At 52.1% G+C, this 288,358-nt stretch overlaps 4 protein-coding genes across 7 annotated transcripts in view; all 4 read right to left on the reverse strand.

Moving 5' to 3' along the window:
- Window positions 1-6,536: 6,536 nt before the first annotated feature.
- Window positions 6,537-183,319, reverse strand: TRIM3 (tripartite motif containing 3). Of its 4 annotated transcripts, none has more exons than XM_068266463.1 (13): window positions 183,119-183,319; window positions 178,506-178,648; window positions 174,135-174,369; window positions 158,121-158,272; window positions 143,323-143,503; window positions 139,656-140,379; window positions 115,836-115,939; window positions 115,585-115,752; window positions 115,273-115,453; window positions 112,343-112,413; window positions 107,984-108,124; window positions 63,151-63,265; window positions 6,537-6,687 (listed from the first exon to the last, which is right to left on the reverse strand). In XM_068266463.1, the coding sequence occupies exons 2-13, from the start codon at window positions 178,616-178,618 to the stop codon at window positions 6,584-6,586; spliced, it is 2,289 nt and encodes a 762-aa protein (XP_068122564.1). In that variant the 5' UTR covers window positions 178,619-178,648; window positions 183,119-183,319; the 3' UTR covers window positions 6,537-6,583. The 4 variants fall into 4 exon arrangements, 3 of the variants coding, with proteins under 3 accessions (XP_068122564.1, XP_068122565.1, XP_068122566.1); XM_068266464.1 differs by lacking the exon at window positions 6,537-6,687 and adding an exon at window positions 37,210-42,948; XR_011026022.1 differs by lacking the exon at window positions 6,537-6,687 and adding an exon at window positions 59,581-59,961 and having other exon boundaries at window positions 60,010-63,265.
- Window positions 37,210-47,654, reverse strand: LOC137545341 (uncharacterized). Its single transcript, XM_068266466.1, has 2 exons — window positions 44,632-47,654; window positions 37,210-44,276 (listed from the first exon to the last, which is right to left on the reverse strand). Exon 1 carries the CDS (start codon window positions 47,652-47,654, stop codon window positions 46,488-46,490), a length of 1,167 nt encoding a protein of 388 aa, XP_068122567.1. The 3' UTR covers window positions 37,210-44,276; window positions 44,632-46,487.
- A 29,351-nt stretch (window positions 183,320-212,670) lies between the features above and the next one.
- Window positions 212,671-219,029, reverse strand: LOC137542064 (adhesive plaque matrix protein-like). The gene is made up of 3 exons (XM_068263698.1): window positions 218,988-219,029; window positions 214,524-216,593; window positions 212,671-214,480 (listed from the first exon to the last, which is right to left on the reverse strand). Exons 1-2 carry the CDS (start codon window positions 219,027-219,029, stop codon window positions 214,569-214,571), a joined length of 2,067 nt encoding a protein of 688 aa, XP_068119799.1. The 3' UTR covers window positions 212,671-214,480; window positions 214,524-214,568.
- Window positions 216,588-288,358, reverse strand: part of DCHS1 (dachsous cadherin-related 1) — a 215,306-nt gene continuing 143,535 nt past the window's right edge. The window contains exons 12-21 of the mRNA XM_068266467.1: window positions 285,053-285,178; window positions 284,770-284,979; window positions 247,863-248,732; window positions 247,166-247,279; window positions 244,772-244,983; window positions 236,871-237,025; window positions 235,613-235,743; window positions 235,002-235,288; window positions 232,140-232,281; window positions 216,588-225,272 (exon numbers count right to left, since the gene is read on the reverse strand). Coding sequence (XP_068122568.1) covers window positions 222,679-225,272; window positions 232,140-232,281; window positions 235,002-235,288; window positions 235,613-235,743; window positions 236,871-237,025; window positions 244,772-244,983; window positions 247,166-247,279; window positions 247,863-248,732; window positions 284,770-284,979; window positions 285,053-285,178 — 4,841 coding nt within the window. The 3' untranslated portion in view covers window positions 216,588-222,678. The remainder of the gene's footprint in view (window positions 225,273-232,139; window positions 232,282-235,001; window positions 235,289-235,612; window positions 235,744-236,870; window positions 237,026-244,771; window positions 244,984-247,165; window positions 247,280-247,862; window positions 248,733-284,769; window positions 284,980-285,052; window positions 285,179-288,358) is intronic.

Below are 288,358 nucleotides of genomic sequence, written 5' to 3' on the forward strand. Positions count from 1 at the left end.
GGTACTTCATCATCCTCCTCCTCACACGTTACTTCCATAGTGTCGCCTAACTCAGATTAGAGTTGGGCCGAACGGTTCGCCTGCGAACGGTTCCATGCGAACTTCCGTGGTTCGCGTTCGCGTCCCGCAGGCGAACTTTTGCGGAAGTTCGGTTTGCCCCATAATGCACCATGAGGGTCAACTTTGACCCTCTACATCACAGTCAGCAGGCACAGTGTAGCCAATTAGGCTACACTAGCACTGGAGCGCCACCCCCCTTATATAAGGCAGGCAGCGGCGGCCATTACGGTCACTCGTGTGCTGCCTGCGTTAGTGAGAGTAGGGCGAGCTGCTGCAGACTGTCTCTCAGGGAAAGATTAGTTAGGCTTAGCTTGTTCCTGTCTGGCTGCATACCTGTTCTGTGAACCCACCACTGCATACCTGTTCTGTGAACCCACCACTGCATACCTGTTCTGTGAACCTACCACTGCATACCTGTTCTGTTCAGTGAACCCGCCACTGCATACCTGTTCTGTTCAGTGAACCCGCCACTGCATACCTGTTCTGTTCAGTGAACCCGCCACTGCATACCTGTTCTGTTCAGTGAACCTTAATTACACTACCTGATTGATGTATACACATGCAAGATGTTTTAAAGCACTTTAGGCCTGTCATTTAGCATTCAATGTGATTTCTGCCCTTAAAACGCTGCTTTGCGTCAAATCCAGATTTTTCCCCGGGACTTTTGGCATGTATCCCACTCCGCCATGCCCCCCTCCAGGTGTTAGACCCCTTGAAACATCTTTTCCATCACTTTTGTGGCCAGCATAAATGTTTCTAGTTTTCAAAGTTCGCATCCCCATTAAAGTCTATTGCGGTTCGCGAACTTTAACGCGAACCGAACCTTCCGCGGAAGTTCGCGAACCTAAAATCGGATGTTCGGCCCAACTCTATCAGACATATGAGATGGTGTAACTTGCTTAGCGCCTTCATCTTGTTGTAACAATAATGCCTGTGAATCAGTTAATTCCCCACCAAATAACTCCTGCAAAGTGTCAAATGCAGCAGATGTGGTGCTTGGAGTAGCGCTGGTGGATGCGGAAGATAAGGTGTTCTGTGTTAAATAGTCAACCACATCCTGACAATCTTGGGAGTTGATGGGACGTGCCTTCTTATGAGCACTATACTTTGGGCCAGGGCCGCACAAAATCACGTCGGCACGACCTCAAACAGACCTGCCGGGTGGAGTGCCTCTGGGTCTACCTCTGCCTGTTGTCTTGTCCATATCTGGGGGGGGGGTGAAATGAAAGGTATGCACTGACTTGACTAATACAATGTGCAGTCACACAGGTGCAGTGACTGGTATTGCAATACAATGTGCAGCTGTCACACAGGTGCAGTTTAAGTGAACCTCCAGACTAAAAATCTACTCGGCAGCACTGAAAAGGCTTGGTGTTTCTTTAACAGTTTCACAGCATCAGAAATTAGTTTTTCTTATCCAAAACTAATTTTTAGCTGCACAGAAGAAACCTGCCCGGGCATTTTTCCCCTGATGCTGTGCAAAGCATGATGGGATTTCTGATATTGATGATCTTGTTCTGCTGTTTTGGTGCAATTTTTTTTTTATTTGAAGCCTACTGTGTGCAGCTGGGAGGGGTGATCAGGACACAGGACAGTTGGAACTGTTTCTCAGCTCCCTGTCACCTCCTTTCAACCAAAACCATGGCTGCTCCATGAACAAGATGGCTGCCCCCATGAAATCACAAACATTTGCCTGTTCTTTTAAAACAGCGTGGGTAAGAGATTATATTACCTATCTATTTTAATGAATATAGCTAATGTAACTTAATGACAGTATGTTTGTTTAGGCTGAAGTTTCCCTTTAACAAGTATGCACGGACTGGTATATTACACAGCGTGCGGTCACACAGGTACTGTGATCAATTATGCAATGACTATTATTACAAATGTGCAGCTGTCATACACACACACACAGGTACTGTGAACAGGTGCAGTGACTGGTATATAACACTGCTTGCGGTCACGTAGGTAAGTGCACTGAACAGGTAGGTATGCAGTGATTGGTATTACAAATGTGCCACTGTCACACACACAGGTACTGTCAACAGATGCAGTGACACTGCGTGCGCTCACGTAGGTAGATGCACTGAACAGGTAGGTATGCAGTGATTGGTATTACAAATGTACAGCTGTCACACACACAGGTAGTCACTGAATGTAACTGTGTTTATTTGACTGTGTGTCAAAGTGGCAATACAAACTCTGTGATCCAGTAGCAGTAAGAAGGCGTTGGGGGGGGGGGGGGGGAGGGGGGGCGGTGTCAGAGGACTGGCCTGGGGTGTGCACAATTCATCCGCCCATGTTCCTGAGGTCTAAAGTTCATCTGTCCTGGTAGATCACTTCACAAGTGCTGGAAAACACCCACCAACCCCCATCTTCCTATGTCTGTTTCTATTCAGCTCTCCTCCACTGGAGGCATCTGAAGGTGATTGTACTGAGCAAGTAAATGTATAAAGAGACACTGAAGCAAAAAAAAAAAAACAAAATCAAATTGTATAATGCATTGGTTGTGTAGTACGGATAATTACTAGGACATTAGTAGCAAAGATAAGGTTTATTTTTATTTTCAGTTCTATAGTTTCTTTTTGTAACATTGCATCATTCTCTAATATTTGCAGTTTACACACTACTCAGAATTCTAAATGACTTTACAGAGCAGGACAGCAAACTTTTGACCTGTCCTCTGGCAGAGAAAAAGAAAACAGTGACTAACAGTTGAAATAACAAGCTTCAGAAGACAGAGCTCTCTGCGACTTTGAAACTTATGGAGCTTAATGGCTCTTTTGCATATAGATACCTGGAGGTTTTTTTTTTAACTCTTCCTGTACTGGAAACAATGTTAGACTTATGTCTCTGCTCCTAATGTTTTATTTCTTAGCTGTACAACACATACAAATCATTATATCATCATTTTCTTTTCGCTTCAGTGGCTCTTTAAGGTTGGATGGTGTGCCCATACATGATACAATCTGTACAAATGATCGATTTCATGCTTGAAATCTGGTATTTTGCTGCCACCACTCTCCAGACTGAAACGAGGTAGAGAGACTTCGGAACTAGCTGTTCCTATAAGGAAGCAAGTGGTTATTTGCAACCTAACTAGCCACACCCACAATTTATAAAGATAAGCAATGGGGTAGTGTCTCTTCTGGATCAGAATAATCAGGTAATAAGGACAAAACTGGAATGGTTAAATTGTTTTATTATAAAGCTATACACAAAAAAACATGCATTAAAGAGGAACTCCAGCCTAAACAAACATACTGTCATTAATTTACATTAGTTATGTTAATTAAAATAGATAGGTAATATAATCTCTTACCCACCCTGTTTTAAAAGAACAGGCAAATGTTTGTGATTTCATGATGGCAGCCATTTTTTTGGTTGAAAGGAGGTGACAGGGAGCATGAGAAACAGTTCCAACTGTCCTGTGTCCTGAGCACCTCTCCCAGTTGCTAGGCAACGTGTATAACATAGAAAATCCCATCATGCTTTGCACAGCATCAGGAAAAAGTCTGGGCTTTTTTTCTTTGATGGGTGGGGCTTAGATAAAAATGCAGCTAAAAATGATGCTTTGGTAAGAAAAACAAAGTTCTGATGCTGTGAAACTGTTAAAGAAACACCAAGCCTTTTCAGTTCTTCTGAGTAGATTTTTAGTCCGGAGGTTGACTTTAAGGTCAGGTCACACTTAGCAGAATCACATGAGGTTTCCAATATATTCTAAGTGTGACCTGGCCATAAACTGCCAAAATAAGAACCCGAGAGAATGATGAACAGAAAAGTTCAAAATACCGTGCTGTAAAGTCTTTGTGCTGGATAAAGTATTGTGTTTTGGGCAGTGTTCTGCTGGCCTGTCTGTAGATGAAATATGACAACAGATGATAAAGGACCCCCTGGGCAGAGTGGGTCGCTGGACTTTACTCTCTCTGGAACTGGCAGTGGCTTTGACAAGCAAAGTCCAGCCTTGCTGCTATTGGAGCTGGGGGACAGCCACCATCCAGGGAAAGAGAGCTGGCAGAATAACTGGTATGCTGATCTATCGAGGCTCATGAGTCATATAAAAACCGTTTGCATATTTGCATTCTGTGGTGTGTTACAAATTCACACATATGAAACATGAGTATTAAACTGTAAAGTACAACTGAGAACCTTTCTTACTCAGCAGCTAGATGTGCAATTTACGTGACAATCTGTGTGCGTCAGACCGACTTTACTCATTCCTGATAACATAGTGCTGCAAGCATGTTCACAGTGCCTATCAAACCGCAAAATATACAAAAATATAAATGTTAGGGTTACTGTAGCAGCTGCGTGGAGAGAAGCAGAGATCAGGTTCAGCTCCTCTCCTTTGAAGCTTCTGGCAAGGGTTTTACCACATGAGGTGTGAATACCATGGAAGTTAGGAGACTGTCAGGCTGGTAAGGGTCGACTTTAGGAGGTTCAGTTAAAGTTGATGGATCCTTTTTGTCAGCAGGGGTGCAGATAAGAGCTAACTAACTCTTTTTGTTTGGCCTCTGCAGTTTAACCCTTTGCTGCCGTGGCTCTGCTGTGACACTTTATATGAGTTGTGATGCATTCGATATGAAAAATAGTGAAGGTGTCAAATAGGGCTTTTGAGGGGATTGTTTGTGTTTTTCATCTTGTAGGGTGATACATTTGGGGGAGGGGGTGATAGATGCATGTGGAGGTACAATGTTGACCCACAGAGGGTGCTATGGGTGGAGAGAGGAAATTCTCAGGTATGGCGGTGTGCCATTGGCTCTGGTACATAGTATAGATGAGGCTAGCAGCTTGTACATGGGTTTTCTGCCTTTTGGTCTATGAATTGCACCTCTTGTCTCTTTTTGATTTGCCCAATTTTGAGTTCTGTACAAACCAAACCTTTTTGCACCTCACTGACCATGGGCCTGATTCACAAAGCGGTGCTAACAGTTAGCACGCTGGTGAAAAGCCCTTTATCATGCCTAAACTCAGTTTAGGCATGATAAGTTTTTAGGTGTGATAAGTTTAGGCATGATAAGTTTTTAAAGTGACTCTGTAACAAAAATTACAACGTTTTTTCTACCATCCTACAAGTTCCTAAACCTATTCTATTGTGATCTGGCTTACTGCAGCTCTTTCTACTATAACCATCTCTGTAATAAATCAATGTATCTTTCCCCTGTCAGACTTGTCGGCCTGTGTCTGGAAGGCTGCCAAGTTCTTCAGTGTTGAACTGTTCCTCTCTGCACACTCCAGTGTGTGTTTTATTTACATAAGCCAGCAGCTTCTCTGCTATCTTATCAGTGATAGAAGAGAGCTGGATAAAAATCCTCCTCTGGAGGCTGTGAAAGGAGCTGGTCTGTCACATACTAAGGAATTAACGACATAGGCTGAGCTGTCTGCAGGAAGCCTGTAATGTTCAGTGCATGAGAGAAGCTGGGGACAGAAGGTAAACACACACAAGTGATCTCTTGAGATTCAGAAGTAAGGCTGTATACAGCCTGCTTGTGTATGGATGTATTTTCTATGTGTGGACATACTGTACATCAACCTACTTCCTGTTTTGGTGGCCATTTTGTTTGTTTATAAACAAACTTTTTAAAACAGTTTTTGACTACTTTTAATGCGGCGGGGAGCGGTGAAATTGTGACAGAGGGTAATAGGAGATGTCCCCTAACGCACTGGTATGTTTACTTTTGTGCGATTTTAACAATACAGATTCTCTTTAAGCACCAACTGCGTTAGCACCGCAGTGCACAGCTGATCAAAAGTTTTGCGCTAGCAAAGTCTGGTGCACTTCGCATAGAGTTTAATGGCGCTGCTTTGTGTGCGGGACTTTGCACGCGATCTAAACTTATCATGCTTAAACTGGCTTTTCACCAGCGTGGTGCAATGGTTATCACGCCTAAAGTCTCTAACTGGGTTAGCACCCAAATCTTTATTGCATCACACACAGGCAGCAGACAGTGGTGCTGACCCATCTCTGTGCCCCTTGAGATGCAGGGATTGTGGCATACTATTACTTCATAGCTGAACTGTCATGAAAATGATGTATGTGGCTCTGTAAGTCCCGCTAGGCTGGGAGTGTGACGTCGCCAATGCTGAGGTGTCAGCAGACAGACTGTGTATTGCTGTCCTGGCTGAAGGAGGGGCTAGCAGTTCAGTGGCTCCTCCCCCTGGCCACACACGCTGTATAAGGAATAAAGGTCTCCCTCCAGTGTAATAGGTGTGGCAGGCAGCACGGAACATTTTCAAACACTAAATGATGCAATCGACAGTGATCAGGGAGACTTGTATTAATCTCTATTCACCTCACTGGTGGCAGTCATGTGCTGCAGATGATAACACGTCACATACATGATCCTGTAAGAAACTATACCTTGGTTGCTATTGGCAACAGCACTACACCTTTGTTACGGCACCAGCAACTCATGAATAAAAGCTGCAAACACGACTCTCATCACAGCATAGGAGATAGAACTTCTTAGGCATCCTCAAAGTTTAGGAGTTTATTCAGTAAACAGATATACAGTACATGTGGTTACATCTTAGCGAAGCAGTTTGTTCTGTAGTAAGTCTTTTGTGTTACAGCTCTTGGCTCCCTTCCTGGTGAATGGTGGTAACCAGTCTTCGTTGCTCTTAGTCCTATATACAGCATACAGGTAGATAAGATGACAAGACATATTATAAATAAAAGTAAAGGGTGGAAGCCAGCAGTCACAGGAAGCAGAAGTCTCTCTGCAGCCCGTCACCGGCTTTAATACTGATCACCAAAAAAAGTTAAATGTGACATCATCTGAGCCCTACCCCCAAGCCTACAATTGGCGGGCATGGGCATGTGATCCACCTCATAAATTAATATTCCATTGCTTTATAACCTAGTTGCAAAGAATGCAATGTTTTGTAAAGATCGGCTTTGTTTACCGTTTCTGTCGTCTAACGGTCGGAGCAGTTAGACCCCAGACCTGATAACCCATTATGTGGCCTTCCACAAGGAACATGTTCCTTGTAACTGACTGCATCATTTCTTCTCAGAGAAACTCTGCTTAAAGGGAGACTCTGCAAATCAAGTCCTTTCACTAAACTCAGTTAAAGCAACTGAGGCCTTACATTCTAACAGATCCCACCTGGTGACCACTAGGGAGGGTCATTCACTCAGGAGTCAAAGCATGTGGATTATAAAGCAAACTGATGAGGAACACAGCAGGGGGTAGTTATAACTAAACTCACCAGCTCTGTGTGTTGCCCTCCACGCTGTCTTCCATCTCTCCAATACCTCCTCCTCCTGGCTGTGTAGGAGGCAATATCGGAGAGATGGCATGCAACATGGAGTTCAGCATAGTGTGTTTCCCAGGATTGTCTTTGCTTTACCAACCTCTGCTTGGCATTGTGTACATGGTTGTGTGTTATGCAGCAGTATTCCTGAGTCTGCTGTTCCCCGCTGTAGGCCATTTATCTTACATCAGTCGCAGCTGTGGGCCATTTATCTTACATCAGTCGCAGCTGTGGGCCATTTATCTTACATCAGTCCCAGCTGTGGGCCATTTATCTTACATCAGCCGCAGCTGTGGGCCATTTATCTTACATCAGTGGCAGCTGTAGGCCATTTATCTTACATCAATCCCAGCTGTGGGCCATTTATCTTACATCAGTGGCAGCTGTGTGCCATTTATCTTACATCAGTCCCAGCTGTGTGCCATTTATCTTACATCAGTCGCAGCTGTGGGCCATTTATCTTACATCAGTGGCAGCTGTGGGCCATTTATCTTACATCAGTGGCAGCTGTGGGCCATTTATCTTACATCAGTCCCAGCTGTGGGCCATTTATCTAACATCAGTCGCAGCTGTAGGTCATTTATCTTACATCAGTCGCAGCTGTGGGCCATTTATCTTACATCAGTGGCAGCTGTGGGCCATTTATCTTACATCAGTGGCAGCTGTGGGCCATTTATCTTACATCAGTCCCAGCTGTGGGCCATTTATCTTACATCAGTGGCAGCTGTAGGCCATTTATCTTACATCAGTCGCAGCTGTGGGCCATTTATCTTAAATCAGTGGCAGCTGTGTGCCATTTATCTTACATCAGTCGCAGCTGTGGGCCATTTATCTTACATCAGTGGCAGCTGTGGGCCATTTATCTTACATCAGTCCCAGCTGTGGGCCATTTATCTTACATCAGTGGCAGCTGTGGGCCATTTATCTTACATCAGTGGCAGCTGTGGGCCATTTATCTTACATCAGTCGCAGCTGTGGGCCATTTATCTTACATCAGTCGCAGCTGTGGGCCATTTATCTTACATCAGTCCCAGCTGTGGGCCATTTATCTTACATCAGTCCCAGCTCTGGGCCATTTATCTTACATCAGTGGCAGCTGTGGGCCATTTATCTTACATCAGTCGCAGCTGTGGGCCATTTATCTTACATCAGTCCCAGCTGTGGGCCATTTATCTTACATCAGTGGCAGCTGTGGGCCATTTATCTTACATCAGTCCCAGCTGTGGGCCATTTATCTTACATCAGTGGCAGCTGTGGGCCATTTATCTTACATCAGTCCCAGCTGTGGGCCATTTATCTTACATCAGTCGCAGCTGTGGGCCATTTATCTTACATCAGTCGCAGCTGTGGGCCATTTATCTTACATCAGTCCCAGCTGTAGGCCATTTATCTTACATCAGTCCCAGCTGTGGGCCATTTATCTTACATCAGTCCCAGCTGTGGGCCATTTATCTTACATCAGTGGCAGCTGTGGGCCATTTATCTTACATCAGTGGCAGCTGTAGGCCATTTATCTTACATCAGTGGCAGCTGTGGGCCATTTATCTTACATCAGTGGCAGCTGTGGGCCATTTATCTTACATCAGTCGCAGCTGTAGGCCATTTATCTTACATCAGTGGCAGCTGTGGGCCATTTATCTTACATCGGTCCCAGCTGTAGGCCATTTATCTTACATCAGTGGCAGCTGTAGGCCATTTATCTTACATCAGTGGCAGCTGTGGGCCATTTATCTTACATCAGTCCCAGCTGTGGGCCATTTATCTTACATCAGTGGCAGCTGTAGGCCATTTATCTTACATCAGTCGCAGCTGTGGGCCATTTATCTTACATCAGTCCCAGCTGTGGGCCATTTATCTTACATCAATCCCAGCTGTGGGCCATTTATCTTACATCAGTGGCAGCTGTGGGCCATTTATCTTACATCAGTGGCAGCTGTGGGCCATTTATCTTACTTCAGTCCCAGCTGTGGGCCATTTATCTTACATCAGTGGCAGCTGTGGGCCATTTATCTTACATCAGTCGCAGCTGTGGGCCATTTATCTTACATCAGTCGCAGCTGTGGGCCATTTATCTTACATCAGTGGCAGCTGTGGGCCATTTATCTTACATCAGTGGCAGCTGTGGGCCATTTATCTTACATCAGTGGCAGCTGTGGGCCATTTATCTTACATCAGTGGCAGCTGTGGGCCATTTATCTTACATCAGTGGCAGCTGTGGGCCATTTATCTTACATCAGTCCCAGCTGTGTGCCATTTATCTTACATCAGTCGCAGCTGTGGGCCATTTATCTTACATCAGTGGCAGCTGTGGGCCATTTATCTTACATCAGTGGCAGCTGTGGGCCATTTATCTTACATCAGTCCCAGCTGTGGGCCATTTATCTAACATCAGTCGCAGCTGTAGGTCATTTATCTTACATCAGTCGCAGCTGTGGGCCATTTATCTTACATCAGTGGCAGCTGTGGGCCATTTATCTTACATCAGTGGCAGCTGTGTGCCATTTATCTTACATCAGTCGCAGCTGTGTGCCATTTATCTTACATCAGTCGCAGCTGTGGGCCATTTATCTTACATCAGTGGCAGCTGTGGGCCATTTATCTTACATCAGTCCCAGCTGTGGGCCATTTATCTTACATCAGTCGCAGCTGTGGGCCATTTATCTTACATCAGTCGCAGCTGTGGGCCATTTATCTTACATCAGTCGCAGCTGTGGCCCATTTATCTTACATCAGTCCCAGCTGTGGCCCATTTATCTTACATCAGTGGCAGCTGTGGGCCATTTATCTTACATCAGTCGCAGCTGTGGGCCATTTATCTTACATCAGTCGCAGCTGTGGGCCATTTATCTTACATCAGTCGCAGCTGTGGGCCATTTATCTTGCATCAGTGGCAGCTGTGGGCCATTTATCTTACATCAGTGGCAGCTGTGGGCCATTTATCTTACATCAGTGGCAGCTGTGGGCCATTTATCTTACATCAGTGGCAGCTGTGGGCCATTTATCTTACATCAGTGGCAGCTGTGGGCCATTTATCTTACATCAGTCGCAGCTGTGGGCCATTTATCTTACATCAGTCGCAGCTGTGGGCCATTTATCTTACATCAGGCCCAGCTGTGGGCCATTTATCTTACATCAGTCCCAGCTGTGGGCCATTTATCTTACATCAGTGGCAGCTGTGGGCCATTTATCTTACATCAGTGGCAGCTGTGGGCCATTTATCTTACATCAGTCCCAGCTGTGGGCCATTTATCTTACATCAGTGGCAGCTGTGGGCCATTTATCTTACATCAGTCCCAGCTGTGGGCCATTTATCTTACATCAGTGGCAGCTGTGGGCCATTTATCTAACATCAGTCGCAGCTGTAGGTCATTTATCTTACATCAGTCGCAGCTGTGGGCCATTTATCTTACATCAGTGGCAGCTGTGGGCCATTTATCTTACATCAGTGGCAGCTGTGGGCCATTTATCTTACATCAGTCCCAGCTGTGGGCCATTTATCTAACATCAGTCGCAGCTGTAGGTGATTTATCTTACATCAGTCGCAGCTGTGGGACATTTATCTTACATCAGTGGCAGCTGTGGGCCATTTATCTTACATCAGTGGCAGCTGTGGGCCATTTATCTTACATCAGTCCCAGCTGTGGGCCATTTATCTTACATCAGTGGCAGCAGTGGGCCATTTATCTTACATCAGTCGCAGCTGTGGGCCATTTATCTTACATCAGTGGCAGCTGTGGGCCATTTATCTTACATCAGTGGCAGCTGTGGGCCATTTATCTTACATCAGTGGCAGCTGTGGGCCATTTATCTTACATCAGTGGCAGCTGTGGGCCATTTATCTTACATCAGTCCCAGCTGTGTGCCATTTATCTTACATCAGTCGCAGCTGTGGGCCATTTATCTTACATCAGTCGCAGCTGTGGGCCATTTATCTTACATCAGTCGCAGCTGTGGGCCATTTATCTTACATCAGTCCCAGCTGTGGGCCATTTATCTTACATCAGTGGCAGCTGTGGGCCATTTATCTTACATCAGTGGCAGCTGTGGGCCATTTATCTTACATCAGTCGCAGCTGTGGGCCATTTATCTTACATCAGTGGCAGCTGTGGGCCATTTATCTTACATCAGTGGCAGCTGTGGGCCATTTATCTTACATCAGTGGCAGCTGTGGGCCATTTATCTTACATCAGTGGCAGCTGTGGGCCATTTATCTTACATCAGTGGCAGCTGTGGGCCATTTATCTTACATCAGTCGCAGCTGTGGGCCATTTATCTTACATCAGTGGCAGCTGTGGGCCATTTATCTTACATCAGTGGCAGCTGTGGGCCATTTATCTTACATCAGTGGCAGCTGTGGGCCATTTATCTTACATCAGTGGCAGCTGTGGGCCATTTATCTTACATCAGTCCCAGCTGTGGGCCATTTATCTTACATCAGTGGCAGCTGTGGGCCATTTATCTTACATCAGTCCCAGCTGTGGGCCATTTATCTTACATCAGTGGCAGCTGTGGGCCATTTATCTTACATCAGTCCCAGCTGTGGGCCATTTATCTTACATCAGTGGCAGCTGTGGGCCATTTATCTTACATCAGTGGCAGCTGTGGGCCATTTATCTTACATCAGTGGCAGCTGTGGGCCATTTATCTTACATCAGTGGCAGCTGTGGGCCATTTATCTTACATCAGTGGCAGCTGTGGGCCATTTATCTTACATCAGTCGCAGCTGTAGGCCATTTATCTTACATCAGTGGCAGCTGTGGGCCATTTATCTTACATCGGTCCCAGCTGTAGGCCATTTATCTTACATCAGTCCCAGCTGTGGGCCATTTATCTTACATCAGTGGCAGCTGTGGGCCATTTATCTTACATCAGTGGCAGCTGTAGGCCATTTATCTTACATCAGTCGCAGCTGTGGGCCATTTATCTTACATCAGTCCCAGCTGTGGGCCATTTATCTTACATCAATCCCAGCTGTGGGCCATTTATCTTACATCAGTCCCAGCTGTGGGCCATTTATCTTACATCAGTCCCAGCTGTGGGCCATTTATCTTACATCAGTCCCAGCTGTAGGCCATTTATCTTACATCAGTCGCAGCTGTAGGCCATTTATCTTACATCAGTCCCAGCTGTGGGCCATTTATCTTACATCAGTGGCAGCTGTGGGCCATTTATCTTACATCAGTCGCAGCTGTGGGCCATTTATCTTACATCAGTCGCAGCTGTGGGCCATTTATCTTACATCAGTGGCAGCTGTGGGCCATTTATCTTACATCAGTGGCAGCTGTGGGCCATTTATCTTATATCAGTCGCAGCTGTGGGCCACAGGGGCGTAGCAATAGGGGTTGCAGAGGTAGCGGCCGCATCGGGGCCCTTGGGCCAGAGGGGCCCCATGGGGCCCTTCCTAAACCAAAGTATTAGCTGTTCATTGGTCCTGTGGTGGTAATAATCACTTCTATAGATGCTTTGAATGGTAGTAATAATTAAAACACTGTCCCCTATCCCCTTCTTGCACCTCTAATACTGTAGATGATCTTGGCAGGTTTTGTTGTGCTGTATCAAGTGTTACGTATAGAGTGCTTGGGGGGGCCCAATGTAAAACTCGCACCGGGGCCCCGAGCTCCATAGCTACGCCACTGGTAGGCCATTTATCTTACATCAGTGGCAGCTGTGGGCCATTTATCTTACATCAGTGGCAGCTGTGGGCCATTTATCTTACATCAGTGGCAGCTGTGGGCCATTTATCTTACATCAGTCCCAGCTGTGGGCCATTTATCTTACATCAGTGGCAGCTGTGGGCCATATATATTACATCAGTGGCAGCTGTGGGCCATATATATTACATCAGTGGCAGCTGTGCGCCATTTATCTTACATCAGTGGCAGCTGTGGGCCATTTATCTTACATCAGTGGCAGCTGTGGGCCAATTATCTTACATCAGTCGCAGCTGTGGGCCATTTATCTTACATCAGTCGCAGCTGTGGGCCATTTATCTTACATCAGTGGCAGCTGTGGGCCATTTATCTTACATCAGTCCCAGCTGTAGGCCATTTATCTTAAATCAGTGGCAGCTGTGGGCCATTTATCTTACATCAGTGGCAGCTGTGGGCCATTTATCTAACATCAGTCCCAGCTGTAGGCCATTTATCTTACATCAGTGGCAGCTGTAGGCCATTTATCTTACATCAGTCCCAGCTGTAGGCCATTTATCTTACATCAGTGGCAGCTGTGGGCCATTTATCTTACATCAGTCCCAGCTGTGGGCCATTTATCTTACATCAGTCCCAGCTGTGGGCCATTTATCTTACATCAGTGGCAGCTGTGGGCCATTTATCTTACATCAGTCCCAGCTGTAGGCCATTTATCTTACATCAGTGGCAGCTGTGGGCCATTTATCTTACATCAGTCGCAGCTGTAGGCCATTTATCTTACATCAGTCCCAGCTGTGGGCCATTTATCTTACATCAGTGGCAGCTGTGGGCCATTTATCTTACATCAGTGGCAGCTGTAGGCCATTTATCTTACATCAGTCGCAGCTGTGGGCCATTTATCTTACATCAGTCCCAGCTGTGGGCCATTTATCTTACATCAATCCCAGCTGTGGGCCATTTATCTTACATCAGTGGCAGCTGTGGGCCATTTATCTTACATCAGTCCCAGCTGTGGGCCATTTATCTTACATCAGTCCCAGCTGTAGGCCATTTATCTTACATCAGTCGCAGCTGTAGGCCATTTATCTTACATCAGTCCCAGCTGTAGGCCATTTATCTTACATCAGTGGCAGCTGTGGGCCATTTATCTTACATCAGTGGCAGCTGTGGGCCATTTATCTTACATCAGTGGCAGCTGTGGGCCATTTATCTTACATCAGTCGCAGCTGTGGGCCATTTATCTTACATCAGTCGCAGCTGTGGGCCATTTATCTTACATCAGTGGCAGCTGTGGGCCATTTATCTTACATCAGTGGCAGCTGTGGGCCATTTATCTTACATCAGTGGCAGCTGTGGGCCATTTATCTTATATCAGTCGCAGCTGTGGGCCACAGGGGCGTAGCAATAGGGGTTGCAGAGGTAGCGGCCGCATCGGGGCCCTTGGGCCAGAGGGGCCCCATGGGGCCCTTCCTAAACCAAAGTATTAGCTGTTCATTGGTCCTGTGGTGGTAATAATCACTTCTATAGATGCTTTGAATGGTAGTAATAATTAAAACACTGTCCCCTATCCCCTTCTTGCACCTCTAATACTGTAGATGATCTTGGCAGGTTTTGTTGTGCTGTATCAAGTGTTACGTATAGAGTGCTTGGGGGGGCCCAATGTAAAACTCGCACCGGGGCCCCGAGCTCCATAGCTACGCCACTGGTAGGCCATTTATCTTACATCAGTGGCAGCTGTGGGCCATTTATCTTACATCAGTGGCAGCTGTGGGCCATTTATCTTACATCAGTGGCAGCTGTGGGCCATTTATCTTACATCAGTCCCAGCTGTGGGCCATTTATCTTACATCAGTGGCAGCTGTGGGCCATATATATTACATCAGTGGCAGCTGTGCGCCATTTATCTTACATCAGTGGCAGCTGTGGGCCATTTATCTTACATCAGTGGCAGCTGTGGGCCATTTATCTTACATCAGTCGCAGCTTTGGGCCATTTATCTTACATCAGTCGCAGCTGTGGGCCATTTATCTTACATCAGTGGCAGCTGTGGGCCATTTATCTTACATCAGTCCCAGCTGTAGGCCATTTATCTTACATCAGTGGCAGCTGTGGGCCATTTATCTTACATCAGTGGCAGCTGTGGGCCATTTATCTTACATCAGTGGCAGCTGTAGGCCATTTATCTTACATCAGTCCCAGCTGTAGGCCATTTATCTTACATCAGTGGCAGCTGTGGGCCATTTATCTTACATCAGTCGCAGCTGTAGGCCATTTATCTTACATCAGTCCCAGCTGTGGGCTATTTATCTTACATCAGTGGCAGCTGTGGGCCATTTATCTTACATCAGTCCCAGCTGTAGGCCATTTATCTTACATCAGTGGCAGCTGTGGGCCATTTATCTTACATCAGTCCCAGATGTGGGCCATTTATCTTACATCAGTGGCAGCTGTGGGCCATTTATCTTACATCATTGGCAGCTGTGGGCCATTTATCTTACATCAGTGGCAGCTGTGGGCCATTTATCTTACATCAGTCCCAGCTGTGGGCCATTTATCTTACATCAGTCCCAGCTGTAGGCCATTTATCTTACATCAGTCCCAGCTGTGGGCCATTTATCTTACATCAGTGGCAGCTGTGGGCCATATATATTACATCAGTGGCAGCTGTGGGCCATTTATCTTACATCAGTGGCAGCTGTGGGCCATTTATCTTACATCAGTGGCAGCTGTGGGCCATTTATCTTACATCAGTGGCAGCTGTGGGCCATTTATCTTACATCAGTCGCAGCTGTGGGCCATTTATCTTACATCAGTCGCAGCTGTGGGCCATTTATCTTACATCAGTCGCAGCTGTGGGCCATTTATCTTACATCAGTGGCAGCTGTGGGCCATTTATCTTACATCAGTGGCAGCTGTGGGCCATTTATCTTACATCAGTCCCAGCTGTAGGCCATTTATCTTACATCAGTCCCAGCTGTGGGCCATTTATCTTACATCAGTCCCAGCTGTGGGCCATTTATCTTACATCAGTGGCAGCTGTGGGCCATATATCTTACATCAGTGGCAGCTGTGGGCCATTTATCTTACATCAGTGGCAGCTGTGGGCCATTTATCTTACATCAGTGGCAGCTGTGGGCCATTTATCTTACATCAGTGGCAGCTGTGGGCCATTTATCTTACATCAGTCGCAGCTGTGGGCCATTTATCTTACATCAGTCGCAGCTGTGGGCCATTTATCTTACATCAGTCGCAGCTGTGGGCCATTTATCTTACATCAGTCGCAGCTGTGGGCCATTTATCTTACATCAGTCCCAGCTGTGGGCTATTTATCTTACATCAGTCCCAGCTGTGGGCCATTTATCTTACATCAGTCCCAGCTGTGGGCCATTTATCTTACATCAGTCCCAGCTGTGGGCCATTTATCTTACATCAGTCCCAGCTGTGGGCCATTTATCTTACATCAGTCCCAGCTGTGGGCCATTTATCTTACATCAGTCCCAGCTGTGGGCCATTTATCTTACATCAGTCCCAGCTGTGGGCCATTTATCTTACATCAGTCCCAGCTGTGGACCATTTATCTTACATCAGTGGCAGCTGTGGGCCATTTATCTTACATCAGTCCCAGCTGTGGACCATTTATCTTACATCAGTGGCAGCTGTGGGCCATTTATCTTACATCAGTGGCAGCTGTAGGCCATTTATCTTACATCAGTCCCAGCTGTGGGCCATTTATCTTACATCAGTCCCAGCTGTGGGCCATTTATCTTACATCAGTCGCAGCTGTGGGCCATTTATCTTACATCAGTCGCAGCTGTGGGCCATTTATCTTACATCAGTCCCAGCTGTGGGCCATTTATCTTATATCAGTCGCAGCTGTGGGCCATTTATCTTACATCAGTCCCAGATGTGGGCCATTTATCTTACATCAGTCCCAGCTGTAGGCCATTTATCTTACATCAGTCCCAGCTGTAGGCCATTTATCTTACATCAGTCCCAGCTGTGGGCCATTTATCTTACATCAGTCGCAGCTGTGGGCCATTTATCTTACATCAGTCCCAGCTGTGGGCCATTTATTTTACATCAGTGGCAGCTGTGGGCCATTTATCTAACATCAGTGGCAGCTGTGGGCCATTTATCTTACATCAGTGGCAGCTGTGGGCCATTTATCTTACATCAGTGGCAGCTGTGGGCCATTTATCTTACATCAGTGGCAGCTGTGGGCCATTTATCTTACATCAGTCCCAGCTGTGGGCCATTTATCTTACATCAGTCCCAGCTGTGGGCCATTTATCTTACATCAGTGGCAGCTGTAGGCCATTTATCTTACATCAGTCGCAGCTGTGGGCCATTTATCTTACATCAGCCGCAGCTGTAGGCCATTTATCTTACATCAGTCCCAGCTGTGGGCCATTTATCTTACATCAGTGGCAGCTGTGGGCCATTTATCTTACATCAGTCCCAGCTGTAGGCCATTTATCTTACATCAGTCCCAGCTGTGGGCCATTTATCTTACATCAGTGGCAGCTGTGGGCCATTTATCTTACATCAGTGGCAGCTGTGGGCCATTTATCTTACATCAGTCCCAGCTGTAGGCCATTTATCTTACATCAGTGGCAGCTGTGGGCCATTTATCTTACATCAGTCCCAGCTGTGGGCCATTTATCTTACATCAGTGGCAGCTGTGGGCCATTTATCTTACATCAGTCGCAGCTGTGGGCCATTTATCTTACATCAGTCCCAGCTGTAGGCCATTTATCTTACATCAGTCCCAGCTGTGGGCCATTTATCTTACATCAGTCCCAGCTGTGGGCCATTTATCTTACATCAGTGGCAGCTGTGGGCCATTTATCTTACATCAGTCCCAGCTGTGGGCCATTTATCTTACATCAGTGGCAGCTGTGGGCCATTTATCTTACATCAGTGGCAGCTGTGGGCCATTTATCTTACATCAGTCCCAGCTGTGGGCCATTTATCTTACATCAGTGGCAGCTGTAGGCCATTTATCTTACATCAGTCCCAGCTGTGGGCCATTTATCTTATATCAGTCCCAGCTGTAGGCCATTTATGTTATATCAGTCCCAGCTGTAGGCCATTTATCTTACATCAGTCCCAGCTGTGGGCCATTTATCTTACATCAGTCCCAGCTGTGGGCCATTTATCTTACATCAGTCGCAGCTGTAGGCCATTTATCTTACATCAGTCCCAGCTGTAGGCCATTTATCTTACATCAGTCCCAGCTGTAGGCCATTTATCTTACATCAGTCGCAGCTGTAGGCCATTTATCTTACATCAGTGGCAGCTGTGGGCCATTTATCTTACATCAGTGGCAGCTGTGGGCCATTTATCTTACATCAGTGGCAGCTGTGGGCCATTTATCTTACATCAGTGGCAGCTGTGGGCCATTTATCTTACATCAGTGGCAGCTGTGGGCCATTTATCTTACATCAGTCCCAGCTGTGGGCCATTTATCTTACATCAGTCCCAGCTGTGGGCCATTTATCTTACATCAGTCCCAGCTGTGGGCCATTTATCTTACATCAGTCGCAGCTGTGGGCCATTTATCTTACATCAGTCGCAGCTGTGGGCCATTTATCTTACATCAGTCGCAGCTGTGGGCCATTTATCTTACATCAGTCGCAGCTGTGGGCCATTTATCTTACATCAGTCCCAGCTGTGGGCCATTTATCTTACATCAGTCCCAGCTGTGGGCCATTTATCTTACATCAGTGGCAGCTGTAGGTCATTTATCTTACATCAGTGGCAGCTGTAGGCCATTTATCTTACATCAGTGGCAGCTGTGGGCCATTTATCTTACATCAGTCCCAGCTGTGGGCCATTTATCTTACATCAGTCCCAGCTGTGGGCCATTTATCTTACATCAGTCGCAGCTGTGGGCCATTTATCTTACATCAGTCGCAGCTGTGGGCCATTTATCTTACATCAGTCGCAGCTGTGGGCCATTTATCTTACATCAGTCGCAGCTGTGGGCCATTTATCTTACATCAGTCGCAGCTGTGGGCCATTTATCTTACATCAGTCGCAGCTGTGGGCCATTTATCTTACATCAGTCGCAGCTGTGGGCCATTTATCTTACATCAGTCGCAGCTGTGGGCCATTTATCTTACATCAGTCGCAGCTGTGGGCCATTTATCTTACATCAGTCCCAGCTGTGGGCCATTTATCTTACATCAGTCCCAGCTGTGGGCCATTTATCTTACATCAGTGGCAGCTGTAGGCCATTTATCTTACATCAGTCCCAGCTGTGGGCCATTTATCTTACATCAGTCCCAGCTGTGGGCCATTTATCTTACATCAGTGGCAGCTGTGGGCCATTTATCTTACATCAGTGGCAGCTGTGGGCCATTTATCTTACATCAGTGGCAGCTGTGGGCCATTTATCTTGCATCAGTCCCAGCTGTGGGCCATTTATCTTACATCAGTCCCAGCTGTGGGCCATTTATCTTACATCAGTCCCAGCTGTGGGCCATTTATCTTACATCAGTCCCAGCTGTGGGCCATTTATCTTACATCAGTGGCAGCTGTGGGCCATTTATCTTACGTCAGTGGCAGCTGTGGGCCATTTATCTTACGTCAGTGGCTGCTGTGGGCCATTTATCTTACGTCAGTCCCAGCTGTGGGCCATTTATCTTACGTCAGTCGCAGCTGTGGGCCATTTATCTTACGTCAGTCGCAGCTGTGGGCCATTTATCTTACGTCAGTCGCAGCTGTGGGCCATTTATCTAACGTCAGTCCCAGCTGTGGGCCATTTATCTTACATCAGTCCCCGCTGTAGGTCATTTATCTTACATCAGTGGCAGCTGTGGGCCATTTATCTAACATCAGTCCCAGCTGTGGGCCATTTATCTTACATCAGTGGCAGCTGTGGGCCATTTATCTAACGTCAGTCCCAGCTGTGGGCCATTTATCTTACATCAGTGGCAGCTGTGGGCCATTTATCTTACATCAGTCCCAGCTGTAGGCCATTTATCTTACATCAGTGGCAGCTGTGGGCCATTTATCTTACATCAGTGGCAGCTGTGGGCCATTTATCTTACATCAGCCGCAGCTGTAGGCCATTTATCTTACATCAGTGGCAGCTGTAGGCCATTTATCTTACATCAGTCCCAGCTGTGGGCCATTTATCTTACATCAGCCCCTGCTGTGGGCCATTTATCTTACATCAGCGGCAGCTGTGGGTCATTTATCTTACATCAGTCCCAGCTGTGGGTCATTTATCTTACATCAGTCCCAGCTGTGGGTCATTTATCTTACATCAGTCCCAGCTGTGGGCCATTTATCTTACATCAGTCCCAGCTGTGGGCCATTTATCTTACATCAGTCCCAGCTGTGGGCCATTTATCTTACATCAGTCCCAGCTGTGGGCCATTTATCTTACATCAGTCCCAGCTGTGGGCCATTTATCTTACATCATTTGCAGCTGTGGACCATTTATCTTACATCAGTGGCAGCTGTGGGCCATTTATCTTACATCAGTGGCAGCTGTGGGCCATTTATCTTCCATCAGTCCCAGCTGTGGGCCATTTATCTTACATCAGTGGCAGCTGTGGGCCATTTATCTTACATCAGTGGCAGCTGTGGGCCATTTATCTTACATCAGTGGCAGCTGTGGGCCATTTATCTTACATCAGTCCCAGCTGTGGGCCATTTATCTTACATCAGTCCCAGCTGTGGGCCATTTATCTTACATCAGTCCCAGCTGTGGGCCATTTATCTTACATCAGTCCCAGCTGTGGGCCATTTATCTTACATCAGTGGCAGCTGTGGGCCATTTATCTTACATCAGCCGCAGCTGTAGGCCATTTATCTTACATCAGCCCCAGCTGTGGGCCATTTATCTTACATCACCGGCAGCTGTGGGCCATTTATCTTACATCAGTCCCAGCTGTGGGCCATTTATCTTACATCAGTCCCAGCTGTGGGCCATTTATCTTACATCAGTCCCAGCTGTGGGCCATTTATCTTACATCAGTCCCAGCTGTGGGCCATTTATCTTACATCAGTCCCAGCTGTGGGCCATTTATCTTACATCATTGGCAGCTGTGGGCCATTTATCTTACATCATTTGCAGCTGTGGGCCATTTATCTTACATCAGTGGCAGCTGTGGGCCATTTATCTTACATCAGTGGCAGCTGTGGGCCATTTATCTTACATCAGTCCCAGCTGTGGGCCATTTATCTTACATCAGTGGCAGCTGTGGGCCATTTATCTTACATCAGTGGCAGCTGTGGGCCATTTATCTTACATCAGTGGCAGCTGTGGGCCATTTATCTTACATCAGTGGCAGCTGTGGGCCATTTATCTTACATCAGTCCCAGCTGTGGGCCATTTATCTTACATCAGTGGCAGCTGTGGGCCATTTATCTTACATCAGTGGCAGCTGTGGGCCATTTATCTTACATCAGTCCCAGCTGTGGGCCATTTATCTTACATCAGTCCCAGCTGTGGGCCATTTATCTTACATCAGTGGCAGCTGTGGGCCATTTATCTTACATCAGTCCCAGCTGTGGGCCATTTATCGTACATCAGTGGCAGCTGTAGGCCGTTTATCTTACATCAGTCCCAGCTGTGGGCCGTTTATCTTACATCAGTCCCAGCTGTGGGCCATTTATCTTACATCAGTGGCAGCTGTAGGCGATTTATCTTACATCAGTGGCAGCTGTGGGCCATTTATCTTACATCAGTGGCAGCTGTGGGCCATTTATCTTACATCAGTGGCAGCTGTGGGCCATTTATCTTACATCAGTGGCAGCTGTGGGCCATTTATCTTACATCAGTGGCAGCTGTGGGCCGTTTATCTTACATCAGTGGCAGCTGTGGGCCGTTTATCTTACATCAGTCCCAGCTGTGGGCCGTTTATCTTACATCAGTCCCAGCTGTGGGCCGTTTATCTTCCATCAGTCCCAGCTGTGGGCCGTTTATCTTCCATCAGTCCCAGCTGTGGGCCATTTATCTTACATCAGTCGCAGCTGTGGGCCATTTATCTTACATCAGTCGCAGCTGTAGGCCATTTATCTTACATCAGTGGCAGCTGTAGGCCATTTATCTTACATCAGTGGCAGCTGTGGGCCATTTATCTTACATCAGTCGCAGCTGTGGGCCATTTATCTTACATCAGTCGCAGCTGTGGGCCATTTATCTTACATCAGTCGCAGCTGTGGGCCATTTATCTTACATCAGTGGCAGCTGTGGGCCATTTATCTTACATCAGTCCCAGCTGTGGGCCATTTATCTTACATCAGTGGCAGCTGTGGGCCATTTATCTTACATCAGTGGCAGCTGTGGGCCATTTATCTTACATCAGTGGCAGCTGTGGGCCATTTATCTTACATCAGTGGCAGCTGTGGGCCATTTATCTTACATCAGTGGCAGCTGTGGGCCATTTATCTTACATCAGTCCCAGCTGTGGGCCATTTATCTTACATCAGTCCCAGCTGTGGGCCATTTATCTTACATCAGTCGCAGCTGTAGGCCATTTATCTTACATCAGTCCCAGCTGTAGGCCATTTATCTTACATCAGTGGCAGCTGTGGGCCATTTATCTTACATCAGTCCCAGCTGTGGGCCATTTATCTTACATCAGTCCCAGCTGTGGGCCATTTATCTTACATCAGTCCCAGCTGTGGGCCATTTATCTTACATCAGTCCCAGCTGTGGGCCATTTATCTTACATCACTGGCAGCTGTGGGCCATTTATCTTACATCAGTCGCAGCTGTGGGCCATTTATCTTACATCAGTCCCAGCTGTGGGCCATTTATCTTACATCAGTCCCAGCTGTGGGCCATTTATCTTATAACTCTCCCTTGTTGCTGCCTCTGTGTGTTGCCCTCCACGCTGTCTTCCATCTCTCCAATACCTCCTCCTCCTGGCTGTGTAGGAGGCAGTATCGGAGAGATGGCATGCAACATGGAGTTCAGCATAGTGTGTTTCCCAGGATTGTCTTTGCTTTACCCACTTCTGCTTGGCATTGTGTACATGGTTGTGTGTTATGCAGCAGTATTCCTGAGTCTGTTGTTCCCAGCTGTATGTTGCTCCACCATTAGCACATGCAAGGTGCATGGCTGTACATTTATGTCCAGTTCACCTGCCATGTGTCTGCCTGTATAGCCATGCTGTCAGAGCTCTCTGTAGTACACTGCCAGCCTGTGTCCATAACAACCAGCAGGGCCAGTTACATTCCCCAAACGCTGTGATATAATCAGTCTATACAGGACATCATTCCACTAGTGGCTCCGCTGGTGACGTCACATTACAGCTGTGCTGTCCATCTAATAGCCGCATGGTTTCCTTATCACGGCTGTAGACTAGCGATGGTTAATGAGATGGAAATAATTACAGGTTGATGCAGGATTATGCAAATTCTGTATGTAAATCTATCCAGCTAGGCAATGGGCCAATCAAATAATACTGAGGTCAAATTCGATTGGTCCATTTTCAAGCTGCATAAACTGCATACAAAATCGCATAAACCTTCATCAACTCAAAATGGATGCAGCAAATCTGTGGCTGCCGCCCATGATCTGATATAACCCAGGTGAGGGCAACAAACTCTTCCTCTGGGTGTATACACATGTTCCATGTATATTGGCCACTTTTTCCACCTCCAATTAGCCGGTTCAGCACCGCAGTGCCGAAAACCTCATGCATCCAAGCAACGTTCACCTCCCATTCATTCGCCTATAACTTTATTGCTACTTATCACAATGAATTGATCTAGATCTTGTTTTTTCCGCCACTAATTAGGCTTTCTTTGGGTAGTACATTTTGCTAAGACTTATTTTTTTCTGCATGCATTTTAACAGGAAGATTAAGAAAGAAATGAAAAAAAATCATTATTTCTCAGTTTTTGGCCATTATAGTTTGAAATTAATATACGCTACCGTAATTAAAACTCATGTATTTTATTTGCCCATCTGTCCCGGTTATTACACCGTTTAACCTGCTGAGCGGTCTGGACGAGCTCAGCTCGTCCATCACCGCCGGAGGCTGCCGCTCAGGCCCTGCTGGGCCGATTTTGATGAAATAAAGTGCAGCACACGCAGCCGGCACTTTGCCAGCCGCGTGTGCTGCCTGATCGCCGCCGCTCTGCGGCGATCCGCCGCGAGCAGCGGCGAAAGAGGGTCCCCCCAGCCGCCTGAGCCCAGCGTAGCCGGAACAAAAAGTTCCGGCCAGCGCTAAGGGCTGGATCGGAGGCGGCTGACGTCAGGACGTCGGCTGACGTCGATGACGTCACTCCGCTCGTCGCTATGGCGACGATGTAAGCAAAACAAGGAAGGCCGCTCATTGCGGCCTTCCTTGTTTATTCTGGGCGCCGGAGGCGATCGGAAGATCGCCTCCGGAGCGCCCTCTAGTGGGCTTTCATGCAGCCAACTTTCAGTTGGCTGCATGAAATAGTTTTTTTTTTATTCAAAAAAAACCCTCCCGCAGCCACCCTGGCGATTTAATCAGAACGCCAGGGTGGTTTAACAATGTCCCTATCACAATTTATGGCGCCGATATTTTATTTAGAAATAAAGGTGCAATTTTACAATTTGCGTCCATCACTATTTATAAGCTTATAATTTTAAATAATATAATAACATATTCTCTTGACGTGCATATTTAAAAAGTTCAGACCCTTGGGTAACTATTTATGTTGTTTTTGTTTGTTATTTTATTGTATTTTTTATTTATTTATTTATTTTTAATAAAAAATGTATGTGGGTAATTTTTGTTGTGGGAGGGAAACTGTTTATTTTACATGTAAAATAATATTGTTTAATTAAAAATGTATGTGGGTGCAGTTTACAGTGAAGAAAGTCCTGGATGCGAATGATCTCGCATCCAGGAACTAAAAGGCAGAGGAGAAGTTTCCTGGGGGCAGAAATACCGTGCTCTCTGGATAGAAAGTGTCGGTATTTTTGAGGGGAAGTTACTGTAGATCGGTTAATGGGAATTATATTCCCATTCACTGAGCGGGGGCTAGGTAGGCCGAACTGGTTAATGGGAGATCTTTCCTGCACAATCTCTTCAGGTAGCAGAAGGATCAACCAATTTTAAAACCGTGGAGGTGGTAAAATTGGCCAACCATAATTGGATGTGTGTATGCACACTAAGGCCCTGTTCACAGTGGTCAATTGCATTGCAGTGTAATTCTGCATGTCAACTCACTGCCCATACAATCCTATGGGCCTGTTCACAGTAATGGATCACGTTATTCTAACTGCAGGCATTGCATTAATGTCTATGGCCAGTCATTATAACGCGTGAGTTATGCCACTGAGCACTGTGACTCCGGCCTCAGGGTCCTTTGTACACCGCATATGCTGCATTGCAGAATCATTCTGTATGTCATCCCACTGCCCACACATACAGTGCTATGGTCCTGTTCACAGTACTGCGCTGTAACTGATCGCTGCCCATACAATGCTATGGTCCTGTTCACAGTACTGCGCTGTAACTGATCGCTGCCCATACAATGCTATGGGCCTGGTCACAGTACTGCGCTGTAACTGATCGCTGCCCATACAGTGCTATGGGCCTGGTCACAGTACTGCGCTGTAACTGATCACTGCCCGTACAATGCTATGGGCCTGGTCACAGTACTGCGCTGTAACTGATCGCCGCCCATACAGTGCTATGAGCCTGGTCACAGTACTGCGCTGTAACTGATCACTGCCCATACAAGGCTATGGGCCTGGTCACAGTACTGCGCTGTAACTGATCACTGCCTATACAATGCTATGGGCCTGGTCACAGTACTGCGCTGTAACTGATCACTGCCCATACAATTCTATGGGCCTGGTCACAGTACTGCGCTGTAACTGATTACCGCCCATACAATGCTATGGGCCTGGTCACAGTACTGCCCTGTAACTGATTGCCGCCCATACAATGCTATGGGCCTGGTCACAGTACTACCCTGTAACTGATCGCCGCCCATACAATGCTATGAGCCTGGTCACAGTACTGTGCTGTAACTGATCACTGCCCGTACCATGCTATGGGCCTGGTCACAGTACTGCGCTGTAACTGATCGCTGCCCATACAGTGCTATGAGCCTGGTCACAGTACTGTGCTGTAACTGATCGCTGCCCATACAGTGCTATGAGCCTGGTCACAGTACTGCGCTGTAACTGATCGCTGCCCATACAGTGCTATGAGCCTGGTCACAGTACTGGGCTGTAACTGATCGCTGCCCATACAGTGCTATGAGCCTGGTCACAGTACTGCGCTGTAACTGATCGCTGCCCATACAGTGCTATGAGCCTGGTCACAGTACTGCGCTTTAACTGATCGCTGCCCATACAGTGCTATGAGCCTGGTCACAGTACTATGTTGTAACTGATCACTGTCCATACAATGCTATGAGCCTGGTCACAGTACTATGTTGTAACTGATCACTGCCCATACAATGCTATGGGACTGGTCACAGTACTGCACTGTAATTAATCACTCACCATACAATTCTATGGGCCTGGTCACAGTACTGCGCTGGAACTGATCACTGCCCATACAATGCTAAGGGCCTGGTCACAGTACTGCACTGTAACTGATCACTGCCCATACAGGGCCTGGTCACAGTACTGCACTGTAACTGATCACTGCTCATACAATGCTATGGGCTTGGTCACAGTACTGAGCTGTAACTGATCGCTGCCCATACAATGCTATGGGCCTGGTCACAGTACTGCTCTGTAACTGATCACTGCCCATACAATGCTATGGGCCTGGTCACAGTACTGAGCTGTAACTGATCACTGCCCATACAATGCTATTGGCCTGGTCACGGTACTGTGCTGTAAATGATCACTGCCCATACAATGCTATGGGCCTGGTCACAGTACTGCGCTGTAACTGATCACTGCCCATACAATGCTATAAGCCTGGTCACAGCACTGCGCTGTAACTGATCACTGCCCATACAAAGCTATAAGCCTGGTCACAGTACTGCGTTGTAACTGATCACCGTCCATACAATGCTATGGGCCTGGTCACAGTACTGCACTGTAACTGATCACTGCCCATACAGGGCCTGGTCACAGTACTGCGCTGTAACTGATCACTGCCCATACAATGCTATGGGCCTGGTCACAGTACTGCGCTGTAACTGATCACTGCCCATACAATGCTATGGGCCTGGTCACAGTGCTGCACTGTAACTGATCACTGCCCATACAGTGCTATGGGCCTGGTCACAGTACTGCGCTGTAACTGATCACTGCCTATACAATGCTATGGGCCTGGTCACAGTACTGTGCTGTAACTGATCACTGCCCATACAATCCTATGGGCCTGGTCACAGTGCTGCACTGTAACTGATCACTGCCCATACAGTGCTATGGGCCTGGTCACAGTACTGCGCTGTAACTGATCACTGCCCGTACAATGCTATGGGCCTGGTCACAGTACTGCGCTGTAACTGATCACTGCCTATACAATGCTATGGGCCTGGTCACAGTACTGTGCTGTAACTGATCACTGCCCATACAATCCTATGGGCCTGGTCACAGTGCTGCACTGTAACTGATCACTGCCCATACAGTGCTATGGGCCTGGTCACAGTACTGCGCTGTAACTGATCACTGCCCGTACAATGCTATGGGCCTGGTCACAGTACTGCGCTGTAACTGATCACTGCCTATACAATGCTATGGGCCTGGTCACAGTACTGTGCTGTAACTGATCACTGCCCATACAATTCTATGGGCCTGGTCACAATACTGCGCTATAACTGATCACTGCCCATACAATGCTATAAGCCTGTTCACAATACTGCGCTGTAACTGATCGCTGCCCGTACAATGCTATGGGCCTGGTCACAGTACTGCGCTGTAACTGATCACTGCCCGTACAATGCTATGGGCCTGGTCACAGCACTGCGCTGTAACTGATCACTGCCCATACAATGCTATGGGCCTGGTCACAGTACTGCGCTGTAACTGATCGCTGCCCATACAATGCTATGAGCCTGGTCACAGTACTGCGCTGTAACTGATCGCTGCCCATACAATGCTATGGGCCTGGTCACAGTACTGCCCTGTAACTGATCACTGCCCATACAATTCTATGGGCCTGGTCACAGTACTGCGCTGTAACTGATCACTGCCCATACAATGCTATGGGCCTGGTCACAGTACTGCCCTGTAACTGATCACTGGCCATACAATTCTATGGGCCTGGTCACAGTACTGCGCTGTAACTGATCACTGCCCATACAATGCTATGGGCCTGGTCACAGTACTGCGCTGTCACTGATCACTGCCCGTACCATGCTATGGGCCTGGTCACAGTACTGTACTGTAACTGATCACTGCCCGTACAATGCTATGGGCCTGGTCACAGTACTGCGCTGTAACTGATCACTGCCCATACAGTGCTATGAGCCTGGTCACAGTACTGCGCTGTGACTGATCACTGCCTATACAATGCTATTGGCCTGGTCACAGTACTGTGCGGTAACTGATCACTGCCCATACAATGCTATGGGCCTGGTCACAGTACTGCGCTGTAACTGATCACTGCCCATACAATGCTATTGGCCTGGTCACAGTACTGCGCTGTAACTGATCACTGCCCATACAATGCTATTGGCCTGGTCACGGTACTGTGCTGTAAATGATCACTGCCCATACAATGCTATGGGCCTGGTCACAGTACAGCGCTGTAACTGATCACTGCCCGTACAATGCTATGGGCCTGGTCACAGTACTGCAATGTAACTGATCACTGCCCATACAATGCTATGGGCCTGGTCACAGTACTGCGCTGTAACTGATCATTGCCCATACAATGCTATGGGACTGGTCACAGTACTGCGCTGTAACTGATCACTGCCCATACAATTCTATGGGCCTGGTCACATTACTGTGCTGTAACTGATCACTGGCCATACAATTCTATGGGCCTGGTCACAGTACTGCGCTGTAACTGATCACTCCCCATACAATGCTATGGGCCTGGTCACAGTACTGCAATGTAACTGATCACTGCCCATACAATGCTATGGGCCTGGTCACAGTACTGCGCTGTAACTGATCACTGCCCATACAATGCTATGGGACTGGTCACAGTACTGCGCTGTAACTGATCACTGCCCATACAATTCTATGGGCCTGGTCACATTACTGCGCTGTAACTGATCACTGGCCATACAATTCTATGGGCCTGGTCACAGTACTGCGCTGTAACTGATCACTGTCCATACAATGCTATGGGCCTGGTCACAGTACTGCGCTGTAACTGATCACTCCCCATACAATGCTATGGGCCTGGTCACAGTACTGCAATGTAACTGATCACTGCCCATACAATGCTATGGGCCTGGTCACAGTACTGCGCTGTAACTGATCACTGGCCATACAATGCTATGGGCCTGGTCACAGTACTGCGCTGTAACTGATCACTGCCCATACAATGCTATGGGCCTGGTCACAGTACTGCCCTGTAACTGATCACTGCCTATACAATGCTATGGGCCTGGTCACAGTACTGCGCTGTAACTGATCACTGCCTATACAATGCTATGGGGCTGGTCACAGTACTGTGCTGTAACTGATCACTGCCTATACAATGCTATGGGCCTGGTCACAGTACTGCCCTGTAACTGATCACTGCCTATACAATGCTATGGGCCTGGTCACAGTACTGCGCTGTAACTGATCACTGCCTATACAATGCTATGGGCCTGGTCACAGTACTGCGCTGTAACTGATCACTGCCTATACAATGCTATGGGGCTGATCACAGTACTGCGCTGTAAATGATCACTGCCTATACAATGCTATGGGCCTGGTCACAGTACTGCCCTGTAACTGATCACTGCCCATACAATTCTATGGGCCTGGTCACAGTACTGCGCTGTAACTGATCACTGCCTATACAATTCTATGGGCCTGGCCACAGTACTGCGCTGTAACTGATCACTGCCCATACAATGCTATGGGGCTGGTCACAGTACTGCACTGTAACTGATCACTGCCTATACAATGCTATGGGCCTGGTCACAGTACTGCACTAACTGATCACTGCCTATACAATGCTATGGGGCTGGTCACAGTACTGCGCTGTAACTGATCACTGCCTATACAATGCTATGGGCCTGGTCACAGTACTGCCCTGTAACTGATCACTGCCTATACAATGCTATGGGCCTGGTCACAGTACTGCGCTGTAACTGATCACTGCCTATACAATGCTATGGGCCTGGTCACAGTACTGCGCTGTAACTGATCACTGCCTATACAATGCTATGGGCCTGGTCACAGTACTGCTCTGTAACTGATCACTGCCCATACAATGCTATGGGCCTGGTCACAGTACTGCCCTGTAACTGTTCACTGCCTATACAATGCTATGGGCCTGGTCACAGTACTGCGCTGTAACTGATCACTGCCTATACAATGCTATGGGCCTGGTCACAGTACTGCGCTGTAACTGATCACTGCCTATACAATGCTATGGGCCTGGTCACAGTACTGCTCTGTAACTGATCACTGCCCATACAATGCTATGGGCCTGGTCACAGTACTGCTCTGTAACTGATCACTGCCCATACAATGCTATGGGCCTGGTCACAGTACTGCCCTGTAACTGATCACTGCCCATACAATGCTATGGGCCTGGTCACAGTACTGTGCTGTCACTGATCACTGCCTATACAATGCTATGGGCCTGGTCACAGTACTGCTCTGTAACTGATCACTGCCCATACAATGCTATGGGCCTGGTCACAGTACTGCTCTGTAACTGATCACTGCCCATACAATGCTATGGGCCTGGTCACAGTACTGCCCTGTAACTGATCACTGCCCATACAATGCTATGGGCCTGGTCACAGTACTGTGCTGTCACTGATCACTGCCTATACAATGCTATGGGCCTGGTCACAGTACTGCGCTGGAACTGATCACTGCCTATACAATGCTATGGGCCTGGTCACAGTACTGTGCTGTCACTGATCACTGCCTATACAATGCTATGGGCCTGGTCACAGTACTGCGCTGGAACTGATCACTGCCCATACAGGGCCTGGTCACAGTACTGCGCTGGCACTGATCATATTATTCTAGCTGGCTGCATGCAGGGCAGGCTTTGTGTTATCAGGTATGTTAGGAGTACTGTCTCCATTGCCGGTCACACTCATTATAATGTGTGCGTTATGTCCGGAGCTACTTAGACCAGCATTCCATAAAATAATGGGCTGTTCCTTATAAGAAGGGTGGTTTTCCTCATGTCTGAAAGAAGCGATTGTCAGGCCGCTACTCAAGGAGGTATCCTTAGATCCAGATGCCCGAAACAGCTACAGACCTGTCTCCAACCTCCCCTCGGTGGGGAACGTTACGGAAAAGGCTGTCTACCTCCAACTTGTAGCCAGGCTCTCCAGAAACAGCATCCTTGTCCTCTTCAATCTGGCTTCAGAAAACATCACAGCTGTGACACATTCCTCACCCAGATCTGCAGCGATCTGCTCAGGGCAAGAGACAGAGGCCAATGTGCCATGGAGATTTCACTCGACCGCTCAGCGGCTTTTGACACAGCTGATCATGACATCTTGCTTAAAGGATACCACAACTGACATGTGGCATAATGAGATAGACATGGGTATGTACAGTGCCTAGCACACAAATAACTATGCTGTGTTCCTTTTGTTCTTTCTCTGCCTGAAAGAGTTAAATATCAGGTATGTAAGTGGCTGACTCAGTCCTGACTCAGACAGGAAGTGACTACAGTGGGACCCTCACTGATAAGAAATGCCAACTATAAAACACTTTCCTAGCAGAAAATGGCTTCTGAGAGCAAGAAAGAGATAAAAAAGGGGGAATTTCTTATCAGTGAGGGTCACACTGTAGTCACTTCCTGTCTGAGTCAGGACTGAGTCAGCCACTTACATACCTGATATTTACCTCTTTCAGGCAGAGAAAGAAAAAAAGGAACACAGCCTAGTTATTTGTGTACTTGGCACTGTACATACCCATGTCTATCTCATTATGCCACATGTCAGTTGTGGTATCCTTTAAAGAAAACCTGTAACTAAAACAAAGTTCCCCTGAGGGGTCCTCACCTCGGGTGGGGGAAGCCTCTGGATCCTATAGAGGCTTCCCCCGCCGTCCTCGGTCCCACGACGGTCTCGCTGTGCCCCTCCGAACAGCGGGGGATGTAAATATTTACCTTCACAGCTCCAGCGCAGTATCGGCTCTACGCTCAGAGATAGGCTATCTCCGCCGGGCCGCTCTACTGTGCAGGCGCAAGTCTCCTGTACCTGCACAGTAGAGCGGACCCTACAGAGGTCGGCTATTTCCGCCTATCTCCGTGCTGAGAGCTGCAACAGCACCACCTGCTGGAGCCAGGAAAGGTGAATATATCACACCTTGTCAGGCTTGCCGAGCCAGGATTGACGGTCACTTCGGGGGAGCCAGTGCTGGACTGCCTGCAGCTACAGGGGAGGGGGAAGCCTCATTGGGACCCTGAGGCTTCCATCTACTGAGGTGAGTACCCTCCAGGGGACGTTTTTTTCAGTACAGGGTCTCTTTAAACGGCTACAAGAGTATTTTTTGCAGTCAGTAGATGTGTGAGGGAATATATTAAATATAAATTACAATACTGAATAACCGTCCTCAATATGGCGGAAGTCAACGATTAATGTGTATGTGTGCATTTGCGGAAAGTTACTGTATATGGGTGGACTGGCAGCGTACTAGCTGTGCTCTCCACGCAGGGCCCCCTTTTTCTGCTTTTTGTTTTTGGCTCTTTTGAGCAAGCTGGTAATGTGTAATGCCAGCTTAGGGACCTATATATATACATTGGGACCCTTTTTAGTATATATAGATATATTTTTTGTTTTGTTTGACCTTGCGTGGATATATATATTTCTATATACCTGAATCTTGGCACAGTAACTGCTTATGCAGTGTTATGTTCGCCGCTGTTCCATCCTCTGCATTGGCTTCTCTTTTCCGCGATCGCACACATTATACAATGACGTCACGAGTGGGTGGAGAAAAGGTGTGATTGGTTAGTGTTTTAGACAAGTACTTTCGGGATTAGCGTGTTGGCAACCACGCCCCCTTGAGAAAGCCGGCGAAACGTCGGGGGAGCCGCACGTTCCTCTGCATGGGACGCCACGCCGTCCCGATCTCCATCCAGCCACCCACTACAGGTCTGTCCAATGGCCTCCCGGCCATGCATGCTGTCCGGGTGAACTGACCACCATTTTTGCTGCTTGGACTTTTAGTGCTGCCGAGCTTCATTCATCATAGGAAGCATTTTAGGATCATACACACTATCCAGCATTGACATCTGGAGCTCGCAAACCTCGAGGGTGAGATGAACTGGCAGTCTGTGCATAGCGGACCCTTATGGATATGGTGAGATGAGCCTGGTTTGACACGTATCACACTGTTAATCTGTTGTGCTATGCTGCGCTTCTACAGTGTGAGCTGCCGCTGATCTGTGCTTGCTATATGTGCTTACATTGCTGCTGACCAAAGCAATACCACTTGCTGGTGTCATCTGCACTGGTTTGCATCAGCCTATCTATCCATGCCAGACTCCACTTGGGTTTGATGACAGCCTATTTATAAGTATGGAGTTTACAAGCAATTGATCTCACAAGAACTTATGCATTTTTCCTACTTTGTTGCTTATTGGAATATTTTTTCAGCCTTAGATGGCGGCGTACGGCATGTGACTGTGTGTGGGCTGCTTGGATGGATGAGTTGTGACGGGGTGGCCATCCCATGTGTTTTTTAACGTACCTAACAATTTCTTCAATAAATTTTGATATGATCAATTGATATATTACTGCATTAATTAGTGTTTATTGATAGTTTTCAGTTGTCTGGGTAATCCTTTTATTATCACTGCCACTTTTTTGATTATTATCTGGACTGCCTGCAGCTACAGGGATGGGGGAAGCCCCATTGGGACCCCGAGGCTTCCCCCTACCGAGGTCAGTACCCTCCAGGGGATGTTTTTTCAGTACAGGGTCTCTTTAACCGGTTACAAGAGTATTGTGGCATAGATGGCATTGTTCTCCGGTGGTTCAACTCCTTCCTGGCTGGCAGAACACAAAGGGTATCCTTAGGGCACTTCCTCTCCACCCGGTACCACTAATATATGGTGTATCCCAGGGCATGGTATAATCACCTCTGCTGTTCACCATATACATGCTGCCACTTGGAGACATCACACAAACACATGGCCTGACATATCATTGCTATGCTGAGGACACCCAGCTCTATCACTCACACCTGGGCCCACACGCAATTCAGTATTTTCACACCTTGCCAATAAATGACTTTTAACCATCAGCAAAAAAGAAATACAATATAATTTTGACAGTGCTTTTTCACCAATTTTTTAATTGCAAAGTCATACAAATTATTTTAACCACTTCAGATTCCAGACCGCTAGTTCGACTGTCCCCTGCAAGTTTGCCGTTTTAACATATAGAGGAAGAGAAGCTGGAAACATCGGTCTGTGGTTGTGCAACTGCATTTTATACTATGCGACAGATAACGAAGCTATAATTACTACAGTGGTGCCTGATCGACTTGGATCTCACCTTAATTATATATATATATATATATGTTTTTAGCTATTTGGGAGCTTAAAAATGTAACATAGATAAGGTGAAACTACATGAAACCAGGTGGAAAAGCTCTGTGAATCAGGCCTTTCTGTGCAGCCTGGGAGGCCTGACTGATGGGAAATGAAGCTTCAGGAATCAAATCTCAGCTGTTGTGAAACATTCCTTCTGTCTCCTAAGGAATATTGCGAGGATCAGAGAGACTCGGAGGAGTTACACATACCTGGGGCTTCTTCCAGCTCAGCATAGGCAGCGACGTCCCTCTGGCTCTTCTCCTGCAGCCTACATTCGGGCACTCCTCGGAGTCCCTCGCCTCATACCTCCAACGGATCTCCCTAATTCATGCCTTCATCACATCACAGCTGGACTACTGCAATGTTCTCTATACAGGCCTTCCAAACAAAGACCTGCACTGCCTGCAATCAGTACAGAATGCTGCCGCAAGGCCATTACCAAGCCAACCCTGGCATTGCCACATAACACCAACCCTGTGCTTACTCCACTGGCTACTGATAAAATGGAGTATTATGTTTAAGATTGGCTTATTGACATTCAAATCCTTGCACAATCTGGGCCCTGGCTACCTGAAGGACTCATTGCAACTGCATCACACCCCCCACAATCTTAGATCAAATCTAATAACATGGTCACCCCCAGAGTCCTCCTCAAAACCTTTGGAGACAAAGCCTTCTGTCATGCTGCCCCTATACTTTGTAACTCCTTGCAACACCCAATCAGGCCATCTCCAACCCTAAAAGCATTTGAAGAGAATCTGTACTGTCCGATACCAATCGAGTCACTGTGATCTCCTGGATCCCTCTTTGCCATTTCCACCGCGATTCTGGCTTTTCACCACTTTACCCCCAGCCGTACGGATTTCTCCGTCCCCTTTTCCATCCTTTTACCACCAGGGACGGAGAAATCCATACTTCCCACGCTCCCGCCGCTGCCCGCGCTCCCGCTAGCTCATGCGCGCCGCCTCCCGCTCGCAGATCAATGAACGGGAAAATCCAATCCCGTTCGTTGATCTAAGCACCGCAATGATCCGCTGCTTCTACGAGAAGCAGCGCGATCATTGTGAAGATAAAAAAAAGTTCCCAGCCTCATAGCACTTCCTGCAAGCGTCCTTCCGGACGCTTGCAGGTCGCATAAACAAAATGTTACTGTGGCCATCTTGTGGCCAAATAGTAAAACTACAACCTAAAGCATTTCTCACATACAAATACATTACATTTACACAAAAAAATTAACTCATTACCTCCCACACTCCCCATTTTTTTTTTTGTAATTAAAAAAAAAATAAAAAAAATTACAATTAAAAATAACACAAATAGTTACCTTAGGGACTGAACTTTTAAAATATTTATCGTATGTCAAGAGGGTATAACACTGTTACTTTATAAACTATGGGCTTGTAATTAGGGATGGATGCAAAACTGAAAAAATGCACCTTTATTTCCAAATAAAATATTGGCGCTAAACATTGTGATAGGGACATAATTTAAACGGTTTTATAAAGGGGACAAATGGGCAAATACATTTCATGGGTTTTAATTACAGTAGCATGCATTATTTAAAAACTATAATGGCCGAAAACTGAAAAATAATGAATTTTTTCCCCACATTTTTCCTATTTTCCCATTAAAACATATTTAGAATAAAATAATTCTTGGCATAATGTCCCACCTAAAGAAAGCCTAATTGGTGGCGGAAAAAACAAGATATAGTTCATTTCATTGTGATAAGTAATGATAAAGTTATATATACGAATGAATGGAAGGAGCGCTGAAAGGTGAAAATTGCACTGGTGCTCAAGGGGTAAAACCCCTCAGTGGTGAAGTGGTTAATTGCCAGTTTTAGGCAGTGTTTACAAACAAAAAACATGGCCGCTAACCAGGAAGTGGTGTGTGTGTGTGTGTGTGTACAGTGTGTGTGTGTGTGTACAGTGTGTGTGTACAGTGTGTGTGTGTGTGTGTGCGTGTACAGTGTGTGTGCAGTGAGTGTGTGTGTATTTATCATGTTACAGTATACTACAAGTTTTTATTACAAGGTGAATTATCTGCACTCCAGTCTGGGATTCTCAGTTTCCCAGCATGTGACAGGCAGCTCCCTCCCCCTCACAGACTGCATCACTGTCTGTGAGGAGTAAACAAAGCACACAGAGCCTGCAGGGGGCGTGCATAACTTGTATTCATTACAACAGAGACAGCCCATTCCTCTCTGGGTTGACAAAGCTTGACAAAGAAAAGAAGATTAGATATATTACAGAGACAGTGCAACTAGAAAAGGCTGCAAATGTTGTTACAGTGTCTTACGCCCAAACTGAAAAACCACCTCTTCAGTCTGGCATCGATGAACACCTGACTATTTCCTATGTAACACAGTCCAGCCTGCAATCCTGTATTTATCTAAGACATACTGATGCGCTTTGAGTCCTATGGGAGAAAAGGGCTTTACACATTATTGTATTTTATGCAACTGACCCCTGTGAATCCAGCCCAATGGTATTGTGTAAAGATTTGCTGAATGGCTTGTAACCTTCAGCCCAGGTGCAGATTAGTGAATCCAGCTTGCACTGGTGCCGAGGTACCGGGACATACACAGCGACGTGCAGACATCTGCTTTTTGGACTCGTTTCCAGGAATAACGACACAAAGCAGTGTGATATGGATTTTATTTGCAGCGAGCTGTTCAGTCTTGTCTATTCATACAATGTATATAATACAGAGGTGCAATATTAATCCACTCCCAGCAGCCTTTTCTGTTTATCCCCTCCCCCACCATCTTCAGTCATCTCACTTCTCTGTCACCGTTCTTCATCTCAACCATCTTACTAGAAACACCTCATCATCTTCCATAACCAGCCCACAACAACCACTATCACCCTTACTCCAGGCCACCAGCATTCCACCACCTTCCATAACCGGCTAACACCAACCAGGAAACCCACTATTACCTTCACTCCAGGCCACCAGCATTCCACCACCTTCCATAACCAGCTAACACCAACCAACCAACAAACCCAATATAACCTTCACTCCAGGTCACAAGCATTTCACCAGCTGCCATAACCGGCCCCACCAACCAACAATCCCACTATTACCCTCACCTCGGGTCACCCTAGGTAGATGTTGGCTGGTCATGATAGTCGGTGGTGTTGTTGCTCAGAGGTGAATGTTCGCTGGTCATGTTAGTCGGTGGTGTTGTTGGTCAGAGGTGAATGCTGGCTGGTCATGTTAGTCGGTGGTGTTGTTGGTCAGAGGTGGATGTTGGCTGGTCATGTTAGTCGGTGTTGTTGTTGGTCAGAGGTGGATGTTGGCTGGTCATGTTAGTCGGTGTTGCTGTTGATCAGAGGTGAATGTTGGTTGGTCATGTTAGTCTGTGTTGCTGTTGATCAGAGGTGTCCACTTCAGCAGCTGGATAAATTTGATTTTATAGTTGACCTGCACCTTTTCTGTAGAAAACTTTTTCTTCAGTCAGTTGTAAAGAGGAAGGATTGTACTATCATTCCAATAGGGCCCCCAGAAGTGAGTTTAACTCAAGGGGACAATGAGGCCCTGGAAGACCTCAACTTTTTGTACGAGATCGGCCAGACAGGGGCTGACGGTTCTTTGATGATGGATGGGGCTGCTGCTGTGGACAATATACATGCACCCCGATACACGACAATCAACCAACAGTTTAGGAGTAGATCTACACGTTTTCCACCGCTGTCTGCTAACGTGGGCATTAGGTGTTTTATACGTGCGGTTGAGGGGGATATTGCAAGACTCGGCACACCGAATGAAGGGGGTTCCGAGTTAACAGGTAGTGACTGCGAGGCATATGACCTTTTGACTACAAGGACAGATTGGATTATTAAACCCTCCGACAAGGGGGGGAACGTAGTAGTAATGACAGCGGGTGATTATAAGACCATGTGCATGGACCTCCTCGGTCAGCGGGGCTGTTACACGAGGGTCTCGGCGTCGAGAGGTGCCAGGGTGAACTCTTTTCTCTAATTGAGGGTGCACGATTGAAGGGCATCATTGATGAGGAGGTGTCCTCCTTCTTGAGGGTTGCTGATCCCATCCTCCCAACATTCTATGCGTTGCCGAAAGTGCATAAACGTCTTCAGAGACCGCCTGGACGCCCGATAGTTTCGGGCAGAGGTGCTCTGACAGAGAAAATTAGCATCTATGTGGATAAGCATCTGCAATCCCATGTTCAAGGATTACCCTCCTTTATTAAGGTTACAACACACCTTCTGAGGGTTCTGGAGGATGTGGTGGTTCCGCCTGGCACTCTCCTTCTATCCCTTGACGTCGAGTCCCTCTATTCGTGCATCCCCCATGACCTGGGGGTACGTGCGGTGGCGAATTTCCTGCGGGAGTTGGGGGTGCAGGATGCTGCGCATAACGGTTTCGTTCTGGACTTGTTGCATTTCTTGTTGACGGACAACATTTTCACCTTTGATGGGGACCGGTACCTCCAGGTGCAGGGGGCGGCGATGGGGACAACATGTGCCCCGTCGTACGCAAACCTGTACCTGGGGGACTGGGAGCGAGCGGTTTTTTTCTGACGAGGGACTCTCTATGTACCTGTGCCGCGTTTTGTCCTGGCACAGGTACATAGATGATATTTTGATACTGTGGACGGGCACCGCGAAGCAGGTGACGTATTTTGTGTCACTATTGAATCGGAACAATCTAAATTTGAAATTAACGGTGGAAGTACAATCTGTCTCTATCTCGTTTTTGGATATTCGTATCTCTATCATGCCTGAGGGCAATCTTGCCACGACATTGCATCGAAAAGAGACAGCAACTAATGCGCTATTATGCGCAGATAGTTTTCACCCCCGGCATACGATCAGAGGCATACCGACGGGCCAGTATTTGAGGGCCCGTCGGAATTGCTCCGACGACGTCTCATTTTTACGCGAGGCCAACGATTTACGTGGCAGATTTAGAAAGAGAGGGTATAGCGATAGATGTCTACGCAAAGCCTTCAATAGAGCATGGCGAAGTAGGAGAATGGATTTGTTGCAACCGCGGAAACGGGAAGCTGTGAGGAATGCGGGTCCGTTGCGTTTTTTGACCAGATATTGTGCGCAGCATCCTGCACTCAGGGGCATCTTAAATAGACACTGGTATTTGCTACAGAACGATCCGGTCGTGGGCCCTATGGTGTCATCTAAACCTGACCTCACTTTCCGCAGAGCAAGATCTCTGCGTGATGGACTTGTACGGAGCCACTTCACTGGTGTTAGCCCTAAGAGACATTGTTTAACAGCGGGCACGTATACATGTGGGGGATGCGATTTCTGTCAATTTATTCAGGTAGGGAGGGCTTTTTCCTTGCCCTGCGGCAGGAGAGTTACACTGTCCCATTTCGGAAATTGTAAGACAATCCTAGTGGTGTACATATTGTTATGCCACTGTGGAGCATATTATGTGGGCAAAACAAAACGCCCACTAAGGGAACGTATATCTGAGCATATAAAAAATATTGAGAAGGGGGAGTTGGGCTCTCCTGTCGCGAGGCACTGTGCCCTTGAACACAATAGCCGCACCAATAGTGTTAGATTCATGGTGCTGGATCGCATCCACCCCACAATAAGAGGTGGCAATCTGGATAGACTTCTCCTACGCTGCGAATCACGCTGGATATATAACTTACAGGCTTGTGAGGCACCTGGCCTCAATGAGCAGACAAGCTTTGCCCATTTCCTGCCCATGTAGCGGTTCCTGTTTGGGCACTCTGGGGCCCTAGGATCTGGGGGTATTGCTCTGGCATGCGCCGTTGGGTGCGTTCGTGGCAGTCCTCGATCATAGTTGCCCTATATAACTTATTGAGGGTTGATTGGGTTATGTACCCTTATGGTGTCTTCACGGATATCCTTTCTCCGCGTCGACACTTTGAGTAAGCTTTCATTTTGGACGTGTTTATTGTCACAAATTTTGATAATACCAGTTAGCTGTACTGTTATATATGTGCTTTATGTGTCCGTGCGTATGGGTAACTGGGTAATTCTTAATGCGGTGCGGTGGGCTATGGGTGGTGGGTGCGATTGGGGCGGTTTTGGGGATGGAGCCCGGTGTACAGTAAGTATTGCTGTATTGGCTACATGTGGAGGCACTTGCGTAGTGACGCGCTGTGCACCTCTTTGTGGCCCTTATTATCTAGTTTTTGGTTTATCTCCGTGTTGAGCGGAGTCCGCCGGGCTCTCCTCCCCCCTTTCCGTCCCCTTCTGCTTCCTTTCCTCCCCTTACCTTGCAATGGTCCACTCTGCCGTATATTCGCCTCCCAGTGCCCATGCGCACGTACGTACGCATTGATGACATGAATGGGCGGAAGCGTGCGTGCGTGTGATTGGCCGCAAGGGCAGATATCAGAGGAAGTTGTAGGCGAAGGTAGCCACGCCCCCTGAGAAAGCCGGAAGCCGGCGAAACGTCGGGGAAACTACCCGCCTGCATGGGACGCCACGCCGCCCCGCTCTCCACCCAGGCATCACTCTGAGACTTTTGCCATCAGTCTCCTCCAGCGGCACTGCCTGCCACTTTACACAGGGAGCAGGGGAAGGAGATCTTTGGGGAAGCCCCAGCACTCACAGGAGACTCACGCAGGACATACACTGTGGAATTTGTGGGACAGCCTGACGCCAGGACCAGCACTTCACCCTTTACCCAGAAGCATGGTGAGATGAACTGTTCTATGTTGAATACACCCTCTGAGGGATAATGTGATGGAATCCATGCAGTCATTGTTGGTAGCATTTGGGTGAGATTTTCAAGCTGATTCGAAGGCAGTAGTGTGCGTGTGATATCCAGGCTGTCTAACACAACAGTTAACAGTATTTACCAGTGGAATCAATGTTGAGACGTGGATTGCTGGACTGTTTTCCCTGCCTGTGTGCTATGCTCTGTGCCATATTGCTCTCTTAATGGTGACCTGCTTGCTGCATGGCAATTGCAACATTTATATTCAAGCTTCTGCTAACACTGCTGGAGTGCATCAATGCTTATTCTATCTAGCTTTAGATGCCGGCGTGTGCATGCTGAGATGAGTGGTGAGTGAGGTGGATGTAGCGTGACGGGGTGGCCATCCCATGTGTTTTTTATTATTTCACTATACATAGGAACATGTTTAGGATTAATAAATTTTGATACGATTATCACAATTAATAGTTGTTTCTGGTGATTGTATGGGAGTGTACGCCCTGCCTGAAAGAAAAATATTTTCTGCCACTGCCACATTTTTTGAATATCATGTTAGTCGGTGTTGTTGTTGGTCAGAGGTGGATGTTGGCTGCTCATGTTAGTCGGTGTTGCTGTTGATCAGAGGTGAATGTTGGTTGGTCATGTTAGTCTGTGTTGCTGTTGATCAGAGGTGAATGTTGGCTGGTCATGTTAGTCGGTGTTGCTGTACGTCGGAGGTGGATGTTGGCTGGTCATGTTAGTCGGTGTTGTTGTTGGTCAGATGTGGGTGTTGGCTAGTCATGTTAGTCGGTGTTGCTGTTGGTCGGAGGTGGATGTTGGCTGGTCATGTTAGCTGGTGTTGCTTTTGGTCGGAGGTGGATGTTGGCTGGTCATATTAGTCGGTGTTGCTGTTGGTCAGAGGTGAATGCTGGCTGGTCATGTTAGTCGGTGTTGCTGTTGGACAGAGGTAGATGTTGGCTGGTCATGTTAGTTGGTGTTGCTGTTGGTCGGAGGTGGATGTTGGCTGGTCATAATAGTCGGTGTTGCTGTTGGTCAGATGTGGATGTAGGCTAGTCACATTAGTCGGTGTTGCTATTGGTCAGAGGTGGATGTTGGCTGGTCATGTTAGTCGGTGTTGCTGTTGGACAGAGGTAGATGTTGGCTGGTCATGTTAGTTGGTGTTGAATGTTTTTAGAGATTGTTGAGATCTGGAATTGGAATACACACTCCTCAACCCCTTCCATACCAAGCCAACCTATGCCTCTCACCAACCACACAAACAGTCATCCTGTGTTGTCAGGGTTATTCTCAATTACTTCGCCAATTACTCAACCCCTTCCCTACCGAGCCAACCTATGCCTCTCCCCAACCACACAAACAGTTATCCTCCATTCTCAGGGTTATTCTCAACCACTTCGCCATATGCTCAACACCTTTCATAACCAGTCAAAGCCAATCTCTTACCAAGTGGCAGATCTTGTATTCTCTGATACAACACCCTTCAAGAATAAATGGTTGGATATCATACTGGGCCATGTACACCTCCAGGTGATTTCATGATTTATATATGTAGAAAGAAAGGTGATGGTTGCAGCATAAATCCCTTTTTTATGAGAGACTCCCCACACTTCAGTCATTTTGTATAATTCATGTTCCCCATCGATGGCCACTACTGCCTGTCTGTAGAATCTCAGACAACTGGAGTAATTCCATTCCTGGAGTGTGAAAATACATATATATATATTTCTCCCTTGTAACTTCTCCCAAACCAGATACTTCAAAGTTTGGCGAGTAGCAGAACTCTGAGGAGGGAAATGTATGCTGAGATGTCACCCAACCATTAGATCCCTCACTCTGAGTAACAGAACTCTGAGGAGGAAATGTATGCCGAGATGTCACCCAACCATTAGATCCCTTAAACTAACTGCCTCCACATTCGTGACCAACAGATAGTTCAAGCAAAATGCAAATTCAGTATGAACGAGAACTCTGCGTGGGCTAATCGGGATCTGCTGATCGATTCACCAGCAGTTGTCAACCTGACTGACCCCTCCAAAGTTCCAGATCGAGAAAATCCCAATTCCTGTTGTACCTGAATTTGACTCTAATTTTCCTCATGTCTGGTGACCTACTAGCTAGGAATGAGGTCATCTCACTCTACAAAGACCTCTACATCCCTCACCAGACAAATCCCTCCTCTGAGTTCTCCTATGGAATTAGTAACAAATACATTTGTACAAAGGTTTGAAGGCAAAGACTTGCTGAATTCTGTGTTCTTATACACACAGTCATCAGAGATGCAGCCGGGGGTGCTACATCCGGAGATTTTCTGACAAAGTGCAGCATGCAAATTCTGCCCTCCACAGTGGGAGCTGCCCACTTCCTGTCACATGGGGCTGTTAGGGAAACAATTGCCTAAGAAACATGACATGGCACCACAACCCAGATACAGAGTTTGGCCAGGGAACCGGTGATTGGTATGGGCACCACAACCCAGATACAGAGTTTGGTCAGGGAACCGGTGATTGGTATGGGCACCACAACCCAGATACAGAGTTTGGCCAGGAACCGGTGATTGGTATGGGCACCACAACCCAGATACAGAGTTTGGCCAGGCCACCGGTGATTGGTATGGGCACCACAACCCAGATACAGAGTTTGGCCAGGAAACCGGTGATTGGTATGGGCACCACAACCCAGATACAGAGTTTGGCCAGGAACCGGTGATTGGTATGGGCACCACAACCCAGAAAAAGAGTTTGGCCAGGCCCCCGGTGATTGGTATGGGCACCACAACCCAGATACAGAGTTTGGCCAGGAAACCGGTGATTGGTATGGGCACCACAACCCAGATACAGAGTTTGGCCAGGAACCGGTGATTGGTATGGGCACCACAACCCAGATACAGAGTTTGGCCAGGGAACCGATGATTGGTATGGGCACCAGAACCCAGATACAGAGTTTGGCCGGGAACCGGTCATTGGTATGGGCACCACAACCCAAATACAGAGTTTGGCCAGGAACAGGTGATTGGTATGGGCACCTAACCCAGATACAGAGTTTGGCCAGGGAACCGGTGATTGGTATGGGCACCACAACCCAGATACAGTTTGGCCAGGGAACGGTGATTGGCACCAGCACCACAACCCAGATACAGAGTTTGGCCAGGGAACCGGTGATTGGTATGGGCACCACAACCCAGATACAGAGTTTGGTCAGGGAACCGGTGATTGGTATATGGGCACCACAACCCAGATACAGAGGTTGGCCAGGGAACCGGTGATTGGTATGGGCACCACAACTAAGATACAGAGTTTGGCCAGGCCACCGGTGATTGGTATGGGCACCACAACCCAGATACAGGGTTTGGCCAGGGAACCGGTGATTGGTATGGGCACCACAACCCAGATACAGAGTTTGGCCAGGGAACCAGTGATTAGTATGGGCACCACAACCCAGATACAGAGTTTGGCGGGGAACAGGTGATTGGTATGGGCACCACAACCCAGATACAGAGTTTGGCCAGGAACAGGTGATTGGTCTGGGCACCACAACCCAGATACAGAGTTTGGCCAGGAACAGGTGATTGGTATGGGCACCACAACCCAGATACAGAGTTTGGCTGGGAACCAGTCATTGGTATGGGCACCACAACCCAGATACAGAGTTTGGCCAGGAACAGGTGATTGGTATGGGCACCACAACCCAGATAAAGAGTTTGGTCAGGGAACCGGTGATTGGTATGGGCACCACAACCCAGATACAGAGTTTGGCCAGGAACAGGTGATTGGTATGGGCACCACAACCCAGATACAGAGTTTGGCCAGGGAACCGGTGATTGGTATGGGCACCACAACCCAGATACAGAGTTTGGCCAGGGAACCGGTGATTGGTATGGGCACCACAACCCAGATACAGAGCTTGGTCAGGGAACCGGTGATTGGTATGGGCACCACAACCCAGATACAGAGTTTGGCCAGGGAACCGGTGATTGGTATGGGCACCACAACCCAGATACAGAGTTTGGCCAGGGAACCGGTGATTGGTATGGGCACCACAACCCAGATACAGAGTTTGGTCAGGGAACTGGTGATTGGTATGGGCACCACAACCCAGATACAGAGTTTGGCCAGGGAACAGGTGATTGGTATGGGCACCACAACCCAGATACAGAGTTTGGCCAGGCCACCGGTGATTAGTATGGGCACCACAACCCAGATACAGAGTTTGGCCAGGGAACTGGTGATTGGTATGGGCACCACAACCCAGATACAGAGTTTGGCCAGGGAACTGGTGATTGGTATGGGCACCACAACCTAGATACAGAGTTTGGCCAGGAACCGGTGATTGGTATGGGCACCACAACCCAGATACAGAGTTTGGCCAGGGAACCAGTGATTGGTATGGGCACCACAACCCAAATACAGAGTTTAGCTGGGAACCGGTGATTGGTATGGGCACCACAACCCAGATACAGAGTTTGGCCAGGAACAGGTGATTGGTATTGGCACCACAACCCAGATACAGAGTTTGGCCAGGGAACCAGTGATTGGTATGGGCACCACAACCCAGATACAGAGTTTGGCCAGGAACCGGTGATTGGTATGGGCACCACAACCCAGATACAGAGTTTGGCCAGGGAACCGGTGATTGGTATGGGCACCACAACCCAGATACAGAGTTTGGCCAGGGAACCAGTGATTGGTATGGGCACCACAACCCAAATACAGAGTTCAGCTGGGAACCGGTGATTGGTATGGGCACCACAACCCAGATACAGAGTTTGGCCGGGAACCGGTGATTGGTATGGGCACCACAACCCAGATACAGAGTTTGGCCAGGGAACAGGTGATTGGTATGGGCACCACAACCCAGATACAGAGTTTGGCCAGGGAACCAGTGATTGGTATGGGCACCACAACCCAGATACAGAGTTTGGCCAGGGAACCGGTGATTGGTATGGGCACCACAAACCAGATACAGAGTTTGGCCAGGGAACAGGTGATTGGTATGGTCACCACAACCCAGATACAGAGTTTGGCCAGGGAACAGATGATTGGTATGGTCACCACAACCCAGATACAGAGTTTGGCCACGGAACCGGTGATTGGTATGGGCACCACAACCCAAATACAGAGTTTAGCTGGGAACCGGTGATTGGTATGGGCACCACAACCCAGATACAGAGTTTGGCCAGGAACAGGTGATTGGTATGGGCACCACAACCCAGATACAGAGTTTGGCCGGGAACCGGTCATTGGTATGGGCACCACAACCCAGATACAGAGTTTGGCCAGGAATAGGTGATTGGTATGGGCACCACAACCCAGATAAAGAGTTTGGTCAGGGAACTGGTGATTGGTATGGGCACCACAACCCAGATACAGAGTTTGGCCAGGCAACCGGTGATTGGTATGGGCACCACAACCCAGATACAGAGTTTGGCCGGAAACCGGTCATTGGTATGGGCACCACAACCCAGATACAGAGTTTGGCCAGCAACAGGTGATTGGTATGGGCAACACAACCCAGATACAGAGTTTGGTCTTGGAACTGGTGATTGGTATGGGCACCACAACCCAGATACAGAGTTTGGCCAGGGAACCGGTGATTGGTATGGGCACCACAACCCAGATACAGAGTTTGGCCAGGAACAGGTGATTAGTATGGGCACCAAAACCCAGATACAGAGTTTGGCCAGGGAACAGGTGATTGGTATGGGCACCACAACCCAGATACAGAGTTTGGTCAGGGAACTGGGGATTGGTATGGGCACCACAACCCAGATACAGAGTTTGGCCAGGGAACCGGTGATTGGTATGGGCACCACAACCCAGATACAGAGTTTGGCCAGGGAACCGGTGATTGGTATGGGCACCACAACCCAGATACAGAGTTTGGCCAGGAACAGGCGATTGGTATGGGCACCACAACCCAGATACAGAGTTTGGCCAGGGAACAGGTGATTGGTATGGGCACCACAACCCAGATACAGAGTTTGGCCAGGGAACCGGTGATTAGTATGGGCACCACAACCCAGATACAGAGTTTGGCCAGGGAACGGTGATTGGCACCAGCACCACAACCCAGATACAGAGTTTGGCCAGGGAACCGGTGATTGGTATGGGCACCACAACCCAGATACAGAGTTTGGCCAGGAACAGGCGATTGGTATGGGCACCACAACCCAGATACAGAGTTTGGCCAGGGAACAGGTGATTGGTATGGGCACCACAACCCAGATACAGAGTTTGGCCACGGAACCGGTGATTGGTATGGGCACCACAACCCAAATACAGAGTTTAGCTGGGAACCGGTGATTGGTATGGGCACCACAACCCAGATACAGAGTTTGGCCAGGAACAGGTGATTGGTATGGGCACCACAACCCAGATACAGAGTTTGGCCGGGAACCGGTCATTGGTATGGGCACCACAACCCAGATACAGAGTTTGGCCAGCAACAGGTGATTGGTATGGGCAACACAACCCAGATACAGAGTTTGGTCTTGGAACTGGTGATTGGTATGGGCACCACAACCCAGATACAGAGTTTGGCCAGGGAACCGGTGATTGGTATGGGCACCACAACCCAGATACAGAGTTTGGCCAGGAACAGGTGATTAGTATGGGCACCAAAACCCAGATACAGAGTTTGGCCAGGGAACAGGTGATTGGTATGGGCACCACAACCCAGATACAGAGTTTGGTCAGGGAACTGGGGATTGGTATGGGCACCACAACCCAGATACAGAGTTTGGCCAGGGAACCGGTGATTGGTATGGGCACCACAACCCAGATACAGAGTTTGGCCAGGGAACCGGTGATTAGTATGGGCACCACAAGCCAGATACAGAGTTTGGCCAGGGAACCGGTGATTGGCACCAGCACCACAACCCAGATACAGAGTTTGGCCAGGAACCGGTGATTGGTATGGGCACCACAACCCAGATACAGAGTTTGGCCAGGAACAGGTGATTAGTATGGGCACCACAACCCAGATACAGAGTTTGGCCAGGGAACAGGTGATTGGTATGGGCACCACAACCCAGATACAGAGTTTGGTCAGGGAACTGGTGATTGGTATGGGCACCACAACCCAGATACAGAGTTTGGCCAGGGAACCGGTGATTGGTATGGGCACCACAACCCAGATACAGAGTTTGGCCAGGGAACCGGTGATTGGTATGGGCACCACAACCCAGATACAGAGTTTGGCCAGGAACAGGTGATTAGTATGGGCACCACAACCCAGATAAAGAGTTTGGCCAGGGAACAGGTGATTGGTATGGGCACCACAACCCAGATACAGAGTTTGGTCAGGGAACTGGTGATTGGTATGGGCACCACAACCCAGATACAGAGTTTGGCCAGGGAACCGGTGATTGGTATGGGCACCACAACCCAGATACAGAGTTTGGCCAGGGAACCGGTGATTGGTATGGGCACCACAACCCAGATACAGAGTTTGGCCAGGAACAGGCGATTGGTATGGGCACCACAACCCAGATACAGAGTTTGGCCAGGGAACAGGTGATTGGTATGGGCACCACAACCCAGATACAGAGTTTGGCCAGGGAACCGGTGATTAGTATGGGCACCACAACCCAGATACAGAGTTTGGCCAGGGAACGGTGATTGGCCTCAGCACCACAACCCAGATACAGAGTTTGGCCAGGGAACCGGTGATTGGTATGGGCACCACAACCCAGATACAGAGTTTGGCCAGGAACAGGTGATTAGTATGGGCACCACAACCCAGATACAGAGTTTGGCCAGGGAACAGGTGATTGGTATGGGCACCACAACCCAGATACAGAGTTTGGTCAGGGAACTGGTGATTGGTATGGGCACCACAACCCAGATACAGAGTTTGGCCACGGAACCGGTGATTGGTATGGGCACCACAACCCAGATACAGAGTTTGGCCAGAAACAGGCGATTGGTATGGGCACCACAACCCAGATACAGAGTTTGGCCAGGGAACAGGTGATTGGTATGGGCACCACAACCCAGATACAGAGTTTGGCCAGGGAACCGGTGATTAGTATGGGCACCACAACCCAGATACAGAGTTTGGCCAGGGAACGGTGATTGGCACCAGCACCACAACCCAGATACAGAGTTTGGCCAGGGAACCGGTGATTGGTATGGGCACCACAACCCAGATACAGAGTTTGGCCAGGAACAGGTGATTGGTATGGGCACCACAACCCAGATACAGAGTTTGGTCAGGGAACTGGTGATTGGTATGGCCACCACAACCCAGATACAGAGTTTGGCCAGGGAACCGGTGATTGGTATGGGCACCACAACCCAGATACAGAGTTTGGCCAGGGAACCGGTGATTGGTATAGGCACCACAACCCAGATACAGAGTTTGGCCAGGGAACCGGTGATTGGTATAGGCACCACAACCCAGATACAGAGTTTGGCCAGGAACAGGTGATTGGTATGGGCACCACGCCCAGATACAGAGTTTGGCCAGAGAACGGTGATTGGCACCAGCACCACAACCCAGATACAGAGTTTTGCCAGGGAACCGGTGATTGGTATGGGCACCACAACCCAGATACAGAGTTTGGCCAGGAACAGGTGATTGGTATGGGCACCACAACCCAGATACAGAGTTTGGCCAGGGAACAGGTGATTGGTTTGGGCACCACAACCCAGATACAGAGTTTGGCCAGGGAACCGGTGATTAGTATGGGCACCACAACCCAAATACAGAGTTTGGCCAGGGAACGGTGATTGGCACCAGCACCACAACCCAGATACAGAGTTTGGCCAGGGAACCGGTGATTGGTATGGGCACCACAACCCAGATACAGAGTTTGGCCAGGAACAGGTGATTGGTATGGGCACCACAACCCAGATACAGAGTTTGGCCAGGGAACAGGTGATTGGTATGGGCACCACAACCCAGATACAGAGTTTGGCCAGGGAATGGTGATTGGCACCAGCACCACAACCCAGATACAGAGTTTGGCCAGGGAACCGGTGATTGGTATGAGCACCACAACCCAGATACAGAGTTTGGCCAGGAACAGGTGATTGGTATGGGCACCACAACCCAGATACAGAGTTTGGCCAGGGAACAGGTGATTGGTATGGGCACCACAATCCAGATACAGAGTTTGGCCAGAGAACTGCTGATTGATCTACCTCATCTACTACAAATCCGAAGCATCAACCCTTCGAGGCTAGACTCTATTCAGGTCTTCATTCAATCTGAAGGGGAATTAACCATAGAGATCAGCAAATCTGTGGCGTATACCATATGTGGACATAGTGGAATCAATGGTGAACCCAAGACCTGCAAGTGGTCCAGATTTGACTGGTTTGGGCAGGGATCTCCCCTGAAAAGCATAGGAGATCTGCTCAGTTCCCCCGACAGATCGTTGTTCTGTTTGGGGCAGAATCTGCATCCTGCAGTCTTCAGTTGAGAAAATGTCCATCATACAACACTTACCCAATCCTAGCCAAACCTATTACATCACCAATACCTCCTACAGGGATTGGCACATCATTAAGACACTGCCATTAATATAAAATAAAATAATAATTATATTAAAAAAAAGTGGCATGCAACATTCCACCAAACTTCCTCCTAGCAAAGGAAAAGGAGAAAGCGGTGAAGTGGAGGAGGAGCCACCAAGAATGGCCACTCCCTATCTGTAAACAATCTCCAAAGACCAAACAAAATGTGTTACAACATAAATAGAAAGTATAAAAGTAGACAATACTTTTACATGACGGCACACGGCACAAACATTGCATCCCTTTCCATACACACGACTCCTTCCTCCAGCCTTACCAGCCGGACTATTGGCTCCTTCTCATCACATGCTCCACTCCATCCCTCCCACTCGGGGGAGTGTCACATGAGCAGACAAATCCAGGTAAAGGCCACCCATGGGACCCTCCACCATCAGCCTAAGACCAGACAAATGTCACAACAAGCTCCTTCTCGTCCACCTCCTGCCCCAGAGAAAGAGGTCACAGAGAAAGGAGGTGGAAGAAAGTGTGGCATCTATGTAGGGTGGGAGGGGTTGTTAGATCTCTCCTCACTTCCTATACAGGCACTTATGCAGTTCACCTTTTCTCCTGCGTTTTTTCTTGGGAGAAAGTTTTAAATTTCTCTTTAAAATAACGTTTCAGCACTTCGCAAATGAAAAAGCACCAAAAAGTAGGTGAACAACTATTATCTGCTCGCTGGTGGTCGAAAAGGCATTTTATGGACAATATGTGAAGATATCACCTAGGAGAAAAAGCTAATTGCATATGGGCCCAGGTGTTCTCATGGGCCAGCTGTAGCCACCCGAGTGCCCCCAGTCCAGGAAGTGAAAGTACTCCCCCCATCTGGGACACTGACTATTAGAGGACCTTCGGGAAATGTTACCTTTGCTGGTTATCCGGTTATCACTGCTCAGTTAGCCAATCACCTGAAACAAACATGCAAGAGTTCTACAGTTGCTGGTTCAACGTGACTGGCTAAAGGTGAGGATACAGAATCACCATGACAGCCGGGGAACCTCAGCCTTGAGGAGACCACTGGCAACAGCTGGAGAACCACAGCCGTGAGGAGACCACTGGCAACAGCCGGGGAACCTCAGCCTTGAGGAGACCACTGGCAACAGCTGGAGAACCACAGCCGTGAGGAGACCACTGGCAACAGCCGGGGCACCTCAGGCTTGAGAAGGCCACTGGCAACAGCCGGGGAACCTCAGCCTTGAGGAGACCACTGGCAACAGCCGGGGAACCTCAGCCTTGAGGAGACCACTGGCAACAGCTGGAGAACCACAGCCGTGAGGAGACCACTGGCAACAGCCGGGGAACCTCAGCCTTGAGGAGACCACTGGCAACAGCTGGAGAACCACAGCCGTGAGGAGACCACTGGCAACAGCCGGGGCACCTCAGGCTTGAGAAGGCCACTGGTAACAGCTGGAGAACCACAGCCGTGAGAAGACCACTGGCAACAGCCGGGGAACCTCAGGCTTGAGAAGACCACTGGCAACGGCAGGCAAGTTATTTCAGCTATGACTAGAAGTTTTCTGCTCATGTGACACTATGCTTACTCTCCATAAGGTAAAGTGCCTCTGTGTCATCTCCTTCATATCACATCCTCCACTGCTCCATAAGCTGCATCCTGTCACATGACCATTCAGTGCGTCACTGACTATCCTGTCACATGACCATTTAGTGCATCACTGACCATCCTGTCACAAGACCATTCAGTGCGTCACTGACCATCCTGTCACATTACCATACAGTGCGTCACTGACCATCCTGTCAGATGACCATTTAGTGCGTCACTGACCATCCTGTCACATGACCATTCAGAGCATCACTGACCATCCTGTCACATGACCATACCGTGCGTCACTGCTCAGTGTTGTAAGTGCTATCTAACCACCATCTTTGCAGCATCCTATTATCCTGCCACCAGGTTATGAAGTGCTTCCCTACATACTCAGTGGCATACACAATATTACCATCATGTTATCATAGCCCCCCTATTTCCCACAACCTATCACTGTGAGGTCATTGCTAACCGCCTTCCTCTGAGGTCACCTCTGGTCATGTTTCACAGACACTCATCTTCCTGTAATGTCCCCTCTAACCGTGTGTTACAGTGGCCTAGAAGTGACGTCCCCTCTGGTCATAGGTCACCTCTGGTCATATATCACAGAGACTCATCTTCCTGTAACGTCCCCTCTAACCGTGTGTTACTGTGGCCTAGAAGTGACGTCACCTCTAGATATGTTCTCTGAGTGACCCACCATCCAGTGAGGTTACTTCCACCCATGTTCTCTCGGCGTTACCGTGAATTCACCTCATCTCCTACTTTCCCTATGTCCCCTTTATCCTGCTGCCAGGTCATTCAGTGCGCCACTATGCAATGTCATACACAACATTATCACCATCTCTTCTCAATCACCACACTTCCTACTATAGAGCACTGTAAGGTCACCTCCGTCTTCCTCTGAGACCACCTCTATTCATCATTCCCAAGGGCCCGTCTTCCAGCGAGGTCACCTCTGACCATCTTTTCAGATTGATACAACATCCTGCCAGCCATCATCTCATTGCTGACTTTTCATGGTAGACCATTTTCCTGCTTCTATACCATGAGGTCATCCCACCATCTACCAAAATGTATCCACTGGTCCTGCTTACTATCACAGTCACATAAGCACCAACTTTGCACAGTCATCCTCTGAGGGTATCATACCAGCATCTGTCTACAGTGACCAAATGTCCTCTAGTCAGCACTGTAAGACCACCACTATCCATAACGCACCTTCCTGCTACCTAATCAATAATAAGGTCCACCTCACCATCATCTTTCCATAGCAACACATCATCTGCATAGTCAGCCCATGAAAGTCATCTCACCATCTACTGTCCATACTGATTCCCTAGCAATAAGATGGGTCATTTAATTCTTCACTACTAATTGCCATGTATCCCCCGCATTTCTTCAGTAACCCTACAACCAATCACAGTGAGGTGACGTCTTTTTTCCCACAGTGACCCACCATCCTGCAACCAATCATGGTGACCTCTATCTCCCCACAGTGACCCACCATCCTGCAACCAATCATGGTGACCTCTATCTCCCCACAGTGACCCACCATCCTGCAACCAATCATGGTGACCTCTATCTTCCCACAGTGACCCACCATCCTGCAACCAATCATGGTGACCTCTATCTCCCCACAGTGACCCACCATCCTGCAACCAATCATGGTGAGGTGACCGCTATCCCCCCACAGTGACCCACCATCCTGCAACCAATCATGGTGAGGTGACCTCTATCTCCCCACAGTGACCCACCATCCTGCAACCAATCATGGTGACCTTTATCTTCCCACAGAGACCCACCATCCTGCAACCAATCATGGTGGCCTCTATCTTCCCACAGTGACCCACCATCCTGCAACCAATCATGGTGACCTCTATCTTCCCACAGTGACCCACCATCCTGCAACCAATCATGGTGAGGTGACCTATCTCCCCACAGTGACCCACCATCCTGCAACCAATCATGGTGACCTATCTCCCCACAGTGACCAACCATCCTGCAACCAATCATGGTGACCTCTATCTTCCCACAGTGACCCACCATCCTGCAACCAATCATGGTGACCTCTATCTTCCAACAGAGACCCACCATCCTGCAACCAATCATGGTGACCTCTATCTTCCCACAGAGACCCACCATCCTGCAACCAATCATGGGATCTTCCCACAGTGACCCACCATCCTGCAACCAATCATGGTGACCTCTATCTTCCCACAGTGACCAACCATCCTGCAACCAATCATAGTGACCTCTATCTTCCCACAGTGACCCACCACCCTGCAACCAATCATGGGATCTTCCCACAGTGACCCACCATCCTGCAACCAATCATGGGATCTTCCCACAGTGACCCACCACCCTGCAACCAATCATGGGATCTTCCCACAGTGACCCACCACCCTGCAACCAATCATGGGATCTTCCCACAGTGACCAACCATCCTGCAACCAATCATGGTGACCTCTATCTTCCCACAGTGACCCACCATCCTCCAACCAATCATGGTGACCTCTATCTTCCCACAGTGACCCACCATCTTGCAACCAATCATGGTGACCTCTATCTTCCCACAGTGACCCATCATCCTGCAACCAATCATGGTGGCCTCTATCTTCCCACAGTGACCCACCATCCTGCAACCAATCATGGTGAGGTGACCTCTATCTCCCCACAGTGACCCACCATCCTGCAACCAATCATGGTGACCTCTATCTTCCCACAGTGACCCACCATCCTGCAACCAATCATGGTGAGGTGACCTCTATCTCCCCACAGTGACCCACCATCCTGCAACCAATCATGGTGACCTCTATCTTCCCACAGTGACCAACCATCCTGCAACCAATCATGGTGACCTCTATCTTCCCACAGAGACCCACCATCCTGCAACCAATCATGGTGACCTCTATCTTCCCACAGAGACCCACCATCCTGCAACCAATCATGGTGACCTCTATCTTCCCACAGTGACCCACCACCCTGCAACCAATCGTGGGATCTTCCCACAGTGACCCACCATCCTGCAACCAATCATGGTGACCTCTATCTTCCCACAGTGACCCACCATCCTGCAACCAATCATGGTGACCTCTATCTTCCCACAGTGACCCACCATCCTGCAACCAATCATGGTGACCTCTATCTTCCCACAGAGACCCACCATCTTGCAACCAATCATGGTGACCTCTATCTTCCCACAGTGACCCACCATCCTGCAACCAATCATGGTGACCTCTATCTTCCCACAGAGACCCACCATCCTGCAACCAATCATGGGATCTTCCCACAGTGACCCACCATCCTGCAACCAATCATGGGATCTTCCCACAGTGACCAACCATCCTGCAACCAATCATAGTGACCTCTATCTTCCCACAGTGACCCACCACCCTGCAACCAATCATGGGATCTTCCCACAGTGACCCACCACCCTGCAACCAATCATGGGATCTTCCCACAGTGACCAACCATCCTGCAACCAATCATGGTGACCTCTATCTTCCCACAGTGACCCACCATCCTGCAACCAATCATGGTGACCTCTATCTTCCCACAGTGACCCACCATCCTGCAACCAATCATGGTGGCCTCTATCTTCCAACAGTGACCCACCATCCTGCAACCAATCATGGTGAGGTGACCTCTATCTCCCCACAGTGACCCACCATCCTGCAACCAATCATGGTGACCTCTATCTTCCCACAGTGACCCACCATCCTGCAACCAATCATGGTGACCTCTATCTTCCCACAGAGACCCACCATCCTGCAACCAATCATGGTGACCTCTATCTTCCCACAGAGACCCACCATCCTGCAACCAATCATGGTGACCTCTATCTTCCCACAGTGACCCATCATCCTGCAACCAATCATGGTGGCCTCTATCTTCCCACAGTGACCCACCATCCTGCAACCAATCATGGTGGCCTCTATCTTCCCACAGCGACCCACCATCCTGCAACCAATCATGGTGGCCTCTATCTCCCCACAGTGACCCACCATCCTGCAACCAATCATGGTGACCTCTATCTTCCCACAGTGACCCACCATCCTGCAACCAATCATGGGATCTTCCCACAGTGACCCACCATCCTGCAACCAATCATGGGATCTTCCCACAGTGACCCACCATCCTGCAACCAATCATGGGATCTCCCCACAGTGACCCACCATCCTGCAACCAATCATGGTGAGGTGACCTCTATCTCCCCACAGTGACCCACCATCCTGCAACCAATCATGGTGACCTCTATCTTCCCACAGTGACCCACCACCCTGCAACCAATCATGGTGACCTCTATCTCCCCACAGTGACCCACCACCCTGCAACCAATCATGGTGACCTCTATCTTCCCACAGTGACCCACCATCCTGCAACCAATCATGGGATCTCCCCACAGTGACCCACCATCCTGCAACCAATCATGGTGAGGTGACCTCTATCTCCCCACAGTGACCCACCATCCTGCAACCAATCATGGTGACCTCTATCTTCCCACAGTGACCCACCATCCTGCAACCAATCATGGTGACCTCTATCTTCCCACAGTGACCCACCATCCTGCAACCAATCATGGGATCTTCCCACAGTGACCCACCATCCTGCAACCAATCATGGTGAGGTGACCTCTATCTCCCCACAGTGACCCACCATCCTGCAACCAATCATGGTGACCTCTATCTTCCCACAGTGACCCACCATCCTGAAACCAATCATGGTGACCTCTATCTTCCCACAGTGACCCACCATCCTGCAACCAATCATGGTGGCCTCTATCTCCCCACAGTGACCCACCATCCTGCAACCAATCATGGTGACCTCTATCTCCCCACAGTGACCCACCATCCTGCAACCAATCATGGTGACCTCTATCTCCCCACAGTGACCCACCATCCTGCAACCAATCATGGTGACCTCTATCTTCCCACAGTGACCCACCATCCTGCAACCAATCATGGTGAGGTGACCTCTATCTTCCCACAGTGACCCACCATCCTGCAACCAATCATGGTGACCTCTATCTTCCCACAGTGACCCACCATCCTGCAACCAATCATGGTGGCCTCTATCTCCCCACAGTGACCCACCATCCTGCAACCAATCATGGTGACCTCTATCTTCCCAAAGTGACCGACCATCCAGCAACCAATCATGGTGACCTCTATCTTCCCACAGTGACCCACCATCCTGCAACCAATCATGGTGACCTCTATCTTCCCACAGTGACCCACCATCCTGCAACCAATCATGGTGAGGTGACCTCTATCTCCCCACAGTGACCCACCATCCTGCAACCAATCATGGTGACCTCTATCTCCCCACAGTGACCCACCATCCAGCAACCAATCATGGTGAGGTGACCTCTATCTCCCCACAGTGACCCATTATCCTGCAACCAATCATGGTGACCTTTATCTCCCCACAGTGACCCACCATCCAGCAACCAATCATGGTGAGGTGACCTCTATCTCCCCACAGTGACCCACCATCCAGCAACCAATCATGGTGAGGTGACCTCTATCTCCCCACAGTGACCCATTATCCTGCAACCAATCATGGTGAGGTGACCTCTATCTTCCCACAGTGACCCACCATCCTGCAACCAATCATGGTGACCTCTATCTCCCCACAGTGACCCACCATCCAGCAACCAATCATGGTGAGGTGACCTCTATCTCCCCACAGTGACCCATTATCCTGCAACCAATCATGGTGACCTCTATCTTCCCACAGTGACCCACCATCCTGAAACCAATCATGGTGACCTCTATCTTCCCACAGTGACCCACCATCCTGCAACCAATCATGGTGACCTCTATCTTCCCACAGTGACCCACCATCCTGCAACCAATCATGGTGGCCTCTATCTTCCCACAGTGACCCACCATCCTGCAACCAATCATGGTGAGGTGACCTCTATCTCCCCACAGTGACCCACCATCCTGCAACCAATCATGGTGACCTCTATCTTCCCACAGTGACCCACCATCCTGCAACCAATCATGGTGACCTCTATCTTCCCACAGAGACCCACCATCCTGCAACCAACCATGGTGACCTCTATCTTCCCACAGAGACCCACCATCCTGCAACCAATCATGGTGACCTCTATCTTCCCACAGTGACCCATCATCCTGCAACCAATCATGGTGGCCTCTATCTTCCCACAGTGACCCACCATCCTGCAACCAATCATGGTGGCCTCTATCTTCCCACAGCGACCCACCATCCTGCAACCAATCATGGTGGCCTCTATCTCCCCACAGTGACCCACCATCCTGCAACCAATCATGGTGACCTCTATCTTCCCACAGTGACCCACCATCCTGCAACCAATCATGGGATCTTCCCACAGTGACCCACCATCCTGCAACCAATCATGGGATCTTCCCACAGTGACCCACCATCCTGCAACCAATCATGGGATCTCCCCACAGTGACCCACCATCCTGCAACCAATCATGGTGAGGTGACCTCTATCTCCCCACAGTGACCCACCATCCTGCAACCAATCATGGTGACCTCTATCTTCCCACAGTGACCCACCACCCTGCAACCAATCATGGTGACCTCTATCTCCCCACAGTGACCCACCACCCTGCAACCAATCATGGTGACCTCTATCTTCCCACAGTGACCCACCATCCTGCAACCAATCATGGGATCTCCCCACAGTGACCCACCATCCTGCAACCAATCATGGTGAGGTGACCTCTATCTCCCCACAGTGACCCACCATCCTGCAACCAATCATGGTGACCTCTATCTTCCCACAGTGACCCACCATCCTGCAACCAATCATGGTGACCTCTATCTTCCCACAGTGACCCACCATCCTGCAACCAATCATGGGATCTTCCCACAGTGACCCACCATCCTGCAACCAATCATGGTGAGGTGACCTCTATCTCCCCACAGTGACCCACCATCCTGCAACCAATCATGGTGACCTCTATCTTCCCACAGTGACCCACCATCCTGAAACCAATCATGGTGACCTCTATCTTCCCACAGTGACCCACCATCCTGCAACCAATCATGGTGGCCTCTATCTCCCCACAGTGACCCACCATCCTGCAACCAATCATGGTGACCTCTATCTCCCCACAGTGACCCACCATCCTGCAACCAATCATGGTGACCTCTATCTCCCCACAGTGACCCACCATCCTGCAACAAATCATGGTGACCTCTATCTTCCCACAGTGACCCACCATCCTGCAACCAATCATGGTGAGGTGACCTCTATCTTCCCACAGTGACCCACCATCCTGCAACCAATCATGGTGACCTCTATCTTCCCACAGTGACCCACCATCCTGCAACCAATCATGGTGGCCTCTATCTCCCCACAGTGACCCACCATCCTGCAACCAATCATGGTGACCTCTATCTTCCCAAAGTGACCGACCATCCAGCAACCAATCATGGTGACCTCTATCTTCCCACAGTGACCCACCATCCTGCAACCAATCATGGTGACCTCTATCTTCCCACAGTGACCCACCATCCTGCAACCAATCATGGTGAGGTGACCTCTATCTCCCCACAGTGACCCACCATCCTGCAACCAATCATGGTGACCTCTATCTCCCCACAGTGACCCACCATCCAGCAACCAATCATGGTGAGGTGACCTCTATCTCCCCACAGTGACCCATTATCCTGCAACCAATCATGGTGACCTTTATCTCCCCACAGTGACCCACCATCCAGCAACCAATCATGGTGAGGTGACCTCTATCTCCCCACAGTGACCCACCATCCAGCAACCAATCATGGTGAGGTGACCTCTATCTCCCCACAGTGACCCATTATCCTGCAACCAATCATGGTGAGGTGACCTCTATCTTCCCACAGTGACCCACCATCCTGCAACCAATCATGGTGACCTCTATCTCCCCACAGTGACCCACCATCCAGCAACCAATCATGGTGAGGTGACCTCTATCTCCCCACAGTGACCCACCATCCAGCAACCAATCATGGTGAGGTGACCTCTATCTCCCCACAGTGACCCACCATCCAGCAACCAATCATGGTGAGGTGACCTCTATCTCCCCACAGTGGCCCTTTGTCCTGTCATCTACAGAGTTTTGATGGTCTCTCATACTTGTGGCACGGTGGCAAATTTTAGGTATAACATTTAGACAAAAAATGTATACAAAATAACACAAAAACACATTAAAAACACAAATAGAAAGAAAAAAACAAAACAATTTGAAGAAAATCTGAGAAGCCCAAAAATGTAAACAGGATCTGGTCATGATGGGTGGCACCAGTAAGAGGAGTGATGTGATGGCAGAAAGCTTGGGGCGGGGAGGAGGGGTTTGTTTGGGGGTGGAGTGGCGTAATGGCAGGATTGGGGTGGGGAGGAGGGGGTTGTTTGGGGGAGGAGTGTTGTGATGGCAGAATTGGGGAGGGTGGAGGAGGGGTTTATTTGGGGGAGGAGTGGTGTGACATCATAAGGATTGGGGTGGGGGAGGGGCTTATTTGGGGGCTAAGTTATGTAATGGCAGGATTGGGGCGGGGTGGAGGAGGGGTTTATTTGGAGGCTCCAGATATGTGCTCTATAAGGAGGCTTCCATAGCAAGCACGGCATGGTGGAGGGATCTGGAGGATCATTGCCTGGACTAATATCTGCAATACATGCTGGTGCTCAGGGCTGACAGGACACAGCAATGGCTTCTCCTCAACATGATCCAGCCATGACTCTCTAGCTTACTGTGCTGGGAGAGGGGGGTGGGGCAGACCATAGAGGGGTGTGGCCTTTCTGTGCAGCATGTCCAGTGGAAGCATATACACAGCTGGGGGTCAGCATCTGCTGAAGGTCATCACATGATAATCCTATGTCATATTTCCCTGATGTGTCATAACAGAATAATAAGGAAGGGAATGCTAAAGCTAACCTACTCCTTTTCCAGGACACTGGCTCCACCTCTTCTTTATGGCCGATTGAGCGACTCCCCCCTCAACTGGTTCACTCAGAGTGGCTCCACCCCTTTCGGATCACTTGGAGCTGCTCCACCCTCTATTGGTTCACTCAGAGCGGCTCCACCCCCTATTGGATCTTTATGGCTGATTGGAGCGACTTCACCCTTTATTGGTTCACTCGGAGCGGCTCCACCCTCTATTGGTTCACTTGGAGTGGCTCCACCCTTCATTGGATCTTCATGACCACTCAGAGCTGGGTGTACAATCTCCACAGCCTAGCTGCTTCAACCTTTTCTTCTAAGCAGCTGTTGTATCCGCTTAAATCAAATGTTCGAAAACAACAGCCACTAGGGGGCAGAGTATACAGGGAGAAGAACCCTCTGTGGGAGGACGCTATACCAGACAGTAAAAGTAACAATACTGCGAGTCTGAACTAAAGCTGCCATCTCTGCTCCACCTACAGGGGGCGCAGTGAGTGAACTCCCAGCTCAATAGCGATACAGACTATAGAGATGGTGAGAGGTGAGGTATGGGAAGAGACCGATCCGTGCTTTATTCACTTTCTATGGAAGCCACCTTAAAGATCTGTCATCAGAAGAAGGTTGGTGGTAATGAGAAGAACATGAGAAGAACTGGATCCATGTTGACCACAGGTGCAGCTGGAGGTTACAGGATCATTATGAAAAGGTCGATGGATGTGGAAACAAACATAAGAAGCCCACAGTTAATAAGGACCTGGGATTAGAGGGAGCTCCGAGAGCCCAGAAAGATGTGATCTCTCAAAAGCTGGATGAGGATGGCCACCACATTAGAGACATCTATGCAGGCTTCCATTACCATGCCATAGTGATTTCTTGGAGGATGAACCCCTGGAGGAGAAATGAGGGTATGTATCTGGCGAGACCCTGTATACCTTTAAGGAATTTACATTCAAGAATGTGGACCCCTCCTATTTCCTAGCAGAAGACCATCTTGGCTAAGGGCTCCATTTACCCAGAAGTCACTGGAAGACCTACTGGGATGCCAAGTATGTAAAGCCACAAAACCGGAGTACAGATTACTGGCATATGAGGGGACACATATAGAGACCGGACAGGGGAGGACCACCCAAGTCGCTGTGGCCAGTACCTGTCCTGTTTGGGTATAACTCAGTTTACCAGAAACTATAATCGATCAGTGCAAACGTCCATAAGCAGCCATCTCTACCACTGCAGTGACTTGGCAGAAGTTTAGGACCACGATTGTCCCCACTGGAAGTGGCGGTTACGGAGCAGCTGGTTGGACCCACCACATTCCCTCAAAGTTATCCATGAGTGCAAGAAGCCGACTGGAGAGCCCTGAATCAGCGTGATGCAAAGCGCAGTGACAAGTGAAGTCCGTAGGTCAGTGCTCGCTTTGGCTTGTAAACAACGCTACAGGGATCAGGGACGGCTCCAGTCCTTGCTTACCAACATTCAATAGCGGTCCTTTCCAGGTAGCTGGGACCATGGAAGATCTCAGACAGGAAAGTGTAGAGTTAGCAGGAAACTCTTGGGGAAAAGAGGAAGCAAGCAGAAGCTTTATAGAAGGGCTGGAAGGGGCGCAAAACACAGCCAGAGGAGATCTACAGCTGGGCGGGAAAAGTCCGTATACATCATTTGTGCTAAGAAGAAACCGTTTGGCATAAGACGGGAGGGTACAGCTGTTTGTACAAATGGCATCCGGCACGAGGATGAGCAGCTGGCACTGGCGGTTTAGAAGAGACAACGAGCAAACATCACTTCAGGCTGAATATGGCGCAGGGCTTGAGAGCTTGCGGACATCTCGGACACAGACAGGACAGCGTGGTATGGTGCCAGCTGAGGCTCCTCCCGTTTACTGGAGATACCGGTAGACCTTGAAACAGTGATTACCTGAATCGGCCACCACCACGTGCCCATCAGAGGTGAGGGCCAGGCCCTGCGGCCCGTACAGAGGATCCGCCATAGTGTTTATATAGGACAGAAAGGAACCGGAACTATCAAACACCTGCAATGAGACATGACAGGAGGGAGGGAAAAAGACAACACATGAATAGTTCCACAAGTCAAGCTGTCCTTCACAGTCCTCACCAAACTTCTAAGGTCTCTAACTAACTGCTGCACCAGGAATGGTCACAGTTACTCTAAGCCAGATGTCATATCCCAGGGGACATGTAAAATGATGGTGTACTGGCTAAGGGCTCTGCCATTGGCATGGGAGACAATAGTTCAAAAAACTGGTTAGTATCAGTACCTATTCAGTAAGGAGATGTTCGGCAAGACTCCTTGACACTGCAGGGTGGCCTCTTGAGCGTGCCTTTAGTAGCTACAGCTCTATACAAATGCTAAGAGTAAAGGGCTGGTTCACACGGGCGTCTGCTGAGCTTTTGCTTGGCATTGCGTTCAAACGCCAGCGTTTAAAAGCTAGCTTTTGAAAGCTTTTGAAAAGCGTTCAAGGCTAGCAGTTCTGGTCTCTGCTATTGTTTCCTGGCGTTTACCGCCTCTGAAAGCAGCATGTTGCTTTTGAGATTAGACGCAACGCTGGGATCTACTGCCAGGGTTTCATGAAAGTCTGCAAAAGCCAGCTCTAAACGCTCCCATTCACTTGCATGGGATGGCAGTAGATTCCAAAAAACGCTGCGTCTAAAACGCTGCGTTAAACGCCACAAAAACGCCCGTCTGAACCAGCCCTAATGTTCTTAAGATGTCGACATAAAATGAAACAGGATTACGCCATCTACTGGATGCTTTGAGAAGATCATCATGATTACAGTTTGATTTGACGTTACCAAACCCCTGAGTAGCCTGAGAGTCACCAGTTGTGTGTGGCTGCTGTATCTGAGGTCACCAGGTGTGTGTGGCTGCTGTATCTGAGTCACCAGGTGTGTGTGGCTGCTGTATCTGAGAGTCACCAGGTGTGTGTGGCTGCTGTATCTGAGAGTCACCAGGTGTGTGTGGCTGCTGTATCTGAGAGTCACTAGGTGTGTGTGGCTGCTGTATCTGAGGTCACCAGGTGTGTGTGGCTGCTGTATCTGAGAGTCACCAGGTGTGTGTGGCTGCTGTATCTGAGAGTCACCAGGTGTGTGTGGCTGCTGTATCTGAGTCACCAGGTGTGTGTGGCTGCTGTATCTGAGAGTCACCAGGTGTGTGTGGCTGCTGTATCTGAGTCACCAGGTGTGTGTGGCCTGCTGTATCTGAGAGTCACCAGGTGTGTGTGGCTGCTGTATCTGAGTCACCAGGTGTGTGTGGCTGCTGTATCTGAGAGTCACCAGGTGTGTGTGGCTGCTGTATCTGAGAGTCACCAGGTGTGTGTGGCTGCTGTATCTGAGTCACCAGGTGTGTGTGGCTGCTGTATCTGAGTCACCAGGTGTGTGTGGCTGCTGTATCTGAGTCACCAGGTGTGTGTGGCTGCTGTATCTGAGGTCACCAGGTGTGTGTGGCTGCTGTATCTGAGAGTCACCAGGTGTGTGTGGCTGCTGTATCTGAGAGTCACCAGGTGTGTGTGGCTGCTGTATCTGAGTCACCAGGTGTGTGTGGCTGCTGTATCTGAGTCACCAGGTGTGTGTGGCTGCTGTATCTGAGAGTCACCAGGTGTGTGTGGCTGCTGTATCTGAGTCACCAGGTGTGTGTGGCTGCTGTATCTGAGTCACCAGGTGTGTGTGGCTGCTGTATCTGAGTCTCCAGGTGTGTGTGGCTGCTGTATCTGAGAGTCACCAGGTGTGTGTGGCTGCTGTATCTGAGTCACCAGGTGTGTGTGGCTGCTGTATCTGAGTCACCAGGTGTGTGTGGCTGCTGTATCTGAGTCACCAGGTGTGTGTGGCTGCTGTATCTGAGTCACCAGGTGTGTGTGGCTGCTGTATCTGAGTCACCAGGTGTGTGTGGCTGCTGTATCTGAGAGTCACCAGGTGTGTGTGGCTGCTGTATCTGAGTCACTAGGTGTGTGTGGCCTGCTGTATCTGAGTCACCAGGTGTGTGTGGCTGCTGTATCTGAGTCACCGGGTGTGTGTGGCTGCTGTATCTGAGTCACTAGGTGTGTGTGGCCTGCTGTATCTGAGAGTCACCAGGTGTGTGTGGCTGCTGTATCTGAGTCACCAGGTGTGTGTGGCTGCTGTATCTGAGAGTCACCAGGTGTGTGTGGCTGCATCTGAGGTCACCAGGTGTGTGTGGCTGCTGTATCTGAGAGTCACCAGGTGTGTGTGGCTGCTGTATCTGAGTCACCAGGTGTGTGTGGCTGCTGTATCTGAGAGTCACCAGGTGTGTGTGGCTGCTGTATCTGAGAGTCACCAGGTGTGTGTGGCTGCTGTATCTGAGTCACCAGGTGTGTGTGGCTGCTGTATCTGAGAGTCACCAGGTGTGTGTGGCTGCTGTATCTGAGTCACCAGGTGTGTGTGGCTGCTGTATCTGAGTCACCAGGTATGTGTGGCCTGCTGTATCTGAGTCACCAGGTGTGTGTGGCCTGCTGTATCTGAGTCACCAGGTGTGTGTGGCTGCTGTATCTGAGTCACCAGGTATGTGTGGCCTGCTGTATCTGAGTCACCAGGTGTGTGTGGCTGCTGTATCTGAGTCACCAGGTATGTGTGGCTGCTGTATCTGAGAGTCACCAGGTGTGTGTGGCTGCTGTATCTGAGTCACCAGGTGTGTGTGGCTGCTGTATCTGAGAGTCACCAGGTGTGTGTGGCTGCTGTATCTGAGAGTCACCAGGTGTGTGTGGCTGCTGTATCTGAGAGTCACCAGGTGTGTGTGGCTGCTGTATCTGAGAGTCACCAGGTGTGTGTGGCTGCAGTATCTGAGTCACCAGGTGTGTGTGGCTGCTGTATCTGAGGTCACCAGGTGTGTGTGGCTGCTGTATCTGAGTCACCAGGTGTGTGTGGCTGCTGTATCTGAGTCACCAGGTGTGTGTGGCTGCTGTATCTGAGTCACCAGGTGTGTGTGGCTGCTGTATCTGAGTCACCAGGTGTGTGTGGCTGCTGTATCTGAGTCACCAGGTGTGTGTGGCCTGCTGTATCTGAGTCACCAGGTGTGTGTGGCTGCTGTATCTAAGTCACCAGGTGTGTGTGGCTGCAGTATCTGAGTCACCAGGTGTGTGTGGCTGCTGTATCTGAGTCACCAGGTGTGTGTGGCTGCTGTATCTGAGTCACCAGGTGTGTGTGGCCTGCTGTATCTGAGGTCACCAGGTGTGTGTGGCTGCTGTATCTGAGTCACCAGGTGTGTGTGGCTGCTGTATCTGAGAGTCACCAGGTGTGTGTGGCTGCTGTATCTGAGGTCACCAGATGTGTGTGGCTGCTGTATCTGAGTCACCAGGTGTGTGTGGCTGCTGTATCTGAGTCACCAGGTGTGTGTGGCTGCTGTATCTGAGAGTCACCACGTGTGTGTGGCTGCTGTATCTGAGTCACCAGGTGTGTGTGGCTGCTGTATCTGAGTCACCAGGTGTGTGTGGCTGCTGTATCTGAGTCACCAGGTGTGTGTGGCTGCTGTATCTGAGAGTCACCAGGTGTGTGTGGCTGCTGTATCTGAGTCACCAGGTGTGTGTGGCTGCTGTATCTGAGTCACCAGGTGTGTGTGGCTGCTGTATCTGAGTCACCAGGTGTGTGTGGCTGCTGTATCTGAGTCACCAGGTGTGTGTGGCCTGCTGTATCTGAGTCACCAGGTGTGTGTGGCTGCTGTATCTGAGTCACCAGGTGTGTGTGGCTGCTGTATCTGAGTCACCAGTTGTGTGTGGATGCTGTATCTGAGTCACCAGGTGTGTGTGGCTGCTGTATCTGAGTCACCAGGTGTGTGTGGCTGCTGTATCTGAGAGTCACCAGGTGTGTGTGGCTGCTGTATCTGAGGTCACCAGGTGTGTGTGGCTGCTGTATCTGAGTCACCAGGTGTGTGTGGCTGCTGTATCTGAGTCACCAGGTGTGTGTGGCTGCTGTATCTGAGTCACCAGGTGTGTGTGGCCTGCTGTATCTGAGTCACCAGGTGTGTGTGGCTGCTGTATCTGAGTCACCAGGTGTGTGTGGCTGCTGTATCTGAGTCACCAGGTGTGTGTGGCCTGCTGTATCTGAGTCACCAGGTGTGTGTGGCTGCTGTATCTGAGAGTCACCAGGTGTGTGTGGCTGCTGTATCTGAGAGTCACCAGGTGTGTGTGGCCTGCTGTATCTGAGTCACCAGGTGTGTGTGGCTGCTGTATCTGAGTCACCAGGTGTGTGTGGCCTGCTGTATCTGAGAGTCACCAGGTGTGTGTGGCTGCTGTATCTGAGGTCACCAGATGTGTGTGGCTGCTGTATCTGAGTCACCAGGTGTGTGTGGCTGCTGTATCTGAGTCACCAGGTGTGTGTGGCTGCTGTATCTGAGAGTCACCAGGTGTGTGTGGCTGCTGTATCTGAGTCACCAGGTGTGTGTGGCTGCTGTATCTGAGTCACCAGGTGTGTGTGGCTGCTGTATCTGAGTCACCAGGTGTGTGTGGCTGCTGTATCTGAGAGTCACCAGGTGTGTGTGGCTGCTGTATCTGAGAGTCACCAGGTGTGTGTGGCTGCTGTATCTGAGTCACCAGGTGTGTGTGGCTGCTGTATCTGAGTCACCAGGTGTGTGTGGCTGCTGTATCTGAGTCACCAGGTGTGTGTGGCTGCTGTATCTGAGTCACCAGGTGTGTGTGGCCTGCTGTATCTGAGTCACCAGGTGTGTGTGGCTGCTGTATCTGAGTCACCAGGTGTGTGTGGCTGCTGTATCTGAGTCACCAGTTGTGTGTGGATGCTGTATCTGAGTCACCAGGTGTGTGTGGCTGCTGTATCTGAGTCACCAGGTGTGTGTGGCTGCTGTATCTGAGAGTCACCAGGTGTGTGTGGCTGCTGTATCTGAGGTCACCAGGTGTGTGTGGCTGCTGTATCTGAGTCACCAGGTGTGTGTGGCTGCTGTATCTGAGTCACCAGGTGTGTGTGGCTGCTGTATCTGAGTCACCAGGTGTGTGTGGCCTGCTGTATCTGAGTCACCAGGTGTGTGTGGCTGCTGTATCTGAGTCACCAGGTGTGTGTGGCTGCTGTATCTGAGTCACCAGGTGTGTGTGGCCTGCTGTATCTGAGTCACCAGGTGTGTGTGGCTGCTGTATCTGAGAGTCACCAGGTGTGTGTGGCTGCTGTATCTGAGAGTCACCAGGTGTGTGTGGCCTGCTGTATCTGAGTCACCAGGTGTGTGTGGCTGCTGTATCTGAGTCACCAGGTGTGTGTGGCCTGCTGTATCTGAGTCACCAGGTGTGTGTGGCTGCTGTATCTGAGTCACCAGGTGTGTGTGGCTGCTGTATCTGAGTCACTAGGTGTGTGTGGCTGCTGTATCTGAGTCACCAGGTGTGTGTGGCTGCTGTATCTGAGTCACCAGGTGTGTGTGGCTGCTGTATCTGAGAGTCACCAGGTGTGTGTGGCTGCTGTATCTGAGGTCACCAGGTGTGTGTGGCTGCTGTATCTGAGTCACCAGGTGTGTGTGGCTGCTGTATCTGAGTCACCAGGTGTGTGTGGCTGCTGGATCTGAGAGTCACCAGGTGTGTGTGGCTGCTGTATCTGAGTCACCAGGTGTGTGTGGCTGCTGTATCTGAGTCACCAGGTGTGTGTGGCTGCTGTATCTGAGTCACCAGGTGTGTGTGGCTGCTGTATCTGAGAGTCACCAGGTGTGTGTGGCTGCTGTATCTGAGTCACCAGGTGTGTGTGGCTGCTGTATCTGAGTCACCAGGTGTGTGTGGCTGCTGTATCTGAGTCACCAGGTGTGTGTGGCTGCTGTATCTGAGTCACCAGGTGTGTGTGGCCTGCTGTATCTGAGTCACCAGGTGTGTGTGGCTGCTGTATCTGAGTCACCAGGTGTGTGTGGCTGCTGTATCTGAGTCACCAGTTGTGTGTGGATGCTGTATCTGAGTCACCAGGTGTGTGTGGCTGCTGTATCTGAGTCACTAGGTGTGTGTGGCTGCTGTATCTGAGTCACCAGGTGTGTGTGGCCTGCTGTATCTGAGTCACCAGGTGTGTGTGGCTGCTGTATCTGAGTCACCAGGTGTGTGTGGCTGCTGTATCTGAGTCACTAGGTGTGTGTGGCCTGCTGTATCTGAGTCACCAGGTGTGTGTGGCTGCTGTATCTGAGTCACCAGGTGTGTGTGGCTGCTGTATCTGAGTCACCAGGTGTGTGTGGCTGCTGTATCTGAGTCACCAGGTGTGTGTGGCCTGCTGTATCTGAGTCACCAGGTGTGTGTGGCTGCTGTATCTGAGTCACCAGGTGTGTGTGGCTGCTGTATCTGAGTCACCAGGTGTGTGTGGCCTGCTGTATCTGAGTCACCAGGTGTGTGTGGCCTGCTGTATCTGAGTCACCAGGTGTGTGTGGCTGCTGTATCTGAGTCACCAGGTGTGTGTGGCTGCTGTATCTGAGAGTCGCCAGGTGTGTGTGGCTGCTGTATCTGAGAGTCGCCAGGTGTGTGTGGCTGCTGTATCTGAGTCACCAGGTGTGTGTGGCTGCTGTATCTGAGTCACCAGGTGTGTGTGGCTGCTGTATCTGAGAGTCACCAGGTGTGTGTGGCTGCTGTATCTGAGAGTCACCAGGTGTGTGTGGCTGTTGTATCTGAGTCACCAGGTGTGTGTGGCCTGCTGTATCTGAGAGTCACCAGGTGTGTGTGGCTGCTGTATCTGAGGTCACCAGGTGTGTGTGGCTGCCGTATCTGAGTCACCAGGTGTGTGTGGCTGCTGTATCTGAGTCACCAGGTGTGTGTGGCTGCTGTATCTGAGTCACCAGGTGTGTGTGGCTGCTGTATCTGAGTCACCAGGTGTGTGTGGCTGCTGTATCTGAGAGTCACCAGGTGTGTGTGGCTGCTGTATCTGAGTCACCAGGTGTGTGGGTGTTGTATCTGAGTCACCAGGTGTGTGTGGCTGCTGTATCTGAGTCACCAGGTGTGTGTGGCTGCTGTATCTGAGTCACCAGGTGTGTGTGGCTGCTGTATCTGAGAGTCACCAGGTGTGTGTGGCTGCTGTATCTGAGGTCACCAGGTGTGTGTGGCTGCTGTATCTGAGAGTCACCAGGTGTGTGTGGCTGCTGTATCTGAGAGTCACCAGGTGTGTGTGGCTGCTGTATCTGAGGTCACCAGGTGTGTGTGGCTGCTGTATCTGAGAGTCACCAGGTGTGTGTGGCTGCTGTATCTGAGTCACCAGGTGTGTGTGGCTGCTGTATCTGAGTCACCAGGTGTGTGTGGCTGCTGTATCTGAGTCACCAGGTGTGTGTGGCCTGCTGTATCTGAGGTCACCAGGTGTGTGTGGCTGCTGTATCTGAGTCACCAGGTGTGTGTGGCTGTTGTATCTGAGTCACCAGGTGTGTGTGGCTGCTGTATCTGAGAGTCACCAGGTGTGTGTGGCTGCTGTATCTGAGAGTCACCAGGTGTGTGTGGCTGCTGTATCTGAGTCACCAGGTGTGTGTGGCCTGCTGTATCTTAGGTCACCAGGTGTGTGTGGCTGCTGTATCTGAATCACCAGGTGTGTGTGGCTGCTGTATCTGAGTCACCAGGTGTGTGTGGCTGCTGTATCTGAGTCACCAGGTGTGTGTGGCTGCTGTATCTGAGTCACCAGGTGTGTGTGGCTGCTGTATCTGAGTCACCAGGTGTGTGTGGCTGTTGTATCTGAGTCACCAGGTATGTGTGGCTGCTGTATCTGAGTCACCAAGTGTGTGTGGCTGCTGTATCTGAGAGTCACCAGGTGTGTGTGGCTGCTGTATCTGAGGTCACCAGGTGTGTGTGGCTGCTGTATCTGAGGTCACCAGGTGTGTGTGGCTGCTGTATCTGAGAGTCACCAGGTGTGTGTGGCTGCTGTATCTGAGTCACCAGGTGTGTGTGGCTGCTGTATCTGAGTCACCAGGTGTGTGTGGCCTGCTGTATCTGAGGTCACCAGGTGTGTGTGGCTGCTGTATCTGAGTCACCAGGTGTGTGTGGCTGCTGTATCTGAGTCACCAGGTGTGCGTGGCCTGCTGTATCTGAAGTCACCAGGTGTGTGTGGCTGCTGTATCTGAGTCACCAGGTGTGTGTGGCTGCTGTATCTGAGTCACCAGGTGTGTGTGGCTGCTGTATCTGAGGTCACCAGGTGTGTGTGGCTGCTGTATCTGAGTCACCAGGTGTGTGTGACTGCTGTATCTGAGTCACCAGGTGTGTGTGGCTGCTGTATCTGAGTCACCAGGTGTGTGTGACTGCTGTATCTGAGAGTCACCAGGTGTGTGTGGCTGCTGTATCTGAGAGTCACCAGGTGTGTGTGGCTGCTGTATCTGAGTCACCAGGTGTGTGTGGCTGCTGTATCTGAGAGTCACCAGGTGTGTGTGGCTGCTGTATCTGAGTCACCAGGTGTGTGTGGCTGCTGTATCTGAGAGTCACCAGGTGTGTGTGGCTGCTGTATCTGAGTCACCAGGTGTGTGTGGCTGCTGTATCTGAGAGTCACCAGGTGTGTGTGGCTGCTGTATCTGAGTCACCAGGTGTGTGTGGCTGCTGTATCTGAGTCACCAGGTGTGTGTGGCTGCTGTATCTGAGTCACCAGGTGTGTGTGGCTGCTGTATCTGAGAGTCACCAGGTGTGTGTGGCTGCTGTATCTGAGTCACTAGGTGTGTGTGGCCTGCTGTATCTGAGTCACCAGGTGTGTGTGGCTGCTGTATCTGAGGTCACCAGGTGTGTGTGGCTGCTGTATCTGAGTCACCAGGTGTGTGTGGCTGCTGTATCTGAGTCACCAGGTGTGTGTGGCCTGCTGTATCTGAGAGTCACCAGGTGTGTGTGGCTGCTGTATCTGAGTCACCAGGTGTGTGTGGCTGCTGTATCTGAGAGTCACCAGGTGTGTGTGGCTGTTGTATCTGAGTCACCAGGTGTGTGTGGCTGCTGTATCTGAGGTCACCAGGTGTGTGTGGCTGCTGTATCTGAGAGTCACCAGGTGTGTGTGGCTGCTGTATCTGAGAGTCACCAGGTGTGTGTGGCTGCTGTATCTGAGAGTCACCAGGTGTGTGTGGCTGCTGTATCTGAGAGTCACCAGGTGTGTGTGGCTGCTGTATCTGAGAGTCACCAGGTGTGTTTGGCTGCTGTATCTGAGGTCACCAGGTGTGTGTGGCTGCTGTATCTTAGAGTCACCAGGTGTGTGTGGCTGCTGTATCTGAGTCACCAGGTGTGTGTGGCTGCTGTATCTGAGAGTCACCAGGTGTGTGTGGCTGCTGTATCTGAGTCACCAGGTGTGTGTGGCTGCTGTATCTGAGTCACCAGGTGTGTGTGGCTGCTGTATCCGAGTCACCAGGTGTGTGTGGCTGCTGTATCCGAGTCACCAGGTGTGTGTGGCTGTTGTATCTGAGTCACCAGGTATGTGCGGCTGCTGTATCTGAGAGTCACCAGGTGTGTGTGGCTGCTGTATCTGAGAGTCACCAGGTGTGTGTGGCTGCTGTATCTGAGTCACCAGGTGTGTGTGGCTGCTGTATCTGAGTCACCAGGTGTGTGTGGCCTGCTGTATCTGAGTCACCAGGTGTGTGTGGCTGCTGTATCTGAGGTCACCAGGTGTGTGTGGCTGCTGTATCTGAGAGTCACCAGGTGTGTGTTGCTGCTGTATCTGAGTCACCAGGTGTGTGTGGCTGCTGTATCTGAGTCACCAGGTGTGTGTGGCTGCTGTATCTGAGTCACCAGGTGTGTGTGGCTGTTGTATCTGAGTCACCAGGTGTGTGTGGCTGCTGTATCTGAGGTCACTAGGTGTGTGTGGCTGTTGTATCTGAGTCACCAGGTATGTGTGGCTGCTGTATCTGAGAGTCACCAGGTGTGTGTGGCTGCTGTATCTGAGTCACCAGGTGTGTGTGGCTGTTGTATCTGAGGTCACCAGGTGTGTGTGGCTGCTGTATCTGAGTCACCAGGTGTGTGTGGCTGTTGTATCTGAGGTCACCAGGTGTGTGTGGCTGCTGTATCTGAGTCACCAGGTGTGTGTGGCTGTTGTATCTGAGTCACCAGGTGTGTGTGGCTGCTGTATCTGAGAGTCACCAGGTGTGTGTAGCTGCTGTATCTGAGTCACCAGGTGTGTGTGGCTGCTGTATCTGAGAGTCACCAGGTGTGTGTGGCTGCTGTATCTGAGTCACCAGGTGTGTGTAGCTGCTGTATCTGAGAGTCACCAGGTGTGTGTAGCTGCTGTATCTGAGTCACCAGGTGTGTGTGGCTGCTGTATCTGAGAGTCACCAGGTGTGTGTGGCTGCTGTATCTGAGTCACCAGGTGTGTGTGGCTGCTGTATCTGAGGTCACCAGGTGTGTGTGGCTGTTGTATCTGAGTCACCAGGTGTGTGTGGCTGTTGTATCTGAGTCACCAGGTGTGTGTGGCCTGCTGTATCTGAGGTCACCAGGTGTGTGTGGCTGCTGTATCTGAGTCACCAGGTGTGTGTGGCTGCTGTATCTGAGAGTCACCAGGTGTGTGTGGCTGCTGTATCTGAGAGTCACCAGGTGTGTGTGGCTGCTGTATCTGAGAGTCACCAGGTGTGTGTGGCTGCTGTATCTGAGAGTCACCAGGTGTGTGTGGCTGCTGTATCTGAGTCACCAGGTGTGTGTGGCTGCTGTATCTGAGGTCACCAGGTGTGTGTGGCTGCTGTATCTGAGGTCACCAGGTGTGTGTGGCTGCTGTATCTGAGTCACCAGGTGTGTGTGGCTGCTGTATCTGAGGTCACCAGGTGTGTGTGGCTGCTGTATCTGAGGTCACCAGGTGTGTGTGGCTGCTGTATCTGAGGTCACCAGGTGTGTGTGGCTGCTGTATCTGAGAGTCACCAGCTGTGTGTGGCTGCTGTATCTGAGTCACCAGGTGTGTGTGGCCAGCTGTATCTGAGGTCACCAGGTGTGTGTGGCTGCTGTATCTGAGTCACCAGGTGTGTGTGGCTGCTGTATCTGAGAGTCACCAGGTGTGTGTGGCTGCTGTATCTGAGAGTCACCAGGTGTGTGTGGCTGCTGTATCTGAGTCACCAGGTGTGTGTGGCTGCTGTATCTGAGTCACCAGGTGTGTGTGGCTGCTGTATCTGAGAGTCACCAGGTGTGTGTGGCTGCTGTATCTGAGGTCACCAGGTGTGTGTGGCTGCTGTATCTGAGTCACCAGGTGTGTGTGGCTGCTGTATCTGAGTCACCAGGTGTGTGTGGCTGCTGTATCTGAGGTCACCAGGTGTGTGTGGCTGTTGTATCTGAGTCACCAGGTGTGTGTGGCTGCTGTATCTGAGTCACCAGGTGTGTTTGGCTGCTGTATCTGAGAGTCACCAGGTGTGTGTGGCTGCTGTATCTGAGTCACCAGGTGTGTGTGGCTGCTGTATCTGAGGTCACCAGGTGTGTGTGGCTGCTGTATCTGAGGTCACCAGGTGTGTGTGGCTGCTGTATCTGAGTCACCAGGTGTGTGTGGCTGCTGTATCTGAGGTCACCAGGTGTGTGTGGCCTGCTGTATCTGAGAGTCACCAGGTGTGTGTGGATGCTGTATCTGAGGTCACCAGGTGTGTGTGGCTGCTGTATCTGAGGTCACCAGGTGTGTGTGGCTGCTGTATCTGAGAGTCACCAGGTGTGTGTGTGGCTGCTGTATCTGAGTCACCAGGTGTGTGTGGCTGCTGTATCTGAGTCACCAGGTGTGTGTGGCTGTTGTATCTGAGTCACCAGGTGTGTGTGGCTGCTGTATCTGAGTCACCAGGTGTGTGTGGCTGCTGTATCTGAGGTCACCAGGTGTGTGTGGCCTGCTGTATCTGAGAGTCACCAGGTGTGTGTGGCTGCTGTATCTGAGTCACCAGGTGTGCGTGGCTGCTGTATCTGAGTCACCAGGTGTGTGTGGCTGCTGTATCTGAGTCACCAGGTGTGTGTGGCTGCTGTATCTGAGAGTCACCAGGTGTGTGTGGCTGCTGTATCTGAGTCACCAGGTGTGTGTGGCTGCTGTATCTGAGTCACCAGGTGTGTGTGGCTGCTGTATCTGAGAGTCACCAGGTGTGTGTGGCTGCTGTATCTGAGTCACCAGGTGTGTGTGGCTGCTGTATCTGAGTCACCAGGTGTGTGTGGCTGCTGTATCTGAGTCATCAGGTGTGTGTGGCTGCTGTATCTGAGTCACCAGGTGTGTGTGGCTGCTGTATCTGAGAGTCACCAGGTGTGTGTGGCTGCTGTATCTGAGAGTCACCAGGTGTGTGTGGCTGCTGTATCTGAGGTCACCAGGTGTGTGTGGCTGCTGTATCTGAGAGTCACCAGGTGTGTGTGGCTGCTGTATCTGAGTCACCAGGTGTGTGTGGCTGCTGTATCTGAGTCACCAGGTGTGTGTGGCTGCTGTATCTGAGAGTCACCAGGTGTGTGTGGCTGCTGTATCTGAGTCACCAGGTGTGTGTGGCTGCTGTATCTGAGAGTCACCAGGTGTGTGTGGCTGCTGTATCTGAGTCACCAGGTGTGTGTGGCTGCTGTATCTGAGTCACCAGGTATGTGTGGCTGCTGTATCTGAGAGTCACCAGGTGTGTGTGGCTGCTGTATCTGAGAGTCACCAGGTGTGTGTGGCTGCTGTATCTGAGTCACCAGGTATGTGTGGCTGCTGTATCTGAGTCACCAGGTGTGTGTGGCTGCTGTATCTGAGTCACCAGGTGTGTGTGGCTGCTGTATCTGAGAGTCACCAGGTGTGTGTGGCTGCTGTATCTGAGAGTCACCAGGTGTGTGTGGCTGCTGTATCTGAGGTCACCAGGTGTGTGTGGCTGCTGTATCTGAGAGTCACCAGGTGTGTGTGGCTGCTGTATCTGAGTCACCAGGTGTGTGTGGCTGCTGTATCTGAGTCACCAGGTGTGTGTGGCTGCTGTATCTGAGAGTCACCAGGTGTGTGTGGCTGCTGTATCTGAGTCACCAGGTGTGTGTGGCTGCTGTATCTGAGAGTCACCAGGTGTGTGTGGCTGCTGTATCTGAGTCACCAGGTGTGTGTGGCTGCTGTATCTGAGTCACCAGGTATGTGTGGCTGCTGTATCTGAGAGTCACCAGGTGTGTGTGGCTGCTGTATCTGAGAGTCACCAGGTGTGTGTGGCTGTTGTATCTGAGTCACCAGGTATGTGTGGCTGCTGTATCTGAGTCACCAGGTGTGTGTGGCTGCTGTATCTGAGTCACCAGGTGTGTGTGGCTGCTGTATCTGAGAGTCACCAGGTGTGTGTGGCTGCTGTATCTGAGTCACCAGGTGTGTGTGGCTGCTGTATCTGAGAGTCACCAGGTGTGTGTGGCTGCTGTATCTGAGTCACCAGGTGTGTGTGGCTGCTGTATCTGAGTCACCAGGTGTGTGTGGCTGCTGTATCTGAGTCACCAGGTGTGTGTGGCTGCTGTATCTGAGAGTCACCAGGTGTGTGTGGCTGCTGTATCTGAGAGTCACCGGGTGTGTGTGGCTGCAGTATCTGAGTCACCAGGTGTGTGTGGCTGCTGTATCTGAGTCACCAGGTGTGTGTGGCTGCTGTATCTGAGTCACCAGGTATGTGTGGCTGCTGTATCTGAGAGTCACCAGGTGTGTGTGGCTGCTGTATCTGAGAGTCACCAGGTGTGTGTGGCTGCTGTATCTGAGAGTCACCAGGTGTGTGTGGCTGCTGTATCTGAGAGTCACCAGGTGTGTGTGGCTGCTGTATCTGAGAGTCACCAGGTGTGTGTGGCTGCTGTATCTGAGTCACCAGGTGTGTGTGGCTGCTGTATCTGAGAGTCACCAGGTGTGTGTGGCTGCTGTATCTGAGAGTCACCAGGTGTGTGTGGCCTGCTGTATCTGAGTCACCAGGTGTGTGTGGCTGCTGTATCTGAGGTCACCAGGTGTGTGTGGCTGCTGTATCTGAGTCACCAGGTGTGTGTGGCTGCTGTATCTGAGAGTCACCAGGTGTGTGTGGCCTGCTGTATCTGAGAGTCACCAGGTGTGTGTGGCTGCTGTATCTGAGAGTCACCAGGTGTGTGTGGCTGCTGTATCTGAGTCACCAGGTGTGTGTGGCTGCTGTATCTGAGAGTCACCAGGTGTGTGTGGCTGCTGTATCTGAGTCACCAGGTGTGTGTGGCCTGCTGTATCTGAGGTCACCAGGTGTGTGTGGCTGCTTTATCTGAGTCACCAGGTGTGTGTGGCTGCTGTATCTGAGAGTCACCAGGTGTGTGTGGCTGCTGTATCTGAGTCACCAGGTGTGTGTGGCTGCTGTATCTGAGAGTCACCAGGTGTGTGTGGCTGCTGTATCTGAGAGTCACCAGGTGTGTGTGGCTGCTGTATCTGAGAGTCACCAGGTGTGTGTGGCCTGCTGTATCTGAGTCACCAGGTGTGTGTGGCTGCTGTATCTGAGTCACCAGGTGTGTGTGGCTGCTGTATCTGAGTCACCAGGTGTGTGTGGCTGCTGTATCTGAGTCACCAGGTGTGTGTGGCTGCTGTATCTGAGTCACCAGGTGTGTGTGGCTGCTGTATCTGAGTCACCAGGTGTGTGTGGCTGCTGTATCTGAGTCACCAGGTGTGTGTGGCTGCTGTATCTGAGTCACCAGGTGTGTGTGGCTGCTGTATCTGAGTCACCAGGTGTGTGTGGCTGCTGTATCTGAGAGTCACCAGGTGTGTGTGGCTGCTGTATCTGAGTCACCAGGTGTGCGTGGCCTGCTGTATCTGAGAGTCACCAGGTGTGTGTGGCTGCTGTATCTGAGAGTCACCAGGTGTGTGTGGCTGCTGTATCTGAGGTCACCAGGTGTGTGTGGCTGCTGTATCTGAGAGTCACCAGGTGTGTGTGGCTGCTGTATCTGAGTCACCAGGTGTGTGTGGCTGCTGTATCTGAGTCACCAGGTGTGTGTGGCTGCTGTATCTGAGGTCACCAGGTGTGTGTGGCTGCTGTATCTGAGAGTCACCAGGTGTGTGTGGCTGCTGTATCTGAGTCACCAGGTGTGTGTGGCTGTTGTATCTGAGTCACCAGGTGTGTGTGGCTGTTGTATCTGAGTCACCAGGTGTGTGTGGCTGCTGTATCTGAGTCACCAGGTGTGTGTGGCTGCTGTATCTGAGAGTCACCAGGTGTGTGTGGTTGCTGTATTTGAGAGTCACCAGGTGTGTGTGGCTGCTGTATCTGAGAGTCACCAGGTGTGTGTGGCTGCTGTATCTGAGAGTCACCAGGTGTGTGTGGCTGCTGTATCTGAGTCACCGGGTGTGTGTGGCTGTTGTATCTGAGTCACCAGGTGTGTGTGGCTGCTGTATCTGAGTCACCAGGTGTGTGTGGCTGCTGTATGTGAGAGTCACCAGGTGTGTGTGGTTGCTGTATCTGAGAGTCACCAGGTGTGTGTGGCTGCTGTATCTGAGAGTCACCAGGTGTGTGTGGCTGCTGTATCTGAGAGTCACCAGGTGTGTGTGGCTGCTGTATCTGAGTCACCAGGTGTGTGTGGCTGCTGTATCTGAGAGTCACCAGGTGTGTGTGGCTGCTGTATCTGAGTCACCAGGTGTGTGTGGCCTGCTGTATCTGAGTCACCAGGTGTGTGTGGCTGCTGTATCTGAGTCACCAGGTGTGTGTGGCTGCTGTATCTGAGTCACCAGGTGTGTGTGGCTGCTGTATCTGAGAGTCACCAGGTGTGTGTGGCTGCTGTATCTGAGTCACCAGGTGTGCGTGGCTGCTGTATCTGAGAGTCACCAGGTGTGTGTGGCTGCTGTATCTGAGGTCACCAGGTGTGTGTGGCTGCTGTATCTGAGAGTCACCAGGTGTGTGTGGCTGCTGTATCTGAGTCACCAGGTGTGTGTGGCTGCTGTATCTGAGTCACCAGGTGTGTGTGGCTGCTGTATCTGAGTCACCAGGTGTGTGTGGCTGCTGTATCTGAGTCACCAGGTGTGTGTGGCTGCTGTATCTGAGTCACCAGGTGTGTGTGGCTGCTGTATCTGAGTCACCAGGTGTGTGTGGCTGCTGTATCTGAGTCACCAGGTGTGTGTGGCTGCTGTATCTGAGTCACCAGGTGTGTGTGGCTGCTGTATCTGAGTCACCAGGTGTGTGTGGCTGCTGTATCTGAGTCACCAGGTGTGTGTGGCTGCTGTATCTGAGAGTCACCAGGTGTGTGTGGCTGCTGTATCTGAGTCACCGGGTGTGTGTGGCTGTTGTATCTGAGTCACCAGGTGTGTGTGGCTGCTGTATCTGAGTCACCAGGTGTGTGTGGCTGCTGTATGTGAGAGTCACCAGGTGTGTGTGGTTGCTGTATCTGAGAGTCACCAGGTGTGTGTGGCTGCTGTATCTGAGAGTCACCAGGTGTGTGTGGCTGCTGTATCTGAGAGTCACCAGGTGTGTGTGGCTGCTGTATCTGAGTCACCAGGTGTGTGTGGCTGCTGTATCTGAGAGTCACCAGGTGTGTGTGGCTGCTGTATCTGAGTCACCAGGTGTGTGTGGCCTGCTGTATCTGAGTCACCAGGTGTGTGTGGCTGCTGTATCTGAGTCACCAGGTGTGTGTGGCTGCTGTATCTGAGTCACCAGGTGTGTGTGGCTGCTGTATCTGAGAGTCACCAGGTGTGCGTGGCTGCTGTATCTGAGTCACCAGGTGTGCGTGGCTGCTGTATCTGAGAGTCACCAGGTGTGTGTGGCTGCTGTATCTGAGGTCACCAGGTGTGTGTGGCTGCTGTATCTGAGAGTCACCAGGTGTGTGTGGCTGCTGTATCTGAGTCACCAGGTGTGTGTGGCTGCTGTATCTGAGTCACCAGGTGTGTGTGGCTGCTGTATCTGAGTCACCAGGTGTGTGTGGCTGCTGTATCTGAGTCACCAGGTGTGTGTGGCTGCTGTATCTGAGTCACCAGGTGTGTGTGGCTGCTGTATCTGAGTCACCAGGTGTGTGTGGCTGCTGTATCTGAGTCACCAGGTGTGTGTGGCTGCTGTATCTGAGTCACCAGGTGTGTGTGGCCTGCTGTATCTGAGTCACCAGGTGTGTGTGGCTGCTGTATCTGAGTCACCAGGTGTGTGTGGCTGCTGTATCTGAGTCACCAGGTGTGTGTGGCTGCTGTATCTGAGTCACCAGGTGTGTGTGGCCTGCTGTATCTGAGTCACCAGGTGTGTGTGGCTGCTGTATCTGAGTCACCAGGTGTGTGTGGCTGCTGCATCTGAGTCACCAGGTGTGTGTGGCCTGCTGTATCTGAGTCACCAGGTGTGTGTGGCCTGCTGTATCTGAGTCACCAGGTGTGTGTGGCTGCTGTATCTGAGTCACCAGGTGTGTGTGGCTGCTGTATCTGAGAGTCGCCAGGTGTGTGTGGCTGCTGTATCTGAGAGTCGCCAGGTGTGTGTGGCTGCTGTATCTGAGTCACCAGGTGTGTGTGGCTGCTGTATCTGAGTCACCAGGTGTGTGTGGCTGCTGTATCTGAGAGTCACCAGGTGTGTGTGGCTGCTGTATCTGAGAGTCACCAGGTGTGTGTGGCTGTTGTATCTGAGTCACCAGGTGTGTGTGGCCTGCTGTATCTGAGAGTCACCAGGTGTGTGTGGCTGCTGTATCTGAGGTCACCAGGTGTGTGTGGCTGCCGTATCTGAGTCACCAGGTGTGTGTGGCTGCTGTATCTGAGTCACCAGGTGTGTGTGGCTGCTGTATCTGAGTCACCAGGTGTGTGTGGCTGCTGTATCTGAGTCACCAGGTGTGTGTGGCTGCTGTATCTGAGAGTCACCAGGTGTGTGTGGCTGCTGTATCTGAGTCACCAGGTGTGTGGGTGTTGTATCTGAGTCACCAGGTGTGTGTGGCTGCTGTATCTGAGTCACCAGGTGTGTGTGGCTGCTGTATCTGAGTCACCAGGTGTGTGTGGCTGCTGTATCTGAGAGTCACCAGGTGTGTGTGGCTGCTGTATCTGAGGTCACCAGGTGTGTGTGGCTGCTGTATCTGAGAGTCACCAGGTGTGTGTGGCTGCTGTATCTGAGTCACCAGGTGTGTGTGGCTGCTGTATCTGAGTCACCAGGTGTGTGTGGCCTGCTGTATCTGAGGTCACCAGGTGTGTGTGGCTGCTGTATCTGAGTCACCAGGTGTGTGTGGCTGTTGTATCTGAGTCACCAGGTGTGTGTGGCTGCTGTATCTGAGAGTCACCAGGTGTGTGTGGCTGCTGTATCTGAGAGTCACCAGGTGTGTGTGGCTGCTGTATCTGAGTCACCAGGTGTGTGTGGCCTGCTGTATCTTAGGTCACCAGGTGTGTGTGGCTGCTGTATCTGAATCACCAGGTGTGTGTGGCTGCTGTATCTGAGTCACCAGGTGTGTGTGGCTGCTGTATCTGAGTCACCAGGTGTGTGTGGCTGCTGTATCTGAGTCACCAGGTGTGTGTGGCTGCTGTATCTGAGTCACCAGGTGTGTGTGGCTGTTGTATCTGAGTCACCAGGTATGTGTGGCTGCTGTATCTGAGTCACCAAGTGTGTGTGGCTGCTGTATCTGAGAGTCACCAGGTGTGTGTGGCTGCTGTATCTGAGGTCACCAGGTGTGTGTGGCTGCTGTATCTGAGGTCACCAGGTGTGTGTGGCTGCTGTATCTGAGAGTCACCAGGTGTGTGTGGCTGCTGTATCTGAGTCACCAGGTGTGTGTGGCTGCTGTATCTGAGTCACCAGGTGTGTGTGGCCTGCTGTATCTGAGGTCACCAGGTGTGTGTGGCTGCTGTATCTGAGTCACCAGGTGTGTGTGGCTGCTGTATCTGAGTCACCAGGTGTGCGTGGCCTGCTGTATCTGAAGTCACCAGGTGTGTGTGGCTGCTGTATCTGAGTCACCAGGTGTGTGTGGCTGCTGTATCTGAGTCACCAGGTGTGTGTGGCTGCTGTATCTGAGGTCACCAGGTGTGTGTGGCTGCTGTATCTGAGTCACCAGGTGTGTGTGGCTGCTGGATCTGAGGTCACCAGGTGTGTGTGGCTGCTGTATCTGAGTCACCAGGTGTGTGTGACTGCTGTATCTGAGTCACCAGGTGTGTGTGGCTGCTGTATCTGAGTCACCAGGTGTGTGTGACTGCTGTATCTGAGAGTCACCAGGTGTGTGTGGCTGCTGTATCTGAGAGTCACCAGGTGTGTGTGGCTGCTGTATCTGAGTCACCAGGTGTGTGTGGCTGCTGTATCTGAGAGTCACCAGGTGTGTGTGGCTGCTGTATCTGAGTCACCAGGTGTGTGTGGCTGCTGTATCTGAGAGTCACCAGGTGTGTGTGGCTGCTGTATCTGAGTCACCAGGTGTGTGTGGCTGCTGTATCTGAGAGTCACCAGGTGTGTGTGGCTGCTGTATCTGAGTCACCAGGTGTGTGTGGCTGCTGTATCTGAGTCACCAGGTGTGTGTGGCTGCTGTATCTGAGTCACCAGGTGTGTGTGGCTGCTGTATCTGAGAGTCACCAGGTGTGTGTGGCTGCTGTATCTGAGAGTCACCAGGTGTGTGTGGCTGCTGTATCTGAGTCACTAGGTGTGTGTGGCCTGCTGTATCTGAGTCACCAGGTGTGTGTGGCTGCTGTATCTGAGGTCACCAGGTGTGTGTGGCTGCTGTATCTGAGTCACCAGGTGTGTGTGGCTGCTGTATCTGAGTCACCAGGTGTGTGTGGCCTGCTGTATCTGAGAGTCACCAGGTGTGTGTGGCTGCTGTATCTGAGTCACCAGGTGTGTGTGGCTGCTGTATCTGAGAGTCACCAGGTGTGTGTGGCTGTTGTATCTGAGTCACCAGGTGTGTGTGGCTGCTGTATCTGAGGTCACCAGGTGTGTGTGGCCTGCTGTATCTGAGTCACCAGGTGTGTGTGGCTGCTGTATCTGAGTCACCAGGTGTGTGTGGCTGCTGTATCTGAGAGTCGCCAGGTGTGTGTGGCTGCTGTATCTGAGAGTCGCCAGGTGTGTGTGGCTGCTGTATCTGAGTCACCAGGTGTGTGTGGCTGCTGTATCTGAGTCACCAGGTGTGTGTGGCTGCTGTATCTGAGAGTCACCAGGTGTGTGTGGCTGCTGTATCTGAGAGTCACCAGGTGTGTGTGGCTGTTGTATCTGAGTCACCAGGTGTGTGTGGCCTGCTGTATCTGAGAGTCACCAGGTGTGTGTGGCTGCTGTATCTGAGGTCACCAGGTGTGTGTGGCTGCCGTATCTGAGTCACCAGGTGTGTGTGGCTGCTGTATCTGAGTCACCAGGTGTGTGTGGCTGCTGTATCTGAGTCACCAGGTGTGTGTGGCTGCTGTATCTGAGTCACCAGGTGTGTGTGGCTGCTGTATCTGAGAGTCACCAGGTGTGTGTGGCTGCTGTATCTGAGTCACCAGGTGTGTGGGTGTTGTATCTGAGTCACCAGGTGTGTGTGGCTGCTGTATCTGAGTCACCAGGTGTGTGTGGCTGCTGTATCTGAGTCACCAGGTGTGTGTGGCTGCTGTATCTGAGAGTCACCAGGTGTGTGTGGCTGCTGTATCTGAGGTCACCAGGTGTGTGTGGCTGCTGTATCTGAGAGTCACCAGGTGTGTGTGGCTGCTGTATCTGAGTCACCAGGTGTGTGTGGCTGCTGTATCTGAGTCACCAGGTGTGTGTGGCCTGCTGTATCTGAGGTCACCAGGTGTGTGTGGCTGCTGTATCTGAGTCACCAGGTGTGTGTGGCTGTTGTATCTGAGTCACCAGGTGTGTGTGGCTGCTGTATCTGAGAGTCACCAGGTGTGTGTGGCTGCTGTATCTGAGTCACCAGGTGTGTGTGGCCTGCTGTATCTTAGGTCACCAGGTGTGTGTGGCTGCTGTATCTGAATCACCAGGTGTGTGTGGCTGCTGTATCTGAGTCACCAGGTGTGTGTGGCTGCTGTATCTGAGTCACCAGGTGTGTGTGGCTGCTGTATCTGAGTCACCAGGTGTGTGTGGCTGCTGTATCTGAGTCACCAGGTGTGTGTGGCTGTTGTATCTGAGTCACCAGGTATGTGTGGCTGCTGTATCTGAGTCACCAAGTGTGTGTGGCTGCTGTATCTGAGAGTCACCAGGTGTGTGTGGCTGCTGTATCTGAGGTCACCAGGTGTGTGTGGCTGCTGTATCTGAGGTCACCAGGTGTGTGTGGCTGCTGTATCTGAGAGTCACCAGGTGTGTGTGGCTGCTGTATCTGAGTCACCAGGTGTGTGTGGCTGCTGTATCTGAGTCACCAGGTGTGTGTGGCCTGCTGTATCTGAGGTCACCAGGTGTGTGTGGCTGCTGTATCTGAGTCACCAGGTGTGTGTGGCTGCTGTATCTGAGTCACCAGGTGTGCGTGGCCTGCTGTATCTGAAGTCACCAGGTGTGTGTGGCTGCTGTATCTGAGTCACCAGGTGTGTGTGGCTGCTGTATCTGAGTCACCAGGTGTGTGTGGCTGCTGTATCTGAGGTCACCAGGTGTGTGTGGCTGCTGTATCTGAGTCACCAGGTGTGTGTGGCTGCTGGATCTGAGGTCACCAGGTGTGTGTGGCTGCTGTATCTGAGTCACCAGGTGTGTGTGACTGCTGTATCTGAGTCACCAGGTGTGTGTGGCTGCTGTATCTGAGTCACCAGGTGTGTGTGACTGCTGTATCTGAGAGTCACCAGGTGTGTGTGGCTGCTGTATCTGAGAGTCACCAGGTGTGTGTGGCTGCTGTATCTGAGTCACCAGGTGTGTGTGGCTGCTGTATCTGAGAGTCACCAGGTGTGTGTGGCTGCTGTATCTGAGTCACCAGGTGTGTGTGGCTGCTGTATCTGAGAGTCACCAGGTGTGTGTGGCTGCTGTATCTGAGTCACCAGGTGTGTGTGGCTGCTGTATCTGAGAGTCACCAGGTGTGTGTGGCTGCTGTATCTGAGTCACCAGGTGTGTGTGGCTGCTGTATCTGAGTCACCAGGTGTGTGTGGCTGCTGTATCTGAGTCACCAGGTGTGTGTGGCTGCTGTATCTGAGAGTCACCAGGTGTGTGTGGCTGCTGTATCTGAGAGTCACCAGGTGTGTGTGGCTGCTGTATCTGAGTCACTAGGTGTGTGTGGCCTGCTGTATCTGAGTCACCAGGTGTGTGTGGCTGCTGTATCTGAGGTCACCAGGTGTGTGTGGCCTGCTGTATCTGAGAGTCACCAGGTGTGTGTGGCTGCTGTATCTGAGTCACCAGGTGTGTGTGGCTGCTGTATCTGAGAGTCACCAGGTGTGTGTGGCTGTTGTATCTGAGTCACCAGGTGTGTGTGGCTGCTGTATCTGAGGTCACCAGGTGTGTGTGGCTGCTGTATCTGAGAGTCACCAGGTGTGTGTGGCTGCTGTATCTGAGAGTCACCAGGTGTGTGTGGCTGCTGTATCTGAGAGTCACCAGGTGTGTGTGGCTGCTGTATCTGAGAGTCACCAGGTGTGTGTGGCTGCTGTATCTGAGAGTCACCAGGTGTGTTTGGCTGCTGTATCTGAGGTCACCAGGTGTGTGTGGCTGCTGTATCTTAGAGTCACCAGGTGTGTGTGGCTGCTGTATCTGAGTCACCAGGTGTGTGTGGCTGCTGTATCTGAGAGTCACCAGGTGTGTGTGGCTGCTGTATCTGAGTCACCAGGTGTGTGTGGCTGCTGTATCTGAGTCACCAGGTGTGTGTGGCTGCTGTATCCGAGTCACCAGGTGTGTGTGGCTGCTGTATCCGAGTCACCAGGTGTGTGTGGCTGTTGTATCTGAGTCACCAGGTATGTGCGGCTGCTGTATCTGAGAGTCACCAGGTGTGTGTGGCTGCTGTATCTGAGAGTCACCAGGTGTGTGTGGCTGCTGTATCTGAGTCACCAGGTGTGTGTGGCTGCTGTATCTGAGTCACCAGGTGTGTGTGGCATGCTGTATCTGAGTCACCAGGTGTGTGTGGCTGCTGTATCTGAGGTCACCAGGTGTGTGTGGCTGCTGTATCTGAGAGTCACCAGGTGTGTGTTGCTGCTGTATATGAGTCACCAGGTGTGTGTGGCTGCTGTATCTGAGTCACCAGGTGTGTGTGGCTGCTGTATCTGAGTCACCAGGTGTGTGTGGCTGTTGTATCTGAGTCACCAGGTGTGTGTGGCTGCTGTATCTGAGGTCACTAGGTGTGTGTGGCTGTTGTATCTGAGTCACCAGGTATGTGTGGCTGCTGTATCTGAGAGTCACCAGGTGTGTGTGGCTGCTGTATCTGAGTCACCAGGTGTGTGTGGCTGTTGTATCTGAGGTCACCAGGTGTGTGTGGCTGCTGTATCTGAGTCACCAGGTGTGTGTGGCTGTTGTATCTGAGGTCACCAGGTGTGTGTGGCTGCTGTATCTGAGTCACCAGGTGTGTGTGGCTGCTGTATCTGAGTCACCAGGTGTGTGTGGCTGCTGTATCTGAGAGTCACCAGGTGTGTGTAGCTGCTGTATCTGAGTCACCAGGTGTGTGTGGCTGCTGTATCTGAGAGTCACCAGGTGTGTGTGGCTGCTGTATCTGAGTCACCAGGTGTGTGTAGCTGCTGTATCTGAGAGTCACCAGGTGTGTGTAGCTGCTGTATCTGAGTCACCAGGTGTGTGTGGCTGCTGTATCTGAGAGTCACCAGGTGTGTGTGGCTGCTGTATCTGAGTCACCAGGTGTGTGTGGCTGCTGTATCTGAGGTCACCAGGTGTGTGTGGCTGTTGTATCTGAGTCACCAGGTGTGTGTGGCTGTTGTATCTGAGTCACCAGGTGTGTGTGGCCTGCTGTATCTGAGGTCACCAGGTGTGTGTGGCTGCTGTATCTGAGTCACCAGGTGTGTGTGGCTGCTGTATCTGAGGTCACCAGGTGTGTGTGGGGCTGTTGTATCTGAGTCACCAGGTGTGTGTGGCTGTTGTATCTGAGTCACCAGGTGTGTGTGGCCTGCTGTATCTGAGGTCACCAGGTGTGTGTGGCTGCTGTATCTGAGTCACCAGGTGTGTGTGGCTGCTGTATCTGAGTCACCAGGTGTGTGTGGCTGCTGTATCTGAGGTCACCAGGTGTGTGTGGCTGTTGTATCTGAGTCACCAGGTGTGTGTGGCTGTTGTATCTGAGTCACCAGGTGTGTGTGGCCTGCTGTATCTGAGGTCACCAGGTGTGTGTGGCTGCTGTATCTGAGTCACCAGGTGTGTGTGGCTGCTGTATCTGAGAGTCACCAGGTGTGTGTGGCTGCTGTATCTGAGAGTCACCAGGTGTGTGTGGCTGCTGTATCTGAGAGTCACCAGGTGTGTGTGGCTGCTGTATCTGAGAGTCACCAGGTGTGTGTGGCTGCTGTATCTGAGTCACCAGGTGTGTGTGGCTGCTGTATCTGAGGTCACCAGGTGTGTGTGGCTGCTGTATCTGAGGTCACCAGGTGTGTGTGGCTGCTGTATCTGAGTCACCAGGTGTGTGTGGCTGCTGTATCTGAGGTCACCAGGTGTGTGTGGCTGCTGTATCTGAGGTCACCAGGTGTGTGTGGCTGCTGTATCTGAGAGTCACCAGCTGTGTGTGGCTGCTGTATCTGAGTCACCAGGTGTGTGTGGCCAGCTGTATCTGAGGTCACCAGGTGTGTGTGGCTGCTGTATCTGAGTCACCAGGTGTGTGTGGCTGCTGTATCTGAGAGTCACCAGGTGTGTGTGGCTGCTGTATCTGAGAGTCACCAGGTGTGTGTGGCTGCTGTATCTGAGTCACCAGGTGTGTGTGGCTGCTGTATCTGAGTCACCAGGTGTGTGTGGCTGCTGTATCTGAGAGTCACCAGGTGTGTGTGGCTGCTGTATCTGAGGTCACCAGGTGTGTGTGGCTGCTGTATCTGAGTCACCAGGTGTGTGTGGCTGCTGTATCTGAGTCACCAGGTGTGTGTGGCTGCTGTATCTGAGGTCACCAGGTGTGTGTGGCTGTTGTATCTGAGTCACCAGGTGTGTGTGGCTGCTGTATCTGAGTCACCACGTGTGTTTGGCTGCTGTATCTGAGAGTCACCAGGTGTGTGTGGCTGCTGTATCTGAGTCACCAGGTGTGTGTGGCTGCTGTATCTGAGGTCACCAGGTGTGTGTGGCTGCTGTATCTGAGGTCACCAGGTGTGTGTGGCTGCTGTATCTGAGTCACCAGGTGTGTGTGGCTGCTGTATCTGAGGTCACCAGGTGTGTGTGGCCTGCTGTATCTGAGAGTCACCAGGTGTGTGTGGCTGCTGTATCTGAGGTCACCAGGTGTGTGTGGCTGCTGTATCTGAGTCACCAGGTGTGTGTGGCTGCTGTATCTGAGGTCACCAGGTGTGTGTGGCCTGCTGTATCTGAGAGTCACCAGGTGTGTGTGGCTGCTGTATCTGAGTCACCAGGTGTGCGTGGCTGCTGTATCTGAGTCACCAGGTGTGTGTGGCTGCTGTATCTGAGAGTCACCAGGTGTGTGTGGCTGCTGTATCTGAGTCACCAGGTGTGTGTGGCTGCTGTATCTGAGTCACCAGGTGTGTGTGGCTGCTGTATCTGAGAGTCACCAGGTGTGTGTGGCTGCTGTATCTGAGTCACCAGGTGTGTGTGGCTGCTGTATCTGAGTCACCAGGTGTGTGTGGCTGCTGTATCTGAGTCATCAGGTGTGTGTGGCTGCTGTATCTGAGTCACCAGGTGTGTGTGGCTGCTGTATCTGAGAGTCACCAGGTGTGTGTGGCTGCTGTATCTGAGAGTCACCAGGTGTGTGTGGCTGCTGTATCTGAGGTCACCAGGTGTGTGTGGCTGCTGTATCTGAGAGTCACCAGGTGTGTGTGGCTGCTGTATCTGAGTCACCAGGTGTGTGTGGCTGCTGTATCTGAGTCACCAGGTGTGTGTGGCTGCTGTATCTGAGAGTCACCAGGTGTGTGTGGCTGCTGTATCTGAGTCACCAGGTGTGTGTGGCTGCTGTATCTGAGAGTCACCAGGTGTGTGTGGCTGCTGTATCTGAGTCACCAGGTGTGTGTGGCTGCTGTATCTGAGTCACCAGGTATGTGTGGCTGCTGTATCTGAGAGTCACCAGGTGTGTGTGGCTGCTGTATCTGAGAGTCACCAGGTGTGTGTGGCTGCTGTATCTGAGTCACCAGGTATGTGTGGCTGCTGTATCTGAGTCACCAGGTGTGTGTGGCTGCTGTATCTGAGTCACCAGGTGTGTGTGGCTGCTGTATCTGAGAGTCACCAGGTGTGTGTGGCTGCTGTATCTGAGAGTCACCAGGTGTGTGTGGCTGCTGTATCTGAGGTCACCAGGTGTGTGTGGCTGCTGTATCTGAGAGTCACCAGGTGTGTGTGGCTGCTGTATCTGAGTCACCAGGTGTGTGTGGCTGCTGTATCTGAGTCACCAGGTGTGTGTGGCTGCTGTATCTGAGAGTCACCAGGTGTGTGTGGCTGCTGTATCTGAGTCACCAGGTGTGTGTGGCTGCTGTATCTGAGAGTCACCAGGTGTGTGTGGCTGCTGTATCTGAGTCACCAGGTGTGTGTGGCTGCTGTATCTGAGTCACCAGGTATGTGTGGCTGCTGTATCTGAGAGTCACCAGGTGTGTGTGGCTGCTGTATCTGAGAGTCACCAGGTGTGTGTGGCTGTTGTATCTGAGTCACCAGGTATGTGTGGCTGCTGTATCTGAGTCACCAGGTGTGTGTGGCTGCTGTATCTGAGTCACCAGGTGTGTGTGGCTGCTGTATCTGAGAGTCACCAGGTGTGTGTGGCTGCTGTATCTGAGTCACCAGGTGTGTGTGGCTGCTGTATCTGAGAGTCACCAGGTGTGTGTGGCTGCTGTATCTGAGTCACCAGGTGTGTGTGGCTGCTGTATCTGAGTCACCAGGTGTGTGTGGCTGCTGTATCTGAGAGTCACCAGGTGTGTGTGGCTGCTGTATCTGAGAGTCACCGGGTGTGTGTGGCTGCAGTATCTGAGTCACCAGGTGTGTGTGGCTGCTGTATCTGAGTCACCAGGTGTGTGTGGCTGCTGTATCTGAGTCACCAGGTATGTGTGGCTGCTGTATCTGAGAGTCACCAGGTGTGTGTGGCTGCTGTATCTGAGAGTCACCAGGTGTGTGTGGCTGCTGTATCTGAGAGTCACCAGGTGTGTGTGGCTGCTGTATCTGAGAGTCACCAGGTGTGTGTGGCTGCTGTATCTGAGAGTCACCAGGTGTGTGTGGCTGCTGTATCTGAGTCACCAGGTGTGTGTGGCTGCTGTATCTGAGAGTCACCAGGTGTGTGTGGCTGCTGTATCTGAGAGTCACCAGGTGTGTGTGGCCTGCTGTATCTGAGTCACCAGGTGTGTGTGGCTGCTGTATCTGAGGTCACCAGGTGTGTGTGGCTGCTGTATCTGAGTCACCAGGTGTGTGTGGCTGCTGTATCTGAGAGTCACCAGGTGTGTGTGTGGCCTGCTGTATCTGAGAGTCACCAGGTGTGTGTGGCTGCTGTATCTGAGAGTCACCAGGTGTGTGTGGCTGCTGTATCTGAGTCACCAGGTGTGTGTGGCTGCTGTATCTGAGAGTCACCAGGTGTGTGTGGCTGCTGTATCTGAGTCACCAGGTGTGTGTGGCCTGCTGTATCTGAGGTCACCAGGTGTGTGTGGCTGCTTTATCTGAGTCACCAGGTGTGTGTGGCTGCTGTATCTGAGAGTCACCAGGTGTGTGTGGCTGCTGTATCTGAGTCACCAGGTGTGTGTGGCTGCTGTATCTGAGAGTCACCAGGTGTGTGTGGCTGCTGTATCTGAGAGTCACCAGGTGTGTGTGGCTGCTGTATCTGAGAGTCACCAGGTGTGTGTGGCCTGCTGTATCTGAGTAACCAGGTGTGTGTGGCTGCTGTATCTGAGTCACCAGGTGTGTGTGGCTGCTGTATCTGAGTCACCAGGTGTGTGTGGCTGCTGTATCTGAGTCACCAGGTGTGTGTGGCTGCTGTATCTGAGTCACCAGGTGTGTGTGGCTGCTGTATCTGAGTCACCAGGTGTGTGTGGCTGCTGTATCTGAGTCACCAGGTGTGTGTGGCTGCTGTATCTGAGTCACCAGGTGTGTGTGGCTGCTGTATCTGAGTCACCAGGTGTGTGTGGCTGCTGTATCTGAGAGTCACCAGGTGTGTGTGGCTGCTGTATCTGAGTCACCAGGTGTGCGTGGCCTGCTGTATCTGAGAGTCACCAGGTGTGCGTGGCTGCTGTATCTGAGAGTCACCAGGTGTGTGTGGCTGCTGTATCTGAGGTCACCAGGTGTGTGTGGCTGCTGTATCTGAGAGTCACCAGGTGTGTGTGGCTGCTGTATCTGAGTCACCAGGTGTGTGTGGCTGCTGTATCTGAGTCACCAGGTGTGTGTGGCTGCTGTATCTGAGGTCACCAGGTGTGTGTGGCTGCTGTATCTGAGAGTCACCAGGTGTGTGTGGCTGCTGTATCTGAGTCACCAGGTGTGTGTGGCTGTTGTATCTGAGTCACCAGGTGTGTGTGGCTGTTGTATCTGAGTCACCAGGTGTGTGTGGCTGCTGTATCTGAGTCACCAGGTGTGTGTGGCTGCTGTATCTGAGAGTCACCAGGTGTGTGTGGTTGCTGTATTTGAGAGTCACCAGGTGTGTGTGGCTGCTGTATCTGAGAGTCACCAGGTGTGTGTGGCTGCTGTATCTGAGAGTCACCAGGTGTGTGTGGCTGCTGTATCTGAGTCACCGGGTGTGTGTGGCTGTTGTATCTGAGTCACCAGGTGTGTGTGGCTGCTGTATCTGAGTCACCAGGTGTGTGTGGCTGCTGTATGTGAGAGTCACCAGGTGTGTGTGGTTGCTGTATCTGAGAGTCACCAGGTGTGTGTGGCTGCTGTATCTGAGAGTCACCAGGTGTGTGTGGCTGCTGTATCTGAGAGTCACCAGGTGTGTGTGGCTGCTGTATCTGAGTCACCAGGTGTGTGTGGCTGCTGTATCTGAGAGTCACCAGGTGTGTGTGGCTGCTGTATCTGAGTCACCAGGTGTGTGTGGCCTGCTGTATCTGAGTCACCAGGTGTGTGTGGCTGCTGTATCTGAGTCACCAGGTGTGTGTGGCTGCTGTATCTGAGTCACCAGGTGTGTGTGGCTGCTGTATCTGAGTCACCAGGTGTGTGTGGCTGCTGTATCTGAGAGTCACCAGGTGTGTGTGGCTGCTGTATCTGAGTCACCAGGTGTGCGTGGCTGCTGTATCTGAGAGTCACCAGGTGTGTGTGGCTGCTGTATCTGAGGTCACCAGGTGTGTGTGGCTGCTGTATCTGAGAGTCACCAGGTGTGTGTGGCTGCTGTATCTGAGTCACCAGGTGTGTGTGGCTGCTGTATCTGAGTCACCAGGTGTGTGTGGCTGCTGTATCTGAGTCACCAGGTGTGTGTGGCTGCTGTATCTGAGTCACCAGGTGTGTGTGGCTGCTGTATCTGAGTCACCAGGTGTGTGTGGCTGCTGTATCTGAGTCACCAGGTGTGTGTGGCTGCTGTATCTGAGTCACCAGGTGTGTGTGGCTGCTGTATCTGAGTCACCAGGTGTGTGTGGCTGCTGTATCTGAGTCACCAGGTGTGTGTGGCTGCTGTATCTGAGTCACCAGGTGTGTGTGGCTGCTGTATCTGAGAGTCACCAGGTGTGTGTGGCTGCTGTATCTGAGTCACCAGGGTGTGTGTGGCTGTTGTATCTGAGTCACCAGGTGTGTGTGGCTGCTGTATCTGAGTCACCAGGTGTGTGTGGCTGCTGTATGTGAGAGTCACCAGGTGTGTGTGGTTGCTGTATCTGAGAGTCACCAGGTGTGTGTGGCTGCTGTATCTGAGAGTCACCAGGTGTGTGTGGCTGCTGTATCTGAGAGTCACCAGGTGTGTGTGGCTGCTGTATCTGAGTCACCAGGTGTGTGTGGCTGCTGTATCTGAGAGTCACCAGGTGTGTGTGGCTGCTGTATCTGAGTCACCAGGTGTGTGTGGCCTGCTGTATCTGAGTCACCAGGTGTGTGTGGCTGCTGTATCTGAGTCACCAGGTGTGTGTGGCTGCTGTATCTGAGCCACCAGGTGTGTGTGGCTGCTGTATCTGAGAGTCACCAGGTGTGTGTGGCTGCTGTATCTGAGTCACCAGGTGTGCGTGGCTGCTGTATCTGAGAGTCACCAGGTGTGTGTGGCTGCTGTATCTGAGGTCACCAGGTGTGTGTGGCTGCTGTATCTGAGAGTCACCAGGTGTGTGTGGCTGCTGTATCTGAGTCACCAGGTGTGTGTGGCTGCTGTATCTGAGTCACCAGGTGTGTGTGGCTGCTGTATCTGAGTCACCAGGTGTGTGTGGCTGCTGTATCTGAGTCACCAGGTGTGTGTGGCTGCTGTATCTGAGTCACCAGGTGTGTGTGGCTGCTGTATCTGAGTCACCAGGTGTGTGTGGCTGCTGTATCTGAGTCACCAGGTGTGTGTGGCTGCTGTATCTGAGTCACCAGGTGTGTGTGGCTGCTGTATCTGAGTCACCAGGTGTGTGTGGCTGCTGTATCTGAGTCACCAGGTGTGTGTGGCTGTTGTATCTGAGAGTCACCAGGTGTGTGTGGCTGCTGTATCTGAGAGTCACCAGGTGTGTGTGGCTGCTGTATCTGAGAGTCACCAGGTGTGTGTGGCTGCTGTATCTGAGGTCACCAGGTGTGTGTGGCTGCTGTATCTGAGAGTCACCAGGTGTGTGTGGCTGCTGTATCTGAGTCACCAGGTGTGTGTGGCTGCTGTATCTGAGTCACCAGGTGTGTGTGGCTGCTGTATCTGAGGTCACCAGGTGTGTGTGGCTGCTGTATCTGAGAGTCACCAGGTGTGTGTGGCTGCTGTATCTGAGTCACCAAGTGTGTGTGGCTGCTGTATCTGAGTCACCAGGTGTGTGTGGCTGCTGTATCTGAGAGTCACCAGGTGTGTGTGGTTGCTGTATCTGAGAGTCACCAGGTGTGTGTGGCTGCTGTATCTGAGAGTCACCAGGTGTGTGTGGCTGCTGTATCTGAGAGTCACCAGGTGTGTGTGGCTGCTGTATCTGAGTCACCAGGTGTGTGTGGCTGCTGTATCTGAGTCACCAGGTGTGTGTGGCTGTTGTATCTGAGTCACCAGGTGTGTGTGGCTGCTGTATCTGAGTCACCAGGTGTGTGTGGCTGCTGTATCTGAGAGTCACCAGGTGTGTGGGGTTGCTGTATCTGAGAGTCACCAGGTGTGTGTGGCTGCTGTATCTGAGAGTCACCAGGTGTGTGTGGCTGCTGTATCTGAGAGTCACCAGGTGTGTGTGGCTGCTGTATCTGAGAGTCACCAGGTGTGTGTGGCTGCTGTATCTGAGAGTCACCAGGTGTGTGTGGCTGCTGTATCTGAGTCACCAGGTGTGTGTGGCCTGCTGTATCTGAGTCACCAGGTGTGTGTGGCTGCTGTATCTGAGTCACCAGGTGTGTGTGGCTGCTGTATCTGAGTCACCAGGTGTGTGTGGCTGCTGTATCTGAGTCACCAGGTGTGTGTGGCTGCTGTATCTGAGTCACCAGGTGTGTGTGGCTGCTGTATCTGAGTCACCAGGTGTGTGTGACTGCTGTATCTGAGTCACCAGGTGTGTGTGGCTGCTGTATCTGAGTCACCAGGTGTGTGTGGCTGCTGTATCTGAGTCATCAGGTGTGTGTGGCTGCTGTATCTGAGAGTCACCAGGTGTGTGTGGCTGCTGTATCTGAGTCACCAGGTGTGCGTGGCCTGCTGTATCTGAGAGTCACCAGGTGTGTGTGGCTGCTGTATCTGAGAGTCACCAGGTGTGTGTGGCTGCTGTATCTGAGAGTCACCAGGTGTGTGTGGCTGCTGTATCTGAGGTCACCAGGTGTGTGTGGCTGCTGTATCTGAGAGTCACCAGGTGTGTGTGGCTGCTGTATCTGAGTCACCAGGTGTGTGTGGCTGCTGTATCTGAGTCACCAGGTGTGCGTGGCCTGCTGTATCTGAAGTCACCAGGTGTGTGTGGCTGCTGTATCTGAGTCACCAGGTGTGTGTGGCTGCTGTATCTGAGTCACCAGGTGTGTGTGGCTGCTGTATCTGAGGTCACCAGGTGTGTGTGGCTGCTGTATCTGAGTCACCAGGTGTGTGTGGCTGCTGGATCTGAGGTCACCAGGTGTGTGTGGCTGCTGTATCTGAGTCACCAGGTGTGTGTGACTGCTGTATCTGAGTCACCAGGTGTGTGTGGCTGCTGTATCTGAGTCACCAGGTGTGTGTGACTGCTGTATCTGAGAGTCACCAGGTGTGTGTGGCTGCTGTATCTGAGAGTCACCAGGTGTGTGTGGCTGCTGTATCTGAGTCACCAGGTGTGTGTGGCTGCTGTATCTGAGAGTCACCAGGTGTGTGTGGCTGCTGTATCTGAGTCACCAGGTGTGTGTGGCTGCTGTATCTGAGAGTCACCAGGTGTGTGTGGCTGCTGTATCTGAGTCACCAGGTGTGTGTGGCTGCTGTATCTGAGAGTCACCAGGTGTGTGTGGCTGCTGTATCTGAGTCACCAGGTGTGTGTGGCTGCTGTATCTGAGTCACCAGGTGTGTGTGGCTGCTGTATCTGAGTCACCAGGTGTGTGTGGCTGCTGTATCTGAGAGTCACCAGGTGTGTGTGGCTACTGTATCTGAGAGTCACCAGGTGTGTGTGGCTGCTGTATCTGAGTCACTAGGTGTGTGTGGCCTGCTGTATCTGAGTCACCAGGTGTGTGTGGCTGCTGTATCTGAGGTCACCAGGTGTGTGTGGCTGCTGTATCTGAGTCACCAGGTGTGTGTGGCTGCTGTATCTGAGTCACCAGGTGTGTGTGGCCTGCTGTATCTGAGAGTCACCAGGTGTGTGTGGCTGCTGTATCTGAGTCACCAGGTGTGTGTGGCTGCTGTATCTGAGAGTCACCAGGTGTGTGTGGCTGTTGTATCTGAGTCACCAGGTGTGTGTGGCTGCTGTATCTGAGGTCACCAGGTGTGTGTGGCTGCTGTATCTGAGAGTCACCAGGTGTGTGTGGCTGCTGTATCTGAGAGTCACCAGGTGTGTGTGGCTGCTGTATCTGAGAGTCACCAGGTGTGTGTGGCTGCTGTATCTGAGAGTCACCAGGTGTGTGTGGCTGCTGTATCTGAGAGTCACCAGGTGTGTTTGGCTGCTGTATCTGAGGTCACCAGGTGTGTGTGGCTGCTGTATCTTAGAGTCACCAGGTGTGTGTGGCTGCTGTATCTGAGTCACCAGGTGTGTGTGGCTGCTGTATCTGAGAGTCACCAGGTGTGTGTGGCTGCTGTATCTGAGTCACCAGGTGTGTGTGGCTGCTGTATCTGAGTCACCAGGTGTGTGTGGCTGCTGTATCCGAGTCACCAGGTGTGTGTGGCTGCTGTATCCGAGTCACCAGGTGTGTGTGGCTGTTGTATCTGAGTCACCAGGTATGTGCGGCTGCTGTATCTGAGAGTCACCAGGTGTGTGTGGCTGCTGTATCTGAGAGTCACCAGGTGTGTGTGGCTGCTGTATCTGAGTCACCAGGTGTGTGTGGCTGCTGTATCTGAGTCACCAGGTGTGTGTGGCCTGCTGTATCTGAGTCACCAGGTGTGTGTGGCTGCTGTATCTGAGGTCACCAGGTGTGTGTGGCTGCTGTATCTGAGAGTCACCAGGTGTGTGTTGCTGCTGTATCTGAGTCACCAGGTGTGTGTGGCTGCTGTATCTGAGTCACCAGGTGTGTGTGGCTGCTGTATCTGAGTCACCAGGTGTGTGTGGCTGTTGTATCTGAGTCACCAGGTGTGTGTGGCTGCTGTATCTGAGGTCACTAGGTGTGTGTGGCTGTTGTATCTGAGTCACCAGGTATGTGTGGCTGCTGTATCTGAGAGTCACCAGGTGTGTGTGGCTGCTGTATCTGAGTCACCAGGTGTGTGTGGCTGTTGTATCTGAGGTCACCAGGTGTGTGTGGCTGCTGTATCTGAGTCACCAGGTGTGTGTGGCTGTTGTATCTGAGGTCACCAGGTGTGTGTGGCTGCTGTATCTGAGTCACCAGGTGTGTGTGGCTGTTGTATCTGAGTCACCAGGTGTGTGTGGCTGCTGTATCTGAGAGTCACCAGGTGTGTGTGGCTGCTGTATCTGAGTCACCAGGTGTGTGTAGCTGCTGTATCTGAGAGTCACCAGGTGTGTGTAGCTGCTGTATCTGAGTCACCAGGTGTGTGTGGCTGCTGTATCTGAGAGTCACCAGGTGTGTGTGGCTGCTGTATCTGAGTCACCAGGTGTGTGTGGCTGCTGTATCTGAGGTCACCAGGTGTGTGTGGCTGTTGTATCTGAGTCACCAGGTGTGTGTGGCTGTTGTATCTGAGTCACCAGGTGTGTGTGGCCTGCTGTATCTGAGGACACCAGGTGTGTGTGGCTGCTGTATCTGAGTCACCAGGTGTGTGTGGCTGCTGTATCTGAGAGTCACCAGGTGTGTGTGGCTGCTGTATCTGAGAGTCACCAGGTGTGTGTGGCTGCTGTATCTGAGAGTCACCAGGTGTGTGTGGCTGCTGTATCTGAGAGTCACCAGGTGTGTGTGGCTGCTGTATCTGAGTCACCAGGTGTGTGTGGCTGCTGTATCTGAGGTCACCAGGTGTGTGTGGCTGCTGTATCTGAGGTCACCAGGTGTGTGTGGCTGCTGTATCTGAGTCACCAGGTGTGTGTGGCTGCTGTATCTGAGGTCACCAGGTGTGTGTGGCTGCTGTATCTGAGGTCACCAGGTGTGTGTGGCTGCTGTATCTGAGAGTCACCAGCTGTGTGTGGCTGCTGTATCTGAGTCACCAGGTGTGTGTGGCCAGCTGTATCTGAGGTCACCAGGTGTGTGTGGCTGCTGTATCTGAGTCACCAGGTGTGTGTGGCTGCTGTATCTGAGAGTCACCAGGTGTGTGTGGCTGCTGTATCTGAGAGTCACCAGGTGTGTGTGGCTGCTGTATCTGAGTCACCAGGTGTGTGTGGCTGCTGTATCTGAGTCACCAGGTGTGTGTGGCTGCTGTATCTGAGAGTCACCAGGTGTGTGTGGCTGCTGTATCTGAGGTCACCAGGTGTGTGTGGCTGCTGTATCTGAGTCACCAGGTGTGTGTGGCTGCTGTATCTGAGTCACCAGGTGTGTGTGGCTGCTGTATCTGAGGTCACCAGGTGTGTGTGGCTGTTGTATCTGAGTCACCAGGTGTGTGTGGCTGCTGTATCTGAGTCACCAGGTGTGTTTGGCTGCTGTATCTGAGAGTCACCAGGTGTGTGTGGCTGCTGTATCTGAGTCACCAGGTGTGTGTGGCTGCTGTATCTGAGGTCACCAGGTGTGTGTGGCTGCTGTATCTGAGGTCACCAGGTGTGTGTGGCTGCTGTATCTGAGTCACCAGGTGTGTGTGGCTGCTGTATCTGAGGTCACCAGGTGTGTGTGGCCTGCTGTATCTGAGAGTCACCAGGTGTGTGTGGCTGCTGTATCTGAGGTCACCAGGTGTGTGTGGCTGCTGTATCTGAGTCACCAGGTGTGTGTGGCTGCTGTATCTGAGGTCACCAGGTGTGTGTGGCCTGCTGTATCTGAGAGTCACCAGGTGTGTGTGGCTGCTGTATCTGAGTCACCAGGTGTGCGTGGCTGCTGTATCTGAGTCACCAGGTGTGTGTGGCTGCTGTATCTGAGTCACCAGGTGTGTGTGGCTGCTGTATCTGAGTCACCAGGTGTGTGTGGCTGCTGTATCTGAGTCACCAGGTGTGTGTGGCTGCTGTATCTGAGAGTCACCAGGTGTGTGTGGCTGCTGTATCTGAGTCACCAGGTGTGTGTGGCTGCTGTATCTGAGTCACCAGGTGTGTGTGGCTGCTGTATCTGAGTCATCAGGTGTGTGTGGCTGCTGTATCTGAGTCACCAGGTGTGTGTGGCTGCTGTATCTGAGAGTCACCAGGTGTGTGTGGCTGCTGTATCTGAGAGTCACCAGGTGTGTGTGGCTGCTGTATCTGAGGTCACCAGGTGTGTGTGGCTGCTGTATCTGAGAGTCACCAGGTGTGTGTGGCTGCTGTATCTGAGTCACCAGGTGTGTGTGGCTGCTGTATCTGAGTCACCAGGTGTGTGTGGCTGCTGTATCTGAGAGTCACCAGGTGTGTGTGGCTGCTGTATCTGAGTCACCAGGTGTGTGTGGCTGCTGTATCTGAGAGTCACCAGGTGTGTGTGGCTGCTGTATCTGAGTCACCAGGTGTGTGTGGCTGCTGTATCTGAGTCACCAGGTATGTGTGGCTGCTGTATCTGAGAGTCACCAGGTGTGTGTGGCTGCTGTATCTGAGAGTCACCAGGTGTGTGTGGCTGCTGTATCTGAGTCACCAGGTATGTGTGGCTGCTGTATCTGAGTCACCAGGTGTGTGTGGCTGCTGTATCTGAGTCACCAGGTGTGTGTGGCTGCTGTATCTGAGAGTCACCAGGTGTGTGTGGCTGCTGTATCTGAGAGTCACCAGGTGTGTGTGGCTGCTGTATCTGAGGTCACCAGGTGTGTGTGGCTGCTGTATCTGAGAGTCACCAGGTGTGTGTGGCTGCTGTATCTGAGTCACCAGGTGTGTGTGGCTGCTGTATCTGAGTCACCAGGTGTGTGTGGCTGCTGTATCTGAGAGTCACCAGGTGTGTGTGGCTGCTGTATCTGAGTCACCAGGTGTGTGTGGCTGCTGTATCTGAGAGTCACCAGGTGTGTGTGGCTGCTGTATCTGAGTCACCAGGTGTGTGTGGCTGCTGTATCTGAGTCACCAGGTATGTGTGGCTGCTGTATCTGAGAGTCACCAGGTGTGTGTGGCTGCTGTATCTGAGAGTCACCAGGTGTGTGTGGCTGTTGTATCTGAGTCACCAGGTATGTGTGGCTGCTGTATCTGAGTCACCAGGTGTGTGTGGCTGCTGTATCTGAGTCACCAGGTGTGTGTGGCTGCTGTATCTGAGAGTCACCAGGTGTGTGTGGCTGCTGTATCTGAGTCACCAGGTGTGTGTGGCTGCTGTATCTGAGAGTCACCAGGTGTGTGTGGCTGCTGTATCTGAGTCACCAGGTGTGTGTGGCTGCTGTATCTGAGTCACCAGGTGTGTGTGGCTGCTGTATCTGAGAGTCACCAGGTGTGTGTGGCTGCTGTATCTGAGAGTCACCGGGTGTGTGTGGCTGCAGTATCTGAGTCACCAGGTGTGTGTGGCTGCTGTATCTGAGTCACCAGGTGTGTGTGGCTGCTGTATCTGAGTCACCAGGTATGTGTGGCTGCTGTATCTGAGAGTCACCAGGTGTGTGTGGCTGCTGTATCTGAGAGTCACCAGGTGTGTGTGGCTGCTGTATCTGAGAGTCACCAGGTGTGTGTGGCTGCTGTATCTGAGAGTCACCAGGTGTGTGTGGCTGCTGTATCTGAGAGTCACCAGGTGTGTGTGGCTGCTGTATCTGAGAGTCACCAGGTGTGTGTGGCTGCTGTATCTGAGAGTCACCAGGTGTGTGTGGCCTGCTGTATCTGAGTCACCAGGTGTGTGTGGCTGCTGTATCTGAGGTCACCAGGTGTGTGTGGCTGCTGTATCTGAGTCACCAGGTGTGTGTGGCTGCTGTATCTGAGAGTCACCAGGTGTGTGTGGCCTGCTGTATCTGAGAGTCACCAGGTGTGTGTGGCTGCTGTATCTGAGAGTCACCAGGTGTGTGTGGCTGCTGTATCTGAGTCACCAGGTGTGTGTGGCTGCTGTATCTGAGAGTCACCAGGTGTGTGTGGCTGCTGTATCTGAGTCACCAGGTGTGTGTGGCCTGCTGTATCTGAGGTCACCAGGTGTGTGTGGCTGCTTTATCTGAGTCACCAGGTGTGTGTGGCTGCTGTATCTGAGAGTCACCAGGTGTGTGTGGCTGCTGTATCTGAGTCACCAGGTGTGTGTGGCTGCTGTATCTGAGAGTCACCAGGTGTGTGTGGCTGCTGTATCTGAGAGTCACCAGGTGTGTGTGGCTGCTGTATCTGAGAGTCACCAGGTGTGTGTGGCCTGCTGTATCTGAGTCACCAGGTGTGTGTGGCTGCTGTATCTGAGTCACCAGGTGTGTGTGGCTGCTGTATCTGAGTCACCAGGTGTGTGTGGCTGCTGTATCTGAGTCACCAGGTGTGTGTGGCTGCTGTATCTGAGTCACCAGGTGTGTGTGGCTGCTGTATCTGAGTCACCAGGTGTGTGTGGCTGCTGTATCTGAGTCACCAGGTGTGTGTGGCTGCTGTATCTGAGTCACCAGGTGTGTGTGGCTGCTGTATCTGAGTCACCAGGTGTGTGTGGCTGCTGTATCTGAGAGTCACCAGGTGTGTGTGGCTGCTGTATCTGAGTCACCAGGTGTGCGTGGCCTGCTGTATCTGAGAGTCACCAGGTGTGTGTGGCTGCTGTATCTGAGAGTCACCAGGTGTGTGTGGCTGCTGTATCTGAGGTCACCAGGTGTGTGTGGCTGCTGTATCTGAGAGTCACCAGGTGTGTGTGGCTGCTGTATCTGAGTCACCAGGTGTGTGTGGCTGCTGTATCTGAGTCACCAGGTGTGTGTGGCTGCTGTATCTGAGGTCACCAGGTGTGTGTGGCTGCTGTATCTGAGAGTCACCAGGTGTGTGTGGCTGCTGTATCTGAGTCACCAGGTGTGTGTGGCTGTTGTATCTGAGTCACCAGGTGTGTGTGGCTGTTGTATCTGAGTCACCAGGTGTGTGTGGCTGCTGTATCTGAGTCACCAGGTGTGTGTGGCTGCTGTATCTGAGAGTCACCAGGTGTGTGTGGTTGCTGTATTTGAGAGTCACCAGGTGTGTGTGGCTGCTGTATCTGAGAGTCACCAGGTGTGTGTGGCTGCTGTATCTGAGAGTCACCAGGTGTGTGTGGCTGCTGTATCTGAGTCACCGGGTGTGTGTGGCTGTTGTATCTGAGTCACCAGGTGTGTGTGGCTGCTGTATCTGAGTCACCAGGTGTGTGTGGCTGCTGTATGTGAGAGTCACCAGGTGTGTGTGGTTGCTGTATCTGAGAGTCACCAGGTGTGTGTGGCTGCTGTATCTGAGAGTCACCAGGTGTGTGTGGCTGCTGTATCTGAGAGTCACCAGGTGTGTGTGGCTGCTGTATCTGAGTCACCAGGTGTGTGTGGCTGCTGTATCTGAGAGTCACCAGGTGTGTGTGGCTGCTGTATCTGAGTCACCAGGTGTGTGTGGCCTGCTGTATCTGAGTCACCAGGTGTGTGTGGCTGCTGTATCTGAGTCACCAGGTGTGTGTGGCTGCTGTATCTGAGTCACCAGGTGTGTGTGGCTGCTGTATCTGAGTCACCAGGTGTGCGTGGCTGCTGTATCTGAGAGTCACCAGGTGTGTGTGGCTGCTGTATCTGAGGTCACCAGGTGTGTGTGGCTGCTGTATCTGAGAGTCACCAGGTGTGTGTGGCTGCTGTATCTGAGTCACCAGGTGTGTGTGGCTGCTGTATCTGAGTCACCAGGTGTGTGTGGCTGCTGTATCTGAGTCACCAGGTGTGTGTGGCTGCTGTATCTGAGTCACCAGGTGTGTGTGGCTGCTGTATCTGAGTCACCAGGTGTGTGTGGCTGCTGTATCTGAGTCACCAGGTGTGTGTGGCTGCTGTATCTGAGTCACCAGGTGTGTGTGGCTGCTGTATCTGAGTCACCAGGTGTGTGTGGCTGCTGTATCTGAGTCACCAGGTGTGTGTGGCTGCTGTATCTGAGTCACCAGGTGTGTGTGGCTGCTGTATCTGAGAGTCACCAGGTGTGTGTGGCTGCTGTATCTGAGTCACCGGGTGTGTGTGGCTGTTGTATCTGAGTCACCAGGTGTGTGTGGCTGCTGTATCTGAGTCACCAGGTGTGTGTGGCTGCTGTATGTGAGAGTCACCAGGTGTGTGTGGTTGCTGTATCTGAGAGTCACCAGGTGTGTGTGGCTGCTGTATCTGAGAGTCACCAGGTGTGTGTGGCTGCTGTATCTGAGAGTCACCAGGTGTGTGTGGCTGCTGTATCTGAGTCACCAGGTGTGTGTGGCTGCTGTATCTGAGAGTCACCAGGTGTGTGTGGCTGCTGTATCTGAGTCACCAGGTGTGTGTGGCCTGCTGTATCTGAGTCACCAGGTGTGTGTGGCTGCTGTATCTGAGTCACCAGGTGTGTGTGGCTGCTGTATCTGAGCCACCAGGTGTGTGTGGCTGCTGTATCTGAGAGTCACCAGGTGTGTGTGGCTGCTGTATCTGAGTCACCAGGTGTGCGTGGCTGCTGTATCTGAGAGTCACCAGGTGTGTGTGGCTGCTGTATCTGAGGTCACCAGGTGTGTGTGGCTGCTGTATCTGAGAGTCACCAGGTGTGTGTGGCTGCTGTATCTGAGTCACCAGGTGTGTGTGGCTGCTGTATCTGAGTCACCAGGTGTGTGTGGCTGCTGTATCTGAGTCACCAGGTGTGTGTGGCTGCTGTATCTGAGTCACCAGGTGTGTGTGGCTGCTGTATCTGAGTCACCAGGTGTGTGTGGCTGCTGTATCTGAGTCACCAGGTGTGTGTGGCTGCTGTATCTGAGTCACCAGGTGTGTGTGGCTGCTGTATCTGAGTCACCAGGTGTGTGTGGCTGCTGTATCTGAGTCACCAGGTGTGTGTGGCTGCTGTATCTGAGTCACCAGGTGTGTGTGGCTGCTGTATCTGAGTCACCAGGTGTGTGTGGCTGTTGTATCTGAGAGTCACCAGGTGTGTGTGGCTGCTGTATCTGAGAGTCACCAGGTGTGTGTGGCTGCTGTATCTGAGAGTCACCAGGTGTGTGTGGCTGCTGTATCTGAGGTCACCAGGTGTGTGTGGCTGCTGTATCTGAGAGTCACCAGGTGTGTGTGGCTGCTGTATCTGAGTCACCAGGTGTGTGTGGCTGCTGTATCTGAGTCACCAGGTGTGTGTGGCTGCTGTATCTGAGGTCACTAGGTGTGTGTGGCTGCTGTATCTGAGAGTCACCAGGTGTGTGTGGCTGCTGTATCTGAGTCACCAAGTGTGTGTGGCTGCTGTATCTGAGTCACCAGGTGTGTGTGGCTGCTGTATCTGAGAGTCACCAGGTGTGTGTGGTTGCTGTATCTGAGAGTCACCAGGTGTGTGTGGCTGCTGTATCTGAGAGTCACCAGGTGTGTGTGGCTGCTGTATCTGAGAGTCACCAGGTGTGTGTGGCTGCTGTATCTGAGAGTCACCAGGTGTGTGTGGCTGCTGTATCTGAGTCACCAGGTGTGTGTGGCTGCTGTATCTGAGTCACCAGGTGTGTGTGGCTGTTGTATCTGAGTCACCAGGTGTGTGTGGCTGCTGTATCTGAGTCACCAGGTGTGTGTGGCTGCTGTATCTGAGAGTCACCAGGTGTGTGTGGCTGCTGTATCTGAGTCACCAGGTGTGTGTGGCTGCTGTATCTGAGTCACCAGGTGTGTGTGGCTGCTGTATCTGAGTCACCAGGTGTGTGTGGCTGCTGTATCTGAGTCACCAGGTGTGTGTGGCTGCTGTATCTGAGTCACCAGGTGTGTGTGGCTGCTGTATCTGAGTCACCAGGTGTGTGTGGCTGCTGTATCTGAGTCACCAGGTGTGTGTGGCTGCTGTATCTGAGTCACCAGGTGTGTGTGGCTGCTGTATCTGAGTCACCAGGTGTGTGTGGCTGCTGTATCTGAGAGTCACCAGGTGTGTGTGGCTGCTGTATCTGAGTCACCGGGTGTGTGTGGCTGTTGTATCTGAGTCACCAGGTGTGTGTGGCTGCTGTATCTGAGTCACCAGGTGTGTGTGGCTGCTGTATCTGAGTCACCAGGTGTGTGTGGCTGTTGTATCTGAGTCACCAGGTGTGTGTGGCTGCTGTATCTGAGTCACCAGGTGTGTGTGGCTGCTGTATCTGAGAGTCACCAGGTGTGTGTGGCTGCTGTATCTGAGTCACCAGGTGTGTGTGGCTGCTGTATCTGAGTCACCAGGTGTGTGTGGCTGCTGTATCTGAGTCACCAGGTGTGTGTGGCTGTTGTATCTGAGTCACCAGGTGTGTGTGGCTGCTGTATCTGAGTCACCAGGTGTGTGTGGCTGCTGTATCTGAGAGTCACCAGGTGTGTGTGGCTGCTGTATCTGAGTCACCAGGTGTGTGTGGCTGCTGTATCTGAGTCACCAGGTGTGTGTGGCTGCTGTATCTGAGTCACCAGGTGTGTGTGGCTGCTGTATCTGAGTCACCAGGTGTGTGTGGCTGCTGTATCTGAGTCACCAGGTGTGTGTGGCTGCTGTATCTGAGTCACCAGGTGTGTGTGGCTGCTGTATCTGAGTCACCAGGTGTGTGTGGCTGCTGTATCTGAGTCACCAGGTGTGTGTGGCTGCTGTATTTGAGTCACCAGGTGTGTGTGGCTGCTGTATCTGAGAGTCACCAGGTGTGTGTGGCTGCTGTATCTGAGTCACCGGGTGTGTGTGGCTGTTGTATCTGAGTCACCAGGTGTGTGTGGCTGCTGTATCTGAGTCACCAGGTGTGTGTGGCTGCTGTATCTGAGTCACCAGGTGTGTGTGGCTGCTGTATCTGAGTCACCAGGTGTGTGTGGCTGCTGTATCTGAGTCACCAGGTGTGTGTGGCTGCTGTATCTGAGTCACCAGGTGTGTGTGGCTGCTGTATCTGAGTCACCAGGTGTGTGTGGCTGCTGTATCTGAGTCACCAGGTGTGTGTGGCTGCTGTATCTGAGAGTCACCAGGTGTGTGTGGCTGCTGTATCTGAGTCACCGGGTGTGTGTGGCTGTTGTATCTGAGTCACCAGGTGTGTGTGGCTGCTGTATCTGAGTCACCAGGTGTGTGTGGCTGCTGTATGTGAGAGTCACCAGGTGTGTGTGGTTGCTGTATCTGAGAGTCACCAGGTGTGTGTGGCTGCTGTATCTGAGAGTCACCAGGTGTGTGTGGCTGCTGTATCTGAGAGTCACCAGGTGTGTGTGGCTGCTGTATCTGAGTCACCAGGTGTGTGTGGCTGCTGTATCTGAGAGTCACCAGGTGTGTGTGGCTGCTGTATCTGAGTCACCAGGTGTGTGTGGCCTGCTGTATCTGAGTCACCAGGTGTGTGTGGCTGCTGTATCTGAGTCACCAGGTGTGTGTGGCTGCTGTATCTGAGCCACCAGGTGTGTGTGGCTGCTGTATCTGAGAGTCACCAGGTGTGTGTGGCTGCTGTATCTGAGTCACCAGGTGTGCGTGGCTGCTGTATCTGAGAGTCACCAGGTGTGTGTGGCTGCTGTATCTGAGGTCACCAGGTGTGTGTGGCTGCTGTATCTGAGAGTCACCAGGTGTGTGTGGCTGCTGTATCTGAGTCACCAGGTGTGTGTGGCTGCTGTATCTGAGTCACCAGGTGTGTGTGGCTGCTGTATCTGAGTCACCAGGTGTGTGTGGCTGCTGTATCTGAGTCACCAGGTGTGTGTGGCTGCTGTATCTGAGTCACCAGGTGTGTGTGGCTGCTGTATCTGAGTCACCAGGTGTGTGTGGCTGCTGTATCTGAGTCACCAGGTGTGTGTGGCTGCTGTATCTGAGTCACCAGGTGTGTGTGGCTGCTGTATCTGAGTCACCAGGTGTGTGTGGCTGCTGTATCTGAGTCACCAGGTGTGTGTGGCTGTTGTATCTGAGAGTCACCAGGTGTGTGTGGCTGCTGTATCTGAGAGTCACCAGGTGTGTGTGGCTGCTGTATCTGAGAGTCACCAGGTGTGTGTGGCTGCTGTATCTGAGGTCACCAGGTGTGTGTGGCTGCTGTATCTGAGAGTCACCAGGTGTGTGTGGCTGCTGTATCTGAGTCACCAGGTGTGTGTGGCTGCTGTATCTGAGTCACCAGGTGTGTGTGGCTGCTGTATCTGAGGTCACCAGGTGTGTGTGGCTGCTGTATCTGAGAGTCACCAGGTGTGTGTGGCTGCTGTATCTGAGTCACCAAGTGTGTGTGGCTGCTGTATCTGAGTCACCAGGTGTGTGTGGCTGCTGTATCTGAGAGTCACCAGGTGTGTGTGGTTGCTGTATCTGAGAGTCACCAGGTGTGTGTGGCTGCTGTATCTGAGAGTCACCAGGTGTGTGTGGCTGCTGTATCTGAGAGTCACCAGGTGTGTGTGGCTGCTGTATCTGAGTCACCAGGTGTGTGTGGCTGCTGTATCTGAGTCACCAGGTGTGTGTGGCTGTTGTATCTGAGTCACCAGGTGTGTGTGGCTGCTGTATCTGAGTCACCAGGTGTGTGTGGCTGCTGTATCTGAGAGTCACCAGGTGTGTGGGGTTGCTGTATCTGAGAGTCACCAGGTGTGTGTGGCTGCTGTATCTGAGAGTCACCAGGTGTGTGTGGCTGCTGTATCTGAGAGTCACCAGGTGTGTGTGGCTGCTGTATCTGAGAGTCACCAGGTGTGTGTGGCTGCTGTATCTGAGAGTCACCAGGTGTGTGTGGCTGCTGTATCTGAGTCACCAGGTGTGTGTGGCCTGCTGTATCTGAGTCACCAGGTGTGTGTGGCTGCTGTATCTCAGTCACCAGGTGTGTGTGGCTGCTGTATCTGAGTCACCAGGTGTGTGTGGCTGCTGTATCTGAGTCACCAGGTGTGTGTGGCTGCTGTATCTGAGTCACCAGGTGTGTGTGGCTGCTGTATCTGAGTCACCAGGTGTGTGTGACTGCTGTATCTGAGTCACCAGGTGTGTGTGTGGCTGCTGTATCTGAGTCACCAGGTGTGTGTGGCTGCTGTATCTGAGTCACCAGGTGTGTGTGGCTGCTGTATCTGAGAGTCACCAGGTGTGTGTGGCTGCTGTATCTGAGTCACCAGGTGTGCGTGGCCTGCTGTATCTGAGAGTCACCAGGTGTGTGTGGCTGCTGTATCTGAGAGTCACCAGGTGTGTGTGGCTGCTGTATCTGAGAGTCACCAGGTGTGTGTGGCTGCTGTATCTGAGGTCACCAGGTGTGTGTGGCTGCTGTATCTGAGAGTCACCAGGTGTGTGTGGCTGCTGTATCTGAGTCACCAGGTGTGTGTGGCTGCTGTATCTGAGTCACCAGGTGTGTGTGGCTGCTGTATCTGAGAGTCACCAGGTGTGTGTGGCTGCTGTATCTGAGGTCACCAGGTGTGTGTGGCTGCTGTATCTGAGAGTCACCAGGTGTGTGTGGCTGCTGTATCTGAGTCTGCAGGTGTGTGTGTGACCTGTTCACACTGCGGGATCCACACCTGTATCCGGCTGTTGCCCCAGTCAGCCACAATAATGTTCCCGTTAGAATCCACAGCCACTCCAGTAGGGGCGTTGAACTGACCGTTGCCTTCACCATGGGAGCCAAACTTAAAGAGGAACTCTCCTTCTGCACTGTAGACCTGCGAAGACAGAAGAAAGGACACCATTTACAGATTCACCAGCACAACCAACCCCTGTCCCAGACACCTCAGAGTAACGGCACATAATACAGATTCACCAGCACAACCAGCCCCCGTCCCAGACACCTCAGAGTAACGGCACATAATACAGATTCACCAGCACAACCAACCCCCGTCCCAGACACCTCAGAGTAACGGCACATAATACAGATTCACCAGCACAACCAACCCCCGTCCCAGACACCTCAGAGTAACGGCACATAATACAGATTCACCAGCACAACCAACCCCCGTCCCAGACACCTCAGAGTAACTCCCAGACACCTCAGAGTAACGGCACATAATACAGATTCACCAGCACAACCAACCCCCGTCCCAGACACCTCAGAGTAACAGCACATAATACAGATTCACCAGCACAACCAACCCCCGTCCCAGACACCTCAGAGTAACGGCACATAATACAGATTCACCAGCACAACCAACCCCCGTCCCAGACACCTCAGAGTAACAGCACATAATACAGACCAGCACAACCAACCCCTGTCCCAGACACCTCAGAGTAACGGCACATAATACAGACCAGCACAACCAACCCCCGTCCCAGACACCTCAGAGTAACAGCACATAATACAGACCAGCACAACCAACCCCTGTCCCAGACACCTCAGAGTAACGGCACATAATACAGACCAGCACAACCAACCCCCGTCCCAGACACCTCAGAGTAACGGCACATAATACAGACCAGCACAACCAACCCCCGTCCCAGACACCTCAGAGTAACGGCACATAATACAAATTCACCAGCACAACCAACCCCCGTCCCAGACACCTCAGAGTAACGGCACATAATACAGACCAGCACAACCAACCCCCGTCCCAGACACCTCAGAGTAACGGCACATAATACAGACCAGCACAACCAACCCCCGTCCCAGACACCTCAGAGTAACGGCACATAATACAGATTCACCAGCACAACCAACCCCCGTCCCAGACACCTCAGAGTAACGGCACATAATACAGATTCACCAGCACAACCAACCCCTGTCCCAGAAACCTCAGAGTAACGGCACATAATACAGATTCACCAGCACAACCAACCCCCGTCCCAGAGACCTCAGAGTAACGGCACATAATACAGATTCACCAGCACAACCAACCCCCGTCCCAGACACCTCAGAGTAACGGCACATAATACAGATTCACCAGCACAACCAACCCCCGTCCCAGAGACCTCAGAGTAACGGCACATAATACAGATTCACCAGCACAACCAACCCCCGTCCCAGACACCTCAGAGTAACGGCACATAATACAGATTCACCAGCACAACCAACCCCCGTCCCAGAGACCTCAGAGTAACGGCACATAATACAGATTCACCAGCACAACCAACCCCCGTCCCAGACACCTCAGAGTAACGGCACATAATACAGATTCACCAGCACAACCAACTCCTGTCCCAGACACCTCAGAGTAACGGCACATAATACAGATTCACCAGCACAACCAACCCCCGTCCCAGACACCTCAGAGTAACGGCACATAATACAGACCAGCACAACCAACCCCTGTCCCAGACACCTCAGAGTAACAGCACATAATACAGATTCACCAGCACAACCAACCCCCGTCCCAGACACCTCAGAGTAACGGCACATAATACAGATTCACCAGCACAACCAACCCCGTCCCAGACACCTCAGAGTAACGGCACATAATACAGATTCACCAGCACAACCATCCCCCGTCCCAGACACCTCAGAGTAAAAGCACATAATACAGATTCACCAGCACAACCAACCCCCGTCCCAGACACCTCAGAGTAACAGGGCACATAATACAGATTCACCAGCACAACCAGCCCCCGTCCCAGACACCTCAGAGTAACAGGGCACATAATACAGATTCACCAGCACAACCAGCCCCCGTCCCAGACACCTCAGAGTAACGGCACATAATACAGATTCACCAGCACAACCAACCCCATCCCAGACACCTCAGAGTAACAGGGCACATAATACAGATTCACCAGCACAACCAACCCCCGTCCCAGACACCTCAGAGTAACAGCACATAATACAGATTCACCAGCACAACCAACCCCATCCCAGACACCTCAGAGTAACAGGGCACATAATACAGATTCACCAGCACAACCAACCCCCGTCCCAGACACCTCAGAGTAACAGTACATAATACAGATTCACCAGCACAACCAGCCCCCGTCCCAGACACCTCAGAGTAACGGCACATAATACAGATTCACCAGCACAACCAACCCCTGTCCCATACACCTCAGAGTAACAGGGCACATAATACAGATTCACCAGCACAACCAACCCCCGTCCCAGACACCTCAGAGTAACAGTACATAATACAGATTCACCAGCACAACCAACCCCCGTCCCAGACACCTCAGAGTAACGGCACATAATACAGATTCACCAGCACAACCAACCCCCGTCCCAGACACCTCAGAGTAACGGCACATAATACAGATTCACCAGCACAACCAACCCCCGTCCCAGACACCTCAGAGTAACGGCACATAATACAGATTCACCAGCACAACCAGCCCCGTCCCAGACACCTCAGAGTAACGGCACATAATACAGATTCACCAGCACAACCAGCCCCGTCCCAGACACCTCAGAGTAACTCCCAGACACCTCAGAGTAACAGTACATAATACAGATTCACCAGCACAACCAACCCCCGTCCCAGACACCTCAGAGTAACGGCACATAATACAGATTCACCAGCACAACCAACCCCCGTCCCAGACACCTCAGAGTAACGGCACATAATACAGATTCACCAGCACAACCAACCCCCGTCCCAGACACCTCAGAGTAACGGCACATAATACAGATTCACCAGCACAACCAACCCCCGTCCCAGACACCTCAGAGTAACAGCACATAATACAGATTCACCAGCACAACCAACCCCCGTCCCAGACACCTCAGAGTAACTCCCAGACACCTCAGAGTAACGGCACATAATACAGATTCACCAGCACAACCAACCCCCGTCCCAGACACCTCAGAGTAACGGCACATAATACAGATTCACCAGCACAACCAACCCCCGTCCCAGACACCTCAGAGTAACGGCACATAATACAGATTCACCAGCACAACCAACCCCCGTCCCAGACACCTCAGAGTAACAGCACATAATACAGATTCACCAGCACAACCAACCCCCGTCCCAGACACCTCAGAGTAACTCCCAGACACCTCAGAGTAACAGGGCACATAATACAGATCCACCAGCACAGCCAACCCCCGTCCCAGACACCTCAGAGTAACGGCACATAATACAGATTCACCAGCACAACCAACTCCCGTCCCAGACACCTCAGAGTAACGGCACATAATACAGATTCACCAGCACAACCAACCCCTGTCCCAGACACCTCAGAGTAACGGCACATAATACAGATACACCAGCACAACCAACCCCCGTCCCAGACACCTCAGAGTAACAGTACATAATACAGACCAGCACAACCAACTCCCGTCCCAGACACCTCAGAGTAACAGCACATAATACAGATTCACCAGCACAACCAGCCCCGTCCCAGACACCTCAGAGTAACAGCACATAATACAGATTCACCAGCACAACCAACCCCCGTCCCAGACACCTCAGAGTAACGGCACATAATACAGATTCACCAGCACAACCAACCCCTGTCCCAGACACCTCAGAGTAACGGCACATAATACAGATTCACCAGCACAACCAGCCCCCGTCCCAGACACCTCAGAGTACCGGCACATAATACAGATTCACCAGCACAACCAACCCCCGTCCCAGACACCTCAGAGTAACGGCACATAATACATATTACTGAGCGAGCAATAGGGATGACTCCTCTAGATTCCTTGTCCGCGTCCACTTATGACCAGGTCTGTACATCGCAGGAACGCAACACAAATTGCCTACCTTCTGGACAGCGGGTGCGTTTCCATAGCAACCTGTGGTGGAAATGCATCTGCTCCAGACGCAGACCAGACGATATAGCCAATCGGAGAGGACACTGAAACGGGACCAGGAAACTGAGAAGGAACTTTCCCCTCTTCTACCTCCAGCAGGCGACAGGGATCATGAAAACGGGACTAAGAAGGGAACTACTTTCCCCTCTTCCTCCTCCAGGGGGCGTGACGGTCATGGAAAGGGTAGCGGCAGAAGGTAACTCACCTTTACTGAATGGTTGTGGAAATCTGTCACCACGATTTCATTCTTGTTATTCACAGCCACGAAATGTGGTCCTGAAAAGAGAGCAAATATCATGGTATAGAGGGGAATAAGAGACTTAGACTCCGCCCATCCAAATATCTCCTACCACGTCACACACCTAGACTCCTCCCATCCAACTATCACCACATCTTGACTCCGCCCATCCATATCTCCTGCCACGTCACACACCTAGACTCCTCCCATCCACCTATCACCACATCTTGACTCCGCCCATCCAAATATCATCTACCACGTCACACACCTAGACTCCTCCCATCCACCAATCACCTAACACCACACCTTGACTCCGCCAATCCAAATATCACCTTCCCCAAAACCTCGACTCCACCCATCCAAATATCACCTTCCCCAACAACTCGATTCCGCCCATCCACATATCACCTTCCACCACACCTGGACTCCGCCCATCCAAATCTCACCTTCTACCAGTCCCACACCAAGACTCCTCCCATCCACATACCACCTTCCACCAGCAACCAACCTCGACTCCGCCCATCTAAATATCACCTACCACCAGCACCCAACCTCGACTCCGCCCATCCAAATATCACCTACCACCAGCACCAAACCTCGACTCCGCCCATCCAAATATCACCTACCACCAGCACCAAACCTCGACTCTGCCCATCCAAATATCACCTTCCACCAGCACCCAACCTCGACTCCGCCCATCCAAATATCACCTTCCACCAGCACCCAACCTCGACTCCACCCATCCAAATATCACCTACCACCAGCACCAAACCTCGACTCCGCCCATCCAAATATCACCTACCACCAGCACCAAACCTCGACTCCGCCCATCCAAATATCACCTTCCACCAGCACCCAACCTCGACTCCGCCCATTCAAATATCATCTTCCACCAGCATCCAACCTCGACTCTACTCCGCCCATCCAAATATCACCATCTACCAGCACCCAACCTCGACTCCGCACATCCAAATATCAACTAACACCAGCACCCAACCTTGACTCCGCCCATCCAAATATCACCTTCCACCAGTCCCACACCTAGACTCCTTCCATCCACATATCACCTTCCACCAGCACCCAACCTCGACTCCGCCCATCCAAATATCACCTTCCACCAGCACCCAACCTCGACTCCGCACATCCAAATATCAACTAACACCAGCACCCAACCTCGACTCCGCCCATCCAAATATCACCTACCACCACACCTCGACTCCGCCCATCCAAATATCACCTTCCACCAGTCCCACACCTAGACTCCTTCCATCCACATATCACCTTCCACCAGCACCCAACCTCCACTCCGCCCATTCAAATATCACCTTCCACCAGCATCCAACCTCGACTCTACTCCGCCCATCCAAATATCACCATCTACCAGCACCCAACCTCGACTCCGCACATCCAAATATCAACTAACACCAGCACCCAACCTCGACTCCGCCCATTCAAATATCACCTTCCACCAGCATCCAACCTTGACTCCACTCCACCCATCCAAATATCACCATCTACCAGCACCCAACCTCGACTCCACCCATCCAAATATCACCTACCACCACAGCAACTCCGTCCATCCAAATATCACCTTCCACCAGCACCCAACCTTGACTCCGCCCATCCAAATATCACCATCTACCAGCACCCAACCTCGACTCCGCCCATCCAAATATCACCTACCACTAGTACCCAACCTCGACTCCACCCATCCAAATATCACCTTCCACCAGCATCCAACCTCGACTCCGCCCATCCAAATATCACCTTCCACCAGTCCCACACCTAGACTCCTCCCATCCACATATCACCTTTCACCAGCACCCAACCTCGATTCCGCCCATTCAAATATCACCTTCCACCAGCACCCAACCTCGACTCCGCCCATCCAAATATTACCTACCACCAGCACCCAACCTCGACTCCGCCCATCCAAATATCACCTTCTACCAGCACCCAACCTCGACTCCGCCCATTCAAATATCACCTTCCACCAGCACCCAACCTTGACTCCACTCCACCCATCCAAATATCACCATCTACCAGCACCCAACCTCGACTCCGCCCATCCAAATATCACCTACCACTAGTACCCAACCTCGACTCCACCCATCCAAATATCACCTACCACCACACCAACTCCGCCCATCCAAATATCACCTACCACCACAGCAACTCCGTCCATCCAAATATCACCTTCCACCAGCACCCAACCTTGACTCCGCCCATCCAAATATCACCATCTACCAGCACCCAACCTCGACTCCGCCCATCCAAATATCACCTACCACTAGTACCCAACCTCGACTCCACCCATCCAAATATCACCTTCCACCAGCATCCAACCTCTACTCCGCCGATCCAAATATCACCTACCACCAGCACCCAACCTCGACTCCGCCCATCCAAATATCACCTTCCACCAGTCCCACACCTAGTCTCCTCCCATTCAAATATAACCTTCCACCAGCACCCAACCTTGATTCTGCCCATCTAAATATCACATTCCACCAGCATCCAACCTTGACTCCGCCCATCCAAATATCTACCACCACACCTCAACTTCATTAAATATCCCGTACCACAAGTCCCTGTGTAAGCTAAGTGTGCGGACATGCAAACCATTTTGGTTGGGCAATTTAATGTAGTATAGAGATTACCTACACAATCTGATCCTAGTATTCAAAATCTGTTGGCCCTTATACTACATGGAAGTGGTATGCACCCTTTGAGTAAGCCTCCATCTCTTCCACCTTCTGCTAGGGCTGCCCACCCCAAGTCCATCTCTTGCTGGGCTGCTTGTCCCGATTCTCACAAAGGGTTCCTGCCAGCCAGATGCTGTCCCATTAATTAACTGCTGTCTCCTTCCACTAAATGAAGCACCAACCACTGCTTACCATCCAATGTTCCAGACTGCTGCTTGTCTCCTGGACCACGGCCTCCAAATCTCCCCACTAACTTTCCATTAGACTGAAAGATGAAGATGCAGCAAGACTTGTTGTCCACTACAATCAGGTGTCCATTGCGGTCTACGGCCACTCCTTTGGGACCCATCAGACGACCAACGCCAATCTTGTTCTGTGGTTAGAAGGAAAAGCGTGTATACTGCTGGGAAATCATACACATTGTAACAGGTATAAAGAGGACACAAGGAGGCAACAAACATCAGCACCTCGACGTGATACAGAAGGCCATCATCTAGGAGGTACCTTAAACTTCCCCTCAGGAGAGAAGATGCTGACCCAGCGGTTGTCATAATCCGCCACGATGATGTCACCGTTTGTATCCACTGCCACACCAGTGGGACGCTGCAGCTGTCCTGGGGATCGACCACGGACCCCAAAACGTAGCTTAAACTGACCCTCATTGGAGAAGACCTACCATGGGTCAGATGAAAGAGAACTAGTAAAAGATAATTTATAATAGAAAAATATGAAAAAAACATTGGATGTTGTATTACCTGTATGCACTGATTGTTACTATCCGCCACCACAATCCGATTGTTACTGGAGGCACAGATGCCTTGTAAATTGGAGAATTCCCCTTTATCTCGACCTCGGGTTCCTGAAACACACATCGGTCATGAGACGTGGATCTGAGAAGGGATGCCACCATTAGTCAAAGTCTTATGAAACTGTCTTGTACTTGCCAGAATACCAACTACTCACACAAAGGCTGCCGCATAGAATGAGAGAGGGAGCTGACCATCAACAACGCACACTAGAGGCCTGACCCAGAGAGGGAGCTGATCACCAACTACCCACACTAGAGGCCAGACCCAGAGAGGGAGCTAATCACCAACTACCCACACCAGTGGCCGGACCCAGAGAGGGAGATGATCAACTACCCACACTAAAGGCCGGACCAAGAGAGGGAGCTGGACACCAACTACCCACACTAGAGGCCGGACCCAGAGAGGGAGCTTAACACCAACTACCCACACTAGTGGCCGGACCCAGAGAGGGAGCTGATCACCAACTACCCACACTAGTGGCCGGATCCAGAGAGGGAGCTGATCACCAACTACCCACACTAGAGGCCGGACCCAGAGAGGGAGCTGATCACCAACTACCCACACTAGAGGCCGGACCCAGAGAGGGAGCTGATCACCAACTACCCACACTAGAGGCCGGACCCAGAGAGGGAGCTGATCACAAACTACCCACACTAGAGGCCGGACCCAGAGAGGGAGCTGATTACTAACTACCCACACTAGAGACCGGACCCAGAGAGGGAGCTGATCACCAACTACCCACACTAGAGGCCGGACCCAGAGAGGGAGCTGATCACTAACTACCCACACTAGAGGCTGGACCCAGAGAGGGAGCTGATCACCAACTACCCACACAAGTGGCCGGACCCAGAGAGGGAGCTGATCACCAACTACCCACACTAGTGGCCGGACCCAGAGAGGGAGCTGATCACCAACTACCCACACTAGAGGCCGGACCCAGAGAGGGAGCTGATCACTAACTACCCACACTAGAGGCCGGACCCAGAGAGGGAGCTGATCACTAACTACCCACACTAGAGGCTGGACCCAGAGAGTGAGCTGATCACCAAACTACCCACACTAGAGGCCCGACCCAGAGAGGGAGCTGATCACCAACTACCCACACTAGAGGCCGGACCCAGAGAGGGAGCTGATCAACAACTACCCACACTAGTGGCCGGACCCAGAGAGGGAGCTGATCACCAACTACGCACACTAGAGGCCGGACCCAGAGACTGAGCTGATCACCAACTACCCACACTAGAGGCCGGACCCAGAGAGGGAGCTGATCACCAACTACCCACACTAGAGGCCGGACCCAGAGAGGGAGCTGATCACCAACTACCCACACTAGAGGCCGGACCCAGAGACTGAGCTGATCACCAACTACCCACACTAGAGGCCGGACTCAGAGAGGGAGCTGATCACCAACTACCCACACTAGAGGCCAGACCCAGAGAGGGAGCTGATCACCAACTACCCACACTAGAGGCCGGACCCAGAGAGGGAGCTGATCACCAACTACCCACACTAGAGGCCGGACCCAGAGAGGGAGCTGATCACCAACTACCCACACTAGAGGCCGGACCCAGAGAGGGAGCTGATCACCAACTACCCACACCAGAGGCCCGACCCAGAGAGGGAGCTGATCACCAACTACCCACACTAGAGGCCAGACCCAGAGAGGGAGCTGATCACTAACTACCCACACTAGAGGCCGGACCCAGAGGGGGAGCTGATCACCAACTACCCACACTAGAGGCCGGACCCAGAGGGGGAGCTGATCACCAACTACCCACACTAGAGGCCGGACCCAGAGAGGGAGCTGATCAACTACCCACACTAGAGGCCGGACCCAGAGAGGGAGCTGATCACAAACTACCCACACTAGTGGCCGGACCCAGAGAGGGAGCTGATCACCAACTACCCACACTAGAGGCCGGACCCAGAGAGGGAGCTGATCACCAACTACCCACACTAGAGGCGGACCCAGAGAGGGAGCTGATCACCAACTACCCACACTAGAGGCCAGACCTAGAGAGGGAGCTGATCAACTACCCACACTAGAGGTCGGACCCAGAGAGGGAGCTGATCACCAACTACCCACACTAGTGGCCAGACCCAGAGAGTGAGCTGATCACCAACTACCCACACTAGAGGCCGGACCCAGATAGGGAGCTGATCACCAACTACCCACACTAGAGGCCGGACCCAGAGAAGGAGCTGATCACCAACTACCCACACTAGAGGCCGGACCCAGAGAAGGAGCTGATCACCAACTACCCACACTAGAGGCCGGACCCAGAGAAGGAGCTGATCACCAACTACCCACACTAGAGGCCGGACCCAGAGAGGGAGCTGATCACCAACTACCCACACTAGTGGCCAGACCCAGAGAGGGAGCTGATCACCAACTACCCACACTAGAGGCCGGACCCAGAGAGGGAGCTGATCACCAACTACCCACACTAGAGGCCAGACCCAGAGGGGGAGCTGATCACCAACTACCCACACTAGAGGCCCGACCCAGAGAGGGAGCTGATCACCAACTACCCACACTAGAGGCCGGACCCAGAGAGGGGGCTGATCACCAGCTAATCACACTAGAGGCCAGACCCAGAGAGGGAGCTGATCACTTACTACCCACACTAGTGGCCGGACCCAGAGAGGGAGCTGATCAACTACCCACACTAGAGGCCGGACCCAGAGAGGGAGCTGATCACAAACTACCCACACTAGTGGCCGGACCCAGAGAGTGAGCTGATCACTAACTACCCACACTAGTGGCCGGACCCAGAGAGGGAGCTGATCACCAACTACCCACACTAGAGGCCTGACCCAGAGAGGGAGCTGATCACCAACTACCCACACTAGAGGCCAGACCCAGAGAGGGAGCTGATCACCAACTACCCACACTAGTGGCCGGACCCAGAGAGGGAGCTGATCACCAACTACCCACACTACAGCCCAGACCCAGAGAGGGAGCTGATTACCAACTACCCACACTAGAGGCCGGACCCAGAGAAGGAGCTGATCACCAACTACCCTCATTAGAGGCCAGACCCAGAGAGGGAGCTGATCACCAACTACCCACACTAGAGGCCGGACCCAGAGAAGGAGCTGATCACCAACTACCCACACTAGAGGCCAGACCCAGAGAGGGAGCTGATCACTAACTACCCACACTAGAGGCCGGACCCAGAGAGGGAGCTGATCCCTAACTACCCACACTAGTGGCCGGACCCAGAGAGGGAGCTGATCACCAACTACCCACACTAGAGGCCGGACCCAGAGAAGGAGCTGATCACCAACTACCCTCACTAGAGGCCGGACCCAGAGAGGGAGCTGATCACCAACTACCCACACTAGAGGCCAGACCCAGAGAGGGAGCTGATCACCAACTACCCACACTAGAGGCCGGACCCAGAGAGGGAGCTGATCACCAACTACCCACACTAGAGGCCGGACCAAGAGAGGGAGCTGATCACCAACTACCCACACTAGAGGCCAGACCCAGAGAGGGAGCTGATCCCTAACTACTCACACTAGAGGCCGGACCCAGAGAGGGAGCTGATCACCAACTACCCACACTAGAGGCCGGACCCAGAGGGGGAGCTGATCACCAACTACCCAAACTAGAGGCCGGACCCAGAGAGGGAGCTAATCACCAACTACCCACATTAGACGGCCAGACCCAGAGAGGGAGCTGATCACCAACTACCCACACTAGAGGCCAGACCCAGAGAGGGAGCTGATCACCAACTACCCACACTAGAGGCCGGACCCAGAGAGTGAGCTGATCACCAACTACCCACACTACAGCCCAGACCCAGAGAGGGAGCTGATCACCAACTACCCACACTAGAGGCCGGACCCAGAGAGGGAGCTGATCACCAACTACCCACACTAGAGGCCAGACCCAGAGAGGGAGCTGATCACTAACTACCCACACTAGAGGCCGGACCCAGATAGGGAGCTGATCACCAACTACCCACACTAGAGGCCGGACCCAGAGAAGGAGCTGATCACCAACTACCCACACTAGAGGCCAGACCCAGAGAGGGAGCTGATCCCTAACTACTCACACTAGAGGCCGGACCCAGAGAGGGAGCTGATCACCAACTACCCAAACTAGAGGCCGGACCCAGAGAGGGAGCTAATCACCAACTACCCACATTAGAGGCCAGACCCAGAGAGGGAGCTGATCACCAACTACCCACACTAGTGGCCAGACCCAGAGAGGGAGCTAATCACCAACTACCCACACTAGTGGCCGGACCCAGAGAGAGAGCTGACCACCAACTACCCACACTAGAGGCCGGACCCAGAGAGGGAGCTGATCACCAACTACCCACACTAGAGGCCGGACCCAGAGAGGGAGCTGATCACCAACTACCCACACTAGAGGCCGGACCCAGAGAGGGAGCTGATCACCAACTACCCACACTAGAGGCCGGACCCAGAGAGGGAGCTGATCACCAACTACCCACACTAGTGGCCAGACCCAGAGAGGGAGCTGATCACCAACTACCCACACTAGAGGCCGGACCCAGAGAGGGAGCTGATCACCAACTACCCACACTAGAGGCCAGACCCAGAGAGGGAGCTGATCACCAACTACCCACACAAGAGGCCGGACCCAGAGAGAGAGCTGATCACCAACTACCCACACTAGAGGCCGGACCCAGAGAGGGAGCTGATCACCAACTACCCACACTAGAGGCCGGACCCAGAGAGGGAGCTGATCACCAACTACCCACACTAGAGGCCAGACCCAGAGAGGGAGCTGATCACCAACTACCCACACTAGTGGCCGGACCCAGAGAGGGAGCTGATCACCAACTACCCACACTAGAGGCCGGACCCAGAGAAGGAGCTGATCACCAACTACCCACACTAGAGGCCGGACCCAGAGAGAGAGCTGATCACAAACTACCCACACTAGAGGCCGGACCCAGAGAAGGAGCTGATCAACAACTACCCACACTAGTGGCCGGACCCAGAGAGGGAGCTGATCACCAACTACCCACACTAGTGGCCAGACCCAGAGAGGGAGCTGATCACCAACTACACACACTAGAGGCCGGACCCAGAGAGGGAGCTGATCACCAACTACCCACACTAGAGGCCAGACCCAGAGAGGGAGCTGATCACCAACTACCCACACTAGTGGCCGGACCTAGAGAGGGAGCTGATCACCAACTACCCACACTAGAGGCCGGACCCAGAGAAGAAGCTGATCACCAACTACCCACACTAGAATCCGGACCCAGAGAGAGAGCTGATCACCAACTACCCACACTAGAGGCCAGACCCAGAGAGGGAGCTGATCACCAACTACCCACACTAGTGGCCGGACCCAGAGAGGGAGCTGATCACCAACTACCCACACTAGAGGCCGGACCCAGAGAAGGAGCTGATCACCAACTACCCACACTAGAGGCCGGACCCAGAGAGGGAGCTGATCACCAACTACCCAAACTAGAGGCCGGACCCAGAGAGGGAGCTAATCACCAACTACCCACATTAGAGGCCAGACCCAGAGAGGGAGCTGATCACCAACTACCCACACTAGTGGCCAGACCCAGAGAGGGAGCTGATCACCAACTACCCACACTAGAGGCCGGACCCAGAGAGGGAGCTGATCACCAACTACCCACACTAGAGGCCGGACCCAGAGAGGGAGCTGATCACCAACTACCCACACTAGAGGCCGGACCCAGAGAGGGAGCTGATCACCAACTACCCACACTAGAGGCCGGACCCAGAGAGGGAGCTGATCACCAACTACCCACACTAGAGGCCAGACCCAGAGAGGGAGCTGATCACCAACTACCCACACTAGAGGCCGGACCCAGAGAAGGAGCTGATCAACAACTACCCACACTAGTGGCCGGACCCAGAGAGGGAGCTGATCACCAACTACCCACACTAGTGGCCAGACCCAGAGAGGGAGCTGATCACCAACTACACACACTAGAGGCCGGACCCAGAGAGGGAGCTGATCACCAACTACCCACACTAGAGGCCAGACCCAGAGAGGGAGCTGATCACCAACTACCCACACTAGTGGCCGGACCTAGAGAGGGAGCTGATCACCAACTACCCACACTAGAGGCCGGACCCAGAGAAGGAGCTGATCACCAACTACCCACACTAGAATCCGGACCCAGAGAGAGAGCTGATCACCAACTACCCACACTAGAGGCCAGACCCAGAGAGGGAGCTGATCACCAACTACCCACACTAGTGGCCGGACCCAGAGAGGGAGCTGATCACCAACTACCCACACTAGAGGCCGGACCCAGAGAAGGAGCTGATCACCAACTACCCACACTAGAGGCCGGACCCAGAGAGGGAGCTGATCACCAACTACCCAAACTAGAGGCCGGACCCAGAGAGGGAGCTAATCACCAACTACCCACATTAGAGGCCAGACCCAGAGAGGGAGCTGATCACCAACTACCCACACTAGTGGCCAGACCCAGAGAGGGAGCTGATCACCAACTACCCACACTAGAGGCCGGACCCAGAGAGGGAGCTGATCACCAACTACCCACACTAGAGGCCGGACCCAGAGAGGGAGCTGATCACCAACTACCCACACTAGAGGCCGGACCCAGAGAGGGAGCTGATCACCAACTACCCACACTAGAGGCCGGACCCAGAGAGGGAGCTGATCACCAACTACCCACACTAGAGGCCAGACCCAGAGAGGGAGCTGATCACCAACTACCCACACAAGAGGCCGGACCCAGAGAGAGAGCTGATCACCAACTACCCACACTAGAGGCCGGACCCAGAGAGGGAGCTGATCACCAACTACCCACACTAGAGGCCGGACCCAGAGAGGGAGCTGATCACCAACTACCCACACTAGAGGCCAGACCCAGAGAGGGAGCTGATCACCAACTACCCACACTAGTGGCCGGACCCAGAGAGGGAGCTGATCACCAACTACCCACACTAGAGGCCGGACCCAGAGAAGGAGCTGATCACCAACTACCCACACTAGAGGCCGGACCCAGAGAGAGAGCTGATCACCAACTACCCACACTAGTGGCCGGACCCAGAGAGGGAGCTGATCACCAACTACCCACACTAGAGGCCGGACCCAGAGAAGGAGCTGATCACCAACTACCCACACTAGTGGCCGGACCCAGAGAGGGAGCTGATCACCAACTACCCACACTAGTGGCCAGACCCAGAGAGGGAGCTGATCACCAACTACCCACACTAGAGGCCGGACCCAGAGAGGGAGCTGATCACCAACTACCCACACTAGAGGCCAGACCCAGAGAGGGAGCTGATCACCAACTACCCACACTAGTGGCCGGACCTAGAGAGGGAGCTGATCACCAACTACCCACACTAGAGGCCGGACCCAGAGAAGGAGCTGATCACCAACTACCCACACTAGAGGCCAGACCCAGAGAGGGAGCTGATCACCAACTACCCACACTAGTGGCCGGACCCAGAGAGGGAGCTGATCACCAACTACCCACACAAGAGGCCGGACCCAGAGAGAGAGCTGATCACCAACTACCCACACTAGAGGCCGGACCCAGAGAGGGAGCTGATCACCAACTACCCACACTAGAGGCCGGACCCAGAGAGGGAGCTGATCACCAACTACCCACACTAGAGGCCGGACCCAGAGAGGGAGCTGATCACCAACTACCCACACTAGAGGCCGGACCCAGAGAAGGAGCTGATCACCAACTACCCACACTAGAGGCCGGACCCAGAGAGGGAGCTGATCACCAACTACCCAAACTAGAGGCCGGACCCAGAGAGGGAGCTAATCACCAACTACCCACATTAGAGGCCAGACCCAGAGAGGGAGCTGATCACCAACTACCCACACTAGTGGCCAGACCCAGAGAGGGAGCTGATCACCAACTACCCACACTAGTGGCCGGACCCAGAGAGGGAGCTGATCACCAACTACCCACACTAGAGGCCGGACCCAGAGAGGGAGCTGATCACCAACTACCCACACTAGAGGCCGGACCCAGAGGGGGAGCTGATCACCAACTCCCCACACTAGTGGCCGGACCCAGAGAGGGAGCTGATCACCAACTACCCACACTAGTGGCCGGACCCAGAGAGTGAGCTGATCACCAACTACCCACACTAGAGGCCGGACCCAGAGAGGCAGCTGATCACCAACTACCCACACTAGAGGCCGGACCCAGAGAGGGAGCTGATCACCAACTACCCACACTAGAGGCCAGACCTAGAGAGGGAGCTGATCAACTACCCACACTAGAGGCCGGACCCAGAGAGGGAGCTGATCACCAACTACCCACACTAGTGGCCAGACCCAGAGAGGGAGCTGATCACCAACTACCCACACTAGAGGCCAGACCCAGAGAGGGAGCTGATCACCAACTACCCACACTAGAGGCCGGACCCAGAGAGGGAGCTGATCACCAACTACCCACACTAGTGGCCAGACCCAGAGAGGGAGCTGATCAACTACCCACACTAGAGGCCAGACCCAGAGAGGGAGCTGATCACCAACTACCCACACTAGTGGCCGGACCCAGAGAAGGAGCTGATCACCAACTACCCACACTAGAGGCCGGACCCAGAGAGAGAGCTTTTCACCAACTACCCACACTAGAGGCCGGACCCAGAGAGGGAGCTGATCACCAACTACCCACACTAGAGGCCAGACCCAGAGAGGGAGCTGATCACCAACTACCCACACTAGAGGCCAGACCCAGAGAGGTAGCTGATCACTAACTACCCACACTAGAGGCCGGACCCAGAGAAGGAGCTGATCACTAACTACCCACACTAGTGGCCGGACCCAGAGAAGGAGCTGATCACCAACTACCCTCACTAGAGGCCGGACCCAGAGAGGGAGCTGATCAACTACCCACACTAGTGGCCAGACCCAGAGAGGGAGCTGATCACCAACTACCCACACTAGAGGCCAGACCCAGAGAGGTAGCTGATCACTAACTACCCACACTAGAGGCCGGACCCAGAGAAGGAGCTGATCACTAACTACCCACACTAGTGGCCGGACCCAGAGAAGGAGCTGATCACCAACTACCCTCACTAGAGGCCGGACCCAGAGAGGGAGCTGATCAACTACCCACACTAGTGGCCAGACCCAGAGAGGGAGCTGATCACCAACTACCCACACTAGAGGCCGGACCCAGAGAGGGAGCTGATCAACTACCCACACTAGAGTCCGGACCCAGAGAGGGAGCTAATCACCAACTACCCACATTAGAGGCCAGACCCAGAGAGGGAGCTGATCACCAACTACCCACACTAGTGGCCAGACCCAGAGAGGGAGCTGATCACCAACTACCCACACTAGAGGCCGGACCCAGAGAGGGAGCTGATCACCAACTACCCACACTAGTGGCCGGACCCAGAGAAGGAGCTGATCACCAACTACCCACACTAGAGGCCGGACCCAGAGAAGGAGCTGATCACCAACTACCCTCACTAGAGGCCGGACCCAGAGAGGGAGCTGATTACCAACTACCCACACTAGAGGCCGGACCCAGAGAAGGAGCTGATCACCAACTACCCACACTAGAGGCCGGACCCAGAGAAGGAGCTGATCACCAACTACCCTCACTAGAGGCCGGACCCAGAGAGGGAGCTGATCACCAACTACCCACACTAGTGGCCGGACCCAGACAGGGAGCTGATCACCAACTACCCACACTAGTGGTCAGACCCAGAGAGGGAGCTGATCACCAACTACCCACACTAGTGGTCAGACCCAGAGAGGGAGCTGATCACCAACTACCCACACTAGAGGCCGGACCCAGAGAGGGAGCTGATCACCAACTACCCACACTAGAGGCCGGACCCAGAGAGGGAGCTGATCACCAACTACCCACACTAGAGGCCAGACCCAGAGAGGGAGCTGATCACCAACTACCCACACAAGAGGCCGGACCCAGAGAAGGAGCTGATCACCAACTACCCTCACTAGAGGCCGGACCCAGAGAGGGAGCTGATTACCAACTACCCACACTAGAGGCCGGACCCAGAGAAGGAGCTGATCACCAACTACCCACACTAGAGGCCGGACCCAGAGAAGGAGCTGATCACCAACTACCCTCACTAGAGGCCAGACCCAGAGAGGGAGCTGATCACCAACTACCCACACTAGTGGCCAGACCCAGAGAGGGAGCTGATCACCAACTACCCACACTAGAGGCCGGACCCAGAGAGGGAGCTGATCACCAACTACCCACACTAGAGGCCGGACCCAGAGAGGGAGCTGATCACCAACTACCCACACTAGAGGCCGGACCCAGAGAGGGAGCTGATCACCAACTACCCACACTAGAGGCCGGACCCAGAGAGGGAGCTGATCCCCAACTACCCACACTAGAGGCCGGACCCAGAGAGGGAGCTGATCACCAACTACCCACACTAGAGGCCAGACCCAGAGAGGGAGCTGATCACCAACTACCCACACTAGAGGCCGGAACCAGAGAGGGAGCTGATCCACAACTACCCACACTAGAGGCCGGACCCAGAGAGGGAGCTGATCACCAACTACCCACACTAGAGGCCAGACCCAGAGAGGGAGCTGATCACCAACTACCCACACAAGAGGCCGGACCCAGAGAGAGAGCTGATCACCAACTACCCACACTAGAGGCCGGACCCAGAGAGGGAGCTGATCACCAACTACCCACACTAGAGGCCGGACCCAGAGAGGGAGCTGATCACCAACTACCCACACTAGAGGCCAGACCCAGAGAGGGAGCTGATCACCAACTACCCACACTAGTGGCCGGACCCAGAGAGGGAGCTGATCACCAACTACCCACACTAGAGGCCGGACCCAGAGAAGGAGCTGATCACCAACTACCCACACTAGAGGCCGGACCCAGAGAGAGAGCTGATCACCAACTACCCACACTAGTGGCCGGACCCAGAGAGGGAGCTGATCACCAACTACCCACACTAGAGGCCGGACCCAGAGAAGGAGCTGATCACCAACTACCCACACTAGAGGCCGGACCCAGAGAGGGAGCTGATCACCAACTACCCACACTAGAGGCCAGACCCAGAGAGGGAGCTGATCACCAACTACCCACACTAGTGGCCGGACCTAGAGAGGGAGCTGATCACCAACTACCCACACTAGAGGCCGGACCCAGAGAAGGAGCTGATCACCAACTACCCACACTAGAGGCCAGACCCAGAGAGGGAGCTGATCACCAACTACCCACACTAGTGGCCGGACCCAGAGAGGGAGCTGATCACCAACTACCCACACTAGAGGCCGGACCCAGAGAAGGAGCTGATCACCAACTACCCACACTAGAGGCCGGACCCAGAGAGGGAGCTGATCACCAACTACCCAAACTAGAGGCCGGACCCAGAGAGGGAGCTAATCACCAACTACCCACATTAGAGGCCAGACCCAGAGAGGGAGCTGATCACCAACTACCCACACTAGTGGCCAGACCCAGAGAGGGAGCTGATCACCAACTACCCACACTAGTGGCCGGACCCAGAGAGGGAGCTGATCACTAACTACCCACACTAGAGGCCGGACCCAGAGAGGGAGCTGATCACCAACTACCCACACTAGTGGCCGGACCCAGAGAGGGAGCTGATCACCAACTACCCACACTAGAGGCTGGACCCAGAGAGGGAGCTGATCACCAACTACCCACACTAGAGGCCGGACCCAGAGAGGGAGCTGATCACCAACTACCCACACTAGTGGCCAGACCCAGAGAGGGAGCTGATCACCAACTACCCACACTAGAGGCCGGACCCAGAGAGGGAGCTGATCACCAACTACCCACACTAGAGGCCGGACCCAGAGAGGGAGCTGATCACCAACTACCCACACTAGAGGCCGGACCCAGAGGGGGAGCTGATCACCAACTCCCCACACTAGTGGCCGGACCCAGAGAGGGAGCTGATCACCAACTACCCACACTAGTGGCCGGACCCAGAGAGTGAGCTGATCACCAACTACCCACACTAGAGGCCGGACCCAGAGAGGCAGCTGATCACCAACTACCCACACTAGAGGCCGGACCCAGAGAGGGAGCTGATCACCAACTACCCACACTAGAGGCCAGACCTAGAGAGGGAGCTGATCAACTACCCACACTAGAGGCCGGACCCAGAGAGGGAGCTGATCACCAACTACCCACACTAGTGGCCAGACCCAGAGAGGGAGCTGATCACCAACTACCCACACTAGAGGCCAGACCCAGAGAGGGAGCTGATCACCAACTACCCACACTAGAGGCCGGACCCAGAGAGGGAGCTGATCACCAACTACCCACACTAGTGGCCAGACCCAGAGAGGGAGCTGATCACCAACTACCCACACTAGAGGCCAGACCCAGAGAGGGAGCTGATCACCAACTACCCACACTAGTGGCCGGACCCAGAGAAGGAGCTGATCACCAACTACCCACACTAGAGGCCGGACCCAGAGAGAGAGCTTTTCACCAACTACCCACACTAGAGGCCGGACCCAGAGAGGGAGCTGATCACCAACTACCCACACTAGAGGCCAGACCCAGAGAGGGAGCTGATCACCAACTACCCACACTAGAGGCCAGACCCAGAGAGGTAGCTGATCACTAACTACCCACACTAGAGGCCGGACCCAGAGAAGGAGCTGATCACTAACTACCCACACTAGTGGCCGGACCCAGAGAAGGAGCTGATCACCAACTACCCTCACTAGAGGCCGGACCCAGAGAGGGAGCTGATCAACTACCCACACTAGTGGCCAGACCCAGAGAGGGAGCTGATCACCAACTACCCACACTAGAGGCCGGACCCAGAGAGGGAGCTGATCAACTACCCACACTAGAGTCCGGACCCAGAGAGGGAGCTAATCACCAACTACCCACATTAGAGGCCAGACCCAGAGAGGGAGCTGATCACCAACTACCCACACTAGTGGCCAGACCCAGAGAGGGAGCTGATCACCAACTACCCACACTAGTGGCCGGACCCAGAGAGGGAGCTTATCACCAACTACCCACACTAGTGGCCGGACCCAGAGAGGGAGCTGATCACCAACTACGCACACTAGAGGCCGGACCCAGAGAGGGAGCTGATCACCAACTACCCACACTAGTGGCCGGACCCAGAGAAGGAGCTGATCACCAACTACCCACACTAGAGGCCGGACCCAGAGAAGGAGCTGATCACCAACTACCCTCACTAGAGGCCGGACCCAGAGAGGGAGCTGATTACCAACTACCCACACTAGAGCCCGGACCCAGAGAAGGAGCTGATCACCAACTACCCACACTAGAGGCCGGACCCAGAGAAGGAGCTGATCACCAACTACCCTCACTAGAGGCCGGACCCAGAGAGGGAGCTGATCACCAACTACCCACACTAGTGGCCGGACCCAGACAGGGAGCTGATCACCAACTACCCACACTAGTGGTCAGACCCAGAGAGGGAGCTGATCACCAACTACCCACACTAGTGGTCAGACCCAGAGAGGGAGCTGATCACCAACTACCCACACTAGAGGCCGGACCCAGAGAGGGAGCTAATCACCAACTACCCACATTAGAGGCCAGACCCAGAGAGGGAGCTGATCACCAACTACCCACACTAGAGGCTGGACCCAGAGAGGGAGCTGATCACCAACTACCCACACTAGTGGCCGGACCCAGAGACTTAGCTGATCACCAACTACCCACACTAGAGGTCGGACCCAGAGAAGGAGCTGATCACTAACTACCCACACTAGAGGCCAGACCCAGAGACTGAGCTGATCCCTAACTACCCACACTAGAGGCCAGACCCAGAGAGGGAGCTGATCACCAACTACCCACACTAGAGGCCAGACCCAGAGAGGGAGCTGATCACCAACTACCCACACTAGAGGCCGGACCCAGAGAAGGAGCTGATCACCAACTACCCACACTAGAGGCCGGACCCAGAGAGGGAGCTGATCACCAACTACCCACACTAGAGGCCGGACCCAGAGAGGGAGCTGATCACCAACTACCCACACTAGAGGCCGGACCCAGAGAGGGAGCTGATCACCAACTACCCACACTAGTGGCCGGACCCAGAGAGGGAGCTGATCACCAACTACCCACACTAGAGGCCGGACCCAGAGAGGGGGCTGATCACCAACTACCCACACTAGAGGCCGGACCCAGAGAGGGAGCTGATCACCAACTACCCACACTAGAGGCCGGACCCAGAGAGGGGGCTGATCACCAACTACCCACACTAGAGGCCGGACCCAGAGAGGAAGCTGATCACCAACTACCCACACTAGTGGCCGGACCCAGAGAGTGAGCTGATCACTAACTACCCACACTAGAGGCCGGACCCAGAGAGGGAGCTGATCACCAACTACCCACACTAGAGGCCAGACCCAGAGAGGGAGCTGATCACCAACTACCCACACTAGTGGCCGGACCCAGAGAGGGAGCTGATCACCAACTACCCACACTAGTGGCCGGACCCAGAGAGGGAGCTGATCACCAACTACCCACACTAGTGGCCGGACCCAGAGAGGGAGCTGATCACCAACTACCCACACTAGTGGCCGGACCTAGAGAGGGAGCTGATCACCAACTACCCACACTAGAGGCCGGACCTAGAGAGGGAGCTGATCACCAACTACCCACACTAGAGGCCGGACCCAGAGAAGGAGCTGATCACCAACTACCCACACTAGAGGCCGGACCCAGAGAGGGAGCTGATCACCAACTACCCACACTAGTGGCCGGACCTAGAGAGGGAGCTGATCACCAACTACCCACACTAGAGGCCGGACACAGAGAGGGAGCTGATCACCAACTACCTACACTAGTGGCCGGACCCAGAGAGGGAGCTGATCACCCACTACCCACACTAGTGGCCGGACCCAGAGAGTGAGCTGATCACTAACTACCCACACTAGAGGCCGGACCCAGAGAGGGAGCTGATCACCAACTACCCACACTAGTGGCCGGACCCAGAGAGTGAGCTGATCACTAACTACCCACACTAGAGGCCGGACCCAGAGAGGGAGCTGATCACCAACTACCCACACTAGAGGCCGGACCCAGAGAGGGAGCTGATCACCAACTACCCACACTAGAGGCCAGACCCAGAGAGGGAGCTGATCACTAACTACCCACACTAGAGGCCGGACCCAGAGAAGGAGCTGATCACCAACTACCCACACTAGAGGCCGGACCCAGAGAGGGAGCTGATCAACTACCCACACTAGAGGCTGGACCCAGAGAGGGAGCTGATCAACTACCCACACTAGAGGCCGGACCCAGAGAGGGAGCTGATCACTAACTACCCACACTAGAGGCCGGACCCAGAGAGGGAGCTGATCACCAACTACCCACATTAGAGGCCGGACCCAGAGAGGGAGCTGATCACCAACTACCCACACTAGAGGCCGGACCCAGAGAAGGAGCTGATCACCAACTACCCACAATAGTGGCCAGACCCAGAGAGGGAGCTGATCACCAACTACCCACACTAGTGGCCAGACCCAGAGAGGGAGCTGATCACCAACTACCCACACTAGAGGCCGGACCCAGAGAAGGAGCTGATCACCAACTACCCACACTAGAGGCCGGACCCAGAGAGGGAGCTGATCACCAACTACCCACACTAGTGGCCGGACCCAGACAGGGAGCTGATCACCAACTACCCACACTAGTGGCCGGACCCAGAGAGGGAGCTGATCACTAACTACTCACACTAGTGGCCGGACCCAGAGAGGGAGCTGATCACCAACTACACACACTAGTGGCCGGACCCAGAGAGGGAGCTGATCACCAACTACCCACACTAGTGGCCGGACCCAGAGAGGGAGCTGATCACCAACTACCCACACTAGTGGCCGGACCCAGAGAGGGAGCTGATCACCAACTACTCACACTAGTGGCCAGACCCAGAGAGGGGGCTGATCACCAACTACCCACACTAGAGGCCAGACCTAGAGAGGGGGCTGATCACCAACTACCCACACTAGAGGCCAGACCCAGAGAGGGAGCTGATCACCAACTACCCACACTAGTGGCCGGACCCAGAGAGGGAGCTGATCAACTACCCACACTAGAGGCCGGACCCAGAGAGGGAGCTGATCACCAACTACCCACACTAGAGGCCGGACCCAGAGAGGGAGCTGATCACTAACTACCCACACTAGAGGCCGGACCCAGAGAAGGAGCTGATCCCTAACTACCCACACTAGAGGCCAGACCCAGAGAATGAGCTGATCACCAACTACCCACACTAGAGGCCCGACCCAGAGAGGGAGCTGATCACCAACTACCCACACTAGAGGCCGGACCCAGAGAGGGAGCTGATCAACTACCCACACTAGAGGCCGGACCCAGAGAGGGAGCTGATCACCAACTACCCACACTAGAGGCCGGACCCAGAGAGGGAGCTGATCACCAACTACCCACACTAGAGGCCGGACCCAGAGAGGGAGCTGATCACCAACTACCCACACTAGAGGCCGGACCCAGAGAGGGAGCTGATCACCAACTACCCACACTAGAGGCCGGACCCAGAGAGGGAGCTGATCACCATCTACCCACACTAGAGGCCGGACCCAGAGAGGGAGCTGATCACTAACTACCCACACTAGAGGCCGGACCCAGAGAGGGAGCTGATCACCAACTACCCACACTAGAGGCCGGACCCAGATAGGGAGCTGATCCCCAACTACCCACACTAGAGGCCCGACCCAGAGAGGGAGCTGATCACCAACTACCCACACTAGAGGCCGGACCCAGAGAGGGAGCTGATCACCAACTACCCACACTAGAGGCCGGACCCAGATAGGGAGCTGGTCACCAACTACCCACACTAGTGGCTGGACCCAGAGAGTGAGCTGATCACCAACTACCCACACTAGAGGCCGGACCCAGAGAGGGAGCTGATCACCAACTACCCACACTAGTGGCCGGACCCAGAGAGGGAGCTGATCACCAACTACCCACACTAGAGGCCGGACCCAGAGAGGGAGCTGATCAACTACCCACACTAGTGGCCAGACCCAGAGAGGGAGCTGATCAACTACCCACACTAGAGGCCGGACCCAGATAGGGAGCTGATCACCAACTACCCACACTAGAGGCCTGACCCAGAGAGGGAGCTGATCACCAACTACCCACACTAGAGGCCGGACCCAGAGAGGGAGCTGATCACCAACTACCCACACTAGAGGCCCGACCCAGACAGGGAGCTGATCACCAACTACCCACACTAGTGGCCGGACCCAGAGAGGGAGCTGATCACTAACTACTCACACTAGTGGCCGGACCCAGAGAGGGAGCTGATCACCAACTACACACACTAGTGGCCGGACCCAGAGAGGGAGCTGATCACCAACTACCCACACTAGTGGCCGGACCCAGAGAGGGAGCTGATCACCAACTACCCACACTAGTGGCCGGACCCAGAGAGGGAGCTGATCACCAACTACTCACACTAGTGGCCAGACCCAGAGAGGGGGCTGATCACCAACTACCCACACTAGAGGCCAGACCTAGAGAGGGGGCTGATCACCAACTACCCACACTAGAGGCCAGACCCAGAGAGGGAGCTGATCACCAACTACCCACACTAGTGGCCGGACCCAGAGAGGGAGCTGATCAACTACCCACACTAGAGGCCGGACCCAGAGAGGGAGCTGATCACCAACTACCCACACTAGAGGCCGGACCCAGAGAGGGAGCTGATCACTAACTACCCACACTAGAGGCCGGACCCAGAGAAGGAGCTGATCCCTAACTACCCACACTAGAGGCCAGACCCAGAGAATGAGCTGATCACCAACTACCCACACTAGAGGCCCGACCCAGAGAGGGAGCTGATCACCAACTACCCACACTAGAGGCCGGACCCAGAGAGGGAGCTGATCAACTACCCACACTAGAGGCCGGACCCAGAGAGGGAGCTGATCACCAACTACCCACACTAGAGGCCGGACCCAGAGAGGGAGCTGATCACCAACTACCCACACTAGAGGCCGGACCCAGAGAGGGAGCTGATCACCAACTACCCACACTAGAGGCCGGACCCAGAGAGGGAGCTGATCACCAACTACCCACACTAGAGGCCGGACCCAGAGAGGGAGCTGATCACCATCTACCCACACTAGAGGCCGGACCCAGAGAGGGAGCTGATCACTAACTACCCACACTAGAGGCCGGACCCAGAGAGGGAGCTGATCACCAACTACCCACACTAGAGGCCGGACCCAGATAGGGAGCTGATCCCCAACTACCCACACTAGAGGCCCGACCCAGAGAGGGAGCTGATCACCAACTACCCACACTAGAGGCCGGACCCAGAGAGGGAGCTGATCACCAACTACCCACACTAGAGGCCGGACCCAGATAGGGAGCTGGTCACCAACTACCCACACTAGTGGCTGGACCCAGAGAGTGAGCTGATCACCAACTACCCACACTAGAGGCCGGACCCAGAGAGGGAGCTGATCACCAACTACCCACACTAGTGGCCGGACCCAGAGAGGGAGCTGATCACCAACTACCCACACTAGAGGCCGGACCCAGAGAGGGAGCTGATCAACTACCCACACTAGTGGCCAGACCCAGAGAGGGAGCTGATCAACTACCCACACTAGAGGCCGGACCCAGATAGGGAGCTGATCACCAACTACCCACACTAGAGGCCTGACCCAGAGAGGGAGCTGATCACCAACTACCCACACTAGAGGCCGGACCCAGAGAGGGAGCTGATCACCAACTACCCACACTAGAGGCCCGACCCAGAGAGGGAGCTGATCACTAACTACCCACACTAGAGGCCGGACCCAGAGAAGGAGCTGATCACCAACTACCCACACTAGAGGCCGGACCCAGAGAGAGAGCTTTTCACCAACTACCCACACTAGAGGCCGGACCCAGAGAGGGAGCTGATCACTAACTACCCACACTAGAGGCCGGACCCAGAGAGGGAGCTGATCACCAACTACCCACACTAGAGGCCGGACCCAGAGAGAGAGCTTTTCACCAACTACCCACACTAGAGGCCGGACCCAGAGAGGGAGCTGATCACCAACTACCCACACTAGAGGCCGGACCCAGAGAGGGAGCTGATCACTAACTACCCACACTAGAGGCCGGACCCAGAGAGGGAGCTAATCACCAACTACCCACACTAGTGGTCAGACCCAGAGAGGGAGCTGATCACTAACTACCCACACTAGTGGCCGGACCCAGAGAGGGAGTTGATCACCAACTACCCACACTAGAGGCTGGACCCAGAGAGGGAGCTGATCACTAACTACCCACACTAGAGGCCAGACCCAGAGAGTGAGCTGATCACCAACTACCCACACTAGAGGCCGGACCCAGAGAGGGAGCTGATCACCAACTACCCACACTAGAGGCCAGACCCAGAGAGGGAGCTGATCACCAACTACCCACACTAGAGGCCGGACCCAGATAGGGAGCTGATCCCTAACTACCCACACTAGAGGCCCGACCCAGAGAGGGAGCTGATCACCAACTACCCACACTAGAGGCCGGACCCAGAGAGGGAGCTGATCACCAACTACCCACACTAGAGGCCGGACCCAGAGAGGGAGCTGATCACCAACTACCCACACTAGAGGCCAGACCCAGAGAGGGAGCTGATCACCAACTACCCACACTAGAGGCCGGACCCAGAGAGGGAGCTGATCAACTACCCACACTAGAGGCCGGACCCAGATAGGGAGCTGATCACCAACTACCCACACTAGAGGCCAGACCCAGATAGGGAGCTGATCACCAACTACCCACACTAGTGGCCGGACCCAGAGAGGGAGCTGATCACCAACTACCCACACTAGTGGCCAGACCCAGAGAGGGAGCTGATCACCAACTACCCACACTAGAGGCCGGACCCAGAGAGGGAGCTGATCACCAACTACCCACACTAGAGGCCGGACCCAGAGAGGGAGCTGATCACCAACTACCCACACTAGAGGCCGGACCCAGAGAGGGAGCTGATCACCAACTACCCACACTAGTGGCCGGACCTAGAGAGGGAGCTGATCAACTACCCACACTAGAGGCCGGACCCAGATAGGGAGCTGATCACCAACTACCCACACTAGAGGCCAGACCCAGAGAGGGAGCTGATCACCAACTACCCACATTAGAGGCCAGACCCAGAGAGGGAGCTGATCACCAACTACCCACACTAGAGGCCGGACCCAGATAGGGAGCTGATCACCAACTACCCACACTAGTGGCCGGACCCAGAGAGGGAGCTGATCACCAACTACCCACACTAGAGGCTGGACCCAGAGAGGGAGCTGATCACCAACTACCCACACTAGTGGCCAGACCCAGAGAGGGAGCTGATCACCAACTACCCACACTAGAGGCCGGACCCAGAGAGGGAGCTGATCACCAACTACCCACACTAGAGGCCGGACCCAGAGAGGGAGCTGATCACCAACTACCCACACTAGAGGCCGGACCCAGAGAGGGAGCTGATCACCAACTACCCACACTAGTGGCCGGACCCAGAGAGGGAGCTGATCACCAACTACCCACACTAGAGGCTGGACCCAGAGAGGGAGCTGATCACCAACTACCCACACTAGTGGCCAGACCCAGAGAGGGAGCTGATCACCAACTACCCACACTAGAGGCCGGACCCAGAGAGAGAGCTGATCACCAACTACCCACACTAGAGGCCGGACCCAGAGAGGGAGCTGATCACCAACTACCCACACTAGAGGCCGGACCCAGAGAGGGAGCTGATCACCAACTACCCACACTAGAGGCCGGACCCAGAGAGGGAGCTGATCACCAACTACCCACACTAGAGGCCGGACCCAGAGAGGGAGCTGATCACCAACTACCCACACTAGTGGCCGGACCCAGAGAGGGAGCTGATCACCAACTACCCACACTACAGCCCAGACCCAGAGAGGGAGCTGATCACTAACTACCCACACTAGAGGCCGGACCCAGAGAGGGAGCTGATCACCAACTACCCACACTAGTGGCCGGACCCAGAGAGAGAGCTGATCACCAACTACCCACACTAGTGGTCAGACCCAGAGAGGGAGCTGATCACCAACTACCCACACTAGAGGCCGGACCCAGAGAGGGAGCTGATCACCAACTACCCACACTAGTGGCCGGACCCAGAGAGGGAGCTGATCACCAACTACCCACACTAGAGGCCGGACCCAGAGAGGGAGCTGATCACCAACTACCCACACTAGTGGCCGGACCCAGAGAGGGAGCTGATCACCAACTACCTACACTAGTGGCCGGACCCAGAGAGGGAGCTGATCACCAACTACCCACACTAGAGGCCGGACCCAGAGAGGGAGCTGATCACCAACTACCCACACTAGTGGCCGGACCCAGAGAGGGAGCTGATCACCAACTACCCACACTAGTGGCCGGACCCAGAGAGGGAGCTGATCACCAACTACCCACACTAGTGGCCGGACCCAGAGAGGGAGCTGATCACCAACTACCTACACTAGTGGCCGGACCCAGAGAGGGAGCTGATCACCAACTACCCACACTAGAGGCCGGACCCAGAGAGGGAGCTGATCACCAACTACCCACACTAGTGGCCGGACCCACAGAGGGAGCTGATCACCAACTACCAATACTAGAAGCCGGACCCAGAGAGGGAGCTGATCACCAACTACCCACACTAGAGGCCGGACCCAGAGAGGGAGCTGATCACCAACTACCCACACTAGTGGCCGGACCCAGAGAGGGAGCTGATCACCAACTACCCACACTAGAGGCTGGACCCAGAGAGGGAGCTGATCACCAACTACCCACACTAGAGGCCGGACCCAGAGAGGGAGCTGATCACCAACTACCCACACTAGAGGCCGGACCCAGAGAGGGAGCTGATCACCAACTACCCACACTAGAGGCCAGACCCAGAGAGGGAGCTGATCACTAACTACCCACACTAGTGGCCGGACCCAGAGAGGGAGCTGATCACCAACTACCCACACTAGAGGCCGGACCCAGAGAGGGAGCTGATCACCAACTACCCACACTAGAGGCCAGACCCAGAGAGGGAGCTGATCACTAACTACCCACACTAGAGGCCGGACCCAGAGAGGGAGCTGATCACCAACTACCCACACTAGAGGCCGGACCCAGAGAGGGAGCTGATCACCAACTACCCACACTAGTGGCCGGACCCAGAGAGGGAGCTGATCACCAACTACCCACACTAGTGGCCGGACCCAGAGAGGGAGCTGATCACCAACTACCCACACTAGTGGCCGGACCCAGAGAGGGAGCTGATCACCAACTACCCACACTAGTGGCCGGACCCAGAGAGGGAGCTGATCACCAACTACCCACACTAGAGGCCGGACCCAGAGAGGGAGCTGATCAACTACCCACACTAGTGGCCAGACCCAGAGAGGGAGCTGATCACCAACTACCCACACTAGAGGCCGGACCCAGACAGGGAGCTGATCACCAACTACCCACACTAGAGGCCGGACCCAGAGAGGGAGCTGATCAACTACCCACACTAGAGGCCGGACCCAGAGAGGGAGCTGATCACCAACTACCCACACTAGTGGCCGGACCCAGAGACTTAGCTGATCACCAACTACCCACACTAGAGGCCAGACCCAGAGAGGGAGCTGATCACCAACTACCCACACTAGTGGCCAGACCCAGAGAGGGAGCTGATCACCAACTACCCACACTAGTGGCCGGACCCAGAGAAGGAGCTGATCACCAACTACCCACACTAGAGGCCGGACCCAGAGAGGGAGCTGATCACCAACTACCCACACTAGTGGCCGGACCCAGAGACTTAGCTGATCACCAACTACCCACACTAGAGGCCAGACCCAGAGAGGGAGCTGATCACCAACTACCCACACTAGTGGCCAGACCCAGAGAGGGAGCTGATCACCAACTACCCACACTAGTGGCCGGACCCAGAGAGGGAGCTGATCACCAACTACCCACACTAGAGGCCGGACCCAGAGAGGGAGCTGATCACCAACTACCCACACTTGAAGCTGGTCTCCTTATATGAGTGTAAAGATCTCCCCATCTAGCCCTCATATTCACAGATTTAAGTATCTAGACTACTCCTGTGCACTGCTTTATCCCGATACATGCTGCAGGGCCAAGACAAATCTGGATTAATTGCAGAGGGTAACATTTAGGCTGCTTACACACCAAGACGTTACAGGCGCACGTTAGTGCGCCTGTAACGCTCCCCCAACGCACAGCAATGTAACACAAGTGGGCTGTTCACACAGCCCACGTTGCGTTACATGTAACGCTGCACGTTCGGTGCAAAGTGCAGCATGCTACGGCGTTGGAGCGGCTATAGCCGCGTTAGACTGTTTGCACATGCGCAGTGGGGGGCGGAGAGGAGGCGGGGAGAGCCAGCTACAGTAGCCGCGCACATGGCTACTTAATATTCACTGCACTGGCGGCAGCTGATTGGCCGGCAGGACCACGTGATGCGGAGCGTCTCGCTCCGCATCACGTGGTCCCGCTGGCCAATCAGCGCCACTCTGGGAGACATTATAGGAATCGAGCCGCCGAACGCGGCTCACTCTACCGTCGGCTTTTGCAGCACCATACGTTGTGTTAGGTGCACGTTATGCGACCTTAACGTGGCACCTAACACAACGTCTTGGTGTGCAAGAAGCCTTAAGTTAGATTTTTTGATTACAGAAGAGATTATCTTCCAATCTTTCAGGAAACAACGGATTGTAGGCGATGCAACGTCATACCACTATAAAAACATAGAATGGAGAATGCAGCTTTTACTCACCAACGCGAAGGATCATCTCATCTTCTATTGGGTTCTCCTTCTTCTTGTTGGTGCTGTACATGCTTGAAGGTCTCCTTACAGCCTTCTGTCGTATATGTCCTCCACTGGGTGATTTTACTCTGCGCTTGACATCCTCTGGTGAGGCAGGCACATCCCCAGGCTTTATAGCCTTGACCCTGAACGGACTCCCACGTACGGGTTGTCCATATAGCCGTAGCGAGAGATGATGTTCTCCTTCATGACGTGAGGTGTAGACCACCTCATAAGTTCCATTCTTATTGTCAGTCACCTCCCCATCATGGTTGACTCCGTCTGGGCTCGTCAGCTGGGCTTGCAGGTTGGCATTGCCACTTCGGACCAACTCTCCATCTTTGTCTTTAGTGGTAACAGTGACCGCAGTTTGCTGCCCCACCAAAGCTTGGCGCAGACCCTCCCCCGTGGCTACTGATGCATGAGCCACTGCACTAGTTGTAAGAAGAGCTCCCAAATTCTGTAGGGAACGCCGGAGGCCATCTGTCTCCACCCGGAACTCTAGCTGAGGGTTCTGCTGAGGGTGCAGAGGGAAGTCTCGGGAAGCCAACTCATTCAGCCTTTCACTCATCTGTTTCCTCACCAGAAGGACTTCAGTCTCTGAGCCGTGACCCAGAGCCTGTTCAGTGAAGCGTAGACTACTCTCCATGTTATCCAGACCCTGCCTCAGTGCGGACAGCTGAGTCTGCAGCACCTATGGAACAGAGCCAAAGCATGGAACAAACTCACTGTACAACCTGCTGACAGGAACCCCGCACCTCCTGACAGACACCTCCTGCTGACAGGCACCCCGCATCTCCTGCACCGCCTGCTGACAGGCACCCTGCATCTCCTGCTGACAGACACACCGCATCTCCTGACAGACACCTCCTGCTGACAGACACACCGCATCTCCTGCTGACAGGCACCCCGCATCTCCTGACAGACACCACACATCTCCTGCACCTCCTGCTGACAGGCACCACACATCTCCTGCACCTCCTGCTGACAGGCACCTCGCATCTCCTGACTGACACCACACATCTCCTGCACCTCCTGCTGACAGGCACCCCGCATCTCCTGCTGACAGGCACCCCTCATCTCCTGACTGACACCACACATCTCCTGCACCTCCTGCTGACAGGCACCCCGCATCTCCTGCTGACAGACACCTCCTGCTGACAGGCACCCCGCATCTCCTGACAGACACCTCCTGCTGACAGGCATCCCGCATCTCCTGTGAGGTGAGACACCTCCTGCTGACAGGCATCCCGCATCTCCTGACAGACACCACACATCTCCTGCTGACAGACACACCGCATCTCCTGCTGACAGGCACCCCGCATCTCCTGACAGACACCACACATCTCCTGACAGGCACCGCACATCTCCTGCACCTCCTGCTGACAGGCACCCCGCACCTCCTGACAGACACCTCCTGCTGACAGGCACCCCGCATCTGCTGACAGGCACCCCGCATCTCCTGCACCGCCTGCTGACAGGCACCCTGCATCTCCTGCTGACAGACACACCGCATCTCCTGACAGACAGCTCCTGCTGACAGACACACCGCATCTCCTGCTGACAGGCACCCCGCATCTCCTGACAGACACCACACATCTCCTGCACCTCCTGCTGACAGGCACCTCGCATCTCCTGACTGACACCACACATCTCCTGCACCTCCTGCTGACAGGCACCCCGCATCTCCTGCTGACAGGCACCCCTCATCTCCTGACTGACACCACACATCTCCTGCACCTCCTGCTGACAGGCACCCCGCATCTCCTGCTGACAGACACCTCCTGCTGACAGGCACCCCGCATCTCCTGACAGACACCTCCTGCTGACAGGCATCCCGCATCTCCTGACAGACACCACACATCTCCTGCTGACAGACACACCGCATCTCCTGCTGACAGGCACCCAGCATCTCCTGACAGACACCACACATCTCCTGACAGGCACCGCACATCTCCTGCACCTCCTGCTGACAGGCACCCCGCACCTCCTGCTGACATACACCTCCTGCTGACAGGCACCCCGCATCTCCTGACAGACACCACACATCTCCTGCACCTCCTGCTGACAGGCACCGCACATCTCCTGCACCTCCTGCTGACAGGCACCGCACATATCCTGCTGACACACACCTCCTGCTGACAGACACACCGTATCTCCTGAAAGACACCACACATCTCCTGCACCTCCTGTTGACAGGCACCGCACATCTCCTGCACCTCCTGCTGACAGACACACCGCATCTCCTGACAGACACCTCACATCTCCTGCTGACAGGCACCCCACAACTCCTGCTGATATACACCTCTTGCTGACAGACACACCACATCTCCTGCTGACAGGCACCCCGCATCTCCTGACAGACACCACACATCTCCTGCACCTCCTGCTGACAGGCACCGCACATCTCCTGCACCTCCTGCTGACAGGCACCGCACATCTCCTGCACCTCCTGCTGACAGACACACCGCATCTCCTGAAAGACACCACACATCTCCTGCACCTCCTGTTGACCGGCACCGCACATCTCCTGCACCTCCTGCTGACAGACACACCGCATCTCCTGACAGACACCTCACATCTCCTGCTGACAGGCACCCCGCACCTCCTGCTGACATACACCTCCTGCTGACAGACACACCGCATCTCCTGCTGACATACACCTCCTGCTGACAGGCACCCCGCACCTCCTGCTGACATACACCTCCTGCTGACAGACATACCACATCTCCAGACAGACACCACACATCTCCTGCACCTCCTGCTGACAGGCACACTGCATCTCCTGCTGACAGGCACCCAGCATCTCCTGACAGACACCACACATCTCCTGCACCTCCTGCTGAAAGGCACCCCACACCTCCTGCTGACAGACACACCGCATCTCCTGACAGACACCGCACGTCTCCTGCTGAAAGGCACCCCACACCTCCTGCTGACATACACCCCCTGCTGACAGACACACCGCATCTCCTGACAGACACCTCACATCTCCTGCACCTCCTGCTGACAGACACACCGCATCTCCTGACAGACACCGCACATCTCCTGCTGAAAGGCACCCCGCACCTCCTGCTGACATACACCTCCTGCTGACAGACACACCGCATCTCCTGCTGACATACACCTCCTGCTGACAGACACACCGCACCTCCTGCTGACATACACCTCCTGCTGACAGAAACACCGTATCTCCTGCTGACAGGCACCCCGCATATCCTGACTGACACCTCCTGCTGACAGGCATCCCGCATCTCCTGACAGACACCACACATCTCCTGCACCTCCTGCTGAAAGGCACCCCGCACCTCCTGCTGACAGACACACCGCATCTCCTGCTGACATGGCACCCCGCATCTCCTGACAGACACCACACATCTCCTGATGACAGGCACTGCACATCTCCTGCACCTCCTGCTGACAGGCACCCCGCACCTCCTGCTGACAGGAACCCCGCACCTCCTGCTGACATACACCACCTGCTGACAGACACACCGCATCTCCTGCTGACAGGCACCCCGCATCTCCTGCACCTCCTGATGACAGGCACCCCGCATCTCCAGACAGGCACCACACATCTCCTGCTGACAGGCACGCCACACACATCTCCTGCACCCAGTAGTAACGCATGACGCACCTTCTGTTTGGAGACAGAGATGGCTTCCAGGTCCTGCAGGAGGGTGTTCTTCCGGTGCTGCAGCGCTCTCTCGAGCTCATCGAATGTGGTACAAATCTCACTGACTGCAGCGTTCTTCCGTTCACTCAGCTGCCGACTGATGTCAGTGACCAGATCAATGGCGGAGGTCAGCTGAGGGATCCTGGGGAGGAGAAGAGACCTGATGAGCATGGAATCTTATCACTCTAATAACAGAGCCAGCTGAGGGATCCTGGGGAGGAGGGGAGACCTGATGAGCATGGAATCTTACCCTCTAATAACAGAGCCGGCTGAGGGATCCTGGGGGGGGGGGGGGGGGACCTGATGAGCATGGAATCTTACCACTCTAATAACAAAGCCAGCTGAGGGATCCTGGGGGAGGGGGATCTGATGAGCATGGAATCTTACCACTCTAATAACAGAGCCAGCTGAGGGATCCTGGGGAGGAGGGGAGACCTGATGAGCATGGAATCTTATCACTCTAATAACAGAGCCAGCTGAGGTATCCTGGGGAGGAGGGGAGACCTGATGAGCATGGAATCTTACCACTAATAACAGAGCCGGCTGAGGGATCCTGGGGGGGGGGGGGACCTGATGAGCATGGAATCTTACCACTCTAATAACAAAGCCAGCTGAGGGATCCTGGGGGAGGGGGATCTGATGAGCATGGAATCTTACCACTCTAATAACAGAGCCAGCTGAGGGATCCTGGGGAGGAGGGGAGACCTGATGAGCATGGAATCTTATCACTCTAATAACAGAGCCAGCTGAGGTATCCTGGGGAGGAGGGGAGACCTGATGAGCATGGAATCTTACCACTAATAACAGAGCCGGCTGAGGGATCCTGGGGAGGGGAGACCTGATGAGCATGGAATCTTATCACTCTAATAACAGAGCCAGCTGAGGGATCCTGGGGAGGGGAGACCTGATGAGCATGGAATCTTACCACTCTAATAACAGAGCCAGCTGAGGGATCCTGGGGAGGAGGGGAGACCTGATGAGCATGGAATCTTATCACTCTAATAACAGAGCCAGCTGAGGGATCCTGGGGAGGGGAGACCTGATGAGCATGGAATCTTATCACTCTAATAACAGAGCCAGCTGAGGGATCCTGGGGAGGAGGGGAGACCTGATGAGCATGGAATCTTATCACTCTAATAACAGAGTCTGCTGAGGGCACAGAAGGCACCAAGGGACTTCACAGACTAAGGGGGGAGGGGGAGAGGAAGCCCCAGGTAAGTTCAGTATTCCATATTTGGGTGTGTTCAGTGTCCCTTTATAGTAGGCTTCTACACCTTGCCTGGCTACCATGAGGTTGGTCTCATCCATAAACAATGTATTTACAGATATTCCTCTATGAAATAAAGGCAACGATTCCAGTCTTCATGTCCTACTTCAATGAAAATGTACAGTAGCTTTTCAACCTGAAATAGGCCAAGCCTACTGATCACCCATAATGCACTGCAATAGGCCAAGCCTACTGATCACCCATAATGCACTGCAATAGGCCAAGCTTACTGATCACCCATAATGCACTGCAATAGGCCAAGCTTACTGATTACCCATAATGCACTGCAATAGGCCAAGCCTACTGATCACCCATAATGCACTGCAATAGGCCAAGCCTACTGATTACCCATAATGCACTGCAATAGGCCAAGCCTACTGATCACCCATAATGCACTGCAATAGGCCAAGCCTACTGATTACCCATAATGCACTGCAATAGGCCAAGCCTACTGATTACCCATAATGCACTGCAATAGGCCAAGCCTACTGATGTCACCCACAATGCACTGCAATAGGCCAAGCCTACTGATCACCCATAATGCACTGCAATAGGCCAAGCCTACTGATTACCCATAATGCACTGCAATAGGCCAAGCCTACTGATGTCACCCATAATGCACTGCAATAGGCCAAGCCTACTGATCACCCATAATGCACTGCAATAGGCCAAGCTTACTGATTACCCATAATGCACTGCAATAGGCCAAGCCTACTGATCACCCATAATGCACTGCAATAGGCCAAGCCTACTGATCACCCATAATGCACTGCAATAGGCCAAGCCTACTGATTACCCATAATGCACTGCAATAGGCCAAGCTTACTGATTACCCATAATGCACTGCAATAGGCCAAGCCTACTGATCACCCATAATGCACTGCAATAGGCCAAGCCTACTGATTACCCATAATGCACTGCAATAGGCCAAGCCTACTGATGTCACCCATAATGCACTGCAATAGGCCAAGCTTACTGATCACCCATAATGCACTGCAATAGGCCAAGCCTACTGATTACCCATAATGCACTGCAATAGGCCTAGCCTATTGATCACCCATAATGCACTGCAATAGGCCAAGCCTACTGATCATCCATAATGCACTGCAATAGGCCAAGCCTACTGATCACCCATAATGCACTGCAATAGGCCAAGCCTACTGATTACCCATAATGCACTGCAATAGGCCAAGCCTACTGATCACCCATAATGCACTGCAATAGGCCAAGCCTACTGATTACCCATAATGCACTGCAATAGGCCAAGCCTACTGATCACCCATAATGCACTGCAATAGGCCAAGCCTACTGATGTCACCCATAATGCACTGCAATAGGCCAAGCCTACTGATCACCCATAATGCACTGCAATAGGCCAAGCCTACTGATTACCCATAATGCACTGCAATAGGCCAAGCCTACTGATCACCCATAATGCACTGCAATAGGCCAAGCCTACTGATGTCACCCATAATGCACTGCAATAGGCCAAGCTTACTGATCACCCATAATGCACTGCAATAGGCCAAGCTTACTGATCACCCATAATGCACTGCAATAGGCCAAGCCTACTAATCACCCATAATGCACTGCAATAGGCCAAGCCTACTGATGTCACCCACAATGCACTGCAATAGGCCAAGCCTACTGATTACCCATAATGCACTGCAATAGGCCAAGCCTACTGATTACCCATAATGCACTGCAATAGGCCAAGCCTACTGATGTCACCCATAATGCACTGCAATAGGCCAAGCCTACTGATGTCACCCATAATGCACTGCAATAGGCCAAGCTTACTGATCACCCATAATGCACTGCAATAGGCCAAGCTTACTGATCACCCAAAATGCACTGCAATAGGCCAAGCCTACTGATCACCCATAATGCACTGCAATAGGCCAAGCCTACTGATGTCACCCATAATGCACTGCAATAGGCCAAGCTTACTGATCACCCATAATGCACTGCAATAGGCCAAGCTTACTGATCACCCATAATGCACTGCAATAGGCCAAGCTTACTGATCACCCATAATGCACTGCAATAGGCCAAGCCTACTGATCACCCATAATGCACTGCAATAGGCCAAGCCTACTGATGTCACCCACAATGCACTGCAATAGGCCAAGCTTACTGATCACCCATAATGCACTGCAATAGGCCAAGCTTACTGATCACCCATAATGCACTGCAATAGGCCAAGCTTACTGATCACCCATAATGCACTGCAATAGGCCAAGCCTACTGATCACCCATAATGCACTGCAATAGGCCAAGCTTACTGATCACCCATAATGCACTGCAATAGGCCAAGCTTACTGATCACCCATAATGCACTGCAATAGGCCAAGCCTACTGATGTCACCCACAATGCACTGCAATAGGCCAAGCTTACTGATTACCCATAATGCACTGCAATAGGCCAAGCCTACTGATCACCCATAATGCACTGCAATAGGCCAAGCCTACTGATCACCCATAATGCACTGCAATAGGCCAAGCTTACTGATTACCCATAATGCACTGCAATAGGCCAAGCCTACTGATCACCCATAATGCACTGCAATAGGCCAAGCTTACTGATCACCCATAATGCACTGCAATAGGCCAAGCCTACTGATCACCCATAATGCACTGCAATAGGCCAAGCTTACTGATCACCCATAATGCACTGCAATAGGCCAAGCTTACTGATCACCCATAATGCACTGCAATAGGCCAAGCCTACTGATGTCACCCACAATGCACTGCAATAGGCCAAGCTTACTGATTACCCATAATGCACTGCAATAGGCCAAGCCTACTGATCACCCATAATGCACTGCAATAGGCCAAGCCTACTGATCACCCATAATGCACTGCAATAGGCCAAGCTTACTGATCACCCATAATGCACTGCAATAGGCCAAGCCTACTGATCACCCATAATGCACTGCAATAGGCCAAGCTTACTGATCACCCATAATGCACTGCAATAGGCCAAGCCTACTGATGTCACCCATAATGCACTGCAATAGGCCAAGCTTACTGATTACCCATAATGCACTGCAATAGGCCAAGCCTACTGATCACCCATAATGCACTGAAATAGGCCAAGCCTACTGATCACCCATAATGCACTGCAATAGGCCAAGCTTACTGATCACCCATAATGCACTGCAATAGGCCAAGCCTACTGATGTCACCCATAATGCACTGCAATAGGCCAAGCTTACTGATCACCCATAATGCACTGCAATAGGCCAAGCTTACTGATCACCCATAATGCACTGCAATAGGCCAAGCCTACTGATGTCACCCACAATGCACTGAAATAGGCCAAGCCTACTGATGTCACCCATAATGCACTGCAATAGGCCAAGCTTACTGATTACCCATAATGCACTGCAATAGGCCAAGCCTACTGATCACCCATAATGCACTGCAATAGGCCAAGCTTACTGATCACCCATAATGCACTGCAATAGGCCAAGCTTACTGATCACCCATAATGCACTGCAATAGGCCAAGCCTACTGATCACCCATAATGCACTGCAATAGGCCAAGCTTACTGATCACCCATAATGCACTGCAATAGGCCAAGCCTACTGATGTCACCCATAATGCACTGCAATAGGCCAAGCTTACTGATTACCCATAATGCACTGCAATAGGCCAAGCCTACTGATCACCCATAATGCACTGAAATAGGCCAAGCCTACTGATCACCCATAATGCACTGCAATAGGCCAAGCTTACTGATCACCCATAATGCACTGCAATAGGCCAAGCCTACTGATGTCACCCATAATGCACTGCAATAGGCCAAGCCTACTGATGTCACCCACAATGCACTGCAATAGGCCAAGCTTACTGATTACCCATAATGCACTGCAATAGGCCAAGCCTACTGATCACCCATAATGCACTGAAATAGGCCAAGCCTACTGATCACCCATAATGCACTGCAATAGGCCAAGCTTACTGATCACCCATAATGCACTGAAATAGGCCAAGCTTACTGATGTCACCCATAATGCACTGCAATAGGCCAAGCCTACTGATCATCCATAATGCACTGCAATAGGCCAAGCCTACTGATCACCCATAATGCACTGCAATAGGCCAAGCTTACTGATCACCCATAATGCACTGCAATAGGCCAAGCTTACTGATCACCCATAATGCACTGCAATAGGCCAAGCCTACTGATCACCCATAATGCACTGCAATAGGCCAAGCTTACTGATCACCCATAATGCACTGCAATAGGCCAAGCCTACTGATGTCACCCATAATGCACTGCAATAGGCCAAGCTTACTGATTACCCATAATGCACTGCAATAGGCCAAGCCTACTGATCACCCATAATGCACTGAAATAGGCCAAGCCTACTGATCACCCATAATGCACTGCAATAGGCCAAGCTTACTGATCACCCATAATGCACTGCAATAGGCCAAGCCTACTGATGTCACCCATAATGCACTGCAATAGGCCAAGCTTACTGATTACCCATAATGCAGTGCAATAGGCCAAGCCTACTGATCACCCATAATGCACTGAAATAGGCCAAGCTTACTGATGTCACCCATAATGCACTGCAATAGGCCAAGCCTACTGATCATCCATAACGCACTGCAATAGGCCAAGCCTACTGATCACCCATAATGCACTGCAATAGGCCAAGCATACTGATCACCCATAATGCACTGCAATAGGCCAAGCCTACTGATGTCACCCATAATGCACTGCAATAGGCCAAGCTTACTGATCACCCATAATGCACTGCAATAGGCCAAGCCTACTGATGTCACCCACAATGCACTGAAATAGGCCAAGCCTACTGATGTCACCCATAATGCACTGCAATAGGCCAAGCTTACTGATTACCCATAATGCACTGCAATAGGCCAAGCCTACTGATCACCCATAATGCACTGCAATAGGCCAAGCTTACTGATCACCCATAATGCACTGCAATAGGCCAAGCTTACTGATCACCCATAATGCACTGCAATAGGCCAAGCCTACTGATCACCCATAATGCACTGCAATAGGCCAAGCTTACTGATCACCCATAATGCACTGCAATAGGCCAAGCCTACTGATGTCACCCATAATGCACTGCAATAGGCCAAGCTTACTGATTACCCATAATGCACTGCAATAGGCCAAGCCTACTGATCACCCATAATGCACTGAAATAGGCCAAGCCTACTGATCACCCATAATGCACTGCAATAGGCCAAGCTTACTGATCACCCATAATGCACTGCAATAGGCCAAGCCTACTGATGTCACCCATAATGCACTGCAATAGGCCAAGCCTACTGATGTCACCCACAATGCACTGCAATAGGCCAAGCTTACTGATTACCCATAATGCACTGCAATAGGCCAAGCCTACTGATCACCCATAATGCACTGAAATAGGCCAAGCCTACTGATCACCCATAATGCACTGCAATAGGCCAAGCTTACTGATCACCCATAATGCACTGAAATAGGCCAAGCTTACTGATGTCACCCATAATGCACTGCAATAGGCCAAGCCTACTGATCATCCATAATGCACTGCAATAGGCCAAGCCTACTGATCACCCATAATGCACTGCAATAGGCCAAGCTTACTGATCACCCATAATGCACTGCAATAGGCCAAGCTTACTGATCACCCATAATGCACTGCAATAGGCCAAGCCTACTGATCACCCATAATGCACTGCAATAGGCCAAGCTTACTGATCACCCATAATGCACTGCAATAGGCCAAACCTACTGATGTCACCCATAATGCACTGCAATAGGCCAAGCTTACTGATTACCCATAATGCACTGCAATAGGCCAAGCCTACTGATCACCCATAATGCACTGAAATAGGCCAAGCCTACTGATCACCCATAATGCACTGCAATAGGCCAAGCTTACTGATCACCCATAATGCACTGCAATAGGCCAAGCCTACTGATGTCACCCATAATGCACTGCAATAGGCCAAGCTTACTGATTACCCATAATGCAGTGCAATAGGCCAAGCCTACTGATCACCCATAATGCACTGAAATAGGCCAAGCTTACTGATGTCACCCATAATGCACTGCAATAGGCCAAGCCTACTGATCATCCATAATGCACTGCAATAGGCCAAGCCTACTGATCACCCATAATGCACTGCAATAGGCCAAGCTTACTGATCACCCATAATGCACTGCAATAGGCCAAGCCTACTGATGTCACCCATAATGCACTGCAATAGGCCAAGCTTACTGATTACCCATAATGCACTGCAATAGGCCAAGCCTACTGATCACCCATAATGCACTGCAATAGGCCAAGCTTACTGATCACCCATAATGCACTGCAATAGGCCAAGCCTACTGATGTCACCCATAATGCACTGCAATAGGCCAAGCTTACTGATCACCCATAATGCACTGCAATAGGCCAAGCCTACTGATTACCCATAATGCACTGCAATAGGCCAAGCTTACTGATCACCCATAATGCACTGCAATAGGCCAAGCCTACTGATCACCCATAATGCACTGCAATAGGCCAAGCCTACTGATCACCCATAATGCACTGCAATAGGCCAAGCCTACTGATCACCCATAATGCACTGCAATAGGCCAAGCCTACTGATTACCCATAATGCACTGCAATAGGCCAAGCCTACTGATGTCACCCATAATGCACTGCAATAGGCCAAGCCTACTGATGTCACCCATAATGCACTGCAATAGGCCAAGCCTACTGATCACCCATAATGCACTGCAATAGGCCAAGCCTACTGATTACCCATAATGCACTGCAATAGGCCAAGCTTACTGATTACCCATAATGCACTGCAATAGGCCAAGCCTACTGATCACCCATAATGCACTGCAATAGGCCAAGCTTACTGATTACCCATAATGCACTGCAATAGGCCAAGCCTACTGATTACCCATAATGCACTGCAATAGGCCAAGCTTACTGATGTCACCCATAATGCACTGCAATAGGCCAAGCCTACTGATGTCACCCATAATGCACTGCAATAGGCCAAGCTTACTGATCACCCATAATGCACTGCAATAGGCCAAGCCTACTGATTACCCATAATGCACTGCAATAGGCCAAGCTTACTGATCACCCATAATGCACTGCAATAGGCCAAGCTTACTGATCACCCATAATGCACTGCAATAGGCCAAGCTTACTGATCACCCATAATGCACTGCAATAGGCCAAGCTTACTGATCACCCATAATGCACTGCAATAGGCCAAGCCTACTGATGTCACCCATAATGCACTGCAATAGGCCAAGCCTACTGATGTCACCCATAATGCACTGCAATAGGCCAAGCCTACTGATTACCCATAATGCACTGCAATAAGCCAAGCTTACTGATCACCCATAATGCACTGCAATAGGCCAACCCTACTGATTACCCATAATGCACTGCAATAGGCCAAGCCTACTGATCACCCATAATGCACTGCAATAGGCCAAGCCTACTGATCACCCATAATGCACTGCAATAGGCCAAGCCTACTGATCACCCATAATGCACTGCAATAGGCCAAGCCTACTGATTACCCATAATGCACTGCAATAGGCCAAGCCTACTGATCATCCATAATGCACTGCAATGGGCCAAGCCTACTGATTACCCATAATGCACTGCAATAGGCCAAGCCTACTGATCACCCATAATGCACTGCAATAGGCCAAGCCTACTGATCACCCATAATGCACTGCAATAGGCCAAGCCTACTGATCACCCATAATGCACTGCAATAGGCCAAGCCTACTGATCACCCATAATGCACTGCAATAGGCCAAGCTTACTGATCACCCATAATGCACTGCAATAGGCCAAGCTTACTGATGTCACCCATAATGCACTGCAATAGGCCAAGCTTACTGATTACCCATAATGCACTGCAATAGGCCAAGCCTACTGATCACCCATAATGCACTGCAATAGGCCAAGCTTACTGATTACCCATAATGCACTGCAATAGGCCAAGCCTACTGATCACCCATAATGCACTGCAATAGGCCAAGCCTACTGATCACCCATAATGCACTGCAATAGGCCAAGCTTACTGATTACCCATAATGCACTGCAATAGGCCAAGCCTACTGATCACCCATAATGCACTGCAATAGGCCAAGCCTACTGATCACCCATAATGCACTGCAATAGGCCAAGCCTACTGATCACCCATAATGCACTGCAATAGGCCAAGCTTACTGATCACCCATAATGCACTGCAATAGGCCAAGCCTACTGATCACCCATAATGCACTGCAATAGGCCAAGCCTACTGATCACCCATAATGCACTGCAATAGGCCAAGCCTACTGATCACCCATAATGCACTGCAATAGGCCAAGCCTACTGATTACCCATAATGCACTGCAATAGGCCGAGCTTACTGATGTCACCCATAATGCACTGCAATAGGTCGAGCTTACTGATCACCCATAATGCACTGCAATAGGCCAAGCCTACTGATCACCCATAATGCACTGCAATAGGCCAAGCCTACTGATCATCCATAATGCACTGCAATAGGCCAAGCCTACTGATGTCACCCATAATGCACTGCAATAGGCCAAGCCTACTGATGTCACCCATAATGCACTGCAATAGGCCAAGCTTACTGATCACCCATAATGCACTGCAATAGGCCAAGCTTACTGATCACCCATAATGCACTGCAATAGGCCAAGCTTACTGATCACCCATAATGCACTGCAATAGGCCAAGCTTACTGATCACCCATAATGCACTGCAATAGGCCAAGCTTACTGATCACCCATAATGCACTGCAATAGGCCAAGCTTACTGATCACCCATAATGCACTGCAATAGGCCAAGCTTACTGATCACCCATAATGCACTGCAATAGGCCAAGCCTACTGATCACCCATAATGCACTGCAATAGGCCAAGCTTACTGATCACCCATAATGCACTGCAATAGGCCAAGCTTACTGATCACCCATAATGCACTGCAATAGGCCAAGCTTACTGATTACCCATAATGCACTGCAATAGGCCAAGCCTACTGATTACCCATAATGCACTGCAATAGGACAAGCTTACTGATTACCCATAATGCACTGCAATAGGCCAAGCCTACTGATTACCCATAATGCACTGCAATAGGCCAAGCCTACTGATTACCCATAATGCACTGCAATAGGCCAAGCCTACTGATGTCACCCATAATGCACTGCAATAGGCCAAGCTTACTGATTACCCATAATGCACTGCAATAGGCCAAGCTTACTGATTACCCATAATGCACTGCAATAGGCCAAGCCTACTGATGTCACCCATAATGCACTGCAATAGGCCAAGCTTACTGATTACCCATAATGCACTGCAATAGGCCAAGCCTACTGATCACCCATAATGCACTGCAATAGGCCAAGCTTACTGATGTCACCCACAATGCACTGCAATAGGCCAAGCCTACTGATGTCACCCACAATGCACTGCAATAGGCCAAGCCTACTGATGTCACCCATAATGCACTGCAATAGGCCAAGCCTACTGATTACCCATAATGCACTGCAATAGGCCAAGCTTACTGATCACCCATAATGCACTGCAATAGGCCAAGCCTACTGATCACCCATAATGCACTGCAATAGGCCAAGCTTACTGATGTCACCCACAATGCACTGCAATAGGCCAAGCCTACTGATGTCACCCATAATGCACTGCAATAGGCCAAGCCTACTGATCACCCATAATGCACTGCAATAGGCCAAGCTTACTGATCACCCATAATGCACTGCAATAGGCCAAGCTTACTGATGTCACCCATAATGCACTGCAATAGGCCAAGCTTACTGATCACCCATAATGCACTGCAATAGGCCAAGCTTACTGATCACCCATAATGCACTGCAATAGGCCAAGCTTACTGATGTCACCCATAATGCACTGCAATAGGCCAAGCTTACTGATGTCACCCATAATGCACTGCAATAGGCCAAGCTTACTGATCACCCATAATGCACTGCAATAGGCCAAGCCTACTGATGTCACCCATAATGCACTGCAATAGGCCAAGCTTACTGATGTCACCCATAATGCACTGCAATAGGCCAAGCCTACTGATCACCCATAATGCACTGCAATAGGCCAAGCTTACTGATCACCCATAATGCACTGCAATAGGCCAAGCTTACTGATGTCACCCATAATGCACTGCAATAGGCCAAGCTTACTGATCACCCATAATGCACTGCAATAGGCCAAGCTTTACTGATCACCTATAATGCACTGCAATAGGCCAAGCTTACTGATGTCACCCATAATGCACTGCAATAGGCCAAGCCTACTGATGTCACCCATAATGCACTGCAATGGGCCAAGCCTACTGATCACCCATAATGCACTGCAATAGGCCAAGCCTACTGATGTCACCCATAATGCACTGCAATAGGCCAAGCCTACTGATCACCCATAATGCACTGCAATAGGCCAAGCCTACTAATCACCCATAATGCACTGCAATAGGCCAAGCCTACTGATGTCACCCATAATGCACTGCAATAGGCCAAGCCTACTGATCACCCATAATGCACTGCAATAGGCCAAGCCTACTGATTACCCATAATGCACTGCAATAGGCCAAGCCTACTGATCACCCATAATGCACTGCAATAGGCCAAGCCTACTGATGTCACCCATAATGCACTGCAATAGGCCAAGCCTACTGATTACCCATAATACACTGCAATATGCCAAGCCTACTGATGTCACCCATAATGCACTGCAATAGGCCAAGCCTACTGATGTCACCCATAATGCACTGCAATAGGCCAAGCCTACTGATGTCACCCGTATTGCACTGCAATAGGCCAAGCCTACTGATCACCCATAATGCACTGCAATAGGCCAAGCTTACTGATCACCCATAATGCACTGCAATAGGCCAAGCCTACTGATTACCCATAATGCACTGCAATAGGCCAAGCCTACTGATTACCCATAATGCACTGCAATAGGCCAAGCCTACTGATCACCCATAATGCACTGCAATAGGCCAAGCTTACTGATGTCACCCATAATGCACTGCAATAGGCCAAGCTTACTGATCACCCATAATGCACTGCAATAGGCCAAGCTTACTGATCACCCATAATGCACTGCAATAGGCCAAGCCTACTGATGTCACCCATAATGCACTGCAATGGGCCAAGCCTACTGATTACCCATAATGCACTGCAATAGGCCAAGCCTACTGATCACCCATAATGCACTGCAATAGGCCAAGCTTACTGATGTCACCCATAATGCACTGCAATAGGCCAAGCCTACTGATGTCACCCATAATGCACTGCAATAGGCCAAGCCTACTGATTACCCATAATGCACTGCAATAGGCCAAGCCTACTGATCACCCATAATGCACTGCAATAGGCCAAGCTTACTGATGTCACCCATAATGCACTGCAATAGGCCAAGCCTACTGATGTCACCCATAATGCACTGCAATAGGCCAAGCCTACTGATCACCCATAATGCACTGCAATAGGCCAAGCTTACTGATTACCCATAATGCACTGCAATAGGCCAAGCTTACTGATCACCCATAATGCACTGCAATAGGCCAAGCCTACTGATTACCCATAATGCACTGCAATAGGCCAAGCTTACTGATCACCCATAATGCACTGCAATAGGCCAAGCCTACTGATTACCCATAATGCACTGCAATAGGCCAAGCTTACTGATGTCACCCATAATGCACTGCAATAGGCCAAGCCTACTGATGTCACCCATAATGCACTGCAATAGGCCAAGCCTACTGATTACCCATAATGCACTGCAATAGGCCAAGCCTACTGATCACCCATAATGCACTGCAATAGGCCAAGCCTACTGATCACCCATAATGCACTGCAATAGGCCAAGCTTACTGATGTCACCCATAATGCACTGCAATAGGCCAAGCCTACTGATGTCACCCATAATGCACTGCAATAGGCCAAGCTTACTGATTACCCATAATGCACTGCAATAGGCCAAGCCTACTGATCACCCATAATGCACTGCAATAGGCCAAGCCTACTGATGTCACCCATAATGCACTGCAATAGGCCAAGCCTACTGATCACCCATAATGCACTGCAATAGGCCAAGCCTACTGATTACCCATAATGCACTGCAATAGGCCAAGCCTACTGATGTCACCCATAATGCACTGCAATAGGCCAAGCTTACTGATTACCCATAATGCACTGCAATAGGCCAAGCCTACTGATCACCCATAATGCACTGCAATAGGCCAAGCTTACTGATTACCCATAATGCACTGCAATAGGCCAAGCCTACTGATCACCCATAATGCACTGCAATAGGCCAAGCCTACTGATTACCCATAATGCACTGCAATAGGCCAAGCCTACTGATTACCCATAATGCACTGCAATAGGCCTAGCCTATTGATCACCCATAATGCACTGCAATAGGCCAAGCTTACTGATGTCACCCATAATGCACTGCAATAGGCCAAGCTTACTGATGTCACCCATAATGCACTGCAATAGGCCAAGCCTACTGATCACCCATAATGCACTGCAATAGGCCAAGCTTACTGATTACCCATAATGCACTGCAATAGGCCAAGCCTACTGATCACCCATAATGCACTGCAATAGGCCAAGCCTACTGATTACCCATAATGCACTGCAATAGGCCAAGCCTACTGATGTCACCCATAATGCACTGCAATAGGCCAAGCTTACTGATTACCCATAATGCACTGCAATAGGCCAAGCCTACTGATCACCCATAATGCACTGCAATAGGCCAAGCTTACTGATTACCCATAATGCACTGCAATAGGCCAAGCCTACTGATCACCCATAATGCACTGCAATAGGCCAAGCCTACTGATTACCCATAATGCACTGCAATAGGCCAAGCCTACTGATTACCCATAATGCACTGCAATAGGCCTAGCCTATTGATCACCCATAATGCACTGCAATAGGCCAAGCTTACTGATGTCACCCATAATGCACTGCAATAGGCCAAGCTTACTGATGTCACCCATAATGCACTGCAATAGGCCAAGCCTACTGATCACCCATAATGCACTGCAATAGGCCAAGCTTACTGATTACCCATAATGCACTGCAATAGGCCAAGCCTACTGATTACCCATAATGCATTGCAATAGGCCAAGCCTACTGATTACCCATAATGCACTGCAATAGGCCAAGCCTACTGATCACCCATAATGCACTGCAATAGGCCAAGCTTACTGATTACCCATAATGCACTGCAATAGGCCAAGCCTACTGATTACCCATAATGCACTGCAATAGGCCAAGCCTACTGATTACCCATAATGCACTGCAATAGGCCAAGCTTACTGATGTCACCCATAATGCACTGCAATAGCCCACACCCACTGATTTCAGCACAATGAGTGATATGCAATAGGGCACAGCTCCTGGCGATCAGGGGACTCCCAGCAGTACCTGCTCTTGATGCTGTCCAGCTGGCTGCGGAGCGATGCTTTGTGCTGCTCCAGAACATCTTTCAGTGGCACGGTGCAATGCTCTCGGTGCTCCCCCTCTGTGCACTCCACACACATGGCCGTCTCACAGGGTCCGCAGTAATACTCCATGGTCTAGTGAGGAACAGGAAAGGTGATGATGTCATAGACGTGCGCAGGGTTCCTCCCTCACCGATAGCCAATGTCAGGGATGTGATGTGTGGCTCTGCTGTGCGCAGCTCTGCCTGTGGTGGAGGGAGGCCTCTAAAAAGCAAACAGTAGCTAGCGTGGCATGACTGTCTGTGCACTGTGTCCGTACTCACATCTGCTGGATGTCACATATGTGCACATAACTCCAGACACCGTGACATACAAATGCACCCAGATCTGTAGCCAGATATTAAACCCGACAAAGCTGCGTACAGGCGTGGCAGGAGAGAGGGGAGGGAGGCGTGGCAGGAGAGAGGGGAGGCGTGGCAGGAGAGAGGGGAGGGAGGCGTGGCAGGAGAGAGGGGAGGCACTACCAGGAGGGCGGGAGGCATGGCATGAGAGAGGGGAGGGAGGCGTGGCAGGAGAGAGGGGAGGCGTGGCAGGAGAGAGGGGAGGCTCTACCAGGAGGGGGGAGGCGTGGCAGGAGAGAGGGGAGGCACTACCAGGAGGGGGGAGGCATGGCAGGAGAGAGGGGAGGGAGGCGTGGCAGGAAAGAGGGGAGGCTCTACCAGGAGGGGGGAGGCATGGCATGAGAGAGGGGAGGCAGGCGTGGCAGGAGAGAGGGGAGGCGTGGCAGGAGAGAGGGGAGGGAGGCGTGGCAGGAGAGAGGGGAGGCACTACCAGGAGGGCGGGAGGCATGGCATGAGAGAGGGGAGGGAGGCGTGGCAGGAGAGAGGGGAGGCATGGCAGAAGAGAGGGGAGGGAGGCGTGGCAGGAGAGAGGGGAGGCGTGGCAGGAGAGAGGGGCGGTACTACCAGGAGGGGGGAGGCATGGCAGGAGAGAGGGGAGGGAGGCGTGGCAGGAGAGAGGGGAGGCTCTACCAGGAGGGGGGGAAGCGTGGCATGAGAGAGGGGAGGCTCTACCAGGAGGGGGGAGGCGTGGCAGGAGAGAGGGGAGGGAGGCGTGGCAGGAGAGAGGGGAGGCTCTACCAGGAGGGGGGAGGCATGGCATGAGAGAGGGGAGGGAGGCGTGGCAGGAGAGAGGGGAGGCGTGGCAGGAGAGAGGGGAGGGAGGCGTAGCAGGAGAGAGGGGAGGCTCTACCAGGAGGGGGGAGGCGTGGCAGGAGAGAGGGGAGGCTCTACCAGGAGGGCGGGAGGCGTGCCATGAGAGAGGGGAGGGAGCCATGGCAGGAGAGAGGGGAGGCTCTACCAGGAGGGGGGAGGCGTGGCAGGAGAGAGGGGAGGCTCTACCAGGAGGGGGGAGGCGTGGCAGGAGAGAGGGGAGGCTCTACCAGGAGGGGGGGGGGAGGCGTGGAAGGAGAGAGGAGAGGCTCTACCAGGAGAGAGGGGAGGCTCTACCAGGTGGGGGGAGGTGTGGCAGACGAGAGGGGAGGCTCTACCAGGAGGGGGGGAGGCATGGCAGGAGAGAGTGGCTCTCCCAGGAAATGGGGGGGGGGGGGGGGAAGCATGGCAGCAAGGAGGAAAGGAGTGAAAAAAAAGAGGGGAGGTGTGGCAGCAGAGAGGGGAGTCTCTCCCAGGAGAGGGGAGAGGCATGGCAGGAGAGAGGGGAGAGGCATGGCAGGAGAGAGGGGAGAGGCATGGCAGGAGAGAGGGGAGAGGCATGGCAGGAGAGAGGGGAGAGGCATGGCAGGAGAGAGAGGAGAGGCATGGCAGGAGATAGGGGAGACATGAAAGGGAAGGGGTGGCAGGAGAGAGGGGAGAGGCATGGCAGGAGAGAGGGGAGAGGCATGGCAGGAGAGAGGGGAGGCATGGCAGGAGAGAGGGGAGGCATGGCAGGAGAGAGGGGAGAGGCATGGCAGGAGAGAGGGGAGAGGCATTGCAGGAGAGAGGGGAGAGGCATGGCAGGAGAGAGGGGAGAGGCATTGCAGGAGAGAGGGGAGAGGCATGGCAGGAGAGAGGGGAGAGGCATGGCAGGAGAGAGGGGAGAGGCATGGCAGGAGAGAGGGGAGAGGCATGGCAGGAGAGAGGGTAGGCATGGCAGGAGAGGGGAGAGGCATGGCAGGAGAGAGGGTAGGCATGGCAGGAGAGGGGAGAGGCATTGCAGGAGAGAGGGTAGGCATGGCAGGAGAGGGGAGAGGCATGGCAGGAGAGAGGGGAGAGGCATGGCAGGAGAGAGGGGAGAGGCATGGCAGGAGAGAGGGGAGAGGCATGGCAGGAGAGAGGGGAGAGGCATGGCAGGAGAGAGGGGAGGCATGGCAGGAGAGAGGGGAGGCATGGCAGGAGAGAGGGGAGGCATGGCAGGAGAGAGGGGAGGCATGGCAGGAGAGAGGGGAGGCATGGCAGGAGAGAGGGGAGAGGCATGGCAGCAGAGAGGGGAGGCATGGCAGGAGAGAGGGGAGGCTCTACCAGGAGGGGGGAGGCATGGCAGGAGAGAGGGTAGGCATGGCAGGAGAGAGGGTAGGCATGGCAGGAGAGAGGGGAGAGGCATGGCAGGAGAGAGGGGAGGCATGGCAGGAGAGAGGGGAGAGGCATGGCAGCAGAGAGGGGAGGCATGGCAGGAGAGAGGGGAGGCTCTACCAGGAGGGGGGAGGCATGGCAGGAGAGAGGGTAGGCATGGCAGGAGAGGGGAGAGGCATGGCAGGAGAGAGGGGAGAGGCATGGCAGGAGAGAGGGGAGGCATGGCAGGAGAGAGGGGAGAGGCATGGCAGGAGAGAGGGGAGAGGCATGGCAGGAGAGAGGGGAGGCATGGCAGGAGAGAGGGGAGGCATGGCAGGAGAGAGGGGAGGCATGGCAGGAGAGAGGGGAGAGGCATGGCAGGAGAGAGGGGAGGCATGGCAGGAGAGAGGGGAGGCATGGCAGGAGAGAGGGGAGAGGCATGGCAGGAGAGGGGAGAGGCATGGCAGGAGAGAGGGGAGGCATGGCAGGAGAGAGGGGAGAGGCATGGCAGGAGAGAGGGGAGGCATGGCAGGAGAGAGGGGAGGCATGGCAGGAGAGAGGGGAGAGGCATGGCAGGAGAGAGGGGAGAGGCATGGCAGGAGAGAGGGGAGAGGCATGGCAGGAGAGAGGGGAGGCATGGCAGGAGAGAGGGGAGAGGCATGGCAGGAGAGAGGGGAGGCATGGCAGGAGAGAGGGGAGGCATGGCAGGAGAGAGGGGAGGCATGGCAGGAGAGAGGGGAGAGGCATGGCAGCAGAGAGGGGAGGCATGGCAGGAGAGAGGGGAGGCATGGCAGGAGAGAGGGGAGGCATGGCAGGAGAGAGGGGAGGCATGGCAGGAGAGAGGGGAGAGGCATGGCAGGAGAGAGGGGAGAGGCATGGCAGGAGAGAGGGGAGAGGCATGGCAGGAGAGAGGGGAGAAGCATGGCAGGAGAGAGGGGAGGCATGGCAGGAGAGAGGGGAGGCATGGCAGGAGAGAGGGGAGAGGCATGGCAGGAGAGAGGGGAGAGGCATGGCAGCAGAGAGGGGAGGCATGGCAGCAGAGAGGGGAGGCATGGCAGCAGAGAGGGGAGGCATGGCAGCAGAGAGGGGAGGCATGGCAGGAGAGAGGGGAGGCATGGCAGGAGAGAGGGGAGGCATGGCAGGAGAGAGGGGAGGCATGGCAGGAGAGAGGGGAGGCATGGCAGGAGAGGGGAGAGGCATGGCAGGAGAGGGGAGAGGCATGGCAGGAGAGAGGGAGAGGCATGGCAGGAGAGAGGGGAGGCATGGCAGGAGAGAGGGGAGGCATGGCAGGAGAGAGGGGAGAGGCATGGCAGGAGAGAGGGGAGGCATGGCAGGAGAGAGGGGAGAGGCATGGCAGGAGAGAGGGGAGAGGCATGGCAGCAGAGAGGGGAGGCATGGCAGGAGAGAGGGGAGGCATGGCAGGAGAGAGGGGAGGCATGGCAGGAGAGAGGGGAGGCATGGCAGGAGAGAGGGGAGGCATGGCAGGAGAGAGGGGAGGCATGGCAGGAGAGAGGGGAGAGGCATGGCAGGAGAGAGGGGAGAGGCATGGCAGGAGAGAGGGGAGAGGCATGGCAGGAGAGAGGGGAGAAGCATGGCAGGAGAGAGGGGAGGCATGGCAGGAGAGAGGGGAGGCATGGCAGGAGAGAGGGGAGAGGCATGGCAGGAGAGAGGGGAGGCATGGCAGCAGAGAGGGGAGGCATGGCAGGAGAGAGGGGAGAAGCATGGCAGGAGAGAGGGGAGGCATGGCAGGAGAGAGGGGAGGCATGGCAGCAGAGAGGGGAGAGGCATGGCAGCAGAGAGGGGAGGCATGGCAGCAGAGAGGGGAGGCATGGCAGGAGAGAGGGGAGGCATGGCAGGAGAGAGGGGAGGCATGGCAGGAGAGAGGGGAGGCATGGCAGGAGAGAGGGGAGGCATGGCAGGAGAGAGGGGAGGCATGGCAGGAGAGGGGAGAGGCATGGCAGCAGAGAGGGGAGAGGCATGGCAGCAGAGAGGGGAGGCATGGCAGGAGAGAGGGGAGGCATGGCAGGAGAGAGGGGAGGCATGGCAGGAGAGAGGGGAGGCATGGCAGGAGAGAGGGGAGGCATGGCAGGAGAGAGGGGGGAGGCATGGCAGGAGAGAGGGGGGAGGCATGGCAGGAGAGAGGGGAGAGGCATGGCAGGAGAGAGGGGAGGCATGGCAGGAGAGAGGGGAGGCATGGCAGGAGAGAGGGGAGGCATGGCAGGAGAGAGGGGAGGCATGGCAGGAGAGAGGGGAGGCATGGCAGGAGAGAGGGGAGAGGCATGGCAGGAGAGAGGGGAGAGGCATGGCAGGAGAGAGGGGAGGCATGGCAGGAGAGAGGGGAGGCATGGCAGGAGAGAGGGGAGGCATGGCAGGAGAGAGGGGAGAGGCATGGCAGGAGAGAGGGGAGGCATGGCAGGAGAGAGGGGAGGCATGGCAGGAGAGAGGGTAGGCATGTCAGGAGAGAGGGGAGAGGCATGGCAGGAGAGAGGGGAGGCATGGCAGGAGAGAGGGGAGAGGCATGGCAGCAGAGAGGGGAGGCATGGCAGGAGAGAGGGGAGGCTCTACCAGGAGGGGGGAGGCATGGCAGGAGAGAGGGTAGGCATGGCAGGAGAGGGGAGAGGCATGGCAGGAGAGAGGGGAGAGGCATGGCAGGAGAGAGGGGAGGCATGGCAGGAGAGAGGGGAGAGGCATGGCAGGAGAGAGGGGAGGCATGGCAGGAGAGAGGGGAGGCATGGCAGGAGAGAGGGGAGGCATGGCAGGAGAGAGGGGAGGCATGGCAGGAGAGAGGGGAGGCATGGCAGGAGAGAGGGGAGAGGCATGGCAGGAGAGGGGAGAGGCATGGCAGGAGAGAGGGAGAGGCATGGCAGGAGAGAGGGGAGAGGCATGGCAGGAGAGAGGGGAGGCATGGCAGGAGAGAGGGGAGGCATGGCAGGAGAGAGGGGAGGCATGGCAGGAGAGAGGGGAGAGGCATGGCAGGAGAGAGGGGAGAGGCATGGCAGGAGAGAGGGGAGAGGCATGGCAGGAGAGAGGGGAGGCATGGCAGGAGAGAGGGGAGAGGCATGGCAGCAGAGAGGGGAGAGGCATGGCAGCAGAGAGGGGAGGCATGGCAGGAGAGAGGGGAGGCATGGCAGGAGAGAGGGGAGGCATGGCAGGAGAGAGGGGAGAGGCATGGCAGGAGAGAGGGGAGGCATGGCAGGAGAGAGGGGAGGCATGGCAGGAGAGAGGGGAGAGGCATGGCAGGAGAGAGGGGAGAGGCATGGCAGCAGAGAGGGGAGGCATGGCAGGAGAGAGGGGAGGCATGGCAGGAGAGAGGGGAGGCATGGCAGGAGAGAGGGGAGGCATGGCAGGAGAGAGGGGAGGCATGGCAGGAGAGAGGGGAGGCATGGCAGGAGAGAGGGGAGGCATGGCAGGAGAGAGGGGAGAGGCATGGCAGGAGAGAGGGGAGAGGCATGGCAGGAGAGAGGGGAGAAGCATGGCAGGAGAGAGGGGAGGCATGGCAGGAGAGAGGGGAGGCATGGCAGGAGAGAGGGGAGAGGCATGGCAGCAGAGAGGGGAGGCATGGCAGCAGAGAGGGGAGGCATGGCAGCAGAGAGGGGAGGCATGGCAGGAGAGAGCGGAGGCATGGCAGGAGAGAGGGGAGGCATGGCAGGAGAGAGGGGAGGCATGGCAGGAGAGAGGGGAGGCATGGCAGGAGAGAGGGGAGGCATGGCAGGAGAGGGGAGAGGCATGGCAGGAGAGGGGAGAGGCATGGCAGGAGAGAGGGAGAGGCATGGCAGGAGAGAGGGGAGAGGCATGGCAGGAGAGAGGGGAGGCATGGCAGGAGAGAGGGGAGAGGCATGGCAGGAGAGAGGGGAGGCATGGCAGGAGAGAGGGGAGAGGCATGGCAGGAGAGAGGGGAGAGGCATGGCAGCAGAGAGGGGAGGCATGGCAGGAGAGAGGGGAGGCATGGCAGGAGAGAGGGGAGGCATGGCAGGAGAGAGGGGAGGCATGGCAGGAGAGAGGGGAGGCATGGCAGGAGAGAGGGGAGGCATGGCAGGAGAGAGGGGAGAGGCATGGCAGGAGAGAGGGGAGAGGCATGGCAGGAGAGAGGGGAGAAGCATGGCAGGAGAGAGGGGAGGCATGGCAGGAGAGAGGGGAGGCATGGCAGGAGAGAGGGGAGAGGCATGGCAGGAGAGAGGGGAGAGGCATGGCAGCAGAGAGGGGAGAGGCATGGCAGCAGAGAGGGGAGGCATGGCAGCAGAGAGGGGAGGCATGGCAGGAGAGAGGGGAGGCATGGCAGGAGAGAGGGGAGGCATGGCAGGAGAGAGGGGAGGCATGGCAGGAGAGAGGGGAGGCATGGCAGGAGAGGGGAGAGGCATGGCAGCAGAGAGGGGAGAGGCATGGCAGCAGAGAGGGGAGGCATGGCAGGAGAGAGGGGAGGCATGGCAGGAGAGAGGGGAGGCATGGCAGGAGAGAGGGGAGGCATGGCAGGAGAGAGGGGAGGCATGGCAGGAGAGAGGGGGAGGCATGGCAGGAGAGAGGGGGGAGGCATGGCAGGAGAGAGGGGAGAGGCATGGCAGGAGAGAGGGGAGGCATGGCAGGAGAGAGGGGAGGCATGGCAGGAGAGAGGGGAGGCATGGCAGGAGAGAGGGGAGGCATGGCAGGAGAGAGGGGAGAGGCATGGCAGGAGAGAGGGGAGAGGCATGGCAGGAGAGAGGGGAGAGGCATGGCAGGAGAGAGGGGAGGCATGGCAGGAGAGAGGGGAGGCATGGCAGGAGAGAGGGGAGGCATGGCAGGAGAGAGGGGAGAGGCATGGCAGGAGAGAGGGGAGGCATGGCAGGAGAGAGGGGAGGCATAGGAGAGAGGGGAGGCATGGCAGGAGAGAGGGGAGGCATGGCAGGAGAGAGGGGAGAGGCATGGCAGGAGAGAGGGGAGAGGCATGGCAGGAGAGAGGGGAGAGGCATGGCAGGAGAGAGGGGAGGCATGGCAGGAGAGAGGGGAGGCATGGCAGGAGAGAGGGGAGGCATGGCAGGAGAGAGGGGAGAGGCATGGCAGGAGAGAGGGGAGAGGCATGGCAGGAGAGAGGGGAGGCATGGCAGGAGAGAGGGGAGGCATGGCAGGAGAGAGGGGAGAGGCATGGCAGGAGAGAGGGGAGAGGCATGGCAGGAGAGAGGGGAGAGGCATGGCAGCAGAGAGGGGAGAGGCATGGCAGGAGAGAGGGGAGGCATGGCAGGAGAGAGGGGAGGCATGGCAGGAGAGAGGGGAGAGGCATGGCAGGAGAGAGGGGAGGCATGGCAGGAGAGAGGGGAGGCATGGCAGGAGAGAGGGGAGAGGCATGGCAGGAGAGAGGGGAGAGGCATGGCAGGAGAGAGGGGAGAGGCATGGCAGGAGAGAGGGGAGGCATGGCAGGAGAGAGGGGAGGCATGGCAGGAGAGAGGGGAGAGGCATGGCAGGAGAGAGGGGAGAGGCATGGCAGGAGAGAGGGGAGAGGCATGGCAGGAGAGAGGGGAGAGGCATGGCAGGAGAGAGGGGAGAGGCATGGCAGCAGAGAGGGGAGGCATGGCAGCAGAGAGGGGAGGCATGGCAGGAGAGAGGGGAGGCATGGCAGGAGAGAGGGGAGGCATGGCAGGAGAGAGGGGAGAGGCATGGCAGGAGAGAGGGGAGAGGCATGGCAGGAGAGAGGGGAGAGGCATGGCAGGAGAGAGGGTAGGCATGGCAGGAGAGAGGGGAGGCATGGCAGGAGAGAGGGGAGGCATGGCAGGAGAGAGGGGAGGCATGGCAGGAGAGAGGGGAGAGGCATGGCAGGAGAGAGGGGAGAGGCATGGCAGGAGAGAGGGGAGGCATGGCAGCAGAGAGGGGAGGCGTGGCAGGAGAGAGGGGAGGGAGGCGTGGCAGGAGAGAGGGGAGGCATGGCAGGAGAGAGGGGAGGCATGGCAGGAGAGAGGGGAGGCATGGCAGGAGAGAGGGGAGAGGCATGGCAGCAGAGAGGGGAGGCATGGCAGGAGAGAGGGGAGGCATGGCAGGAGAGGGGAGAGGCATGGCAGGAGAGAGGGGAGAGGCATGGCAGGTGAGGGGAGAGGCATGGCAGGAGAGAGGGGAAGGCATGGCAGGAGAGAGGGGAGGCATGGCAGGAGAGAGGGGAGGCATGGCAGGAGAGAGGGGAGGCATGGCAGGAGAGAGGGGAGAGGCATGGCAGGAGAGGGGAGAGGCATGGCAGGAGAGAGGGGAGGCATGGCAGGAGAGAGGGGAGAGGCATGGCAGGAGAGAGGGGAGAGGCATGGCAGGAGAGAGGGAAGGCATGGCAGGAGAGAGGGGAGGCATGGCAGGAGAGAGGGGAGGGCATGGCAGGAGAGAGGGGAGGCATGGCAGGAGAGAGGGGAGAGGCATGGCAGGAGAGAGGGGAGAGGCATGGCAGGAGAGAGGGGAGGCATGGCAGGAGAGAGGGGAGGCATGGCAGGAGAGAGGCAGGAGAGAGGAGAGGCATGGCAGGAGAGAGGGGAGGCATAGGCATGGCAGGAGAGAGGGGAGGCATGGCAGGAGAGAGGGGAGGCACAGGAGAGAGGGGAGGCATGGCAGGAGAGAGGGGAGGCATGGCAGGAGAGAGGGGAGGCATGGCAGGAGAGAGGGGAGGCATGGCAGGAGAGAGGAGAGGCATGGCAGGAGAGAGGGGAGGCATGGCAGGAGAGAGGGGAGAGGCATGGCAGGAGAGAGGGGAGAGGCATGGCAGCAGAGAGGGGAGGCATGGCAGGAGAGAGGGGAGGCATGGCAGGAGAGAGGGGAGGCATGGTAGGAGAGAGGGGAGAGGCATGGCAGGAGAGAGGGGAGAGGCATGGCAGCAGAGAGGGGAGGCATGGCAGCAGAGAGGGGAGGCATGGCAGGAGAGAGGGGAGGCATGGCAGGAGAGAGGGGAGGCATGGCAGGAGAGAGGGGAGGCATGGCAGGAGAGAGGGGAGAGGCATGGCAGGAGAGAGGGGAGAGGCATGGCAGGAGAGAGGGGAGAGGCATGGCAGGAGAGAGGGGAGGCATGGCAGGAGAGAGGGGAGGCATGGCAGGAGAGAGGGGAGAGGCATGGCAGGAGAGAGGGGAGAGGCATGGCAGGAGAGAGGGGAGGCATGGCAGGAGAGAGGGGAGGGAGGCGTGGCAGGAGAGAGGGGAGGGAGGCGTGGCAGGAGAGAGGGGAGGGAGGCGTGGCAGGAGAGAGGGGAGGCATGGCAGGAGAGAGGGGAGGCATGGCAGGAGAGGGGAGGCATGGCAGGAGAGAGGGGAGGCATGGCAGGAGAGAGGGGAGGGAGGCGTGGCAGGAGAGAGGGGAGGGAGGCGTGGCAGGAGAGAGGGGAGGGAGGCGTGGCAGGAGAGAGGGGAGGCATGGCAGGAGAGAGGGGAGGCATGGCAGGAGAGGGGAGGCATGGCAGGAGAGAGGGGAGAGGCATGGCAGGAGAGAGGGGAGAGGCATGGCAGCAGAGAGGGGAGGCATGGCAGGAGAGAGGGGAGGCATGGCAGGAGAGGGGAGAGGCATGGCAGGAGAGAGGGGAGAGGCATGGCAGGAGAGAGGGGAGAGGCATGGCAGGAGAGAGGGGAGGCATGGCAGGAGAGAGGGGAGGCATGGCAGGAGAGAGGGGAGAGGCATGGCAGGAGAGAGGGGAGAGGCATGGCAGGAGAGAGGGGAGAGGCATGGCAGGAGAGAGGGGAGAGGCATGGCAGGAGAGAGGGAAGGCATGGCAGGAGAGAGGGGAGGGCATGGCAGGAGAGAGGGGAGGGCATGGCAGGAGAGAGGGGAGGCATGGCAGGAGAGAGGGGAGAGGCATGGCAGGAGAGGGGAGAGGCATGGCAGGAGAGGGGAGGCATGGCAGGAGAGAGGGGAGAGGCATGGCAGGAGAGAGGGGAGTGGCAGGAGAGAGGGGAGGCATGGCAGGAGAGAGGGGAGGCATGGCAGGAGAGAGGGGAGGCATGGCAGGAGAGAGGGGAGGCATGGCAGGAGAGAGGGGAGAGGCATGGCAGGAGAGAGGGGAGAGGCATGGCAGGAGAGAGGGGAGGCATGGCAGGAGAGAGGGGAGGCATGGCAGGAGAGAGGGGAGAGGCATGGCAGGAGAGAGGGGAGGCATGGCAGGAGAGAGGGGAGGCATGGCAGGAGAGAGGGGAGGCATGGCAGGAGAGAGGGGAGAGGCATGGCAGGAGAGAGGGGAGAGGCATGGCAGGAGAGAGGGGAGAAGCATGGCAGGAGAGAGGGGAGGCATGGCAGGAGAGAGGGGAGGCATGGCAGGAGAGAGGGGAGAGGCATGGCAGGAGAGAGGGGAGAGGCATGGCAGCAGAGAGGGGAGAGGCATGGCAGCAGAGAGGGGAGGCATGGCAGGAGAGAGGGGAGGCATGGCAGGAGAGAGGGGAGGCATGGCAGGAGAGAGGGGAGGCATGGCAGGAGAGAGGGGAGGCATGGCAGGAGAGGGGAGAGGCATGGCAGCAGAGAGGGGAGAGGCATGGCAGCAGAGAGGGGAGGCATGGCAGGAGAGAGGGGAGGCATGGCAGGAGAGAGGGGAGGCATGGCAGGAGAGAGGGGAGGCATGGCAGGAGAGAGGGGAGGCATGGCAGGAGAGAGGGGGGAGGCATGGCAGGAGAGAGGGGGGAGGCATGGCAGGAGAGAGGGGAGAGGCATGGCAGGAGAGAGGGGAGGCATGGCAGGAGAGAGGGGAGGCATGGCAGGAGAGAGGGGAGGCATGGCAGGAGAGAGGGGAGGCATGGCAGGAGAGAGGGGAGAGGCATGGCAGGAGAGAGGGGAGAGGCATGGCAGGAGAGAGGGGAGGCATGGCAGGAGAGAGGGGAGGCATGGCAGGAGAGAGGGGAGGCATGGCAGGAGAGAGGGGAGAGGCATGGCAGGAGAGAGGGGAGGCATGGCAGGAGAGAGGGGAGGCATAGGAGAGAGGGGAGGCATGGCAGGAGAGAGGGGAGGCATGGCAGGAGAGAGGGGAGAGGCATGGCAGGAGAGAGGGGAGAGGCATGGCAGGAGAGAGGGGAGAGGCATGGCAGGAGAGAGGGGAGGCATGGCAGGAGAGAGGGGAGGCATGGCAGGAGAGAGGGGAGGCATGGCAGGAGAGAGGGGAGAGGCATGGCAGGAGAGAGGGGAGAGGCATGGCAGGAGAGAGGGGAGAGGCATGGCAGGAGAGAGGGGAGGCATGGCAGGAGAGAGGGGAGAGGCATGGCAGGAGAGAGGGGAGAGGCATGGCAGCAGAGAGGGGAGAGGCATGGCAGGAGAGAGGGGAGGCATGGCAGGAGAGAGGGGAGGCATGGCAGGAGAGAGGGGAGAGGCATGGCAGGAGAGAGGGGAGGCATGGCAGGAGAGAGGGGAGGCATGGCAGGAGAGAGGGGAGAGGCATGGCAGGAGAGAGGGGAGGCATGGCAGGAGAGAGGGGAGAGGCATGGCAGGAGAGAGGGGAGAGGCATGGCAGGAGAGAGGGGAGAGGCATGGCAGGAGAGAGGGGAGAGGCATGGCAGCAGAGAGGGGAGGCATGGCAGCAGAGAGGGGAGGCATGGCAGGAGAGAGGGGAGGCATGGCAGGAGAGAGGGGAGAGGCATGGCAGGAGAGAGGGGAGAGGCATGGCAGGAGAGAGGGGAGAGGCATGGCAGGAGAGAGGGTAGGCATGGCAGGAGAGAGGGGAGGCATGGCAGGAGAGAGGGGAGGCATGGCAGGAGAGAGGGGAGAGGCATGGCAGGAGAGAGGGGAGGCATGGCAGCAGAGAGGGGAGGCGTGGCAGGAGAGAGGGGAGGGAGGCGTGGCAGGAGAGAGGGGAGGCATGGCAGGAGAGAGGGGAGGCATGGCAGGAGAGAGGGGAGGCATGGCAGGAGAGAGGGGAGAGGCATGGCAGCAGAGAGGGGAGGCATGGCAGGAGAGAGGGGAGGCATGGCAGGAGAGGGGAGAGGCATGGCAGGAGAGAGGGGAGAGGCATGGCAGGTGAGGGGAGAGGCATGGCAGGAGAGAGGGGAAGGCATGGCAGGAGAGAGGGGAGGCATGGCAGGAGAGAGGGGAGGCATGGCAGGAGAGAGGGGAGGCATGGCAGGAGAGAGGGGAGAGGCATGGCAGGAGAGGGGAGAGGCATGGCAGGAGAGAGGGGAGGCATGGCAGGAGAGAGGGGAGAGGCATGGCAGGAGAGAGGGGAGAGGCATGGCAGGAGAGAGGGAAGGCATGGCAGGAGAGAGGGGAGGCATGGCAGGAGAGAGGGGAGGGCATGGCAGGAGAGAGGGGAGGCATGGCAGGAGAGAGGGGAGAGGCATGGCAGGAGAGAGGGGAGAGGCATGGCAGGAGAGAGGGGAGGCATGGCAGGAGAGAGGGGAGGCATGGCAGGAGAGAGGGGAGGCATGGCAGGAGAGAGGGGAGGCATGGCAGGAGAGAGGCAGGAGAGAGGAGAGGCATGGCAGGAGAGAGGGGAGGCATAGGCATGGCAGGAGAGAGGGGAGGCATGGCAGGAGAGAGGGGAGGCATGGCAGGAGAGAGGGGAGGCATGGCAGGAGAGAGGGGAGGCATGGCAGGAGAGAGGGGAGGCATGGCAGGAGAGAGGGGAGGCATGGCAGGAGAGAGGAGAGGCATGGCAGGAGAGAGGAGAGGCATGGCAGGAGAGAGGGGAGAGGCATGGCAGGAGAGAGGGGAGAGGCATGGCAGCAGAGAGGGGAGGCATGGCAGGAGAGAGGGGAGGCATGGCAGGAGAGAGGGGAGGCATGGCAGGAGAGAGGGGAGAGGCATGGCAGGAGAGAGGGGAGAGGCATGGCAGCAGAGAGGGGAGGCATGGCAGCAGAGAGGGGAGGCATGGCAGGAGAGAGGGGAGGCATGGCAGGAGAGAGGGGAGGCATGGCAGGAGAGAGGGGAGAGGCATGGCAGGAGAGAGGGGAGAGGCATGGCAGGAGAGAGGGGAGAGGCATGGCAGGAGAGAGGGGAGAGGCATGGCAGGAGAGAGGGGAGGCATGGCAGGAGAGAGGGGAGGCATGGCAGGAGAGAGGGGAGGCATGGCAGGAGAGAGGGGAGAGGCATGGCAGGAGAGAGGGGAGAGGCATGGCAGGAGAGAGGGTAGGCATGGCAGGAGAGAGGGGAGGCATGGCAGGAGAGAGGGGAGGCATGGCAGGAGAGAGGGGAGAGGCATGGCAGGAGAGAGGGGAGGCATGGCAGCAGAGAGGGGAGGCGTGGCAGGAGAGAGGGGAGGGAGGCGTGGCAGGAGAGAGGGGAGGCATGGCAGGAGAGAGGGGAGGCATGGCAGGAGAGAGGGGAGGCATGGCAGGAGAGAGGGGAGAGGCATGGCAGCAGAGAGGGGAGGCATGGCAGGAGAGAGGGGAGGCATGGCAGGAGAGGGGAGAGGCATGGCAGGAGAGAGGGGAGAGGCATGGCAGGTGAGGGGAGAGGCATGGCAGGAGAGAGGGGAAGGCATGGCAGGAGAGAGGGGAGGCATGGCAGGAGAGAGGGGAGGCATGGCAGGAGAGAGGGGAGGCATGGCAGGAGAGAGGGGAGAGGCATGGCAGGAGAGGGGAGAGGCATGGCAGGAGAGAGGGGAGGCATGGCAGGAGAGAGGGGAGAGGCATGGCAGGAGAGAGGGGAGAGGCATGGCAGGAGAGAGGGAAGGCATGGCAGGAGAGAGGGGAGGCATGGCAGGAGAGAGGGGAGGGCATGGCAGGAGAGAGGGGAGGCATGGCAGGAGAGAGGGGAGAGGCATGGCAGGAGAGAGGGGAGAGGCATGGCAGGAGAGAGGGGAGGCATGGCAGGAGAGAGGGGAGGCATGGCAGGAGAGAGGGGAGGCATGGCAGGAGAGAGGGGAGGCATGGCAGGAGAGAGGCAGGAGAGAGGAGAGGCATGGCAGGAGAGAGGGGAGGCATAGGCATGGCAGGAGAGAGGGGAGGCATGGCAGGAGAGAGGGGAGGCATGGCAGGAGAGAGGGGAGGCATGGCAGGAGAGAGGGGAGGCATGGCAGGAGAGAGGGGAGGCATGGCAGGAGAGAGGGGAGGCATGGCAGGAGAGAGGAGAGGCATGGCAGGAGAGAGGAGAGGCATGGCAGGAGAGAGGGGAGAGGCATGGCAGGAGAGAGGGGAGAGGCATGGCAGCAGAGAGGGGAGGCATGGCAGGAGAGAGGGGAGGCATGGCAGGAGAGAGGGGAGGCATGGCAGGAGAGAGGGGAGAGGCATGGCAGGAGAGAGGGGAGAGGCATGGCAGCAGAGAGGGGAGGCATGGCAGCAGAGAGGGGAGGCATGGCAGGAGAGAGGGGAGGCATGGCAGGAGAGAGGGGAGGCATGGCAGGAGAGAGGGGAGAGGCATGGCAGGAGAGAGGGGAGAGGCATGGCAGGAGAGAGGGGAGAGGCATGGCAGGAGAGAGGGGAGAGGCATGGCAGGAGAGAGGGGAGGCATGGCAGGAGAGAGGGGAGGCATGGCAGGAGAGAGGGGAGGCATGGCAGGAGAGAGGGGAGAGGCATGGCAGGAGAGAGGGGAGAGGCATGGCAGGAGAGAGGGGAGGCATGGCAGGAGAGAGGGGAGGGAGGCGTGGCAGGAGAGAGGGGAGGGAGGCGTGGCAGGAGAGAGGGGAGGGAGGCGTGGCAGGAGAGAGGGGAGGGAGGCGTGGCAGGAGAGAGGGGAGGCATGGCAGGAGAGAGGGGAGGCATGGCAGGAGAGAGGGGAGAGGCATGGCAGCAGAGAGGGGAGGCATGGCAGGAGAGAGGGGAGGCATGGCAGGAGAGGGGAGAGGCATGGCAGGAGAGAGGGGAGAGGCATGGCAGGAGAGAGGGGAGAGGCATGGCAGGAGAGAGGGGAGGCATGGCAGGAGAGAGGGGAGGCATGGCAGGAGAGAGGGGAGAGGCATGGCAGGAGAGAGGGGAGAGGCATGGCAGGAGAGAGGGAAGGCATGGCAGGAGAGAGGGGAGGGCATGGCAGGAGAGAGGGGAGGGCATGGCAGGAGAGAGGGGAGGCATGGCAGGAGAGAGGGGAGGCATGGCAGGAGAGAGGGGAGAGGCATGGCAGGAGAGGGGAGAGGCATGGCAGGAGAGGGGAGGCATGGCAGGAGAGAGGGGAGAGGCATGGCAGGAGAGAGGGGAGTGGCAGGAGAGAGGGGAGGCATGGCAGGAGAGAGGGGAGGCATGGCAGGAGAGAGGGGAGGCATGGAGGGGAGGCATGGCAGGAGAGAGGGGAGGCATGGCAGGAGAGAGGGGAGGCATGGCAGGAGAGAGGGGAGAGGCATGGCAGGAGAGAGGGGAGGCATGGCAGGAGAGAGGGGAGGCATGGCAGGAGAGAGGGGAGGCATGGCAGGAGAGAGGGGAGGCATGGCAGGAGAGAGGGGAGAGGCATGGCAGCAGAGAGGGAAGGCAAGAAAGGAAATATGGGAGTGTTGGCAGCAGAGAGGGGAGGGGGGGAGGCGTGGTAGGAGGAGAGGGGGGGAGAGTAGTGGACACCTGCTTTCCCTTGGTCTGGACTGGTGGTGTTCTGGTTGTGGAGCAGCAGAATAGGGCACTGTACTCACCTTGCCCTGGTGGTTGGGGCAGGACAGTGGGGTTCCGGCGGGATGCCCCTCCCCCGGCAGCACGCTCTGCTCCTGACGGCCGCTCTCTGGACTGCGCTGCAGAACCTCCATGAGATTGGTGATGAAGAAGTTGTTCTGCAGAGCAGAGACCCCTCGTTCCGGGAGGATGGAGGTCTGACGACATACTGGGCAGGAGAGGGTAAGGCTCTGCGGGGGGATGTAACTCTGCAGACACCTGGGGAGACACCACAGGGAACACAACATCACTAAACACTGCCGACACAGGCTGACATCACCTGCCTTATGATTCCGTCCAGGCCAGAGACAAGGCATCTGGCCCGGATAACATCCACCCCCGGGTATTAAGGGAGCTGAGTTCAGTTATCGATAAGCCACTTTATCTTATTTAGTAAGATTCTCTTTCAAGCGGGTCAGTTCCCTGTTACTGGAAGCAGTTCATTTCGGTGCACGGCGCTGAGCGCCAAAGTTGGGCGCCGCCATAGCAACAATGCAATGCTGCGCGTGCCGTGTAACGGTAATTCGGGGCTCCGGCGGTTGCCAGACAAGTTTAGACGACTCAGAGGGGGAATAGTACTTAACGCCGCTGGGGAGATTAGCGGCAGCAGGAAGAGCCGTCATTTGGCTCATTCTGTGCAGAACTGCGCGGCGCCCAGATAAGATGCACTCCCTATTACTGACGTACAGCTCATGTTCTCCCCTTATGCAAGAAAGCTCAACTACAGACCTGTGAGCCTGTCAGTTGTGTGTAAATTGTGTGAAGGTGTTCTAATAAGGGGCCCATACACTTATACTATTCCCCGCCGATATACAGCAGATTCAATCACTGTGAACGAATCCGCTGTAAAATTGTTGCGCAAACGCTGACCGAACGATCGATTTCTGTCCGAAATCTATCGTTCCCCTTGATCTGTTCACGCTGAAAATTTTGCTCGATCGCCGGCGGGTCAGGAGTGCGTCTATAGCAGCATTCGAATGTCCGACGACCGACGCTAGCGGTAATACGTTACCTGTTCCGCCGGCGCGTGTCCCAGCTGTCTCTACTGTTTAAAGTGAAGGTGGAGCCCAGCGTGGAGAAGAGAGAGCGGAGAAGAGGCAGCGGAGACCGGAGGACTCGTGCCGGTCGGACCAAGTGATGTATGCGGGGGGAGCTGCAGCAGCTCCACAGATTGTGAATCGGTTTCATAGTGAAATCGATTCGAAATCTGTTTGCAGTGTAGGAAGCCAATAGATCCCTCTTTGATCAGATTCAATCGGGATCTATCTGCTGGTCGATCTGATGGCAATCGACTAGTGTATGGCAGCCTATAGATGCTATACAAGACTTTAGAGCACAGAATAATCTCAGCTCACCAGCATGGCTTTACTACTGACAGGTCCTCTCTCACCGATATGCTCAGCTTTTATAAGGTGGTGAGCGCACATGTAGCTCTCGGACAGCTATAGATGTAGTGTGCTCAGACTTTGCAAAGGCTTCTGACACGGTTCCCCACAACAGCCTGATGCAGAAGCTGAGGATACAGGGACTAGGAGAACATGTGTATATGTGGATAGAGAACTGGTTACGGGATAGAAGGCAAAGAGGGGCGGTAAACGGAAAATGCTCAAAATGGGAAACTGTTAGCAGTGGGGTCCCGCAAGGGTCAGTACTGGGTCCAATTCTTTTCAATTTGATTTAGAAGATGGGATACAGAGTAATGTAGCCATCTTTGCTGATGATACAAAATGATGCAGCATTATCAACACGGAGATGGATAGTGATATATTACAACATGACCACATAGGCAGATGCAATGTAATGTTAATAAATACATACCAATGTTAGAGCATGAAGAAAATAAATGGCTTACAGCTGGGAACATAAATGGCCTATAGTTGGGAACAGGCTTGGAAAAGGACTCAGGAATACTGCTTGATTACAAGTTAACCTTTTGGGGACCGGCTGCCCAACTCCCCTTAAAGTGAATGGAAACCGCATTTAAAAAAAAAATGAAGCAAATACTTACCTAAGGAGAGGGAAGGCTCTGGGTCGTATAGAGCCTTCCCTCTCCTCTCTCGGTGCTCTCTATCCTGTGCTGACAGCGTTTGTGAACAGCAGTTTCCAGATCTTGCCACAGATTCTCGATTGGATTTAGATCTGGACTTTGACTGGGCCATTCTAACACATGGATATGTTTTGTTGTAAACCATTCCATTGTTGCCCTGGCTTTATGTTTAGGGTCGTTGTCCTGCTGGAAGGTGAACCTCCACCCCAGTCTCAAGTCTTTTGTAGACTCCAAGAGGTTTTCTTCCAAGATTGCCCTGTATTTGGCTCCATCCATCTTCCCATCAACTCTGACCAGCTTCCCTGTCCCTGCTGAAGAGAAGCACCCCCAGAGCATGATGCTGCCACCACCATATCTGACAGTGGGGATGGTGTGTTCAGAGTGATGTGCAGTGTTAGTTTTCTGCCACACATAGCGTTTTGCATTTTGGTCAAAAAGTTCCATTTTGGTCTCATCTGACCAGAGCACCTTCTTCCACATGGTTGCTGTGTCCCCCACATGGCTTTTGGCAAACTGCAAACGGGACTTCTTATGCTTTTCTGTTAACAATGGCTTTCTTCTTGCCACTCTTCCATAAAGGACAACTTTGTACAGTGCACGACTAATAGTTGTCCTATGGACAGATTCCCCCACCTGAGCTGTAGATCTCTACAGCTCGTCTAGAGTCAGCATGGGCCTCTTGACTGCATTTCTGATCAGCGCTCTCCTTGTTCGGCCTGTGAGTTTAGGTGGACGGCCTTGTCTTGGTAGGTTTACAGTTGTGCCATACTCCTTCCAATTCTGAATGATCCTTTGAACAGTGCTCCGTGGGATGTTCAAGGCTTTGGAAATCTTTTTTTATCCTAAGCCTGCATTAAATGTCTCAATAACTTTATCCCTGACCTGTATGGTGTGTTCTTTGGACTTCATGGTGTTGTTGCTCCCAATATTCTCTTAGACAACCTCTGAGGCCCTCACAGAGCAGCTGTATTTGTACTGACTTTAGATTACACACAGGCGCACTCTATTTAGTCATTAGGACTCACCAGGCAATGTCTATAGGCAACTGACTGCACTCAGACCAAAGGGGGCTGAATAATTACGCACACCCCACTTTGCAGTTATTTATTTGTAAAAAATGTTTGGAATCATGTATGATTTTCGTTCCACTTCTCACATGTACACCACTTTGTATTGGTCTTTCACGTGGAATTCCAATAAAATTGATTCATGTTTGTGGCAGTAATGTGACAAAATGTGGAAAACTTCAAGGGGGCCGAATACTTTGTCAAACCACTGTATATCTGCATTTAAAGGACATCTGAGTTGAAAACTTCCCCCCCAAAAAGTCTATATACACTTTAAGTTTTACGTAGGCCAGCCACACAAGGACTGGTGTCTCTGTTTCCCTGCAATCGGTGCCAGATTAGGCCCCGACCACAAGTAGTTGGCGACCTTTGAACCGGATAGTCGTCACTGGTGGATACGCAGTTTGCTCTTGGATGCTGCAATGGCACATTCGTAATTCCACTAAGGCAAGGAGAGTATGGTCGGAGCAGCGCTCAGGAGTGAACTGCACAAGCTTGGGTGATGAAGATCTGCTTGAAAGGTCGCTGACTGCTTGTGGTCAGGGGCTAGTCCGGGACTGATTGCAGGGAAACAGGCAGCGATCCTGGTGTGGAGGGCCTACTTCAAGTATATATATTGGATTTTTTTGGCCAAAGTTTTCAACTCGGATGTCTTTAAAGGGAACCTGAACTGAGAAGGATATGGATTTTTCCTTTTACAATAATACCAGTTGCCAGACTCTCCTGCTGATCCTGTGTCTCTAATACTTTAGCCACAGCCCCTCAACAAGCATGCAGATCAGGTGCTCTGACTGAAGTCGGGCTGGATTAGCTGCATGCTTGTCTCAGGTGTGTGATTCAGCCACTACTGCAGCCAAAGAGATCAGCAGGGCAGCCAGGCAACTGGTATTGTTTAAAAGGAAACACCCATATCCCTCTCGGTTTAGGTTCCAAGGAGGTTTAGATGCTTTCCTTGCATTGAAAGACATCCATGGATATAATTACCAGCGGTGTTGACCCAGGGATTTTATCTGCCACTTGAAGTCAGGAAGGACTTTTTTCCCTCCAAAGGTTAATTGGGCCAGGCCTCACCGGGGTTTTTCTCTGCCTTTCCCTGGATCAGCTGGGATATGTGAGTTTGCAGGAGAGAACAGTACCCAATGCTTACTGATGTATTACTTTTTCTGGTTGGACGAACATCTTTTTTCAAACAATGTTACTCTTGTTCTCTGATAGTCGAGGTCCAAGCGAGGTATACTCACCTCTCACAGAAGGTGTGCAGACACGGCAGCACCTTGGGAATATGATACCTCTCCAGACAAATACTGCAGATGAGGAACTGCTTGTCGATCTGACGCACCACTGGGCTCGCCATGACCACGACGGACGCTGACCTCTGCTCAACCTGAAACACAAAACAGTTCAGAAAATCCCAAAACTGAGGTAGACAACGACAGCATACAATACATTATGAGGTCATATAAATTGGGCAGAGATTGGCATGGGGGCTGTACAGGACACGGAGTGGGGCAGCTAAAAATAGATATGGGGTGACGAGTAGGGGTACAGGGGGAGGGGTCAGGAGGGGGTGGGTGATGAGTGGGGGTACAGGGGAGAGGGTGACAGTTGAGGATACAGGAAGAGGGGTCAGGAGGGTGTTGGGGTGACAGGTGGGGGTACAGGAGGAGAGGGAGGGGTACAGGAGGAGAGGGAGGGGCCAGGAGGATGTTGGGGTGACAGGTGGGGGTACAGGAGGAGATGGAGGTGTACAGGAGGAGAGGGAGGGGCCAGGAGGGTGTTGGGGTGACAGGTGGGGGTACAGGAGGAGATGGAGGGGTACAGGAGGAGAGGGAGGGGCCAGGAGGGTGTTGGGGTGACAGGTGGGGGTACAGGAGGAGAGGGAGGGGCCAGGAGGGTGTTGGGGTGACAGGTGGGGGCACAGGAGGAGAGGGAGGGGCCAGGAGGGTGTTGGGGTGACAGGTGGGGGCACAGGAGGAGAGGGAGGGGCCAGGAGGGTGTTGGGGTGACAGGTGAAGGCACAGGAGGAGAGGGAGGGGCCAGGAGGGTGTTGGGGTGACAGGTGGGGGAACAGGAGAGGGAGGGGCCAGGAGGATGAAGGGGTGACAGGTGGGGGTACAGGAGGAGAGGGAGGGGTACAGGAGAAGAGGGAGGGGCCAGGAGGGTGTTGGGGTGACAGGTGGGGGAACTGGAGGAGAGGGAGGGGTACAGGAGAAGAGGGAGGGGCCAGGAGGGTGTTGGGGTGACAGGTGAGGGAACAGGAGGAGAGGGAGGGGCCAGGAGGGTGTTAGGGTGACGGTGGGGGAACAGGAGGAGAGGGAGGGGCCAGGAGGGTGTTGGGGTGACAGGTGGGGGAACTGGAGGAGAGGGAGGGGTACAGGAGAAGAGGGAGGGGCCAGGAGGGTGTTGGGGTGACAGGTGGGGGTACAGGAGGAGAGGGAGGGGCCAGGAGGGTGTTAGGGTGACGGTGGGGGAACAGGAGGAGAGGGAGGGGCCAGGAGGGTGTTGGGGTGACAGGTGGGTGCACAGGAGGAGAGGGAGGGGCCAGGAGGGTGTTGGGGTGACAGGTGGGGGCACAGGAGGAGAGGGAGGGGCCAGGAGGGTGTTGGGGTGACAGGTGGGGGCACAGGAGGAGAGGGAGGGGCCAGGAGGGTGTTGGGGTGACAGGTGGGGGCACAGGAGGAGAGGGAGGGGCCAGGAGGGTGTTGGGGTGACAGGTGGGGGCACAGGAGGAGAGGGAGGGGCCAGGAGGGTGTTGGGGTGACAGGTGAAGGCACAGGAGGAGAGGGAGGGGCCAGGAGGGTGTTGGGGTGACAGGTGGGGGAACAGGAGAGGGAGGGGCCAGGAGGATGAAGGGGTGACAGGTGGGGGTACAGGAGGAGAGGGAGGGGTACAGGAGGAGAGGGAGGGGCCAGGAGGGTGTTGGGGTGACAGGTGGGGGAACTGGAGGAGAGGGAGGGGTACAGGAGAAGAGGGAGGGGCCAGGAGGGTGTTGGGGTGACAGGTGAGGGAACAGGAGGAGAGGGAGGGGCCAGGAGGGTGTTAGGGTGACGGTGGGGGAACAGGAGGAGAGGGAGGGGCCAGGAGGGTGTTGGGGTGACAGGTGGGGGAACTGGAGGAGAGGGAGGGGTACAGGAGAAGAGGGAGGGGCCAGGAGGGTGTTGGGGTGACAGGTGGGGGTACAGGAGGAGAGGGAGGGGCCAGGAGGGTGTTAGGGTGACGGTGGGGGAACAGGAGGAGAGGGAGGGGCCAGGAGGGTGTTGGGGTGACAGGTGGGTGCACAGGAGGAGAGGGAGGGGCCAGGAGGGTGTTGGGGTGACAGGTGGGGGCACAGGAGGAGAGGGAGGGGCCAGGAGGGTGTTGGGGTGACAGGTGGGGGCACAGGAGGAGAGGGAGGGGCCAGGAGGGTGTTGGGGTGACAGGTGGGGGCACAGGAGGAGAGGGAGGGGCCAGGAGGGTGTTGGGGTGACAGGTGAAGGCACAGGAGGAGAGGGAGGGGCCAGGAGGGTGTTGGGGTGACAGGTGGGGGAACAGGAGAGGGAGGGGCCAGGAGGATGAAGGGGTGACAGGTGGGGGTACAGGAGGAGAGGGAGGGGTACAGGAGGAGAGGGAGGGGCCAGGAGGGTGTTGGGGTGACAGGTGGGGGAACTGGAGGAGAGGGAGGGGTACAGGAGAAGAGGGAGGGGCCAGGAGGGTGTTGGGGTGACAGGTGAGGGAACAGGAGGAGAGGGAGGGGCCAGGAGGGTGTTAGGGTGACGGTGGGGGAACAGGAGGAGAGGGAGGGGCCAGGAGGGTGTTGGGGTGACAGGTGGGGGAACAGGAGAGGGAGGGGCCAGGAGGATGAAGGGGTGACAGGTGGGGGTACAGGAGGAGAGGGAGGGGTACAGGAGGAGAGGGAGGGGCCAGGAGGGTGTTGGGGTGACAGGTGGGGGAACTGGAGGAGAGGGAGGGGTACAGGAGAAGAGGGAGGGGCCAGGAGGGTGTTGGGGTGACAGGTGAGGGAACAGGAGGAGAGGGAGGGGCCAGGAGGGTGTTGGGGTGACAGGTGAGGGAACAGGAGGAGAGGGAGGGGCCAGGAGGGTGTTAGGGTGACGGTGGGGGAACAGGAGGAGAGGGAGGGGCCAGGAGGGTGTTGGGGTGACAGGTGGGTGCACAGGAGAGGGAGGGGCCAGGAGGATGAAGGGGTGACAGGTGGGGGTACAGGAGGAGAGGGAGGGGTACAGGAGGAGAGGGAGGGGCCAGGAGGGTGTTGGGGTGACAGGTGGGGGAACAGGAGAGGGAGGGGCCAGGAGGATGAAGGGGTGACAGGTGGGGGTACAGGAGGAGAGGGAGGGGTACAGGAGGAGAGGGAGGGGCCAGGAGGGTGTTGGGGTGACAGGTGGGGGAACTGGAGGAGAGGGAGGGGTACAGGAGAAGAGGGAGGGGCCAGGAGGGTGTTGGGGTGACAGGTGAGGGAACAGGAGGAGAGGGAGGGGCCAGGAGGGTGTTAGGGTGACGGTGGGGGAACAGGAGGAGAGGGAGGGGCCAGGAGGGTGTTGGGGTGACAGGTGGGGGAACTGGAGGAGAGGGAGGGGTACAGGAGAAGAGGGAGGGGCCAGGAGGGTGTTGGGGTGACAGGTGGGGGTACAGGAGGAGAGGGAGGGGCCAGGAGGGTGTTAGGGTGACGGTGGGGGAACAGGAGGAGAGGGAGGGGCCAGGAGGGTGTTGGGGTGACAGGTGGGTGCACAGGAGGAGAGGGAGGGGCCAGGAGGGTGTTGGGGTGACAGGTGGGGGCACAGGAGGAGAGGGAGGGGCCAGGAGGGTGTTGGGGTGACAGGTGGGGGCACAGGAGGAGAGGGAGGGGCCAGGAGGGTGTTGGGGTGACAGGTGGGGGCACAGGAGGAGAGGGAGGGGCCAGGAGGGTGTTGGGGTGACAGGTGAAGGCACAGGAGGAGAGGGAGGGGCCAGGAGGGTGTTGGGGTGACAGGTGGGGGAACAGGAGAGGGAGGGGCCAGGAGGATGAAGGGGTGACAGGTGGGGGTACAGGAGGAGAGGGAGGGGTACAGGAGGAGAGGGAGGGGCCAGGAGGGTGTTGGGGTGACAGGTGGGGGAACTGGAGGAGAGGGAGGGGTACAGGAGAAGAGGGAGGGGCCAGGAGGGTGTTGGGGTGACAGGTGAGGGAACAGGAGGAGAGGGAGGGGCCAGGAGGGTGTTAGGGTGACGGTGGGGGAACAGGAGGAGAGGGAGGGGCCAGGAGGGTGTTGGGGTGACAGGTGGGGGAACAGGAGAGGGAGGGGCCAGGAGGATGAAGGGGTGACAGGTGGGGGTACAGGAGGAGAGGGAGGGGTACAGGAGGAGAGGGAGGGGCCAGGAGGGTGTTAGGGTGACGGTGGGGGAACAGGAGGAGAGGGAGGGGCCAGGAGGGTGTTGGGGTGACAGGTGGGGGAACAGGAGAGGGAGGGGCCAGGAGGATGAAGGGGTGACAGGTGGGGGTACAGGAGGAGAGGGAGGGGTACAGGAGGAGAGGGAGGGGCCAGGAGGGTGTTGGGGTGACAGGTGGGGGAACTGGAGGAGAGGGAGGGGTACAGGAGAAGAGGGAGGGGCCAGGAGGGTGTTGGGGTGACAGGTGAGGGAACAGGAGGAGAGGGAGGGGCCAGGAGGGTGTTGGGGTGACAGGTGAGGGAACAGGAGGAGAGGGAGGGGCCAGGAGGGTGTTAGGGTGACGGTGGGGGAACAGGAGGAGAGGGAGGGGCCAGGAGGATGAAGGGGTGACAGGTGGGGTACAGGAGGAGAGGGAGGGGCCAGGAGGGTGTTGGGGTGACAGGTGGGGGTACAGGAGGAGGGCGGGGCTGTCAGGAAGGGGAGGGGCTACGGTTACCGGTGGTCTCCCCCGCTCAGGCCTCCCCGGCTGCCATTGTAGAGGGAACAGCTGAGAGCGGTGACGTCACTGGAGCGACTCCCATCGCCAGACCTGCCATGCGCGTCACTAGCCCCGCCCCGCTGACCTGTGACGTATGTTCTGGGCAGTGATTGGCTGCTCCATGCGGTGGGAGGGCGGGAGCAGCGGTGTTAGGTGATTGGAGAGACGGAGGGAGTAGGGCGGGGCTGTGTGACGTCGATATGTGTCCGCTCTGCGCAGTGACGTATGCTATTAGGGCGGGGTTAACTTCCGCTCTGTGTGAAAAGCTCAGCTGGTGATCTCCTGAGTGAGCTGGCCCCTCCCCTCTGCTCTCTGGCCCCTCCCCCTGTGTTTCCTCTCCCCTCAGAGTAGCCGCGCAGCCTGGAGGAGAGTGACGGGCCGCGGAGCCGGGGGCGGAGCTATAGGGGGTGCAGAGGGTGTGACCGCACTGGGCCCCTCCCTCAGCTGCAGTGTTAGCTCTCTACTGGCCCTGTGCTGGTAATAATCACTTCTATAGATACATTGTATAGTGGGAATCAGTAACACGCCCCCTCCCCGCCCCCTCCCTGCCCCTCTGAGCGACGTCTCCCCATCACCAGAGTCTGCTTTATTCTATTCATCTTATCAATTTACTGCTCCTCTGACACTGCCTGGGCTGTCCATGGCAGGTTTATTATGTATGGGGGGGCCCCATTGTACAACTTGCATGAGGGCCCACAGCTCCTCAGTTACACCACTGCCCAGAGAGCCTCCCTCCTATCACTAGCTGCGGCCTCCATATCAGGAGGTGACAACTTCCTGCAGCCCATACAGGTCATGTGTGTCCTGCTTGCAGCCTCTGAGGATCCCCCGCCTCTGTGCGAGAGAACCAGCCCACTTCACCGGGAGCGTTACTGCGCAGGAGGGCTGCACCGCTGCCTACGGTGCGCTACCGGGGACACTGACGCAGCGCTACCGAGGACACCGACGCCACGCTACCGGGGACACCGACGCCACGCTACCGAGGACACCGACGCCACGCTACCGAGGACACCGACGCCACGCTACCGAGGACACCGACGCCACGCTACCGGGGACACCGACGCAGCGCTACCGAGGACACCGACGCCACGCTACCGGGGACACCGACGCCACGCTACCGAGGACACCGACGCCACGCTACCGGGGACACTGACGCAGCGCTACCGAGGACACCGACGCCACGCTACCGGGGACACCGACGCCACGCTACCGGGGACACCGACGCCACGCTACCGGGGACACCGACGCCACGCTACCGGGGACACCGACGCCACGCTACCGAGGACACCGACGCCACGCTACCGAGGACACCGACGCCACGCTACCGAGGACACCGACGCCACGCTACCGGGGACACCGACGCCACGCTACCGGGGACACCGACGCCACGCTACCGAGGACACCGACGCCACGCTACCGAGGACACCGACGCCACGCTACCGGGGACACCGACGCCACGCTACCGTGGACACCGACGCCACGCTACCGAGGACACCGACGCCACGCTACCGAGGACACCGACGCCACGCTACCGGGGACACCGACGCCACGCTACCGGGGACACCGACGCCACGCTACCGGGTATACCGACGCTACCGGGAACACCGACGCTACTGGGAACACCACACTACCGGGGACACCACGCTGCCGGGGACACCACCCTACCAGTGACAGGTTACAGTACGCTCCTGGTGACAGGTGACAGTACACTCCTAGTGACAGGTGACAGTGCGCTCCTGGTGACAGGTGACAGTGCGCTCCTGGTGACAGGTGACAGTACGCTCCTGGTGACAGGTGACAGTACGCTCCTAGTGACAGGTGACAGTACGCTCCTAGTGACAGGTGACAGTGCGCTCCTGGTGACAGGTGACAGTACGCTCCTGGTGACAGGTGACAGTGCGCTCCTGGTGATAGGTGACAGTACGCTCCTGGTGACAGGTGACAGTACACTCCTAGTGACAGGTGACAGTGCGCTCCTGGTGACAGGTGACAGTACGCTCCTGGTGACAGGTGACAGTACGCTCCTAGTGACAGGTGACAGTGCGCTCCTGGTGACAGGTGACAGTACGCTCCTGGTGACAGTACGCTCCTAGTGACAGGTGACAGTACGCTCCTAGTGACAGGTGACAGTGCGCTCCTGGTGACAGGTGACAGTACGCTCCTGGTGACAGGTGACAGTGCGCTCCTGGTGATAGGTGACAGTACGCTCCTGGTGACAGTACACTCCTAGTGACAGGTAACAGTGCGCTCCTGGTGACAGGTGACAGTACGCTCCTGGTGACAGGTGACAGTACACTCCTGGTGACAGGTGACAGTACGCTCCTGGTGACAGTACGCTCCTAGTGACAGGTGACAGTGCGCTCCTGGTGACAGGTGACAGTGCGCTCCTAGTGACAGGTGACACTACGCTCCTGGTGACAGGTGACAGTACGCTCCTGGTGACAGGTGACAGTACGCTCCTAGTGACAAGTGACAGTACGCTCCTGGTGACAGGTGACAGTACGCTCCTGGCGACAGTGCGCTCCTAGTGACAGGTGACAGTACGCTCCTGGTGACAGGTGACAGTACACTCCTGGTGACAGGTGACAGTGCGCTCCCGGTGACAGTACGCTCCTAGTGACAGGTGACAGTACGCTCCTGGTGACAGGTGACAGTGCGCTCCCGGTGACAGTACGCTCCCGGTGACAGTACGCTCCTGGTGACAGGTGACAGTGCGCTCCTGGTGACAGGTGACAGTACGCTCCTGGTGACAGGTGACAGTACACTCCTGGTGACAGGTGACAGTATGCTCCTGGTGACAGGTGACAGTACGCTACCGGAGACAGTACGCTCCTGGTGACAGGTGACAGTACGCTCCTGGTGACAGGTGACAGTACGCTCCTGGTGACAGTACGCTCCTGGTGACAGGTGACAGTGCGCTCCTGGCGACAGTGCGCTCCTGGGGACAGGTGACAGTACGCTCCTGGTGACAGGTGACAGTACGCTTCTGGTGACAGGTGACAGTACGCTCCTGGTGACAGGTGACAGTACGCTCCTGGTGACAGGTGACAGTGCGCTCCTGGCGACAGTGCGCTCCTGGGGACAGGTGACAGTACGCTCCTGGTGACAGGTGACAGTACGCTCCTTGTGACAGGTGACAGTACGCTTCTGGTGACAGGTGACAGTACGCTCCTGGTGACAGGTGACAGTACGCTCCTGGTGACAGGTGACAGTACGCTCCTGGTGACAGGTTACAGTACGCTCCTGGTGACAGTACACTCCTAGTGACAGGTGACAGTACACTCTTAGTGACAGGTGACAGTACGCTCCTGGTGACAGGTGACAGTGCGCTCCTGGCGACAGTGCGCTCCTGGTGACAGGTGACAGTACGCTCCTGGTGACAGATGACAGTACGCTCCTGGTGACAGGTGACAGTACGCTCCTGGTGACAGGTGACAGTACGCTTCTGGTGACAGGTGACAGTACGCTCCTGGTGACAGGTGACAGTACGCTTCTGGTGACAGGTGACAGTATGCTCCTAGTGACAGGTGACAGTACGCTCCTGGTGACAGGTGACAGTACGCTCCTGGTGACAGGTGACAGTACGCTTCTGGTGACAGGTGACAGTACGCTCCTGGTGACAGTACGCTCCTGGTGACAGGTGACAGTACGCTCCTGGTGACAGGTGACAGTACGCTTCTGGTGACAGGTGACAGTACGCTCCTGGTGACAGGTGACAGTACGCTCCTGGTGACAGGTGACAGTACGCTCCTGGTGACAGGTGACAGTACGCTCCTGGTGACAGGTGACAGGTGACGCTCCTGGTGACAGGTGACAGTACGCTCCTGGTGACAGGTGACAGTACGCTCCTGGTGACAGGTGACAGTACGCTCCTGGTGACAGGTGACAGTACGCTTCTGGTGACAGTACGCTCCTGGTGACAGGTGACAGTACGCTTCTGGTGACAGGTGACAGTACGCTCCTAGTGACAGGTGACAGTACGCTCCTGGTGACAGGTGACAGTACGCTCCTGGTGACAGGTGACAGTACGCTCCTGGTGACAGGTGACCGTACGCTCCTGGTGACAGCTGACAGTACGCTCCTGGTGACAGGTGACAGTACGCTCCTGGTGACAGCTGACAGTACGCTCCTGGTGACAGGTGACAGTACGCTCCTAGTGACAGGTGACAGTACGCTCCTGGTGACAGGTGACAGTACGCTCCTGGTGACAGGTGACAGTACGCTCCTAGTGACAGGTGACAGTGCGCTCCTGGTGACAGGTGACAGTACGCTCCTGGTGACAGGTGACAGTACGCTCCTGGTGACAGGTGACAGTACGCTCCTGGTGACAGGTGACAGTACGCTCCTGAGGACAGGTGACAGTACGCTCCCGGTGACAGGTGACAGTACGCTCCTGGTGACAGGTGACAGCACGCTCCTGGTGACAGGTGATAGTACGCTCCTGGGGACAGGTGACAGTACGCTCCTGGTGACAGTACGCTCCTGGTGACAGATGACAGTGCGCTCCTGGCGACAGGTGACAGTACGCTCCCGGTGACAGGTGACAGTACGCTCCTGGGGACAGGTGACAGTACGCTCCTGGGGACAGGTGACAGTGCGCTCCTGGCGACAGGTGACAGTACGCTCCTGGTGACAGGTGACAGTACGCTCCTGGTGACAGGGCGCTCCTGGTGACAGGTGACAGTGCGCTCCTGGTGACAGGTGACAGTACGCTCCTGGTGACAGGTGACAGTACGCTCCTGGTGACAGGTGACAGTACGCTCCTGGTGACAGGTGACAGTACGCTCCTGGTGACAGTGCGCTCCTGGTGACAGGTGACAGTGCGCTCCTGGTGACAGGTGACAGTACGCTCCTGGTGACAGGTGACAGTACGCTCCTGGTGACAGTACGCTCCTGGGGACAGGTGACAGTACGCTCCTAGTGACAGGTGACAGTACGCTCCCGGTGACAGGTGACAGTACGCTCCCGGTGACAGGTGACAGTACGCTCCTGGGGACAGGTGACAGTACGCTCCTGGGGACAGGTGACAGTACGCTCCTGGTGACAGGTGACAGTACGCTCCTGGTGACAGGTGACAGTACGCTCCTGGTGACAGTACGCTCCTGGGGACAGGTGACAGTACGCTCCTAGTGACAGGTGACAGTACGCTCCCGGTGACAGGTGACAGTACGCTCCCGGTGACAGGTGACAGTACGCTCCTGGTGACAGGTGACAGTACGCTCCTGGTGACAGGTGACAGTACGCTCCTGGTGACAGGTGACAGTACGCTCCTGGTGACAGGTGACAGTACGCTCCTGGTGACAGGTGACAGTACGCTCCTGGTGACAGTACACTCCCGGTGACAAGTGACAGTATGCTCCTGGTGACAGTACGCTCCTGGTGACAGGTGACAGTACGCTTCTGGTGACAGGTGACAGTACGCTCCTGGTGACAGGTGACAGTACGCTTCTGGTGACAGGTGACAGTACGCTCCTAGTGACAGGTGACAGTACGCTCCTGGTGACAGGTGACAGTACGCTCCTGGTGACAGGTGACAGTACGCTTCTGGTGACAGGTGACAGTACGCTCCTGGTGACAGTACGCTCCTGGTGACAGTACGCTCCTGGTGGCAGGTGACAGTACGCTTCTGGTGACAGGTGACAGTACGCTCCTGGTGACAGGTGACAGTACGCTCCTGGTGACAGATGACAGTACGCTCCTGGTGACAGGTGACAGTACGCTCCTGGTGACAGGTGACAGTACGCTCCTGGTGACAGGTGACAGTACGCTCCTGGTGACAGGTGACAGTACGCTTCTGGTGACAGGTGACAGTAGGCTCCTGGTGACAGGTGACAGTACGCTCCTGGTGACAGGTGACAGTACGCTCCTGGTGACAGGTGACAGTACGCTTCTGGTGACAGGTGACAGTACGCTCCTGGTGACAGGTGACAGTACGCTCCTAGTGACAGGTGACAGTGCGCTCCTGGTGACAGGTGACAGTACGCTCCTGGTGACAGGTGACAGTACGCTCCTGGTGACAGGTGACAGTACGCTCCTGAGGACAGGTGACAGTACGGTCCCGGTGACAGGTGACAGTACGCTCCTGGTGACAGGTGACAGCACGCTCCTAGTGACAGGTGATAGTACGCTCCTGGGGACAGGTGACAGTACGCTCCTGGTGACAGTACGCTCCTGGTGACAGGTGACAGTGCGCTCCTGGCGACAGGTGACAGTACGCTCCCGGTGACAGGTGACAGTACGCTCCTAGTGACATGTGACAGTACGCTCCTGGGGACAGGTGACAGTGCGCTCCTGGCGACAGGTGACAGTACGCTCCTGGTGACAGGTGACAGTACGCTCCTGGTGACAGGTGACAGTACGCTCCTGGTGACAGGTGACAGTACGCTCCTGGTGACAGGTGACAGTACGCTCCTGGTGACAGGGCGCTCCTGGTGACAGGTGACAGTGCGCTCCTGGTGACAGGTGACAGTACGCTCCTGGTGACAGGTGACAGTACGCTCCTGGTGACAGGTGACAGTACGCTCCTGGTGACAGGTGACAGTACGCTCCTAGTGACAGTACGCTCCTGGTGACAGATGACTGTAAGCTCCTGGTGACAGGTGACAGTACGCTCCTGGTGACAGGTGACAGTACGCTCCTGGTGACAGGTGAAAGTACGCTACCGGTGACAGTACGCTCCTGGTGACAGGTGACAGTACGCTCCCGGTGACAGGTGACAGTACGCTCCCGGTGACAGGTGACAGTACGCTATTGGTGACAGGTGACAGTACGCTACTGGTGACAGTGCGCTCCTGGTGACAGTGCGCTCCTGGTGACAGTGCGCTCCTGGTGACAGTACGCTCCTGGTGACAGGTGACAGTACGCTCCTAGTGACAGGTGACAGTACGCTCCTGGTGACAGGTGACTGTATGCTCCTGGTGACAGGTGACAGTACGCTACCGGTGACAGTACGCTCCTGGTGACAGGTGACAGTACGCTCCTGGTGACAGGTGACAGTACGCTCCTGGTGACAGGTGACAGTACGCTCCTGGTGACAGGTGACAGTACGCTCCTGGTGACAGGTGACAGTGCGCTCTCGGTGACAGGTGACAGTACGCTCCTGGTGACAGGTGACAGTACGCTCCTGGGGACAGGTGACAGTACGCTCCCGGTGACAGGTGACAGTACGCTCCCGATCACAGGTGACGGTGCGCTCCTGTTGACAGTACGCTCCTGGTGACAGGTGACAGTACGCTCCTAGTGACAGGTGACAGTACGCTCCTGGTGACAGGTGACTGTATGCTCCTGGTGACAGGTGACAGTACGCTCCTGGTGACAGGTGACAGTACGCTCCTGGTGACAGGTGACAGTACGCTACCGGTGACAGTACGCTCCTGGTGACAGGTGACAGTACGCTCCTGGTGACAGGTGACAGTATGCTCCTGGGGACAGGTGACAGTACGCTCCTGGTGACAGGTGACAGTACGCTCCTGGTGACAGGTGACAGTACGCTCCTGGTGACAGGTGACAGTGCGCTCCTGGCGACAGGTGACAGTACGCTCCTGGTGACAGGTGACAGTACGCTCCTGGTGACAGGTGACAGTACGCTCCTGGTGACAGGTGACAGTACACTCCTGGTGACAGGTGACTGTATGCTCCTGGTGACAGGTGACAGTACGCTCCTGGTGACAGGTGACAGTACGCTCCTGGTGACAGGTGACAGTACGCTACCGGTGACAGTACGCTCCTGGTGACAGGTGACAGTACGCTCCTGGTGACAGGTGACAGTACGCTCCTGGGGACAGGTGACAGTACGCTCCTGGTGACAGGTGACAGTACGCTCCAGGTGACAGTACGCTCCAGGTGACAGGTGACAGTACGCTCCTTGGGACAGGTGACAGTACGCTCCTGGTGACAGGTGACAGTACGCTCCTGGTGACAGGTGACAGTGCGCTCCTGGCGACAGGTAACAGTACGCTCCTGGTGACAGTACGCTCCTGGGGACAGGTGACAGTACGCTCCTGGGGACAGGTGACAGTACTCTCCTGGTGACAGGTGACAGTACGCTCCTGGCGACAGGTGACAGTACGCTCCTGGTGACAGTACGCTCCTGGTGACAGGACGCTCCCGGTGACAGGTGACAGTACGCTCCTAGTGACAGGTGACAGTACGCTCCTGGGGACAGGTGACAGTACGCTCCTGGTGACAGTACGCTCCTGGTGACAGGTGACAGTGCGCTCCTGGTGACAGGTGACAGTACGCTCCTGGTGACAGGTGACAGTACGCTCCTGGTGACAGGTGACAGTACGCTCCTGGTGACAGGTGACAGTACGCTACCGGTGACAGTACGCTCCTGGTGACAGTTGACAGTGCGCTCCTGGCGACAGGTGACAGTACGCTCCTGGTGACAGGTGACAGTACGCTCCTGGTGACAGGTGACAGTACGCTCCTGGTGACAGGTGACAGTACGGTCCCGGTGATAGGTGACAGTACGCTCCTGGTGACAGGTGACAGTACGCTCCTGGGGACAGGTGACAGTACGCTCCTGGTGACAGGTGACAGTACGCTCCCGGTGACAGGTAACAGTACACTCCCAGTGACAGGTGACAGTACGCTACCGGTGACAGTACGCTCCTGGTGACAGGTGACAGTACGCTCCTGGTGACAGGTGACAGTACGCTCCTGGTGACAGGTGACAGTACGCTCCTGGGGACAGGTGACACTACGCTCCTGGTGACAGGTGACAGTACGCTCCTGGGGACAGGTGACAGTACACTCCTGGTGACAGGTGACAGTACGCTCCTGGGGACAGTTGACAGTACGCTCCTGGTGACAGGTGACAGTACGCTCCTGGGGACAGGTGACACTACGCTCCTGGTGACAGGTGACAGTACGCTCCTGGTGACAGGTGACAGTACGCTCCTGGGGACAGGTGACACTACGCTCCTGGTGACAGGTGACAGTACGCTCCTGGGGACAGGTGACAGTACGCTCCTGGTGACAGGTGACAGTACGCTCCTGGGGACAGGTGACAGTACGCTCCTGGGGACAGGTGACAGTACGCTCCTGGGGACAGGTGACAGTACGCTCCTGGTGACAGGTGACAGTACGCTCCTGGAGTTGCTGTGAACGATCGGTTCTGCCATATCTATTACTCACATATTTGCACTCCATGTATGCCTGCCCAGTTGCTAGACTTATATTCCACCCCAGAAGGGGGCGTGTCTGGGCTAGCCCCTCTCCCCTCTGCTTTTCATTTGAGCAATTGAATCATTGGCAGAGTACTTTCGAACACATGGGCGTGCTAAACAGTTAGCACGTGAAGTGCCGCTCGCCGGACTTTTGCGTGCGCAAACTGCTGCGATTGCGGACATTTGCGCGCGATCACTCAGACTTTTGCATTGAAAAGTAAATGTCCGCGATCGCAGCACTTTGCGCGCACAAAAAGTCCGCGAGCGGCACTTCACGTGCTAACAGTAAGCACGGGTTTCGGAATCAAGCCCATGGCCTTTATCAGGGTACTGTGGTGAGGAACAAAACCGTGCAGTGCTCACTATTTGCAGACAACCTCAGTGATGTCTGTAGGGCACCAAACCTCAGGTCTGTAGGACACCAAACCTCAGTGATGTCTGTAGGGCACCAAACCTCAGTGATGTCTGTAGGGCACCAAACCTCAGTGATGTCTGTAGGGTACCAAACCTCAGTGATGTCTGTAGGACACCAAACCTCAGTGATGTCTGTAGGGCACCAAACCTCAGTGATGTCTGTAGGGCACCAAACCTCAGTGATGTCTGTAGGACACCAAACCTCAGTGATGTCTGTAGGGCAGCAAACCTCAGTGATGTCTGTAGGGTACCAAACCTCAGTGATGTCTGTAGGGCACCAAACCTCAGTGATGTCTGTAGGGCACCAAACCTCAGTGATGTCTGTAGGGCACCAAACCTCAGTGATGTCTGTAGGGCACCAACCCTCAGTGATGTCTGTAGGGTACCAAACCTCAGTGATGTCTGTAGGACACCAAACCTCAGTGATGTCTGTAGGACACCAAACCTCAGTGATGTCTGTAGGGCACCAAACCTTAGTGATGTCTGTAGGGCACCACACCTCAGTGATGTCTGTAGGGCACCAAACCTCAGTGATGTCTATAGGGCACCAAACCTCAGTAATGTCTGTAGGGTACCAAACCTCAGTGATGTCTGTAGGGCCCAAACCTCAGTGATGTCTGTAGGGCACCACACCTCAGTAATGTCTGTAGGGCACCAAACCTCAGTGATGTCTGTAGAGCACCAAACCTCAGTGATGTCTGTAGGGCACCAAACCTCAGTGATGTCTGTAGGGCACCACACCTCAGTGATGTCTGTAGGGTACCAAACCTCAGGTCTGTAGGACACCAAACCTCAGTGATGTCTGTAGGGCACCAAACCTCAGGTCTGTAGGACACCAAACCTCAGTGATGTCTATAGGGCACCAAACCTCAGTGATGTCTGTAGGGTACCAAACCTCAGTGATGTCTGTAGGGCACCAAACCTCAGTGATGTCTGTAGAGCACCAAACCTCAGTGATGTCTGTAGGGCACCAAACCTCAGTGATGTCTGTAGGGTACCAAACCTCAGTGATGTCTGTAGGGCACCAAACCTCAGTGATGTCTGTAGAGCACCAAACCTCAGTGATGTCTGTAGGGCGCCAAACCTCAGTGATGTCTGTAGTGCCCCATACCTCAGTGATGTCTGTAGGGCACCAAACCTCAGTGATGTCTGTGGGGCCCCAAACCTCAGTTATGTCTGTAGGGCACCAAACCTCAGTGATGTCTGTAGGGCACCAAACCTCAGTGATGTCTGTAGGGCACCAAACCTCAGTGATGTCTGTAGGGCACCAAACCTCAGTGATGTCTGTAGGGCACCAAACCTCAGTGATGTCTGTAGAGCACCAAACCTCAGTGATGTCTGTAGGGCGCCAAACCTTAGTGATGTCTGTAGGGTACCGAACCTCAGTGATGTCTGTAGGACACCAGACCTCAGTGATGTCTGTAGGACACCAAACCTCAGTGATGTCTGTAGGGTACCAACCCTCAGTGATGTCTGTAGGACACCAAACCTCAGTGATGTCTGTAGGGCCCCAAACCTCAGTGATGTCTGTAGGGCGCCAAACCTCAGTGATGTCTGTAGGGCGCCAAACCTCAGTGATGTCTGTAGGGCGCCAAACCTCAGTGATGTCTGTAGGACACCAAACCTCAGTGATGTCTGTAGGGCACCAAACCTCAGTGATGTCTGTAGTGCCCCATACCTCAGTGATGTCTGTAGGGCACCAAACCTCAGTGATGTCTGTAGGGCACCAAACCTCAGTGATGTCTGTAGAGCACCAAACCTTAGTGATGTCTGTAGGGCGCCAAACCTCAGTGATGTCTGTAGGGCACCAAACCTCAGTGATGTCTGTAGAGCACCAAACCTCACCAAACCTCAGTGATGTCTGTAGGGCACCAAACCTCAGTGATGTCTGTAGGGCACCAAACCTCAGTGATGTCTGTAGGGCGCCAAACCTCAGTGATGTCTGTAGGGCGCCAAACCTCAGTGATGTCTGTAGGGCGCCAAACCTCAGTGATGTCTGTAGGACGCCAAACCTCAGTGATGTCTGTAGGGCACCAAACCTCAGTGATGTCTGCAGGGCGCCAAACCTCAGTGATGTCTGTAGGACACCAAACCTCAGTGATGTCTGTAGGGCACCAAACCTCAGTGATGTCTGTAGAGCACCAAACCTCAGTGATGTCTGTAGGGCACCAAACCTCAGTGATCTCTGTAGGGCACCAAACCTCAGTGATGTCTGTAGGGCACCAAACCTCAGGGATGTCTGTAGAGCACCAAACCTCAGTGATGTCTGTAGGGCACCAAACCTCAGTGATGTCTGTAGGACACCAAACCTCAGTGATGTCTGTAGGGCGCCAAACCTCAGTGATGTCTGTAGGGCGCCAAACCTCAGTGATGTCTGTAGGGCACCAAACCTCAGTGATGTCTGTAGGACACCAAACCTCAGTGATGTCTGTAGGGCACCAAACCTCAGTGATGTCTGTAGGACACCAAACCTCAGTGATGTCTGTAGGGTACCAACCCTCAGTGATGTCTGTAGGACACCAAACCTCAGTGATGTCTGTAGGGCCCCAAACCTCAGTGATGTCTGTAGGACACCAAACCTCAGTGATGTCTGTAGGGCGCCAAACCTCAGTGATGTCTGTAGGGCGCCAAACCTCAGTGATGTCTGTAGGGCACCAAACCTCAGTGATGTCTGTAGGACACCAAACCTCAGTGATGTCTGTAGGGCGCCAAACCTCAGTGATGTCTGTAGGGCACCAAACCTCAGTGATGTCTGTAGAGCACCAAACCTCAGTGATGTCTGTAGAGCACCAAACCTCAGTGATGTCTGTAGGGCCCCACACCTCAGTGATGTCTGTAGGGTACCAAACCTCAGTGATGTCTGTAGGGCCCCACACCTCAGTGATGTCTGTAGGACACCAAACCTCAGTGATGTCTGTAGGACACCAAACCTCAGTGATGTCTGTAGGGCACCAAACCTCAGTGATCTCTGTAGGGCACCAAACCTCAGTGATGTCTGTAGGGCACCAAACCTCAGGGATGTCTGTAGAGCACCAAACCTCAGTGATGTCTGTAGGGCACCAAACCTCAGTGATGTCTGTAGGACACCAAACCTCAGTGATGTCTGTAGGGCGCCAAACCTCAGTGATGTCTGTAGGACACCAAACCTCAGTGATGTCTGTAGGGCACCAAACCTCAGTGATGTCTGTAGGACACCAAACCTCAGTGATGTCTGTAGGGCACCAAACCTCAGGGATGTCTGTAGAGCACCAAACCTCAGTGATGTCTGTAGGGTACCAAACCTCAGTGATGTCTGTAGAGCACCAAACCTCAGTGATGTCTGTAGGACACCAAACCTCAGTGATGTCTGTAGGGCACCAAACCTCAGTGATGTCTGTAGGGCGCCAAACCTCAGTGATGTCTGTAGGACACCAAACCTCAGTGATGTCTGTAGGACACCAAACCTCAGTGATGTCTGTAGGGCCCCACACCTCAGTGATGTCTGTAGGGCACCAAACCTCAGTGATGTCTGTAGGGCACCAAACCTCAGTGATGTCTGTAGGGCACCAAACCTCAGTGATGTCTGTAGGACACCAAACCTCAGTAATGTCTGTAGGGCCCCACACCTCAGTAATGTCTGTAGGGCCCCACACCTCAGTGATGTCTGTAGGACACCAAACCTCAGTGATGTCTGTAGGGCCCCAAACCTCAGTGATGTCTGTATGGTACCAAACCTCAGTGATGTCTGTAGGAACCAAACCTCAGTGATGTCTGTAGGGCGCCAAACCTCAGTGATGTCTGTAGGACACCAAACCTCAGTGATGTCTGTAGGACACCAAACCTCAGTGATGTCTGTAGGGCCCCACACCTCAGTGATGTCTGTAGGGCACCAAACCTCAGTGATGTCTGTAGGGCACCAAACCTCAGTGATGTCTGTAGGGCACCAAACCTCAGTGATGTCTGTAGGGCACCAAACCTCAGTAATGTCTGTAGGGCCCCACACCTCAGTAATGTCTGTAGGGCCCCACACCTCAGTGATGTCTGTAGGACACCAAACCTCAGTGATGTCTGTAGGGCCCCAAACCTCAGTGATGTCTGTATGGTACCAAACCTCAGTGATGTCTGTAGGACACCAAACCTCAGTGATGTCTGTAGGGTACCAAACCTCAGTGATGTCTGTAGGGCACCAAACCTCAGTGATGTCTGTAGGGCACCAAACCTCAGTGATGTCTGTAGGGCCCCAAACCCCAGTGATGTCTGTAGGGCACCAAACCTCAGTGATGTCTGTAGGGCACCAAACCTCAGTGATGTCTGTAGGGCACCAAACCTCAGTGATCTCTGTAGGGCACCAAACCTCAGTGATGTCTGTAGGACACCAAACCTCAGTGATGTCTGTAGGACACCAAACCTTAGTGATGTCTGTAGGGCACCAAACCTCAGTGATGTCTGTAGAGCACCAAACCTCAGTGATGTCTGTAGAGCACCAAACCCCAAACCTCAGTGATGTCTGTAGGACACCAAACCTCAGTGGTGTCTGTAGGACACCAAACCTCAGTGATGTCTGTAGGACACCAAACCTCAGTGATGTCTGTAGGACACCAAACCTTAGTGATGTCTGTAGGGCGCCAAACCTCAGTGATGTCTGTAGGACACCAAACCTTAGTGATGTCTGTAGGGCGCCAAACCTCAGTGATGTCTGTAGGACACCAAACCTCAGTGATGTCTGTAGGGCACCAAACCTCAGTGATGTCTGTAGGACACCAAACCTCAGTGATGTCTGTAGGGCACGAAACCTCAGTGATGTCTGTAGGACACCAAACCTCAGTGATGTCTGTAGGACACCAACCCTCAGTGATGTCTGTAGGGTACCACACCTCAGTGATGTCTGTAGGACACCAAACCTCAGTGATGTCTGTAGGGCACGAAACCTCAGTGATGTCTGTAGGACACCAAACCTCAGTGATGTCTGTAGGGCACCAAACCTCAGTGATGTCTGTAGGGCACCAAACCTCAGTGATGTCTGTAGGGCACTAAACCTCAGTGATGCCTGTAGGGCACCAAACCTTAGTGATGTCTGTAGAGCACCAAACCTCAGTGATGTCTGTAGGACACCAACCCTCAGTGATGTCTGTAGGGTACCAAACCTCAGTGATGTCTGTAGGGCCCCAAACCTCAGTGATGTCTGTAGGGCACCAAACCTCAGTGATGTCTGTAGGGCACCAAACCTCAGTGATGTCTGTAGGGCGCCAAACCTCAGTGATGTCTGTAGGGCGCCAAACCTCAGTGATGTCTGTAGGGCGCCAAACCTCAGTGATGTCTGTAGGGCGCCAAACCTCAGTGATGTCTGTAGGGCGCCAAACCTCAGTGATGTCTGTAGGGTACCGAACCTCAGTGATGTCTGTAGGACACCAAACCTCAGTGATGTCTGTAGGGCACCAAACCTCAGTGATGTCTGTAGTGCACCAAACCTCAGTGATGTCTGTAGGGCACCAAACCTCAGTGATGTCTGTAGAGTACCAAACCTCAGTGATGTCTGTAGGGCACCAAACCTCAGTGATGTCTGTAGGGCACCAAACCTCAGTGATGTCTGTAGGGTACCAAACCTCAGTGATGTCTGTAGGACACCAAACCTCAGTGATGTCTGTAGGGCACCAATCCTCAGTGATGTCTGTAGGGCACCAAACCTCAGTGATGTCTGTAGGGCACCAAACCTCAGTGATGTCTGTAGGGTACCAAACCTCAGTGATGTCTGTAGAGCACCAAACCTTAGTGATGTCTGTAGGGTACCGAACCTCAGTGATGTCTGTAGGGCACCAAACCTCAGTGATGTCTGTAGGGCACCAAACCTAAGTGATGTCTGTAGGGCACCAGCACACTCTTTCATACGAGCGTAAGTATGGTCAGTGGGCTTGATTCATTAATGTTTGCGCGGTGAAGCAGAGAGACTTACATGAGCGTACGTGCCCTAAACTTAACAGTGCAACCTAATTACAGTAGGCGTATTCGCATCCCCCGGAACTGAAGTAGCAATGTCAGCACTTGCAGAGCTCGCGGTGCTGGGTGATGGTAAATAGAGTGGCGGCTACCCCCCCCCCCCCCCCCTTCCCCCACATGAGAGTGGAATCTTCCATCACCTGGCCATCTCTCTCCATCAAAGCGTTGATCAGCTGTGCTCTTCCTTTGTTCAAAATTCCCATACCGTGCGACTCGCATAAGGTTTGCAAGTGAGCGGTAGAGCAACTGGTAATTCGTAGCTGAATCAGACATTCAGAAGAGAAGAGTGAAAGAAAAGGAGATTGCACCGAAAAGGTGGTAAAAAGTATACCAATCTATTCGCCATCAATGGCCTCAATTCACTAAGTATTTTAGACTTGTCTACTGATGGTTTGGTTGGTCGCATCCAAAGGGAATACACTAATAATTACAGAATGTTCTAGACCTGGTCTAACATTCAGTAATGACACAATTCACAAAGGCAAACGAGTAGCCACGCCCACTTTTCCTGACAGAGATTAGACCAGCTGATTTCTGTGGGTAAAGTAATTCTGTGAGGTATTTTAGACGTGAGGATGGAACCTTTTGAATTAATTAGGCAGGAGTTTAATTGTATGCAGAGGAGAGCTCATCAGAGAAGGATGTTAGTCATAGCTATTCGTATCTTTAGACCTTGTAGGGTAATTAGACCTAATTACCGAATGTTTTAGACCAGGTCTAAAACATTCAGTAATTATTAGTGAATTCCCTTTTGATTAGTAGACTAAAACCATCAGTAGACTAAAACCATCACTAGACTAAAACCATCACTAGACTAAAACCATCACTAGACTAAAACCTTTAGTAGACTAGTATAAACTGCTTAGTAAATTGTGGCCAATGTGTACCGTTTTGCATCCGGAACTCCAGTTCCGCACTACACGATACTAAGTAACCACTGTCCTATTGTTCTGATTATTACAAGAACGGCTGTCAGTTCTTTTGCTCTGATCCCCCAAAAGCTGCCCGGTTTTGAGTTCTGCTATCCCACCGATGCCACCAATGGCCCCAATGCCACCCTCCAATCCTGTCTTACTAGGCCACAGTTGCCATTCAGGTCTCATCTACTAGAGGCTTCTGAAGGGGAATCCACTGTGAGCAAAGTAACCGTGTAATGTTTGATATTAAAGCGGACCCAAACCAAACATTTTTTTAATTCAAAATATTTAGTTGCAGCACTCTGACACATACAAAGATAAATAAACACTCCTTCAAACCTATGAGCATTTCAGTGCATGCTTTTCACCCTTCTCTTTTCATAGCTAGGGTTATACTGGGGGCAGCCATTAGCAATTTCTCCATTGCCAGACACCATCTACTCCACCAGTTTGCCGGAAAAATCCCGGCAATTTGAAAGGAAGGGAGGGGTTCCTCCAATAAATGTAAAATATTTTATGTTTGTCATCATGCAGCTGAAAAAAGGCTGCTATTTATTATTATAATTTAGAAAATAGATTTTATTTCTGAAATCTTGTATTTTTAATTTGGGTCCACTTTAAGTAGAGAAAACAGAGACGCCAACAGGATAAAATCAACACGATAAAAAGGTTAAAAATGCTAAGGAGGCAGTGGTGGACTTACCTCCTACAAGCAGACACTGGAAACTGTCTTATTCAAATAAATATAACTTTTATAGGCATACTCCAAACATGGGGGTGCAACGCATTTCACAGGCTTAGACCTGCTTCCTCAGGCAATAGAGGTGCATACAACAGCAGTAGGTCCGGAAAATACCTGCCGCCTCAGTCAGACCGGACCTACCACTGTTGTATGCTGCTGTATGTTTATTGCCTGAGGAAGCAGGTCTGAGCCTGTGAAACGCTACACAGAGCGACTTCTTAATCCTGAGTGCGAGCAGGACAATCTCCCCACCTGCCTGTACAGTGCTTGTCTAGGAGGTAACCCTGCTTTGTGAGTATAAAAACTTTCTACTCTTTCATTATTCCATTTTTGCAGTACATACTACACCATATTGGGCTCTCGGTGTCCCTTTTTTTTTTGTTTAATGTTTGATGGTGCACCCATACGTGATACAATCTTGATTGTATGTATCTCTTGAAAATGTATTGAACGACATTGTTGTACCGCTCGATACAACACTACTGGTTCCTACGGCCCGTGAGCAAGATTTTCCGGCCAAAATTGCAAACAGGCGTGCATGCCGGGGCCTCGATCTCTGGCAGATTCTCTAACTGCAAATGACTAATGTGTGCACAGTCTGTACCTCTCGGTTTACAAGCCCTACTCCGTAGAGCCAAATTAATCCATGCCATGCACTGATGAGGATCAAACAATCCGAAACAGTCTGTATGCATGTTGGATTATGGCTCTGTACAATTTAACAAGCTGACACATAATTGCATTTCAGCGGTTCTGGAGGTGTGTTTAGCTTCTAAGAGTAACAATGGTTAATTTGCATATATTCAGCAGTGATGCTCTGGGAGACATCTCAAGCTCACTCCAACCTGAATTATCGCAAACTCTTTCTGTTTTAGGAAAGCAATTTTTTGTTTTTCTTCACACCATATCTGTCATCCCACCCCCATCACTCACACCAGACACAACCAGAAGAATGACACGACTCTGAGCCTCTCGGGATAGGTCACTCCTCATCACTCACCACAGACACAACCAGAAGAATGACACGACTCTGAGCCTCTCGGGATAGGTCACTCCTCATCACACAACCAGAAGAATGACACGACTCTGAGCCTCTCGGGATAGGTCACTCCTCATCCACTCCTCATCACACACACCGGACACAACAACCAGAAGAATGACACAACTCGGAGCCTCTCGGGATAGGTCAATCCTCATCACACAACCAAAAGAATGACACGACTCGGAGCCTCTCGGGATAGGTCACTCCTCATCACACAACCAGAAGAATGACACGACTCGGAGCCTCTCGGGATAGGTCACTCCTCATCACACACACCAGACACAACAACCAGAAGAATGACACAACTCGGAGCCTCTCGGGATAGGTCAATCCTCATCACACAACCAAAAGAATGACACGACTCTGAGCCTCTCGGGATAGGTCACTCCTCATCACACACACCAGACACAACAACCATAAGAATGACACGACTCAGAGCCTCTCGGGATAGGTCACTCCTCATCACACACACCGGACACAACAACCAGAAGAATGACACAACTCGGAGCCTCTCGGGATAGGTCAATCCTCATCACACACACCAGACACAACAACCAGAAGAATGACACGACTCTGAGCATCTCGGGAAAGGTCACTCATCACTCACACCAGACACAACCAGAAGAATGACACGACTCAGATCCTCTCGGGATAGGTCAATCCTCATCACACACACCAGGCACAACAACCAGAAGAATGACACGACTCAGAGCCTCTCGGGATAGGTCACTCCTCATCACACAACCAGAAGAATGACACGACTCTGAGCCTCTCGGGATAGGTCACTCCTCATCACACACACCAGACACAACAACCAGAAGAATGACACGACTCTGAGCCTCTCGGGATAGGTCACTCCTCATCACACACACCAGGCACAACAACCAGAAGAATGACACGACTCTGAGCCTCTCGGGATAGGTCACTCCTCATCACACACACCAGACACAACAACCAGAAGAATGACGACTCAGAGCCTCTCGGGAAAGGTCAATCCTCATCACACACACCAGACACAACCAGAAGAATGACACGACTCAGAGCCTCTCGGGATAGGTCAATCCTCATCACACACACCAGACACAACCAGAAGAATGACACGACTCAGAGCCTCTCGGGATAGGTCACTCCTCATCACACACACCAGACACAACAACCAGAAGAATGACACGACTCTGAGCCTCTCGGGATAGGTCACTCCTCATCACACACACCAGACACAACAAACAGAAGAATGACACGACTCAGAGCCTCTCGGGATAGGTCACTCCTCATCACACACACCAGACACAACAACCAGAAGAATGACACGACTCTGAGCCTCTCGGGATAGGTCAATCCTCATCACACACACCAGACACAACAACCAGAAGAATGACACGACTCAGAGCCTCTTGGGATAGGTCACTCCTCATCACACACACCAGACACAACAACCAGAAGAATGACACGACTCTGAGCCTCTCGGGATAGGTCACTCCTCATCACACACACCAGACACAACAACCAGAAGAATGACGACTCAGAGCCTCTCGGGAAAGGTCAATCCTCATCACACACACCAGACACAACAACCAGAAGAATGACACGACTCTGAGCCTCTCGGGATAGGTCAATCCTCATCACACACACCAGGCACAACAACCAGAAGAATGACACGACTCAGAGCCTCTCGGGATAGGTCACTCCTCATCACACACACCAGACACAACAACCAGAAGAATAACGACTCAGAGCCTCTCGGGAAAGGTCAATCCTCATCACACACACCAGACACAACAACCAGAAGAATGACACGACTCTGAGCCTCTCGGGATAGGTCAATCCTCATCACACACACCAGACACAACCAGAAGAATGACACGACTCAGAGCCTCTCGGGATAGGTCAATCCTCATCACACACACCAGACACAACCAGAAGAATGACACGACTCAGAGCCTCTCGGGATAGGTCACTCCTCATCACACACACCAGACACAACCAGAGGAATGACACGACTCTGAGCCTCTCGGGATAGGTCACTCCTCATCACACACACCAGACACAACAACCAGAAGAATGACACGACTCTGAGCCTCTCGGGATAGGTCACTCCTCATCACACACACCAGACACAACAACCAGAAGAATGACACGACTCTGAGCCTCTCGGGATAGGTCACTCCTCATCACACACACCAGACACAACAACCAGAAGAATGACACGACTCTGAGCCTCTCGGGATAGGTCACTCCTCATCACACAACCAGAAGAATGACACGACTCAGAGCCTCTCGGGATAGGTCACTCCTCATCACACACACCAGACACAACAACCAGAAGAATGACACGACTCTGAGCCTTTCGGGATAGGTCACTCCTCATCACACAACCAGAAGAATGACACGACTCAGAGCCTCTCGGGATAGGTCACTCCTCATCACACACAACCAGAAGAATGACACGACTCAGAGCCTCTCGGGATAGGTCAATCCTCATCACACACACCAGACACAACCAGAAGAATGACACGACTCAGAGCCTCTCGGGATAGGTCACTCCTCATCACACACACCAGACACAACCAGAAGAATGACACGACTCAGAGCCTCTCGGGATAGGTCACTCCTCATCACACACACCAGACACAACAACCAGAAGAATGACACGACTCTGAGCCTTTCGGGATAGGTCACTCCTCATCACACAACCAGAAGAATGACACGACTCAGAGCCTCTCGGGATAGGTCACTCCTCATCACACACAACCAGAAGAATGACACGACTCAGAGCCTCTCGGGATAGGTCAATCCTCATCACACACACCAGACACAACCAGAAGAATGACACGACTCAGAGCCTCTCGGGATAGGTCACTCCTCATCACACACACCAGACACAACCAGAGGAATGACACGACTCAGAGCCTCTCGGGATAGGTCACTCCTCATCACACACACCAGACACAACAACCAGAAGAATGACACGACTCTGAGCCTCTCGGGATAGGTCACTCCTCATCACACACACCAGACACAACAACCAGAAGAATGACACGACTCTGAGCCTCTCGGGATAGGTCACTCCTCATCACACACACCAGACACAACAACCAGAAGAATGACACGACTCTGAGCCTCTCGGGATAGGTCACTCCTCATCACACACACACCAGACAACAACCAGAAGAATGACACGACTCTGAGCCTCTCGGGATAGGTCACTCCTTATCACACACACCAGACACAACAACCAGAAGAATGACACGACTCTGAGCCTCTCGGGATAGGTCACTCCTCATCACACACACCAGACACAACCAGAGGAATGACACGACTCTGAGCCTCTCGGGATAGGTCACTCCTCATCACACACACCAGACAACAACCAGAAGAATGGCACGACTCAGAGCCTCTCGGGATAGGTCAATCCTCATCACACACAACCAGAAGAATGACACGACTCAGAGCCTCTCGGGATAGGTCACTGCTCATCACACACAACCAGAAGAATGACACGACTCAGAGCCTCTCGGGATAGGTCACTCCTTATCACATACACCAGACACAACAACCAGAAGAATGACACGACTCTGAGCCTTTCGGGATAGGTCACTCCTCATCACACAACCAGAAGAATGACACGACTCAGAGCCTCTCGGGATAGGTCACTCCTCATCACACACAACCAGAAGAATGACACGACTCTGAGCCTCTCGGGATAGGTCACTCCTCATCACACACACCAGACACAACAACCAGAAGAATGACACGACTCTGAGCCTCTCGGGATAGGTCACTCCTCATCACACACACCAGACACAACAACCAGAAGAATGACACGACTCAGAGCCTCTCGGGATAGGTCACTCCTCATCACACACAACCAGAAGAATGACACGACTCTGAGCCTCTCGGGATAGGTCACTCCTCATCACACACACCAGACACAACAACCAGAAGAATGACACGACTCTGAGCCTCTCGGGATAGGTCACTCCTCATCACACACACCAGACACAACAACCAGAAGAATGACACGACTCAGAGCCTCTCGGGATAGGTCACTCCTCATCACACACACCAGACACAACAACCAGAAGAATGACACGACTCTGAGCCTTTCGGGATAGGTCACTCCTCATCACACAACCAGAAGAATGACACGACTCAGAGCCTCTCGGGATAGGTCACTCCTCATCACACACAACCAGAAGAATGACACGACTCAGAGCCTCTCGGGATAGGTCACTCCTCATCACACAACCAGAAGAATGACACGACTCAGAGCCTCTCGGGATAGGTCACTCCTCATCACACACAACCAGAAGAATGACACAACTCTGAGCCTCTCGGGATAGGTCACTCCTCATCACACACAACCAGAAGAATGACACGACTCAGAGCCTCTCGGGATAGGTCACTCCTCATCACACACACCAGACACAACCAGAGGAATGACACGACTCAGAGCCTCTTGGGATAGGTCACTCCTCATCACACAACCAGAAGAATGACACGACTCTGAGCCTCTCGGGATAGGTCACTCCTCATCACACACAACCAGAAGAATGACACGACTCTGAGCCTCTCGGGATAGGTCACTCCTCATCACACACAACCAGAAGAATGACACGACTCTGAGCCTCTCGGGATAGGTCACTCCTCATCACACACAACCAGAAGAATGACACGACTCAGAGCCTCTCGGGATAGGTCACTCCTCATCACACACAACCAGAAGAATGACACGACTCTGAGCCTCTCGGGATAGGTCACTCCTCATCACACACACCAGACACAACAACCAGAAGAATGACACGACTCTGAGCCTCTCGGGATAGGTCAATCCTCATCACACACACCAGACACAACAACCAGAAGAATGACACGACTCTGAGCCTCTCGGGATAGGTCACTCCTCATCACACACAACCAGAAGAATGACACGACTCAGAGCCTCTCGGGATAGGTCACTCCTCATCACACAACCAGAAGAATGACACGACTCAGAGCCTCTCGGGATAGGTCACTCCTCATCACACACAACCAGAAGAATGACACAACTCTGAGCCTCTCGGGATAGGTCACTCCTCATCACACACAACCAGAAGAATGACACGACTCAGAGCCTCTCGGGATAGGTCACTCCTCATCACACACACCAGACACAACCAGAGGAATGACACGACTCAGAGCCTCTTGGGATAGGTCACTCCTCATCACACAACCAGAAGAATGACACGACTCTGAGCCTCTCGGGATAGGTCACTCCTCATCACACACAACCAGAAGAATGACACGACTCTGAGCCTCTCGGGATAGGTCACTCCTCATCACACACAACCAGAAGAATGACACGACTCTGAGCCTCTCGGGATAGGTCACTCCTCATCACACACAACCAGAAGAATGACACGACTCAGAGCCTCTCGGGATAGGTCACTCCTCATCACACACAACCAGAAGAATGACACGACTCTGAGCCTCTCGGGATAGGTCACTCCTCATCACACACACCAGACACAACAACCAGAAGAATGACACGACTCTGAGCCTCTCGGGATAGGTCAATCCTCATCACACACACCAGACACAACAACCAGAAGAATGACACGACTCAGAGCCTCTTGGGATAGGTCACTCCTCATCACACACACCAGACACAACAACCAGAAGAATGACACGACTCTGAGCCTCTCGGGATAGGTCAATCCTCATCACACACACCAGACACAACCAGAAGAATGACACGACTCAGAGCCTCTCGGGATAGGTCAATCCTCATCACACACACCAGACACAACCAGAAGAATGACACGACTCAGAGCCTCTCGGGATAGGTCACTCCTCATCACACACACCAGACACAACCAGAGGAATGACACGACTCAGAGCCTCTCGGGATAGGTCACTCCTCATCACACACACCAGACACAACAACCAGAAGAATGACACGACTCTGAGCCTCTCGGGATAGGTCACTCCTCATCACACACACCAGACACAACAACCAGAAGAATGACACGACTCTGAGCCTCTCGGGATAGGTCACTCCTCATCACACACACCAGACACAACAACCAGAAGAATGACACGACTCTGAGCCTCTCGGGATAGGTCACTCCTCATCACACACACCAGACAACAACCAGAAGAATGACACGACTCTGAGCCTCTCGGGATAGGTCACTCCTTATCACACACACCAGACACAACAACCAGAAGAATGACACGACTCAGAGCCTCTCAGGATAGGTCACTCCTCATCACACACACCAGACACAACAACCAGAAGAATGACACGACTCTGAGCCTTTCGGGATAGGTCACTCCTCATCACACAACCAGAAGAATGACACGACTCAGAGCCTCTCGGGATAGGTCACTCCTCATCACACACAACCAGAAGAATGACACGACTCAGAGCCTCTCGGGATAGGTCACTCCTTATCACACACACCAGACACAACAACCAGAAGAATGACACGACTCTGAGCCTTTCGGGATAGGTCACTCCTCATCACACAACCAGAAGAATGACACGACTCAGAGCCTCTCGGGATAGGTCACTCCTCATCACACACAACCAGAAGAATGACACGACTCTGAGCCTTTCGGGATAGGTCACTCCTCATCACACACACCAGACACAACCAGAGGAATGACACGACTCTGAGCCTCTCGGGATAGGTCACTCCTCATCACACACACCAGACACAACAACCAGAAGAATGACACGACTCTGAGCCTTTCGGGATAGGTCACTCCTCATCACACAACCAGAAGAATGACACGACTCAGAGCCTCTCGGGATAGGTCACTCCTCATCACACACAACCAGAAGAATGACACGACTCAGAGCCTCTCGGGATAGGTCACTCCTCATCACACAACCAGAAGAATGACACGACTCAGAGCCTCTCGGGATAGGTCACTCCTCATCACACACAACCAGAAGAATGACACAACTCTGAGCCTCTCGGGATAGGTCACTCCTCATCACACACAACCAGAAGAATGACACAACTCTGAGCCTCTCGGGATAGGTCACTCCTCATCACACACAACCAGAAGAATGACACGACTCAGAGCCTCTCGGGATAGGTCACTCCTCATCACACACAACCAGAAGAATGACACGACTCAGAGCCTCTCAGGATAGGTCACTCCTCATCACACACAACCAGAAGAATGACACGACTCGGAGCCTCTCAGGATAGGTCACTTCTCATCACACACAACCAGAAGAATGACACGACTCTGAGCCTCTCGGGATAGGTCACTCCTCATCACACACAACCAGAAGAATGACACGACTCTGAGCCTCTCGGGATAGGTCACTCCTCATCACACACAACCAGAAGAATGACACGACTCAGAGCCTCTCGGGATAGGTCACTCCTCATCACACACAACCAGAAGAATGACACGACTCTGAGCCTCTCGGGATAGGTCACTCCTCATCACACACACCAGACACAACAACCAGAAGAATGACACGACTCTGAGCCTCTCGGGATAGGTCAATCCTCATCACACACACCAGACACAACAACCAGAAGAATGACACGACTCAGAGCCTCTTGGGATAGGTCACTCCTCATCACACACACCAGACACAACAACCAGAAGAATGACACGACTCTGAGCCTCTCGGGATAGGTCAATCCTCATCACACACACCAGACACAACCAGAAGAATGACACGACTCAGAGCCTCTCGGGATAGGTCAATCCTCATCACACACACCAGACACAACCAGAAGAATGACACGACTCAGAGCCTCTCGGGATAGGTCACTCCTCATCACACACACCAGACACAACCAGAGGAATGACACGACTCAGAGCCTCTCGGGATAGGTCACTCCTCATCACACACACCAGACACAACAACCAGAAGAATGACACGACTCTGAGCCTCTCGGGATAGGTCACTCCTCATCACACACACCAGACACAACAACCAGAAGAATGACACGACTCTGAGCCTCTCGGGATAGGTCACTCCTCATCACACACACCAGACACAACAACCAGAAGAATGACACGACTCTGAGCCTCTCGGGATAGGTCACTCCTCATCACACACACCAGACAACAACCAGAAGAATGACACGACTCTGAGCCTCTCGGGATAGGTCACTCCTTATCATACACACCAGACACAACAACCAGAAGAATGACACGACTCTGAGCCTTTCGGGATAGGTCACTCCTCATCACACACACCAGACACAACCAGAGGAATGACACGACTCTGAGCCTCTCGGGATAGGTCACTCCTCATCACACACACCAGACAACAACCAGAAGAATGGCACGACTCAGAGCCTCTCGGGATAGGTCAATCCTCATCACACACAACCAGAAGAATGACACGACTCAGAGCCTCTCGGGATAGGTCACTGCTCATCACACATAACCAGAAGAATGACACGACTCAGAGCCTCTCGGGATAGGTCACTCCTTATCACACACACCAGACACATCCAGAAGAATGACACGACTCTGAGCCTTTCGGGATAGGTCACTCCTCATCACACAACCAGAAGAATGACACGACTCAGAGCCTCTCGGGATAGGTCACTCCTCATCACACACAACCAGAAGAATGACACGACTCAGAGCCTCTCGGGATAGGTCACTCCTCATCACACACAACCAGAAGAATGACACGACTCTGAGCCTCTCGGGATAGGTCACTCCTCATCACACACAACCAGAAGAATGACACGACTCAGAGCCTCTCGGGATAGGTCACTCCTCATCACACACAACCAGAAGAATGACACGACTCTGAGCCTCTCGGGATAGGTCACTCCTCATCACACACACCAGACACAACAACCAGAAGAATGACACGACTCTGAGCCTCTCGGGATAGGTCAATCCTCATCACACACACCAGACACAACAACCAGAAGAATGACACGACTCAGAGCCTCTTGGGATAGGTCACTCCTCATCACACACACCAGACACAACAACCAGAAGAATGACACGACTCTGAGCCTCTCGGGATAGGTCAATCCTCATCACACACACCAGACACAACCAGAAGAATGACACGACTCAGAGCCTCTCGGGATAGGTCAATCCTCATCACACACACCAGACACAACCAGAAGAATGACACGACTCAGAGCCTCTCGGGATAGGTCACTCCTCATCACACACACCAGACACAACCAGAGGAATGACACGACTCAGAGCCTCTCGGGATAGGTCACTCCTCATCACACACACCAGACACAACAACCAGAAGAATGACACGACTCTGAGCCTCTCGGGATAGGTCACTCCTCATCACACACACCAGACACAACAACCAGAAGAATGACACGACTCTGAGCCTCTCGGGATAGGTCACTCCTCATCACACACACCAGACACAACAACCAGAAGAATGACACGACTCTGAGCCTCTCGGGATAGGTCACTCCTCATCACACACACCAGACAACAACCAGAAGAATGACACGACTCTGAGCCTCTCGGGATAGGTCACTCCTTATCATACACACCAGACACAACAACCAGAAGAATGACACGACTCTGAGCCTTTCGGGATAGGTCACTCCTCATCACACACACCAGACACAACCAGAGGAATGACACGACTCTGAGCCTCTCGGGATAGGTCACTCCTCATCACACACACCAGACAACAACCAGAAGAATGGCACGACTCAGAGCCTCTCGGGATAGGTCAATCCTCATCACACACAACCAGAAGAATGACACGACTCAGAGCCTCTCGGGATAGGTCACTGCTCATCACACATAACCAGAAGAATGACACGACTCAGAGCCTCTCGGGATAGGTCACTCCTTATCACACACACCAGACACATCCAGAAGAATGACACGACTCTGAGCCTTTCGGGATAGGTCACTCCTCATCACACAACCAGAAGAATGACACGACTCAGAGCCTCTCGGGATAGGTCACTCCTCATCACACACAACCAGAAGAATGACACGACTCAGAGCCTCTCGGGATAGGTCACTCCTCATCACACAACCAGAAGAATGACACGACTCAGAGCCTCTCGGGATAGGTCACTCCTCATCACACACAACCAGAAGAATGACACGACTCTGAGCCTCTCGGGATAGGTCACTCCTCATCACACACAACCAGAAGAATGACACGACTCTGAGCCTCTCGGGATAGGTCACTCCTCATCACACACACCAGACACAACAACCAGAAGAATGACACGACTCTGAGCCTCTCGGGATAGGTCACTCCTCATCACACACACCAGACACAACAACCAGAAGAATGACACGACTCTGAGCCTCTCGGGATAGGTCACTCCTCATCACACACACCAGACACAACAACCAGAAGAATGACACGACTCTGAGCCTTTCGGGATAGGTCACTCCTCATCACACAACCAGAAGAATGACACGACTCAGAGCCTCTCGGGATAGGTCACTCCTCATCACACACAACCAGAAGAATGACACGACTCAGAGCCTCTCGGGATAGGTCACTCCTCATCACACAACCAGAAGAATGACACGACTCAGAGCCTCTCGGGATAGGTCACTCCTCATCACACACAACCAGAAGAATGACACAACTCTGAGCCTCTCGGGATAGGTCACTCCTCATCACACACAACCAGAAGAATGACACGACTCAGAGCCTCTCGGGATAGGTCACTCCTCATCACACACAACCAGAAGAATGACACGACTCAGAGCCTCTCAGGATAGGTCACTCTTCATCACACACAACCAGAAGAATGACACGACTCGGAGCCTCTCAGGATAGGTCACTCCTCATCACACACAACCAGAAGAATGACACGACTCTGAGCCTCTCGGGATAGGTCACTCCTCATCACACACAACCAGAAGAATGAAACGACTCTGAGCCTCTCGGGATAGGTCACTCCTCATCACACACAACCAGAAGAATGACACGACTCTGAGCCTCTCGGGATAGGTCACTCCTCATCACACACAACCAGAAGAATGACACGACTCAGAGCCTCTCGGGATAGGTCACTCCTCATCACACACAACCAGAAGAATGACACGACTCTGAGCCTCTCGGGATAGGTCAATCCTCATGTATCTTTATTACAAAGAGATCTTTCCACAAGTTAAAAAGGAATTGTGTATAAAACTTGGCACTTGTGAACGGATAGCACAGTAGAAGACATCGGTTATATAGCGGTGCCCCCCAGTGCCCAATATCCACCCTGTATACAATAATCCTCACAACCCCCCTCCCCCACCCCTCAAATAGGCTTTTTAAATACATAAAAAATGAAGCGACAATGCTGGCGTTCTGGATTACAATAAATAAGGGTGTCTAATACACAAGAAAAGGGACATCGGCCATGACAGTCGGTGCGGAGGTTAGCCACGTTTCTAGGTTCCTATGTCAGCACAGCCATATTGTCACCATCAGAGCATTGCGGGGGCTGCACTCCTGCTGCATCATGGGAAGGAGGCCATGCCGGGACCAGGGGAGATCTGGGATAATACTGATGCAAGGGGCTCTGCCTGTGTGAGGAAATCCAGAGAGGGTCTTCAGGCTGACCCCACATCCATAATACTGACATTCGTAATAACCTGATTATACCCAGACCTAATACTGACACCAGAGGAGCAATAATACTGACATGGTAAGGGGGCCTGCAAGGACCACCTTCTGTGCTACACATATATTAACAATAGGGTGTGGCTTCAGCTACAAGTGCTTTGTGGGAAATCTAGCTGTGTCTTCTAACACTGGCTGATGTCGCTAAAAGTGCATAGTGGACATATTGATGCCATCTCCGGCGCTGGAGGCCTTTCACCCATGACATCATAGTGGTTCCTGGTGGCTCTATGCCTTCTGCCGCTGACTGTCATTGATAGGTGCATTGTGGGAATAATATTGCAGTACAGATGCATTGTGGGAATGGCACTGATGTGTCTAATTTAAGTACTTAGTGGCTGTGATATGAGGGAAGGTTCCCCCAACGTCACCTTGTGAGGGAAATGGAAGAAGGCTTGGCAGCTGAAGGTTGGCAGAAGATGAGAAGAAAAGAGATCTTGAGTTAGAAGTGGAGTCCATGAGATGATGAATCTGAAGATTAGGGGACTGGAGTAAGGGGTATGATCAAGGGTTGGAGTGGAGCTGGGGGATGTTCTAAGGAGTAAGAGTAGATGAAGGCTTCAGTTGGATTAAGTGTAATGAAGTGAGGAGATGTAGTTGGAGAAGGTTATAAAGTGAGAAGGTGAGTAGTTGTAAAATCTGGATTGTGGTATGCATAAGGACAGGAGTACGAGAGGTATTAGAATTTGAGTTGAGGTAAGTATAAGTACCGAAATAATGTTTGGTAGAAGGGTAGGAATTATGTCTGAGAATAAGGCAGAAGGGTTGAAATTGGAGTGCTGAGGGTAGGTAGAAGTTCTGGGCTGGGAAGGTTAGCCATGGACTGAGGGTAGGTCAAAGATTTGGTCTGGGAATGTTGGGTGTGGACTGAGGGTAGGTAGAAGTTTTTGGATGGAAGTGTTGGGCATGGACTGAGGGTAGGTAGAAGTTCTGGGCTGGGAATGTTGGGTGTGGACTGAGGGTGGGAAGAAGTTCTGGTCTGGGAATATTGGGGGTGAACTGAGGGTAGGTAGAAGTTCTGGGCTGGGAATGTTGGGTGTGGACTGAGGGTAGGTAGAAGTTCTGGGCTGGGAATGTTGGGTGTGGACTGAGGGTAGGTAGAAGTTCTGGGCTGGGAATGTTGGGCGTGGTGTGAGGGTAGATAGAAGTTCTGGTCTGGGAATGTTGGGTGTGGACTGAGGGTAGGTAGAAGTTCTGGGCTGGGAATGTTGGGTGTGGACTGAGGGTAGGTAGAAGTTTTTGGATGGAAGTGTTGGGCATGGACTGAGGGTAGGTAGAAGTTCTGGTCTGAGATTGTTGGGAGTGGATGAGGGTAGGTAGAAGTTCTGGGCTGGGAATGTTGGGCGTGGACTGAGGGTAGGTAGAAGTTTTTGGATGGAAGTGTTGGGCATGGACTGAGGGTAGGTAGAAGTTCTGGTCTGGGAATGTTGGGTGTGGACTGAGGGTAGGTAGAAGTTCTGGTCTGGGAATGTTGGGAGTGGATGAGGGTAGGTAGAAGTTCTGGGCTGGGAATGTTGGGTGTGGACTGAGGGTAGGTCAAAGATTTGGTCTGGGAATGTTGGGTGTGGACTGAGGGTAGGTAGAAGTTCTGGGCTGCGAATGTTGGGTGTGGACTGAGGGTGGGAAGAAGTTCTGGTCTGGGAATATTGGGGGTGAACTGAGGGTAGGTAGAAGTTCTGGGCTGGGAATGTTGGGCGTGGACTGAGGGTAGGTAGAAGTTTTTGGATGGAAGTGTTGGGCATGGACTGAGGGTAGGTAGAAGTTCTGGTCTGGGAATGTTGGGTGTGGACTGAGGGTAGGTAGAAGTTCTGGGCTGGGAATGTTGGGTGTGGACTGAGGGTAGGTCAAAGATTTGGTCTGGGAATGTTGGGTGTGGACTGAGGGTAGGTAGAAGTTCTGGGCTGCGAATGTTGGGTGTGGACTGAGGGTGGGAAGAAGTTCTGGTCTGGGAATATTGGGGGTGAACTGAGGGTAGGTAGAAGTTCTGGGCTGGGAATGTTGGGCGTGGACTGAGGGTAGGTAGAAGTTTTTGGATGGAAGTGTTGGGCATGGACTGAGGGTAGGTAGAAGTTCTGGTCTGGGAATGTTCGGTGTGGACTGAGGGTAGGTAGAAGTTCTGGTCTGGGAATGTTGGGAGTGGATGAGGGTAGGTAGAAGTTCTGGGCTGGGAATGTTGGGTGTGGACTGAGGGTAGGTCAAAGATTTGGTCTGGGAATGTTGGGTGTGGACTGAGGGTAGGTAGAAGTTCTGGGCTGCGAATGTTGGGTGTGGACTGAGGGTGGGAAGAAGTTCTGGTCTGGGAATATTGGGGGTGAACTGAGGGTAGGTAGAAGTTCTGGGCTGGGAATGTTGGGTGTGGACTGAGGGTAGGTAGAAGTTCTGGGCTGGGAATGTTGGGTGTGGACTGAGGGTAGGTAGAAGTTTTTGGATGGAAGTGTTGGGCATGGACTGAGGGTAGTTAGAAGTTCTGGTCTGGGAATGTTGGGAGTGGATGAGGGTAGGTAGAAGTTCTGGGCTGGGAATGTTGGGTGTGGACTGAGGGTAGGTAGAAGTTCTGGTCTGGGAATGTTGGGGGTGAACTGAGGGTTGGTAGAAGTTCTTGGATGGAAGTGTTGGGCGTGGACTGAGGGTAGGTAGAAGTTCTGGGCTGGGAATGTTGGGTGTGGACTGAGGGTAGGTAGAAGATCTGGGCTGGGAATGTTGGGTGTAGACTGAGGGTAGGTAGAAGTTCTGGGCTGGGAATGTTGGGTGTGGACTGAGGGTAGGTAGAAGTTCTTGGATGGAAGTGTTGGGCGTGGTCTGAGGGTAGGTAGAAGTTCTGGGCTGGGGATGTTGGGGGTGGACTGAGGGTAGGTAGAAGTTCTGGGCTGGGAATGTTGGGCATGGACTGAGGGTAGGTAGAAGATCTGGGCTGGGAATGTTAGGTGTGGACTGAGTGTAGGTAGAAGTTCTGGGCTGGGAATGTTGGGGGTGGACTGAGGGTAGGTAGAAGTTCTGGGCTGGGATGTTAGCTGTGGACTGAGGGTAGGTCGAAGTTCTGGGTTGGGAATGTTGGGACGTGGACTGAGGGTAGGTAGAAGATCTGGTCTGGGAATGTTGGAGGTGGACTAAGGGTAGGTAGAAGTTCTGGGCTGGGAATGTTGGGCATGGACTTGAGGATAGGTAGAAATTCTGGGCTGGGAATGTTGGTGGTGGACTGAGGGTAGGTAGAAGTTCTGGGCTGGGAAGGTTGGGCGTGGTCTGAGGGTAGGTAAAAGTTCTGGGCTGGGGATGTTGGGGGTGGACTGAGGGTAGGTAGAAGTTCTGGGCTGGGAAGGTTGGGCGTAGTCTGAGGGTAGGTAGAAGCTCTGGGCTGGGGAATGTTGAAAGTGGAGCGAAGATAGGAAGAAGTGCTGGATTTTGGAGCTTTATGAGTGCACTGAGGGTAGGTAGAAGTGCTGTGCTGGGAATGTCGGGTGTGGACTGATGGTGGTAGCTGGTAGGTTGAAGTGCTGAATTGAGAATGTCGGGAGTGGACTGAGGGTAGGTAGAAGGGATAGAATTGAAGTGTTGGTAGAAGGACTAGATTGGGAATGCTGGGATTGGAGTGAGGGTAGGTAAAGGGCTGATTTTAGTGTTGAGATTGGAGTGAGAGTTGGTAGAAAGTTTTCTTTTTTAGTGTTACAATTGAAGTGAGAGTTGGTAATGCTGGGATTGAAGTGCGAGTGTGTAGAAGGGCTGGTTTTTAGTGTTTGGATTGGGCCGGTTTTTAGTGTTTGGATTGGAGTAAGAGATGGTAGAAGGTTTTTTTAGTGTTATGATTGAAGTGAGAGTTGGTAGCAGAACTAGATTGGTAGTGTTAGGATTGGAGTGAGAGACGAGTTGGTAGAAGGACTAGATTGGTAGTGTTGCGATTGGAGTGAGAGAAGGACTAGATTGGTAGTATTAGGATTGGAGTGAGAGTTGGTAGAAGGGCTAGATTGGTAATCTTTGGATTGAAGTGAGAGTTGGTAAAAGGACTAGATTGGTAGAGTTGCGATTGGAGTGAGAGAAGGACTAGATTGGTAGTATTAGGATTGGAGTGAGAGTTGGTAGAAGGGCTAGATTGGTAATCTTTGGATTGAAGTGAGAGTTGGTAGAAGGACTAGATTGGTAGTGCTGGGATTGGAGTGAGAGTTGGTAGACGGACTAGATTGGTAATGTTTACATTGAAGTGAGAGTTGGTAGAAGGTCTGGATAGGTAGTGTTAGGTAGTGTTAGGATTGGAGGACTAGATTGGTAGTGTTGGGATTGGAGTGAGAGTTGGTAGACGGACTAGATTGGTAATGTTTGGATTGAAGTGAGAGTTGGTAGAAGGTCTGGATGGGTTCTTATTGGAAGCAGGTGCAGGTCGATAGAATAAGAGAGTAGACAGAGAAACAAACATGGAGACACACAGGACAAACACCTCAGACATGACCTCTTGGGGAAGTGTTGCCCCCATCCCTACACACCAACACATCATTACTCCAGAGCAGTAAGTACCGTATAAAAGCATACAGAGGAAGTATAACGTCCCCTCCCCCTCTAGAACACTACAGAAACTGTGGAAAGCCATTTACATGGGGGCATCCACCACCCAGGACCAGAAGGAACCGCTGTACCATCACATGGAATCATCCTACAGAAATAGACGTGACCACACATTACAGACGTTCTTGAATAATCTTATTGCTGAATGCAAGGTGCTGTCTTCACCCGCCTTGCAGATATATAAGGTTAGGCAACATCTTCTAGAACAAGATCTCTGGACTTTCAACAGAATGTTTCCTTATTTTAGCAAAATTATCTTCTTAAAGGAGAACTAAGTCATAAACATGCAATGTTAATTAGCTGATGGTTGGAGCTGCCAGAAGAACACTTTGGTGCTTGTTCTCAGATACTTGGTCAATTCCGAGTCCATGACAGAAGAACAATCACTTCTATGAGCAGATTTTGTTGTGTGGACACTATAAAGTGGCAGCCAGCAGACATGATCTTACAATGTGACCAGAATATGACAATGTAGGGAAATGGATAATAGTTATGATTGGAACTAACCAGATAATGACCAAGTGTGGAATGCAGCATCTTAACTGACACTGTGATTTAGGGCTGGTTCTCACAGATGGCAGGCGGCTTCGTCCTGGAAGCCGTGTCATTATGTGACGTGTCGTTCGGGGGCAGCGGTATGGCGATCGTCAGCTTCTGCGGTTTTTTTTTTGCCCCTGCAAGGGGACATGAAGCTGCGGCAGCCAGCCGACCATGGACACCACATGCAGCTTCTAGGGCCAGGTGAAATGACGCGGTAAATTGGCATCGGAACGCCGTGTTTGCACAATCGCCGGTAACCGTGCAATCCTAAATGCTCCCATTCACTTAAATGGGAGGGTTTAGCCGACGAGTCCCGAACGATTGGCGGTGAACGCCGCCAAGCGTACGTGTGAACCAGCCCTTATTTTGTGCGTTTAGTTCTCCTATAAGACGTGTGTGAGCCTTGGACCATCTGATACTGGGGTCACAGGCTGAAAACTTTCATTTCATGATATATGTGGCATGTTACACAACAACCTTCCTGGCTGGATCATGTGTACAATGGCGACTTGCATGACTTATAGACCTTATTTATGGAGGTTGTCCAAGGTTGATGAGAACATTGTTAGATTTACCAACAATATTACTTAAACATCAGTATAGTAAAGCAACCACAAGATGTCACTGTCTGTAATGTGCTGTGATGATGATCTCTATGGTATTGTGATTTCCTGTAGTCATTCTGTGTTTCTCTCTGTTCTCAGTAAGCTGCATTACCTGATGGTTGTGTGTGATTTATCTCTGCCTATTTTTCTTCAGTAAAGAGTTTTAGCTTGTTGCAGCCGGTGTCCATCTGCGTGTGCCGCTGCTCCATCAAACTTAAGTGATCCTCAAAAGACTGTCAGCTAAGTTTGAAGACCTCACCTCTGTCCTATCAGTTGGAGGAGCAGACTGCTGAAGAGTCATTGAACTAGCAGTTGTGTTTTTGCAGTTCCACTCACTCACCCGTAGCAAGAACCATTTTTTAGTTTATCCAAGAAAGCATGGTAGCTTTTTGGTAACTCATTCAAGGCTCTGCCACCCAATATTAGACAATAATCAATATATGAAGGTCAAGTTTGCAGGCTCACTTGTTCTCCAGTGATCTCCAGACTTGGAGACCTTTAGTAAGTAAGGTTTTATGTTCCACTTCATCCTTCATAACTGGACCATGATGTGTTCCACAATCACAATCGCGACTGGATCATGTGATCTATGACTGTGTATTACATGGTGGCCTCCATGATGGAACCATGTGTCCCATGGTAGACTTCACAACTGGCTTCTGTGATCTATGACTGTGTATTACATGGTAGCCTCCATGATGGGACCATGTGTCCCATGGTAGACTTCATGACTGGATCATGTGATCTATGACTGTGTATTACATGGTAGCCTCCATGATGGAACCATGTGTCCCATGGTAGACTTCATGACTGGATCATGTGATCTATGACTGTGTATTACATGGTAGCCTCCATGATGGAACCATGTGTCCCATGGTAGACTTCATGACTGGATCATGTGATCTATGACTGTGTATTACATGGTAACCTCCATGATGGAACCATGTGTCCCATGGTAGACTTCATGACTGGATCATGTGATCTATGACTGTGTATTACAAGGTAGCCTCCATGATGGAACCATGTGTCCCATGGTAGACTTTACAACTGGTGTATGTGATCTATGACTGTGTATTACATGGTAGCCTCCATGATGGAACCATGTGTCCCATGGTAGACTTCATGACTGGATCATGTGATCTATGACTGTGTATTACAAGGTAGCCTCCATGATGGAACCATGTGTCCCATGGTAGACTTCACAACTGGCTTCTGTGATCTATGACTGTGTATTACATGGTAACCTCCATGATGGAACCATGTGTCCCATGGTAGACTTCATGAATGGTGTCTGTGATCTATGACTGTGTATTACATGGTAGCCTCCATGATGGAACCATGTGTCCCATGGTAGACTTCATGAATGGTGTCTGTGATCTATGACTGTGTATTACATGGTAGCCTCCATGATGGAACCATGTGTCCCATGGTAGACTTCACAACTGGTGTATGTGATCTATGACTGTGTATTACATGGTAGCCTCCATGATGGAACCATGTGTCCCATGGTAGACTTCACAACTGGCTTCTGTGATCTATGACAATGTTTATGACTGTGTTATGTGTTACTGTTGTGGTGTTTGACTTCAAGATCATGTGATCCAGAACAGCCTTGTAGACCCCAATGCATGTTCCAGAAATAACTTCCAATACTTCAGAACAACTTTCCTAATTTAGCGCATATTTCATGGATCACTTCATAGCTATGTGACCTCTTCATTGACTAACTTGCCAACAAAACCACTTCTTCCGTAATTAGTTTCCTGCCGGAACCCCGATGTCTTCCTGCCGGAACCCCGCGTCCCTCAGACATCTTCCTCGCTTACATGTGCACTCTATGTTTGTGCCCTTGGCTAGATGCCATGTTGTATATATATATATATATATATATGTATCTATATATCACACTGACCTGTTCATCTACTCCATAACCGTGTCCTCTCTACATCCCATGTTCCATTTATATCCATTTATATCTCACTACCTGTTCATATAGTCTCTGGTTGTGTTCCTGACCGGACACCATGGGGTGTATGCACTAAAGTGCGTTAAGCAGAATTACGTGCTCATAGTCTTACCGCAAGATGAGTAGCGCAGAATCAGCGATTTTCATGAAAATAATGTTACATTCGACTTTTGAGCGAAAATGCCATCGAAAATTATTTTGTAATAAGTTTGTGATTTTTTTTTCACGTTTTTGCTCCTTTTCGCGCTAAAATACTAATTTCTCATGTTTTCCAAATTTTTGCCATACTGCAGTGCGTTTTCGTGGAAATTTACTCTAAAACAAAAATGCCATTTTCGACACGAAAATGACTTTGGCGAAAATGTGCAAGCAACACTAGGCAGAATGTATTATGCTCTACTCATGAAGACTTTGTAATTCTTCTGGTTTAGTACATACACCGCCATGTTTCACAGACGTCTTCCCAACTCACATACGTGTTCTATGATTATATCCTTGGCAAGATGTCATCTTATATTGACTCGATCGTGTATTCTAAAAGATGTATTCCTTACTAGATCCGCTGTTCCATACATACATATAAAGAATGCATGATTAAGAAATTATATATATATATATATATATATATATATATATATATATATATATATATATACATACACACCTGATGAGATCGGGTTATGTATGAATGTATTGTTGCTATAACAGAGGGAAAATCCAGGTGGAACGCAGCGTGACCAAGTGTCCCTGAGACACGAAACGGCCGTCGCTCTCCGCCATCCGCACCCGCCACCCACCTCCTCTACCTCCACCGTTCTACATAATGGTATGTTAAGTATTCTTTTGACTACCACATAGAGTCCAATGATGTTATCTTCACTACTGCAATAAAAGATACGAATATTTCAAGATGGAAGGTGCACGCTTTTTCTCTTCTCCATTACTATGTATGAATGTATTGCTCACTGATGATCTTCTAGGCGTGACTATGCAATCTGTAATAAACTTTTTGCATTGAGTATGTGTTTTTGGACATCTTGCCTGGCTCCATGTCCTGGCCATCTTCTACCTTATAGCTGATGGCCTCATATTCTGTATTATGCGGTTGTTTTGTGCTGCAGATATCTCTTATACCTTTAACACACTTCTTAATCAAATTGTTGGTTTGGCCACATGATCCAGCAGGGAAGCGTTGTCTAAGTCACATGACCTTGATAGGAAACATTGCCTAGGTGATATGTTACTGGACAGTAGTGCAGTCGAGGTCTAAGTCACATGACCCTGATGTGGAACTGTAGCTAGGTCACATGATCTAGCACAGGGAAACAGCCTAGGACATACAATGCTGTACAGAAGCATAGTCTAGGTAGGAGAGCAGTGTGGATCGTATGATCCTGTGAAGGGATATAGTGTGGGTCACATGATCCTACAGGGGTGAGTGGTTTAGGTCACATGGTTCTGTAGAGAAGCCCAGTCTAGGTTTCATGGGCCTGTAGATCATGTGATGCATCAGAGGAGCCAATAGTCTCAGCCCTTTGTAGAGTCCATGAAGCTGGTGTGCAGGTCCTGCCTGGTTTCTAGGATATGTCAAAAAAATAAAGTAGCTGCCAGACTGTGGGCAGGACTGCATGTAGATCAGCTTATAAAGGAGCGTTGTTCCCAAAAGCGTCCACTTCTAATTGTCTCATTGGACACTGCATCAGTCATATAAGGCTACCTACCCCTGGTCAACAGAGAGGCAACGGAAGGAGGTCTCTTAGAAGAATTGCCCATTATTTCAGCCTTAGACAACAGTTCTGGTCAGAGGTGGATTTTTGTCCAACTCAACCTTGTAAGTCCTCTAGTTTTTGGCTCCATAGAGGGCATATTTTACTGTTCTCAGCCTTATTGCCTTTAAGTGATTCTGAGACTTTCATACCATGTTAAACTTGTGTTTTCTCTTCCTTGTCTTGTGTGTGTCTGCACCTTCCAAGTTCACCTGTTATTAGATCCGCAGTTCCCCATCTCCAGCAGGGTCCAAATTATGCTCGGTGCTGAGGACAGATGCCGTGGGGCCCTGGGAGATGCCAAATGGGGACACGACAGGAGAACGAGCTGCCAGTGGAGACAGGGATGGGGAAAAGCTTGGCGGTATTACTGATGATAGAGAGGCTTCATTTATGATCGGGGAACGGCGGAGAGATGAGAAGTTAGGGAAGGTCCTTGCCACAGCTGGTTTGGGAGGCACGGTCTTTGCACCAGGGTGGGCCACAGATGTAATGAGTGGTGGTGGATCAATGCGAGGTTGAGGAATGGCTTTGGGCTTTGGTTGGAAAGGTCTTCTCAATGCTGATTCATCCTTGAGACGAGCAATCTCCATGAAAACGCTTGCCAGTGGCTGAAACTGGGGACACCAGTTGAGCAAGTAATCCCAGTTGTAGCTGCCACGCAATTCCTCATCACTTGCCACAATGGCTGTCAGAGAGCCTTCCACAGATGGTTTGCCATCTTCAAGGAAAGTGTAGTCCTTATGGTGAGGCATGTTAAGTCCACAACCCACTCCCATGAAAACCCCTCCTCCACCACCGTCATCACGGTACTGACTAGATGACTTTTTGTTCTTGAACCATTGTCCACTGTCCATGGAGGGGTCACAGGAAATATCTGACAGCTGGTCAGCATCCTGCTGGATCCCAGAATCTGGACCTCGAGCAGATATATGCTCTTGCATAGAAGATGTAATGCTTGCCACTCGCGGGTACTCGTTAATCATACGGATCTCATCATCTTCAGCAGCCTCAGCAGATCCCCGACCGCTGGAATGTGAAGGATCTAGAGAACCTCCTCTGGTGTATGATCCATCTACAGTTGAAGACTCCATAGAGTAGCCCGGAAGAGTCTGGTGATAAATTCGGTCCCCACTTCCAAGTGCTGATTTATCGTGTCCCATCCTTTGCAAGGTGCCAGCTTGTAAACTGTCCAACTGGGCATCAACTTCCTGACTTTTCTTGTGGCCTCCTCGAGACCTGCAGACTACCAGTATAATGGCCACTACAGCCAAGACCACCACCACAGCCAATGAGGAAGCTACTGATACTATGAGTAGCAAATTTAGGTCAGGTGCAAGGCCAAAAGAGGTGTGCGTAATGTCCACTGTCATTTGAGCTATGGCAACTCGAGAGTTTGGCAAAGGACTGTGGGCATGCACTTCCATAGTCATTTCTCTGGTTTCTCTCTTGGAACGGCCAGAACGATGCTTCTGACTGTCCACCTTCAAATAAATATGGCCAGTGGTTTCGTTGATACCAAAGTATGGAGATGGTTTAGAGAATGAGTAAAGAACAAAGCCATCAGCTCCCTCATCTTCATCCGTGGCCTGGACACGCCCAATAACTTGACCTTTTGCTGCTTCCTCTGGCACCTCAAAATTAAAGTATGGCGCAACAAAAACAGGGTCATACTCATCTTCGCCCGTCACCAAGACTTGCACAGTAACAGTAGCAGAAAAATTTCCAGCATCGGTAGCCTTTATTATCATGCTAAACGCTTTACTACGTTCGTAATCAAAGCTCTGCCGGGAAAGTAGTTCTCCTGAAGTTCTGTTGACGGAGAACACATCTTTTCCAGTTGGCATTCCTGCTTCGGTGGATGGGAGCTCAACCACAGTGTAGAGCAACTGGCCAAATACTCCTGTATCGAGGTCAATGGCATGGATGATGGTGAGAAGAGTGTTAGCTGGCTGGTTCTCTCTAATGCTGGTTGTCATGATCTGTACTGGGAAATATGGTTTATTGTCATTGATATCACGGACCTCCACAGTGATGGGAACAAGGGCAAAGTTGGCTGGTCCATTCTGGCCATCAAAAGCCAAGACTACAAGAGTGTGCATGGCCTGCCTCTCTCTATCCAGCTGGCGCACAAGCTTTATTGCTCCAGTGCCTTCATTGATCTGGAAGAGTCGGTTCTCATCTCCAGACGTGATCCTATAATGTACCATGCCATTTTCACCAGAATCTGAGTCCTGGGCCAACACTCGAAGCACTTCAGATCCCACAGGAGCAGCCTCGCTTAGCAGTACGCTGTAATCCGGCCGTGGGAACACAGGAGGATTGTCATTGATGTCCAGTACGGTGATAAGCACCGGAACAGAGTGGCTTCGCTGGGGGATTCCTCGGTCAGAAGCAACAAGAGTCAGGTTATAGAAATTAGTGGTCTCAAAGTCTAAAGCATCGGTTAAGATGATGGAGCCAATGTGCTGAAAATGTCCCTTCCAGAAGCGCATCCCACTTTGCACCTGGAAAACATTGCCCACGTTCCCGCTCAAGATGGTGTAATCCATCATAGAGTTCTCCAGGCTTTGGTCGGCATCAGTGACTTCCAGTATAAGAACAGTGCTCCCCAGCGGGAGGTCCTCAGGAATAGACGTTGAGTACTGTTGTTGTGGGAAGACAGGGGCGTGGTCATTAACGTCCATCACAATTATCTGCACAGTCACGATAGAGGCCAGACTTGGAGAACCGTTATCACGAGCTTCAACCAACACGTCCACCAGCGGCCCCTGAGAGTCCAACTCCATGGCTTGCGTTGTGAAGAGGGTTCCTGCAGCGAGACAGGAGAAACAAAGGTCAGTACAGCAAGAACATCTAGAAAACCATGACACACACACACACGAAAGTGGACAGTATGACCACTCTGCTGTCCTCATTGCTCTTATTTCCCATTAGAGAGGACCGATGACACTCCTAGATGTATGATCCCATGCATTTACTGCTAATTTGGATCTGAATTGGCAGAGGCATACAAGCTATAGATTCAGTGGATGTAAGTGGGGTACAGAGGCCTCAGTGTGGTCTCAGTGGGGTACAGAGACCTCAGTGAGGTGTCAGTAGGGTACAGAGGCCTATGTGAGGTGTCAGTGGGGTACAGAGACCTCAGTGAGGTGTCAGTGGGGTACAGAGGCCTAAGTGAGGTGTCAGTGGGGTACAGAGACCTCAGTGAGGTGTCAGTGGGGTACAGAGGCCTCAGTGTGGTCTCAGTGGGGTACAGAGGCCTCAGTGAGGTGTCAGTGGGGTACTGAGGCCTCAGTGAGGTGTCAGTGGGATATAGAGGCCTCAGAGTGGTGTCAGTGGGGTACAGAGGCCTCAGTGACGTGTCAGTGTTGTACATAGGCCTCAGAGCGGTGTCAGTGGGGTACAGATGCCTCAGTGAGGTGTCAGTGGGGTACTGAGGCCTCAGAGCAGTGTCAGTGGGGTACAGAGCCCTCGGTGAGGTGTCAGTGGGGTACAGAGGCCTCAGTGAGGTGTCAGTGGGGTACAGAGGCCTCAGAGTGGTGTCAGTGGGGTACAGAGGCCCCAGTGAAGTGTCAGTGGGGTACAGAGGCCTCAGAGCAGTGTCAATGTGGTACAGAGGCCTCAGAGCAGTGTCAGTGGAGTACAGAGGTCACAGAGTGAAGTCAGTGGGGTACAGAGGCCTCAGTGAGGTGTCAGTGGGGTACAGAGGTCTCAGAGCAGAGTCAGTGGGATACAGAGGCCTCAGTGAGGTGTCAGTGGGGTACAGAGGCTTCAGTGAGGTGTCAGTGGGGTAAAGAGGGCTAAGTGAGGTGTCAGTGGGGTACAGAGGTCTCAGAGCAGTGTCAGTGGGATACAGAGGCTTCAGTGAGGTGTCAGTGGGGTACAGAGGTCTAGGAGCAGTGTCAATGGGTACAGAGGCCTCAGAGTGGTGTCAGTGGGGTACAGATGCCTCAGTGAGGTGTCAGTGGGGTACATAGGCCTCAGTGAGGTGTCAGTGGGGTATAGAGGTTTCAGAGCCATGTCAGCGGGGTACAGAGGCCGCAGTGAGCTGTCAGTGGGGTACAGAGGTCACAGAGTGGTGTCAGTAGGGGTATAGAGACCTCAGTGAGGTGTCAGTGGGGTACAGAGGCCGCAGAGTGGTGTCAGTAGGGGTACAGAGGCCTCAGTGAGGTGTCAGTGGGGTACAGAGGCCTCAGTGAGGTGTCAGTGGGGTACAGAGGTCTCAGTGAGGTGTTAGTGGGGTACAGAGGCCTCAGTGAGGTGTTAGTGGGGTACAGAGACATCAGTGAGGTGTCAGTGGGGTACAGAGACCTCAGTGAGGTGTCAGTGGGGTACAGGGACCTTAGTGAGGTGTCAGTGGGGTACAGAGGCCTCAGTGAGGTGTCAGTGGGGTACATGTCAGTGGGGTACAGAGGCCTCAGTGAGGTGTCAGTGGGGTACAGAGGTCTCAGTAAGGTGTCAGTAGGGGTACAGAGACCTCAGGAGGTGTCAGTGGGGTACAGAGGCCTCAGTGAGGAGTCAGTGGGGTACAGAGGCCTCAGTGAGGTGTCAGTGGGGTACATAGGTCACAGAGCAGTGTCAGTGGGATACAGAGGCCTCAATGAGGTGTCAGTGGGGTACTGAGGCCTCAGTGAGGTGTCAGTGGAGTGCAGAGGCCTCAGTGAGGTGTCAGTGGGGTACAGAGGCCTCGGTGAGGTGTCATTGGAGTACAGAGGTCTGAGAGCAGTGTCAGTGGGGTACAGAAGTCTCAGTGAGGTGTCAGTGGGGTACAGAGGCCTCAGTGAGGTGTCAGTGGGGTACAGAGGCCTCAGTGAGGTATCAGTGGGGTACAGAGGCCTCAGTGAGGTATCAGTGGGGTACAGAGGTCTCAGAGCAGTGTCAGTGGGGTACAGAGGCCTCAGTGAGGTGTCAGTGGGGTACAGAGGCCTCAGTGAGTTGTCGGGGGGTACAGAGGTCTCAGAGCAGTGTCAGTGTGGTACAGAGACCTCAGTGAGGTGTCATTTGGGTACAGAGGCCACAGATTGGTGTCAGTAGGTGTACAGAGGCCTCAGTGAGGTGTCAATGGGGTACAGAGGTCTCAGTGAGGTGTCAGTGGGGTACAGAGGCCTCAGTAAGGTGTCGGGGGGTACAGAGGTCTCAGAGCAGTGTCAGCGGGGTACAGAGGCCTCAGTGAGGTGTCAGTGGGGTACAGAGGCCTCAGTGAGGTGTCAGTGGGGTACAGAGGCCTCAGTGAGGTGTCAGTGGGGTACAGAGGCTTCAGAGTTGTCGGGGGGAACAGAGGTCTCAGTGAGGTGTCAGTGGGGTACAGAGACCTCAGTGAGGTGTCAGTGGGGTACAGAGGCCTAAGTGAGGTGTCAGTGGGGTACAGAGACCTCAGTGAGGTGTCAGTGGGGTACAGAGGCCTCAGTGGGGTCTCAGTGGGGTACAGAGGCCTCAGTGAGGTGTCAGTGGGGTACTGAGGCCTCAGTGAGGTGTCAGTGGGATATAGAGGCCTCAGAGTGGTGTCAGTGGGGTACAGATGCCTCAGTGAGGTGTCAGTGGGGTACATAGGCCTCAGTGAGGTGTCAGTGGGGTATAGAGGTTTCAGAGCCATGTCAGCGGGGTACAGAGGCCGCAGTGAGCTGTCAGTGGGGTACAGAGGCCACAGAGTGGTGTCAGTAGGGGTATAGAGACCTCAGTGAGGTGTCAGTGGGGTACAGAGGCCGCAGAGTGGTGTCAGTAGGGGTACAGAGGCCTCAGTGAGGTGTCAGTGGGGTACAGAGGCCTCAGTGAGGTGTCAGTGGGGTACAGAGGTCTCAGTGAGGTGTTAGTGGGGTACAGAGGCCTCAGTGAGGTGTCAGTGGGGTACAGAGACATCAGTGAGGTGTCAGTGGGGTACAGAGACCTCAGTGAGGTGTCAGTGGGGTACAGGGACCTTAGTGAGGTGTCAGTGGGGTACAGAGGCCTCAGTGAGGTGTCAGTGGGGTACATGTCAGTGGGGTACAGAGGCCTCAGTGAGGTGTCAGTGGGGTACAGAGGTCTCAGTAAGGTGTCAGTAGGGGTACAGAGACCTCAGGAGGTGTCAGTGGGGTACAGAGGCCTCAGTGAGGAGTCAGTGGGGTACAGAGGCCTCAGTGAGGTGTCAGTGGGGTACAGAGGTCACAGAGCAGTGTCAGTGGGATACAGAGGCCTCAATGAGGTGTCAGTGGGGTACAGACGCCTCAGTGAGGTGTCAGTGGAGTGCAGAGGCCTCAGTGAGGTGTCAGTGGGGTACAGAGGCCTCGGTGAGGTGTCATTGGAGTACAGAGGTCTGAGAGCAGTGTCAGTGGGGTACAGAAGTCTCAGTGAGGTGTCAGTAGGGTACAGAGGCCTCAGTGAGGTGTCAGTGGGGTACAGAGGCTTAAGAGCCCTGTCAGTGAAGTACAGAGGCCATAGAGTGAGTGGTGTTAGTGGGGTACAGAGGCCTCAGTGAGGTGTTAGTGGGGTACAGAGGCCTCAGTGAGGTATCAGTGGGGTACAGAGGTCTCAGAGCAGTGTCAGTGGGGTACAGAGGCCTCAGTGAGGTGTCAGTGGGGTACAGAGGCCTCAGTGAGTTGTCGGGGGGTACAGAGGTCTCAGAGCAGTGTCAGTGTGGTACAGAGACCTCAGTGAGGTGTCATTTGGGTACAGAGGCCACAGATTGGTGTCAGTAGGTGTACAGAGGCCTCAGTGAGGTGTCAATGGGGTACAGAGGTCTCAGTGAGGTGTCAGTGGGGTACAGAGGCCTCAGTAAGGTGTCGGGGGGTACAGAGGTCTCAGAGCAGTGTCAGCGGGGTACAGAGGCCTCAGTGAGGTGTCAGTGGGGTACAGAGGCCTCAGTGAGGTGTCAGTGGGGTACAGAGGCCTCAGTGAGGTGTCAGTGGGGTACAGAGGCTTCAGAGTTGTCGGGGGGAACAGAGGTCTCAGTGAGGTGTCAGTGGGATACAGAGGCCTCAGTGATGTCAGTGGGGTACAGAGGTCTCAGTGATGTGTCAGTGGGGTACAGAGGTCTCAGTGAGGTGTCAGTGGGGTACAGAGGCTTTAGTGAGGTGTCAGTGGGGTACAGAGGCCTCAGAGCAGTGTCAGCGGGGTACAGAGGCCTCAGTGAGATGTCGGTGGGGTACAGAGGTCTCAGTGATGTGTCAGTGGGGTACAGAGGCCTCAGTGAGGTGTCAGTGGGGTACAGAGGTCTCAGTGAGGTGTCAGTGGGGTACAGAGGTCTCAGTGAGGTGTCAGTGGGGTACAGAGGTCTCAGTGAGGTGTCAGTGGGGTACAGAGGCCTCAGTGAGGTGTCAGTGGGGTACAGAGGCCTCAGTGAGGTGTCAGTGGGGTACAGAGGCCTCAGTGAGGTGTCAGTGGGGTACAGAGGCCTCAGAGTGGTGTCAGTAGGGGTACAGAGACCTCAGTGAGGTGTCAGTGGGGTACAGAGGCCTCAGTGAGGTGTCAGTGGGGTACAGAGGCCACAGAGTGGTGTCAGTGGGGTACAGAGACCTCAGTGAGGTGTCAGTGGGGTACATAGGCCTCAGTGAGGTGTCAGTGGGGTACAGAGGTTTCAGAGCCATGTCAGCGGGGTACAGAGGCCGCAGTGAGCTGTCAGTGGGGTACAGAGGCCACAGAGTGGTGTCAATAGGGGTACAGAGACCTCAGTGAGGTGTCAGTGGGGTACAGAGGCCTCAGAGTGGTGTCAGTAGGGGTACAGAGACCTCAGTGAGGTGTCAGTGGGGTACAGAGGCCTCAGTGAGGTGTCAGTGGGGTACAGAGGCCTTAGTGAGGTGTCAGTGGGGTACAGAGGTCTCAGTGAGGTGTTAGTGGGGTACAGAGGCCTCAGTGAGGTGTTAGTGGGGTACAGAGACCTCAGTGAGGTGTCAGTGTGGTACAGAGACCTCAGTGAGGTGTTAGTGGGGTACAGGGACCTTAGTGAGGTGTCAGTGGGGTACAGAGGCCTCAGTGAGGTGTCAGTGGGGTACAGAGGCCTCAGTGAGGTGTCAGTGGGTACAGAGGTCTCAGTAGGGGTACAGAGACCTCAGGAGGTGTCAGTGGGGTACAGAGGCCTCAGTGAGGAGTCAGTGGGGTACAGAAGCCTCAGTGAGGTGTCAGTGGGGTACAGAGGTCACAGAGCAGTGTCAGTGGGATACAGAGGCCTCAATGAGGTGTCAGTGGAGTGCAGAGGCCTCAGTGAGGTGTCAGTGGGGTACAGAGGCCTCAGTGAGGTGTCAGTGGGGTACAGAGGCCTCAGTGAGGTGTCAGTGGGGTACAGAGGCTTAAGAGCCCTGTCAGTGGAGTACAGAGGCCATAGAGTGAGTGGTGTTAATGGGGTACAGAGGCCTCAGTGAGGTGTTAGTGGGGTACAGAGGCCTCAGTGAGGTGTCAGTGGGGTAAAGAGGTCTCAGAGCAGTGTCAGCGGGGTACAGAGGCCTCAGTGAGGTGTCATTTGGGTACAGAGGCCACAGATTGGTGTCAGTGGGGTACAGAGGCCTCAGTGAGGTGTCAGTGGGGTACATAGGCCTCAGTGAGGTGTCAGTGGGGTACAGAGGTTTCAGAGCCATGTCAGCGGGGTACAGAGGCCGCAGTGAGCTGTCAGTGGGGTACAGAGGCCTCAGTGAGGTGTCAATGGGGTACAGAGGTCTCAGTGAGGTGTCAGTGGGGTACAGAGGCCCCAGTAAGGTGTTGGGGGGTACAGAGGTCTCAGAGCAGTGTCAGCGGGGTACAGAGGCCTCAGTGAGGTGTCAGTGGGGTACAGATGCCTCAGTGAGGTGTCAGTGGGGTACAGAGGCCTCAGTGAGGTGTCAGTGGGGTACAGAGGCTTCAGAGTTGTCGGGGGGAACAGAGGTCTCAGTGAGGTGTCAGTGGGGTACAGAGACCTCAGTGAGGTGTCAGTGGGGTACAGAGGCCTAAGTGAGGTGTCAGTGGGGTACAGAGGCCTCAGAGCAGTGTCAGTGGGGTACAGAGGTGTCAGTGAGGTGTCAGTGGGGTACAGAGGCCTCAGTGAGGTGTCAGTGGGGTACAGAGGTCTCAGTGAGGTGTCAGTGGGGTACAGAGGTCTCAGTGAGGTGTCAGTGGGGTACAGAGGCCTCAGTGAGGTGTCAGTGGGGTACAGAGGTCTCAGTGAGGTGTCAGTGGGGTACAGAGGCCCCAGTAAGGTGTTGGGGGGTACAGAGGTCTCAGAGCAGTGTCAGCGGGGTACAGAGGCCTCAGTGAGGTGTCAGTGGGGTACAGAGGCCTCAGTGAGGTGTCAGTGGGGTACAGAGGCCTCAGTGAGGTGTCAGTGGGGTACAGAGGCTTCAGAGTTGTCGGGGGGAACAGAGGTCTCAGTGAGGTGTCAGTGGGATACAGAGGCCTCAGTGATGTCAGTGGGGTACAGAGGTCTCAGTGATGTGTCAGTGGGGTACAGAGGCCTCAGAGCAGTGTCAGTGGGGTACAGAGGTGTCAGTGAGGTGTCAGTGGGGTACAGAGGCCTCAGTGAGGTGTCAGTGGGGTACAGAGGTCTCAGTGAGGTGTCAGTGGGGTACAGAGGTCTCAGTGAGGTGTCAGTGGGGTACAGAGGCCTCAGTGAGGTGTCAGTGGGGTACAGAGGTCTCAGTGAGGTGTCAGTGGGGTACAGAGGGCCAGGAGGCTTGATACTCTGACTTGCTATAGAGAAACCTGGAACAACAGTATTGATGACTTTCAGACTACATACCGTTCCCTGGATGGATGTAGAATGCGCCCCCTGCTGGTGACAGCACTGTGTAGGTGATTCTGCTGTTCTCCCCAGAGTCCCGGTCTGTGGCGGAGATGGTGATAAGTGGAGTCCAGGCCTTTGTATGTTCAGTGATTGTCACCTGATGGAAGAGGTACAAGGCGATCAATGCATCATCAGCCATCAGCCAGTCACTGTTGTGTATGAGGAACAATCGCACTCTAAGCATAAACTCCACATCCTATAAAATAATTGGCAAGTGTCTCTGACTCCCTGTCCCTGTGTCCAGGCGTTTGCGCTACTGCGCATGTGTAGCACGGACAGCCGTTGGGACAGGAGGAGGACGGGGCTGGGCAGGCGCACACATGCGCGCTGACATCGGCGGTCACAGGGGCGGGAGTGGGGGTTGTGAGGGAGACCTAGAGACCATTATATTAACTGACTTAGGTCTACTAGTTCTTTATAAGCTTTGAGTGGTAATATGTCCCCAGAGTCAGTCCACGTCTCTGCCTGCTGTTCCGATAAATGACTAACATTTCTTTAGGGCTCTTTCACAGTCGAAACTTTGCGTTGACCAAGGTAAAATGAAAGTCCATAGACATTCATTTTACCTTTCACTCCCGACGCTGCGTTTCGATGCGTTGCGGTACGACACACCCAGGAGCATTTTATCATTGGGAATCAGCGTTTTCCCGTTGGTTTAATTAATTATTACCACCGGTACTCAGCGTCGCACCGCAGATTCCCAACGACACGCCGCAGCCTATTAAGCGCGTGCAGGAACTGGCTCCTGCACGTGTTGTCTAATGTGAAAGAGGCCTTACGGATGATTTGACACTCTGTCTCATTGTTCCACACATTCATCCACACATCTAACATCTGTTTTCCCTTATGCAGGACACCAATCATATCCTGCCTCGATTATCATAACTTCCATTTGTATCCTGATCTCTGTTACTCAACCATTCACTGCTCCTCTCATTCCTCGCCTGCAGGTCTTCTCTTCTGCTTTGTAATGACTGATATTTATCCAGAGGATCCACTTATATCCCCTAACTGTAGCCTACAATGCTCCTCACAACCCTTCTTCTCCCTACATTGCATCTCTAATTTCCAGATAGCACCCCAACCTCTACTCTGGACACAGCCTCCTGCCAACCTCCCAATTACCCCGAGGATCCATTGTACCCTCCTAACTGTAGCCTGCCAAGCTCTCCACAGTCCATCTCCTCTATACATCTCCTCATTAGTCTCCAGAGATACCACCCAATCCCAACCTCTGCTCCGCACACATTTTCTCTCCTTCACTGGCTGACAATTACCCCGAGGATCCATTGTACACTCCCAACTGTAGCCTACAAAGCTCTCCACAGTCCATCTCCTCCATAGATCTCCTAACTAGTCTCCAGATACCACCCAACCTTCACTCTTCACTTCTGTCCTTCACTGGCTGCTAATTACCCCGAGGATCCATTACACGCTCCTAACTGTAGCCTACAAAGCTCTCCACAGTCCATCTCCACCATACATCTCCTAACTAGTCTCCAGCTACCACCCAACCACAACCTCTGCTCCGCACACATCTTCTGTCCTTCACTGGCTGCCAATTACCCCGAGGATCCATTCCACACTCCTAACTGTAGCCTACAAAGCTCTCCACAGTCTATCTCCTCCATACATCTCCTAACTAGTCTCCAGCTACCACCCAACCACAACCTCTGCTCCGCACACATCTTCTCTCCTTCACTGGCTGCCAATTACCCCGAGGATCCATTACACACTCCCAACTGTAGCCTACAAAGCTCTCTACAGCCCATCTCTTCCATACATCTCCTCACTAGTCTCCAGATACCACCCAACCTCTGCTCTGCACACTGAAGCCTTCTGTCCTTCACTGGCTGCCACTCCCACACCCCAACCTCTACTCTGGACACAGCCGCCTGGCAACCTCCCAATTACCCCGAGGATCCATTACACACTCCTAACTGCAGCCTACAAAGCTCTCCACAGTCCATCTCTTCCATACATCTCCTCACAACATCCATTTCACACTCCTAACTGCAGCCTACAAAGCTCTCTACAGTCCATCTCTTCCATACATCTCCTCACAACATCCATTTCACACTCCTAACTGTAACCTACAAAGCTCTCTACAGTCCATCTCTTCCATACATCTCCTCACAACATCCATTTCACACTCCTAACTGTAACCTACAAAGCTCTCTACAGTCTATCTCCTCCATACATCTCCTCACTAGTCTCCAGATACCACCCAACCACAACCTCTGCTCCGCACACATCTTCTGTCCTTCACTGGCTGCCAATTACCCCGAGGATCCATTACACGCTCCTAACTGTAGCCTACAAAGCTCTCTACAGTCTATCTCCTCCATACATCTCCTAACTAGTCTCCAGCTACCACCCAACCACAACCTCTGCTCCGCACACATCTTCTCTCCTTCACTGGCTGCCAATTACCCCGAGGATCCATTACACGCTCCCAACTGTAGCCTACAAAGCTCTCTACAGTCCATATCTTCCATACATCTCCTCACTAGTCTCCAGCTACCACCCAACCTTCACTCATCACTTCTGTCCTTCACTGGCTGCCAATTACCTGAATGTTCCTCATCAAGTCTAACCTACACAGTTCTCCGTAATCTGTCTCCTCCATGTGCTTCCTCACTAATTTCCAGATGCCACCCCAATCGCAGCCTCGGCTCTAGACACAGCTGCCAATAAAGTGCTGTATTCCCACCACAAATGTCACACAGTAAGAGGGGGTGTTACTGGCTGTGGCTTGCTGCTCCCTTACGTCACACAAGATAGGTGGGATCGGATCATACACAGTGTGACTGGTACCTGATATAGGCTCTGCCGGAACTCTGGAGCGTTATCGTTGATGTCCTGCAGGATGAGGCGTAAATCTGCCCGGCTCTGGTGTTTCCCATCTGAGGTCTGTATGGTGAGTGTGTATGATGACCTTTCCTCATAGTCAAGGGCTTCTGTCAGCCAGATCTGACCTCCATAGCGGAAGATGCCAAATGTCCCTCCTGGAGACCCATCTATAGATAGCACATACCATAATGGGGGACCAGAGTCTACATCATTGGCTGTCACCTGAGCAATCTCTGAGCCAATCACAGCATCTGAGCGAGAGAACAAGATCGAGGAAAAACAAGTCAGCCAAGAGGGAAATGCTTTGTAGGACAAATTATGGGAGCTCCACCTGGTGTATTATCTTTGGTAAGGAGGTCATGACTGGAAAATGTCCCATTTTAATAGAGTCTGGACACCAGTATGGTTCCCAAGTATTTGCCACCCCCTTTCTTCATTATAAGTTACCCAACACCTGGAGTTTGCTGTTTTGGTAGCTGTATGTGGTGGCCTAACAGCAGTTGTCACACTATAGTGATATGTTACTGACTGTCCAAAGTCCGGCCTAGTGTATGGAGATATAATGGCAGACTTACCTTCACGAACACTCAGCTCCATCTGTACAGGAATGGTTGGGCTGTTGTCATTGACATCCATCACCACCAGGGTGAGGACAGCTGAGCCAGTCAGTGAAGGCGTGCCCCGATCTGTGGCTGTCACCACCAGCCTGGAGAAAGAGATGGAAAATATCTGATGATTGGCCAAAGTGAGCTTTTCAAGTCCTCAGTGCACACAGCAGCATGTCCTCACACCCAGCATTGTCTGTCCTTACAGGACAACCTTCTGTCTGGCAGAACCTATCTCTTCTTTTCCACCTACCCACCCACACATATGGGCCATACGTGTACCAGCTAACGTGACAGGTCAGCAGTGCAATAGTACTGAGAGATGTCCAGGTCTGGATGAACCTTCACAGTTCATTCAGACCTGGACATCTCTCATTACTATTGCACTGCGGACCTGTATGTGTTAGCTGGTACACGTATGGCCCATATGTGCGGGTTGGTAGGTGGAAAAGAAGAGATCTCCATCTCCTGTGACCTCATAGTTTGAGAGACTTGTGATACAATCCTGGAGTGGATGTCCCGCTCAGTTCTAGATGAGTGTTTCAGCTCTCACCCTACATAGTCTCTTTCTAGCACAGTCATCCACAGAGGTTGTCACTAGAAGTGGGTCAGGCTGAGCCTCTGAGACTACAATGTTAAGTGAACCATGTGTCCTATGACCTATGGGTTGTGAGCTCAGGACAACTAATCACTATTTGAGTAAAAATGAGAGATAATCCTTCTTAATCACTATTATGACTGAACTGCATAGATAAGAGGAAAGGTTGGACACTTCAGGCCTCTGGGGCTGAAGATTATCTCCACCAGGATACTAGGAATAAAAAAAGGACTGCTCTTGGTGAGAGTAAATCATCTAGCACAGTCTCAAAATGGCTGACATCTAGCATAGTCAGCAAAATGGCTGACATCTAGCACATTCTCAAAATGGCTGACATCTAGCGCAGTCTCAAAATGGGGAGTTGTTTTGTAAGTGGTGTGCAGACATTGTATAGCCAGAATTGGGTTTCACGGTAGAGAGAGAGATGGTGATACCTTATCCCACCGGCTCCTTGCCTACAACTTGTGCCCTCAATGCTATTAATCTTGTATTCCACACCAGGTAAAGCTGATTAAGGTAGGAAGTCAGGAGAGAAATCTGATATATCTTGAGAGCCTTCAGACAGAGGAGGTTTCTGAATTGACGTAGAGACCTGAAGAGAAAGAGGACACATTTCTATGATATAATTACCGGGCTTTAGACCAGATCTCCCGGTCCAGGATGGCTGCTGTTGTGATGACCCCGGTTTGTGCATCGATGTGAAACAGGTCCCTCATGGGCTGCGACTGCTCAAAAGCGTAAGTGATCTGACCATTCATTCCTTGGTCTGGATCTTCAGCGAGGACCTGGAGTAGAGTCAGAATAACATAAATACCACTTCCTGTTCTTACCGGTTCTTCTGTGGTAATCACTAAAGTACAACTGATGTCCATTTTGCTGAGCTAATTATCAGAAGAGCACATCCAGTATGCTCATTGCTTCATGCTGATCTCTGGAGAACACCCAAGTCTTGTAAATGTATGCTAATCTCCAGGGTGCACATCCAATGCCCATTGGCCTACACTAACCTCCAGAGAAGCACATCCAATGCCCATTGGCCTACACTAATCTCCAGAGAGGCACATCCAATGCCCATTGGCTGACACTAATCTCTAGAGAAGCACATCCAATGCCCATTGGCCTACACTAATCTCCAGAGTGCACATGCAATGCCCATTGGTCGACACTAATCTCCAGAGTGCACATCCAATGCCCATTGGCCTATACTAATCTCCAGAGAAGCACATCCAATGCCCATTGGCCTACACTAACCTCCAGAGTAAACATCCAATGCCCATTGGCCTACACTAATCTCCAGAGAAGCACATCCAATGCCCATTGGCCTACACTAATCTCCAGAGTGCACATCCAATGCCCATTGGCCTACACTAATCTCCAGAGTGCACATCCAATGCCCATTGGCCTACACTAATCTCCAGAGAAGCAAATCCAATGCCCATTGGCCTACACTAACCTCCACAGAAGCACATCCAATGCCCATTGGCCTACACTAACCTCCAGAGTGCACATCCAATGCCCATTGGCCTACACTAACCTCCAGAGTGCACATCCAATGCCCATTGGCCTACACTAATCTCCAGAGAAGCACATCCAATGCCCATTGGCCTACACTAATCTCCAGAGAAGCACATCCAATGCCCATTGGCCTACACTAACCTCCAGAGTGCACATCCAATGCCCATTGGCCTACACTAACCTCCAGAGTAAACATCCAATGCCCATTGGCCTACACTAATCTCCAGAGTGCACATCCAATGCCCATTGGCCTATACTAATCTCCAGAGTGCACATCCAATGCCCATTGGCCTACACTAATCTCCAGAGTGCACATCCAATGCCCATTGGCCTACACTAATCTCCAGAGTGCACATCCAATGCCCATTGGCCTACACTAACCTCCACAGAAGCACATCCAATGCCCATTGGCCTACACTAATCTCCAGAGTGCACATCCAATGCCCATTGGCCTACACTAATCTCCAGAGAAGCAAATCCAATGCCCATTGGCCTACACTAACCTCCACAGAAGCACATCCAATGCCCATTGGCCTACACTAACCTCCACAGAAGCACATCCAATGCCCATTGGCCTACACTAACCTCCAGAGTACACATCCAATGTCCATTGGCCTACACTGTCCTCCAGAGAAGCACATCCAATGCCCATTGGCCTACACTAATCTCCAGAGAAGCACATCCAATGCCCATTGGCCTACACTAATCTCCAGAGTGCACATCCAATGCCCATTGGCCTACACTAATCTCCAGAGTGCACATCCAATGCCCATTGGCCTACACTAATCTCCAGAGTGCACATCCAATGCCCATTGGCCTACACTAATCTCCAGAGAAGCACATCCAATGCCCATTGGCCTACACTAATCTCCAGAGTGCACATCCAATGCCCATTGGCCTACACTAATCTCCAGAGTGCACATCCAATGCCCATGGCCCACACTAATCTCCAGAGAAGCACATCCAATGCCCATTGGCCTACACTAATCTCCAGAGAAGCACATCCAATGCTCATTGGCCCACACTAATCTCCAGAGAAGCACATCCAATGCCCATTGGCCTACACTAATCTCCAGAGAAGAACATCCAATGCTCATTGGCCCACACTAATCTCCAGAGAAGCACATCCAATGCCCATTGGCCTACACTAATCTCCAGAGAAGCAAATCCAATGCCCATTGGCCTACACTAACCTCCAGAGTGCACATCTAATGCCCATTGGCCTACACTAACCTCCAGAGTGCACATCCATGCCCATTGGCCTACACTAATCTCCAGAGAAGCACATCCAATGCCCATTGGCCTACACTAATCTCCAGAGTGCACATCCAATGCCCATTGGCCTATACTAATCTCCAGAGAAGCACATCCAATGCCCATTGGCCTACACTAGTCTCCAGAGAAGCACATCCAATGCCCAGTGGCCTACACTAACCTCCAGAGTACACATCCAATGCCCATTGGCCTACACTAATCTCCAGAGTGCACATCCAATGCCCATTGCCCTACACTAACCTCCAGAGAAGCACATCCAATGCCCATTGGCCTACACTAATCTCCAGAGTGCACATCCAATGCCCATTGGCCTACACTATCCTCCAGAGTGCACATCCAATGCCCATTGCCCTACACTAATCTCCAGAGAAGCACATCCAATGCCCATTGGCCTACACTAACCTCCAGAGTACACATCCAATGCCCATTGGCCTACATTATCCTCCAGAGTGCACATCCAATGCCCATTGCCCTACACTAATCTCCAGAGAAGCACATCCAATGCCCATTGGCCTACACTAATCTCCAGAGTGCACATCCAATGCCCATTTGCCTACACTATCCTCCAGAAAAGCACATCCAATGCCCATTGGCCTACACTAATCTCCAGAGAAGCACATCCAATGCCCATTGGCATACACTAACCTCCAGAGTGCACATCCAATGCCCATTGGCCTACACTAATCTCCAGAGTGCACATCCAATGCCCATTGGCCTACACTAATCCTCAGAGAAGCAAATCCAATGCCCATTGGCCTACACTAACCTCCACAGAAGCACATCCAATGCCCATTGGCCTACACTAACCTCCACAGAAGCACATCCAATGCCCATTGGCCTACACTAACCTCCAGAGTGCACATCCAATGCCCATTGGCCTACACTAACCTCCAGAGTGCACATCCAATGCCCATTGGCCTACACTAATCTCCAGAGAAGCACATCCAATGCCCATTGACCTACACTAACCTCCAGAGTGCACATCCAATGCCCATTGGCCTACACTAACCTCCAGAGTAAACATCCAATGCCCATTGGCCTACACTAATCTCCAGAGTGCACATCCAATGCCCATTGGCCTATACTAATCTCCAGAGTGCACATCCAATGCCCATTGGCCTACACTAATCTCCAGAGTGCACATCCAATGCCCATTGGCCTACACTAATCTCCAGAGTGCACATCCAATGCCCATTGGCCTACACTAACCTCCACAGAAGCACATCCAATGCCCATTGGCCTACACTAATCTCCAGAGTGCACATCCAATGCCCATTGGCCTACACTAATCTCCAGAGAAGCAAATCCAATGCCCATTGGCCTACACTAACCTCCACAGAAGCACATCCAATGCCCATTGGCCTACACTAACCTCCACAGAAGCACATCCAATGCCCATTGGCCTACACTAACCTCCAGAGTACACATCCAATGTCCATTGGCCTACACTATCCTCCAGAGAAGCACATCCAATGCCCATTGGCCTACACTAATCTCCAGAGAAGCACATCCAATGCCCATTGGCCTACACTAATCTCCAGAGTGCACATCCAATGCCCATTGGCCTACACTAATCTCCAGAGTGCACATCCAATGCCCATTGGCCTACACTAATCTCCAGAGAAGCACATCCAATGCCCATTGGCCTACACTAATCTCCAGAGTGCACATCCAATGCCCATTGGCCTACACTAATCTCCAGAGTGCACATCCAATGCCCATGGCCCACACTAATCTCCAGAGAAGCACATCCAATGCCCATTGGCCTACACTAATCTCCAGAGAAGCACATCCAATGCTCATTGGCCCACACTAATCTCCAGAGAAGCACATCCAATGCCCATTGGCCTACACTAATCTCCAGAGAAGCACATCCAATGCTCATTGGCCCACACTAATCTCCAGAGAAGCACATCCAATGCCCATTGGCCTACACTAATCTCCAGAGAAGCAAATCCAATGCCCATTGGCCTACACTAACCTCCAGAGTGCACATCCAATGCCCATTGGCCTACACTAACCTCCAGAGTGCACATCCAATGCCCATTGGCCTACACTAATCTCCAGAGTGCACATCCATGCCCATTGGCCTACACTAATCTCCAGAGAAGCACATCCAATGCCCATTGGCCTACACTAATCTCCAGAGTGCACATCCAATGCCCATTGGCCTATACTAATCTCCAGAGAAGCACATCCAATGCCCATTGGCCTACACTAGTCTCCAGAGAAGCACATCCAATGCCCAGTGGCCTACACTAACCTCCAGAGTACACATCCAATGCCCATTGGCCTACACTAATCTCCAGAGTGCACATCCAATGCCCATTGCCCTACACTAACCTCCAGAGAAGCACATCCAATGCCCATTGGCCTACACTAATCTCCAGAGTGCACATCCAATGCCCATTGGCCTACACTATCCTCCAGAGTGCACATCCAATGCCCATTGCCCTACACTAATCTCCAGAGAAGCACATCCAATGCCCATTGGCCTACACTAACCTCCAGAGTACACATCCAATGCCCATTGGCCTACATTATCCTCCAGAGTGCACATCCAATGCCCATTGCCCTACACTAATCTCCAGAGAAGCACATCCAATGCCCATTGGCCTACACTAATCTCCAGAGTGCACATCCAATGCCCATTTGCCTACACTATCCTCCAGAGAAGCACATCCAATGCCCATTGGCCTACACTAATCTCCAGAGAAGCACATCCAATGCCCATTGGCATACACTAACCTCCAGAGTGCACATCCAATGCCCATTGGCCTACACTAATCTCGAGAGTACATGTCCAATGCCCATTGGCCTACACTAATCTCCAGAGAAGCACATCCAATGCCCAATGGCCTACACTAATCTCCAGAGAAGCACATCCAATGCCCATTGGCCTACACTAACCTCCAGAGAAGCACATCCAATGCCCATTGGCCTACACTAATCTCCAGTGAAGCACATCCAATGCCCATTGGCCTACACTATTCTCCAGAGAAGCACATCCAATGCCCATTGGCCTACACTAATCTCCAGAGAAGCACATCCAATGCCCATTGGCCTACACTAACCTCCAGAGAAGCACATCCAATGCCCATTGGCCTACACTAACCTCCAGAGAAGCACATCCAATGCCCATTGGCCTACACTAATCTCCAGAGAGCACATCCAATGCCCATTGACCTACACTAATCTCCAGAGAAGCACATCCAATGCCCATTGGCCTACACTAATCTCCAGAGTGCACATCCAATGCCCATTGGCCTATACTAATCTCCAGAGAAGCACATCCAATGCCCATTGGCCTACACTAGTCTCCAGAGAAGCACATCCAATGCCCAGTGGCCTACACTAACCTCCAGAGTACACATCCAATGCCCATTGGCCTACACTAATCTCCAGAGTGCACATCCAATGCCCATTGCCCTACACTAACCTCCAGAGAAGCACATCCAATGCCCATTGGCCTACACTAATCTCCAGAGTGCACATCCAATGCCCATTGGCCTACACTATCCTCCAGAGTGCACATCCAATGCCCATTGCCCTACACTAATCTCCAGAGAAGCACATCCAATGCCCATTGGCCTACACTAACCTCCAGAGTACACATCCAATGCCCATTGGCCTACATTATCCTCCAGAGTGCACATCCAATGCCCATTGCCCTACACTAATCTCCAGAGAAGCACATCCAATGCCCATTGGCCTACACTAATCTCCAGAGTGCACATCCAATGCCCATTTGCCTACACTATCCTCCAGAGAAGCACATCCAATGCCCATTGGCCTACACTAATCTCCAGAGAAGCACATCCAATGCCCATTGGCATACACTAACCTCCAGAGTGCACATCCAATGCCCATTGGCCTACACTAATCTCGAGAGTACATGTCCAATGCCCATTGGCCTACACTAATCTCCAGAGAAGCACATCCAATGCCCAATGGCCTACACTAATCTCCAGAGAAGCACATCCAATGCCCATTGGCCTACACTAACCTCCAGAGAAGCACATCCAATGCCCATTGGCCTACACTAATCTCCAGTGAAGCACATCCAATGCCCATTGGCCTACACTATTCTCCAGAGAAGCACATCCAATGCCCATTGGCCTACACTAATCTCCAGAGAAGCACATCCAATGCCCATTGGCCTACACTAACCTCCAGAGAAGCACATCCAATGCCCATTGGCCTACACTAACCTCCAGAGAAGCACATCCAATGCCCATTGGCCTACACTAATCTCCAGAGTGCACATCCAATGCCCATTGACCTACACTAATCTCCAGAGAAGCACATCCAATGCCCATTGGCCTACACTAATCTCCAGAGTGCACATCCAATGCCCATTGGCCTACACTAATCTCCAGAGTGCACATCCAATGCCCATTGGCCTACACTAACCTCCAGAGAAGCACATCCAATGCCCATTAGCCTACACTAAACTCCAGAGAAGCAAATCCAATGCCCATTGGCCTACACTAATCTCCAGAGAAGCACATCCAATGCCCATTGGCCTACACTAATCTCCAGAGAAGCACATCCAATGCCCATTGGCCTACACTAATCTCCAGAGAAGCACATCCAATGCCCATTGGCCTACACTAATCTCCAGAGAAGCACACCCAATGCCCATTGGCCTACACTAACCTCCAGAGAAGCACATCCAATGCCCATTGGCCTACACTAACCTCCAGAGAAGCACATCCAATGCCCATTGGCCTACACTAACCTCCAGAGTGCACATCCAATGCCCATTGGCCAACACTAACCTCCAGAGAAGCACATTCAATGCCCATTGGCCTACACTAACCTCCAGAGAAGCACATTCAATGCCCATTGGCCTACACTAACCTCCAGAGAAGCACATCCAATGCCCATTGGCCTACACTAATCTCCAGAGAAGCACATCCAATGCCTATTGGCCTACACTAATCTCCAGAGTGCACATCTAATGCCCATTGGCCTACACTAATCTCCAGAGAGGCACATCCAATGCCCATTGGCCTACACTAACCTCCAGAGAAGCACATCCAATGCCCATTGGCCTACACTAATCTCCAGAGTGCACATCCAATGCCCATTGGCCTACACTAATCTCCAGAGAAGCACATCCAATGCCCATTGGCCTACACTAATCTCCAGAGTGCACATCCAATGCCCATTGGCCTACACTAATCTCCAGAGAAGCACATCCAATGCCCATTGGCCTACACTAATCTCCAGAGTGCACATCCAATGCCCATTGGCCTACACTAACCTCCAGAGAAACACATCCAACGCCCATTGGCCTACACTAACCTCCAGAGTACACATCCAATGCCCATTGCAGTTTTCACTTAAGATCTTATAAAAGTAAATTTTAAGATCGAAATTCAGATCTGACGTTGATCAGATGCAAAACAAAACTTGCGTACACATGTATACACATTTCTCATTGGATATTGTTTAAAAATAAATAGAAAGGACACACACATGGAACAATAGCCAGTATTGTGATCAATATTTTCCAGTATATCTGATCTGCTTCCAATTGAGAAAGATCGATTTTGAGCTTGAGATTGGTCACTGGCAATCAGTAGGCTGCATATATTCTTTAGCCCAATTTGCTAATTTTCATGATCGGAATTAGGATCTGAAGTGGAAATTGCATGGTGTGTGCCTGACGTAAGACTGCCCTCCAGTCATGCTGGTGTGGGTGTGGCTGGTCAGGTGATTTTCATCATTACTACCTGGATAATGCGACTTCCTCCAGCCTGAGCTTCCCAGATGTGGGCGGTGTATTGCGAGAGCTGGAAGCGTGGTGTGTTGTCGTTGGCGTCTTGTAGCAGGACATTCATGGTGGTGAAGGCATAGTGCTGGGGTGTCTCTGCTTGGATTACCAGCTTGTGGCGTGGGCTGGTTTCATAGTCCAGCAGTGCCGGCTGCAGAACGGTTATCTGCCCTGAGGAAACAACGAGAGGTGGTCAGTGGTTCCAGCACTGGTCCTTATCTGTTCTCCTGGAGAAGAGGGGATTATGTTATTACGTTATTGAAGTTTCATTGTGTGCGACTGCTGGACTGGACGGACATCCCCATAATAGAATCTTTATTGCTCTGAGTGTCCTCAATTAGGAGAAACTCCCTCACTTCCTGACTTAAAGGATACCCGAAGTGACATGTGACATGATGCGATAGACATGTATATTAACAGTGCCTAGCACACATATAACTAGGCTGTGTTCCTTTTTTTCTTTCTCTGCCTGAAAGAGTTAAATATCAGGTATGTAAGTGGCTGACTCAGTCCTGACTCAGACAGGAAGTGACTACAGTGTGACCCTCACTGATAAGGTATTCCCCTTTTTATCTCTTTCCTGCTCTCAGAAGCCATTTTCTGCTAGGAAAGTGTTTTATAGTTGGAATTTCTTATCAGCGAGAGTCACACTGTAGTCACTTCCTGTCTGAGTGTACCTGTGTTTGGATTGATGAAGCACCTGGTATGGTGAGTACCTGTGTTTGGGTTGATGGAGCTCCCGGGATGGTGAGTACCTGTGTTTGGATTGATGAAGCACCTGGTATGGTGAGTACCTGTGTTTGGGTTGATGGAGCTCCCGGGATGGTGAGTACCTGTGTTTGGGTTGATGGAGGTCCCGGTATGGTGAGTACCTGTGTTTGGGTTCATAGAGCTCCTGGGATGGTGAGTACCTATGTTTGGGTTGATAGAGTTCCCTGGATGGTGAGTACCTGTGTTTGGGTTCATAGAGCTCCTGGGATGGTGAGTACCTGTGTTTGGGTTGATGGAGCTCCTGGTATGGTGAGTACCTGTGTTTGGGTTTATAGAGCTCCTGGGATGGTGAGTACCTGTGTTTGGGTTGATGGAGCTCCCGGAATGGTGAGTACCTGTGTTTGGGTTGATGGAGGTCCCGGGATGGTGAGTACCTATGTTTGGGTTGATAGAGTTCCCGGGATGGTGAGTACCTGTGTTTGGGTTGATGGAGCTCCTGGTATGGTGAGTACCTGTGTTTGGGTTTATAGAGTTCCCGGGATGGTGAGTACCTGTGTTTGGGTTGATGGAGCTCCTGGTATGGTGAGTACCTGTATTTGGGTTGATAGAGCTCCTGGGATGGTGAGTACCTGTGTTTGGGTTTATAGAGCTCCTGGGATGGTGAGTACCATTGTTTGGGTTGATGGAGCTCCTGGGATGGTGAGTACCTGTGTTTGGGTTGATAGAGTTCCCGGGATGGTGAGTACCTGTGTTTGGGTTGATGGAGCTCCTGGTATGGTGAGAACCTGTGTTTGGGTTGATAGAGCTCCTGGGATGGTGAGTACCTGTGTTTGGGTTGATGGAGCTCCTGGTATGGTGAGAACCTGTGTTTGGGTTGATGGAGCTCCTGGTATGGTGAGAACCTGTGTTTGGGTTGATAGAGCTCCTGGGATGGTGAGTACCTGTGTTTGGGTTTATAGAGCTCCTGGGATGGTGAGTACCTGTGTTTGGGTTGATGGAGCTCCTGGTATGGTGAGAACCTGTGTTTGGGTTGATGGAGCTCCTGGTATGGTGAGAACCTGTGTTTGGGTTGATAGAGCTCCTGGGATGGTGAGTACCTGTGTTTGGGTTTATAGAGCTCCTGGGATGGTGAGAACCTGTGTTTGGGTTGATAGAGTTCCCTGGATGGTGAGTACCTGTGTTTGGGTTGATAGACCACCTGGTATGGTGAGTACCTGTGTTTGGGTTTATAGAGCTCCTGGGATGCTGAGTACCTGTGTTTGGGTTGATAGAGTTCCCTGGATGGTGAGTACCTGTGTTTGGGTTGATAGACCACCTGGTATGGTGAGTACCTGTGTTTGGGTTGATAGAGTTCCCGGGATGGTGAGTACCTGTGTTTGGGTTGATGGAGCTCCCGGGATGGTGAGTACCTGTGTATGGGTTTATGGAGCTCCTCGGATGGAGAGTACCTGTGTTTGGGTTGATGGAGCTCCCGGGATGGTGAGTACCTGTGTTTGGGTTTATGGAGCTCCTCGGATGGTGAGTACCTGTGTTTGGGTTGATGGAGTTCCCGGGATGGTGAATACCTGTGTTTGGGTTGATGGATCACCTGGTATGGTGAGTACCTGTGTTTTGGTTCATAGAGCTCCCGGATGGTGAGTACCTGTGTTTGGGTTGATGCTGAAGGCTCCATGTTCATTTCCACTGAGGAAGGTGTAGGTGATTCTCCCAGAAGATCCTCCATTGTGCGCAGCTCTCACCGATCCCACCACCGAGCCTGAGGAGCAGAAGACACACAAATAATGAAACAATCTCCTAACGCAGGTAAATGAGGAGGGATAAGGAGAGGCCGAGGCAGTCAGGGCGAGGGTGCTGTTGGGGTGAGGGTGCTGTCTGGGTCACAGGTGATGTGAGGGTGATGGGTGATATCAGGGTGATGGGTGATATCAGGGTGATGGGTGATATTAGGGTGATGGGTGATATCAGGGTGATGGGTGATATCAGGGTGATGGGTGATATTAGGGTGAGGGTGCTGTTAGGGTGACGGGTGCTGTCGGGTTGAGGGGTGATATCAGGGTGACGGTGATGTCAGGGCGATGAAGTACAGGGCAGGTATATCAGGAGGGGCAATAACAGTATGACAGAGGGTAGAATGACAGCACAGGCCACAATGATATCAGGGCAGTTGTTATACAGAGAGAAGCAGTTCTATCACACAATTCAGGATAATAGGGTGGTGTCATCACACTCAGAGGACAGTCATGATTACAATATGGAAGGGGGTAGTCGTCACACTGGGGGGGCAGATGGGTCATATATATCTCTGGTGAGGTAGCCCAGACCTCAGATCACACACTGACCTTGCTGGCTATTCTCGGATAAGGTGATATCGGTGGAGTCTCGTGGAAAGCGAGGACCTCGGGCTGCCTCCTCCCGTATATGGATGACGAGCACAGCGGTGGTGGATAGTGGTGACTCCCCAAGATCCGATGCTTGGACGTACACGGTGCGTTCTTTGGGGGTCATTCCATCGAGTGCCTCCAGCAGACGTACTTCCCCGGTGTAAGGGTCCACAGAGAACCCCCCTTTGGTGGACTGCGGGGCCAACCTGTACAAGATGGAAGCATTGGCGCCTGCGTCCTTATCTTCTGCCCTGAGTGCGGTCAGAGTCCGCTTTATGGGGGTGTTACGGGACAAGTTGAGAAGGAAAGGACTGCGCAGAAATGTAGGGGGATTGTCATTGATATCTCTTATCACAATGGTGACAGAGGCCTCGGCACTGCGGGGCCCAGAGGGGTCTGAGTCCATCACCCAGGCCAAGAATGTATAGACTGCTCTCCGCTCACGGTCCAGCTGAACCGCCGTGGTGATCTGTCCAGTCATTGGGTCAATCTGGAAGGTGCCCTGAGTACCATTAGACAAGTAGAATGTTGTTTGCCCATTGGGGCCATGGTCTGGGTCAACAGCTGTCAGCTTCAGGACCAAACTGCCCAGTGGGGCACCCTCGGGGATCTCTGCATTGAAGGAGGATGCTGAGAAGGTCGGAGTGTTGTCATTAAGATCCAGCACTGACACTGTGACAGTGGCCGTGGCAGTGAGGGAAGGACTGCCACTATCCTGGACTGATACAGACAACCGGTACTCTGAAGTGGATTCTCGGTCCAAGGCACGGGATGTTGAGAGGGCTCCAGAAAAAGGGTCCAATGTGAAGTCACTGGAGGGATCTCCACCTGGTGAGAAGAAAGCAAGGATATGAAATCAGTCAGCGTTAGGGCCAGTGCACACCAAAAAGCGCTAGTGTAATCACAAACGCTCAGCGATTTTTGAAGTAATTTTTCTAGGCAATTCTAGGAGAGTTTTAGTGTAGCGTTGGTTATTTTTTGTTACATAGAGCTGTAAAGCAGCAGCTTCTGTAACAAAAACGCTTGGGAAATTGCTCTGATCTAGTGGTTTTCAGAGCGATTTCCCACTTTCCTATGCTTAACATTGAGGAAGAATCGCCTCAGAAATCAGCAGAAATGCTGCAGGACCCGAGCTTACGTTTGGGAAAAAAGCTCATCGCTCTGGTGTGCTCCATCCCATCCAAATACATTAGCCAAGTGCTTTTCAAAGAGCAAGCATTTCAAAAAGTGCTCAGAAGCGCTCTTGGTGTGCACCAGTCCTGACAGAGTCACCTAGAATGGAAATGATTTATCGCTGGACAGTTATAAAATCCTCCTGATTTTGATATCCTCTTTATGTGCATCCTTGATAGCTTATTCTCGACACCTACTATGCCCGTGGTCAGATCATGATATGGTCTTGACCGCGATGACATCTCCAATACCTAAAACCTTTCGCTCTCAATGGAGACTAAATGAATCTTTATTAACTAATGTTAGTATTTGTAATGATATAGAACAATCTCGCGATAACTACTTCAACGAAAATATCACTCCAGATGTGAATGATGGTGTGTGTTGGGTTGCCCATAAGGCGGTGATCAGAGGAGAACTTATTAAAAAGGCATCAAAAGCTAAAAGAGATAAGGGGATCATTGTATCTAATTTAGAGCATAAAATCAATACCCTACACCTTCTAAATCAATCTAATCCCTCCCGATATTTTCAAAAACAAATATTCGATCTACAACTACAATTGGACACGATCCTAGGTGCGGAGGTGCAAAGCCATGAGATGGACTGGGGCTATGGCCTACGAACAGTTAAATAAGCCTAACAAATGGTTGGCTAAGAAATTAAGATTAAAGCAGACAACTAATCGTGACACCCAAGGTAATATAACCTCAAATCCAGAGAAAATATATAAAACATTCCTGGACTATTATTCAAAATTGTACAACCCCTGATGTAGCCTCAGACGAGAGAGAGAAGTTCCTACAAGATACTATTGGAATCACACTTAACCAAGAGACTATGAAATCCCTGAATGCCCCAATTAATGAAGAAGAGTTACATGAAGCCATAAAACGGCCAAAAAGATCGAAGGCTCCAGGCCCTGATGGCTTTTTCTCAGTATATTACAAAAAATTTGAATATACGCTTACTCCCCATCTCCTGCGATTTTTTAATTTTCTAATGAAAGGAAAGACCCCTCCACAAGAATTTTTAGCCTCTGCAATATGTGTTATACACAAGCCCCCAAGAAATCCACTCTTAACGAAAAATGATAGACCTATCTCTTTGCTTGGAGTGGACTATAAGCTTTTCACCTCAATATTAGCTGTTAGATTAAACAGGGTCTTGCCGGCACTAGTCCACAAAGATCAAGTTGGGTTTATCCCACAGAGACCAGCTTCCGACAATATATACGAAAAGTCTTAGATTTACAGCATTACTGTTTAAGGACCTCTCAGAGCCTAGCCTTATTATCCTTGGATATGGAAAAGGCTTTCGACAGGATAAAATGGCCATATCTATTTTCGGTCCTAACTAAATTTGGCTTTTCGGGAGACTTTTTAAGTGCCGTCAAGACCCTTTACTCATACCCTTCGGCCTATATTAAACTCCCATCCTATTCCCAAACTAGATTTCCCATATGTAGAGGCACGAGACAGGGCTGCCCACTATCCCCAGGCATCTTCGCCTTAATTATTGAACCGCTTGCTATAAAGATCCGTAGGTCTAAGGAGATTCTGTGAGTTACGATTAAGAATAAACAATACAAATTAAACCTCTTTGCGGACGACATCCTTCTAACACTATCCTCCCCTCACACGTCTATTCCAAACCTCTTAAAAGTCATCGACGATTTCTCGATATTTTCAGGTTTTAAGTTAAATATCGATAAATCCAAACTGATGATCTCTAGAATGCACCCTAAAAATGTGAAATCCCTGGCTGATTCATTGGGTCTTCAGCATCAACCCAATTATATCAAATATTTAGGAATAAACCTTCCCCTAGATCCGAATAAATTATATGATGTAAATTTTCCTGCTATGTACAGGAAACTTTCATCAGATCTAGATCAATGGTCAAAATCCCCCCTCTCCCTACTCGGGAAAATCCACTCAATCAAAATGACCCTATTCCCACGATTACTTTATATTTTTAGAGTCCTCCCAATCCCGATTAAGATCTCACACCTGATGCTGTTACAAAAGCAAATTCATACTTTTATCTGGTCCAAAAAAAAAGCAAGGCCTTAATCTCCCTATTCTCCAATCTTATTTTAGAGCCGCTAGACTCTCCCAATTGGTAGCTGTAAATTTGGGCAATTCGGCCCATTTGTGGGTAGACATAGAGTCAAAATTAATACATCCTCTTACCCCGGTAGGACTCATGTGGGCATCCAAAATTCCTGTTAAAATGATTATGACCCTGGCCCCAATACTAGCCTATTCTTTAAAATTATGGATTAGATGTAGGTTTGTATACAGATTACAATCCCGGGTAAGCCTCATGCCTAGTTTGATTGGGAACCCTGACTTTCCTCCAGGCCTAGGCGCTCAGTCTTTTGATTGGTGGAAATCCAAGGACTTTACACGAATAGGCAAGTTCACTTCGGCCTTCAGGTTAATGAAATTAGGAGAGTTTTATACTAAGAGAGATGTGCCTCCCTCTGAATATTCTAGGGCCCAACTAATTTTTAAATTCCTAGACAAATTTGATAAACACAAGGACATACTTGTTTATACAACTTTTGAGACAAGATGCAGACAGGGCCCTTTAGAAAAAGGTCTTATTTCTGATATTTATGGATTGTTAACGAGAGCGGCTGACGAGGAGAAATATAAATTTCAATTAGATTGGGAAGCAGAATGCGAGACCTCAATGTCTGGCTAAATGGGCACACTGCTGTTCTACCTTATTGAAGAACAGTTTATTCTATTCATCGATAGAAACTTCACTCAAATTGCTACATAGAGTTTACTTTACTCCTGCCAGGGTCCACGCATTCTGCCCATCACAATCACAACTGTGTCCTAGGGGATGTAGACAAACAGGGACCATGTGGCATATGTGGTGGCAATGTCCTGTAGTCCAGGCCTTCTGGAGGACAGTCTGGAAGCGCACCTCTCTTCTACTTACTATCCACTCTCCTTTAAATCCTACAATAGCCTTATTGGGCAATAGAGTTGGGCCGAACCTCCGATTTTAGGTTCGCGAACCGGGTTCGCGAATTTTCGCGAAAGGTTCGGTTCGCGTTAAAGTTCGCGAACCGCAATAGACTTCAATGGGGAGGCGAACTTTGAAAAAAAAAATTTATGCTGGCCACAAAAGTGATGGAAAAGATGTTTCAAGGGGTCTAACACCTGGAGGGGGGCATGGCGGAGTGGGATACACGCCAAAAGTCCCCGGGAAAAATCTAGATTTGACGCAAATCAGCGTTTTAAGGGCAGAAATCATATTGAATGCTAAATGACAGGCCTAAAGTGCTTTAAAACATCTTGCATGTGTATACATCAATCAGGTAGTGTAATTAAGGTACTGCTTCACACTGACACACCAAACTGTTCACTGAACAGAACAGGTATACAGCGGCGGGTTCACTGAACAGAACAGGTATGCAGTGGCGGGTTCACTGAACAGAACAGGTATACAGTGGCGGGTTCACTGAACACAACAGGTATGCAGTGGCGGGTTCACTGAACAGAACAGGTATACAGTGGCGGGTTCACTGAACAGAACAGGTATGCAGTGGCGGGTTCACTGAACAGAACAGGTATACAGTGGCGGGTTCACTGAACAGAACAGGTATGCAGTGGCGGGTTCACTGAACAGAACAGGTATACAGTGGCGGGTTCACTGAACAGAACAGGTATGCAGTGGCGGGTTCACTGAACAGAACAGGTATACAGTGGCGGGTTCACTGAACAGAACAGGTATACAGTGGCTGGTTCACTGAACAGAACAGGTATACAGTGGCGGGTTCACTGAACAGAACAGGTATGCAGTGGCGGGTTCACTGAACAGAACAGGTATACAGTGGCGGGTTCACTGAACAGAACAGGTATGCAGTGGCGGGTTCACTGAACAGAACAGGTATACAGTGGCGGGTTCACTGAACAGAACAGGTATACAGTGGCAGGTTCACTGAACAGAACAGGTATACAGTGGCTGGTTCACTGAACAGAACAGGTATGCAGTGGCGGGTTCACTGAACAGAATAGGTATACAGTGGCGGGTTCACTGAACAGAACAGGTATACAGTGGCGGGTTCACTGAACAGAACAGGTATGCAGTGGCGGGTTCACTGAACAGAACAGGTATACAGTGGCGGGTTCACTGAACAGAACAGGTATGCAGTGGCAGGTTCACTGAACAGGTATGCAGTGGTGGGTTCACAGAACAGGTATGCAGTGGTGAGTTCACAGTACAGGTATGCAGTGGTGGGTTCACAGAACAGGTATGCAGTGGTGAGTTCACAGAACAGGTATGCAGTGGTGGGTTCACAGAACAGGTATGCAGTGGTGGGTTCACAGTACAGGTATGCAGTGGTGGGTTCACAGAACAGGTATGCAGTGATGGGTTCACAGTACAGGTATGCAGTGGTGGGTTCACAGTACAGGTATGCAGTGGTGGGTTCACAGTACAGGTATGCAGTGGTGGGTTCACAGAACAGGTATGCAGTGGTGGGTTCACAGAACAGGTATGCAGTGGTGAGTTCACAGTACAGGTATGCAGTGGTGGGTTAACAGAACAGGTATGCAGTGGTGGGTTCACAGAACAGGTATGCAGTGGTGGGTTCACAGTACAGGTATGCAGTGGTGGGTTCACAGAACAGGTATGCAGTGGTGGGTTCACAGGACAGGTATGCAGTGGTGGGTTCACAGGACAGGTATGCAGTGGTGGGTTCACTGAACAGGTATGCAGTGGTGGGTTCACAGAACAGGTATGCAGTGGTGGGTTCACAGCACAGGTATGCAGTGGTGGGTTCACAGCACAGGTATGCAGTGGTGGGTTCACAGTACAGGTATGCAGTGGCGGGTTCACAGAACAGGTATGCAGCCAGGAACAAGCTAAGCCTAACTAATCTTTCCCTATGAGAGACAGTCTGCAGCAGCTCGCCCTACTCTCACTAATGCAGGCACACGAGTGACCGTAATGGCCGCCGCTGCCTGCCTTTTATAAGGGGGGGGAGTGGCTCCAGGGGCTAGTGTAGCCTAATTGGCTACACTGGGCCTGCTGACAGTGATGTAGAGGGTCAAAGTTGACCCTCATGGTGCATTATGGGGCGAACCGAACTTCCGCAAAAGTTCGCCTGCGGGACGCGAACGCGAACCACGGAAGTTCGCATGGAACCGTTCGCAGGCGAACCGTTCGGCCCAACTCTACTGGGCAATAGACCTACTAATCTATCCTCACCCTATAATAAATTGCTACATCATATTATGGCCTTGGCTAGAAGAAATATTGCCTATAACTGGAAGTCTAGAATCCTCAATCCCGAACAATTTTTTTTAAGAAGTTAAATGAGGCCCTTCCTAGCCAAGGTCCATGACAAAATGGACGCTTTCTTGAAGGTCTGGTCCCCTTGGATAGACACTCAAGCCAACGAAGGTTTAGAACATACCCTACGTTCATATTAGCTTCTTCTACTCCCTCACAGAATATCTCCTGGTGTTGTGTACATTTATCATTATTGGTCGCATAAAGTCTCAAATTCACTGGGGACGTGGAACTCGGCGGACCTTCCTAATCTATATACACAGTTTACTTTCTTTCTGTTTGACGTTTGTTTACCCTTTCCTTCCCTACCCTCCTTTCCCCTCCTTACACCTGGAGGAGTCCCAGCCCCACTCCTGGGCCTTCCTTGTATCCCTTCCCCTGTACCCTCCCTCTGTCCCCCTTCTCATTCCTCCCGGGCTTTTCCCTTCCTGACCCCAAATTATACATTAAAAAATTCGGGTTGATATATATTAATGTATTGTAAGTATTATCTAGAGTAGGAATATAAGTTCCTCTGTTTATTCTTTGATGTTTAATGATTAATAGAAATGTTTCATTATTGTGTTAATAATTATGACTCCCCTATGGGGGATCTTATGTTTGATTCTCTGTACTGTGAACTTGATTTTTGCACAATAAACACCCTTGAAACAAAAATCTTCCCCCACACCTCACCCACCTTCTCCATCAACTATCGCTCATTCAGAACCAAACAGCGGGGGAAAGAATTTCATCATGACTCAGGAGAAAGAGTAGTCATCACACCTCCTATCTCCATATTCCTGACCTCCTGTAACAACACCTCATACAGCACCTCTTACCTAGTGACAGCCCTCTAGTACCACCAGCAGTAATGTCCTTCTTCCGCCCTCCGGTATCAATTGGCGTAAATAAACGTTAGTTTATCTAAATCGTTGCAGAACACAACATGTTTCGGGGTTTCCTCCTTCCTCAGGTGACGCACAGCAACCTTATATAATACTAATACAGTGCACCACCCCCATACTAGGAGGACCCTCCCACTTCGGTCAACTGACCTAGGTGAAGCTCAGTCCATCATTAACCCCTCAGGGTAAGTCCAATAAAACTTTCTGGGCACTACATAACAAAGATGTCCGCCCACATAAGTGTCAGCATACATCCAGTGATATTACTGTACACAATCAGCTTCATCCAAAATGTGCCAAAACACCGTCCCAGGGGGCCGTTGTTCCCTCTAGCTGCACATGCTGCAATCACACACAGTGCTGCCTCTCTCACTGTGATCTGATATGACCCAGGATGCCCTCTAGCTGCACATGCTGCAATCACACACAGCCCTGCCTCTCTCACTAAGATCTGATATGACCCAGGCTGCCATCTAGCTGCACAAGCTGCAATCACACACCTTCCAGCATCACTCACTATGATCTGATATGACCCAGGCTGCCCTCTAGCTGCACATGCTGCAATCACACACCTTCCAGCATCACTCACTATGATGCGATATGACCCAGGCTGCCCTATGCCTGCACATGCTGCAATCACACACAGTCCTGCCTCTCTCACTATGATCTGATATGACCCAAGCTGCCCTCTAGGTGCACATGCTGCAATCACACAAAGCCCTGCCTCTCTCACTATGATCTGATATGACCCAGGCTGCCCTCTAGCTGCACATGCTGCAATCACACACAGTCCTGCCTCTCTCACTATGATCTGATAGGACCCAGGCTGCCCTCTAGTTGCACATGCTGCAATCACACACAGTCCTGCCTCTCTCACTATGATCTGATAAGACCCAGGCTGCACTCTAGCTGCACATGCTGCAATCACACACAGTGCTGCCTCTCTCACTATGATCTGATATGACACAGGCTGCTCTCTACCGGCACATGCTGCAATCACACACAGTCCTGCCTCTCTCGCTATGATCTGATATGACCCAGGCTGCCCTCTAGCTGCACATGATGCAATCACACACAGTCCTACCTCTCTCACTATGATCTGATATGACCCAGGCTGCCCTCTAGCTGCACATGCTGCAATCACACACCTACCAGCATCACTCACTGTGATCTGATATGACCCAGGCTGCCCTCTAGCTCCACATGCTGCAATAACACACAGCCCTGCCTCTCTCACTATGATCTGATATGACCCAAGCTGCCCTCTAGGTGCACATGCTGCAATCACACACAGCCCTGCTTCTCTCACTATGATCTGATATGACCCAGGCTGCCCTCTAGCTGCACATGCTGCAATCACACACAGCCCTGCCTCTCTCACTATGATCTGATATGACCCAGGCTGCCCTCTAGCTGCACATGCTGCAATCACACACAGCCCTGCCTCTCTCACTATGATCTAATATGACCCAGGCTGCCCTCTAGCTGCACATGCTGCAATCACACACAGTCCTGCCTCTCTCACCATGATCTGATATGACCCAGGCTGCCCTCTAGCTGCACATGCTGCAATCACACACAGTCGTGCCTCTCTCACTATGATCTGATATGACCCAGGCTGCCCTCTAGCTGCACATGCTGCAATCACACACCTCCCAGCATCACTCACTATGATCTGATATGACCCAGGCTGCCCTCTAGCTGCCCATGCTGCAATCACACACAGTCCTGCCTCTCTCACTATGATCTGATATGACCCAGGCTGTCCTCTAGCTGCACATGCTGCAATCTCACACTCCCAGCATCACTCACTATGATCTGAAATGACCCAGGCTGCCCTCTAGCTGCACATGCTGCAATCACACACCTCCCAGCATCACTCACTATGATCTGATATGACCCAGGCTGCCCTCTAGCTGCACATGCGGCAATCAACACCTCCCAGCATCACTCACTATGATCTGATATGACCCAGGCTGCTCTCCAGCTGCACATGCTGCAATCACACACCTCCCAGCATCACTCACTATGATCTGATATGACCCAGGCTGCCCTCTAGCTGCACATGCTGCAATCACACACCTCCCAGCATCACTCACTATGATCTGATATGACCCAGGCTGCTCTCTAGCTGCACATGCTGCAATCACACTCCTCCCAGCAACCCTCACAATGATCTGATATGACCATGTCCCAGGCTGCCCTCTAGCTGCACATGCTGCAATCGCACACCTCCAAGCGTCACTCACTATGATCTGATATGACCCAGGCCGCCCTCTAGCTGCACATGCTGCAATCACACACCTCCCAGCATCACTCACTATGATCTGATATTACCCAGGCTGCTCTCTAGCTGCACATGCTGCAATCACACACCTCCCAGCATCACTCACTATGATCTTATATGACCCAGGCTGCCCTCTAGCTGCACATGCTGCAATCACACACAGCCCTGACTCTCTCACTATGATCTGATATGACCCAAGCTGCCCTCTAGGTGCACATGCTGCAATCACACACAGTCCTGTCTCTCTCACTATGATCTGATATGACCCAGGCTGCCCTCTAGCTGCACATGCTGCAATCACACACAGCCCTGCCCCTCTCACTATGATCTAATATGACCCAGGCTGCCCTCTAGCTGCACAAGCTGCAATCACACACAGCCCTGCCTCTCTCACTATGATCTGGTATGACCCATGCTGCAATCACACACAGCCCTGCCTCTAGCTGCACATGCTGCAATCACACACAGTTCTACCTCTCTCACTATGATCTGATAGGACCCAGGCTGCCCTCTAGCTGCACATGCTGCAATCACACACAGTGCTGCCTCTCTCACTATGATCTGATATGTACCAGGCTGCTCTCTACCTGCACATGCTGCAATCACACACAGTCCTACCTCTCTCACTATGATCTAATATGACACAGGCTGCTCTCTACCGTCACATGCTGCAATCACACACAGTCCTGCCTCTCTCGCTATGATCTGATATGACCCAGGCTGCCCTCTAGCTGCACATGCTGCAATCACAAACAGTCCTACCTCTCTCACTATGATCTGATATGACCCAGGCTGTCCTCTAGCTGCACATGCTGCAATCACACACCTCCCAGCATCACTCACTGTGATCTGATATGACCCAGGCTGCCCTCTAGCTGCACATGCTGCAATAACACACAGCCCTGCCTCTCTCACTATGATCTGATATGACCCAAGCTGACCTCTAGGTGCACATGCTGCAATCACACACAGTCCTGCCTCTCTCACTATGATCTGATATGACCCAGGCTGCCATCTAGCTGCACATGCTGCAATCATACACCTTCCAGCATCACTCACTATGATCTGATATGACCCAGGCTGCCCTCTAGCTGCACATGCTGCAATCACACACCTTCCAGCATCACTCACTATGATGCGATATGACCCAGGCTGCCCTATGCCTGCACATGCTGCAATCACACACAGTCCTGCCTCTCTCACTATGATCTGATATGACCCAAGCTGCCCTCTAGGTGCACATGCTGCAATCACACACAGCCCTGCCTCTCTCACTATGATCTGATATGACCCAGGCTGCCCTCTAGCTGCACATGCTGCAATCACACACAGTCCTGCCTCTCTCACTATGATCTGATAGGACCCAGGCTGCCCTCTAGTTGCACATGCTGCAATCACACACAGTCCTGCCTCTCTCACTATGATCTGATAAGACCCAGGCTGCACTCTAGCTGCACATGCTGCAATCACACACAGTGCTGCCTCTCTCACTATGATCTGATATGACACAGGCTGCTCTCTACCGGCACATGCTGCAATCACACACAGTCCTGCCTCTCTCGCTATGATCTGATATGACCCAGGCTGCCCTCTAGCTGCACATGATGCAATCACACACAGTCCTACCTCTCTCACTATGATCTGATATGACCCAGGCTGCCCTCTAGCTGCACATGCTGCAATCACACACCTACCAGCATCACTCACTGTGATCTGATATGACCCAGGCTGCCCTCTAGCTCCACATGCTGCAATAACACACAGCCCTGCCTCTCTCACTATGATCTGATATGACCCAAGCTGCCCTCTAGGTGCACATGCTGCAATCACACACAGCCCTGCTTCTCTCACTATGATCTGATATGACCCAGGCTGCCCTCTAGCTGCACATGCTGCAATCACACACAGCCCTGCCTCTCTCACTATGATCTGATATGACCCAGGCTGCCCTCTAGCTGCACATGCTGCAATCACACACAGCCCTGCCTCTCTCACTATGATCTAATATGACCCAGGCTGCCCTCTAGCTGCACATGCTGCAATCACACACAGTCCTGCCTCTCTCACCATGATCTGATATGACCCAGGCTGCCCTCTAGCTGCACATGCTGCAATCACACACAGTCGTGCCTCTCTCACTATGATCTGATATGACCCAGGCTGCCCTCTAGCTGCACATGCTGCAATCACACACCTCCCAGCATCACTCACTATGATCTGATATGACCCAGGCTGCCCTCTAGCTGCCCATGCTGCAATCACACACAGTCCTGCCTCTCTCACTATGATCTGATATGACCCAGGCTGTCCTCTAGCTGCACATGCTGCAATCTCACACTCCCAGCATCACTCACTATGATCTGAAATGACCCAGGCTGCCCTCTAGCTGCACATGCTGCAATCACACACCTCCCAGCATCACTCACTATGATCTGATATGACCCAGGCTGCCCTCTAGCTGCACATGCGGCAATCAACACCTCCCAGCATCACTCACTATGATCTGATATGACCCAGGCTGCTCTCCAGCTGCACATGCTGCAATCACACACCTCCCAGCATCACTCACTATGATCTGATATGACCCAGGCTGCCCTCTAGCTGCACATGCTGCAATCACACACCTCCCAGCATCACTCACTATGATCTGATATGACCCAGGCTGCTCTCTAGCTGCACATGCTGCAATCACACTCCTCCCAGCAACCCTCACAATGATCTGATATGACCATGTCCCAGGCTGCCCTCTAGCTGCACATGCTGCAATCGCACACCTCCAAGCGTCACTCACTATGATCTGATATGACCCAGGCCGCCCTCTAGCTGCACATGCTGCAATCACACACCTCCCAGCATCACTCACTATAATCTGATATGACTCAGGCTGCTCTCCAGCTGCACATGCTGCAATCACACACCTCCCAGCATCACTCACTATGATCTGATATTACCCAGGCTGCTCTCTAGCTGCACATGCTGCAATCACACACCTCCCAGCATCACTCACTATGATCTTATATGACCCAGGCTGCCCTCTAGCTGCACATGCTGCAATCACACACAGCCCTGCCTCTCTCACTATGATCTAATATGACCCAGGCTGCCCTCTAGCTGCACATGCTGCAATCACACACAGTCCTGCCTCTCTCACCATGATCTGATATGACCCAGGCTGCCCTCTAGCTGCACATGCTGCAATCACACACAGTCGTGCCTCTCTCACTATGATCTGATATGACCCAGGCTGCCCTCTAGCTGCACATGCTGCAATCACACACCTCCCAGCATCACTCACTATGATCTGATATGACCCAGGCTGCCCTCTAGCTGCCCATGCTGCAATCACACACAGTCCTGCCTCTCTCACTATGATCTGATATGACCCAGGCTGTCCTCTAGCTGCACATGCTGCAATCTCACACTCCCAGCATCACTCACTATGATCTGAAATGACCCAGGCTGCCCTCTAGCTGCACATGCTGCAATCACACACCTCCCAGCATCACTCACTATGATCTGATATGACCCAGGCTGCCCTCTAGCTGCACATGCGGCAATCAACACCTCCCAGCATCACTCACTATGATCTGATATGACCCAGGCTGCTCTCCAGCTGCACATGCTGCAATCACACACCTCCCAGCATCACTCACTATGATCTGATATGACCCAGGCTGCCCTCTAGCTGCACATGCTGCAATCACACACCTCCCAGCATCACTCACTATGATCTGATATGACCCAGGCTGCTCTCTAGCTGCACATGCTGCAATCACACTCCCCCCAGCAACCCTCACAATGATCTGATATGACCATGTCCCAGGCTGCCCTCTAGCTGCACATGCTGCAATCGCACACCTCCAAGCGTCACTCACTATGATCTGATATGACCCAGACAGCCCTCTAGCTGCACATGCTGCAATCACACACCTGCCAGCATCCCTCACAATGATCTGATATGACCCAGGCCGCCCTCTAGCTGCACATGCTGCAATCACACACCTCCCAGCATCACTCACTATAATCTGATATGACTCAGGCTGCTCTCCAGCTGCACATGCTGCAATCACACACCTCCCAGCATCACTCACTATGATCTGATATTACCCAGGCTGCTCTCTAGCTGCACATGCTGCAATCACACACCTCCCAGCATCACTCACTATGATCTTATATGACCCAGGCTGCCCTCTAGCTGCACATGCTGCAATCACACACAGCCCTGCCTCTCTCACTATGATCTGATATGACCCAGGCTGCCCTCTAGCTGCACATGCTGCAATCACACACAGCCCTGCCTCTCTCACTATGATCTGATATGACCCAGGCTGCCCTCTAGCTGCACATGCTGCAATCACACACAGCCCTGCCTCTCTCACTATGATCTGGTATGGCCCAGGCTGCCCTCTAGCTGCACATGCTGCAATCACACACAGTTCTACATCTCTCTCACTATGATCTGATAGGACCCAGGCTGCCCTCTAGCTGCACATGCTGCAATCACACACAGTGCTGCCTCTCTCACTATGATCTGATATGACACAGGCTGCTCTCTACCGTCACATGCTGTAATCACACACAGTCCTGCCTCTCTCGCTATGATCTGATATGACCCAGGCTGCCCTCTAGCTGCACATGCTGCAATCACAAACAGTCCTACCTCTCTCACTATGATCTGATATGACCCAGGCTGCCCTCTAGCTGCACATGCTGCAATCACACACAGCCCTGCCTCTCTCACTATGATCTGGTATGACCCAGGCTGCCCTCTAGCTGCACATGCTGCAATCACACACAGCCCTGCCTCTCTCACTATGATCTGATATGACCCAGGCTGCCCTCTAGCTGCACATGCTGCAATCACACACAGCCCTGCCTCTCTCACTATGATCTGGTATGACCCATGCTGCAATCACACACAGCCCTGCCTCTAGCTGCACATGCTGCAATCACACACAGTTCTACCTCTCTCACTATGATCTGATAGGACCCAGGCTGCCCTCTAGCTGCACATGCTGCAATCACACACAGTCCTGCCTCTCTCACTATGATTTAAAATGACCCAGGCTGCCCTCTATCTGCACATGCTGCAATCACACACAGTGCTGCCTCTCTCACTATGATCTGATATGACACAGGCTGCTCTCTACCGTCACATGCTGCAATCACACACAGTCCTGCCTCTCTCGCTATGATCTGATATGACCCAGGCTGCCCTCTAGCTGCACATGCTGCAATCACAAACAGTCCTACCTCTCTCACTATGATCTGATATGACCCAGGCTGCCATCTAGCTGCACATGCTGCAATCACACACCTCCCAGCATCACTCACTGTGATCTGATATGACCCAGGCTGCCCTCTAGCTGCACATGCTGCAATAACACACAGCCCTGCCTCTCTCACTATGATCTGATATGACCCAAGCTGCCCTCTAGCTGCACATGCTGCAATCACACACAGTCCTGCCTCTCTCACTATGATCTGATATGACCCAGGCTGCCCTCTAGCTGCACATGCTGCAATCACACACAGCCCTGCCTCTCTCACTATGATCTGATATGACCCAGGCTGCCCTCTAGCTGCACATGCTGCAATCACACACAGCCCTGCCTCTCTCACTATGATCTGATATGACCCAGGCTGCCCTCTAGCTGCACATGCTACAATCACACAAAGTCCTACCTCTCTCACTATGATCTGATATGACCTAGGCTGCCCTCTAGCTGCACATGCTGCAATCACACACAGTCCTGCCTCTCTCACTATGATCTGATATGACCCAGGCTGCCCTCTAGCTGCACATGCTGCAATCACACACAGTGCTGCCTCTCTCACTATGATCTGATATGACCCAGGCTGCTCTCTAGCTGCACATGCTGCAATCACACACAGTCCTACCTCTCTCACTATGATCTGATATGACACAGGCTGCTCTCTACCGTCACATGCTGCAATCACACACAGTCCTGCCTCTCTCACTATGATCTGATAGGACCCAGGCTGCCCTCTAGCTGCACATGCTGCAATCACACACAGTCCTGCCTCTCTCACTATGATTTAAAATGACCCAGGCTGCCCTCTAGCTGCACATGCTGCAATCACACACAGTGCTGCCTCTCTCACTATGATCTGATATGACACAGGCTGCTCTCTACCGTCACATGCTGCAATCACACACAGTCCTGCCTCTCTCGCTATGATCTGATATGACCCAGGCTGCCCTCTAGCTGCACATGCTGCAATCACAAACAGTCCTACCTCTCTCACTATGATCTGATATGACCCAGGCTGCCCTCTAGCTGCACATGCTGCAATCACACACAGCCCTGCCTCTCTCACTATGATCTGATATGACCCAGGCTGCCCTCTAGCTGCACATGCTACAATCACACAAAGTCCTACCTCTCTCACTATGATCTGATATGACCTAGGCTGCCCTCTAGCTGCACATGCTGCAATCACACACAGTCCTGCCTCTCTCACTATGATCTGATATGACCCAGGCTGCCCTCTAGCTGCACATGCTGCAATCACACACAGTCCTACCTCTCTCACTATGATCTGATATGACCCAGGCTGCCCTCTAGCTGCACATGCTGCAATCACACACAGCCCTGCCTCTCTCACTATGATCTGATATGACCCAGGCTGCCCTCTAGCTGCACATGCTACAATCACACAAAGTCCTACCTCTCTCACTATGATCTGATATGACCTAGGCTGCCCTCTAGCTGCACATGCTGCAATCACACACAGTCCTGCCTCTCTCACTATGATCTGATATGACCCAGGCTGCCCTCTAGCTGCACATGCTGCAATCACACACAGTCCTACCTCTCTCACTATGATCTGATATGACCCAGGCTGCCCTCTAGCTGCACATGCTGCAATCACAAACAGTCCTACCTCTCTCACTATGATCTGATATGACCCAGGCTGCCCTCTAGCTGCACATGCTGCAATCACACACAGCCCTGCCTCTCTCACTATGATCTGATATGACCTAGGCTGCCCTCTAGCTGCACATGCTGCAATCACAAACAGTCCTACCTCTCTCACTATGATCTGATATGACCCAGGCTGCCATCTAGCTGCACATGCTGCAATCACACACCTCCCAGCATCACTCACTGTGATCTGATATGACCCAGGCTGCCCTCTAGCTGCACATGCTGCAATAACACACAGCCCTGCATCTCTCACTATGATCTGATATGACCCAAGCTGCCCTCTAGCTGCACATGCTGCAATCACACACAGTCCTGCCTCTCTCACTATGATCTGATATGACCCAGGCTGCTCTCTACCTGCACATGCTGCAATCACACACAGTCCTACCTCTCTCACTATGATCTGATATGACACAGGCTGCTCTCTACCGTCACATGCTGCAATCACACACAGTCCTGCCTCTCTCGCTATGATCTGATATGACCCAGGCTGCCCTCTAGCTGCACATGCTGCAATCACAAACAGTCCTACCTCTCTCACTATGATCTGATATGACCCAGGCTGTCCTCTAGCTGCACATGCTGCAATCACACACCTACCAGCATCACTCACTGTGATCTGATATGACCCAGGCTGCCCTCTAGCTGCACATGCTGCAATAACACACAGCCCTGCCTCTCTCACTATCATCTGATATGACCCAAGCTGCCCTCTAGGTGCACATGCTGCAATCACACACAGTCCTGCCTCTCTCGCTATGATCTGATATGACCCAGGCTGCCCTCTAGCTGCACATGCTGCAATCACACACAGCCCTGCCTCTCTCACTATGATCTGATATGACCCAGGCTGCCCTCTAGCTGCACATGCTGCAATCACACTCAGTCCTACCTCTCTCATTATGATCTGATATGACCTAGGCTGCCCTCTAGCTGCACATGCTGCAATCACACACAGTGCTGCCTCTCTCACTATGATCTGATATGACCCAGGCTGCTCTCTACCTGCACATGCTGCAATCACACACAATCCTACCTCTCTCACTATGATCTGATATGACCAAGGCTGCCCTCTAGCTGCACATGCTGCAATCACACACCTCCCAGCATCACTCACTATGATCTGATATGACCCAGGCTGACCTCTAGCTGCCCATGCTGCAATCAAACACAGTCCTGCCTCTCTCACTATGATCTGATATGACCCAGGCTGTCCTCTAGCTGCACATGCTGCAATCTCACACTCCCAGCATCACTCACTATGATCTGATATGACCCAGGCTGCCCTCTAGCTGCACATGCTGCAATCACACACCTCCCAGCATCACTCACTATGATCTGATATGACCCAGGCTGCCCTCTAGCTGCACATGCGGCAATCAAACACCTCCCAGCATCACTCACTATGATCTGATATGACCCAGGCTGCTCTCCAGCTGCACATGCTGCAATCACACACTCCTCCCAGCATCACTCACAATGATCTGATATGACCCAAGCTGCCCTCTAGCTGCACATGCTGCAATCACACACCTCCCAGCATCACTCACTATGATCTGATATGACCCAGGCTGCTCTCCAGCTGCACATGCTGCAATCACACACTCCTCCCAGCATCCCTCACAATGATCTGATATGACCCAAGCTGCCCTCTAGCTGCAAATGCTGCAATCACACACCTCCCAGCATCACTCACTATGATCTGATATGATCCAGGCTGCCCTCTAGCTGCACATGCTGCAATCACACACCTCCCAGCATCACTCACTATGATCTGATATGACCCAGGCTGCTCTCTAGCTGCACATGCTGCAATCACACACAGCCCTGCCTCTCTCACTATCATCTGATATGACCCAAGCTGCCCTCTAGGTGCACATGCTGCAATCACACACAGTCCTGCCTCTCTCGCTATGATCTGATATGACCCAGGCTGCCCTCTAGCTGCACATGCTGCAATCACACACAGCCCTGCCTCTCTCACTATGATCTGATATGACCCAGGCTGCCCTCTAGCTGCACATGCTGCAATCACACTCAGTCCTACCTCTCTCATTATGATCTGATATGACCTAGGCTGCCCTCTAGCTGCACATGCTGCAATCACACACAGTGCTGCCTCTCTCACTATGATCTGATATGACCCAGGCTGCTCTCTACCTGCACATGCTGCAATCACACACAATCCTACCTCTCTCACTATGATCTGATATGACCAAGGCTGCCCTCTAGCTGCACATGCTGCAATCACACACCTCCCAGCATCACTCACTATGATCTGATATGACCCAGGCTGACCTCTAGCTGCCCATGCTGCAATCAAACACAGTCCTGCCTCTCTCACTATGATCTGATATGACCCAGGCTGTCCTCTAGCTGCACATGCTGCAATCTCACACTCCCAGCATCACTCACTATGATCTGATATGACCCAGGCTGCCCTCTAGCTGCACATGCTGCAATCACACACCTCCCAGCATCACTCACTATGATCTGATATGACCCAGGCTGCCCTCTAGCTGCACATGCGGCAATCAAACACCTCCCAGCATCACTCACTATGATCTGATATGACCCAGGCTGCTCTCCAGCTGCACATGCTGCAATCACACACTCCTCCCAGCATCACTCACAATGATCTGATATGACCCAAGCTGCCCTCTAGCTGCACATGCTGCAATCACACACCTCCCAGCATCACTCACTATGATCTGATATGACCCAGGCTGCTCTCCAGCTGCACATGCTGCAATCACACACTCCTCCCAGCATCCCTCACAATGATCTGATATGACCCAAGCTGCCCTCTAGCTGCAAATGCTGCAATCACACACCTCCCAGCATCACTCACTATGATCTGATATGATCCAGGCTGCCCTCTAGCTGCACATGCTGCAATCACACACCTCCCAGCATCACTCACTATGATCTGATATGACCCAGGCTGCTCTCTAGCTGCACATGCTGCAATCACACACCTCCCAGCGTCACTCACTATGATCTGATATGACCCAGGCTGCCCTCTAGCTGCACATGCTGCAATCACACACTCCCAGCATCACTCACTATGATCTGATATGACCCAGGCTGCCCTCTAGCTGCACATGCTGCAATCACACACCTCCAAGCATCACTCACTATGATCTGATATGACCCAGGCTGCCCTCTAGCTGCACATGCTGCAATCACACACCTCCTAGCATCACTCACTATGATCTGATATGACCCAGGCTGCTCTCTAGCTGCACATGCTGCAATCACACACCTCCCAGACTCTCTCACTATGATCAGATATGTCCCAGGCTGCCCTCTAGCTGCACATGCTGCAATCACACACCTCCCAGAATCACTTACTATGATCTGATATGACCCAGGCTGCCCTCTAGCTGCACATTCTCACTATGATCTGATATGACCCAGGCTGACCTTTAGCAGCACACACTGCAGCCATTTTACTATCAGTACAGGCAGAGTAACAGCTTATACTGTACACACTGGAGGTAGCAGAGATCAGCACACACTGCAGCTAGTTTACTATCAGTACAGGCACAGAGTAACAGCTTATACTGTACATACTGGAGACAGCAGAGATCAGCACACACTGCAGCTAGTTTACTATCAGTACAGGCACAGAGTAACAGCTTATACTGTACATACTGGAGGTAGCAGAGATCAGCACACACTGCAGCTAGTTTACTATCAGTACAGGCACAGAGTAACAGCGTATACTGTACATATTGGAGGCAGCAGAGATCAGCACACACTGCAGCTAGTTTACTATCAGTACAGGCCCAGAGTAACAGCTTATACTGTACATACTGGAGGCAGCAGAGATCAGCACACACTGCAGCTAGTTTACTATCAGTACAGGCACAGAGTAACAGCTTATACTGTACATGCTGGAGGTAGCAGAGATCAGAACACACTGCAGCTAGTTTACTATCAGTACAGGCACAGAGTAACAGCTTATACTGTACATACTGGAGGCAGCAGAGATCAGCACACACTGCAGCTAGTTTAGTACCAGTACAGGCACAGAGTAACAGCTTATACTGTACATACTGGAGGTAGCATAGATCAGAACAAACTACTGCCAGTTTACTATCAGTACAGGCTGAGTAACAGCTTATACTGTACATACTGGAGGCAGCAGAGATCAGCACACGCTGCAGCTAGTTTACTATCAGTAACGGCCCAGAGTAACAGCTTATACTGTACATACTGGAGGTAGCAGAGATCAGCACACACTGCAGCTAGTTTACTATCAGTACAGGCACAGAGTAACAGCTTATACTGTACATACTGGAGGTAGCAGAGATCAGCACACGCTGCAGCTAGTTTACTATCAGTACAGGAGCAGAGTAACAGCTTATACTGTACATACTGGAGGCAGCAGAGATCAGAACAAACTACAGCTAGTTTACTATCAGTACAGGCACAGAGTAACAGCTTATACTGTACATACTGGAGGCAGCAGAGATCAGCACACGCTGCAGCTAGTTTACTATCAGTACAGGCACAGAGTAACAGCTTATACTGTATGTATTGGAGGCAGCAGAGATCAGAACAAACTGCAGCTAGTTTACTATCAGTACAGGCACAGAATAACAGCTTATACTGTACATATTGGAGGCAGCAGAGATCAGAACAAACTGCAGCTAGTTTACTATCAGTACAGGCACAGAGTAACAGCTTATACTGTACATACTGGAGGCAGCAGAGATCAGCACACACTGCAGCTAGTTTACTATCAGTATAGGCACAGAGTAACAGCTTATACTGTACATATTGGAGGCAGCAGAGATCAGCACATGCTGCAGCTAGTTTACTATCAGTACAGGCACAGAGAGACAGCTTATACTGTACATACTGGAGGCAGCAGAGATCAGAACACACTGCAGCTAGTTTAGTATCAGTACAGGCACAGAGTAACAGCTTATACTGTACATACTGGAGGCAGCAGAGATCAGAACACACTGCAGCTAGTTTACTATTAGTACAGGCCCAGAGTAACAGCTTATAATGTACATACTGGAGGTAGCAGAGATCAGCACACACTGCAGCTAGTTTACTATAAGTACAAGCACAGAGTAAAAGCTTATACTGTACATACTGGAGGCAGCAGAGATCAGAACACACTGCAGCTAGCTTACTATCAGTACAGGCACAGAGTAACAGCTTATACTGTACATACTGGAGGTAGCGGAGATCAGAACAAACTGCTGCCAGTTTACTATCAGTACAGGCACAGAGTAACAGCTTATACTGTACATACTGGAGGCAGCAGATATCCGCACACACTGCAGCTAGTTTACTATCAGTACAGGCACAGAGTAACAGCTTATACTGTACATACTGGAGGCAGCAGAGATCAGCACACACTGTAGCTAGCTTACTATCAGTACAGGCACAGAGTAACAGCTTATACTGTACATACTGGGGGTAGCAGAGATCAGCACACACTGTAGCTAGTTTACTATCAGTACAGGCACAGAGTAACAGCTTATACTGTACATACTGGAGGCAGCCGAGATCAGAACACACTGCAGCTAGTTTAGTATCAGTACAGGCACAGAGTAACAGCTTATACTGTACATACTGGAGGCAGCAGAGATCAGAACAAACTGCAGCTAGTTTACTATCAGTACAGGCACAGAGTAACAGCTTATACTGTACATACTGGAGGTAGCAGAGATCAGCACACACTGTAGCTAGCTTACTATCAGTACAGGCACAGAGTAACAGCTTATACTGTACATACTGGAGGTAGCAGAGATCAGCACACACTGTAGCTAGCTTACTATCAGTACAGGCACAGAGTAACAGCTTATACTGTACATACTGGAGGCAGCAGAGATCAGCACACACTGCAGCTAGTTTAGTATCAGTACAGGCACAGAGTAACAGCTTATACTGTACATACTGGAGGCAGCAGAGATCAGAACAAACTGCAGCTAGTTTACTATCAGTACAGGCACAGAGTAACAGCTTATACTGTACATACTGGAGGCAGCAGAGATCAGCACACACTGTAGCTAGCTTACTATCAGTACAGGCACAGAGTAACAGCTTATACTGTACATACTGGAGGCAGCAGAGATCAGCACACACTGCAGCTAGTTTAGTATCAGTACAGGCACAGAGTAACAGCTTATACTGTACATACTGGAGGCAGCAGAGATCAGAACAAACTGCAGCTAGTTTACTATCAGTACAGGCACAGAGTAACAGCTTATACTGTACATACTGGAGGTAGCAGAGATCAGAACAAACTGCAGCTAGTTTACTATCAGTACAGGCACAGAGTAACAACTTATACTGTACATACTGGAGGTAGCAGAGATCAGCACACACTGCAGCTAGGTTACTATCAGTACAGGCACAGAAAAACAGCTTATACTGTGCATACTGGAGGTAGCAGAGATCAGCACACGCTGCAGCTAGTATACTATCAGTACAGGCACAGAGTAACAGCTTATACTGTACATACTGGAGGCAGCAGAGATCAGAACAAACTGAAGCTAGTATACTATCAGTACAGGCACAGAGTAACAGCTTATACTGTACATACTGGAGGTAGCAGAGATCAGCACACACTGCAGCTAGGTTACTATCAGTACAGGCACAGAAAAACAGCTTATACTGTGCATACTGGAGGTAGCAGAGATCAGCACATGCTGCAGCTAGTATACTATCAGTACAGGCACAGAGTAACAGCTTATACTGTACATACTGGAGGCAGCAGAGATCAGCACACACTGCAGCTAGTTTAGTATCAGTACAGGCACAGAGTAACAGCTTATACTGTACATACTGGAGGCAGCAGAGATCAGAACAAACTGCAGCTAGTTTACTATCAGTACAGGCACAGAGTAACAGCTTATACTGTACATACTGGAGGCAGCAGAGATCAGCACACACTGCAGCTAGTTTACTATCAGTACAGGCACAGAGTAACAGCTTATACTGTACATACTGGGGGCAGCAGAGATCAGCACACACTGCAGCTAGTTTAGTATCAGTACAGGCACAGAGTAACAGCTTATACTGTACATACTGGAGGCAGCAGAGATCAGCACACAGTGCAGCTACTTTACTATCAGTACAGGCACAGAATAATAGCTTATACTGTACATACTGGAGGCAGCAGAGATCAGCACACGCTGCAGCTAGTTTACTATCAGTACAGGCACAGAGTAACAGCTTATACTTTACATATTGGAGGCAGCAGAGATCAGAACAAACTGCAGCTAGTTTACTATCAGTACAGGCACAGAGTAACAGCTTATACTGTACATATTGGAGGCAGCAGAGATCAGAACAAACTGCAGCTAGTTTACTATCAGTACAGGCACAGAGTAACAGCTTATACTGTACATACTGGAGGTAGCAGAGATTAGCACACACTGCAGCTAGTTTACTATCAGTACAGGCACAGAGTAACAGCTTATACTGTACATACTGGAGGTAGCAGAGATCAGCACATGCTGCAGCTAGTTTACTATCAGTACATGAGCAGAGTAACAGCTTATAATGTACATACTGGAGGCAGCAGAGATCAGAACAAACTGCAGCTAGTTTACTATCAGTACAGGCACAGAGTAACAGCTTATACTGTACATACTGGAGGCAGCAGAGATCAGCACACACTGCAGCTAGTTTACTATCAGTACAGGCACAGAGTAACAGCTTATACTGTACATACTGGAGGTAGCAGAGATCAGCACACGCTGCAGCTAGTTTACTATCAGTACAGGAGCAGAGTAACAGCTTATACTGTACATACTGGAGGCAGCAGAGATCAGAACAAACTACAGCTAGTTTACTATCAGTACAGGCACAGAGTAACAGCTTATACTGTACATACTGGAGGCAGCAGAGATCAGCACACGCTGCAGCTAGTTTACTATCAGTACAGGCACAGAGTAACAGCTTATACTGTATATATTGGAGGCAGCAGAGATCAGAACAAACTGCAGCTAGTTTACTATCAGTACAGGCACAGAATAACAGCTTATACTGTACATATTGGAGGCAGCAGAGATCAGAACAAACTGCAGCTAGTTTACTATCAGTACAGGCACAGAGTAACAGCTTATACTGTACATACTGGAGGCAGCAGAGATCAGCACACACTGCAGCTAGTTTACTATCAGTACAGGCACAGAGTAACAGCTTATACTGTACATATTGGAGGCAGCAGAGATCAGCACATGCTGCAGCTAGTTTACTATCAGTACAGGCACAGAGAGACAGCTTATACTGTACATACTGGAGGCAGCAGAGATCAGAACACACTGCAGCTAGTTTAGTATCAGTACAGGCACAGAGTAACAGCTTATACTGTACATACTGGAGGCAGCAGAGATCAGAACACACTGCAGCTAGTTTACTATTAGTACAGGCCCAGAGTAACAGCTTATAATGTACATACTGGAGGTAGCAGAGATCAGCACACACTGCAGCTAGTTTACTATAAGTACAAGCACAGAGTAAAAGCTTATACTGTACATACTGGAGGCAGCAGAGATCAGAACACACTGCAGCTAGCTTACTATCAGTACAGGCACAGAAAAACAGCTTATACTGTGCATACTGGAGGTAGCAGAGATCAGCACACGCTGCAGCTAGTATACTATCAGTACAGGCACAGAGTAACAGCTTATACTGTACATACTGGAGGCAGCAGAGATCAGAACAAACTGAAGCTAGTATACTATCAGTACAGGCACAGAGTAACAGCTTATACTGTACATACTGGAGGTAGCAGAGATCAGCACACACTGCAGCTAGGTTACTATCAGTACAGGCACAGAAAAACAGCTTATACTGTGCATACTGGAGGTAGCAGAGATCAGCACATGCTGCAGCTAGTATACTATCAGTACAGGCACAGAGTAACAGCTTATACTGTACATACTGGAGGCAGCAGAGATCAGCACACACTGCAGCTAGTTTAGTATCAGTACAGGCACAGAGTAACAGCTTATACTGTACATACTGGAGGCAGCAGAGATCAGAAAAAACTGCAGCTAGTTTACTATCAGTACAGGCACAGAGTAACAGCTTATACTGTACATACTGGAGGCAGCAGAGATCAGCACACACTGCAGCTAGTTTACTATCAGTACAGGCACAGAGTAACAGCTTATACTGTACATACTGGGGGCAGCAGAGATCAGCACACACTGCAGCTAGTTTAGTATCAGTACAGGCACAGAGTAACAGCTTATACTGTACATACTGGAGGCAGCAGAGATCAGCACACAGTGCAGCTACTTTACTATCAGTACAGGCACAGAATAATAGCTTATACTGTACATACTGGAGGCAGCAGAGATCAGCACACACTGCAGCTAGTTTACTATCAGTACAGGCACAGAGTAACAGCTTATACTTTACATATTGGAGGCAGCAGAGATCAGAACAAACTGCAGCTAGTTTACTATCAGTACAGGCACAGAGTAACAGCTTATACTGTACATATTGGAGGCAGCAGAGATCAGAACAAACTGCAGCTAGTTTACTATCAGTACAGGCACAGAGTAACAGCTTATACTGTACATACTGGAGGTAGCAGAGATTAGCACACACTGCAGCTAGTTTACTATCAGTACAGGCACAGAGTAACAGCTTATACTGTACATACTGGAGGTAGCAGAGATCAGCACATGCTGCAGCTAGTTTACTATCAGTACATGAGCAGAGTAACAGCTTATAATGTACATACTGGAGGCAGCAGAGATCAGAACAAACTGCAGCTAGTTTACTATCAGTACAGGCACAGAGTAACAGCTTATACTGTACATACTGGAGGCAGCAGAGATCAGCACACACTGCAGCTAGTTTACTATCAGTACAGGCACAGAGTAACAGCTTATACTGTATATACTGGAGGTAGCAGAGATCAGCACACGCTGCAGCTAGTTTACTATCAGTACAGGAGCAGAGTAACAGCTTATACTGTACATACTGGAGGCAGCAGAGATCAGAACAAACTACAGCTAGTTTACTATCAGTACAGGCACAGAGTAACAGCTTATACTGTACATACTGGAGGCAGCAGAGATCAGCACACGCTGCAGCTAGTTTACTATCAGTACAGGCACAGAGTAACAGCTTATACTGTATATATTGGAGGCAGCAGAGATCAGAACAAACTGCAGCTAGTTTACTATCAGTACAGGCACAGAGTAACAGCTTATACTGTACATACTGGAGGCAGCAGAGATCAGAACACACTGCAGCTAGTTTACTATCAGTACAGGCACAGAGTAACAGCTTATACTGTACATACTGGAGGCAGCAGAGATCAGAACACACTGCAGCTAGTTTACTATCAGTACAGGCACAGAGTAACAGCTTATAATGTACATACTGGAGGTAGCAGAGATCAGCACACACTGCAGCTAGTTTACTATAAGTACAAGCACAGAGTAAAAGCTTATACTGTACATACTGGAGGCAGCAGAGATCAGAACACACTGCAGCTAGCTTACTATCAGTACAGGCACAGAGTAACAGCTTATACTGTACATACTGGAGGTAGCGGAGATCAGAACAAACTGCTGCCAGTTTACTATCAGTACAGGCACAGAGTAACAGCTTATACTGTACATACTGGAGGCAGCAGATATCCGCACACACTGCAGCTAGTTTACTATTAGTACAGGCACAGAGTAACAGCTTATACTGTACATACTGGAGGTAGCAGAGATCAGCACACACTGTAGCTAGCTTACTATCAGTACAGGCACAGAGTAACAGCTTATACTGTACATACTGGGGGTAGCAGAGATCAGCACACACTGTAGCTAGTTTACTATCAGTACAGGCACAGAGTAACAGCTTATACTGTACATACTGGAGGCAGCAGAGATCAGCACACACTGCAGCTAGTTTAGTATCAGTACAGGCAAAGAGTAACAGCTTATACTGTACATACTGGAGGCATCAGAGATCAGAACAAACTGCAGCTAGTTTACTATCAGTACAGGCACAGAGTAACAGCTTATACTGTACATACTGGAGGTAGCAGAGATCAGCACACACTGTAGCTAGCTTACTATCAGTACAGGCACAGAGTAACAGCTTATACTGTACATACTGGAGGTAGCAGAGATCAGCACACACTGTAGCTAGTTTAGTATCAGTACAGGCACAGAGTAACAGCTTATACTGTACATACTGGAGGCAGCAGAGATCAGCACACACTGCAGCTAGTTTAGTATCAGTACAGGCACAGAGTAACAGCTTATACTGTACATACTGGAGGCAGCAGAGATCAGAACAAACTGCAGCTAGTTTACTATCAGTACAGGCACAGAGTAACAGCTTATACTGTACATACTGGAGGCAGCAGAGATCAGCACACACTGTAGCTAGCTTACTATCAGTACAGGCACAGAGTAACAGCTTATACTGTACATACTGGAGGCAGCAGAGATCAGCACACACTGCAGCTAGTTTAGTATCAGTACAGGCACAGAGTAACAGCTTATACTGTACATACTGGAGGCAGCAGAGATCAGAACAAACTGCAGCTAGTTTACTATCAGTACAGGCACAGAGTAACAGCTTATACTGTACATACTGGAGGTAGCAGAGATCAGAACAAACTGCAGCTAGTTTACTATCAGTACAGGCACAGAGTAACAACTTATACTGTACATACTGGAGGTAGCAGAGATCAGCACACGCTGCAGCTAGTATACTATCAGTACAGGCACAGAGTAACAGCTTATACTGTACATACTGGAGGCAGCAGAGATCAGAACAAACTGAAGCTAGTATACTATCAGTACAGGCACAGAGTAACAGCTTATACTGTACATACTGGAGGTAGCAGAGATCAGCACACACTGCAGCTAGGTTACTATCAGTACAGGCACAGAAAAACAGCTTATACTGTGCATACTGGAGGTAGCAGAGATCAGCACATGCTGCAGCTAGTATACTATCAGTACAGGCACAGAGTAACAGCTTATACTGTACATACTGGAGGCAGCAGAGATCAGCACACACTGCAGCTAGTTTAGTATCAGTACAGGCACAGAGTAACAGCTTATACTGTACATACTGGAGGCAGCAGAGATCAGAACAAAGTGCAGCTAGTTTACTATCAGTACAGGCACAGAGTAACAGCTTATACTGTACATACTGGAGGTAGCAGAGATCAGCACACACTGCAGCTAGTTTACTATCAGTACAGGCACAGAGTAACAGCTTATACTGTACATAATGGGAGGTAGCAGAGATCAGAACACACTGCAGCTAGTTTAGTATCAGTACAGGCACAGAGAGACAGCTTATACTGTACATACTGGAGGTAGCAGAGATCAGCACACGCTGCAGCTAGTTTACTATCAGTACAGGCACAGAGTAACAGCTTATACTGTACATACTGGAGGCAGCAGAGATCAGCACACACTGCAGCTAGTTTAGTATCAGTACAGGCACAGAGTAACAACTTATACTGTACATACTGGAGGTAGCAGAGATCAGCACACACTGCAGCTAGGTTACTATCAGTACAGGCAGAGAGTAACAGCTTATACTGTGCATACTGGAGGTAGCAGAGATCAGCACACACTGTAGCTAGCTTACTATCAGTACAGGCACAGAGTAACAGCTTATACTGTACATACTGGAGGCAGCAGAGATCAGCACACACTGCAGCTAGTTTACTATCAGTACAGGCACAGAGTAACAGCTTATACTGTACATACTGGGGGCAGCAGAGATCAGCACACACTGCAGCTAGTTTAGTATCAGTACAGGCACAGAGTAACAGCTTATACTGTACATACTGGAGGCAGCAGAGATGAGCACACAGTGCAGCTACTTTACTATCAGTACAGGCACAGAATAATAGCTTATACTGTACATACTGGAGGCAGCAGAGATCAGCACACGCTGCAGCTAGTTTACTATCAGTACAGGCACAGAGTAACAGCTTATACTTTACATATTGGAGGCAGCAGAGATCAGAACAAACTGCAGCTAGTTTACTATCAGTACAGGCACAGAGTAACAGCTTATACTGTACATATTGGAGGCAGCAGAGATCAGAACAAACTGCAGCTAGTTTACTATCAGTACAGGCACAGAGTAACAGCTTATACTGTACATACTGGAGGTAGCAGAGATTAGCACACACTGCAGCTAGTTTACTATCAGTACAGGCACAGAGTAACAGCTTATACTGTACATACTGGAGGTAGCAGAGATCAGCACATGCTGCAGCTAGTTTACTATCAGTACAGGAGCAGAGTAACAGCTTATAATGTACATACTGGAGGCAGCAGAGATCAGAACAAACTGCAGCTAGTTTTCTATCAGTACAGGCACAGAGTAACAGCTTATACTGTACATACTGGAGGCAGCAGAGATCAGCACACACTGCAGCTAGTTTACTATCAGTACAGGCACAGAGTAACAGCTTATACTGTACATACTGGAGGTAGCAGAGATCAGCACACGCTGCAGCTAGTTTACTATCAGTACAGGAGCAGAGTAACAGCTTATACTGTACATACTGGAGGCAGCAGAGATCAGAACAAACTACAGCTAGTTTACTATCAGTACAGGCACAGAGTAACAGCTTATACTGTACATACTGGAGGCAGCAGAGATCAGCACACGCTGCAGCTAGTTTACTATCAGTACAGGCACAGAATAACAGCTTATACTGTATATATTGGAGGCAGCAGAGATCAGAACAAACTGCAGCTAGTTTACTATCAGTACAGGCACAGAATAACAGCTTATACTGTACATATTGGAGGCAGCAGAGATCAGAACAAACTGCAGCTAGTTTACTATCAGTACAGGCACAGAGTAACAGCTTATACTGTACATACTGGAGGCAGCAGAGATCAGCACACACTGCAGCTAGTTTACTATCAGTACAGGCACAGAGTAACAGCTTATACTGTACATATTGGAGGCAGCAGAGATCAGCACATGCTGCAGCTAGTTTACTATCAGTACAGGCACAGAGAGACAGCTTATACTGTACATACTGGAGGCAGCAGAGATCAGAACACACTGCAGCTAGTTTAGTATCAGTACAGGCACAGAGTAACAGCTTATACTGTACATACTGGAGGCAGCAGAGATCAGAACACACTGCAGCTAGTTTACTATTAGTACAGGCCCAGAGTAACAGCTTATAATGTACATACTGGAGGTAGCAGAGATCAGCACACACTGCAGCTAGTTTTCTATAAGTACAAGCACAGAGTAAAAGCTTATACTGTACATACTGGAGGCAGCAGAGATCAGAACACACTGCAGCTAGCTTACTATCAGTACAGGCACAGAGTAACAGCTTATACTGTACATACTGGAGGTAGCGGAGATCAGAACAAACTGCTGCCAGTTTACTATCAGTACAGGCACAGAGTAACAGCCTATACTGTACATACTGGAGGCAGCAGATATCCGCACACACTGCAGCTAGTTTACTATCAGTACAGGCACAGAGTAACAGCTTATACTGTACATACTGGAGGTAGCAGAGATCAGCACACACTGTAGCTAGCTTACTATCAGTACAGGCACAGAGTAACAGCTTATACTGTACATACTGGAGGTAGCAGAGATCAGCACACACTGTAGCTAGTTTACTATCAGTACAGGCACAGAGTAACAGCTTATACTGTACATACTGGAGGCAGCCGAGATCAGAACACACTGCAGCTAGTTTAGTATCAGTACAGGCACAGAGTAACAGCTTATACTGTACATACTGGAGGCAGCAGAGATCAGAACAAACTGCAGCTAGTTTACTATCAGTACAGGCACAGAGTAACAGCTTATACTGTACATACTGGAGGTAGCAGAGATCAGCACACACTGTAGCTAGCTTACTATCAGTACAGGCACAGAGTAACAGCTTATACTGTACATACTGGAGGTAGCAGAGATCAGCACACACTGTAGCTAGCTTACTATCAGTACAGGCACAGAGTAACAGCTTATACTGTACATACTGGAGGCAGCAGAGATCAGCACACACTGCAGCTAGTTTAGTATCAGTACAGGCACAGAGTAACAGCTTATACTGTACATACTGGAGGCAGCAGAGATCAGAACAAACTGCAGCTAGTTTACTATCAGTACAGGCACAGAGTAACAGCTTATACTGTACATACTGGAGGCAGCAGAGATCAGCACACACTGTAGCTAGCTTACTATCAGTACAGGCACAGAGTAACAGCTTATACTGTACATACTGGAGGCAGCAGAGATCAGCACACACTGCAGCTAGTTTAGTATCAGTACAGGCACAGAGTAACAGCTTATACTGTACATACTGGAGGCAGCAGAGATCAGAACAAACTGCAGCTAGTTTACTATCAGTACAGGCACAGAGTAACAGCTTATACTGTACATACTGGAGGTAGCAGAGATCAGAACAAACTGCAGCTAGTTTACTATCAGTACAGGCACAGAGTAACAACTTATACTGTACATACTGGAGGTAGCAGAGATCAGCACACACTGCAGCTAGGTTACTATCAGTACAGGCACAGAAAAACAGCTTATACTGTGCATACTGGAGGTAGCAGAGATCAGCACACGCTGCAGCTAGTATACTATCAGTACAGGCACAGAGTAACAGCTTATACTGTACATACTGGAGGCAGCAGAGATCAGAACAAACTGAAGCTAGTATACTATCAGTACAGGCACAGAGTAACAGCTTATACTGTACATACTGGAGGTAGCAGAGATCAGCACACACTGCAGCTAGGTTACTATCAGTACAGGCACAGAAAAACAGCTTATACTGTGCATACTGGAGGTAGCAGAGATCAGCACATGCTGCAGCTAGTATACTATCAGTACAGGCACAGAGTAACAGCTTATACTGTACATACTGGAGGCAGCAGAGATCAGCACACACTGCAGCTAGTTTAGTATCAGTACAGGCACAGAGTAACAGCTTATACTGTACATACTGGAGGCAGCAGAGATCAGAACAAACTGCAGCTAGTTTACTATCAGTACAGGCACAGAGTAACAGCTTATACTGTACATACTGGAGGTAGCAGAGATCAGCACACACTGCAGCTAGTTTACTATCAGTACAGGCACAGAGTAACAGCTTATACTGTACATAATGGGAGGTAGCAGAGATCAGAACACACTGCAGCTAGTTTAGTATCAGTACAGGCACAGAGAGACAGCTTATACTGTACATACTGGAGGTAGCAGAGATCAGCACACGCTGCAGCTAGTTTACTATCAGTACAGGCACAGAGTAACAGCTTATACTGTACATACTGGAGGCAGCAGAGATCAGCACACACTGCAGCTAGTTTAGTATCAGTACAGGCACAGAGTAACAACTCATACTGTACATACTGGAGGTAGCAGAGATCAGCACACACTGCAGCTAGGTTACTATCAGTACAGGCAGAGAGTAACAGCTTATACTGTGCATACTGGAGGTAGCAGAGATCAGCACACACTGTAGCTAGCTTACTATCAGTACAGGCACAGAGTAACAGCTTATACTGTACATACTGGAGGCAGCAGAGATCAGCACACACTGCAGCTAGTTTACTATCAGTACAGGCACAGAGTAACAGCTTATACTGTACATACTGGGGGCAGCAGAGATCAGCACACACTGCAGCTAGTTTAGTATCAGTACAGGCACAGAGTAACAGCTTATACTGTACATACTGGAGGCAGCAGAGATCAGCACACAGTGCAGCTACTTTACTATCAGTACAGGCACAGAGTAACAGCTTATACTGTACATACTGGAGGCAGCAGAGATCAGCACACGCTGCAGCTAGTTTACTATCAGTACAGGCACAGAGTAACAGCTTATACTTTACATATTGGAGGCAGCAGAGATCAGAACAAACTGCAGCTAGTTTACTATCAGTACAGGCACAGAGTAACAGCTTATACTGTACATATTGGAGGCAGCAGAGATCAGAACAAACTGCAGCTAGTTTACTATCAGTACAGGCACAGAGTAACAGCTTATACTGTACATACTGGAGGTAGCAGAGATTAGCACACACTGCAGCTAGTTTACTATCAGTACAGGCACAGAGTAACAGCTTATACTGTACATACTGGAGGTAGCAGAGATCAGCACATGCTGCAGCTAGTTTACTATCAGTACAGGAGCAGAGTAACAGCTTATAATGTACATACTGGAGGCAGCAGAGATCAGAACAAACTGCAGCTAGTTTACTATCAGTACAGGCACAGAGTAACAGCTTATACTGTACATACTGGAGGCAGCAGAGATCAGCACACACTGCAGCTAGTTTAGTATCAGTACAGGCACAGAGTAACAGCTTATACTGTACATACTGGGGGTAGCAGAGATCAGCACACGCTGCAGCTAGTTTACTATCAGTACAGGCACAGAGTAACAGCTTATACTGTACATACTGGAGGCAGCAGAGATCAGCACACACCGCAGCTAGTTTACTATCAGTACAGGCACAGAGTAACAGCTTATACTGTACATACTGGAGGCAGCAGAGATCAGAACAAACTGCAGCTAGTTTACTATCAGTACAGGCACAGAGTAACAACTTATACTGTACATACTGGAGGAAGCAGAGATCAGAACAAATTGCAGCTAGTTTACTATCAGTACAGGCACAGAGTAACAGCTTATACTGTACATACTGGAGGCAGCAGAGATCAGAACAAACTGCAGCTAGTTTACTATTAGTACAGGCACAGAGTAACAACTTATACTGTACATACTGGAGGAAGCAGAGATCAGAACAAATTGCAGCTAGTTTACTATCAGTACAGGCACAGAGTAACAGCTTATACTGTACATACTGGAGGCAGCAGAGATCAGAACACGCTGCAGCTAGTTTACTATCAGTACAGGCCCAGAGTAACAGCTTATACTGTACATACTGGAGGCAGCAGAGATCAGCACACACTGCAGCTAGTTTACTATCAGTACAGGCACAGAGTAACAGCTTATACTGTACATACTGGAGGTAGCAGAGAGCAGCACACACTGCAGCTAGGTTACTATCAGTACAGGCACAGAGTAACAGCTTATACTGTACATACTGGAGGCAGCAGAGATCAGCACACGCTGCAGCTAGTTTACTATCAGTACAGGCCCAGAGTAACAGCTTATACTGTACATACTGGAGGCAGCAGAGATCAGCACACGCTTCAGCTAGTTTACTATCAGTACAGGCACAGAGTAACAGCTTATACTGTACATACTGGAGGTAGTAGAGATCAGCACACACTGTAGCTAGTTTACTATCAGTACAGGCACAGAGTAACAGCTTATACTGTACATACTGGAGGTAGCAGAGATCAGCACACGCTGCAGCTAGTTTACTATCAGTACAGGAGCAGAGTAACAGCTTATAATGTACATACTGGAGGCAGCAGAGATCAGAACAAACTGCAGCTAGTTTACTATCAGTACAGGCACAGAGTAACAGCTTATACTGTACATATTGGAGTCAGCAGAGATCAGCACATGCTGCAGCTAGTTTACTATTAGTACAGGCACAGAGAGACAGCTTATACTGTACATACTGGAGGCAGCAGAGATCAGAACACACTGCAGCTAGTTTAGTATCAGTACAGGCACAGAGTAACAGCTTATACTGTACATACTGGGGGCCGCAGAGATCAGTACACACTGCAGCTAGTTTACTATCAGTACAGGCACAGAGTAACGGCTTATACTGTACATACTGGAGGCAGCAGAGATCAGCACACGCTGCAGCTAGTTTAATATTAGTACAGGCCCAGAGTAACAGCTTATAATGTACATACTGGAGGTAGCAGAGATCAGCATACGCTGCAGCTAGTTTACTATCAGTACAGGCACAGAGTAACAGCTTATACTGTACATACTGGAGGTAGCAGAGATCAGCACACACTGCAGCTAGTTTACTATCAGTACAGGCACAGAGTAACAGCTTATACAGTACATACTGGAGGCAGCAGAGATCAGCACACGCTGCAGCTAGTTTAATATTAGTACAGGCCCAGAGTAACAGCTTATAATGTACATACTGGAGGTAGCAGAGATCAGCATACACGGCAGCTAGTTTACTATCAGTACAGGCACAGAGTAACAGCTTATACTGTACATACTGGAGGTAGCAGAGATCAGCACACACTGCAGCTAGTTTACTATCAGTACAGGCACAGAGTAACAGCTTATACTGTACATACTGGAGGCAGCAGAGATCAGCACACACTGCAGCTAGTTTACTATCAGTACAGGCACAGAGTAACAGCTTATACTGTACATATTGGAGGCAGCAGAGATCAGCACACGCTGCAGCTAGTTTACTATCAGTACAGGCACAGAGTAACAGCTTATACTGTACATATTGGAGGCAGCAGAGATCAGCACATGCTGCAGCTAGTTTACTATCAGTACAGGCACAGAGAGACAGCTTATACTGTACATACTGGAGGCAGCAGATATCAGAACACACTGCAGCTAGTTTAGTATCAGTACAGGCACAGAGTAACAGCTTATATTGTACATACTGGAGGCAGCAGAGATCAGCACATACTGCAGCTAGTTTACTATCAGTACAGGCACAGAGTAACAGCTTGTACTGTACATATTGGAGGCAGCAGAGATCAGCACATGCTGCAGCTAGTTTACTATCAGTACAGGCACAGAGAGAAAGCTTATACTGTACATATTGGAGGCAGCAGAGATCAGCACATGCTGCAGCTAGTTTACTATCAGTACAGGCACAGAGTAACAGCTTATACTGTACATTTTGGAGGCAGCAGAGATCAGCACATGCTGCAGCTAGTTTACTATCAGTACAGGCACAGAGTAACAGCTTATACTGTACACACTGGAGGCAGCAGAGATCAGTACACACTGCAGCTAGTTTACTATCAGTGCAGGCACAGAGTAACAGCTTATATTGTACATATTGGAGGCAGCAGAGATCAGCACATGCTGCAGCTAGTTTACTATCAGTACAGGCACAGAGTAACAGCTTATACTGTACATATTGGAGGCAGCAGAGATCAGCACATGCTGCAGCTAGTTTACTATCAGTACAGGCACAGAGTAACAGCTTATACTGTACATACTGGAGGTAGCAGAGATCAGCACACACTGCAGCTAGTTTACTATCAGTACAGGCACAGAGTAACAGCTTATACAGTACATACTGGAGGCAGCAGAGATCAGTACAAGTTGCAGATAGATAGTTGGGGTGCCTGGAGGGGACACTCACCGATGATGCGGTAGTGGAGGAGGCCGTTGCTGCCGGTATCGGGGTCCCAGGCTCGCAGCACACACACCGTTAGGGGCTCCTGGTTCTCAGGGACCTCCAGGAAGATGTTGTCAGTGTGGAATCTGGGAGGGTTGTCATTGTCGTCCTGGATGGTGATGTGTATGGTGGCCTCGGACACTCGTGGGGGAGACGCCCCGTCCCGGGCATACACTATAACACACAGAGCAGGGGGTCAGCAGGATCTCAGGGGGTCTGACATGGTGGGCATCTCTCCAGGACTCACCTGTTAGTTTGTACGCCTCCTTTGCTTCGCGGTCAAACGGTAGTTTAGTGGTGAGAACGCCAGTTTCTGAATCCAGAGAGAACTCGTCCCCAGTGATCCCTCCGTAAGTCACCTTTCCCCCGGTGCCTGAAACATGAGAGAGAGAGAGGGCGGGCTCAGCAAGAGCGTCACAGAGGAGGCCTGATCACATGTGAGGAGACTATACACTGCATATATCAGCCAGCAGGGGGCGCTGTCATCACACAGGGGAGGCCTGATCACATGTGAGGAGTGTATACACTGCATATATCAGCCAGCAGGGGGCGCTGTCATCACAGAGAGGAGGCCTGATCACATGTGAGGAGTGTATACACTGTATATATCAGCCAGCAGGGGGAGCTGTCATCACACAGGGGAGGCCTGATCACATGTGAGGAATCTATACACTGCATATATCAGCCAGCAGGGGGCGCTGTCATCACAGAGAGGAGGCCTGATCACATGTGAGGAGTGTATACACTGTATATATCAGCCAGCAGGGGGAGCTGTCATCACACAGGGGAGGCCTGATCACATGTGAGGAATCTATACACTGCATATATCAGCCAGCAGAGGGTGCTGTCATCACACAGAGGAGGCATGATCACATGTGAGGAGTCTATACACTGCATATATCAGCCAGCAGGGGGAGCTGTCATCACACAGAGGAGGCCTGATCACATGTTAGGAGTCTATACACTGCATATATCAGACGGCAGGGGGCGATGTCATCACACAGAGGAGGCCTGATCACATGTGAGGAGTGTATACACTGCATATATCAGCCAGCAGGGGGCGGTGTCATCACACAGAGGAGGCCTGATCACATGTGAGGAGTCCATACACTGCATATATCAGCAGGCAGGGGGCGCTGTCATCACACAGAGGAGGCCTGACCACATGTGAGGAATCTATACACTGCATACATCAGCCAGCAGGGGGCGCTGTCATCACACAGAGGAGGCCTGATCACATGTGAGGAGTGTATACACTGCATATATCAGCCAGCAGGGGGTGTTGTCATCACACAGGGGAGGCCTGATGACATGTGAGGAGTGTATACACTGCATATATCAGCCAGCAGGGGGCGCTGTCATCACACAGGGGAGGCCTGATCACATGTGAGGAGTCTATACACTGCATATATCAGCCAGCAGGGGGCGCTGTCATCACACAGGGGAGGCCTGATCACATGTGAGAAGTCTATACACTGCATATATCAGCCAGCAGGGGGCGCTGTCATCACACAGGGGAGGCCTAATCACATGTGAGGAGTGTATACACTGCATATATCAGCCAGCAGGGGGCGCTGTCATCACACAGAGGAGGCCTGATCACATGTGAGGAGTCCATACACTGCATATATCAGCCAGCAGGGGGCGCTGTCATCACACAGAGGAGGCCTGATCACATGTGAGGAGTGTATACACTGCATATATCAGCCAGCAGGGGGCGCTGTCATCACACAGAGGAGGCCTGAGCACATGTGAGGAGTGTATACACTGCATATATCAGCCTGCAGGGGGCGCTGTCATCACACAGAGGAGGCCTGATCACATGTGAGGAGTGTATACACGGCATATATCAGCCAGCAGGGGGCGCTGTCATCACACAGAGGAGGCCTGCTCACATGTGAGGAGTGTATACACTGCATATATCAGCCAGCAGGGGTGCTGTCATCACACAGGGGAGGCCTGATCACATGTGAGGAGTCCATACACTGCATATATCAGCCAGCAGGGGGCGCTGTCATCACACAGAGGAGGCCTGATCACATGTGAGGAGTCCATACACTGCATATATCAGCCAGCAGAGGGGCGCTGTCATCACACAGGGGAGGCCTGATCACATGTGAGGAGTCCATACACTGCATATATCAGCCAGCAGGGGGCGATGTCATCACACAGAGGAGGCCTGATCACATGTGAGGAGTGTATACACCGCATATATCAGCCAGCAGGGGGCGCTGTCATCACACAGAGGAGGCCTGATCACATGTGAGGAGTGTATACACTGCATATATCAGCCAGCAGGGGGCGCTGTCATCACACAGGGGAGGCCTGATCACATGTGAGGAGTCTATACACTGCATATATCAGCCAGCAGGGGGCGCTGTCATCACACAGGGGAGGCCTGATCACATGTGAGGAGTGTATACACTGCATGTATCAGCCAGCAGGGGGCGCTGTCATCACACAGGGGAGGCCTGATCACATGTGAGGAGTGTATACACTGCATATATCAGCCAGCAGGGGGAGCTGTCATCACACAGAGGAGGCCTGATCACATGTGAGAAGTCTATACACTGCATATATCAGCCTGCAGGGGGCGCTGTCATCACACAGAGGAGGCCTGATCACATGTGAGGGAGGGGTCTATACACTGCATATATCAGCCAGCAGGGGGCGCTGTCATCACACAGAGGAGGCCTGATCACATGTGAGGAGTCTATACACTGCATATATCAGCCAGCAGGGGGAGCTGTCATCACACAGGGGAGGCCTGATCACATGTGAGGAGTCTATACACTGCATATATCAGCCAGCAGGGGGAGCTGTCATCACACAGAGGAGGCCTGATCACATGTTAGGAGTCTATACACTGCATATATCAGCCGGCAGGGGGCGATGTCATCACACAGAGGAGGCCTGATCACATGTGAGGAGTGTATACACTGCATATATCAGCCAGCAGGGGGCGGTGTCATCACACAGAGGAGGCCTGATCACATGTGAGGAGTCCATACACTGCATATATCAGCAGGCAGGGGGCGCTGTCATCACACAGAGGAGGCCTGACCACATGTGAGGAATCTATACACTGCATACATCAGCCAGCAGGGGGCGCTGTCATCACACAGAGGAGGCCTGATCACATGTGAGGAGTGTATACACTGCATATATCAGCCAGCAGGGGGTGTTGTCATCACACAGGGGAGGCCTGATGACATGTGAGGAGTGTATACACTGCATATATCAGCAGGCAGGGGGCGCTGTCATCACACAGGGGAGGCCTGATCACATGTGAGGAGTCTATACACTGCATATATCAGCCAGCAGGGGGCGCTGTCATCACACAGGGGAGGCCTGATCACATGTGAGAAGTCTATACACTGCATATATCAGCCAGCAGGGGGCGCTGTCATCACACAGGGGAGGCCTGATCACATGTGAGGAGTGTATACACTGCATATATCAGCCAGCAGGGGGCGCTGTCATCACACAGAGGAGGCCTGATCACATGTGAGGAGTCCATACACTGCATATATCAGCCAGCAGGGGGCGCTGT

The sequence above is a fragment of the Hyperolius riggenbachi genome, chromosome 2 (genome assembly GCF_040937935.1).
Source record: "Hyperolius riggenbachi isolate aHypRig1 chromosome 2, aHypRig1.pri, whole genome shotgun sequence".
NCBI lineage: Eukaryota > Metazoa > Chordata > Amphibia > Anura > Hyperoliidae > Hyperolius > Hyperolius riggenbachi.

Bases quoted from the DNA above. Each gene is read 5' to 3' on its own strand.
- LOC137545341 (XM_068266466.1), bottom strand. From the start codon at position 47,654: ATGACCGGTTCCCGGCCAAACTCTGTATCTGGGTTGTGGTGCCCATAC.
- TRIM3 (XM_068266463.1), bottom strand. From the start codon at position 178,618: ATGGCGAGCCCAGTGGTGCGTCAGATCGACAAGCAGTTCCTCATCTGC. The intron at 174,370-178,505 runs GTGAGTATACCT...GTGTCTCCCCAG, and splicing joins CTGCACACCTTCTGTGAGAG to GTGTCTGCAGAGTTACATCC. The intron at 108,125-112,342 runs GTGAGTTACCTT...CTGTCTTCGCAG, and splicing joins TCCACAACCATTCAGTAAAG to GTCTACAGTGCAGAAGGAGA.
- LOC137542064 (XM_068263698.1), bottom strand. From the start codon at position 219,029: ATGACTCTTCAGCAGTCTGCTCCTCCAACTGATAGGACAGAG. The intron at 216,594-218,987 runs GTGAGGTCTTCA...TTCCCAATCTAG, and splicing joins CTCCAACTGATAGGACAGAG to TCCTTCTACCAACACTTCAA.